This window comes from Schistocerca cancellata, chromosome 4 (assembly GCF_023864275.1).
Source record: "Schistocerca cancellata isolate TAMUIC-IGC-003103 chromosome 4, iqSchCanc2.1, whole genome shotgun sequence".
Lineage (NCBI taxonomy): Eukaryota > Metazoa > Arthropoda > Insecta > Orthoptera > Acrididae > Schistocerca > Schistocerca cancellata.
Window position 1 is genome coordinate 873233285 of NC_064629.1, and position 273679 is coordinate 873506963.

Below are 273679 nucleotides of genomic sequence, written 5' to 3' on the forward strand. Positions count from 1 at the left end.
GAAATCGAGGAGGCGGAAGGAAGGGGTGGTTTTGCCTACAATGATCGCCTGGGTTTTGGAGGGATTGACCTTGAGCAACCACTGGTTGCACCAAGCGGTGAACCGGTCAAGATGGGATTGGAGAAGGTGTTGGGAGCGCTGCAGGGTGGGGGCAAGGGCAAGTAAGGCAGTGTCATCGGCAAACTGGAGGTTGACGGGGGGTGACGGCGGCGGCATGTCCGCCGTGTACAAAAGGTACAGAAGTGGGGAGAGGACGGAGCCTTGGGGCACACCGGCGGAGGGGAAAAGGTGTAGGAATCTGTGTTATGGATGGTGACATAGGAAGGACGGCGGGAGAGAAAGGAGCCGATCAGACAGCCGTAGTTGATGGGAAGGGCGAAGGTTTGAAGCTTGAAGAGGAGATCGGAATGCCATACGCGGTCATAAGCGCGTTCGAGGTCCAGGGAGAGGAAGATTGCGGAGCAACAGGAATAAAGCTGGTCGGAAAGGAGATGAGTGAGGTGAAGGAGAAGATCGTCGGAAGAGAAGGACGGCCGAGAGCCACACTGGGTAACGGGAAGGAGGCGGTGCTGGCGGAGATGCTGGTGGATGCGTCGGGTGAGGATAGATTTCAGGACCTTGCTGAAGACCGAGGTAAGGCTGATGGGACGATAGGAGGAGATGGCGGACGGCGGTTTGCCAGGTTTAAGGAACATCAGGATACGGGAGGTTTTCCACAGGTCAGGATAGCAACCGGTGGACAGGACTACATTGTGCGGAGTGTAGCAATGAGATCCTGTGTAGTGATAGGGGCATTGAGTTCCGTGTGTGCAATGTTGTCCAAGTACTGGAAACCAGGAGCGAGGGGAGGGACAGAGGTGTCAGTTCGGTCACGGACATCCTAGAAGAGGGGATAATCGAACTGGGGATCATCGGGGATGGAAAAGACATCGGAGAGGTAAGAGGCAAAGCGATTGGCATTACTAAAGGGATTCAGGGAAAGGGTGATCATCATTGAGAAGAGGATAGTAGGGGGACGGTTTAGTTCCGGTAAGGCGACGGACGGCTGACCAGAACTTGGACGAGTTGATAGGTAGGGTAGCATTTAAACGGGTGCATGTCTGTCGCCAGTCCTGGCGTTTCTTACCCGTGATCAAATTTCGAATGTGACGCTGGAGTTGCCGGTGGCGTCGTAGTGTGTCCGGGTCACGCGTGCAGAGGAAGGCACGGTAGAGACGACGGGATTCATGGAGGAGGAGGACGGCCTGTGGGGGTAAGGTAGGACGGTGGGGGTGGACGGCGACAGTAGGGACGTGGGCCTCCACGGCCTCAGACAAGGTCTGCTGGAGAAAGAAGGCGGCGTGGGTGACAACGTCAGGGTGGTGGTAGGTGAAGGGGTGGCTATCGACCTGGGTGGAAAGGGTATCAGAGTAGGCATTCCAGTTGGCACGGGAATAGTCATGGATGTACTTAGGGGGAGGGTCATTACGAGGGTCAGGGTGGGGGCGACAACCGTCTGAAATGGTAAGGAGGACAGGGAGATGGTCGCTACCAATAGGCTCCAGGACATCCACCGTTATGCGGCCAAGGAGGTTGGGGGAGGAAAGGATAACATCGGGAGTGGAGTTGGATTCGGGACGGGTGTGCTGGGGGATAGGGATGAGGTCGCCTTGAAGGGAGGAGAGGAATCGATGCCACCGCCGTAACTGGGCGGCGGAACGACTATGGAAATTGAGGTCGGCAGCGATCACGTAGGAGGAGAAGGTACGGTCAATGTGGGAGAGGAAGTCGAAGGGAATAGGGGCGTTAGGGCGGACATAGATGGTGGCGCAGGTAACGGTAAGGCCAGGGAAGAAGAGACTAAGGATCAGGTGTTCAGTGGGCTCGGGAAGGAGAGGTTGGAGCCGAACGGGGATCTGGCAGTGGTGCCCAATGGCAACTCCGCCACGCGCAATCGGGAGGGGATTATCGGAGCGGTGGAGGAGGTAGGGCGAAGTGTGGACGGTGTGGTGCGGTTGGAGGAAGGCTTCATTGAGGAGGAAGGCATCCACGCGGTGGGTGGCAAGGGTGTGCAGGAAGAGGTTCTTGTTGGCGGGAAGGGAGCGTATGTTGTTGAAAAGGATACGGTGCTGTCGCACCATGACACGGATTTAAACGAGGGTGTCAAGACGGGAGAAGGTGAAATGGGCCTGGTTGTTGGAGTAGGTGGCGTACATTTTGAGTTGGAAAATGGAACGAGTGGCGAGGGAGATCTGTTGGAGGGTGTGCGGGTGCTGAAAAGGATGAACATTCTGAAGGACGATGGTGAGGAATCTGATGATGTCCTCAGCGGTAGGGGGTGGGCGAAGGGAGTTGCCGGGATGGGTGGCGGCGTCCAGAGGGCGGACGGGAACGGTGAGTTCGGGAATGGTAGGGGTGGGTCGGGCCTTACACTTCTGGGAGGAGGTAGGATGAGGGAGGTTACAGGTATTGCAGGAGGGGGGGGGGACTGGAGATTGGGGCACTGCCGTAAAAAGTGGGCTTGCCTACAGTGCGGGCAGGTGGGGGCCTCGCGGCACCCAGATGTTGGGTGCGCATTAAACCGCAACCACCTTTGGCAGCGGAGGGATTGAGGAGGGGAACGGGAGGGGTCAACTTTATAACGTTGGTTAAAAAGGAGGGCACCCTCCTTCAGGAGACGGTCTATGGAGGGGGCGTTCTTGGATAAAACCCGCATAAGGCGGGTGGGGCCAGCAGCGTTGTGAATGTGACGAACCGCACGCACCTCTAGATGAGGATGGGCCTGAAGCTCTGCCAACACATCCTCCTCCATGATTGTTGGACTAAGCCGAGTGATCACGGCGGTGAGGGTCGGCGGGTGGCGCGGGGGTTGGGGTTGGCGAGAGGGAGGTGGGGAAGGAGCAGGGGTGAGGGAGGCATGAGGGCCAAAGCGGGTAACAGGGATACGGGAAAGGAGGTCTGTGTGGAGGGTTGGGCTGGGGGAGGAGATAAGCACCAAATCACGGCGAGGAGTGAGGAGGGAGATGGGGGCACCAGGAAAATTCTGGCGAAGGAAGAGGGTGAGGTTCTGGGCTTCAAGAAGTGAGGGATCAGGACGAGAGAGGAGGTAGCGGCAGGAGGAGGGGGTAGAGGAGGAGGAGGAGGGGGCAGGGCCGGGCAGGGAGACATCCCTGGCATCATGGTTGGGGGAAGGTGGACGAGGCAGAGCCTTTTTGGAAGTAGAGGAGGCAGGGGTGCCACTGGGGCGCTTGACGGCGGCTGAGGAGGTGTGGGGGATGGGAGTGACTGGAATGTGTCGGTGAGCAGCAGGTCCCGGTGCTGAAGGCAGCGCCGGAGATGGTGAGGGCGATGGTGAAGGCGACGGTGAAGACGATGATGATGATGAAGGCGAAGGGGAGAGTGGAGCGTGGACCGTAGCCCTCCAGGCAACCACCCTAGTGGGGGCCGCAGAAACGGGAGGTGCAAAGGGAGGGAGTGGAGGGAAGGGATCAGAGGAGGCGTGGGAGGGAGGAACCGGTGATGGGGCGACAAATAGGGAGGGAGATTGGAGAGTGAGGAGTGGGGGGATGGACTGAGGGGGGAGTGATGCGGCACACCACGTGATAGTGGTGGCGGTGGCAGAGGGGGAGGTGTAGATGATGGCAGTGGTGGTGGCAGTAGTGGCGGTGATGGGGGTCGACATTACGAGAAGGGGAAAAGCACAGGACAGGACAGGACAAAGAAAGCGACGAGAAACACAGATTAGAAGGGACAGAGAAACTATGAAGGAGACTGGGCCTGAAGCCCCACTCTGCTGCTGCAGGCGGGGGTGGCGACCTGGCCGGCTGGCAGGCCGGTGGGGACGCTATGTCTACTGCTGCTGCTGCTGCTGTTGGAAGCTGGCTGCTGGGTGGAACCGCTGCTGGCTGGGACGGCTGTTGGACGCTGGCTGCTGGCAGGAACCGCTGCTGGACGCTGGCAGGGACCGCTGCTGGATGCTGGCAGGGACCGCTGCTGGACGCTGGCTGCCGGCAGGAATCGCTGCTGGCGGCTGGACGCTGGCTGGGACCGATGCTGGACGCTGGCTGCAGGCTGCTGGCTGCAACCGCTGCTGTCTGGTGGTGGGGACCGCTGCTGGCTGTTGGCTGCTGGCTGCTGGCGAGGACCGACGCTGGCTGGACCGCTACACGTTGACAGGCTGGCTGGCTGGCTGGCTGGCACCTGTAACACCTATCACTTCGATTGGCACCATGAAAGCACAATCGAAGGGCGGTATTCTAACGAATTACCGCCGGAGATCCACCTAACCAGAAGAATGCAGGAAGTTGTATGTGGTAATTCAACCAATATAGTCCGAGAACACTGCTCTGACAGGGTAGAAATAACTGATGGGGTCCTCTAAAGCTCAGACTTAGGTCGATTATTGTTCCTGATATATGTAAACGATCTAAGTCTGAAATACAAGAAGCAGAAATAGTACTTTCCACAGATGTCACCAGAGTCCAGTTAAAATTACTTGATAGTTAACGTCTGTCAGTTGCCGCTAGAGTGTCGCCACATCGGCTGCCGGTTACCGATTGGTTAGAGGTAGGTGAAAAACAAATACGGCGGGTCACTTCACAGAAACTGTTAATGTGTAACGCAGAGCAGTGCTGGAAGTGGCCTCCGCGAAACGCAACCAATGACTGAACTGCGGCAGACGACGCATTTTGTAGTCCTGAATTTAAACTCATGTCCTAAGCTAACTACAACCTTTCGATGGGCAATGTATCTGAGCAAACGGCGGTCCACTGTCTGTGGCAGAACTAAAATCAGGATCGCTTTGTTCATGATGATTAAAGCTAGCCTCTAAGAGCAAATCCAACATCTCCGACGGTACTCCGCAAGGATACCGCCCTTCGATTGTGCCATTCCAGCACTAATCGAAGCGCTAGATTTCAGGTGCCAGCCAGCCAGCCAGCCAGCCGAGCAGCAGCGGTCCAACGGTCCAGCGGTCCAGTCGAGCAGCAGCAGCAACAGCAGCAGCAGCAGCCGTCACAGCCAGCAGCAGCCGTCCCGGCCAGCAGCAGCGGTCCAGCCGGCAGCAGCCAGCCAGCCCTCCAGCAGCAGCAGCAGCAGCAGCAGCGGCCCCGGCCCCGTCCGTGGCAGCAGCAGCAGCAGCTGCGGCATTCCTGCCACCCATAGTTGAGTCAGCGCCAGCGCCAGCAGCGTGGGACTCTGGTCTTCATCCGTCTTTGTCTTCCTTCGTCTTCGTCTTCGTCTGTCCCCAGTTTTTGTCCTTTCTTTTTCGTTCTGTGCGTTTTTGTTTCTCCCTGTCGTCATGTGAGCCCCCACCACCACTACAACCACTATCACCACAGCCATAGTTTATACTTCCCCCTCCGCCGCCACCACCACCATAACGTGGTGTGCCCAGTCACACCCCCCTCTATCCATCCCATCTCTACTCACTCTCCCTTCGCCCTCGCTCTTGTCGCCCCCTCTCCAGCTTCTTCCTCCCGCTCCTCTCCCTCTGATCCTTTCCCCCCACTCCCCCAGTCTGTCACTGCAGCTCCAGCTCGGGTGGTGGCCCGTCGGGCTGTCGCTGTCGCCGTCGCCTTCACCATCACCATCTCCGGCGCCGACTGCTGCGTCCACGCCGGGACCTGTCCCTTCACACCACCTCCCTATAGCTCCTGTCCCTCATATCACCACCCGCCCTTCTGCCACCGTTAAACGCCCTAGTGGCACCACCAACTCCTCCGCTCCCAAAAAGGCCCCGTCTCGTCCTCCTTCCCCCCCCCCCCAGGGTGCCATGGATATCTCCCCACCTGGCCCTGCTCCCTCCGCCTCCTCCTCCACCTCCTCCTCCCTCCCTCTTTATACAAATACACTCCTGGAAATTGAAATAAGAACACCGTGAATTCATTGTCCCAGGAAGGGGAAACTTTATTGACACATTCCTGGGGTCAGATACATCACATGATCACACTGACAGAACCACAGGCGCATAGACACAGGCAACAGAGCATGCACAATGTCGGCACTTGTACAGTGTATATCCACCTTTCGCAGCAATGCAGGCTGCTATTCTCCCATGGAGACGATCGTAGAGATGCTGCATGTAGTCCTGTGGAACGGCTTGCCATGCCATTTCCACCTGGCGCCTCAGTTGGACCAGCGTTCGTGCTGGACGTGCAGACCGCGTGAGACGACGCTTCATCCAGTCCCAAACATGCTCAATGGGGGACAGATCCGGAGATCTTGCTGGCCAGGGTAGTTGACTTACACCTTCTAGAGCACGTTGGGTGGCACGGGATACATGCGGACATGCATTGTCCTGTTGGAACAGCAAGTTCCCTTGCCGGTCTAGGAATGGTAGAACGATGGGTTCGATGACGGTTTGGATGTACCGTGCACTATTCAGTGTCCCCTCGACGATCACCAGTGGTGTACGGCCAGTGTGGGAGATCGCTCCCCACACCATGATGCCGGGTGTTGGCCCTGTGTGCCTCGGTCGTATGCACTCCTGATTGTGGCGCTCACCTGCACGGCGCCAAACACGCATACGACCATCATTGGCACCAAGGCAGAAGCGAGTCTCATCGCTGAAGACGACACGTCTCCATTCGTCCCTCCATTCACGCCTGTCGCGACACCACTGGAGGCGGGCTGCACGATGTTGTGGCGTGAGCGGAAGACGGCCTAACGGTGTGCGGGACCGTAGCCCAGCTTCATGGAGACGGTTGCGAATGGTCCTCGTCGATACCCCAGGAGCAACAGTGTCCCTAATTTGCTGGGCAGTGGCGGTGCGGTCCCCTACGGCACTGCGTAGGATCCTACGGTCTTGGCGTGCATCCGTGCGTCGCTGCGGTCCGGTCCCAGGTCGACGGGCACGTGCACCTTCCGCCGACCACTGGCGACAACATCGATGTACTGTGGAGACCTCACGCCCCACGTGTTGAGCAATTCGGCGGTACGTCCACCCGGCCTCCCGCATGCCCACTATATGCCCTCGCTCAAAGTCCGTCAACTGCACATACCGTTCACGTCCACGCTGTCGCGGCATGCTACCAGTGTTTAAGACTGCGATGGAGCTCCGTATGCCACGGCAAACTGGCTGACACTGACGGCGGCGGTGCACAAATGCTGCGCAGCTAGCGCCATTCGACGGCCAACACCGCGGTTCCTGGTGTGTCCACTGTGCCGTGCGTGTGATCATTGCTTGTACAGCCCTTTCGCAGTGTCCGGAACAAGTATGGTGGGTCTGACACACCAGTGTCAATGTGTTCTTTTTTCCATTTCCAGGAGTGTAGATAGAGAGGTAAAAATTGACACACATGCTTGGGATGACATGGGGTTTTATTAGAACCAAAAGAAAAAAACGAAGTATTGCTAGACGCGTGAAGGATCTTGAAGGATCTCTTGCGCGGGTCGTTTGGTGATGATCGTGTGCTCAGCCGCTACTTTCGCCATGCTTGGCCTCCCAGGTCCCCAGACCTCAGTCCGTGCGATTATTGGCTTTGGGGTTACCTGAAGTCGCAAGTGTATCGTGATCGACCGACATCTCTAGGGATGCTGAAAGACAACATCCGACGCCAATGCCTCACCATAACTCGGGACATGCTTTACATTGCTGTTCACAACATTATTCCTCTACTACAGCTATTGTTGAGGAATGATGGTGGACATATTGAGCATTTCCTGTAAAGAACATCATCTTTGCTTTGTCTCACTGTGTTATGCTAATTATTGCTATTCTGATCAGATGAAGCACCATCTGTCGGACATTTTTTGAACGTTCGCATTTTTTTGGTTCTAATAAAACCCCATGTCATTCCAAGCATGAGTGTCAATTTGTACTTCTCTATCTACATTTTTCCGTGATTTAATCAGTTTTCAAATTTATACTGACTTTTTGATAACCTAGTATATTTTCGCAGAGGTGTCGCTTGGTTGCCTTTCCTTTGAAGGTATTCATTTATTGAAATGCAATCCTACAGCAGTCTACGAAACTGCCCGTTACTGAAACTGCGACATAACTTGCTCTGCAGTTAATGGAGTTATGAGATAGTGGAGTATGTCTCTGTGGCTACCACACGTTCGGCTTAATAAATGTTGACAAATATAGATAATTTCTTACGTAGTTGTGCATAACATGCCAAATTTTATGGCAAACTTGCTCTACTGTCTTGAAAACTGTCTTGAAAAATCTGTAATATTATCTCGACTAATAAACTACTATAGTCTTTAAATTACTTTGACTTTTCTTACTACAGTGTTACGACAAATTTTTCGTCATATGTTATTGCATACAAATATCAATTTACAGAGTTCTTCCTGAAAGCCTGTTTGACCAGATCTAGGACACAGTTAAACTGGAAAATATTTAACATGAAGAACTCAAAAAACTCTTTCGTCGTTTAATAAATCACGACTGATAGTGTCGTGAAGGAATTTTTGTCAAACCTTGTCTCAAAGATGGGATGTATTTCAGTTTTTTCACTACGCAACTATTGCAGTAGAACGTCTTCTTCTTCATCATTTTCTTCCAGCAGTAAGCAAATAATAAATCGTCATCACTCATTTTGAGAAACGTACGGCTGCTACAGTATTTTCCCGTGGCGCGTTAAGGAGCGTCGTTAACGTCATCAGCCACAAATAAAATATTTTAACTTCAGTTTTCTCCACACTTTAGTCAGATATGGCTTTCCCTCCAATTTCAAAAACAACTTCGAAACATTAGTTCAGCAACTTAGTACTTAGAAAATGAGTACCACATTAACTATGACCTATAACCAAAAAGGTATAGAAATCATTATCAAGCAGTGTTATGAAACTACAAGATACTGAAACAATCAATTTCGTGTGCCCGTTATTTCCCCATAATAGCCGAAAGAAGCCTTTTATAATTTTTTGAGGGAGATGGTGAATGTCTTTCGAAAAACTAACTCCAGGAGTTGATGCAGCTTTGCTTCATTTACATACAGTGTTTTTTACAGGAAGAAATTCGGAAAACTCATTTTCCTCGCGTACTGCTTTTATCACCGCTCCGTGGGTACCGTTACGAGCTAGAAGCGTTCGCGCTGCCACCTGCCGACGATGCGGAAGAACAGCTAGAGGTTAACGCGACTGCCGCCAGATGTCTACGGTAACTGTTGTGCTGTAATCCTTTATAAAATTGTAAAACAAAACCGAAGGAGAACAGATTGTTACGCATTTCAAACGCGAAATATAATTTAATTTTAAAATATGTGGCAGGTAGAAAAGAGATTATTTTACTTAAGAAATTTGGTAAAGTTTTGGTTATTGTTATACCGTGTAGCAACAAGTAAGGGAGGCTATTTAAACCCTGTGGCGCACAGCATCAGCACGGATCTCCGGCGGTACACCGAAAGGTTACCGCCCTTCGATAGTGCACCTTCGCGCTAATCGAAGTGTTAGGGGTTACAGGTGCCAGCCAGCCAGCCAGCCAGCCAGCCAGCCAGCCAGCCAGCCAGCCCAGCAGCAGCAGCAGCAGCAGCAGCAGCAGTTCGCGGTACCGGCCTGGAGCAGTGGTCAGCCAGCCAGCCAGCCAGCCAGCCAGCCAGCCAGCCCTCCGGTGGCAGCAGCAGTCCAGCCAGCAGCAGCAGCAGCAGCAGCAGCAGCCGCCGCCGCCCCGGCCCCGTCCGCGGCAGCAGCGTCCCTGCCTCTCGCCGCCGCCGCCGTCGCCGTCGCCGCCGCCGTCGCCGCCGCCGCCGCCGCCGCCGTCGACGTCCGTCCGCCGTCGACGTCCGTCCGCCGTCGACGTCCGTCCGCCGTCGACGTCCGCCGTCCGCCGTCCGCCGTCCGCCGTCCGCCGTCCGTCGTCTCCCAGTGTGTGTCCTGTCCTTTTAGTGTTGTGTTTTTTCTTTCTTCTTCTTCTTGCCGTAATGTCCGCCCCCACCACCACCGTCACTACTACCACCACCGCCATCGTGTATACGTCCCCATCCGCCGCCTCCACCACAATCACTTGGTGTGCCCAGTCCCACCCCCCTCCTTCCATCCCTCCCCTCCTCTCTATCCCTTCGCCCTCGCTCTTTGTCGCTCCCTCTCCCGCTTCCTCCTCTCGTTCTGATCCCTTCCCCCCACTCCCCCAGCCTGTCACTGCAGCTCCGGCTAGGGTGGTGGCCCGTCGGGCCACTGCCCACGCCCAGCTCTCCCCGTCGCCATCGCCATCGCCATCGCCATCGCCACCGCCGTCATCATCATCGTCGCCATCGCCATCACTGCCACATTCGCCTGCACCGTCACAGTCACTTCCTCCGGCGCCGACTGCTGCGTCCGTGCCGGGACCTGTCCCTTCCCACCACCTCCCCATCGTTCCCGTCCCTCCTGTCACCACCCGCCCATCTGCCGCTGTCAAACGCCCTAGTGGCGCCTCCACTTCCTCTACTCCTAAAAAGGCTCCACCCCGCCCCCCATCCCCACCCCAAAATGCCATGGACGTCTCCCCACCAGGCCCCGCTCCCTCCTCCTCCTCCTCCTCCTCCTCCCCACCCGGTCTCTACAAATATCTCCTGTCCCGTCCCGATCCTTCCTTCCTCGAGGCCCGGAATCTCTCCCTCCTCCTCCGCCAACATTTCCCAGGCGCCCCCATCTCTCTCCTTACTCCCAGACGGGATTCTGTTCTTATCTCCTCCCCCAGCCCGACCCTCCATACTGACATCCTCTCCCGCCTCCCCATCACCCGTTTTGGTCCTCACGCCTCCCTCACCCCTGCTCCCTCCCCATCTCCTACCCGCCAACCCCAACCCCCGCGTCGCCCGCCGACCCTCACCGCCGTGATCACTCGGCTTAGTCCGTCGATCACGGAGGAGGAGGTGCTGGCGGAGCTGAAGGCCCATCCCACCCTGGAGGTGCGGGCGGTCCGCCGCATCTTCAACGCGACCGGCCCCACCCGCCTTATGCGGGTTTTTTCTGAGGACGCCCCCTCCATTGACCGTCTCCTGAAGGAGGGTGCCCTCCTCTTCAATCAGCGGTACAAGGTCGACCCCTCCCGTTCCCCCCCTCAATCCCTGCGCTGCCAGAGATGTCTGCGCTACAATGCACATCCAACAGCAGAGTGCCGCGAGGCCCCAACCTGCCCGCATTGTCGGCAAGCGCACTTCCTCCGGCAGTGCCCCAACCTCCAATCCCCTCCCTCCTGTAATACCTGCAGCCTCCCCCACCCCACCTACTCCCAAAAGTGTAAAGCCCGACCCCCTCCCGCCACTCCTGAACTCACCGTCCCTGTCCGTCCCCTTGACGCCCCCACCCCTCCTGGCAATTCCCTTCGTCCCCCCCCCACTGCTGAGGACATCATCAGGTTCCTCACCATTGTCCTCCAAAACGTCCATCCCTTTCAGCGCCCCCACACCTTACAACAGATCTCCCTCGCCGCCCGTTCCATCTTCCACCTTAAAATGTACGCCACCTTTTCCAATAACCAGGCCCATTTCACCTTCTCCCGCCTTGACACCCTCGTATAAGTCCTTATCATGGCGCGACAGCATCGTATCCTTTTCAACAATATCCGCTCCCTTCCCGCCAACAAGAACCTCTTCCTGCACACCCTTGCTACCCACCGTGTGGATGCCTTCCTCCTTAATGAAACCTTCCTCCAACCCCACCACTCCATCCACACCTCCCCCTATCTCCTCCACCGCTCCGATAATCCCCTCCCAGTTGCGCGTGGCGGCGTTGCCATTGGCCACCACCGCCAGATCCCCGTTCGGCTCCAACCTCTCCTTCCCGACCCCACCGAACACCTGATCCTTAGTCTCTTCTTCCCCGGCCTTACCATTACCTGTGCCACCATCTATGTCCGCCCCAACGCCCCTCTTCCTTTCGACTTCCTCTCCCACATCGACCGTACCTTCTCCTCCTATGTGATCGCCGCCGACCTCAACATCCATAGTCGCTCCGCTGCCCAGTTACGGCGGTGGCATCGGTTCCTCTCCTCCCTTCAAGGCGACCTCATCCCCATCCCCCAGCACACCCGTCCCGAATCCAACTCCACTCCCGATGTTATTCTCTCCTCCCCCAACCTCCTTGGTCGCATTACGGTGGATGTCCTGGAGCCTATTGGTAGCGACCATCTCCCTGTCCTCCTCACCGTTTCAGACGGCCGTCACCCCCGCCCCGACCCTCGTCATGACCCTCCCCCTAAGTACATCCATGACTATTCCCGTGCCGACTGGAATGCCTACCGGGATACCCTCTCCACTCAGGTCGATAGCCACCCTCTCGCCTACCGCCGTCCCGATGATGTCACCCATGCCGCCTCCTTTCTCCAGCAGACCTTGTCTGAGGCCGTGGAGGCCCACGTCCCTACTGTTGCAATCCACCCCCACCGTCCTCCCTTACCACCACAGGCCGTCCTCCTCCTCCGTGAATCCCGTCGTCTCTACCGTGCCTTCCTCCGCACGCGTGACCCGGACACCCTACGACGCCACCGGCAACTACAGCGACACATTCGAAATTTGCTCGCGGCTAAGAAACGCCGGGACTGGCGACAGACATGCACCCGTTTAAATGCTACCCTCCCTGTAACCTCGTCCAAGTTCTGGACCGCCTTCCGTCGCCTTACCGGAACCAAACCCTCCCCCTACTATCCTCTTCTCCACGATGATCACCCCTTCCCTGACGCCCTTAGTAAGGCCAATCACTTTGCCTCCTACCTGTCCGATGTGTTTTCCATCCCTGATGATCCCCAGTTCGATTACTCCCTCTTCCCAGATATCCGCGATCGAACTGACACCTCTGTCCCTCCCCTCGCTCCTGGTTTCCAGTACTTGGACAACATTCCACACACGGAACTTAACGCCCCCATCACTACACAGGATCTCATTACTACACTCCGCACCAAACGCAACACCGCTCCTGGTCACGATCGTGTCACCTACCGTCACCTTCGTGAAGCTCCTGTCTCTTTTCTCTCCACCCTGGCCAGGCTCTACAATGTAGTCCTGTCCACTGGTTACTACCCCGACCTGTGGAAAACCTCCCGTATCCTCATGTTCCTCAAACCTGGCAAACCGCCGTCCGCCGTTTCCTCCTACCGTCCCATCAGCCTTACCTCGGTCTTCAGCAAGGTCCTGGAATCTATCCTCACCCGCCGCATCCACCAGCATCTCCGCCAGCACCGCCTCCTCCCCGTTACCCAGTGTGGCTTTCGGCCGTCCTTCTCTTCCGACGATCTTCTCCTTCACCTCACTCATCTCCTTTCCGAACAGCTCAATTCCCGTCGCTCCGCAATCTTCCTCTCTCTTGACCTCGAACGTGCATATGACCGCGTATGGCATTCCGGTCTCCTCTTCAAGCTCCAAACCTTCGCCCTTCCCATTAACTACGTTCGTCTGATCGGTTCCTTTCTCTCCCGCCGTCCTTCCCATGTCACCATCCATAACACTGATTCCTACACCTTTTTCCCCTCCGCCGGTGTGCCCCAAGGCTCCGTCCTCTCCCCCCTTCTGTACTTGTTGTACACGGCGGACATGCCGCCGCCGTCACCCCCCGTCCACCTTCTCCAGTTTGCCGATGACACCGCCTTCCTTGCCCTTGCCCCCACCCTGCGACGCTCCCAACACCTTCTCCAATCCCATCTTGACCGGTTCACCGCTTGGTGCAACCAGTGGTTGCTCAAGGTCAATCCTTCCAAAACCCAGGCGATCATTGTAGGCAAAACCACTCCCTCCTTCCGCCTCCTTGATTTCCATCTCACCGTTTATGGCCGTCCCATCGCTCTCACCCCCACCCTTAAGTACCTTGGCGTCACCCTCGACCGTCGCCTCTCCTGGACTCCCCATCTCCAGACAATCCAAGCCAAGGCACGTTCCCGACTCCGTCTCCTCAAGCTCCTTTCCGGCCGAACGTGGGGTCTGGACCCCTCCACCATCCTCCACACCTATAAGTCCCTCATCCGCCCTATCCTCTGTTACGCCCATCCCGCCTGGATCTCCGCCCCCCCTTCCTTTTATAAATCCCTCCAAATCCTTGAACGCCATGCTCTCCGCCTTGCCTATCGCATCCGTCTCCCTTCCCCCACGCGGATCCTGTATGACCTTATCCCCTTCCCCCACCTCCTCCTCTTCCTCGAAAGGATACGAATCCTATACACCTCCCGTAAACTCGATCCTCCTCACCCGCTCGTCTCCCCGATCCTCTCCCACCCCCGCCCGCTGCCGCGCCTGTACTCCCATGTCCCACCTGGTCTCCATCTCTCCACCCTCCATACCCTCTCCCAAGGTGGCTTCCGCCGGCTCCCCCTCCCTGATGATGTCCTCCTCCCCTGCATCTACCCCTCCTATCAACTTTGATCCTTCCCCCCCCCCTCCTGTGTCCTTTCCTTTCGGCACCCTCCCTCCCCCCCTTTCCCTTCCCTTCTCTTTCCTTTCCCCCTCCCTCCTACCCTCTCCTCCGGGCTTCCCCTCCCCCTTTCCTCCCTCCCCCTCTCTCCTTTGCCCATGGCATCTCTGCTCTCCCCACTCCCATCTCCCCTTCCTCCTCCTCCATCCCCCTCTTGGCAGGTCCCCGGACTCGTACACGCTCAGTGAACATTCGCGCGCCGGAGACCATCGCCACCAGTGTTAGTGTGTGTGCATCGTTTTGTGTTTCGTGCAGTCCCGACTCAACTGTTCACGTGTGGCGTCGCCGTTCTCCGTGTTTTGTACGCCGTGTTTCCCAGTGTTAGTGTTTTTTTTCGTCCAACGTGAACGGCTTCTTGTCTCTTGTTTTTTTGTATCTCCATGTTTTTGCCCGCCGTCTTTTTTGTATATCACATCTCTATCATGTTTATTGTTCAACTAAAGGCTGAAGAGCAGCGAACTATGCTGCTGCCAGCCCACCTGTATAGGTGTTTAAATTACAATAAAGGAAAAAAAAAAAAAAAAAAAAAAAAAAAAAAAAAACAGCATCAGCACGGGAAGGGTCTTGCCCTCGTGGACTAAACCCGAGCGTCTTGCTTGGGAAAGTCCGGCTGGCTAATTTTAATTTTTGGAAGGGGGTGTCTAATTGTACACCCTCTCATGAATCAAGCAAACACAGCATCTCTATACACATTTACGAATAAACATGATCTGTAGTACTAGGGGCGAGTGTGTGATCGGCCCTATTTCCAAATATGGTAACCAAATTTTATTGTTACTATAAAAGAAAGTTTGTTATGATTTAAGCAAAACGCAGGACAGTGCACGCTGTCAATATGTCCCATAAAGCCGCACGCGAAGAAACGGCTTTTCAGGTCATATCTCACGTTCTATTGATCACAGAGATAAGGGTCAACAATTTTGGATAGCCTTCGTCCGATCGACCATTTGCATACCTATTGGAAAAGTGGTATACTGTAGCTAGCCTAGAGTACAGAGTTAAAATTTAAACATTACACACTTTCTCCAGCCTAGTCAAATCGAGGAAGTCAGTTGGTTCATCCGCAGTAAATGACTTGTGTTCTAGAGTGCACCTTAGTCGGCTTGAAAACAACCATTTGCTCAAGGGCGATCCCCCCCCCCCCAAAAAAAAAACCCGAAAAAGTACAATTTTTGGGTACAAAAAATGGAGATGGCCACTACCATACTTCCTTTCACGGCAGATCGTCGAAAACGTTACCTTATGCCCTCAAGATGGTACTGTCGGGGAGGTTAGAAATTTTTTCGATATCATTATTCGTTACCAGGGTTCAAAGTTGTCGAACATATGCAGTAAAATATGAGCGTAATATCCGGTCTGAGGTGTAAATGTTGTTTTAACAGACATTGTGGACACCAGGAAAGGGTTCTATGGACATTGCAAGGATTCTGAGGCCATCAGACTATGAAACTTCCTGGCAGATTAAAACTGTGTGCCGGACCGAGACTCGAACTCGGGACCTTTGCCTTTCGCGGGCAAGTGCTCTACCATCTTTTTTTTTGTTATTAATCTCATTTTGATCGTTTTCGTTCGTTGCATCTGCTCGGGGCGGACGTCGTTGCGTTTGGTCTGGGCGGACGTCACAGGACATTCGTTTAAGTTGATCGTTGATTCCTTTAAAGGGTCTTAAAATGCCTGAAAAGAACTTAAAATGACTACCAAATAGTTATGCAAAACCGGAAAGACTGAGAATTATATACAATTCCTAATAACGTTTTTAGTCTTTCATGATACAAATCCTAAGCTGGGCGTGTTCGAGGAACAGCGATTCATGGGCAACGTATTGACAAAAATGTAAAGCAAACAATTTCCTGTTAACTTTATACAATGAAGCGTCAAAGAACTAGAATATGTATGCGTATACAAATACAGAGATATGTAAACAGGCAGAATACGGCGCAGCAACGTATACATCTTATATGAAACGAATTCTAAAGGTTAGTAAATGTTTGACAGTTTATTCATATACGTAGACTTTGGCACGCATAACCAACAAGTAAGTACGAATAATACACAGAAAAGCCAAAGGGACTGGTACACTGAGCGGCTGATCCCGGCGGAGGTTCGAGTCCTACCTCGGGCATGGTGTGTGTGTTTGTCCTTAGGATAATTTAGGTTAAGTAGTGTGTCAGCTTAGGGACTGTTGACCTTATCAGTCAAGTCCCATAAGATTTCACACACATTTGAACAATTTTTGAAACTGGTACACCTGCCTAACATCGTGTAGGACCCCCGCGAGCACGATGAAGTGCCGCAACACGACATGGCATGGACTCGACTAATTTCTGAAGTAGTGATGGAGGAAACTGAAACCATGAACACTGCAGGGCTGTCCATAAATCCGTAAGAGTACGAGGAAATGGAGATCTTCACTTAAATCTTGACAAACTTACATTGCAGGAGCAGTAACCTATCTAACAACTGCGCCAGACACTGGTTGTCTCATACAGGCAGCGCCGTATTCTGCCTGTTTACATATCTCTGTGTTTGAATACGCATGGCTATACCAGTTTCTTTGGCACTTCAGTGTAATTGAATGCAATTTGCCAGTATGACTCATAAAACTGGAGTACCGAAGTAGAAAGCAAGAGCTAGATTGGTTATGCTGGTGCGTCATAATTTTCTATTTTTTTTATATGCTATAAAATTTGTTACAGTAGTAGCCTAATATTTTGCCAACTTAGCACCCTAAGGGATGTGAAGCTTTGATAGACTTGGGCACCCCCATGAGGCTTGAGCCCTGGGAATTTTGCCCTCCCTCCTGCCCGCATCTCGTCTGTTGTGTCGGACACGTCCGAAAGAACAGACACCATTCTGATCCAGCAGCCACTATGAATTAAGACACAACGGAGTTACAGACATTCGCTGCAAGATGGCGTTGATTTAAACGAATGGGGAAAGATGAAAATTTGTTCCGTACCGGGTTTCAAACCCGAGTCTCCTGCTTAGTAGGCAGATGCACTATCTGGACACAGTGACCATCGCAACTGTACAGATTACCCTAACGTGCCTTTACAGATCCTAATTCTTAACTTAACCACAAACTACTAATGTAGTGCCCCTCGCCCTTTATCCTCATTACTTGCGACATTTCGCCGATTCCTGGAAGAGTTCGAACCTTAGTGTACATCCACACTGAAGAGATCATCGGCCGTACTCGCTTTAACTATGTATATGTGGTGTCTTTCTTTCTGACATGTCCGGAAGACAGACAGCATATATATATAATTAAGGTGAGGATGACTAATTAATCACTGTAATGCAAATGCACAGCATGCTCGGACTCTAATGGGAATCAGAGGAATGTCGCGAGCACTGAGGATAATGGGCGAGGGGCACTACATTACTAGTCTGTGGTTAAGTTGAGAATTTGGGGCTCATGGGAGGCTTGCTAGCATAGTCCATGCAGTTGCGACGATCATTGTGCGCAGATGGCGGAGTGGTCAGCACATCTGCCTACTAAGCAGGAGACACGAGTTCGAATCTTGGTCCTGTGCAAATTTTCAACTTTCCCCCATGATTTACATCAGTGCTCACTCGCAGCCGATATCTATAATTCCTTTGTCTCATAAACCTTGTTTGTCGATCAGTGAGTGCACATCGAGCTCATCTCGAAGTGGCAGGAGAGTTAATTAGCTCTATGCGTCTGTAGCTGCTGAATGTGAGAGACTTTCGTTTCATTCGTTGTTTATTCATTTGTAGTATGTACAATTGTGAGAATGTGTCTGTCGACTGTGTTTGGGACAGGGTCGCAGGCGTGTCTTTGAAGTTTATGAGGCGAACCCTGACGGGGGTGCATTTTAGTGGTAACCAAGATATCTGTGTCTTTTGCGAAACAGAGCAGTTGTGGTGTGCGTACTGTAAGACCTTCAGTACACACACCATCAGATTATTTGCCTTGTCGCTCTAACGAAGTAGGCGAGTGTCAGCACTATGTCTCGTGGTCTTATCGTGGCGCGTTTATCTTCTGCTGTTAGGTCAGACGATAGAAATGCCACTTGCACGCTTAGAGTAGCAGATTGGCGGTGACCAACTTTAAACAGAACTTGATTAATTTTCACTTACATTTATTAAAATAATAACAAGCATAAAAATTACTGGGTTCTGGATGCTATTTACGATTGACAATCTGAAGTTCCTTTGGTATTGGTACATTAATCTTATTCTCACATGTATCTCTGATACTTGACAAAAGTGTCTATACATTTATCTTAATGGCTATATACATGAATATGGTAATCTTATTGGGCGTAGACTGAAACTTGACTATAGACTGGTTACATATTAATACGCGGATCGGCGGAAGCAGAATTTGGTCGGTCTCTATGGCAGAGCCATCTCGTAGTACGGAGATGGACGAGCGCTGCGCCTGCGCTGTTCTGCTTAGCTGGGCGCGCTCTAGTGGGAAAGTTTTGTATGTGCTGACTACGCGGAACTATGTACACAACAGCAGTGAACTTCTGAGTAAGCCAGGAGTCCACAGCTATGTTTGCTAGCGAGAAGAAAGTACCAAATTATCCAGCACATACTAAACGTTTCCCAAATAAAATTAAAGGATATGCAGCCAAAAAATTTGAATGAAGTTACAAGAAGTATTACTGTTGCTCGAGATTATAAAAATGTGATTTGTTACTGTAATGTGCTTACAAAGAAGAAATTATTACGGTAGTTAGCCCTTTTTTGTCTGCATTGTAAGAAACATACTAACCATAACAAGGTATCAGCATCATTCATACAGTTGCAGACGGCCACAATACAGTCATAAACGGCTTCTGAGAATGTAAGAAATAAAAAGACGAGATTTTAGAAAGATTTCAGCCATATATAGGGATAACGCTTTAAAATATGTTACTATGCAGCCCACATGTAAATACCGATATACGCTTATAGCAAACATTTTATCCTTAACTAAACAAGAGCTATGTAGCTCACTTGCAGATACCGATAAATCCATTTTTTACGGAATATTTGAAATTAGAGCGTCCACATTCGCAACTGTCATCTTCTTATCTCTATACCGCCAAGGTTCTTTATACTGTATCATGAATGTAAGTGATTGTTTATGAGTGTCTGTTGCATACTGGTGTAGTTTCTCTATTATTATAGCTACACCTCTTTAAGAAAGGCGATGGGAGAAATGTCAATAAGTACCGACTTCTTTCACAACTGATATCAGTTTCCAAAATTTTTGAGACGGGTATGTATTCTAGACTAGTATCTCTCCTGAGCGACAATAATATCCTCAGTGAATCACAGTTAGGATTTCAGAAGTGTTGCTCTACTCAGGATACCCTGTACATGTTCATTCACCGAATTTTACAAGCATTAAATAACAAAATAGAGCAAGTTGGTATTTTCTGCGACGTATCTAAGGCATTTTACATGTGTGAATCACAATTTTGTCCTAGATGAATTTAAGTATTATGCGATTGACGTTGTAGCCATCCAGTGGATTACGTCATACCTAACCAGTTCTTTTTTTTTCTTTATTGTTATTTTCAAACCTGGGTACAGGCAGGCCAGCAGCAGCATGCTACGCCGCTCTTTGGCCTCAGAGAAACACACAAGATATAAAGGAAGACATCGAGAGAAAAAACATGGTGGACATAGAAACGGAAACAATCACTATTTAAAATACATGGAGCCGTTCACGGGCGTAGAGTCCAAGATAAAATTTATTCAGACACTTGGACAAAGACGAATATTGTCACACGTGAACAGAGGGGCACAAAACGAATAATACTGAACCACTTAAGCACAAAACGACGATACACACAGAACATGAGGCATAGATTTCCAGCGCGCGAATGGGCACTAACCGTGTACGAGTCCGGGGACCTGCCAAGAAAGGAGGAGGGCGGGTGGGAGAGGGAGAGGGAGAGGGGTGAGCAGATGCCAGGGGCAGGGGCGACGGGGGGAAGGGTGGAAGGGGGAGGGGAAGCCCCGGGGGAAGAGGGGAGGAGGGAGGAGACAGGGGAAAAGGAAAGAGAAGGGAAGGTAAGAGAAGGGAGGGAGGGTGCCGAAAGGAAAGGACACAGGAAGTGGAGTGAGGATCAAAGTTGGTAGGAGGGGTAGATGCAGGGGAGGAAGACATCATCAGGGAGAGGGAGCTGACGAAAGCCACCTTGGGAGAGGGTGAGGAGGGTGGAGAGATGGAGACCAGGTGGGATATGGGAATACAGGCGCGGCAGCGGGCGGGGGTGGGAGAGGATGGGTGAGACAAGCGGATGAGAAGGATCGAGTTTGCGGGAGATGTACAGGAACCGTATTCAAGTAAAATGAGGAGGTGGGGGAAGGGGATGAGATCATACAGGATCCGCGTGGGGGAGGGGAGACGGATGCAATAGGCGAGGCGAAGAGCATGGAGTTCAAGGATTTGGAGGGATTTATAAAAGGTAGGGGGGGTGGAGATCCAGGCCGGATGTGCGTAACAAACGATAGGGGGGATCACGGATTTATAGGTGTGGAGGATTGTGGAGGGGTCCAGACCCCCACGTACGGCCGGATAAGAGCTTAAGGAGACGGAGTCGGGAGCGTGCCTTGGCTTGGATTGTCTGGAGATGGGGAGTCCAGGAGAGGCGACGGTCGAGGGTGACGCCAAGGTACTTAAGGGTGGGAGTGAGGGCGATAGGACGGCCATAGATGGTGAGATAGAAATCGAGGAGGCAGAAGGAAGGAGTGGTTTTGCCTACAATGATCGCCTGGGTTTTGGAGGGACTGACCTTGAGCAACCACTGGTTGCACCAAGCGGCGAACCGGTCAAGATGGGATTGGAGAAGGTGTTGGGAGCGCTGCAGGGTGGGGGCAAGGGCAAGGGCAAGGAAGGCAGTGTCATCGGCAAACTGGAGAAGGTGGACGGGGGGTGACGGCGGCGGCATGTCTGCCGTGTACAAAAGGTACAGAAGGGGGGAGAGGACGGAGCCTTGGGGCACACCGGCGGAGGGGAAAAAGGTGTAGGAATCTGTGTTATAGATGGTGACATAGGAAGGACGGCGGGAGAGAAAGGAGCCGATCAGACGGCCATAGTTGATGGGAAGGGCGAAGGTTTGGAGCTTGAAGAGGAGATCGGAATGCCATACGCGGTCATAAGTGCGTTCGAGGTCCAGGGAGAGGAAGATTGTGGAGCAACAGGAATAAAGCTGGTCGGAAAGGAGATGAGTGAGGTGAAGGAGAAGATCGTCGGAAGAGAAGGACGGCCGAAAGCCACACTGGGTAACGGAAAGGAGGCGGTGCTGGCGGAGATGCCGGTGGATGCGTCGGGTGAGGATAGATTCCAAGACCTTGCTGAAGACCGAGGTAAGGCTGATGGGACGGTAGGAGGAGATGGCGGACGGCGGTTTGCCAGGTTTAAGGAACATCAGGATACGGGAGGTTTTCCACAGGTCAGGATAGCAACCGGTGGACAGGACTACATTGTAGAGCCTGGCCAGAGTCGAGAGGAAAGAGACAGGAGGTTCACGAAGGTGACGGTAGGTGACACGATCGTGACCAGGAGCAGTGTTGCGTTTTGTGCGGAGTGTAGCAATGAGATCCTGTGTAGTGATAGGGGTATTGAGTTCCGTGTGTGCAATGTTGTCCAAGTACTGGAAACCAGGAGCGAGGGGAGGGACAGAGGTGTCAGTTCGGTCACGGACATCCTAGAAGAGGGAGTAATTGAACTGGGGACCATCGGGGATAGAAAAGACATCGGAGAGGTAAGAGGCAAAGTGATTCGCCTTACTAAAGGGAGTCAGGGAAAGGGTGATCATCATCAAGAAGAGGATAGTAGGGGGACGGTTTAGTTCCGGTAAAGCGACGGACAGCTGACCAGAACTTGGACGAGTTGATAGGTAGGGTAGCATTTAAACGGGTGCATGTCTGTCGCCAGTCCTGGCGTTTCTTACCCGTGATCAAATTTCGAATGTGACGCTGGAGTTGCCGGTGGCGTCATAGTGTGGCCGGGTCACGCGTGCAGAGGAAGGCACGGTAGAGACGACGGGATTCACGGAGGAGGAGGACGCCCTGTGGGGGTAAGGTAGGACGGTGGGGGTGGACGGCGACAGTAGGGACGTGGGCCTCCACGGCCTCAGACAAGGTCTGCTGGAGAAAGAAGGCGGCGTGGGTGACAACGTCAGGGTGGTGGTAGGTGAAGGGGTGGCTATCGACCTGGGTGGAAAGGGTATCCCAGTAGGCATTCCAGTTGGCACGGGAATAGTCATGGATAGTACTTAGGGGGAGGGTCATTACGAGGGTCAGGGCGGGGGCGACAACCGTCTGAAATGGTAAGGAGGACAGGGAGATGGTCGCTACCAATAGGCTCCAGGACATCCACCGTTATGCGGCCAAGGAGGTTGGGGGAGGAAAGGATAACATCGAGAGTGGAGTTGGATTCGGGACGGGTGTGCTGGGGGATAGGGATGAGGTCGCCTTGGAGGGAGAAGAGGAACCGATGCCACCGCCGTAACTGGGCGGCGGAACGACTATGGATGTTAAGGTCGGCGGCGATCACGTAGGAGGAGAAGGTACGGTCAATGTGGGAGAGGAAGTCGAAGGGAATAGGGGCGTTAGGGCGGACATAGATGGTGGCGCAGGTAACGGTAAGGCTGGGGAATAAGAGACTAAGGATCAGGTGTTCAGTGGGCTCGGGAAGGAGAGGTTGGAGCCGAACGGGGATCTGGTGGTGGTGCCCAATGGCAACTCCGCCCTCCGCCACACGCAATCGGGAGGGGATTATCGGAGCGGTGGAGGAGGTAGGGCGATGTGTGGACGGTGTGGTGCGGTTGGAGGAAGGCTTCATTAAGGAGGAAGGCATCCACGCGGTGGGTGGCAAGGGTGTGCAGGAAGAGGTTCTTGTTGGCGGGAAGGGAGCGTATGTTGTTGAAAAGGATACGGTGCTGTCGCACCATGACACGGATTTAAACGAGGGTGTCAAGACGGGAGAAGGTGAAATGGGCCTGGTTGTTGGAGTAGGTGGCGTACATTTTGAGTTGGAAAACGGAACGGGCGGCGAGGGAGATCTGTTGGAGGTTGTGCGGGTGCTGAAAAGGATGAACATTCTGAAGGACGATGGTGAGGAATCTGATGATGTCCTCAGCGGTAGGGGGTGGGCGAAGGGAGTTGCCGGGAGGGGTGGCGGCGTCCAGAGTGCTGACGGGAACGGTGAGTTCGTTAATGGTAGGAGGGGGTCGGGCCTTACACTTCTGGGAGGAGGTAGGATGAGGGAGGTTACAGGTATTGCAGGAGGGGGGGGGGGACTGGAGATTGGGGCACTGCCGTAAAAAGTGGGCTTGCCTACAGTGCGGGCAGGTGGGGGCCTCGCGGCACTCAGATGTTGGGTGCGCATTAAACCGCAAGCACCTTTGGCAGAGGAGGGATTGAGGAGGGGAACGGTAGGGGTCAAATTTATAACGTTGGTTAAAAAGGAGGGCACCCTCCTTCAGGAGACGGTCTATGGAGGGGGCGTGCTTGGAAAAAACTCCCATAAGGCTGGTGGGGCCGGCAGCGTTGTGAATGCGACGAACCGCACGCACCTCCAGATGAGGATGGGCCTGACGCTCTGCCAACACATCCTCCTCCGTGATTGTCGGACTAAGCTGAGTGATCACGGCGGTGAGGGTCGGTGGGCGGCGCGGGGGTTGGGGTTGGCGAGAGGGAGGCGGGGAAGGAGCAGGGGTGAGGGAGGCATGAGGGCCAAAGCGGGTAACAGGGATACGGGAAAGGAGGTCTGTGTGGAGGGTAGGGCTGGGGGAGGAGATGAGCACCGAATCACGACGAGGAGTGAGGAGGGAGATGGGGCACCAGGAAAATTCTGGCGAAGGAAGAGGGTGAGGTTCCGGGCTTCAAGAAGGGAGGGATCAGGACGAGAGAGGAGGTAGCGGTAGGAGGAGGGGGTAGAGGAGGAGGAGGAGGGGGTAGGGACGGGCAGGGAGACATCCATGGCATCATGGGTGGGGGAAGGTGGACGAGGCAGAGCCTTTTTGGAAGTAGAGGAGGCAGGGGTGCCACTGGGGCGCTTGACGGCGGCTGAGGAGGTGTGGGGGATGGGAGTGACTGGAATGTGTCGGTGAGCGGCAGGTCCCGGTGCTGAAGGCAGCGCTGGAGATGGTGAGGGCGATGGTGAAGGCGACGGTGAAGACAGTGATGATGATGAAGGCGAAGGGGAGAGTGGAGCGTGGACCGTAGCCCTCCGGGCAACCACCCTAGCGGGGGCCGCAGAAACGGGAGGAGCAAAGGGAGGGAGTGGAGGGAAGGGATCAGAGGAGGTGTGGGAGGGAGGAACCGGTGATGGGGCGACAAATAGGGAGGGAGATTGGAGAGTGAGGAGTGGGGGGATGGACTGAGGGGGGAGTGATGCGGCACACCACGTGATAGTGGTGGCGGCGGCAGAGGGGGAGGTGTAGATGATGGCAGTGGTGGCGGCAGTAGTGGCGGTGATGGGGGTCGACATTACGAGAAGGGGAAAAGCACAGGACAGGACAGGACAAAGAAGGCGACGAGAAACACAGATTAGAAGGGACGGAGAAACTATGAAGGAGACTGGGGCCGAAGCCCCACTCTGCTGCTGTTGGTGGGGGAGGCGACCTGGCCGGCTGGCAGGCCGGTGGGGACGCTATGTCTGCTGCTGCTGCTGCTGCTGCTGCTGCTGCTGGACGCTGGCTGCTGGGAGGAACCGCTGCTGGCTGGGACGGCTGTTGGACGCTGGCAGGGACCGCTGCTGGATGCTGGCAGGGAACGCTGCTGTACGCTGGCTGCCGGCAGGAACCGCTGCTGGCGGCTGGACGCTGGCTGGGACCGATGCTGGACGCTGGCTGCAGGCTGCTGGCTGCAACCGCTGCTGTCTGCTGGCAGGGACCGCTGCTGGCTGCTGGCTGCTGGCTGCTGGCGAGGACCGACGCTGGCTGGACCGCTACACGTTGACGGGCTGGCTGGCTGGCTGGCTGGCTGGCTGGCTGGCACCTGTAACACCTATCACTTCGATTGGCACCATGAAAGCACAATCGAAGGGCGGTATTCTAACGAATTACCGCCGGAGATCCACCTAACCAGAAGAATGCAGGAAGTTGTATGTGGTAATTCATCCAATATAGTCCGAGAACACTGCTCTGACAGGGTAGAAATAACTGATGGGGTCCTCTAAAGCTCAGACTTAGGTCGATTATTGTTCCTGATATATGTAAACGATCTAAGTCTGAAATACAAGAAGCAGAAATAGTACTTTCCACAGATGTCACCAGAGTCCAGTTAAAATTACTTGATAGTTAACGTCTGTCAGTTGCCGCTAGAGTGTCGCCACATCGGCTGCCGGCTAGCGATTGGTTAAAGGTAGGTGAAAAACAAATACGGTGGGTCACTTCACAGAAACTGTTAATGTGTAACGCAGAGCAGTGCTGGAAGTGGCCTCCGCAAAACGCAACCAATGACTGAACTGCGGCAGACGACGCATTTTGTAGTCCTGAATTTAAACTCATGTCCTAAGCTAACTACAACCTTTTGATGGGCAATGTATCTGAGCAAACGGCGGTCCACTGTCTGTGGCAGAACTAAAATCATGATCGCTTTGTTCATGATGATTAAAGCTAGCCTCTAAGAGCAAATCCAACATCTCCGACGGTACTCCGCAAGGATACCGCCCTTCGATTGTGCCATTTCAGCACTAATCGAAGCGCTAGGTTTCAGGTGCCAGCCAGCCAGCCAGCCAGCCAGCCAGCCGTGCAGCAGCGGTCCAGCGGTCCAGTCGAGCAGCAGCAGCAGCAGCAGCCGTCACAGCCAGCAGCAGCCGTCCCGGCCAGCAGCAGCGGTCCAGCCGGCAGCAGCCAGCCAGCCCTCCAGCAGCAGTAGCAGCAGCAGCAGCGGCATTCCTGCCACCCGTAGTCGATTCAGCGACAGCGCCAGCAGCGTGGGACTCTGGTCTTCGTCCGTCTTCGTCTTCCTCCGTGTTCGTCTTCGTCTGTCCCCAGTTTTTGTCCTTTCTTTTTCGTTCTGTGCGTTTTTGTTTCTCCCTGTCGTCATGTCAGCCCCCACCACCACTACAACCACTACCACCACAGCCATAGTTTATACTTCCCCCTCTGCCGCCACCACCACCATAACATGGTGTGCCCAGTCACAGCCCCCTCTATCCATCCCATCTCTACTCACTCTCCCTTCGCCCTCGCTCTTGTCGCCCCCTCTCCAGCTTCTTCCTCCCGCTCCTCTCCCTCTGATCCTTTCCCCCCACTCCCCCAGTCTGTCACTGCAGCTCCAGCTCGGGTGGTGGCCCGTCGGGCTGTCGCTGTCGCCGTCGCCTTCACCATCACCATCTCCGGCGCCGACTGCTGCGTCCACGCCGGGACCTGTCCCTTCCCACCACCTCCCTATAGCTCCTGTCCCTCATATGACCACCCGCCCTTCTGCCGCCGTTAAACGCCCTAGTGGCACCACCAACTCCTCCGCTCCCAAAAAGGCCCCGCCCCGTCCTCCTTCCCCCCCCCCCAGGGTGCCATGGATGTCTCCCCACCTGGCCCTGCTCCCTCCGCCTCCTCCTCCTCCTCCTCCCCTCCTCTTTATACGAATACCTCCTCTCCCGTCCCGATCCTTCCCTTCTTGAGGCCTGGAATCTCTCCCTCCTCCCCTGCCAACATTTCCCTTGCGCCCCCATCTCTCTCCTCACTCCCAGATGGGATTCCGTTCTCATCTCCTCTCCCAGCCCAACCCTCCATACTGACATCCTCTCCTGCCTCCCCATCACCCGTTTTGGCCCCAACGCCTCCCTCACCCCTGCTCCTTCTCCATCTCCTACCCACCAACCCCAACCCCCGCATCGCCCGCCGACCCTCACTTCCATGATCACTCGGCTCAGTCCGTCGATCACGGAGGAGAAGGTGTTGGCGGAGCTCAAGGCGCATCCCACACTGGAGGTGCGGGCGGGCCGCCGCATTTTCAACTCGGCCGGCCCCACCCGCCTTATGCGGGTTTTCTCTGAGGACGCCCCCTCCATTGACTGTCTCCTGAAGGAGGGTGCCCTCCTCTTCAACCAGCGCTATAAGGTCGACCCCTCCTGTTCCCATCCTCAATCCCTGCGCTGCCAGAGGTGTCTGCACTATAACGCACACCCAACAGCCGAGTGCCGCGAGGCCCCCACCTGCCCGCATTGTAGGCAAGCACACTTCCTCCGGCAGTGCCCTAACCTTCAATCCCCTCCCTCCTGCAATACCTGCCATCTCCCCCATCCCACCTACTCCCAAAAGTGTAAAGCCTGACACCGTCCAACCACTCCTGAACTCACCATCCCTGTCCATCCTCTGGACGCCCCCACCCCTCCCGGCATATGTGTCCATGGTTGAGAAAAACTAGACGCGCTGAGTGGCCGTGCAGTTAGAGGCGCCATGTCACTGATTGCGTGGCCTTTCCCGCCGGAGGTTCGAGTCCTCCCTCAGGATGGGTGTGTATGTGTTGTTCTTATCATAAGTTAGTTTAAGTAGTGTGTAAGTCTAGGGACCGATGACCTGAGCAGTTTGGTCCCTTAGGAATTCACACACATTTGAACATTTGAGAAAAACTTAGCCTCCTTCAGGCCATCTACTGTACCATCAATTCGTGGAAGGGGGTACACGTCCTTTTTAGTTATCTTATTAAGCTTCCTGTAATCAACAAAGAAGCCCCAACTACCATCTTTTTTCCTGACGGGAACCACTGGTGACGACCACGGGCTCTACGAAGGCTGAATGGTGTCATTCTTCATCATTTTCTCTACCTCGTCGGGAATCATTCGACGTTCCGTTGCTGACACACGGTATGCTCTCTGGCTTATTGGTTGATGGTCTCCAGTACTAATCCGGTGCTTCACCGTCGATTTGTCTAATTTGCTCTTCACCTGTGGACTGAAGCATTCAGAGAACTCTTAAGGAATGCAAGTAGCCTCTTCTGTTGTTTCTTAGTGAGATCTGGTGATAGTCGAGCTAGAAGATCTTGTCTCGTAGTGGTAGCGCCAATTTCGCCCACAGACTCGGCATGGGAGGTTTCTATGGCGCTCAATTGTCCGGCAATTAACGGCTCAGAGTTTGCTATGCACATGCGTCTTGAAAGGATCTGCGGTTCTCGGCGACAGTTGACCATTCACAATTCCCCGAATCCGTTCTTAAACGAGACAACAGAGACTGAGATGACCAAGCTATTCTTCAGTGATATGCTTCTCTTACATTGCACTACAAGATCCACGGTTTGATGCATGGCATGACACATGACAGTTACCTTTCTAGCGCTGACTGCAGGAATGATCACTTCATACAGCACACATAGTCTCCACATACTCCGATGTGCATCTCCCTGTCCACAGTATCTCATCTCGTCTAGCATAATCTTCGAGCGACCACAATCTATAATTGCCGGAGAAGCTTTCAAAAAGTCCCATCCGAGAACGACGTCATGACTACACTCTTGTAAGACGATGAATCCTAAGGGCTATGTATGGCCACTTATACCCACACGATTGACCCATCTTCCTGTAGGTTTTACATATTTCCGATTAGCCACCTTCAGTAGAGATGTTTTTTTGTCGACGAATACGGTTTTCTGCAACTGGCGACGGTACTTCTCAGAAATGACTGAATATGATGCTCAAGAGTCCACCAGAGCTTGGGCTGGTCGGCCATCCATGAGGATATCGACGTAGTTACCTATCATTTTTGTAGTGATCGAAGGCAGAGGATTTTTCTCTTCGGCGGCCTCACCTCCAAGGAAGGTCACACTCTTTAGTTTTCCAGGTTGCGGCGGCTAGGTGATCGTCTGGAGCTTCTAAACGGCGATGGTGTGTTGGGACGCGTCCTATCCAGCGAGTAGCTTGCGGCGATGGTGACCTACGTCGACCTGCACCCACATCTTCTTGTTCATCTTCGTCGTCCCGGAGTTGGCGTCGGCTAAGATCGGTCTGCTGTCTTCTGGCGAGGGCGTCATCAAATATCTGCCGCCTTTCTCGACAATAGCGAGCCACATGTCCCGGTCGTCCGCAGTGGAAACATACTGGTTGGTTATCCTGGGTCCTCCAGACGTCAGTCTTCCTTGGCTCCTTGGTGCCCAAAGAGGTTCCTCATGTGGCATTGTAGGAACGTGACTTCGCCTGGGTGTCGACTTTTTCACCGTTTTAAAGGGAAATGAAGGACGAGAATTGGGTTCAATGTCTGTTCCACTTCCTCCCTTATGACCTCTTGAAGCGTTTCATTTTTTTGCTCGGCGTGCAATCGAAGTGCCTTCTGAACTTTCTCTCTCATTATCTGAGGAAGAATACTTGTGAAATCAGTTCCTTCCTCCATCACAAACATCGATACGACGTTTGGAACCCGTTCAAACTTCTTGCGTGTAATTCTTTTATGATGCATTGTCTCGATATACTAGCATCATTTTATGAAGTCATCTGCTGTTGAAACCTCCTTTAGGAGTAGGGCTTGATACATGTCCTCAGCATCACCCTTCATGAGATGTCCAACCTTATCTTCCTCCTTCATTCTAGGATCCACTATTTTACACAGCTTCAAGACGTCTTGAATGTAGGATGCTGCAGTTTCTCCTGGACGCTGTGCCCGGCACGTTAATTTATCTTCAGCCTTGCACGTCTGTCGTTGTGTGTCGCCGAAATACTTGCGCAGTTCCGCCTGGAATACTTCCCACCTTGTGAACTTCTCCTCGTTGTCCTCATACCATTGCTTGGCAGTGCCCTCCAAGTAGAAAAATACGTTAGCCAAACACACGGTGTCATCCCATTTGTTAAATTTGGCTATACGCTCGCATATCTTCAGCCACTTGTTTGGATCTTGGCCATCGTCACCAGAGAACCCGGAAGGAAGTCTCATGTGGTGGCACACAGTTGCTGGCATCCTAACGTCCTCTTTTGCTTCTGACCCCGATAGATTGCGATATGTTGAACATGGCTCGAGCTCGGGTTTCTCGCCACGTAAACGGCGGCTCTGTCGTGGCCTGATGGGAGCCACTGTGTCGTCGATAATGTGCGCTATCACAAGTTTCAATACCCAGCGTCTCCACTAGAATAATGTCACGTAGAAGAAGGTGTAATTAGATGAATGACGAACACTAACTTCACTTAACGAAGGTTTATTCAGCACTTGCACATACAGTAATAGCAGACAGTAAGAAGAACCACAAAGGATTGATTCTTATATGCGATGGAGCCCCAGACGGATGGAGCTCAACGCATATTTACTTAAATCAACCAAGCTATCAACTCTAAACTATTGTTCTAGAGTCTAGGATCCGCACCTGGAAGGTATTCCTAAGAGAGAGAACATAAAGACACGCACTCTTAAGACTGCAGCGTTCTGCTCTTAAAAACTGGCTACAATGTTAGTTCTCATATGTTTCTGACCTATCAGACACACATCCTTCTTCCCCGTTTCTCTATGCTGAACTATCTTACCGAATCGTAAAACATTTGCGTTGCATGATACGAGCACAATATACCTTTGTGGAGACGTATAGTGTCCACTGTTCACATCTGATCACTATTCAGAAATTATACAATGCCTGCATCAGGCCTATATATAAAATGATAGTTGGTAGCGGGGGATACATCCTACAAGGAAACAGATAAACGCATAGCAGCAGCGTCCGAAATGTGAAAATTACAAATCATTCCGTCACTAACTTTGTAAACAGCACATCATACGGGCAAATGTGTATACAGGGATTGCAGCGCATCACAAGCTCTTACCGCTAAGTTAGTTGTGACCCTGAAGTCTCGATTTTGCACCCAAGATGCGACAGGGGGATCGCATAAAATCAAAATTCGTTCAGAGGAATGTGTCAAGTTTCATCACACATGAGATGGAAGTCCTCTGATGACCGAGAGGTTTACCGTTAACGATCGCAAGCAGACACTGATTTAAACCACATACAGAACATGTAGCTGTATACGAGCAGAACGCAAGCTAGGTTCAAAATGGCTCTGAGCACTATGGGACTTAACTGCTGAAGTCATCAGTCACATAGAACTTAGAACTACTTAAACCTAATTAACATAAGGACATCACACACATCTATGCCCAAGGCAGGATTCGAACCTGCGACCGTAGTGGTCGAGCGGTTCCAGACTGTAGCGCCTAGAACCGCTCAGGCTATGTCACATGACTCATACATCTTGATAGAACACTGGAAAAATAAAAAAAAATGACCTGCACCAACTTCTCCTTCTCTAGTATGATTTGGTCAACCTTTAAATTGTACCTCGTTACAGCTCTTTCTCAATCAATCAACCCCTCCACTCTCTGTTATCCTATAATGCAGATGCAAGTAAGCTTAGAGGTGAAACGATCTCTGTCCTCCTCAAAAGCACGAAATGGAGTAGTCAACTCGCGTGTATCATTGATACCTCAATAGACATACAGTATAACACTGACTCAACGGGAAAAAATTGACTACCTCCCTGATTCCCCTTACTTTCGATGTCAACATTTTCTTGCATTCCTCTTGTTAGCGGATACTTGATCCCACGTACAAACTGTTCGGTGCGAACCAGAACATACACAAGTACTGTCTCAATTTACCCGCTTTTTGGTGTATATTAGATCAATTAATACCTATTCCCTAAACGTTTTCACAATTATATCGATTTTATGGCTGATCTGTCCATGAGATCACGACGTAACCACTCGTTCTGGGTTCTAAAATTGCCTGTAAATTTAACACAGCTGCCAACACCTAGTCCAAATTCACTAATCGGGAGGTGTAGTATAGCACTGTACTCGAATGTATCCAGTCACCTCCACATTCGGGGAGCGTTTGCTCTGTTTTCTGCATGTCTTTGTATATGCACACCTCGTAGATGGTTCTCAGAACCCGTAGTAGAACCGAGTTAGCGTTTGAATGTGGATCTGCTACGCCATGTAATGCAAGAGTAACATTGAGAATGTTTTAGACGACGATGTGTCAGTCATGCTGGGGCGGGTATGTGCGGTTGAACGCATGTGTCAACACGCTCTGTGCTATTCTGCCTTCAAATGGTAAAGACAACTTGCGCCTGGAGATGCCTCGAATATGAGAATGGCGTGAATGTGCTTTGGAATGCTATGGCAGCATAACGTTGACTGTATAGAGGCATGCAACTTACACTGGTGTTCGACGACGCCGGCTCGGGGACTTTGAGGCACGGGACCTGCGCTGCAGCTGCCTTATTTTGCGGGGGCTGTGGCACACGCGGTCCTAAATGGACATCTGTGAGTGCTTTGACAGCTGACTGCCATGTCGACTGTACGTGCGATCGCGTCATCATCGGTGTCTAGTGGATAGGAATTTCTCATGTGTTAAGTATGAATGGGGGTGCCGCCACCTCATGCTTGTGGAAGCCGAGCAGGGCCTGTGCGCGGTTTGACATCTGACTGATGCGTCACTTATTGCTACCTCCTGCGTACTCTACTGGACAGGGGGGTGGTGGACTGTGCTTGCGCGCGTTGATTGCATTATTTGGCGAGCGGCTCTGTAGGCTGTGCTATGCGATATTTGGACAGTTTATGAGTATTGAGTGTGTCTACACATCAGTGTGAAGAATTATTTAGGAGAAGTTTGCTATTGTGTACTGAAATTACGAGTTGATTGCGTGTCTGTGGGCTGTGCAACATGGCCCTAGGCAGGCACATCAGAGTGGATCTTTTGTATCAGTGTGACAGATATACTCTATCACTAAATCCTTACTATCCCCAGCACCTCGGAGCAGGCTGGGTCGTTTTGCCACCATTTTCCCTAACCATCTTCGTTTACGTCAGGAAACGCACGACACCATCCTCTGCTGGTGGTACTGAGTACTAGACCTCGTGGACACCACGCTGTTTGCTGCCATCATCGATAACTGTACTTGCATTATCAGTTGGTGTCACGGTGGCGTCCTCTGGCGGCGACGAAATGTACTAAGCCAGTTGGGGCCTGGAGCTCGTGGTGAACCCACTAGGTGGCGCCATCTCAGATTACGATACTTGTGTCATCACCTGAAGTCACTACAGCGTCGTCTAGAGGCATCAATATGAACTAAGTCAACTGGGCTATGGACTCAGTGGCGAATACACTTGGTGGTGGTGGTGCCTCTAATTGTTTAAGTAAAGACTGGTGTATGATTTCGAAGTTGATGATTAGCAAGCAAAGACTATTAGAGGGATTATTATTTTGACAATTTAGGAGTTGTTTGGCTACCTGGACGTAAATGTATTCCATTATTTTTGAGTGGTTCGCATGTCTGTAGGTTGTGCAATGTGTTATTTTTGACGGTTTACAATTAGCAAGTGTGTGTGTACAGCCTTATACATGAGCTATGTAGGAGTAGTTTGCAGATCTGTATGCTGTGGGGCATGTCAGAGCGTGTGTTCTGTGATACACATACTCCATCCCCAAATAAATTGCTCTCAAATAAATAAAGTACACTCCTTCCTCTCTCCACCAGCCTAGTGCGGGCTGAGTCCTTTTACCAGCAATCCCTAGGAAGAGGTTGCTCCCTGGAGGCTTAGGTTAGTGGCGGTGAGCTTTGTTTGCAACAATTTTCTTAGGTTGGTAGTGAAAGCCCAAGTGATCTTCCTTCACTGCCAGAATTCAAACTCGGCGCCGGTTCCTAGGAAGAGGTGGCAGTCTGGACCTTGAAAAGTAGTTTAAACTAGGTAGTTGAAAGTATAGTGAATACCTTTCCCTACCTATGTGAAGTAGAATTATGTGACTAATGCAGTAGCCAATAGGAGTGCAACATTCTAGGGGTGTGGAGTGCTAGGTCATGAATGAAAACCGCACTGTTAGTGAAAAACGTGGAACTTCTCATTTGATCATTGGATATTGAAATTGTAAATTGAATTATTGAATATGATTAAAATAGAAATGGAATTAAGTACTTAGGTAATTAATAGGTTATATCTGCGATGTGGATGTTACTTTAGTTAGCATATTTACAGAAGACTATGACCGATGCATGTATGGAGGTGGCAGGCGAGGGTGTGTGACGTAAGCAGTCGGACGCCCGCGGGCTGGTGGTGCGACGTGTGTCTGGTTATAATGTGCGCATGAGAGAGAGAGAGCAGTGGATCTTGTGTCATCACGCGACTTCACAGTACCGCCCTCTGGTGGGCACGATATGAACTAAGTCAGTTGAGCTGTGGAGTTCACGGTGAACACAGTGGATGCCATCATCTTGAATACCGGTACGTGCGTCATGATCTGACGTCAGGAGAGCGCCCTCTGGTGGCACCGATATGAACTAAGCCAGTTGGGCTCTGGAGCTCGCGGTGAACACACTGGGTGCAGCCATCTTGAGTGACGGTACTTGCGTCATTAGATGATGTAAGGAGAGAGCCCTCTGGTGGCACCGATATGAACTAAGTCAGTTGGAGTCCAGAACCAGTAGAGAACACACATGCTTGAAGTTGGTTAAATAATAAAGACAAGTCCTTTTTCCAGCCATTTTCTTTGCTTAGTAGAGATAAGCGGGGTATGGCGCATTATCATGTTGGAATTTGAACTTCCCGCCATTTTCCTGGGGGAGAGGGGCGTGGCACTTTCCCGCCAATAATTAAAACTTATCCACCTTATTGGATGACGTTATCGTCGCCATCTTGGAGAACGTCATTGCCGTCGTCTTGGATAATGGTACTTTGTCCCCAAACCAGCCTTGTCCCAATACTTGCATCCCACCCACTGATAGGACTCGAGATATCGTGCACTGTATTCGAGTTGCCAGTAGACGTGTGGAGATTATCATATCACAGTCCAACAAAGTTAATGGTTGGTAGTCCGTAATATATGAACCTCTGTGAGGTTTATGGATTGGGATGATGATACCTTTCGCAAATGCAGCTGGAAGTTGCACCTCTGGTGTCATGAGCTCTTGACATGTAGTAGTCCAGTACGGCACCAACAGTCTCTGAATGTCCTATATAACTCCAGGGGTAATCCATCCGGTCGTGGTGAGTTACTAGGTGCCCCTTTTCCTATGGCATCCAACACCTCTTCCTCAGTCACCGGTTCTAGCAGTTCCTGTTGTAGTTCTGGAGTAACCGTTGCTTGTGTCAAACCAGGACAGTGGTGATGATCCCTGGATCAGAATGCTTCTCCATGTACAGGTGACAATAATGGGTAAAGCATTGCTTATGTCTCTTTGCGTAATATGACGTACGCCATCTTTTGTCACCACCTCATGGATCAACTTCCTGTGCCTGCACTTTATTTCCATGGCTATATGATACATGGAGGGCCGTTTGTCGGCGATTTCGACAGTTTGTCGTGTATAAATGATAGTCCCTTCCAGGTGTTGATGCATCAACTTAAAAATCTTTGCTTTTGCTCAGTTGACACTCATCTAGCGGTCCGGTGATTGGGGCATAACGGAACACAGCCTAAGGATGGCGTAGTAGAAATCTGTAGCGCTGCGCCTCCATGCTGTGGCTTCCCTGCTAAAAGTCTTCAAGACATGTCGAAGGCTCAGCTTGGCACAGTCCAGCCACCACAGTAAAGCAAATGTGTATGCTCCTCATTGTCGTAGGCACAGTCTCCACGTGTCTCCCACTGCTGCTTGACATTCTGGTGAGGCCAGGTGAGCAGCGTTAAATTTCCACAGGCTGCAGCTGTTCCACACTTGTTGGCGTTGAAGCACGATGCTACAGATGTAAGCAGTGTGGGCAGAAAATGCTGCTGGCCGCAACTCAGCTGCCGTGGTCGCATTCCTGAGAGAGCAGGAGGTATATGTACTATCAATTCTGTTAGACGAATGTTTCGTAAAGTGTGTGAGACCCAGTCTATCAGCATAGATGATGTCCCAAGTGTCTACAAAACCGAGCTTACGAATGACGCCGATGAGAGCTGGGCATGGTGAATGTTGAGGAAATTGGTCCTTGGAAGATTGTGTACAATTAAAACCGCCCCTGATCACCATATCATCTGTCCTCTCTTGGCATAATTGTGTTAATTCCTCAGTGAAGAATAGCGAACATTCACGCCTCTTGCTGGTACCAGACGGTGCGTAAACAGTGACGAGGTGTATCCCCTGGACTGTAAGCGCCGTGCCTGTGACATTCAGTAGGTAACGTATATCAGTGTCTATTAACCCTTCTTTGAGAAGTATTGTGAGGCCACTGCCCGTATCCGACGCATTTGATATGCATGTCGTGTATCGGGGGATGTCCTGGAGGCCAAGAACGTATACCTCCCGCAATAAAGCCAAGTCAATGTCGGCTGCATAAAGTGTGTCGCGTAACAGTGACGGAGATCCGAAATGTGAAATAATTTGGGTGAAGGTCACGGTTTAAAGCAGGCTCAAACATTGTAATAGGATGTCTCTATAGACCCCCTGGCTCAGCAGCTGTTGTGGCAGAGAACCTGAAGGAAAATTTGGAAAAAAAATTTTGAGTAGCTTTCCCGACCATGTTATAGTTCTTGGTGGAGATTTTAATTTGCCGGATATAGACTGGGAGACTCAAATGTTTATAACAGGTGGCAGGGACAAGGAATCCAGTGACATTTTTAAGTGCATTATCTGAAAACTACCTTGAGCAGTTAAACAGATAACCGACTCGTGGCGATAACATATTAGACCTTCTGGTGACAAACAGACCCGAACTACTTGAAACAGTCAACGCAGAACAGGGAATCAGCGTTCATAAAGCGGTTACTGCATCGATGATTTCAGCTGTAAATAGAAATATTGAAAAAGGTAGGAAGATTTTTCTGTTTAGCAGAAGTGACAAAAAGCGGATTTCAGAGTACTTGACGGCTCAACACAAAAGTTTTGTCTCAAGTACAGATAGAGTTGAGGATCAGTGGACAAAGTTCAAAACCGTCGTACAATATGCATTAGATGAGTATGTGCCAAGCAAGATCGTAAGAGATGGGAAAGAGCCACTGTAGGACAACAAACGAGTTAGAAAACTGCTGCGAAAGCAAAGGGAACTTCACAGCAAACATAAACATTGCCAAAGCCTTGCAAACAAACAAAAGTTACGTGAAGCGAAATGTAGTGTGAGGAGGGCTATGCGAGAGGCGTTCAATGAATTCGAAAATAAAGTTCTATGTACTGACTTGGCAGAAAATCCTAAGAAATTTTGGTCTTGTGACAAAGCGGTAGGTGGATCAAAACAAAATGTCCAGACACTCTGGGACCAAAATGGTACTGAAACAGAGGATGAAAGACTAAACGCCGAAATACTAAATGTCTTTTTCCAAAGCTGATTCACAGAGGAAGACTGCAGTGTAGTTCCTTCTCTAGATTTTCGCACAGATGACAAAATGGTAGATATCGAAATAGATGAAAGAGGGATAGAAAAACAATTAAAATCGCTCAAAAGAGGAAAGGCCGCTGGACCTGATGGGATACCAGTTCGATTTTATACAGAGTACGCGAAGGAACTTGCCCCCTTTCTTGCAGCGGTGTACCGTAGGTCTCTAGAAGAGCTTAGCGTTCCAAAGGATTGGAGAAGGGCACAGGTCATCCCCGTTTTCAAGAAGGGACGTCGAACAGATGTGCAGTATTGTTGTTGTTGTTGTGGTCTTCAGTCCTGAGACCGGTTTGATGCAGCTCTCCATGCTACTCTATCCTGTGCAAGTTTCTTCATCTCCCAGTACCTACTGCAACCTACATCCTTCTGAATCTGCTTAGTGTATTCATCTCTTGGTCTCGCCCTACGATTTTTACCCTCCACGCTGCCCTCCAATACTAAATTGGTGATCCCTTGATGCCTCAGAACATGTCCTACCAACCGATCCCTTCTTCTGGTCAAGTTGTGCCACAAACTTCTCTTCTCCCCAATCCTATTCAATACTTCCTCATTAGGTGTGTGATCTACCCCTCTAATCTTTAGCATTCTTCTGTAGCACCACATTTCGAAAGCTTCTATTCTCTTCTTGTCCAAACTATTTACCGTCCATTTTTCACTTCCATACATGGCTACACTAAATACAAATACTTTCAGAAATGACTTCCTGACACTTAAATCTATACTCGATGTTAACAAATTTCTCTTCTTCAGAAACGCTTTCCTTGCCATTGCCAGTCTACATTTTATATCCTCTCTACTTCGACCATCATCAGTTATTTTGCTCCCCAAATAGCAAAACTCCTTTACTACTTTAAGTGTCTCATTTCCTAATCTAATTCCCTCAGCATCACCCGACTTAATTCGACTACATTCCAATGTCCTCGTTTTGCTTTTGTTGATGTTCATCTTATATCCTCCCTTCAAGACACCATCCATTCCGTTCAACTGCTCTTCCAAGTCCTTTGCTGTCTCTGACAGAATTACAATGTCATCGGCGAACCTCAAAGTTTTTATTTCTTCTCCATGGATTTTAATACCTACTCCGAATTTTTCTTTTGTTTCCTTTACTGCTTGTTCAATATACAGCTTGAATAACATCGGGGAGAGGCTACAACCCTGTCTTACTCCCTTCCCAACCACTGCTTCCCTTTCATGTCCCTCGACTCTTATAACTGCCATCTGCTTCCTGTACAAATTATAAATAGCCTTTCGCTCCCTGTATTTTACCCCTGCCACCTTTAGAATTTGAAAGTGAGTATTCCAGTCAACATTGTCAAAAGCTTTCTCCAAGTCTACAAATGCTAGAAACGTAGGTTTGCCTTTCCTTAATCTTTCTTCTAAGATAACTCGTAAGGTCAATATTGCCTCACGTGTTCCAGTATTTCTACGGAATCCAAACTGATCTTCCCCGAGGACGGCTTCTACTAGTTTTTCCATTCGTCTGTAAAGAATTCGTGTTAGTATTTTGCAGCTGTGGCTTATTAAACTGATTGTTCAGTAATTTTCACATCTGTCAACACCTGCTTTCTTTGGGATTGGAATTATTATATTCTTCTTGAAGTCTGAGGGTATTTTGCCTGTCTCATACATCTTGCTCACCAGATGGTAGAGTTTTGTCAGGCTTGGCTCTCACAAGGCCGTCAGTAGTTACAATGGAATGTTGTCTACTCCGGGGGCCTTGTTTCGGCTCAGGTCTTTCAGTGCTCTGTCAAACTCTTCACGCAGTATCGTATCTCCCATTTCATCTTCATCTACATCCTCTTCCATTTCCATAATCTTGTCCTCAAGTACATCGCCCTTGTATAGACCCTTTATATACTCCTTCCACCTTTCTGCTTTCCCTTCTTTGCTTAGAACTGGGTTTCCATCTGAGCTCTTAATGTTCATACAAGTGGTCCTCTTATCTCCAAAGGTCTCTTTAATTTTCCTGTAGGCAGTATCTATCTTACCCCTAGTGAGACAAGCCTCTACATCCTTACATTTGACCTCTAGCCATCCCTACTTAGCCATTTTGCACTTCCTGTCGATCTCATTTTTGAGACGTTTGTATTCCTTTTTGCCTGCTTCATTTACTGCATTTTTATATTTTCTCCTTTCATCAATTAAATTCAATATTTCTTCTGTTACCCAAGGATTTCTATTAGCCCTCGTCTTTTTACCTACTTGATCCTCTGCTGCCTTCACTACTTCATCCCTCAGAGCTACCCATTCTTCTTCTACTGTATTTCTTTCCCCCATTCCTGTCAATTGTTCCCTTATGCTCTCCCTGAAACTCTGTACAACCTCTGGTTCTTTCAGTTTATCCAGGTCCCATCTCCTTAAATTCCGACCTTTTTGCAGTTTCTTCAGTTTTAATCTACTTTTTGTTTAATCATACAGTAAAGCTGCATGCCCTCGGGAAAAATTACGGCCGTAGTTTCCCCTTGCTTTCAGCCGTTCGCAGTATCATCACAGCAAGGCCGTTTTGGTTATTGTTACAAGGCCAGATCAGTCAATCATCCAGACTGTTGCCCTTGCAACTACTGAAAAGGCTGCTGTCCCTCTTCAGGAACCACACGTTTGTCTGGCCTCTCAACAGATACCCCTCCGTTGTGGTTGTACCTATGGTATGGCTATCTGTATCGTTGAGGCACGCAAGCCTCCCCACCAACGGCAAGGTCCATGGTTCATGGGGGTGGATGTGCAGTACTATAGACCTATAACTCTAACGTCGATCAGTTGTAGAATTTTGGAACACCCATTATGTTCGAGTATAATGACTTTTCTGGAGGCTAGAAATCTACTCTGTAGGAATCTGCATGGGTTTCGAAAAAGACGGTCGTATGAAACCCAGCTCGTGCTATTCGTCCACGAGACTCAGAGAGTCATAGACACGGGTTCCCAGGTAGTTGCCGTGTTTCTTGACTTCCGCAAGGCGTTCGATACAGTTCCCCACAGTCATTTAACGAACAAAGTAAGAGCATATGGACTATCGGACCAATTGTGTAATTGGATTGAAGGGTTCCTAGGTAACAGAACGCATCATGTCATTCTCAATCGAGAGAAGTCTTCCGAAGTAAGAGTGATTTCAGGCGTGCCGCTGGGGAGTGTCGTGGGACCGTCGCTATTCACGATATACGTAAATGACCTTGTGGATAACATCGGAAGTTCACTGAGGCTTTTTGCGGATGATGCTGCAGTATATCGAGGGGTTGTAACAATGGAAAATTGTACTGAAATGCATGCAGATCTGCAAAGAATTGACACATGGTGCAGGGAATGGCAATTGAATCTCAATGTAGACAAGTGTAATGTCCTGCGAATACATAGAAAGAAAGATCAAAAATGGTTCAAATGGCTCTGAGCACTATGGGACTCAAAATCTTAGGTCATAAGTCCCCTAGAACTTAGAACTACTTAAACCTAACTAACCTAAGGACATCACACACACCCATGCCCGAGGCAGGATTCGAACCTGCGACCGTAGCAGTCCCTCGGTTCCGGACTGCAGCGCCAGAACCGCTAGACCACTGCGGCCGGCAGAAGAAAGATCCTTTATTATTTAGCTACAATATAGCAGGTCAGCAACTGGAAACAGTTAATTCCATAAATTATCTGGGAGTAGGCATTAGGAGTGATTTAAAATGGAATGATCATATAAAGTTGATCGTCGGTAAAGCAGATGCCAGACTGAGATTCATTGGAAGAATCCTAAGGAAATGCAATCCGAAAACAAAGGAAGTGGGTTACAGTACACTTGTTCGCCGCTGCTTGAATATTGCTCACCAGTGTGGGATCTGTGTCAGATGGGGTTGATGGAAAATGGCTCTGAGCACTATCGTACTGAACTTCTAAGGTCATCAGTCCCCTAGAACTTAGAACTACTTAAACCTAACTAACCTAAGGACATCACACACATCCATGTCTGAGGCAGGATTCGAACCTGCGACCGTAGCAGTCGCGCGGTTCCAGACTGCAGCGCCCAGAACCGCTCGGCCACTCCGGCCGGCTAGGGTTGATGAAGAAGATAGAGAAGATCCAACAGAGGGCAGCGCGCTTCGTTACAGGATCATTTAGTAATCGCGAAAGCGTTATGGAGATGATAGATAAACTCCAGTGGAAGACTCTGCAGGAGAGACACTCAGTAGCTTGGTATGGGCTTTTGTTGAAGTTTCGAGAGCATACCTTCACCGAGGAGTCAAGTATTTATATTGCTCCCTCCTACGTATATCTCGCGAAGAGACCATGAGGTTAAAATCAGAGAGATTAGAGCCCACACAGAGGCGTACCGACAATCTTCCTTTCCACGAACAATACGAGACTGGAATAGGAGGGAGAACCAATAGAGGTACTCAAGGTACCTTCCGCCACACACCGTCACGTCGCTTGCGGAATATGGATGTAGATGTAGATAGCTTCGCGCATAACCAGATGGTATTGATATTAATCGTCGCGAATCGATATGACTGTCGTTTACCCTTGTATGCGGCGGCAGTCATCAGTGTATGCAGTGGCGACAGGTTTGGTCACCCCCACGCCACCCTGTCGTTTCTATTATCATGCTGTCCATAGGAGATGGGGAGGACTGTGTAACTCCTACCCTTCCGTATGTGATGTTTCCGCCAAAGAGTTGTCTTCCACGCTATGTGCCTCTGGAGGGAGGCTGTCGGTGTGGATCATTGGCTACCAAAGTGACCCTTGTTGTGTTTCCTCACGGCTGCGACGGTGTTTCATCGCCCCCTCCATCTCCAAACGGGTGTCCAGGAGAAGAAAGGTCCATCGTCTCAGTTCCTAAAAAGGGAGCAGTGCCGATCGACGCCTCCGGAGCAGGGCCATCCGCGACACTGTCGAAATCAGTACGATCGTTTGTACCTGTCCGCAAGAGACAGTCGTCAGACGGCGTCCGTCGGCGTTTCTTGTGCTTGTGGGGCGAACTCTTCTTGCAGACGTGTGTCTCTGTGTCAGAATGTGAAAGTAGATCCAACTCCTCTGCGCCTTCAGAGACGAAAGCTTGGATTGGCACTACTTGTGGATCAACATCCATGCGCTCGTTGTGCGGTGACATTTGCTCTTCGTGTTTATCTGGCGACTCCGTCTGTATAGAGCAGAAGGAATGTGCCTCATCAATAACGTGTCCGTCTGTCTGCAGTAGTAACATATCCCGATCGTCACGGTCAGACGTCGTGGGTGCAGTCACTTGTGTATAAGTAATTGGTAGAATCGATGGAGGAACATGTTGTACCGCTTCTCGTGATGGGATCTGGGTGATCCCCCACTGCAGACAATCAGAGCGAACGCGACCCTCCTGTCCACAACCTCACAACCAGAGTATGTGTGTGGTTGTCCATCATACATGATAACTGCACGACAAACGGCAATGTTTAAGTATGAAGGAACGTGCTTCGTCAGTTCGATCTTGAACTGTCTTACTACGGTGAGTATGGGAGACGTTGTAAAAGTCTGCCACTTCTCAGCCACGTGGCTAATGACAGTCCCGTACGGTTTAAGAGCGGAGATAACGGACTCGGCGAGTACCTTAAAAGGTAGCTCGAATACCGGAAGGATCCTCATGCCTAGGTGTGAGTGTTCAACGGTAACAGCGCCGATATGTCCATCTGAGTGCCTAAACTACGGTGTGCCGGCAGCGCCCCGTAACCACCTTCGTCCACTCTTCTTCGTTAATCATCTTAACATTGACTGCACTGGCCGTGATCGAAAAGTGAATACCAATCTTCTCCTGTGGATCTAGACGTAGTTCATCACGCAAAAAGCCTCAGATATTCGGCTTGGAACATAATCCTAAAGGAGTTCACCATGTTACTCTAATGAGCTTGTGGTATACGACTAGCGCTCGCAGGAAGTAAAGAAACTCGAGTACGCCACTAGACCGGTGGGACGGCAAGCACACGTCCTCGCCGCTCCTTCGCTGACGGCCAACGCCCACTCGACCACCATAAACTCTAACATCGAGCATCTACGTAGATATCCATGCGGCACATAAAACTTCTGTTGTGATTTTCTCGGTGTTACCAGAGTAGTGCACCGTATTTCTTGCGCTTTATGTTGCATTAACAGAAGGTGTACATAGACATCTATGATCCCAACGTCGTCGCCTCCCCTGGTGAGAATGCTGTGAGATCGATAGATAGGTCGACTTTTATGTGTATATCTTAATGTATCGATAATTCTGACAAGAGCACGAAGTTTAACCTTGTTTGTCCCCTGGCACACAGAAACAAGCAATGTTGAGACCGTAAACACAAAGTGTTGTGTCAGGTGGACATCTAAATAAATACGGTACTGTAGTGTCATCTGCTAAATTTATTTGAATTTTTGGGTTGTGTTTTGTTTCTGGAACTCTATTTCACTTATTCGGAGTTTTTCGCATATTGGACGATTGCACGAAAGCTGCAATACAGTGGTTCCGCCCCACTTAATTAAGTGCGTAACAGTCTTCAATTTAACATATTTTTGGCATGAAGTGCCGCTAATTGCATTGCCGCAGGAGGCTCTGTAACAAACCAATGTTTACGGTGTGGGCTAATTTTTCCTTTGGGACTAAGATTTTTAGACCTGAATTTGAGTAATGTGAAATGTGGCATGTGTATGAATAACGTGGCTTTCACTGATTTATTTTGCACTTCATATTCACTCTCCGTCTGATGCTTGAGATTTGAGATATTTGCAGTTGCTTTGCATGGGTTCCTTGACATTAGTGGCAGTGGCGTTTAGTGATTTAGTAGATCATGGTATTTCTTCTATTATTTTGTCATTGTTATATTGTTTATAGTGTACCACTGTATGAACTGCAAAGAATGGTGTGAAAATAACCTGGTAGGTCACTCACTTTTTGTTCTGTTCATCCGAGTTTTGGCATATAAACAATTTGAAAAGAATTTTGTCAGTCAGTATTAGAAATTGTGGAATGTTAGATGCCACTGTCAAGGAATTATGTTCTATACTGATACCTTTTCAGAGCTGTGAAGCTGAATGTGGTTTAATGTCTGAACAGACTTTGTCATGGACCCTCAGACTTCAGCATCCATCTATTCTTCCTTCGGAAAATTTAAATAATATGAAAATATTGTTACTAGGCACACTGTGTTGTTTTCAGACATACATGGACCGTACTGTAGATTAAAATATTTTCTATGAGTGAGACAGATTCAAGTAAAACAGCCATCTAGATTGGGTGAAGGTAATAGGTTCATAATACCATCAAGCCCTTCATAAACAATATGCTAAGTGCTGCAGTGCTAAGATTTTGATTAAATGCTGGGAACTTGCAATTTGGTTTCTTTCCTGCCATACTAACAACATAGGTCTGCATGGAGCATTTCTGATCATGCTATTTATGTGAACCAAGTGGTTATGGCTGTCTGTCTTTCCTATAGTTGTTTGCACTTTTCTTGAAAACATTAACATCAGGGCACTAATTTGATGTTTGTTCAAGTAACTGTCCTACTTTTTCCCTGGTCTTAGGAATGGGCGTGGAGTGAATTTTTTTAGCATGATTCTGTATGAACAAGCAAGTTGGTGCACTGCTGACTCATTGTACAGACAATCAAGATGTAGATTTTCTGTGATTTCCCTAAACCATTTAAAGGAAATGCTGGAAAGGGGGCAGCCGATTTCCCTCTCCAGTTCGAGCTTGTGGTCCATCTCTAATGATCTCATCATAGATGGTGTATTAAATCTGAATATTCCTTCATTCTGGATGTATACTAATAATCAGTCTTCAGTAGAAGATAAATAACTGAGAGGTATTTTTATATAATTCCCCAAATTACTTTAAACAAATAACAGGTTGATTCCTGAAAAAAAAAATGGTGGCTAATTCCCACTCTACTCTCATCCATACTTCTACTGAACCACTAATGACACAAATGTCAACAGCATATTAAATAGAAATCTGATTAATAATAGAATTGAAAAAACTGTTAATTCCTTTTGATAGTTTATGATTAATTAATTTTTGCGTTTGTCATCTGAACACAATGTCTGATGTTGGGTACAGTGTGGCAGGAAGATGGCTTGTGTGGCTTATACATACAAACTTGCAGTGTTCCGTGTTTATCACCTATTGCAAATAGTCTAAGAAAAAGGTGTTGTAAGCACAAGGCTCAAATATGTTAGAGAAGTTGGCACGAGAACAGTGAGGATTACTTAGCTTCAGAAAAGTTTGAGGTGTAATGAACATTTAGTTACTTTAAGAACTTTTAGTTGTTTTCTGATCATGTGAGAATTATTAATATAGTTGGAGAGCTTGTTTAAGGGGGCCTAGAAGTGTAACTTAGAAAGCTATGAAGCATTCAGGAAGTGATTAAGATGATAGAATTGAATCACTAAAGGGAGATTTTTGATATGTGTTGTATATATTCAAGGTTGATACACTATCTGAGGCAACCTTGACTTAAAACTTCCTGCTGTGTTCTATGAAGACGAAAGCTGTGGCTCGTGGTTTATTGCGACATTTCCACCGCATTTAAAGATGAAATGATTCATCTGATGCCATTGTGTGAATGCGGGTACACACGAAAACAACAAAGGCCAACGAGTGGAAACCAACTGTGCCATTGGCCGAAATGTGCTTAGTGTGTCCGGGCAGCAAATCTTAGCTAACAAAGCATTTGGGCTGGTTTGCGGTTCGGACTGCTGGCAGTAACATCAAAACATTGGCATTGTGTTGGGCTTGGGACCCAGGTTACCTCCTGATGTGGATGCCGGGTCAAATGTTCATTGTTTCAGTAGCAATTTGGGATGGGGATGTCTGTTGAATGGGTATTTATTTATTGTGTCTAAAAGTACTGAGTGGAATATGGAGACAGCATTAAAGCTGATAGTTTTTCCATAAACGAGAATGTTTAGGGGATCCCATGAATTGCGGCTGTAAAAACAAATTGAAAAGACTAGGCGCTTGGAGGGAAATAAATGAGCTGTTAGAAAATAATGTGCATGATGTGTAAAAAAATGGAATCATTATGGATATATTTGTTCTGCAGGTACAGCTCTCCCAAAAGAGGAGTCATCTTTGGAAATGTGTTAGGGGTCTACATTAAGCAATAATGGTTCAAAAGTTATGGCTGTAATTCGCAAAAGTTATGAAATAACCCATATTAAAATTCAGCATTAAGGTCAGACAGTTTTGTCCCACCACACTGCTCCCTACTTTTTAAAAGAGAGATCATCCGCTAGCCTTGTTTCGTCTTTTTCTGATGATCAACTTCTTGCAGTAAAATAAATGCTGCACATGCAACTGTTGAATCCTCTCCTTTGCTCATAGTATTGGTTGGAGAAACTGTTATTAAAACACTACTTTATAACAATAACAAAATGGGAGGAACCTCGCCAAGCTATCAGAACCAATTGTGATTCCACATGGCTGAATCTGCGGGTCCCAACCCCTTGGTTTGGTGCGTATGACAGGTTGAATGCCAATGCATTGGCAACCAGCTTTGGCAAAATCCACAGGCTGTCTTTCGTTTGCCTTTGTTGGGCTAGTGTGTGCGTGCCTTGACATAAAGGTTCAATCTAGTATACACTATAGAAATACTTTTTTATTTAAAATGTGAGTTTGGTTTACAGCATGTGAGCCTTTGATACCGCCCATCGGCTTTCGGCCATGAAGTTGTGGTGTTGTGGCAGTTGATGTCATACGTGTGCAATTCTGCATTCAGAATTGTCTATAAATGCTAAAACAATTGCTTCTGCAGTAATACTGAAAGGAAACTGTTACAACAGTTCCCAGAATGAGATTTTCACTCTTCAGCGGAGTGTGCGCTGATATGAAACTTCCTGGCAGATTAAAACTGTGTGCCCGACCGAGACTCGAACTCGGGACCTTTGACTTTGGCGGGCAAGTGCTCTACCATCTGAGCTACCGAAGCACGACTCAAGCCCGGTACTCACAGCTTTACTTCTGCCAGTATCTCGTCTCCTACCTTCCAAACTTTACAGAAGCTCTCCTGCGAGCTCTCCTGAGAGCTTCTGTAAAGTTTGGAAGGTAGGAGACGAGATACTGGCAGAAGTAAAGCTGTGAGTACCGGGCTTGAGTCGTGCTTCGGTAGCTCAGATGGTAGAGCACTTGCCCGCGAAAGGCAAAGGTCCCGAGTTCGAGTCTCGGTCGGGCACACTGTTTTAATCTCCCAGGAAGTTTCATTGTTACAACAGTTGTCAGGAATGAGATGGGATTAGTTAGTGTGCAAAAAATTTTTGTGTATTTATTACTGACAAAAGTTGTCATAATAAACTTAATAAAATTATGGTACTGGCAAGTATTACATAGAAGATAAGCAGTTGTTGATAGGGCAGTGTATCTGTTCACCTTTCGACTGAGGAGCGGAATGGTGGATAGGCATTTGGAAATTAGAGGTAACTGCTTAAGCTTTCAGCACTCATAAGTTCTGTCAAGTACCCATACTATGGACTGTAACCTTCACTTTAGGTCCATCTACATTACTGAACACAAATAAACTTTCTGTGACAACACACAAAAATTTTCTGTTAGTTCACAAAACCAAATGATAATAGTTCTTGATAGAAATAATGTAAGCAATAGTTTCTAATCAAAACTTATATAAATCCGTGCACTACTACGTAACACTGCACATATGTGGAAATTGTAATAATGAGCACAGTTCCATGTGAGTCATTGGGTGGTGGAAACTACACATTTATCAGCTGAAGCACTTTCCAACGAAAGACTAAGTCGGTCCAGGTAAACATTAATGACACTTGCAGTGTACTTGTAGAGACAAAATTGATAACTGCAACTGAGAGCAAGACTGCTGCTGGGCGTCCTTATATTTGCATGCTATGTAAGTTCGTGTGACTAGCCAGCAGTATGAGCATTTTTTCCGCTGCACGTACTCTCTCTAGACATGATGAAAGTTACACATGTAGGTGCACCCATAATATGTTGTCATAGCTATGCTCTTCTGCTGATAGACCCCAGTACAAGTAGATATGTTCTCTCTGGCATTTTCCCCTGATTGCTGGAATGAGTTGAAAGTAGTTTGATGTGGAGTACAGAGAAATGAAAGGGGTTAGTGAAAAACTAATTAAATGTACGGACAAACATTATCAAATATGTGTACAGAATGAGTACAAATTTCAGGCAAACACTGAAAGAGAGTATTAACTTATATTCCAAAATTATTGGGAAATGTACAATAGAGAATTTATGCTGAAGTGACAAAAGTCATGATGGGGTAGCGATATGCACATACACAGAGAGTGGAAGTATCATGCACACAGGGTATAAATGGGCAACATGTTGGCGAAGCTGTCATTTGTACTCGGGTGATTCATGTGAAAAGGTTTCCAACATGATTATTTCTATACAACAACAATTAACAGACTTTGAACACAGAATGGTAGTTATCGCTAGATGCGTAGGACATTCCATTTTGTAATTTGTTAGCAAATTCAATATTTTGACATCCACAGTGTCAAGAGTGTGCCAAGAATACCAAATTTCAGACATTACCTCTCATCACAGGCAACACAGTGGCCTAGGGCATTCACTTAACAACCGAGAGCAGTGGCATTTCTGTAGTTGTCAGTGCTAATAAACAAGCAACAGTGCATGAAATAACCACAGACATCAACGTGGAACATATGACAAATGTATCAGGACAGTGCAGCGAAATTTGCCATTAATGGGCTATGACAGCAGACACAAGTGCCTTTGCTAACAGCACGACATTGCCTGCAGCGCCTCTCCTGGACTTATGACCATATTGGTTGGACCCTAAACACCTGGAAATCCATCGTGTGCTCAGATGAGTCCTAATTTCAGCTGGTAAGAGCTGATGGTAGGATTGGAGTGTGTTGCAGACCCCACAAAGCCATGGACCTAGGTTGTCAACGAAGCTTTGTGCAAGCTGTTGGTGGCTCCATAATGTTGTGGACTGAGTTTACATGCAATTGACTGGGTCCTCTGGTCCAATTGAACTGATCATTCACTGGAAATGGTTATATTTGGATACTGGGAGACCATTTGCAGCCACTCATGGAATTCATGTTCCCAAACAACAATGGAATTTTTATGGATGACAATGTGACATGTCATTGAGCTACAACTGTTTGTGATTGGTTTGAAGAACATTCTGGACAGTTTGAGTGAAATATTTGGCCACTCAGATGAATGTCATTGAACATTTATGGGATGTAATCGTGAGGTCAGTTTGTGCACAAAATTCTGCACTCGCAACTCTTTTGCAATTATGGATGGCTAGGGTAGTAGCGTGGCTCAGTATTTCTGCAGGGGACATCCAACAGCGTTCATGCTACATCAAAATTGTGCACTACACCAGGCAAAAGGAGGTCCGACACAATATTAGGAGGTATCGCATGACTTTTGTCACCTTGGTGTTTTACACATTACACTGCATGCTTTTACAGCATTAATTCTCTCATTTTTATAACATATGTTCAAAATGCCATACATGTGATGTCATGAATGTCCATGTATAGGGGTATGAATTACTTTTTCAGTTATTCTACCTCCTATGTTTACCCCCACAACTTTTTTGTTGAAGTATTGTGCATTACAGTGTGCTTGCACATCACTCCTGCCTGTCATAAGAGGCGATTACTCACTATATGTGACTAAACCTGATCCAGGGAGCTATTTGCCATAGGATTGTCCCACTAAACATGAAGAACTGTTCACTAACCTAGAATTCCAAGATATCCCTTTTGTCTGCCAGATTTGTGGACCAAAAGTGTTAACACTGGTACCTTTGTTTGCGATTTTAAGGGTTATATTCTTACTTGAGAAGCTGTTTGTGTTACACATGTATCATGTAAAGCTATATGTCCTCCAGCTCTTAGGTGCTCAGGTGTGTAAGCTTTGGCCCTTGTTCCTACTACTGTATCCATGAGTACATCTGGACTGAGAGGGAGAAGACTATGGAAGTGCTAGTAAACTATATTCCGTTTGCAGTAACTGCCAGGGCAGAACTCTCCTTGATCGCTGCTGCAATTAATAAGGAGAAAGTGATCCCTCAGTATGAAACACTCCTATCATTTGCCGCACCAAAACACCTGGAAAAAATATTGAAGTGTCCACACTGCTGAGTTTTGCTACAATTGTAACCTACACCTGACACAATCATATTCCCATTATCAGTACTTACCAACTACAGATCCTTCCAAACCCATTACAATGCCCCCTTCGCAGAAGAATGCTCAGTTTCAACAAAATTTGCACTAACAGCCCTTAAGAAACAAAACACTGATTAAATCTTTGTTATTGTGCTGAAGAAGTTGTATGTAAATGCTACAGCTTCTGTACAATTTCACCGAGATGAGTTCAGAACTTGAAACGGAGTAAGGCAGAAAGATTTCATATAACAAAAACTTTTCAGCAGCTCTAGAGGAAATAATCATATTATAAACTCAAATAAAGGAGCATGCACTTCATTTTGCTGATAACGTTACACTTTTTTCCTCTGCAGCAAATAAACTTCAACTGGAGTGGCCCTGAAAATCAATTATTACAAGACTAAAATAATGTATGGTCAACACATAAACAAGAAAATTGGAAACATAAACAGGATGCCATAAAACTGGTTAATCATTTTTGTATTTAGGGCAACTGAAGACAGTTGCTGGATAGACAACAGCCAAAGAAATAAATAGAAAAGTGAAAATGTGGAGTACATGTAGTGGTCAAAATGGTTTTCAAAATGAGTTGCCTATGTGTCGTTGCATAAGCTTTACAATCGGTGTGTGATGTCTGTTGTCACATACGTCAAAAATGGTTCAAATGGCTCTGAGCACTATGGGACTTAACATCTGAGGTCATCAGTCTCCTAGAACTTAGAACTACATAAACCTAACTAACCTAAGGACATCACACACATCCATGGCCGAGGCAGGATTCGAACCTGCGACTGGAGCGGTCGTGCGGTTCCAGACTGAAGTGCCTAGAACCGCTTGGCCACAACGGCCGGTTGACATATGTCAGTGAGACATGTACTCTTAGTATGATGCTCATTCAAAAACTGAAGTTTTCTCAGTGAGCAGTGGAATTGGTCATAGAGAAAGAGAAACAAATGGAACAGGGAACAGATTGGAGTGGAAGATGAGATTATGACTGTAATTAAAATGTGATGGAGGTGGGACTGTCTCATAGCCAGATGAATAGATGATAGAAGAATCAAGGATATTGTTAGATTTAAAGAGGTAAGAAAAGTCATAGATGGTGACTTGGTGGAAGAGCACCTGCACAATGGTACGTGTGGACATCTTTAGTTGACAAGTGATTATTGATGCTGATCTGGAAACAGTTAAAGTTTCTATATCAATGCCTCTCAAGGCCTCTTTCTGCGTCATCTATTTCCCACCAGACTTTAAGATTAGGCATATGTAAGAATATGTAGTTGGACTATTCGAGAAGCTCCCTCCACTCTTCCTACTACTAGGATCTTCAACATGGTCTGACTTGTGCCTTCTTAATACTTGAGAAACAACACATTCCTGCATAATCTGCATCCCAGTTCCAGTGACATGTCCAAGATCATATCTGTGACAGTGACAATTTTCCAACTATCACCTCTCTTCCCAGTCACCATCCAAAAGCCAACTGCAATAGGAGCTACAAAAAGCAAATTATCCAGTATTCAGTGCCAGAATAGTGTCTGATGATGTATGGGAACATGATATATATCTTGTGTGATGACTAGTGGAATGGTTATACACAGCACAGAGGAGACGATACTCTCATCCTTTAGTGCTGGGATTCTCAAACCTTTTCAGCTCAGTGTGCCCTTTGCTGCGTTCAAAATGTGTCCATTGCCCCACCCCACCCTCCACCCCCAAATCAAATCTCCATTACCTGCTATCACCATTTCAAATAATCCTAACGTAAACATAATCAAAGTTTACTTTGTATATAAACCCTCCCATATGCAAAGAATTGTCATAATCTCAGCCGGGAAAACTGGAAAGCTTTCATACACAATAACTGTACATTTACTTAAATCATTAGTTACGAAGAAGTTTTAGTTAATGAAACCATTTTGTATCTTTCATATAAAACTCTGTCTCTCTGTAAGATGCATGTCATTTTATCTGTGTTAGTGACATTCAGTTGTTACCTGATGATGGCCAAAGAAAACGAATTCGTGACCAAATAAAAATAATGTTGCAGAACATCAGGAAGTGTTTCCTGTTTAATAAAGAATACAATTATATTAACTGAACAGATACAGGCAAAGGAACAAAAATTCAAAAATGAAATTATGTCAATGTATCAAGGGTACAAAGTTGGTTTTACTTAGGCCTATCACTTTTCTCTGCTACTAAAATTCATTTCAATCTGAGCAACTGGTCTTCCAAATTCCACAGCTGCCACCAACAAATTACCCACCACAACTACACAGATGTCTTCATACTGCTGAGAATCTACTGTTCTTTGCTCACTCTGCATCAGCCACACTAAGTGACCCAACATATTCAACAAACTGCTACACTTCATTGTAGTTGCCCATTTATCAGTAGTGCACATTTTAAAAGAGTGCCCCCACTTTCACTGCATAAGGCAAACTGTGAAGCCAGATGGCTCATTACCTTCAATTTTAACTGATGATATTTGAGTAGCACACCTAGTTTTACAGTGTGGTGTGTACAATCTTATCTTAATGAGGGACAGTTTGGTCCGGTCTGGATTCCACTGTAGGGGATGGGAAAGGAGGGGGGGGGGGGGCGTCGGGATGGGAGCTTGCCTCCCGCTGCAGATATGCTTTCACATTCCTCATCATTTTAATCTGAGAATGTTACCTCACTTTTCCCTACCATTTTATTGAGTGAGTTATCTGTCTTTCGCAATGACTCAGAGTGCTGCTGGTCGGATGCAGAAGGTGTACTGCCCACTGCATGTCAAGTCCCAGAGAGCCTTCAGATGTTTTTGGCTGCAATTTTCCCCACCCACCTAATGATACCGTACTGTTCTTTTATAACTGGTTTTATCCTTCCCTTCTACTTTCTTCCCTTCCATTCTGTTCCAGATGAGCATAGTAAGAATTGATTTGGCTGCTTGTGCCTTTACTACGTGTTAACATCTGCACATGTTCTGTATTGTCCCATCCTAAAAGAAATCTGACTTGTTTATTCACTTCTTCGAAGAAAAATTTCTGTTCATGACCACCGTACAACAGTAAAATTTCTGTGGTGTGAGAGGTGGTTTCTGGGGGAAAAAAGGTAAATGCAAGTGCATTTTATATCCCCAAACTCTTTCCTAATACTTTCTCTGCAAAGAATGTTTTTTTTTTTTTTTTTGGTAGGGGGTTATGCCTGTCATTTATGTTTACAGTCTATCATGTTTCAAGGTCTTAATATTCTATTCTATTTTAACTTACAATGTCATTATTGTTTCTATGTGAATACGTCAAATCACACACATGAAATAAATGTCAGTTACTCTAGTTTAACTTTCAGTCCATTTATTTAGCACAGTTTTGCCCATCTAATTTTATTTTGGCACTTGCAGATTGCTTAGCACATTTTCTTTTCCATTTTGTAACTTTTTATATCAGCTTACTAAATACTGGCAACTTATTAAAATCCAATCATTCAAATATCAATAACTGTCATGCACTTTACCAAAAAACACATGCTTTCACTTTCTAACTTGACAGTTTTGCACAGATAATCTTTACACATATTTAAGGTAAGTGGTAGTATGCCCTCTAAGCATTGTTGCATTATAATTGTTTTGTATTGACTTTTTGTCTTACTTTTGCCCAATATATAATTAATTAAAATTGTAAAAGTCATGTTGTTACTGAGATGGGGTTAGTGTCATACAGGAAATTTTGTTTATAGCAATTTTACAAACAATGTCTTTTTCTTCCTTGTTGGAGTGAAATATGTTGCTTGCTTAGAGAGAGAGAAAAACACATTGTAGTACAAATTCAATTGTGTAGAAAGTGGCAGCCACCTAATTTTGTTACACCAAATTGTTATTCATTTCTTTACTGATTACCTTGCCATAACTCATGTAAAATTACACTTACATAGAGATCATGCACAGGTATGAAAATCCTCCCACACATTGCATTAACTCCTAAGCCATTTGTTTTATTATTATGGTTTGCTAAACTTGGTACACATTTAACAGATTCCAGATTACCTGAATGGTCAACATGAAAAATTCACCTTTAGGGCCAACAATGTTGAGCTCCAATGGACAAAGTTCAAGAGTATTGTACAACAAGCCTTTGACAGATATTTGTTAAAAATAGTTGTGAGGGATCGAAAAGACATGCCACGCTTTAACAACCGTGTTAGAGAAAGCTGCTACAAAAGCAATGAGAGCTTCACAGCAAATTTAAATGTAGTCAAAGCCTTGCAGAAAAAACCGAACTTGAATGACACCAAAATGAGCACACGGAGAGCCAGACATGAAATGTTCAATGAATTTAAGGTAACATTCTACACAGTAACTAGACAGAAGAATCGTATGAAGTTTTGGTCATATGTTGAATCAGTAAATTTATCAAAGCCATCTGGCCAGACACTTTGTGACTGTAATGGCAACAAATTGGAGGAAGGCCGAAATATTAAAATGCCTTTTTCCTAAACTGTTTGACTGAGGAAGATCAAACTGTGGTTTCTCCTTTAAATTGTCACACAAATTTCAAAAGGACAGATATCAAAATAGTGAAGATCAGGTAGAAAAGTAACTGAAATCAACAGAGGAAGGGCCAATGGACCTGATTCTACATGGACTGTGAGAAAGAAGTTGTTCTTCATCCAGCAACAGTATACCCTAGATTTTTGGAGAAGAAAAACACTCCTAGTGATTGAATAAAAGTGCATGTAATTCCTGTTTTGAAGAAGGTTGGTCAGACAGATACACAAAACTATAGACTTGTGTTTCTGATGTTGTCTGTTGTAGAATTTTGGGACATGTTGTATTCACACATATTATGACATTCCTGGAGACGGAAAATCTTCACTGTGGGACTCAACATGGCTTCCTAAAATAGTGACCGTGTGAAACAAAGCTCACTCTGTTCATCCATGAGACCCAGAAAGCACTAGATACTGATGTCCAGGTTGATGCTGTGGCAATCGATGCTGTTCCCCACTGCCACCTACTGTCGAAAATATGACCATACCGAATATCAGACCATCCGTGATTGAATTGCAGTGTTTCTAGCAAACAGAACACAGCATGCCATTCTAAATGGTGAGAAATATTTGAATGTAAAACTACCTTGGGACATACCTCAAGCGAGTGTTACAGGGTCATTACTTTTCTCAGTTTATATAAATGACCTATGAATAATGTTGGAAGTTCCATGAGGCTTTCTGCAGATAATGTTGTGTTAAGAGAAGTCACAACACTTGAACATCGTACCAAAATGCAGGAAGACCAGCAGAGGATCGATAGTTGGTGCAGGTATTGTCAGTTGACACTCAAAATAAACAAATGTTTGTGCACAAATAGGCAGAAACCTCCATTATTGCACGTTTCACAATTGTAGAACAATCATTGGAAGCATTCACTTACATAAAGTATGTGCAAGTATGCATACAGAATATTTAAAGGTGGAATGACCACATGGAAATAATTGCAGGTAATGTGGATGCCACACTGAGATTCATTGGAAGAATCCTCAGAAAATGTAGTCCACCACAAAAGACACACTTAGCCAACTCCAGTGGCAGACGCAGCAGGAGAGGCATTCTGAATCGCGATGTGGCTTACTGTGAAAATTCAGAGAGCATACGTTCCTAGAAGTGTTGACCATTATATTGCTTCCTCCTACATATATCTCACAAAATACTATGAATGTAAAACTGGAGGGATTTGAGCTCACTCAGAGGCTCACCAACAATCTTCCTGCGAACCATTCACGACTAGAACAGGAAAGGGGAGAAGTGACAGTGGTACACTGAGTTCCCCCTGTCACACACCATTAGGTGGCTTGTAGTGTATTGATGATGTAGATACTGATTTTTTAAAGTTCCTTATAAATGGTTCACAACAGTTGTATGAAATTGCTGATAATGTGTAGAAACATTGTATTAATTTCCGTGCAAAACCCTGCTGCCAGAATTGCCTCCAGACATGGAAAACCTGCAGCTGAATGAATTCAGAGCACCAGCCTTCAGTTTCCTTCACAACCAATCGTGAACTTTGTATTGCTAACATATTTATACCTGTTAGCTAAAAGTTTTAAAGTTTCAAATCTGTAATTTTATGTTGTGACCCAGTTTAAAAATGTTAAAGTGAAGCACATTTATGTTATACGTGAGTCGTAGATTTGGAGAAGACAGATTATACCTCTGGTGCTTTCAGTTTGTTTTTATAATTAACACCCAACATATTGTACAATATTTTTGCTACCTCTCCCTAGTTGTGCGTATAGGACCAAGAAACAATATTGCTCTTTCTTTCAAAGTTTGTGTAAAAATGTACTGCATGTATTTGCTCCATACCGAGATTCATAATATTCCTTAATCACTTTTACAACTCGTTACTCAATTTCAATCTCTCCCAAGCATGAACACAATGCTGTACTATTTAATAAGTATTCTTAGTGTTGTTATTAGGTCACTCTGTTAGACTACCACAAACTGACTGGTGAATTGTTGCAGTTTCTTCATTTGTTGAGTTCCTGTTATTTTATTGATTATCTATCTGCTTATGACTTCAAAGCATTGATGAAAAACCACTTGGACAGCTTATTGGACTGCCCACTAATTGTGAGTTTCTTAGAGATTTTGGGAAAACCATGTTGACAGGTAATGGGATGGTCAAATACAGAAATTTACGCCTACTTGCTTTTCAGTCTTGCAAAAACTGTGCCTGGCTGGTTCCTAGTGACATTAACCTTCTTGTTAGTTATATTTTGGTGTGTACAAGGATAGTGTCATGTTTATGAGTGGCACAAAATAATACATAGTCTAAGTAGAATAACTGGAGGTACGGCAGGAAGAGACGTGATACTGCCAAAAATAAAGTGTAAAGTGGACTACATGTAGTAAAATTATGTTTTTGAAACTTTTCTTGTATTTCGTATGAAGATGATTAGTTTTTATAACTGCATGGACAATATTACAGTCATAAAAAAGTCTTGCCAACAATAACCAGATAAAATTTTAAAGCTTAAATTGTTCTTGATAATCAGTAACAATGTAAAACTGAAGAATAGTTGCTCAATTACATAATAAAACAGTTGTAGTGAAACTTCTGTTGTTTTATTATTATTTTATTACTTATTCTTCATCATTCTTAATCACATTAGCTTAATTTAGATATTTTATGTTTATTAAACAAGTATATAGATTTAATTTAGTGATGAGTGATGGTATTTCTAATGTAAGATTACACTTTCACCTCAACTACAGTTAATAAGAGAGTTTTCAGGATACTGTGTGTATTGACAATGAAAGGTCAGTTACATTATCGTATCACAAATTTTGATCAACTGCTGCTAAAGTAACATGGGATCGTGTGTGTGTGTGTGTGTGTGTGTGTGTGTGTGTGTGTGTGTGTGTGTGTGTTAGTTATATACTGCATACATATGCGAAGGTCCTTTCTTACTAATATGCTTCACATTGGTAACAACATATAAGTTGAATGAGGATCTAGTTAAAACGTGCAGTTTCCCTAAATTAGGGTAAACCGTGAAACAGTAAAAACCTGGCTATAGCAGTCGACACAACAATAAAGTACGTGATTACCACATTAGTCTTGCTCAGACAAACTACATGTAGACCTTCAACACTACAATCCACTAACAATATCTGTGCATGAAATTGCATTGCAGCATTGTTTATTGGACAAAAGGGACAGCTGTGGGCTGGTCAAATTCAGACGTAAGTGGCCAGGTTGTTCACTGTTTACCTACTTGCTGTATTGCTTGATTACCAATATCTATGCACTTGAAAAAATAGTAGAGTAACCCCATCCAAACTAGTCTGCCTTTGTTGCAGCGACCAGATAAATGATGTTATGTAGTCTTGGTTGCAGAAGGCAGTACATACACGAGATGACAACCATGTGTATACCACTTACTGATCATCACAGGAATGTGTAATTGCAGTGAGAGCACCAGTGTGTACATGCAGATCAGTAGAGATCAACTAACATCAACCTTGAATCAAAACAGGCATAATTTTATCTGGTGATAGGTAAAAACTCAGTATCATTCTCCATTTCATGAAGGGAATGAGTTGGTCTAACTATTAAGGTTTATTTTTTCAGGTGGGTATAAGCACAGTTTGGGTGACATCATTATACTTCCATATGTCACTGTGTGTGTGTGATAGATGACAGTGAATGCCTTAAACAACAAACAGTTCAGTGAATGCAGTTGCCATTTGACATCTCAACCTAAGTCCTATAGAACATGTTTGGAATGCACTTAGGAAGTGTGTAGAACCTTGCCATACTGAAGCAGCTTTGCTACAAGTGTGGTCTTCACTTAGTATGCAGCTTCCAGACACCATCATCAACAGCATAAAACTTGACTGTAAAGACTCTAATATTGCTTGGCATAACCATCCTCCATACTGGCATTATCTTTGAAAACCAAATTGACACATTTAATTTAAACATATAAATGTATTCTAAGTTTTAACATAAATTCTTTGCATATAACTGTGAAGCCACACACAAAAAGAATGCCAACTGATGTGTACATTTTAGATTTCAATACAACTGGCACAATACTATTTGAATTATTTTGTATTTTTTTTCTTTGATCTGTGGAAATAACTGTGTTGTTGATAGTCTGTAATACAACTGTTAAACAAGCACACATGCAGATTGCTTACTAGGCAGCAACTTCTGTTGGTGAAACATGCTCTGACTGCACTGCTGTTACTAGAATAATTAAATACAATAAAGTTACTAACTGACATTTTGGAAACTAGCATTATCTCACTAATTTCTTTATTTTTTTCCCCATTACTGATAACCTCCTTTCATTATGTGTAACATTTGTTTGTTGTTAGCTGGTTACTTGAATTCCTCAGTCTCATTTTCTTCTCCTGGTTTAATTTTCCTCTCTCAATAGACAGCTTACCTTTCATTTTTTTTCTTTATAAATAGTCAAGTAGTATCATGTGGTGTTGGATTTTGGGACTGTACAGGTAACTAATGAAAAACAGCTTGTAGTAGCTTCTGGGATGAGAGCCATATGTGAAAATTACAACTAATACATAAAAATTACTCCAGTTACCAGCAGGCATATAACAAAAGGATTCAGGGTCCTAGCACAAGAATTCTTTATGGGATTAGAAAGCATATGTCTAGATTAAGAACTGGGGGGGGGGGGGGGGAGAGGAGAAGCAGGTTGGCTCTCTGGTTGAGGCTGGCTAGTGGCCTTTGTCCCTCTGCCAATTTTGACCCAGCCAGGTATTCTTAACATGTTTCCAAGTAATGAAGTTCTGAATTGGTCAGTTTGAATGTCATCTGCCATTTGCTATGAGTTCTATAGTGAAGAGAAGGACTTGCAACAATGTTAGAAAGTATTATGACAGGCAGTGGGCAGTGTTGGCATTGGGGGGAGGGGACCGGGGGAGCAGCTCTGTGGTTTTAGCCCAGAGCAGTAGCTGTGCTCCCACTTCAAAACATTGACACTGCCAGATGTTCTATTTAAGAACTGCTAATAAGTCACTAGATCATTGGCATAGTAAAATTGCTAGTAATTAATGACCTCGTACGTTTCACTACATTCATCTTCAGCAAGGTTGCTAATAAACATGCCATTGATTATTCTAAAATCATAATCCTGAAATCATCTGCTTGTTTTAGTTATGAATATTTTACTTTTCAGTCTGTGGCATGATCTTTTAATTCCATAGGCCGAATATGCCATTGCTTTGCAATCATGGAACATCTCACTTTATTAAATGAGTAGTACTCATAAGCAATGACTAATAATAACAGTGACAGTGTGTCTCTACAGTTGTTATAGAGGTCAGTGACCATGCAGGGACATTCACAGAAGTTTATCCAAGAGGGGAAGGAAATGTGAGTTTGAGAATGTATAGTGCCCCAAAAATTAAATTTGACATGAATTCCACGAAACCTATTTTATATCAGATGATGGGTAGGTATTCACTCAATGTTTATAGGTAAATATGTCAACAAAATGGTAAGCGTATATCATTAGCACATTTTTAATAGTATCAACATGGATACAAATGACATCATTTTGATCAACAATCTGAAATTACCTCATTATTATTATATTCAGGGTATTCAACAAGTTTTTCATAAGAAATGTTTCACTTCATAAAAAGATAATGTTATTTTTCACTGAAAATAAAAATTTTAAAATAGATAAAAACCAAAATGACAGAAAATGCTGTTAAACAGGAACATAAACAACCAAGAAGAATGCCAAATTAATACTCTTGAAAGTGGAAAAACAGAAATATGCATTTAAAAAAATCCACAGTATTTCCTGTAGCATTTGGATATGCTAAATCTTCAATTTAATATGCTCACAAGCAACTGTTGCTAGAAATGCGGGAGAGTTTTGTAATACATGCAAAGTCTACACCGCCAGATTTCAGGAGGGGCCCCCTCTTGCAGGTATCTATGTGACCATGATGAAGCACTAATACAAAATTAACTGTCAGGATCATACTTTATTTATGCTCATAGAATACGTATTTCAGCAGACTGCAGCCATTGGACCTGTCCTAAGACAAAAAATAAATAAATAAATAAAAAATAAAGAAAGGATACATATTTTTTCACATATGTGCATACCAGTAGACAAGGGAAATGTATATTTTCTGTCTATATATATTTTAGATACCAAAACAAAAGGGAAAAGGTAAATTATACATCAGTCAGCAGGTGGTGTTCATACCATGAGATATGCACACACTCCTGAAATAGAAGAGTGACGGATTCAAACTAACATAAAATACAATTTATGTTAAACATACATTTTTTATGTTTCTGCTTTCATACTTTACTATCCAATGGATCATTTGTAGACTTGTATAAGCTCTCATGAAAACTTTATTAATGTGAATTAATATGAGGAGTAGACAGTGAGATTGAGCTTTGTAATTAATGAAAGAACAAAAGAGAGACACAAACTTTTTCGTACAAAGTGGATCATTGCCTCTGTCATTTAACCCTTTGGTGAGCACGCCTACGGCAGTTAGCCACAAGATTTAGTTTTCTGTTAGTATCACAGATAGCATTACACTTGCATCCACATCCAGATACGTATTTGTTATTCTCAACAGATTTCACCACTTACTACATTTGCGGGATTCATGCTTTCTGCGGTTTGGTTGCAATTGTTGTTTGAAATGTGAGTGCTGCGTTTGCGGTGTGTTTGCCGCTACGCACGTTGTGATGTAAGTATTTTCTATACTTGTGTTTTTCTTTTGCCTCAAAGCAGTCTTTTTTTTATATTAGTATATAATGAATATTCGAATTGAATCGAAGTTCCCATATGCAATTTCCATTACTCTTTACAATCTTGGATATTGATTTGCTACAATATATTACTTTTATAGAAACATGTGTTTCATTAGGTCTCATAAAAGTGTGGAAATGGAGAAAAAGAAGGCATTTGACAGCCGCCGTCTAATTGTACGTCCTGAAGATTATGAGACGCAGATGGAAGTTGACTAATTTATTCACAATCATAAACAGGAGTGGGATTTTATGAATGCTCCATTTCATAATGTGTTCCCATGTTACTTTTTTTTTCACGTGAATCAGTGCAATTAAGGGACATAATTAAAAGAACCATGAAGGCAATAAAGAATATCGGCTTGTTATAAATTACAGTGACAATAACAGACGATTGTGAAGGCAACAAATAAATAAAAGATTGTTTTTATAGAGCCATGTAATGTCATGTTATGTCTTCACCAATATAATTTAACTGGTGATTATATAAAGATTATTTTTCCTTAGGTTAAAAGTGTAATACTAAATGCGGTGTAAAAGCTGCAATGCGCCCACTCATGGAAGTATGAAAGGCGCACCCACAGAAGGATTAAATATGTTTTTTCTTGCAAATTCTTTTTCAGATTTCACACTTTCTCTGATGTTAATTTTGGACGTTTTCCCATATTATCCCATTCTTAAAACATTTGTAGTGATTTTTTTATTTTATTTTTGTATGACAAAATGTTTTATGTCTGTCCTGTCTTTTCCTTATTTCTTTTGTACGAAAAGTTGTTTTCGTCTTACACCTTCAAAACAGGTTTGAGATCTTGTCAATTGCTAAGAACTCTTCTTATCCCGCAAAGGATGCCTTGTCCTTTGAGACTCTGACCAATTTCTTTGAAAAGTCTGGACAAGAACAGAGGGTGTACTTATCAGTCATTTGGAGCTCCAGTATTAGGCAGGTGATGGAGCTCCTCAGGCAAATACTAGATCCACTTGCCAGGAGGAGCTGGAGAGGGGGGACTCATCTGAGATGTAGAGGCAGCTCTGGCTGTGGCTTTGAGCATGCTGGATGCAACCAGCTGCAAATGGTGACTTGCATCAGAAACAATGTTGCCCACTGCCTGAGTTCAGAAACCATCATCATTACACATAGGCCGTTTTCTGAACTCATGAAAGCAGCTAGCTTTACTCATGAGATGGAAACTGGGTGATATTTTTCTCAGAAACAATCATGGTGCTTTGGTTTAGAGCCAAGTAGAAGGCATAAACCAGAGGCTCAGATGATTGTGTGTTAATCTCAGAGGTGGCTTTCTCAACCTGTGCTGTCAGATATGGCATTATTGGACCCCTCTTAATGGTCAACCATGTGCCACATGTAGCAAGCACCTACTAGTGTAGCAGAGTGTGTGTGGCAAATACATGTGTGTTCTTAGGAGAGAGAAACCTCCTACATAGGCCTCAAAAATTATGTTCTTATTTTGGAAATGGGGAAAATATTAGCCCAATTAACTTCGGACAGTAGCATTTGCCATTGCAAATTGGAGGAAGAAGATATGAAAATAATATAAGGCAAATGCAGGAACATCCATGGATAAGTCCAAGAAACTGTTTCACTTTTGAGTGATAATAATTCACACATAAATCTGGGAACAGAAATCTGGTTGAAACAAGAAATGAATATGACAGATATTGAAATAAGAGTCACAGGACGGTAATTGAAATAAAATTGCTCAACAGATGGAAGGAAATTGAACATGGTGTGATGTGTGTATGATTCAGCATATTTAAAGTATGTGCAATAACATGCTACTCTTCTTCTAAAAGCTGTTTATTGTATATCACTGGAGTAATGAAACATTCCAAGGGAGTGGAACAATGTGCATGTCAGTCCCATCTTCAAGAAAGGTTGTCAGATCAACACAGCTATACAGGCTTGTATCACTGAAATTAATCTGTTATATAATTCTGGAATGTGTTTGTGCTCGTGTGTTACGACTTCTCTAGAGACAAAAAAACCCTACTATGTAGGAATCAATTTGAATTCCACCAAAAAAATTCGAAGTGTAGTTCACTCTGTTCATCCCTGAAGAAAGTAGATTCTGGCATCCAGGCTGATGATGTGTTGCTTGACTTCTGAAAGGTGATGAAAAAATTCTACACTGTACCCTAATGAACAAAATACGAGTGTACAAAGTATCAGAATTTTAGTATAGGTCTAAAGAGGTCCTACAAGTACAACACAGCATGCTATTCTTAATGGAGAGAGATTTTCAGATGTCAAAGTAGTGTCTGAGGGAGTGTAAGAGGACTATTACTGTTCACAGTGTACAGAGTGAACCAAAACTCCACTGACAAACTTTCAGAGGTTTCTGAGGGATACCTTATGTGTATTTTGGCATAAGGTAACCACAGTCTCCAGTGGCTCATTACTGAGTAATCACATTTCATTTGATTTCTTGGCTCAATGAGCTTTGTATTTGTAAAATACTTGTTCGTGGGCATGATGGAACTGTGGAATCGTGACTGTCACCACAAATGTACTAGTGATAGCCAATTGCCAGGAAGCTGAACCCTAGAAGAGGTAACAAATCTCGACATGCAAGTTAATCTTTGGGGGAGCAGAGATCCTGAACACCGTGTAGGGAACAAGCCTGAAGGGAGACACAACATGCGACCGGCATGAATGATTTACTACTCGGCTCGTGGAACAGAGTGCTGCGTAAGCTTAAGGCTTGGTCTGTGGGGTCTTGCAATCAGCATTAGAGCTGCCTAACCAAACCTATTGCCACCAGCAGGTACATGTCTCAGTCAGTGGCTCTGCTCATGCCACGCATCGCCCTCCCTACCTTCCTCCCTCCTTCTTCTGTGGCAGCATTGTATGCTATCCCACTGCAATACCCATTCCAGCTCCACTGCCTCCATCTCGATGTCTGTTGGTAGGAATACTAAATCCCTCGCCCTTGAAAAGGTGATGTAGGCCCAAAAATGGCCCAGTTTGTGTCGTGATGTCCATCACAAAACTGGAGAGTGCCTGAATGTTCCCAGCAGAAAATCAACCAGCCGAAGGATACAATGCCGATGCAGCTTGTTCCACCAGTGGGAAGCAGGGGTAAAGGTTGGTCCACTGACAAGGGCGGCTGTGAGGACTCCACCACTGGTGAGCAGAGAAAAGGGGTGCCACTCAGGTTGTGATGTGACAAGACCGTACCAATGCCATACTGGGTTAAGGCATTTACACTGTGTAAAGCGTGGAGCACAAACACTGCTTGAGGCACTGAAAAGCCTGTTGACAATCAATGGACAAGGTAAATGTGATGCTCTTTTGGTGAAGCTAGCATAGAGTATTGCATATGTACACAGTCTGGGGTATGAAGTTACTATAATACAAAATCTTGCCCAAAAAGAACTCTAGCTCCTTCAGGTTCTTGGGTGCTGGCAGGCTGACAATTTGGGAGGAGGAGTCCGCCGCTTGTGGTCTCGCGGTAGCGTTCTCGCTTCCCGACCACGGGGTCCCGGGTTCGATTCCCGGCGGGGTCAGGGATTTTCACCTGCCTCGAGATGACTGGGTGTTTGTGTTGTCCTCATCATTTCATCATCATCCAGGAAAGTGGCGAAATTGGACTGAGCAAAGGTTGGGAAATTGTACGGGCGTTGATAACCACGCAGTTGAGCGCCCCACAAATCAAACATCAACATCAATTTGGGAGGAAAAAACTACATTTTTCCAATCAGCAATTGGCCAAGGCCAAGGCCTTTCCCCAGCAGGCATTGGAAACTGCCTGCAGATTCCACAACTGCTTCTCTCGTGTAGGACCCATTACCAAGATTTCATTGAGATAGTTCTCACCACATAGAACATCCTAAATCAAACACTCTGAATAACTTTCATAAATTCCAGGCACAGACGAGATTACAAAAGGCAAGTGCTTAAACTGATAAATCCCAAAAGGGGTGTTGAGCACTAAGAAACTCCAAGAAGTGATGTCCAGTGGCAGCTGCAGGATGCGTTGCTAAATAGGAGAAATGATACCAAGGTCCTGCCAACTTTACAACTTAACCTTGACACTACCATGCATGATGAAGGGAGTTGGGGGAGCGGAGGGGGTGGGGGGTGATAAAACTTAGAGATTGCATACAGCTTAAGGGAGACGTGTACCTCAAAATTTTTCGAGCAGCTGGTTGTGTGACTATGGTAAGGAGTCCAAATCTTGGCAGGGGTCCTACTGAGACACAAAACATATTTTGTCAACGATCTGGAAACCAAGAACAGATAAGATGTCTAACCTTAAAATATTGTGGATCAACAGTAAATTAACCACAAACAGTGTAAGTTGCTATTTTACATTCTTATAATATGCTGAGATAGAGAATTGTCCGTGCAAAGGAATACACTGTTTACTTTAAGATACAACTTGACGGAGCGTCCGTTGCAACACAGATCATCCCAAAATCCAATACATGTCCCAGTTAAGTAGACTAACAGCCACTCCCATGTCTACCTGAAACTCAGTCAGTCGCCCATCCACTACCAACAAGAGCAGAATACACTGGAGTAATGTGTGCGGGGGTGTCGAAGACAGCCTCTGGGTGTAGGGAGAGTACTGGGGCCTCTGATGACTGCCCTGTGGCTCACTGACTGTCGCAAACCACTGTCGAATGGTCAATTTTGCAGCAAACCCTGCATGTGGTAATTGTGTGGGCAGTTGTGTCAAGCGTGCACTGAATGACGGTTGGGACAGGACCACTGGCTTGCCCAATGAACAGTAGGAGGGCGACACAAACTATCAGAAAAATGTCACAAGTGGTGATTACAGTGCTGTTGATGACACGTACCTGCCTGCTTTTTTCAAAGTAGCCATTTTTCTTATAACATACATATCTGAAGTAATCAAGAAGTAACTCTCATACTTATGAGTGTAAGTACATTAACTCTAGTCATACTTTGTTGTTAGGATACTTCCCACAAGTAACTTGCAGTGACTACTTGTGTCTTTTAATGTACAACTTAGCTCATTTCACATCCCTTCACTCTGTCCTTTGTGTTGGGATTTACAAAGCATGACATGGGAATGAATGAGTTTCACATGCCTTGAACAATAAATGTTTAATACATTGGATCATATTTCATCCCAGTTCATCTGTTAACAAATAGTGTTAGAAAAATTCAGAGATTCCTAAACAGCTTTCTGTAAGACATTCAGTTATATTACGTAATATTCTTATTGATCATTTCTGTAGGATAAATATATTTTTACCTTTTCTTCATTGCCCCCGAAGATTATAGTATAGTACTGAATGAAGGTATGCAAAGTATGCTAGCAATCCAGGCTGCTGTTCAATACAGTGAGAGAGACATTTGACAGAAATGAGCTTTTTGGTTAGCTTGTCTTTCTGTTCGTGCCACACCAGATTATTATTCTTCTGGGTGCCTAGGAACTTCATACATGGAGCTTCACCCGATGTACACCAATTTATATCTATTTTTATAAGTCATTTGTTTGGAATTGCATGAAATAAGATTTCATAAGATTAAGGGTAAGCTGTTAGCTATGAAGCAGTTGTAAGCCTGTTATATTATTCTCTTGGTTTTATTTGGTATGGATGTATTTAGATCTTGTACAAATATAGAGGGTGACAATTACTGAACTACATGAAATAAAAGCATCTTACCTTCTGACCAGTTTGTGTTAGGACATTCAAACTGTGTGGTTGGCCGAGGGGCATCATGGGAATTAGTATGCGCATGTACGATTTGGTTTAGCGACGAAGCCTACTTTCATTTGTATGGGTTCATCAGTAAGCAAAAGTTGCTCATCTGGGGGACTGAGAATCTGTATTTTGCGATCGATAAGTCTCTTGACCCTCAATGGGTGACTGTGTGGCGTGCAGTGTCCAGCATGGAATGATCGGTGCACTATTCCTTGATGGCACAGTGACTACCAAATGGTACGTGAAGGTTTTGGAAGATGATTTCATCCCCATTATCCAAAGTGACCCTGATTTCAACAAGATGTGGTTCATGCAAGATGGAGCTCAAACTCATTGAAGCAGGAGTGTGTTTGATATCCCAGAGAAGCACTTTGGGGACTGCATTCTGGCTCTGGGGTACCCAGAAGCCTCTGGCATGGGCCCCGATTGGCCGCCATATTGTCCAGATTTGAACACGTGACTTCTTTTTGTGGGGCTGTATTAAAGACAAGGTGTACAGTAATACCCCTAAAACCATTGCTGAGCTGAAAACAGCCATTCAGGAGGTAATCCACAGCATCGATGTTCCGCCACTTCAGTGGGTCATGCAGAATTTTGTTATTCGTCTATGCCACATCATCGCCAATGATGGCAGACATATCAAACGTCATAACTTTAATCCGAATATCTGTAGTGACATTTACATGTTGAATAAAGTGTGTGCACACCGTAGTTAAACTAATTTACTTTTTTTTTCCGTATAGTTCAATAATTGTCACCCTGTGTTTTCATGGTCAGCTAACATGAAAGCTTTTGAAAAGAGTACAGTGTAATAGTAGGTGTAAGTCATTCAGTACACTGAAAATGAGAGGGGTTAGAAGATGGAATTTATTGAAATGTGCATTATGACTGTTGTAGACACTGTGTAAACCAACGCTGCTTTTGAAAGATAAAATCTAAAAATTTTGTTTTTGAAATGTTGTTATGTTCTGTTGCACAAAGGGCACCATAGTACCTCAAAGCTTGCACAACCATTTGACATTACCAGTAAATGTCTCACAGTTATAAAAGTACATTTTGTCATATCCAGTATTCATGTTTCACAACTAACATATATAATTGGTTACACACTTTTTTTTTACATTTTACATGCTCTTTGGAACACATTGTTACATACTCTCTGTCTTTATTTCTTTGGTACTAATCATCTGTATTTGATAAAGGACATCTTGTTGTACCCCATGAACTGCACTTCAAGTATATACAAACTGTGGAGCACCCAGCATATAAGATTTTCAAGTCATCTCTGTGATAGGTTTTGTATTCCTAAAAATATTCACTTGATAAATTACTTCTGCTGAAACAAAATATGTGATTTTCATAAGGAATGGTACTCATGTTAGGAGGCTAGAACAGTTTTCAGTTGCAAAGTTCCCACCACGTGTACCCAGTTTGGAATGTGTGGAAATACAGATGTTCAAAATTGATGTGTACATTTCTGAATCATTCCAAGTCTGAAATGTGTGACTATTGCTTCTGAGTCTGGTGTTTGAACCATATAATACTATCAGTGCTAAAAGTATTTCAATAATGTCACACTTCTTTCACTTGCTAATTATGTCAGTGTGATATTTATTTGAGCTTATATATGGGGTTGCTTTGTGTAACATTTGAATAATGCTGTACACAGTTTACTAGAAACAGACTATAGCATTCAATGTTTCATTCATGTTTTCAATGAACTTCATGACCATACACACACTTGTTATGGAACTGTGATTCAACCAAATGGGTATGAAGAAGATATTAATACAGTTTTATAGCAAAAACATGCAAAGAATTCAAATACAGATTTATATCCCACATATAGACAATATTGAATTCATTCCCATAGCTTATACACCATCTGATCAGTTGTATCTGAACACCTGTTGACAAAAAAAACTCCACCCGAACAGGCCATGAAGGCTCAATGGTGTTAGTGGACATTAATATGGGGTATGTCCTTCCTTCATCTATATGATGGTTTAAATTCTGCTGGTGACACTGTCAGTGCAGTGTCTGAACACCTGTGGAGAAATGGCTGCCCATTTTCCCTCAAGAGTCGAAACCAGAGAAGGTAGTGATGTTGGATGCTTGAGTCTGGAGCGAAGTCAGTTTTCTAACTCATTGCAAAAGAGTTCTGTTGGGTTCAGGTTGGTACTCTGGGCAGGCGAGTCCATTTCAGGAATGTTATTGTCTATATACCATTGCCTCATGGATGCTGCGTCATGACAGAGTGCGGATACCGCCAGTCACCATCTCCGACGTGTTCCCCTACTGCATGCAGTACACAATACTGTAAAATGTGTTCACATACTTCTGCATTTAGCATTTTCTGATGTGCAATAAGGGGATCACACCCTAACCCCAAAAGCACCCCCATACTGTAACATCACTGCCTCCGTACTTCATTGTTGGCACCACACGTGATGGCAGATAATGTTCTCCAGGCTTTCGTCAAACCCAAACCCTTCCATTGGATTGCCATAGGAGATACCACAATCAGCCACTCATTTACAGTAATCCACTGTCCAGTTGCATAATTCTTTACACCACCTTGTGTGTCACTTAGTATTGACTATAGAAATGTCTGGCTGCTGAGGAGCTGCTCGACCATTGCATCCTATTCTTTTTAACTCCCTATGCACAGTCATTGTGATAGCTGGACTGCTGGTAGTACTTTGAAAGTCATGAGTGATTGCTTCCACTGATTTCATGTTTTTTTAATTTAATTTTTTTTATTAACATCCACACTCTGCAATGCTCGAAGGTCCCTGTCCATCAGTACATGAGACTTGCCTGGTCTTGGCTTAGCTAAGGTTGTTCCTTCACATTTCCACTTCAGTTAGGTCGCCAACGGTTGACGTGGATGGCCTTAGAAGGGTTGATACATCCCTGATGGATATGTTACTCAAGTGACATCCAATGACGTGTCCACGTTTGAAGTCGCTAAGCCCTCCTGACTGATCCGTTCTGACTTCTGGCAAAACAATACTCCCTGCTGCCTTTTATACTTGCGGGTCTGCCTGTCGTGACATCTAGTGGTCAATTCTGCATTACATGGAGATGTCTGGATAATTCTGATCAGATAATGTATCCTTTTCATCAGCAGGTGGAACACCAATGTGTAAGTGAGATAGCTAGGTGAATGCTATTGTGTTGCTGTATTTTTTCTAGTGACAAATTGATTCCAGTCATATTATTCACTAAAATATCTTCTGTAACACATGGTGGCGTCAACAGCAGCTGAACACACAATAATGATAAAAGGAAAATCCACATACCATTGTGAAAACATAATTTCAACATTATTTCCCTGTAAATGTATGGTTTGCTCTGATCAACAATCAGTTAATTAGTGTTTTCTCATAACAAAAAAAATTACATATGGAGATTTAATGCAAAATGTGAATTACTGTTATTGTAAGCAGTACATTTAGCTAAAAGACTACATTTACTTTTTCAGTAAAATGTGGGGACTCATGCCTTCCATTCATTGGGTAACAATTTCTTTAAATCTGAAAGTCCATTACTGATGGATATGCTGCACGGACCCCATGCTTCGCCACAAAGGTGTAGTTAGTTGGTTAGCTAGTTAGGTAGATTTAATTGGTTGGTTGGTTGGTTGTATGCTCCATAGATCATTTTAATGGTTACTTTACTGGAATGACCTGGAACATGTAATTTTGCAGGACATATATATACAAGATTAGTGTTAACATTGATGGACACATTAGTTTTTAGATCTACTGATGCTACTATACTTAAAACCAAGGTTTTTTATCTTAATTGTATTTTTACAGCCTATCAATTTCCAAACAGAAATTCAAGCATTGAATAGAAGGGGTTGTCCAGGTGAAGTGGTATTAGGTTAGATTTAAAACTTGCTTTGGTACCTGTCAGTCACTACATTATTGGGGCAAATGATCAAAAATTTTTGTTACTGCATATTGAACTCCTTTCTGAGCCACTTCAAGCTTTAATAAGTGGTAATAAATGTCATTTTTTCTCTAGTGTTATAAGTATGGCTGTTACTGTTCTTCTCAAATTGCAGTGGATTATTTAGGATAAATTTCAGTAGTGAACATATGTATTGTGATGGTGCAGATAAAATGAATAGCTCCTTGAAGAGGTTCATACATGTCCTTGGGTGAACACTGGTTGCTTTTGTGCAATCAGTGCTTTCTTTTCATGTGATGAGTTACCCTGAAAATTATTCATTAAGACATTGTTAATTGGAAATATGCAAATTATGTCTGAAGGTTGATTCATTTGTGTCCAGGATAGCAATTATATGGAGTGCAAAAGTAGCTGAACTTAATTGTTGTAGCAGCTCAGTAATATGCTTTTTCCAGTTCAAGTTTTCATCAATATGTACACCCAAAACTTTGGAGCATTCTACACTATTTGCTGACTCCTGTTCATGTGGTACTTCAGTTGTTGGTATTACTATAGTTGAGTTTGTTCACGTGTATAAGGAATATGAGTGGACAAAAAATTGAACCCTATGAGACTCAGTTTTTTATTTTTTCACCTGCCACTAAAATTTTCTATCCTTACAACATTGTTTGAATTATTCAGCATAAGTTTATGAATTCTATTTGTTGAGTATGTTTCAAACTAGCAGTGTGTGAAGCCATCAGTTCCATAAAACATGAGTTTTCCTAAGAGTGTAAAATGAAAGGCTTGTAATATTTGAATAGCATTATCTGTCAAGCAACATTTCTGGAATCCAAAATGTGATATGCTAAGTAAATTGTTTTTGTGTAAATGTGAGACTACTCTCAAGTTCATTACCTTTTCATATATTTTGGAAAAAGATGTTACTAAGGAAATTGGATGATAATCATTTAAGTCTTTCTTTCCACCTTTCTTATGAAGAAGTTTAACAATTGCATATTTTAATCTGTCTAGGAAAATTCCCCATGCAGGTGATGCATTACATATATCACTAAGGACATTACTTATTAGGTTAGAACAACTTTTCAGAATTCCGTTTGAAATTCCATCAGTGCCATTTGAGCTTTTGTGCTACAGAATTTTTATGATTCCATTAATTTCATTGATGTATGTCAGTGCTACTTCTATTTGATTAACATTTTGTGTAATGACATTTTCAGTATATTCTCTTGCTTCTTCAGTTGAACCATTTGATCCTTTTTTTATTCGCAACTTGTGAATTATCAGTCACAACATTGTCATTTAGTTTAATCGTTATGGGATATTGCCACTGACTGGCTGTCCTGTCTCACGTTTGACAGTATCCCATATGGTTTTAGTCTTTATTATCTGCATTATTAGTTTATGTTGGGATGTACATGCTTATTGACATTTTAATGACTTTTCATGCTACGCAAGTAATGTCAGATCTTGAATTATTTGGGCCTTTGTATAAATTTATCTATTTATCTTATATGAGATTTTGATTCCTTAAGTTATCCATGGCTTGTTTTTTTATGAATTTTGTGTATAACTTTTTAGGAAAGCAACTTTGTAGTGATTGACACAAATTTATTATGGAATAAATTGAATCTGATGTGGGCACCTCTTTCTGTATACACCTCATTCCATACCATGTCTTTTAACTTATTCTTAAAACATCGTATACTGTTCTCATTAACAAGCCCCACTGCTCTGTATGAACGTGCCTCAGGGCTGTAAATTACTCTATTGTTTATTCCATTAATTGTGCATCATGGTCAAATAGTCCATTAACAACTATCATTGTGCTACTGTCTCGCTGCACCCAGTTTGGAAAATTAACTACTGAAATTAATAATGATTCTAGTTCATTTTTTCTGTCCATATCTTTTAAGAAATCCACATTGAAATCTCCAGAAACCACTAACTCTTTCTTCTTGTCCGATGGGTTGCTTAATAATGCATTTAGATTTCTCATAAGTAGGTGAAAGTTTCCTAGATTGTTATGATTATCAGAAGCACATACTTATAGCTTATGATCGAAACAAAAACTATTTGTTTCAAAATTTTTACTATGTGTTAGACTTTTAACATATGTTGCAACTTCTCCTTTTTCCATTTTAATTCTGCATAAAAATGATGCTGGTCTATAATTCTTGCTATTTTACTTCTCCAGCCCGATGATTACATGGTGTCACCTTTATATTGACCTCTAAAGCATATTGTATCAATAGTGCAGCCTTCTGAAATATTTACCATTCTGGTAGACTTCCCAACTGGAGAAAATACAATACTTCAACTTCCCGTTCATAGATACACTGAGCTGCCAAAGAAACTGGTATAGACATGTCAAATACAGAGATATTTAAACAGGCACAATATGGTGCTTTGATTGGCAGTGTCTGTATGAGACAAGTATCTGGTGCAGTTGTTAGAACATTTACTGCTGCTACAATGGCAGGTTATCAAGATTTTAGTGAGTTTGAATGTGGTGTTATAGTCGGCTTATGAGCAATGGGACACAGCATCTCCGAGGTAGTGATGAGGTGGGGATTTTCTCATACGACCATTTCATGAGTGAACCTTGAATATCAGGAATCTGATAAAACATCAGATCTCTGACATCGCTGCAGCTGGAGAAAGATTCTCCCAGAATGGGACCAACGATGACTGAAGAGAATCATTCAACGTTACAGTAGTGCAACCGTTCCAAAAATTGCTGCAGATTTCAATGCTGGGACATCAAAAAGTGTCAGAGTGCGAACCATTCAACAAAACATCATCAATATGGGCTTTCGGAGGTGAAGACCCACTCGTGTACCCTTGATGACTGCACAACACACAGCTTTACAGCTTGCTTGGGCCCGTCAACACTGACATTGGACTCTTGATGACTGGAAACGTGTTGCCTGATCGAAAGGGTCTCGTTTCAAATTGCATGGAGTGGATGAATTAGTGCGGGTATGGAGACAACCTCATGAATCCATGGACCCTGCATGTAAGCAGGGAACTATTTAAGCTGGTGGAAGCTCTCTAACGATGTGTGGCGTTCGCAGTTCGAGTCCCTGATAAGTCTACATATGTCTCTTACAGGTGAGATGTACGTAAGCATCCTGTCTGATCATCTGCATCCATTCATGTCCATTGTGCATTCTCATGGACTTAGGCAATTCCAACAGGACAGTGCAATACCCCACACATCCAGAATTGCTACACAGTGGCTCGAGGAACACTTATCTGAGTTTAAACACTTCCACTGGCCACAAAACTCTCCAGAGATGAACATTATTGAGCATATCTTGGATGCCTTGCAACGTGCTGTTCAGAAGAGATATCCACCCCCTCATACTCTTATGGATTTATGGACAACCCTGCAGGATTCATGGTGTCAATTCCCTCCAGCACTACTTCAGACATTAGTTGAGTCCATGTCATGTCGTGTTTGCGGGGGTCCTGTGTGATATTAGGCAGGTTTACCATTTTGTTTGGCTCTTCAGTGTAATTACACATTGCTTATCCATAGTCCTGATCACATCTCCCCATACCTAGGGCTATTTGCCCCTACTCATTCCACCCCCCTCCCCCCCCCCCCCATCCCCAATTTTCACCACTCCCAAGCTTCTTCTCACTCATCTGTGTAGTTTCAATTGATTGTATACTCTCATTCCCACATGTATTAGTGATTTCCTGTCAGGAACATCACATTTCATAGTAATTGATGGGAAGTCGATTTACTGAAACATAATTTGTATTTGGGGTTCCCAAAGGATGTGTTAATAGGCCCACAGCTGTTCTTAATCTGTATAAACGATTTAGGAGAAAATCTGAGCAGTGTTCTTACATAGTTTTCAAGTGATGATGTTGTTTAGCATCCAGTAAAGTCATCAGATAAGAACTAATTTAGGCAAGACATTGGTATGATGGGAAACTTGGAAATTGTCTTTGAACAGTAAATACTGTGAGGTGCCCCATGGGTACTAAAAAACACCATTAAATTTCAGTTACACAATACATCATGCAAACTGCCAAGTGAGGTGGTGCAGTGATTGGCACACTGGACTTGCATTCAGGAGGACGATGGTACAAACCTGCACTCAGCCACCCTTTTGTAGATTTTCCATCATTTCCCTAAATTGCTTCAGGCAAATAGCCAGAATGGTTCCTTTGAAAGGGGCAACTGAGTGCCTTCCCCATTCTTCTTTACTCTGTTGGGACCAATGATCTTGCTGTTTGGTCCCTTTCCCCAAATCAACCAACAACACAAACTTAAAGGGTGTTGATTCAGCTGAATAACTAGGAATTACAATTACAAATAACTTAAACTGAAACCATCACATAGAAAATTTTGTGGGGAACACGGACCACAGACTGTGGTATGTGGGGAACACGGACCACAGACTGTGGTACCTCCCCCACCCCCCTGCATAACCTCTCCCCCCGTACACATCCTCTGCCCCCTGCACATCCTCTGCCCCCTGCACATCCTCTGCCCCCTGCACACCCTCTGCCCCCTGCACACCCTCTGCCCCCTGCACACCCTCTGCCCCCTGCACACCCTCTGCCCCCTGCACACCCTCTGCCCCCCTGCATACCTTCTCCCTCCTATGTACCCTATCCCCCTGCGACCCTCTCTCCCCCCCCGCGTACCCTCTCCCCCCCGCTTACCCTCTCCCCCCGCTTACCCTCTCCCCCCGCGTACCCTCTCCCCCCCGCGTACCCCGTCTCCCTGCGTACCCTCTCCCCCCTGCGTACCCTCTCCACCCCGCATACCCTCCCCCCCTGCGTACCCTCTCCGCCCCCTGCGTACTCTCTACACCCCCTGCCTACCCTATGCCCCCCTGCCAACCGTCTACACCCCCTGCGTACCCTCTACCCCCCTGCGTACCCTTTACACCCCCCATCTACCCTCTGCCCCCCCTGCGTACCCTCTACCCCCCCTGCATACCCTCTACCCCCCCTGCATACCCTCTACCCCCCCACCTGTGTACCCTCCAACCCCCCCTGCGTACCCTCCAACCCCCCCTGCGTACCCTCCAACACCCCCTGCGTACCCTCCAACCCCCCCCCCCCCCCCGGATGGTGCAAGAGGTGCAGGACGCACTCCTGCTCTTGCAACAGCAGGGTAAGGATGTCATTTTCTGCTGGGTTCCAGGGCACATAGGGATTCCTGGAAATGAACTTGCAGATACGGCTGCTAAGGAGGCTTGCTCCATCCCACCTCCTGCTCGCTGTTCCGTCCCCCTGCAGGCCATTACGTCTTTCGTGACTCGGAAGGTCATGCGTTGGTGGGAGGCTCAGTGGCTGGACGTGAGGGATAATAAGTTGCGAGCGGTGAAGGATTCTGTCCGACCGTGGCTCACCTCCTTCCGACAAAGACGAGCTGAGGAAGTAGCCCTTACACGGCTTAGAATTGGACATTGTCCTTTGACACATGGTTTTCTGTTACGTCGTGAGGAGCCACCAACGTGTCAGACATGTGGGACACAGCTGTCGATACGACATATTTTAACTGAGTGTGTTTTATATGTAGGTTTGAGGGAAGATTTAAATTTACCACCAGACCTGCCCTCTCTTTTAACTAATAATGAGGCGAGAGTCGCTAGAGTTTTACGTTTTTGTGTTATGTCTGGCCTTCTTCCCAAAATATTGGGATTGAAGCCTTAATGTGCTGCCCAGTGGTTTGGTCACCCATTACTTGTAAGTGGTCACTCAGCCACCATTAATTATTTTTACCTGTTTGTCCTGCTATTTTATTTTTAGTTTTATCTCCCTGTTTTGCTGTGCTGTGTCCAATCTTGCCATTTGAACGATACCAATTTCCTCACCATTTGGCTCGGAATTGAAATTTTGGGAACTGGCGCTGATAACCTCGCTGTTGTGCGCCCTAAAACACCAATCATCATCACATCCAACCCCCCCTGCGTACCTTCTAACCCCCCCTGCGTACCTTCTAACCCCCACCTGCGTACCCTCTAACACACCCCTGGCATACCCTCTAACCCCCCCCCCCCTGCGTACCCTCTAACCCCCCTGCGTACCCTCTAACCCCCCTGCGTACCCTCTACACCCCCCTGCGTACCCTCTACACCCCCCTGCGTACCCTCTACCCCCCCTGCGTACCCTCTACCCCCCCTGTGTACCCTCTACCCCCCCCTGCGTACCCTCTACCCCCCCCCTGCGTACCCTCTACCCCCCCTGCGTACCCTCTCCCCCCTGCGTACCCTCTCCCCCCCTGCGTACCCTCTCCCCCCCTGCGTACCCTCTCCCCCCCTGCGTACCCTCTACCCCCCCTGCGTATCCTCCAACCCCACTGCGTACCCTCCAACCCCCCTGCGTACCCTCCAACCCCCCTGCGTACCCTCTAACATGCCCCCCCCTGCGTACCCTCTACCCCCCCCCCCTGCGTACCCTCTACCCCCCCCTGCGTACCCTCTACCACACCTGCGTACCCTCTACTCCACCCCCCCCCCCACCCTTGTACCCTGTAGCCCCCCTGCATACCCTGTAGCCCCCCTGCGTACCCTGTAGCCCCCCTGCGTACCCTCTACCCCCCCCTGCGTACCCTCTACCCCCCCTGCGTACCCTCTACCCCCCCCTGCGTACCCTCTACCCCCCCTGCGTACCCTCTCCCCCCCTGCGTACCCTCTCCCCCCCCTGCGTACCCTCTCCCCCCCTGCGTACCCTCTACCCCCCCTGCGTACCCTCTCCCCCCCTGCGTACCCTCTACCCCCCCTGCGTACCCTCCAACCCCACTGCGTACCCTCCAACCCCCCTGCGTACCCTCTAACATGCCCCCCCCCTGCGTACCCTCTACCCCCCCCCCTGCGTACCCTCTACCCCCCCCCCTGCGTACCCTCTACCACACCTGCGTACCCTCTACTCCACCCCCCCCCCCCCACCCTTGTACCCTGTAGCCCCCCTGCATACCCTGTAGCCCCCCTGCGTACCCTGTAGCCTCTGCCACCCATCACCACCACCATACACCTCTTCTCCTCCTTCTCATCTGCTATCTGCCACCTCATGGGTTGTATCTGTCCCCTCTCCACCGCCAACCCCCCCCCCCCCCTCATCTCCCATCTCCACTTCCCATCTGGTATCTGCCTCCTCATGACTTGTATCTGCCCCCCTTTCCGCCACCTTATGCCCGGTATCTGCCCTCCCCCACCCCCATCCCCTATATCAGTTAGCTGCTCCCCATTCCATACATATGGTATTTGCAACCCCTCACCTCCTACATGTGTACAGTACCTGCCCCCAAGCACTTACACTTATGGTATCTGCCCTACATGCATCTGGTATCTGCCCTCGAGCATCCAGTATCTGCACCCGAGCATCCACTATCTGCCCCTGAGCATCTGGTATCTGCTGCCGAGCATCTAGTATCTGCCCCTGAGTGACTGGTATCTGCCCACTGTGTGTCCAATTATTGGCTGCTACAGCCGTGTGTGTATGCTACCTGCCTGCCACAGCCCTGCGCGTTCGGTGTCTGCCTGCCACACCTCCATGCATACGGTATCTGCTCACCACGGCTCCTGTGCGTACAGTGTCTACACGCCAGAGCTCCTGTGTATGCAGTATCTGAGCACTATGCCACACCATGTATGATATCTGTGTGACACACCCCTGCATGCACAGTGTCTGCCCACTACAACCCCATGTGTAAATTACCTGCTGAAACCCCTCAACATGTGTGCATTATTTCCCCTACCTCAATGTGCATGTGTTATTTCCCTTACCTCTATGTGTGTATGTTATTTCTCCTACCTCCATGTACATATGTTACCCCCTGTATATCTACACGTGCACATTATCTCCCTTCTCACCCATGCGCATATGATGTCTCATCCTCATGAATGATATTTCACCCCACCATGCTTAGGATATCTCCCTCAAACCACCCTCTGATTATCACTCTCACCGTGTGTACGCTGTCTCCCCTCCCTGCGCATATGCAGGCTACCCTCCCTGTGCGTATGCAGGCTTCCCTCCCTGCACGTACACAGGCTCCTCTCCTGCGCACATTTATGCAAACATTCCTCTATGTACGGTACCCCACCACTCCCTTGTTATGGTACCTCACACCCACTGCACACACACACACACACACTGTACGTTCCCCCACACTTACACTGTGAGCTGCCTCTCCCCCCATGTGAGCTGCCTTGTTCCCCCCTCCCGTGAGCCGTCTCCCCCCATGCGAGCCGCCTGCCTCCCTCCCCTGCCCATGAGTTGCAGTCGCCTCTCCTCCTCCCATGAGCCACTACCCCTAACGAGCCCTGTCCCTCTCCTGCACCCCCGCCCCCTCCCTGCAAGGCCTGACCCCCCTCCAGCACAGCACACCACCACCTCCCTGCAAGCCTCATCTCCCCTCCTGCATGCCCCCCCCCCCCTGCATCTGTTCCCCCCTGTGAGCCGCTGCTCCTCCCCGTGAGCCCCCCCTCTCTTGAGTCCCCCTCCCCACCCTGCGAGCTCCCTACCCCCTGTGAACTCCACCTCCCCCTGCGAGATCCCTCCCTCTGCCAAATCCCTCCCTCTGCCAACCCCTCATCGCCCTGCGAGCTCCCTCCCCCCTGCAAACTAAACCCCTTCCCCTTGGACACCCTCCCATACTCATGACAACTTACTCTAGAACGTGTCAGGTATTTTTCATTGATAGGGTTGTTCTCATCAGAATTGACAGTAAACCAACATACAAAATAATAGTTCAGGTTGCAAGCTGAAGATGAAAAGATAGAGATAGTATATGGGGATACTGAATGTGTAATTCAGCACGTAGAGGGAACTGAAAATCTCATAGTTGTGGGGGGACTGGAATGCAGTTGTGGGGGAAGGAGTAGAAGAAAGGGTCACAGGAGAATATGGACTTTGTACTAGGAATGAGAGAGGAGAGAAACTAGTTAGTTCTGCAATAAATTTCAGCTTGTAACAGTGAATAATCTGTTCAAGAATCACAAGAGGAAGAGGTATTTTTTGAAATGGCCAGGAGAGACAGGAATATTTCATTTGGATTACATCTAGGTCAGGCAGAGATTCTGAAATCAGATACTGGATTGTAAAGCATACCCAGGAACAGATATAGACTCAGTCCACAATTTAGTAGTGATGAAGAGTAGGCTAAAGTTTAAGAGACTGGTCAGGAAGAATCAGTACACAAAGAAGTGCAATATGGAATTACTAAGGAATGAAGAGATATGCTTCAAGTTTTCTGAGGCTATAGACACTGCAATAAGGCTTAGTTCAGTAGGCAGTTCAGTTGGAGAGGAATGGACATCTCTGAAAGGGACAACCACAAAAGTTGAAATGGAAACATAGGTACAAAGAAGGTACCTGCGAAGGAACCATGGATAAGAGAAGAAATACTTCAGTTGATTGGTGAAAGAAGGAAGTACAAAACTGTTCAGCAAAATACAGGTATACAAGTCGCTTAGGAAAGAAATAAACTGGAAGTGCAGGGAAGCTAAGGTGAAATGGGTGCATGAAAAATGTGAAGAAATAAAAAAAGATGTGATTGTCAGAAGGACTGATTCAGCATATAAAAAGTCAAAACAGTCTTCGCCAAAATTAAAAGCAGGAGTGGTAACATTAAGAGTACAATGGGAATTACACTGTCAAATGCAGAGAGGAGAGCTGATAGGTGGTAAGGGTACATTGAAGGCCTCTATGAGGGGGGGAAACATGTCTGATATGATAGAAGAAGAAATAGGAGTTGTTAGGGAAAGGAGATTCAGTATTAAATCTGAATTTAAAAGAGCTTTGGAAGAGTTCACATCAAATTAGGCAAAAGTGATAACATTCCATCAAAACTTCTAAAATCATTGGGGGAAGTGGCAACAAATCGACTATTCATGTTGGTGTGTAGAATGTATGATATACCATGTGACTTCCAGAAAAAAATCATCCGCATGATTCCAACGACTGTAAGAGCTGACAAGTGTGAGAATTATCACAAGATCAGCTTAAAGGTTCATGCATCCAAGTTGCTGACAAGGATAATAAACAGAGGAATGGAAAATTGATGATGTGGTAGATGATGATCTGTTTGGCTTTAGAAAAGGTAAAGTCACCAGAGAGGAAGTTCTGCCATTTCTATTAATAATGGAAGCAAGACTGAAGAGAAATCAAGACACATTCATAGGATTTGTTGACAATTTCAAATGGTGCAAGACATTCAAAATTCTGAAGAAAATAGGGGTAAGTTACAGGGGGAGACAGGTAATATTCAATATGTACAAGATCCGAGAAGGACTAATAAGAGTGGAGGACCAAGAACAGAGTGCTCTGATTAAAATAGATGTAAGACAGGGATGTAGCCTTTGGTCCCTATTGTTCAGTCACTACATCAAAGAATCACTGACGGAAATAAAGGAAAGGTCCAAGACTGGAATCAAAATTCAAGGTGAAAGAATATCAATGATAAGATTTGATGATGACATAGCTATCCTCAGTGAAAGTGAAGATGAATTACAGGATCTGCTGAATGGCATGAACAGACTACTGAGTACAGAATATGGATTGAGAGTAAATCAAAGAAAGATGAAAGTAATGAAACTGACTGACTGGCAGTTTTCTCCCGCCTGTACACCAGTAAAGTCATATAGTGACATGAACTGCTGGAAGTTGCTGGATTATAAATCACTCAAATTCCTTGAGATGGCTATTTATAGCTGAAATCTGGATCTGTAAGAATAATAAAAAGCCAATGGCATTGTGACTGATTTCACTGTGCACAATGGTTCTGTATGGACTCAAAGTTGGTGATGAACTACCTACATGATGTTCAGAATGGACACAAAATACTTTCCTTAGAGCATGTTTCTGTGTAATGAAGATTTTGTGATCATGTATTCACAGGCAATGACTGCAGCTGTGGTGCATACTGTTGTTACTGTATCAAATAAAAGCTTTGGATATCTTGCTTTGTTTAATATTGTTAATCTTCCCAGAAAGATTCCTGCTCTGATGTGGTGGCATATTCATGTGGCAGTCATTTGTAATTGCTTCTTATACCTTCATTCTATCATGTACTGTGCCTTATAAGTGGTTCAAATGGTTCAAATGGCTCTGAGCACTATGGGACTTAACTTCTGTGGTCATCAGTCCCCTACAACTTAGAACTACTTAAACCTAACTAACCTAAGGACATCACATACATCCATGCCCGAGGCAGGATTCGAACCTGCGACCGTAGCAGTCACGCGGTTCTGGACTGCGCGCCTAGAATCACTAGACCACCGCGGCCAGCCTTATAAGTGGACTCAATGGTGTAACAAGTATACTGAGTGATGTACTGTCCAGGAATACATCACGTAAATGAAACAGTCTCTGTAACAAGCTAAATGTCAAACATGTTGAATATCCTGACATCTGTCAAATCTGAAAATCTATTGATGTCTTATCACCTGACATGAAACACATACTAAACTAAACTCACACATTTAGGTCACCTATGTATTGACAAAACATCCTTCAGTTCTCTAGTAAATAATGACATTTCACTAATAATACTTTTGGTGTCCAATTTGAGCAGCTGAAAATGTTTTTGCTGTAATGGCTGGGTGGGGGGGGGGGGGGGATGTGTGGACTGCACTACGTTAGGTGGTGAACTGGTTTGTTAGTATCAGGAGCCAATAGTTGCTCACACCAAGCAGGGTGGTAGTGGAGCAGTGGGTGGAAGCCTGGTAGCTTTCTGGAATATCAACATGAAAACATTATTGATTAAACATACATTTTATTAGTGAACACAGTGCAACAATCATAACAAATATTTGTGGTGGCACTGCCCTCCAGAGCTGCTTCTGTAGACAGTGGGTGTGGAGGCACTGAGATAAGCAGGCTGCCTGCAGTTTCCAGCAGCTGCCTGTGTTGCTCACCTGGAGGAGCAGTGATGCCAGTGACTCAGCATAAATGTGAGGTGCACCTGTCAGCTGGACTGTGTGTGTGTGCCGACTGGATACAGCTCAGGGCAGGATGCAGCAGTAGGCACAGAATCCTATTATAGACCATGTAGAGGAAGACAGCCCTCAGCAGTAGTGCCCGCCCTTGCAAGTGGAGGCAGACAGTGACAGAATGCCCATGCAAGCAGAGGTGGTTAGGTGGCTGCACCATCCCAGTCTTGAACAGGGGGCTTCCAAGGCAGGAGGCAGGCAGGGACTGGAAGTTGGTTTGGAGGTGACCCACCAGCTGGAAGGCATTAACTCCACAACATCAGACTCAGAGCCAGTAATAAGCCTACTGTTAGTGGAGGCCAAGTTGTGTGGTGGCCACTTTTAGATTCGTGTCAACTCATAGACTGGTTTTAACCTTCCTCAAGGCTTGTGTTTGCCAGACTGCATCCATATATCTAAAAATGAAGGATATTTATATGAGCTTCGTGTGTACCTGTTTTGCCAAGGCATCGATTCCCATCATCTAGCACCAACAGAGTGTGTGGCTTGGGCATGAAGTATTCGGGCCTCCACACCACAGTGGTTCTGTCTTTCTGCTGTGTTGTTTTTATTATGATGTTGATCCGTCCCCTAGCTTGCAAATGTGGTAATTGCCTTGCATTGTAGTGGCAGTTCTTGTTGTATCAGCAGGCCGCCCCTGATATAAAAGCATTTAGTCAGCTCTGGTCCAACCTGCTTCTATGGCCTCTTGCTTTAGCCATGGTAGGGTTCTTATTTTAATCAATGAAAATCATGTTTGCACATATTATTGTGGTCGTGTTTCTGAACAGGCTTGAGCTGTTCATTGAAAGATCATTGAAATACTAAATGAAATACATTGTGATATTCAAAGACCATTTTGACCAGGTTTAATGCCTGCCAAAGTGTTTGTGCATGTATGTATTAAAATGTGTTACATAGTGATTGAAACATTTTCTTGAAATTCTTACCAAGTGTGCAGCATGTGCTTCATTCGTGTCAAGTATTGTGTCACAAGTGACAAATCAATGCAGTCATTTCCACAAAACTGTATTGACAAAGTTTCCTTATAAGATGGTCACTGTGTTCAGAAATTATTTTTACTGATGGCTGGAAAAAATCTTAAGTTATTATTTCTAACTTTATGTACAGATATTCTTCAGAGATATTTGTTATGTGAATTTTCTTTGCATAAGGATGTTATGACTCATGATTAGATCTGATAAGAATAACAAATTGGACTGTAACTGTAATATGAAGTTGATGCTAATTTACTGACTCAAATAAACACAATTCAAGATTTGTACATCTTCACTTACAAAATTACCAATCAGTTCTACTGCTTAACTCCTCCTTGAAAATTATACAGATTATGTATGCAAGTGCAATAACACATTTATAAAAAAATACTTAGTTTCAATTAGTATTTCAAAAGTGTCCCTCCACAGAATGTATATAAAAAGAAATTTCAATTGAGAAAACTAATAAATTATGAGACGGAATCCTGGCAGAACTCAGCTCCAGGAGCTCAAATATGTAGTACCTCCAATAGACACACACAAAAGTGAAAAACTAGCAAACTACCTTCTCTCATCTACTCTCTCTGATGCCTCCCAGTTCATCTTTATCTACCCTTGCCCTTTACTACAGAGGGGTCTCTGTCATCCTTAGGTCTGAGTGTTTTGTCCTTCCTTTTTAACCTTCTCCAACCTATACCATTCTCCTCCCAGACAAAGCAACTATTAGTTCTGAAGCACATAGTGTATCACTTTTCCTTTTCTATGTCTTTGTCAACAGTACTACACATTTCGTGCTGTTTTTTTCAATTAGTTAACATAAAATTTAAATGAGAAAATGTTGATAAACTATATTTTCTATGACTTGTCAAAAGAACATGACATATAAGAAGATATACTAATGTTTCTTCCACAATTCTTAGGGGTCAGGGATTTTCTCTGCCTCGTGATGACTGGGTGTTGTGTGATGTCCTTGGGTTAGTTAGGTTTAAGTAGTTCTAAGTTCTAGGGGACTGATGACCATAGATGTTAAGTCCCATAGTGCTCAGAGCCATTTTTCCACAATTCCTAAATGAAATGGTCATCATGGATGTAGAATAAGACAAAAATCTGAAACATATTTTTATACATAATAGGGTAAATGTAACAAGTCAGTAAATAATAGATGGATTGGGTTGTCAAAAGGCATGTAAACAAGATTAGGAACTTTGCTAGCTTTCAGATGAATCCTTTGTCGGAGCTATGGAGTGCTCACTCATGTGCTTGCACTCTCACACTCTCTCCCTCTCTCCCTCTCCTACCTCTCCCCCTCCCCCCTCTCCCCCTCTCCCCTCCCCTCCCTCTCCCCTCCCCCCTCCCCCCTCCCTCTCCCTCTCCCTCTCCCTCTCCCCCCGTACAGTTACATTGTTCCAGGTGACTGCATTGTGCTGGCACAGTGACTCAACAGCAGTTACTTACAATGGTCACATAACTGCAGTGCAGATATAGTCAAATTTTACATTACACTCATATTATTAATAATATATACATCAGTTTATTCTACTAAGAAATTAATCAATTGAACAGGTGGAGTTGCCCAGCAATGAATCTTTTAGGCTCCCCTGAAAGACATCTTGTCATCCAGTGTCACATGACAACATTTGGATGCGAGTTGGAGAGGCATTAGGTGAGCATACCACAGGCCTCTACAGGACTTTCTAGACATAGGAGTTGCTACTCCTTCTTCTAGTAGCTCTACTGTTTGTACCATAAAGCTGAGTGGACCCAATATACTGTAGTTTTCCCTCTATGGAAAACTCAATGGCAGTACTGGGAATCGAATCCAGGTCCTCCACATGGTAGCCAGCCACCAGATTACTTAGCTACAGTGGCGGACCAGGCTTCTCTAAAACTGAACTTTATTAGTAACTAAACTTTAATCGCTGGTGGCAAGTAATTGAAAATGTAAGTTTCTAAGTAACGAACACCTTTCTGAAACAAAGGAAGTGACTTTAATGTAAATCTTTGTGAAGATTATTCTTATTTCTAGAATTGATTCCATGAACTGAGTTGTTGGTTTGAAAACAGACATACTATTTACGGCAAATTTGAATAAGGAATAAATGTATTTAAAATCTGTAGTTAGTAACTCCACTTCCTTGAACAAGCCTCTGCAGGACAGTCTGAATTCCCATACAAATAATTGATGATGCACACGTCTGCACTCACAAAACCTTAGCTTGGCTTGATGAGCTACCCCTCCCCCCCCCCCCCCCCAAATAAATAAATTGTGGTGTATGGAATTACGGAGTTAAAATGGGCCAGCTTTTTTTTATTTTTATGTCACCTATTTCTAAGAACAACCACAGTGGAAATAAAGATTTATTTAGGTCCTTCAGCAATTCTGTGGTATGCTCCTCCCAACTGAATTTATCATCAAGTTGTTGTCCCAAGAATTAAATACTGTCAATCTTTTCTCTCTGCTTGTCATCACATTTTAGGTATATGTTAGGAGGAAACCTCTTACAAGTTCTGAATTGCATGTAACTTCTTTTTGGAGTTTAGAGACATATAATTGGCCATAAACAATTTAGTAATTTACACAAAAATTTCATTAACTGCTGTTTTTAAATCTATAGAGTGTTTCACTATCTCTATTGCAGGCCTCAAGGAGTTGTAGAGGAAACTTAGTGGATAAAGTTTTAATAAGGCGCTGAACTTGTCAGAGACATTCGATTTGAACCATTTGGCTATATTTCCTGTTGCACCATAATATTCAGATTTACACAAGATAATATTGTGGTTTGTTCAGTCAAACACCATTGACAGCTCATGTATTATACCAGTGGCCTACAATTTATTGTCTAATGAGTTATGTACATTCTTGCTTTATGTGTAAACAGACTCCTCAATATTGGAACCCTTAAGAAATACAAACTGTGGCTTTGACAATATATTATTTGTTGTGTATAAATAAGATAATGGACAGTCCATCATAGAATATAATTAACTTCATATTCTTGTTTATGTGCGTTATCAATAAGCCAGTGCCTCAGATATTCAGTGAGTTGTTACCTTTATTCCTAAATTATTTATTGTTTATAGTGATGGTTCAGAACATATTTTTGAGTACGGCGAATGAATCCATTTGTAATGTTAATGCTAACTGTTAATATAACCTGAATGAATGCACTATCTTGCACATTTTGATGAGTGCCAATGTAGTTTTTCTTTTTAATTTTTACAATAGTTACAAATTCATGGATTTTGTTATTTGACACAATTGATTTTATCACCTAGCAGCAGCTCTTCACAGTAAGTAAAGACAGTCTTGATAAATAAGAGCCACTTGCAAATTACCATTTCTAAAATTTTTGAGAATGCTGGCAGAATCGAAAGTGGGAAGCAACTTTATTGTATTCTGTGCCTTTTTTGTTATACAGAGGCCTAACTCCAGGGTATTTGAATCGATGTTTCTATGAGGGATAACCAGTTTAACAAATAACATAACACGTTACTAAACTCAGAAGAATATTTACTAATTAATTTTGTAATATTTTTTTCATAACTACTAGATTATTTTGAATTTTAAACATTTTGTGTTGGAGATTGCTTCGTCTGGAGCAGTCATGATCATATTCATATTACAGAAGTTATTTATGATGCCTGGCCTGAGATATTCTATGGCAGAATCTACTGAACTTCTTACTGGACATTTCATAACTGTTATTTAAATGATGTGATATACTGTAAGTAAAGGTTATGAAATTTCTGTTAAGAAGTCCTGCAACAGTAGACACAACTACTACCAATGTATCATTTACTCTTATAGCTCCTCCTCTTCCTCCTCCTCCTCCTCCTCCTCCTCCTCCTCCTCCTCCTCCTCCTCCTCCTCCTCAGAGAATACTCTTAACCTGCCGCTGTGGACGAGCTGTTCTAGGCGGTTCAGTCTGGAACCGCGCGACCGCTACGGTCGCAGATTCGAATCCTGCTTCGGGCATGGAGGTGTGTGATGTCCTTAGGTTAGTTAGGTTTAAGTAGTTCTAAGTTCTAGGGGATTGATGACCTCAGATGTTAAGTCCCATAGTGCTCAGAGCCATTTGAACCATTTTTTTTTGTTTGTTTTTGGTTTTTTGTTTTTTCCTTGCAGTGCATTTTCTTTGATGTTTGTGTTGCTGTTTTGAATATTTTGCAGTATTCCATGTAATGAGCTGTAGCATCACCATCAGAGCAGTTTGTGACTGATAGATACAGTTTCCTTTTTGTCATACAAGATACCCTTATTCCTTGAGTAATCTGTGATTTCTTTGTAGGCTTTGGTCTAATTTGCATTACTTTTTGGAGGAAAACAATTTCCAAATAAGATAAAAACTTCACCAATAAATGTGTTATATTTTTTGTTTCTGTCATTAATGCTGTATACATAGCTCCATTTCACATATTTGAGGAATATTCTACATGGGCCAGTCACATCAATGTTACCACCACCTATGTTCAGTGCCAATGTGCAATAACTACTTGCAGAGGGCAGGTGACAGTACTAGCAATGGAGGGTGATTTATAAACAGATGAAAATTTCCTACTGGTTCTTGGTATACACTTACTATTACAAAGTAAGTTAAATATAAATTATTGTATGTGAAAAATGATTAGAGATAGTTTCATATTAAAGTAAAAGACAGTCATGTAAATGCTCAGTATGTTGCAGTATATTTCTCTGAAAAAGTCTTATAATTGTAAACTGAACCATTCCACACTTTAGTGAAAGATCATGGTTATGATCCTTGGAACTTGTAAATAACTGGTACTTTAACTGAAGGGAAGTTGGTAGGAATTTGCACTAAGAATAGACACAATAAAAGCCAGTCACACCCACACTGACTGCAACATGTGACCCAAGGAAGAAAATGTGTTTGCCAATTAGACAAACTGAGTTACTTTATAATGCTTAAGAAAGGAAATAGGATAATTTGCACTGTCTACAGAACTTGTCTGCTGGTACATTGTCCCAAGAAAATGTGTAGCACTATAAGGGATTTTGGAGAGAGAAATACTCAACTAATAAAGCTTGCTTTCGATAAAACAAAAAAACTTTTTTATTTTGATATACCTGATTTTAATCTGTATACCAATGTAAGATTTAAAAGCAGATATTTTCCTGTCACTTCCAGGTACTACATTGCCTCTGAAAAATAAAGATTTTTGTTCAGTTCTAATCTGGTGCAAAGATTGAAATTCACAAGAAGGCTCAACATTAGTTAATGCTTAATCTAGGAACTTACCACTGTGTTTTTGCACGTTGTTCAAATGCACCAGACAAAAATCCAGTTTCCTCTGAGTTTAAATTAGGTCTAACTTTCTAGGTTAAGACTGTAGAAAAATTGAGACAATTTAGATGTTTGAAAAGGAAACTGGATTACAGGAAAATAGGATAAGTAATATCAGTCAACAAAGATTGCAAAAATTCCTAGGCAATGGCAAGTGATGGAAGCCAAAGTTGGAAATTCCAAAGAAGATGTCAGAAAGATGCTTTTAAACTTATCTTTAGTACATTATGATATGTTCCCAGAAAAACTACACAGCTAATTGCAAACTTCTCAACTCAAGGTTTTTTTTTTTCAGATCAGGTGGTGTACAATTAAAAGCAAAAATATATTGGAAAGTAAGGAAAGAATTTCAAGGAGTGTCGAAACATGAAGAAATGTGGAACATAGGATTGTTGAAGTATTTTATTCATGTAAAACAGATACTGTCAGCTTGTATTGCATGATGGCTATTGGAAAAGGATGTGCAGTGACAGAGATTAAATAGCCATCCTTCAATTAAATGACTGGGCCAAATCTAAGAATAGATAATGGAAAAGAGGAGACATAGATTGCTGTATCAATAGATGAGGCATAACAAGACCGGAAAAAACAGATACAAATCATGTAAAAACACCCTGCTAGTCTACAAGAGATGAAACTCACTTATGTTGGCATTTTTTGTGTGACTTGGCTGTTACCATGTTGTGCATGTGATGATTGATAATATCAGCTTGTGCTTAAAAATGTTACCATGTAATCTCTGATAAAGTGCATTAAAAAAGAGAATCATTGCTCAGAAGATAGCAGTCTTAGGTACAGAGTAGGTCCAAATGATATAAAAATGCTATCTTTTTGTACATTTCTGACGTATTAGATTGTACAAAGGAACAGAAGTAGAATCCAGATCTCTTCCATTTCACCCATCTGTTCACACCAGTTGAATGACTTGGAATTTCTTTCTGCCACCTTCCTTTCCCCTTCTGTTTCAAATGGCCAATTTAACCTTTGTGTCAGTTGCTACTAGCCACTGTCCACAAAACCTTAAGATCCAGTTTCAAGGTCTGCTACTGCAACATTCATTTTTAATTTTACTGTAAGGCTTATTAGTGAACATTGAACATTCTACTGAGAGTGCGTGATTTTCTGCACACAAATGTCCCTGTGCTGGTAGTAATGAACTAAAGAGTATTTAGTACCACATTTCAGCTGCAAATATTTTTACCTCAATCTGTGTTGAATAAATTAAATGAAAAGAACAATCATTTTATCTGCAGTGGATATTTGTAGATTTAATTAATATGATTGTATTGTGGATACCAACATAATTTCCAAAGGTAAGAACAATCATAGTTAACTTTTAAATAAATCATAAAAAATGTTGAGACACATGAAAGAAAATAATTCTTTAACATAGAGAAAAATTATTTGACTTAAGGCATTGCATAGATATTTTTCAAAAAGTGTAGTGGGTAGGGTTCTTGAAGAAGAGTTGTATGATCATAAATATAAAGTTCAGAACTTATATTTGGCTAACATTTGTGCAGGTGAAGCATAGAAAGTTTCATTTTGATTGACTGTTGATCAAAATCATATTAGTTGGGATAATGGGTTGTCTATTGGAGAAGGGTACCAAGTAAATCACCTTCATCAGGCCTGTGACTAATAAAACTTTAATGGTTCAGCAGCATTCACCTGCCCACATTTGTTGAACCATGGTTCATAATTCTGTTTTTTGTTTGAAATAACTGTATTTATGATAGAGAAGTGGAAAACTTTGCTTAGGTTTTATTGCCAGTGTACTTCTTGTGTATGTTGGGTAATTTTCTTATGGAACAGCCGATACTGGTGTGCTTTACAGTTATTAACAAGTCACTCGTAAGAATGTCATTTTATGTGGACTACAGTTCCTAATTTTCCCATTTTCTGTATCAACAGTCTCTCTCTCTCTCTCTTTTGTTGTTGTTATATTATTACTCCTATCCACTAGAATTTTCATGCATACAGGTTGTTGTGTAATTACTTTTCTATCTGTTTTCTGTTGCACTGTACTGATGCAGAATACCGAGTGAAAGTGTCTTTGTAATTCTATCTTCTTTTAAAAGATTGGTCTGTATTTCTTAGTTAATTTATTTTCTTAATTCTGTGTTATTCAGTTAAAATATTAATGACTTGTATTAAATGTATGTAACATTTACTAATCCAAATAAAAATAAAATTATGTTAACATTGGCTTAAGTAAATGAAATGCTTCAACACTTACATCATCATCTGTAAATTACGGTAGTTCATTTTTAATTGTATTTTTCATTATGTTATGTTTGCATTGATTATTTCAGTTTTCATAAATAACTTGACACTCGTGCTGCTTCAAGTGTCATTTAGGGTTATCTGTACTGATAAGGGGTATTTACAGTTATGTGTAAGATCTGTTACTTTATTTTCATAGTATTCACTGTGTAACCACAGTCATAACACTATCAAAGGAATATTATTTGAGCTCTTTTGTTTAACTTTGTGTCTAATATATTTGTGTGAAATGTTTGATGCTAAATTAGCAATAATGAAATTAATAGTGTATTTGGGAACATTTTTTAAGAAAGTTCAAGATAATGTTTCATTTCTAACTGTTTACCTGCTTGAAGGATTTTGTTACAAGAAAATCAAGAAGTGTGTAAGTACCAGAACTGGTTCTCATTGTGACTGGAGGAACATGATATGCCAGGTGTCACGGTAACAGTGATACTGTTCACTTTGTCTCCCTTGTTCTATTCATTTCTGGGAGGCCGGTTGTAAGATATTATATTACACCAGGAACTGAGCTCTAGAGAAGAATTAATGTCACATCCCAAGTCTTATGAAACAACAGTAACACTGAAAATTCAGTTGTGCTGCTGCCTTAGTTGCAATAAGGTAGCTGGGCATTCTGAGTTCTATTTTTTTTTTTCTCTGTGTGTCATGAATCGAGTACAGTGTTGACGTATGTACAGCTTTTATTTTAGTTAAAGAAAACTGTTCTGAAAGTGTGTGGATTTTGTTTTTGTGTGACTGGAGATCATATCAAGGTTTGTGTTTTCTTGTCATAACTTTTAAGCAAAATTTGTTGAATTTTATTCTCTGCGAAAATGGCTTTTGACAGTCAACAATTGCAAACGTAATGGTTTTGTTTTCAACATTAAATAATTTACTGTAACTAGCTCAGAATTTTTGTTTGCATCAGATAGATTCTGCAAATAAAAATCTTGACCTGCACCAGCAAATGTTATTGATGTTACAAATTACACCAATAATATTTTTGCTCATCATTTGCTACATAGCCTCACATTGATTGCCTTTATTATCTAGTATGTATAGTTTTGTTATGGATCAACATATAACTGGTTGGAGGTGGGCAGGGGTATAGCATTGGCAAGAAATATTTCAAGTTGGGCTGCATGAAGTTAGAATTACATTTTATTGCACTGTGTCTCATAATCAGGAAGTATATTTTTATAATAAGCTGGATGAGAGGGGGGATTTGCAGGGGGAAATGAGGTAAGGTGGTGGTGTACACATTGAGTTGTATCCATTTCATTTGTGTACAATGTAAGTGAGGCAGTGAAATTTGATGATGATCACAAACAGTGCAACTTCTACTGTGCAAGTGGTATTGCACCATTCAATTTTGAGGATTCTTTTTTATTTTTTTAAGACCATTCAATTACCAGAATGAGATTTTCACTCTGCAGCGGAGTGTGCGCTGATATGAAAGGAAGTTTCACCATTCAATTAATTTGGTGTATAGATCAACATTGTGCTGTACAGCAAAATCTGTAAATTTGCTTATAACAGTGAATTAAATAGAAATTTGTCAATAGAATTTCACAGGGCTCAGTTATTTAACTGAACACTACATAGAAGAAAGGCTATCACAAAAACATAGAAATAGTAATACCGTAATCTAATATTCCATTTGAATGGTTTTAGCTTAAGACTGTGGTTGGACACACTGGATGAAATGAACATGCATTTGCTCTGGAGTTGAAGGAAAGTCAAATGAAAAAATGAATTGTTTTGAATGTGAAAGTGTTATAAAGATACATAATTTTTCAACACAGTCTCAGTCAAACTAAATAGAACATCTCCAGCACTTTTATTGCAGGGCTTGTGCCTTTTCTTCCAATGACTTATTGAATATGCCAAATATGTTGAAGTTACTGGAAGGAAAGACAGGTTAATATTATGAGTGAGCCAGATGTGCAAAATATGGGTTACTGTTGACCAGAACTATTTCACTGGTAGTATGGAAGTTTGTCTGTTGCATTGAAAAATTATTCTTGTGTGTGATAAACAATACTGTTTAAGGTGACTGACAAGAATCTTCTTTTCATCTATTCATGATGCACTAATATTTACCTTTCTAGATGTGGTACTATATGATAGCATGAAAGGAATTTCAAGAGTGTTTTTCTATAACCTTCTTTTCTGATGGTCATGTCAAAATTACATGGAATGTTTCCAGTCAATGTTATTGGACTCACATTATGGCCTAGTGACAAGTCTTGCAAGGAATTAACATTTTGCGGCTGGGGTTCACAGTTACTTAAATTATTTTAAAGAACATTATGTTCCTCTTTGACTGTAAAACAATGTTGACCTTCTGACCATTATCAAGTTCTTGTTCATAGTGCTCCCCTTGGTAAGGGCTACATGGCCAAAATTGCAATAGTGCATTTGCACTGATGACCTCACTGTTGAGCACCATCTACATACTACCACCACCAAATAGTGTGTTTTATGGATAAATAGTTTTACAATCACATGCAACCATGATGTCCTTCAAAATAACTTTGCAAGGAAGCCATCACATTCTTTTTCTAAGCAGTGCAACAGAGCATTGTGGTCTTATAGACTTAATTTCCTAAGCTGAGAACTCAACTAGCATGGTTCATGTCTTACTAGGAAATTGTGATGTTCAACCACACCATTGTGTGCTAATCCTTGATGAATTTTTAAATTTGCTTCAGTTTCATTCAGTGACAATAAGTGGCATTACTTCCAAGTGTTACAACATTAACCAACTCAGTATGCCCAATTGGTATGAAGAATATCTGCTGTTAAAGTCAAACCATTTACTTATTTCAATTTACTTCTTACACTAATTTCTGTAACAGACAAGTATCATCACACTGGATCTCTCTTTCTCTCTGAATTTCAATTGGTTTCATTCTTTCATTGCTAACTTCTTAAGTGGAATGGCCATACTTATAATAGTGCTGTAACTGAGTTTACAAATCTGTATGCTTTTTCTACTTGTAGGAGGAGGCAGGTTGTCCCACAAGATTCAGTTTCCTGTCCACTCCTAGTCCTTATACAGGGTGTCCCACCAGGAGTGGTCAATATTCAAGGATATGACAGGAACAATCATTTGAAGCAAAAAAACTCATGTGAACATAATTCCCATTCAGAATGGTTTCCGAGGTAGAACACATTTGATGTATATTGTTATTTGTTTTCTGTATTGTTCAATAGATTGTCAAGTTTACACATGTAAATACGTACAACAGTTGGTAAACATTACAACATGCATTTTATAAAGTGTCAGTTGAAAAATATGTATTTGTAATATTCATCTCTAAGCATTATCATGCTTGTCATGTTACAGCTGTTGTACAGTTCACAATAAATGTTTGAATATCCCACTGTCAACTTCAATGCATTTGTGCACATTTGGGAACACATTTTGTGTTGCCTGTCTGAGTAACTCTGCATGTTCTCAGATGAGGGCAGCAGTGTCCACGGTGTGACCAAGCTGTTCATGTCATGTTTCACACTTCGTTTGTACACCTCAGTCTTCATCCTACCCCATAAATAACAATCTTTCATGCATCTGGTAAAATGTACATTAAATGTTTTCCACCTTGGAAACCATTCAGAATAGTGCATATGTTCATATGATTTTTCTTTATTCAAATGAGCATTCCTGTCATATATCTAAATACTGACTATTCCTACTGGGAAACCTGGTATATGTGAATGACCTTCCACTTGATGTTCACCAAGTAGAATTGGTATGTTTTGCAGATGATATCAGTATTATAATAAATCCCATTAGAGAGAAGACAGCAGAAAAGATTTTTAATGATGTTTTTCAAAAAATGATTTATTTGTTCTCTGAAAATAGACTCCCTTAATTTTGACAAAACAGATTGTATTTAGTTCTGTACAACAAATAGCTATACCAACAATTGGTACAATTGGTGTAGCACAGGAACAAGAGTCAGCAAATAGGGTGGAATGCACCAGATTTTTACGTGTACATGCTGATGAAAATCTGAACTGGCAACATATTATTGAGCTACTCAAACAGTTAACTTCAGCCACTTTTGTTTCTTGCATAATTACTAGTCTTGGAAACAAATGAGTCAACCTACTGACATATTTTGAAGGTTTCCATTGACAAGGTCATATGGAATAACTTTCTGGGCTAACACTTCACTTAGAGAAAGAAAGAAAGAATTGATTGCACAAAATTGAATAGTAAAATTAAAATTTGGTGGTCACCCATGGTTATCATATAGGCACCTCTTCAAGGAGTTAGTCATTTTAACCCCACCATCACAAAGCATATATTCACTAATGAAAATTGTCGTAAGTTATCCATGACAATTAAAGAAGTGTGATGTCAATACCTAGAACACTAGATGAAAAAAGCCCTTTATTAACCATTATTAAAGCTGTCAGTGACTGAAAGGAGTTCAGTATGCAGCAACAAAAATTTTTTATCATTTGCCCAATAGCAGAAAATTTCTGACAGGTAGCAAAGCAAGTTTTAAATCTGACCTAAAAGTATTTCTGCTGGACAGCTCCTTTATTCCATAGAAAAATTTTTACTTTAAGACTGGTAACCTACTGTAGTTCCATGAGTAGGACTAAAACAATAACATGTGTTCATTAATTTTAACAGCAATCATGTAAACATATCCTGTAAAGTGACTCATCCCACATCAATTTAACAAAATAATCATTCAGATGATCTCTGGAACACGGAAACTAACTAAGGATAAATTTTTCGTGTCTCATGAAACTTCAATTTAAAAAATCTTAATTTCTTTTGCCGAAACAGAAATTAAATAAAATACTAATTATGTACGATGAACCTACTTGTATGCGCGTAACTGCAGGCTCAACATAAAGGCTTCTTGCCTGTGCCTCTGCCACAGTAATCTTTCCTCAGCGTTATTTTCCTGCCATGTGTAATTTTTTTAATTATTAGTTTCTCCCTGTGCTTATTCCACAACCATAGCAATTTTTCATTAATTTTTTTATACCTGGTGTAGTCACTAAATATGAAAATATTACTGTCTAATCTGATTGGATGAAATATTGTTTGCTATGAACAGTTTCCTTTTGCTACGATGAGTTTATTAACTATAATATTGGCAACAAGTATTTAACTACTCAAGAAGATGCAGTTTACTTGTGACATTTTTAGTTACAATGTTTTCTCAGAATTAGGGCGTATAGTTGTTATAATTTAGAACAAATATTCAGAAAAAAATATGAAAATAATGAAATTCAAGAAGACCTGAAAAAATACAAGTTGTATCCAGAAAGTTATCTCCATTTTATGGTAAAACAAGATAAAGGAAAATGACACATTTTCTATCTTAAGGTGTGCAGAACTAGCTCATTACTCATATTGCTGTGCCAATGAGACTGTTTTTATTATCTATGGCAGTCATTCTGAAGGAGTGCCACAGTTGAAACGCACGCCAAATGTGAAGTGTGCATAGTATTACGATTTGTTGGCAAACACCTTATGACAGCTCATAGTCATTGTGCTATTTACCTGCAGAGGTAAAATGAAATGACACTCATTTGTAATGATGAATGAAATGGCCAGCCATCTGTAGTCACCAATGAATTCATTCTGTAAATTGTTGAAAAAGCTGGTGGTAACAGTCATTTTGCTTTATCTTAGTTTTGAAATAATTTCTCAGCAATTTTCTTTGTTTATCTATAGAGTTCCATTGTTTGACATCGTGGAGGTTTCTGCGCATTTTTTAGCATATGACGTCACTAATGCATGGCACATTCCCCTCATCACATTCCTTCCATTAATGCCACAAAGTTCATTTTGAATGTCAGCTACTGTGAGTTTCTTTTACCAAGAAATACCCCATTAGCACTTCTACTTCAGATCTGTTGAGGATTTCAACTGAAGTACTCAAACTGAATGTCTACTGTAACTAAATGAGCAATTTCAAAACTTTCCTAGTAGCACAGTTGAATACAAATTGAGCTATGGTGGAACTCTGCACAGGAGTAGGATTACTTGTCATACTACTACTTACAGTGAGTAAAAATGGATAGTATATTCTGGATAGGCCTGATGCCTCCTCTCATAAAAGAGGAAAAATACTTTTCTTTGCAATTAAATCTATACTACATTTAATGTTGTTTTCAGAATTTAAACTAAACCACCACCTAACTGTATACTGTACTGGCTTACTTAACAAAAATACCATGCATCCTCAGATTAACTTAAGAAATGGAACCAAATTAATTATTTCCCAAATTGTTTTAGAATCTTTTCCTGAAATATATGCAGACAGTGAACAAAAATATGAAAAAAAACCATCACATACCAATTCCTAATATGATGTAGGAAAAATGCTGGCATTCAAAACAGCTACCAGTCATCTTAGAATGGATAAAGCCAGATCCTGCATGGTTTTCAAGGAAATTTTATACCATTCAAAATAGTGGCAAGTTCAGGTAATGATGATGGAGGTGGAAGGTGACCATGCACCCTTCTCTCCAAAGTAGACCACAAAGGCTCAACAGTATTTAGATCTGGTGACTGTGGTGGCCAAGGCAGATATGACAATTCATCCTCAAGCTCACAAAACCAGTCCTAGATGATGCGAGGTGTGTACTCTTGAAACACAGCATCACCATTGGGGAACAAACATTGTACCTGATCAGTCAAAACAGTCACATAATCATTGTCACTAATGCAGAGCAACCATGAGGCCCACTGAATAGCGTGATATGGCTGTCCAACCAACAGTAGACCCCCTCACCATGTTTCAATTTTGGAACATCAACTCAACCAGAAGTTGGAAATAGAGTGAAACAAGACTCATCCAACCAAATGAATTTCTTCCATCATCTAGGGGTTTTATGGGTTCAGTGCCATGTTTTCCTGTTATGGGCATTTGCATCACTGAGGAGTGGTTTTGGATTTCCAGTTTGCCCAGAAATTCTGTGTTTATGGAACTCCCTCTGCACTGTTTTGGTGCGGACAGGGTTCACGAGTGACTTTTGGCAGCTGTTGTTCTCTTGTTTTTTGTCATAATCCTCTTCAGTGACTATGTGTCATGATCACTCAGCACATGCTTGACACTTGCAATGCAGTGAGGTTATTGCACAGGTGCTTTTCATTGTAAATACAACAGCACATCCTGCAAACTTGGCTAGCATATGCATTTATGTTCTAGCATACATTCCTCGCAGTGTTTCCACATTTTTATCTGACCCTTGTATGTGATGATAATTAATTTTACTGACAGAGATCATAGTTGTAAAATCATTAAAATAACATAACTCAGTAAGTATTTGATCAAGTATGAAATATCTGAACTGCTTTGTCTTGATTGGAGAAAAACTATTTATACATAGATTTTATATGTTTTTGAACAAGTAAAGGACAGCTTTCCCATTAGGTACAGTCATTTTACTTTCCATGTATATACAGGGTGGTCCATTGACCGTGACCGGGCCAAATATCTCACAAAATAAGCGTAAAACGAAAAAACTACAAAGAACAAAACTTGTCCAGCTTGAAGGGGGAAACCAGATGATGCTATGGTTGGCCCACTAGATGGCGCTGCCATAGGTCAAATGAATATCAACTGCTTTTTTTTTAAAAATAGGAACCCCCATTTTTTATTTCTTATTAGTGTAGTACGTAAAGAAATATGACTGTTTTAGTTGGACTACTTTTTTCGCTTGGTGGTAGATGGCGCTGTAATAGTCACAAACATATGGCTCACAATTTTAGATGAACAGTTGGTAACAGGTAGGTTTTTTAAATTAAAATACAGAATGTAGGTACATTTGAACATTTTATTTCGGTTGTTCCAATGTGATACATGTACCTTTGTGAACTTATCATTTCTGAGAACACATGCTGTTACAGTGTGATTACCTGTAAATACCACATTAATGCAATAAATGCTCAAAATGATGTCCGTCAACCTCAATGCATTTGGCAATACGTGTAACGACATTCCTCTCAACAGCGAGTAGTTTGCCTTCTGTAATGTTTGCACATGCATTGACAATGTGCTGATGCATGTTGTCAGACGTTGTCGGTGGATCACGATAGCAAATATCCAACTTTCCCCACAGAAATAAATCTAGGGATGTCAGATCCGGTTAATGCATGGGCCATGGTATGGTGCTTCGATGACCAATCCACCTGTCATGAAATATGCTATTCAATACCTCTTCAACCGCACGCGAGCTATGTGCCAGACATCCATCATGTTGGAAGTATATCGCCATTCTGTCATTCAGTGAAACATCTTGTAGTAACATTGGTAGAACATTATGTAGGAAATCAGCATACATTGCACCATTTAGATTGCCATTGATAAAATGGGGGCCAATTATCCTTCCTCCCATAATGCCGCACCATACATTAACCCACCAAGGTCGCTGATGTTCCACTTGTCAGAGCCATCATGGATTTTCCGTTGCCCAATAGTGCATTTTATGCTGGTTTACATTACTGCTGTCAGTGAATGATGCTTCGTCGCTAAATAGAACGCGTGCAAAAAATCTGTCATCGTCCCGTAATTTCTTTTGTGCCCAGTGGCAGAACTGTACACGACATTCAAAGTCGTCACCATGCAATTACTGGTGCATAGAAATATGGTACGGCTGCATTCGATTTTGATGTAGCATTCTCAACACCGACGTTTTTGAGATTCCCAATTCTCGCACAATTTGTCTGCTATTGATGTGCAGATTAGCTGTGACAGCAGCTAAAACAGCTACTTGGGCATCATCATTTGTTGCAGGTCATGATTGACATTTCACATGTGGCTAAACACTTCCTGTTTCCTTAAATAACGTTACTATCCAGCGAAGAGTCTGGACACTTGGATGATGCTGTCCAGGATATTGACCAGCATAAATAGCACACGCCCATTGGGCATTTTGATCACAATAGCCATACATCAACATGATATTGACCTTCTCTGCAATTGGTGAACGGTCCATTTTAACACGGGTAATGTTTTACAAAGCAAATACCATCCACACTGGCAGAATGTTACGTGATACCACGTACTTATATGTTTGTGACTATTACAGCGCCATCCATCACAAAGCGAAAAAAGTGGTCCAACTAAAAAATTCCTATTTCTTTACGTACTACACGAATATGTAATAAAAAATGGGGGTTCCTATTTAAAAAAATGCAGACCTATGTCAGCGCCATATTGTGGGCCAATCATAGTGCCATCTGGTTTCCCCTTTCAAGCTAGAAAAGTTTTGTTCTATTAGTTTTTTCGTTTGATGCTGATTTTGTGAGATATTTAGCCTGGTCAGTATCAATGGACCACTCTGTATACACATACTCCAAAAGCCACCATACAGTGAGTGGTGATAGCCTGTACTGATACTAGTCATTTCCCTTCCTGCTTCACTCACATATAAAGTGAGGGAAAAATTGACTGCTATAAGCCTCTTTACAAGACCTAATTTCTCTTATCTTATCTTCATCGTCCTTAAGCAAGATGTACATTGGTGGGAGTAGAATTGTTCTGCAATCAGTTTCAAATTCCAGTTCTCTAAATTTACTCAATAGCGTTCCTTGAAAAGGGAAACAAGCAGCTTCCATACTCCTAGATTTCTGAAGAGCATTTGACATGGTGCCTCACTGCAGCTGCTAACAAAGGTATGAGCATATGGAATAGTTTCCCAGCTATGTGAGTAGCATAAAGACTTCTTAAGTAATAGAACCCAGTACATTCTCCTCAACAACAAGTGTTCATCAGAGACGAGTATTACCAGGAGTCCTCAGGGATGTATGATAGGACCACTGTTATTTTATATGTACATAAATGATCAGGCAGACAGGGTGGAAAGCAATCTGCAGCTGTTTGCTGATGGTGCTGTGGTGTACAGGAATATGTCATCATTGAGTGACTGTAGGAGAATACAAGATCACTTAGACAAAATTTCTAGTTGGACTGGTGAATGACAGGTAGCTCTAAATGTAGGAAAATGTAAGTTAATGCAAATGAGTAGGAAACCATACTCATAATGCTCAAATACATCTTCACTAGTGAGCTGCTTGACACAGTCACATTGTTTAAATATCTCTCTGCAATGTTGCAAAGCAGTATGAAATGGAATGAGCATGTGAGGATTGTGGTAGGAATTACTATTTGAGTTCCAGAATCATCTCCATAATATTTATGTGTTGTTTGAACCTACCAGTAACAAATCTGGCAGCACATCTCTGAATTGATTCAATGTCTTCTTTGATCTGACCTGATGTGGATCCCAAGCTCTCCAGCAATATTTGAGAATGGGCCACACAAGCATCCCATGTGTGGACTCCTTTATAGACAAACAAATTTTTCCCATAATTCTTCTATTAAAGCAAAGCTGACCACCTTCCCTACCACAATCCTCACATGCTCATTCCATTTAATATTGCTTTTCAGCATTGCAGCCAGATATTTAAACAATGTGACTGTGTCAAGCAGCTCACTACTAAAGCTGTATCAGAACATTATGAATTTCCTTTCCTTCTCATCTGCATTAAATTGCATTTTTCTACATATGTAGCTAGCTGTAATTCATCAAAGCAACTAGAAATTTTGTCTAAGTCATCTTGTATTCTCCTGCAGTCACTCAATGATGACACCTTCCTGTACACTACAGCATCATCAGTAAACAGCTGCAGACTGCTGCCCACCCTGTCCGCCTGATCATGTATGTATACAGAAAATAACAGTGGTCCAATCACAAATCCCTGAGGCACTCCTGATGATACTCTTGTCTCTGATCAACACTTGTTATCGAGAACAATGTACTGGGTTCTGTACTTAAGAAGTCTTCATGCTACTCACATATCTGAGAAACTATTCCATATGTTTATATCTTTGTGAACAGCTGCAGTGTGGCACCATGTCAAATGCTTTTCAGAAATCTAGGAATATGGAATCAGCTTGTTTCCCTTTATCTATGATTCAAAGGGTATCATGTGAGAAAAAAGGCAAGCTGAGTGCTTTTGTACTTGTTTGAGTTTTGATTTTCTGGCTCTTTTGTATAGTATTAATATATTTGTTTATGGGATCTGCATGTCCACTGCAGTGTACCTTCCTCCCATTCTCATCCTCATTGACTGTGTGTGGAAACAAAAACAATTGTCTCTTGATTGTGACAACAGTTCCTCTTGGTTAAACTTGGTCGTGGCTAATTGTGTGTCATGATGCTTACATAGTCACATCCTCCATTGTATACAGAGCTAAACCTTTATTACTTGAATTACAATAGACTCACAATCACATAAATCAAATAAAAATAAAATCATTGTATGTCCCAGAGAATATATCACTACTAACCAAATGTGTGAGGTACTAGCATTGTACAAGCCTGTTTGAAAGGACAGTAAATCAAATAGCTTTCATACAAATTCATTTTTCAGAAAGGAATTAAAAAAACAAAACAAAAATATGTGATGTACTAGCATTGTACAAGCCTGATGGAAAGGACAGTAAATTGAATAGCTTTCATACAAATTCATTTTTCAGGAAGGAATTGATGTTCAGGCATGTGCCTCTGAACTGCTCAGTGTGTAGTTGGTGAGAATGATCCATCTTCATATACACATTATATTCCAGCATGTGTTTTCCATCACTGAATATTGCTTTGTGGCTTTTCATCCACCCTTTAATCCAGTGCTGTTTCTCCTTTCTTGTTATAAATGTTTTCTATTCTAAAGAAGCACTTTATCCAAAAGATAAGCAATTTACCATTATTCCTATTACCTGAATGCTGTTGCAGTATCTTTTCTGTTTTGTAAGCTGTATGGCTATTACACTATGTCATTAATTTTTTGAACTGAAATCATGCTATATTTTGATATGTAGTTGAGACAGATTACATATCAGGTCTTAGGGTTTGAGAAGGAAATCACTGTTGGGCCTTTTTTATTGTATAATTATAATTTTTTACTTAATTTTTTATTCATATAAGTAACAGTAAAGTTATTGCAACTTATTTAGATGCATCAAACAAACTTATACTGCATATGTATTCCAGAGAAAACAGAAAGAAGTTGCATATCATAGGTATTTCAGAATACATTTTGGTGTAATATTCTTGTCTTATAATATCTTATTGTCTGTTTTCATTATCAGGCAAGTTATATGACTGTGCATTCAAGTTCTATGACTGTGCATTCAAGTTCTATGACTGTGCATTTATTATTTTGATGACTGGATAAAGAATCCAGAGTCAACAGTTTTATTTCTGTATTACACTCTACATAAACTGTGGGTGCAGATCCAATGCTACAAAAGAATGAACATTTTACTGAAGTAAAATAATTATATGCATTTGGGATTTGCACATTATCATAGTGTCACTGGGTGGTGATCACATAGTGTTCACACTCTACCCTTTTTGTATCACATATGCATAAGATTGTGATTATTAGTTGTGAAGGAACCAACGATACATTACATTCATGACAACAAAAGGATTTCGTACTGTGATATTCTACCAGTAAGTTAACTGGCTGTCTCATTATCACATTTAGATTAGATTAGATTAGATTTGATTTACTTTCATTCCAATTGATCCGTAGTGAGGAGGTCCTCCTGGATGTGGAACATGTCAGAAAAACAACAATACATGACAAATATTTACAACTAAAACAAATAAGCTAATGTACCATTCCACAGGTCCCAAGTGGAATGTTACATCATCCAATAAAAGTATGGGAAGCATGTGGTTATGTTGGAAGTAAATGCTGACCTTAATCTACTAATTGTCTGCAATAAGTTTTTTTGCAGTACCGCATAACATTTTGGATGGGAGTACTAGTTTTCATTATTGATTTCTCTGCCATAAAGTGCAATGTATGTTTTTATTTGGTTTTGTGTTAAATATGTTTAAATGCTGTTGTAGCTGCTTTTGGGGAATCGTAAATCAATGCTCATATTACTCAGTAGTTGCACTTAACATATAACACTGTCTCTCTCTCTCTCTCTCTAGAATTCTGATCATGATAAACAAAAACCCTATGGAAACTGCAGGTTTACATATTTTACCAATGATATTGCCTTCTTATTCTACTTTTAATGATTTTTAGGAGCATTTGTTTGTAATGCAGGTCTCTAAATTCCACACTGTTTGGTTGGATTCAGTATACTTTAACATAATTCTACAACATACTCCTATATAGCATTAGGTAATGATTTTCATAAAAAAAAACACTGTAGAAATCAGAGTAAAGTAAATGTCATTAGATTTGTATAACCAAGTTTTATCAATATTATTAGACACACAGTGTGTATTTATAGCAATTTTATTTTCGAATTCCAGACATTTGAAAAAATGCCTCACAAGCAGAGTGAAACCAATATAGGTTCCATCCTGGGATTTATTAATAAAAACCCAGAATATAATCCAGATCAAATTCGAGTGCTCACACTTAATGATGGGGAACATCAGGATTCCACATTATATCGTCTGCAGAAAGGTGAGTAATGATCAAATTTTAAATGTTTTTGTGAAATAAGAATTAATTTCTAAAGACTTTATATAGCTTATTGCTTAGTAATTAAAAGCTTACATTTTGTGTCTGATCTTCTCAAAATACCTTTACAGGATCATTAGAGATAATGTGTGTACATATTTACTGTGTTGATAGTAAGTGTGCTGTAAACCCAGATCTTTTGCAAGTGGATTACCAACTTATATGGCAATACTTTTCAGAAGTAGATAGATGAACAGAAGCATTGCAGTGTGGGGCTGTTTCTTATATGTCCATAGAGTTGACTACAATTACTTTTCCCCAGTATTTTTGAGAATGAGAAATCATTGTGCCTGATACAAGAAATGGCATTTATAATTAATAATAATAATAATAATAATAATAATAATAATAATTATTATTATTATTATTATTATTATTATTATTGCTCAACACTACCAGAGAAAAATTTTGTTTTATATAAAACCTGAAAATAGGAATTAATAGTCAAAATAACAAGAAGTACAAAATCATCTCCAATCACATTATATGTTATTCACTCATCATAATTCTCCTGTTAAGCATTGTGTGAACAGTGACTTGGCTTACCTTTGAGTCCAGTTGTAAAGAGACTGCTTCATACTGTGTAGTATCAGGGGATCTGAACCAAGGAGTATGGAAAATTTCAAAGACTCTCTGTCAAAAAGTTTTCTTATTCTTAAATTTATTGTGTACCCTCACAAAGTACTGCAACTCTTGGTCTGACTGGATACGACAATCATATTGCATAGCATAATCCTGATTTTTCTGTCCATTGCTCTTTATATATTTGCAGTTGTAGAAGATGGGCCAAGGAGACAAATTCATGGATTTGAGAAAAGATCTCAGAAGGAGAAATTACTACTTGGATTATTCCATGATTGTAGTGGAGGGGTTACTCCAGTGTTATAAGATATGCAGAAAAATTCAGAGCCCTGCCTATCTGTCATTAAATTCAAGGTTAGACAAATACTTAGACAAAAGAATGAATACTAACCCAAAAAGTTTGGTTACAGAATGTATCTAGAGAAAACAACTACAAAATGCATTTGGGGAAAAGAATACCTTAATGTTAGGAACAACTTCAAAAAGACATTATTCAGACTACAGAAGAAACTATCCTCTTAAATAGAAATGGAAACATGCCTGGTGGAATGATTATTGTGATGAGTTAATCAGAAAGAGAAAATAAGCTTGGAATACGTAGAAAGCAAATAACAATGATAAGAACAGGGAAAATTTTGTAGAAGTGAGAAAACATGCACCTGACAGAATCAAAAAGATCAAAGTTCACCATATAAAAACTCAACTATTGTCAGTTGGGTCACATTTTAAGCAAAACAACCCAAAACATTCAAAAACAGCTTAGAGAAGTACACATCATCAAATTTACAGTTTATAGATCCAAAAACACAGAAGACTGGGTGTAATAATACTGAGAACTGCAGGATACTTGCAGACTATTTCAAAGAACTACACAACTGTGATCCACCAAAAGAACAATTCGAACACACCCAGACTCAGTCACCAACAATAGGGGAAATCAGAGAAATTATAAAATAACTCAAAATTAACATATTATTGGGAGAAGACAATGTAGTTCCAAATTGTGGGACCACAGTAGTGACAATGTTATTTTGTAACTGACAGAAACCATTAATGAATTTTGGACAACAAACCACTTACCATCAGAACAGACATTGGCATTAATACAGCCCCTACATAGAAAAGGAAAGGAAACCGATCCCAACCATATGATAGAGGGATATCCCTCTTGTCAGTGACATAACATCTTGTCTATCACACTTTTAAAGAGAGCTGAAGGAATACTCAACCCACAACTAGCAGAATATCAAGGAAGATTTAGAAAGGGAAAGGTTTTTGCAGAGAAAACGCTAAATATCAAGAATATAATAGAAATGAGGAAAATCAGAAACCTGAAATTTGTGATAACTTTTTCAGATTTTAAAAAGGATCAGAAATACACTAATCAGTATTATAAATAAATTCAGATTCAATAATAAAACATCAGAAATAATTTAGGAATTTTAACAAACACTACATTGAAACTAAATTTTATGGGAGAACTATCAGATCCTTTTGAATGAAAATCGGGACCAAGATACAGAGGTGTTTTGTCACCTTTGTTTTTGAGCTGTGGATTAGAGAAGGTAGTGAGAGAGTGAAGGTAATCTATCAATATTAAGGGTTTTGAAGTAAGAAGAAACCCAAATAAAATTACCATACATCATCTAGCTTTTGCAGATGACAGGACATTAATTATTGGATCACTGGGTAGCACCAAAGAACAAATTATAGAACTACAGAAACAAGCAGACAAAACAGGACTGAAAATAGCATTTGAAAAACCAGACTTTATGACATATATCAATGATGCCTCCCCAAATATTAGAATTCAAAACAATATAATATCTAAAACAAATGGTTTCAAATACCTAAGGGAATGGATGACAAGCAATACGGAAGAAAACCTAGCCATAGAAGATGGAGTAATTTAAGTATAAAAGTGCATTCCATTTGACAGAAAATGTATATAACAAAAAGTTTTTGTCCTGTACAAAACTATCAAACTATGATAAGGACAGAAACACTAATGCAGCAAACACACTTAAACTTACAAGTTTGGGGGGTCTTGGAAAACTGGAAAACATTGAAAGAAGAATTGTAATTAAAATACTGGGACCTAGAAGTAGTATTAAAGTTGAATACAAATTAAGATCAAACAAAGAGCTCTATTTGCAACTTGAAAAGCTAACTGATCTAATGAAGAAAATATGACTGCAGTTTTATGGACACACATACTGAGTGGATGGTAACAGACTAATCAAGTAGATCCTGAACTTACTAAACATCTATAAATCTAAACCCACATGTTTCACTGAAGTGAACAAAGATATGAAAAACACTGGAATTAGAATGGACATATTAGATAACAGAATACTTTATAGAGAAGCAACATTTAAGGTAGGATTTCAGGAAGGAAAGAGGTTTTGCAGCAAAAGGAAGGAAGTGGCCCTATGAAGAAAAGGAACCACACATTCAAAGGATTAAGGATGTTTGGAAGCAATGAAAATCAAACACAAAGATGCAAAACCAAATTTGATTTATTGTATCCTCCAAAAGGGGTATTCAAGTAAATAAATAAATAATAAAATATACAGCAAGCTTCATGTGTGGAATACGTGGCTTGATGATTGTCTGTGTATAGTTTGTTGATTTTGGAAAAAATAAAAATTGAAGACTTGAAGTATCCTCATATAACAGAACAAATATTTTAATTTAAAATACAAATCACAGTTTCTGAAAATGATGATGAAAACATCAATGAGTTGTTGAGTAGTAAGGTGTATAAAATGCCTTTCCAGCAGCTGAGTGATACAGATCTAGTGAAAATAGTTTGTTAGATAGAGGCAGAGAGCAAAGGAAAGGTGAATGAAGAACCTAATATCATGCACACCAAGGCAAGGAAAAGCACTGATCTGCAGTATGTACGACACATTTTGTTTGACTATACTGCTGTTTTGGCTCTGTGTCATTATAGCATCTTATATATTTTCTATATTTAATTATTTTTTTGTTTCCATTTGCACTTTGTTTCTTTCAGGTTGATCTCTCACCTATCAATTACCAACCTTACATTATTACTACTGCTCTGGAATTTCAGTCTTGGCTGCTAATCTACTTGCTTCTAAACTATTTCCAGCACATTGTAGCTCTCTTGATATGAGGAAAACTTTTTATTTCCTTTTAGCACCTGCATTGTTTTCTGTTTCATATAACTGTCATGGTGAAATAATTTCAGTTTTGCATCAAAGAAAATAAACCGTGCTGTTAAACTTGAATTTGCATCAGCCTTGTTCCAGTTACTACTGTTTCGATGCATCGCAAGCCATCGTTTCTTATTTATATAAATATTATTAGAAAGTTACTTAGATTGATAGGTTTATCAGTGCAAATGATTACAGAAAGAATGGAATTTTGTCCATGCCCAGTAGCAGGAAATTTCTTGCCAACAACTGAAACCTCCTGCCATCTTAATCCTTTTTTCCTAATTTCAGATAATAATCAAGTGCCTATTGATTACTTTTGTTGTAGTTTCAGAAAACCTCATATTTTCATAAACTATTTCATCTTTCTTGTGACAATATTGGTAGTATCACTATGTCCTTAAATTCTTCAGCATTCATGAACAGTAGATGTTATGACAATGATCCCACTTCCTTGTTTGTAAAAGCAGTTTATCACACTTCAGTTTATAGAAAAACTTATTTTACATGTGAAATGTGTTATCTCAAACACATATTTCATTCTGTCTCTCTCTTTATCTCTCTCTAATATTGAAATTATTTGTGTGGCTCTCATAAGGCTTTTGTTTTCTTTATTTTTCTTCTAGGCTGGAGACTGCAGTTTCGTCTTGGCCCTACTCTGTTTGGACGTCATGTTGTTATTTACTGTAATCATCCTGACTCAATTGAGGAAGAATTTGACAGGAATCAGTATAGGCCACTTCACTGGCAGTGTGATTCAGGAACACCATCAGGTGATGATACATCATCATATGCTGAAGTGTGCATCAGAAGAGCTGGCTCATTCCATTATTACTTCATTTATGAAGGAAGGTACTGATCACAAAGAACAAGCTTATTACTTTTTAAATATTAAAATCAATATTTGCTTTGTATTTCTTCTTATTCAAAGTAAATGTGTAATATCAGTGTTCTCTGAAGTTCTGGTTTCCTGTACATAAAAACTGTCTAACACACTAGCATCCTCATTTGCTGAAGGTGGGTAGAACTACATATTTATGTTATTATTAATGTTATTACTTTATTGAAACTGGAAAATGAATACCTGTAAAGATGTAAAATAGAAATATCTTATTAACTTGAAGTGCTGAGAAAGGATAATAATGACAATGTTTCAAAGCATACTGCTATCAATGGAGTATAAATTATCTGCTGAGTATGAAAACACTGAGACTGTTACAATTGTATTTGACTCACTTATAGTGTGTTTAGTCATTCAAAGCATCATGATTGAATGAGATAATGATGTGATCAAAAGACTGGACTCCCCTTCAGAAGGAGAAGGGTTAAAATCATAATCAGATGTAGGTTTTCCATTGTTTCTCTTAATCACTACTGGAACGTCCCAAAATAGTTCCCTTGAAAAGGACAGTTCCAGTTTCCAGCTCCATCCCTGTCTAATCAAAACATGTGCTCAATTTCTAATGACCACATCATTGACAGAACTCTGAGAACTCTGAACCATAATCTTCTTTCCTTCTAATAACTGGGCCAGTAAAAATTGCAGACATACTAGGAAAGCTTGAAGGAGTACAGTTTGTACAATTAACTTAATTTCAACAGGTTCATATTGTGCCCACACAGAAGGCTTGAATAGTTTTTTCAGAGGATTGTCCAACATGCTGGACATGAGGCATCAGCCAAGTATCAGTGCAAGTGCTTATGATCCAATGAAAGAACAAATGCTAGTTGTCCCTATTCTAGATGGCAGTGGCATACAGACTCATGTCTAGTCTACCTCATCAAGTGAACAGCCATTGCTGTTTACATAATTACTGCAGCAAATGTTGCATCCAGGCTTTTATTTATAACAATCAGGAACAGTTTTCAAGAAGTTAGCCAACAAGCAATATTGCTGTTTGCCACACTTGGTCATGACTGTGAAGCCTAGCTACAAAAGATACAACTAGTTTTCTTTAGTCATAAGACTGAATTATAGCTCAGCAACAGTAACAGTTACATACAAGTATGTTGTTGATGAGATGAGCTACATCTGGCAGAGTCTTATCAGGCAGTGAGATATAGTATCATTTCTGGGCACTGTGGTCTGGTGTGTCATAGCCTACAATACCCTTATAACTGTGGTGTTTATGGAGTCCCTTTCAGTTTAGGTGATCTTATGTCAAAAAAATACAAACTTCAACAGCTGGTAGTATGGACAGAAGAAGCAGAGAAAGTGATTGTGAAAGAAAAGATGATAAGACTCAAAAGCATCATGGCTCTGCTTCTAGGCTAAAATCAGTTATTAGTTCATTTACAAAAATTGTATGCAGGAGGGGTTGAATGACTAACCACTTATTTCCAGAATAGGATTTGGTTGGGAGTAATAGAAATACATTGAACAACTGTGAGTCAGAAATAGATGCCTAAGGCAACCTTACAAGCCATAGTAGTTGAAAGCTGCACAAATATTGCAGATCTTGGAAAGGAAATGACCACTGATGGAAAGTCACTTTCATATCAGCATCTTCCCTTCACCTACAGAATGGCAAGACTTCTAAGCCTGCCACTATAGTGATTACAACTGAATCATCACGGCAGACTATGAGCCAGAAGTCCTATGGCATCTAGGGCAGAAGTCCTATGACGAATCTAGTATTTACTATCTCCAAATGCCCTTGTTAGAAAAGCTTGGAAACTGCTGTAGGTAGACTGCATATACACACTGAGTGTCTACCTAATAATTGTCATGTCATTTTCTCTCATATTTTGGCAGGTATTTGTAATTTTCCAGTTTCATTTTGGTTGTCTGTAAGTATCATGTGTTTCACCTAATGTCCAGCAGTGAATGTAAATGCTGGTTTGTTTCTTCTTACAAACAAATATTTCTCTTTATGGAATTTTCTGTGTGCATTCAATAGAGCAGTCCAAAATCAGTTTAATTTGGCAACAGGTTTTTCAATTTGTGTTAACTGAGATAAAGAAGTACAAAGAATAAGCAGAACTCCTGCAATGACAGTAGCTCTGCAGCACGTGGTAGCAGACAGATAGCATAGTACAGTCTAGCTCGTGAGACAAGGCAAGTCAGGCAGTGATACAGGTAACAGATGTTACCAGTCACTGGCCGGTGTGGCCGTGCTTTTCTAGGTGCTCCAGTCTGGAACCCTGTGACCGCTACGGTCGCAGGTTCGAATCCTGCTTCGGGCATGGACATGTGTGATGTCCTTAGGTTTAAGTAGTTCTAAGTTCTATGGGACTGATGACCACAGATGTTAAGTCCCATAGTGCTCAGAGCCATTTTTTGTTACCAGTATTTTGGGTTTGTTGACAGGAAGGAAGATTATAGTTTAATGTCTCACTGGCAGTAAGGTCTTTAGAGACAGCACAGAAGCTCAGATTACGGGATTGGGAAGAAAATCAGTCATGCTCTTTAAAAGGAACCATACCATTTGCAAGTTTATTGATGCTATTGACTGATAGAGACCGGGCCAGGTATCCACAGTACTAATAAACCTGGTACAATCCTCAGAGTCAACATTCTTTGCAGAACATTCATTTGCTGCATCATCCTAACTCTGCTTTTCCTTCCTTCATGTGCCAGTTCTTCTGTGCTGTCTGCCTGCTAATACCACACTGCTGTACTACCCAAATGTTGCTAGAGTACTGGCCGTTCTTCACATTTTGGCTATGTTAATGCAAATTGAGACACTAGGTATCATATTAGACTTGCTTCTGAGCACTGTCAGTTGTTCACATAAAGTTTTTTGTAGTGTGAAACAAATTGATGTTTTCCCTTGACACTGGACATCATGTGAAACACGATAAGATATTTATTGGATTTGTACTGTCTACACAATACGTATTACAAAAACAAAGTTTTAAATATTTGCCTATACACCTGATAAAATTTTCTTGATTACTCTTGGAAGAGAGACTAGTTACAATTTGGTTGTTAGTATAGTGGAATCTTACAATAATTAACTTATTATACTACACAACTGCAGAGAAAGGTAAAATAATATTACACAGAATAGTATCTATAAATTTATGTTTAAAATTACACTTTGTTATTGGTTGTGGGATGAAGATTTGTGCAGGCTTGGTAGTTTACATGTGTAGCATATGTAAAACGTTAAATAATGGAATGTCCTGGATAGAATAACTACAGTGTACACATTTGGCCCAACTCATTGCTGAGAGACAACAATGGCTATGTGTGTGTGTGTGTGTGTGTGTGTGTGTGTGTGTGTGTGTTCTTATAGATCTGCCAAAGGAGTTTGTGTGATAGGTTGATAATATCCAACACTCTTCTTTTACATATGCATCTGCTGCTCATCACCTCTGTGTGGTGAGTAGCAATGTATTCTAATTCATAAATGTAAAACATTAACAGCTGAGATGTTCTCCTACAGTGCTGTAATGTAATTCACTTGCAATTTCTATGTATAGCTATTAAATCATTTGCTAGGAAGTCTGTTGAAGAGCTAATCAAAAGCTCTGTATTTGAGTGTTGGCAGAGTAGCATTGGCTATGCTAACTCATTTACATTTTTTGTGGCTACCTTCGAAGGTTTATCAAAAAATGTAGATATTTTTAACATCTGTTTACAACACTTTTTAAGCTTTTCAACCTGTATTAAGTTACCACTACTACAGACACAGGTATCTTCATGATTAAAAAATAGTAATATTTTTTCTACCAGTGGTGTGCAAGCTCTCTGGTAATTTGTCTTTTTCTTGTGAACTGCAAATGTGTTTTTTTTTCAATGATTTTTCATAATGTCTATGTTTTTTATTTACCCATTCCACATAGCAGTGCAGTTTTTATCTGAAATTTTTGTACAGGTCCAAATTCACTAACTTGGTGTTGGAACCTGTTACAACTGGTAACTTTTAAACATTTTACCAAACTTAAGTGTTAGTTACTATATATAATCTGTAACACTGACTATTTTTCCCTTTATTTTGTAGTGATGTTCCAGGGCCTCAAGGGTCAGGATTTTTCACAGTTGATCCAGTACTGACTTATGGCTGTGATGAAGTTTTACCACAAGATTGTATTCAATGCCAAACAGTTCTAGCTAAATGCTTAGGACCCTTTCACACATGGGAGAAGAAACTTCAAGTTGCAAGGGAAAGTGGCTACAATATGATCCATTTTACACCAGTACAGGTAAAGAAAAATATCTCTCAGCTTTAAAACACTTTTGGGAAGTAATTACCATAAACAGAGCTTAAATTGTATAGGTTTCATTTATTTATAAAATATATTACACAAGAAATTGTATAAAAATTCATTGTGCTGTATTGTGGAAGTATAGATCACAAATGAAGTTACTAAGTCATGATGAGTCTGCTGCTGAAAGTGGAAGAGCTGGCACAATTCCTTATTAACACTGACACTTTGGTATTTACACTGAGGTGACAAAAGTCATGGGATACCTCCAAATATCGTGTTGGGAGTCCTTTTGCCCAACGTGGTGCAGCAGCTTGATGTGGCATAGACTCAATATGTCATTGGAAGTCTGCTCAGAAATATTGAGCCATTGTGCCTCTATAGCCAACCATAAGTATTGCCAACACAGGATTTTGAGCACAAAATGACTTCTTAATTATGTCCCATAAATGTTCAATGGGATCCATGTTGGGTGATCTGGATGGCCAAATCATTTGCTTGATTGTCCAGAATGTTCTTCAAAGCAATTGTGAACAATTGTGGCCTGGTGATATTGTGCATTGTCATCCATAAAAATTCCATCATTGTTTGGGAACATGAAGTCCATGATGGCTGCAAATGGTCTCAAAGTAGCCAGCACCCACATTTATTGCAATAAAGAATTTGATAATATTTGGTGAGGTTATCATCGATGCCGAATATGAATTAATCTGGATGAAGTTAAGCATCAAAGGTCAGTCAAAAATGGCAATTAAATACTTTTATAGACCACCTGGGCCAGGAGCTGTAGTGGTAGAGTGCTTCAGAGAGAAGTTTCAGAATATTGTTAATAATTTTCCTGATCATGCCTGTGCAATAGGGGGTGACTTCAACTTGTCAGGTATAGGTTGAGAGAGTCATGCTATCAAAACTGGTGCCAGAGACAGGGATTTGTGCAACATTATTCTGAATGTCTTGTTGGAAAGTTTCTTTGAGCAGATAATTAGAGAACCAACTCAAGACGGAAATGTCTTGGACCTCCTAAGAAACGGATGTGAACTTATCAAATCAGTGATTGTAAACCTGTGATAGCAACTATGACTATGGGTATTATAAGGAATGTTTTGAAAGGTAGGAAAAACTTTTTGCTTTGCAAGAGTGACAGGATACAAATTAAGGATATGTTAGAAGTCAAAAACAAATATTTAGCACTGAGGATGAAGATGTGGAGCACAAATGAAAAAATTCAAAAGCATCATTCAGTATGCCTTAGGCAAGTATGTTCTGAGAAAGTTCTTAAGGGATGGGAAAGACCCCCATGGTTTAATACCCATGCTAGAAAAATGTTACATAAAGAGAGCGAGCTTCATCACAGATTTGAGAGTGGTCAAAACCTAGCAGACAAACAAATGCTGAAAGAAGTAAAAATGAGCATAAGAAGATCAATGAGAGTAGCTTTCAATGACTTTGAAAGTCAAATTTTGTCAACCAATCTCACTGAAAATTGTAAGAGGTTTTGGTCATATGTAAAATCAGTAAGCAGGCTAAAATCATCTGTTCAGTCATTCAGTGACCGTACAGGCACTGAAACAGAAGGTAATAGAAGGAATGATGAAATACTGAATTCGGTCTTCTGAAATTGTTGTGCAATTGAAAATCATAATACAGACTCTCATTTCAATTATCGTACAACCATCGAAATGGCAGATATTGAGGTAACTGATATTGGAACAGAAAAGCAACCATATTCACTTGGTAGTGGAAAGGCATCAGGATTAAATGAGATACCTGTAAACTTCTACAAAGACTGTATGAAATAACTTGCTCCCCTTCTAGCAGCAGTTTATTGTAGTTCACTGGAGTAACAAAGGATACCTAGCTACTGGAAAAAAACTGCAGGACATTCTTGGTTTCAAGAAGGATAATAGAACATATGCACATAACTATAGGCCTACGTCATTGCAGTCAGTCGGTTGCAGAATTATGCAACATATAATATTTTATGCTCAAGAATTATGTTTTTGGAGAATGAAAATCTCTTATATAAAAGTCAACATGGATTCTGAAAACAGAGGTGACTGGATTCAACACTTCCTTGTAGATAGAACTCCCCATATCACTCTTAATGAAACAAAATCTATAGATGTAAAGATAACTTCTGGAGTACCCCAAGGAAGTGTGATAGTACCATTACTGTTTACAATGCATATGAAAGATGTAGTAGAAAGGGTCAAAGCTCTTTAAGATTGTTCACATATAATATGGCTATCTGTAAGAAAGTAGCAATGCCAGAAGGCAGTATTGATTTGCAAAATGACCTACAGAAGACTGATGAATTGTGCAGTCTCTGGCAGTTGACACTAAACACAAATAAATGTAACATATTGCAAATACAAAGAAAAAGAAATCCTCTACTTTACAAGTATACTATTAAAGGAAAACTGCTGGAAACAATATATACCATAACGTGTGTAGGAGTAACTGTCCCAAGTGACCATAAGTGAAATGACCAGATAAGACAAATAGTAGGAAAAGCTGTTGCCAGACTGACATTCATAAGAAGAATTTTAAGTAAATGTAACTAATCTCCAAAAGAAGTGGCTAAAAGGCACTTGTTCAGCCAGTTCTTGAGTTTTGTTGATCAGTCTGGGACCCTTACCAGGTAGGACTGATAAAAGAGGTAGATCAGCTCCAACAAAGAACAATGTGTTTTGTCATAGGATTGTCTACAGGGTGGCATACGAAATGTGTTACCAATTGTTTCTTTCACAATTTACAACGCACATTAGATATCCCACTGGTATCTCTACAGCAGTACCAGCAAAGCTTGGAAAAACAAATGAGTTACGAAATGACATGTAATTCACGATACTGCTGCTAGGAGACTAGTAAGCAGCAATGGCTGACAATGGAAGACTGACGACACAGCAACAATCGGCAATTGTGTTACTTTTTCAAGAAACGAAAAGCCTCGTTGTGACTCAGAGGCGTTTTCGACAACAGTTTAACACACGATGGGTCCCTTGCAAGAAGACCATCCACAGGTTGTACAATAAATTTGTACAGGAAGGAACAGTATTGGAAGCAAAGTGATCTCAGCATAAGCCTGTTTGTTCACTGGAGAATATTGAAGCACTACGAGTTGCTGTACAGAGAAGTCCCGGGAAATCGTGTAGAAAGGCAGCAGTGCAACTGGGAATATCCAGACGCTTTGTTCAACGTATGCTTAAAAGTGACCTCCATAAGTACCCATACAAGATGACCTGCCCACAGAAGCTCACTGAAGAACACAAGCAGCAGAGACTACTGTTTGCTCCGTGGGCGGAGGATAGGGAAGAAACTCCCAATGACATTTGGTTTTTTTACGAGGCGTATTTTTGTTTAGACGGTGTGGTTAACAAACAAAATGTATGCTTTTGGGCCACTGAAGACCCACAAGTGCTTCATGAACAACAACATTATGCTCTGAGGATTACATTGTGGGCAGCAATTTCCAGTCATGGACTCATTGGACCCTTTTTCTTTGAAGAAACTGTGAACAGCGAGCGTTATTTTGGCATGCTTTGCAATAGCTTCATTCCACAGCTTCTTGCTACTGCCTTGCCCTTCAACATGCAGTGGCCGGCCGGAGTGGCTGTGAGGTTCCGGGCGCTGCAGTCTGGAGCCGTGCGACCGCTACGGTCGCAAGTTCGAATCCTGCCTCGGGCATGGACGTGTGTGATGTCCTTAGGTTAGTTAGGTTTAATTTGTTCTAAGTTCTAGGCGACTGATGACCTCAGAAGTTAAGTCGCATAGTGCTCAGAGCCATTTGAACCATTTTTTCAACATGCAGTGGTTCATGCAAGATGGAGCAAAGCCACATACTGCAAACACTGTGTTGGAGTTTTTACACGAGCATTTCGACATGCAGATCATTTCACTCAGGTTTCCAGGTTGCTTCAACGATGGACAAAATAGTCCAGATCTCAATCCATGTGACTTTTTTCTTTGGGGGTACCTAAAGGAAAAATTTTTCTGAAACGTCCACATGATTTAATGGAGCTCAGAAGACTTATTCTTCAAGCTTGCAGTGAAATTACGGAAGACATGTGCCGTAGGGTAATCACTAACTTCAGTGTTCGTTTGAAGGAAGTTAGGAAACAAAATGGTGGACATATTGAGCATGTGCTGAGTTAGAACAAATCTCCATGGATGGCTCTTCATTGTAGTATATGTTCCTTTCAGATTGTATTGACAATAAAGTTTATATTCAAAAACAAAATGGTAACACATTTCGTGCGCCACCCTGTAGTTGATGTGAGAGCGTTAAAGAGATGCTCAACAAACTCCAGTGGCAGATGCTAGAAGATAGTGTTGCGCATCATTGAGGGCTTTACTGCTGAAATTTCAAGAGAGTACTTTCTGGCAAGAGTCAGACAACATATTACTTCCTCCCACATACATCTCACAAAATGACCATGATGAAAAAATTCGAAAAATTGGTACTCATACAGAAGCTTACAGACAATCATCCTTCGTATGCGCCATTCGCAAGTGTAACAAGGAAGGGACAGGTCATTTAGTGGTACTAGAAGTACCCTCCACCACGCACCTTCAATTGCATTGTGGAGTATTGATGTATTAGATTCACCCCTTGTAAACACCAATAATTATATAACTTGAAGTACTATTTTGAGGTAGGACAAACTGATATCTAAGATGTGTGTACATTGTTAATTCATAGAATAAGTGCCATCTGTGGTTGACTCCTGTAACTATAACAAAGATATTGCAATAGTGGAGTGTACAGATGTCAAAGATAAAACAACACTAAAGTGTACAAGTCTTGGATTTAAAGCAAGTTGAATAATACACAAGTTGAGATGTCATTCAGCTGTGCAGGCACTGATGTACCCTGAAGAGCCAGAGAAACTGGTACACCTGCCTAATATCGTGTAGGGGCCCCACGAGCACATAGGAGTGCCACAGCATTATGTGGCATGGGCTCGACTAATGTCTGAAGTAACGCTGGAGAGAACTGACACCATGAATACTGCAGAGCTGTCCCTAAATCCATAAGAGTATGAGGGGGTGGAGATCTCTTGTGAGACACGTTGCCACATTGAAAGGCATCCCAGATATGCTCAATAATGTTCATGTATGGAGAGTTTGGTGGCCAGCAGAACTGTAAAAGTGTTCCTGGAGCCAGTCTGTAGCAATTCTATATTTGTGGTGTGTTGCATTGTCCTGCTGGAATTGCCCAGAGTCCGTTGAAATGCACAATGGACGAGAATGGAAACGGATTATCAGATGGGATGCTTACGTATGTCACCTGTCAGAGTCATATTTAAACATATCAGGGGTCCCATATAACTCCAAATCCACACGCCACACACCATTACAGAGCCTCCACCAGCTTGAACAATACCCTGCTGACATGCAGGGTCCATGGTTCTTGAGGTTGTCTCCATACCCGTACATGTCCATCCACTCAATAAAATTTGAAACAAGACTCATCTGGCCAGGTAACATGTTTCCAGTCATCAGGAGTGCAATGTCGGAGCTGATGGGCCAGGTGAGGTGTAAAGCTTTCTGTTGTGCGGTTGTCAAGGGTACATGAGTCGACCTTCGGCTCCTAAAGCCCAAATCAATAATGTTTCATTGAATGGTTCACACACTGATACTTGTTGATGGCCCAGCATTGAAATATGCAGTAATTTGCAGAAGGGTTGCACTTCTGTCATGTTAAATGATTCTCTTCGGTTGATGATGGTCCCATTCTTCGGAGATTAGATGTTTTACTGGATTCCTGATATTGCTGGTACATTCGTAAAATAGCTGTAAGGAAAAATCCCTACTTCATCGGTACCTCAGAGATGCTGTGTACCATCGCTTGTGAGCCGACTATAACAGCACATTCAAACTCACTTAAATCTTGATAACCTGCCATTGTAGCAGCAGTAACTGATCTAACAACTGTGCCAGACACTTGTTGTCTCATATAGGCGTTGCCAACCTCAGTGCCATATTCTGCCTATTTACGTATCTCTATATTTCAGTAAGCATGCCTATACCAGTTTCTTTGACGCTTCAGTGTATTTTCTTACTGTAATGAAAATAATGGTCACAGAGTCATAAAAACTTCGTAAAATATTGCCAATAAGTCATAAATTAATGTATTAGTTTAAAAATATGTTTTCATAAAATCACCACCATCCCCCTTAAGATGCATAATTCCCATTGATTATGTTAACTACATCTAAATTGTTTGTTTATCATACTGATGTTTGGGTAAAAATTGCTACATTTCAGATTGAGGATATGAATTTTCAGTTAAAATCATGCCTATATTGGTGCTTTAATTGTCCTTTATGTGTACTTTCCTTCTCTGTCAATAATTAATGTGTGTACAGCCATTGTGTTATAAACATGGTAGAACAGAATAGAACCTTTATTGTCACATGACATGTCATGTACAGTCATTTGACTGAAATATTGGTGACTCACTGATGACTACAGTTGTATGCCTACATAGAAAGGGGTATACATAAACAGAACAGTCTTTCTCATGCGGTGTGCAAAAATCTTCCATATATTTACTTTTTAAATATATCTCCACATTTGTTTCTGTGGTTTATAGCTTGTCATCCTTGACTTTGAGCTGTATTATATTGCCAAGCTTCAAAGACATGTAATATGGGATATTTTCAAACAGTGTAAGTCTGTGACAAGGCAACATATAGTCCAATCTGTGCCTTGTTTATTGTATAAACAAAACTTTTTAATTGCTTCACTAAACAGTCCACATGATCACCCTGTAACAAGTTTTTGTTTAGAATAACTCCACGAAATTTAACATAGCTTGCAGTGAGCAGTTCTTTGCCCTTATAATTTGACTATGGTATATATGGATCAGAGAAAAACATTTAAACACCATGCAGAATGCATGCTTGAACATAAATGTGGCTGTTAGCCAAGCCTGCAAGTTGCACTGTCATATTTGACCATAAATGGCACCTGTGCAGTGTCCTCAATGTGTTGCAAGAGTCACTCAGGCTCAGAACAGTGTTTTGTGTAGTTATGAGAGCATTATGTCAGAACTAAGTAAATTCTAACCTGGGTAAATTGTTGGCGCTTGTATGATGGGTACTTCCATAATCAAGATAATAGAAATGTTTGGTGTCTCAAGAAGTACCAAGTTGAAGATTTATACTGCATGCAGGGAAAGCAGAAAAACAGTATCTGCTGAGTCACAACAGGGACAAAATTGTGGGTTGAGTGATTGTAATGGATGGTCACTGAAGAGGATTGTGGGGGGGAAAAAATAATAATGTAGAACCACGTCTACAGAAGTCACTCCAGAACTGAATGTTGCACTCATGAACCCTGTCAGCACCAAAACAAGACAAAAGGAGCTCCATAAGCAGGGAATTGCAGGGTGGGCTGGAATTCCAAACCACTGTCCAGAAAGGTGATTGCTGTAACAGGAAAAGTGGTGCCAAAGCCATAAAACCTGGACTATGGAGCAATGGAAGAAAGTTATTTGGTCTGATGAGTCTTAATTCACACTGTTTACAACCCAAGAGTGAAACATGGTGGGGTTTGGTGTTGATTGGAAAGCCATATGCTATTCTCTGGGATCCATGGGTACTCTGCAAGGACACATTAATGACAAGAATTATGTGGCCATTTTGGCTGATTGGGTCTATCTCATGGTGCAATTTTTGTTCCCCAATGGTGACGATGTATTCCAACAAAACACAAGACTGGTTTTGCGAGTACAAGGATGAGTTGTTGCATCTGCTCTGGCTACGACCGCCACAGCCACCAGATCTAAATGTTATTGAGCCTTTATGGTCTACTTTGGAGAGAAGAGTGTGTGACCACTACCCACCTCCATCATCACTGGCTGAACTTGCCAGTATTTTGCAGGAAGAATGGGGCAAGACTCCTCTTGAAACCATGCAGAACCTATATTTATCCATTTTGAGATGACTAATAGCTGTTTTGAATGCCAACAGGTTTGCTACACCATATTAGTAATGGTAAAGTGTTGAGTTTGTGGTGTTTCCATATTTTCCTCCATCCCCTGTATATTCAACAGTTTACTTGGTCCTGAAATGAACACTTAGAGATTTTTTTAATGATCAGTTTAATAATACTATTATTTATCTAAGTTTCAAGGTCCTGAACAGTTTGTTTAGAACTCTGTGTTAATTCTTCATTTTTTTACGACAAACTACTATTACTGACTTGTCTGCGCATGGAACTGTTTCAAAAGTTATCTTCCATGGCATGTCACTTATGTAATATAGGAACAGTAACAGACATAGTATACCTAATTGTATGTATCTCCTTCCAACTACAACAGGCTTGCTCACTTTCTTGTTGTATAACTACCCCCTGCTTTCTATTTTAGAAACAGACTGAGAACCAGTTTAAAGAGTTTCCATTTTTGAAGCAACAGGTTATGGTGTATCAAGTTAGATGCTTTATTGAGGCCACAAAAGATACCGAATATGCTTAACTTGTTATCAAGACATTTGCTTCTTTTAGTTCATTAATAGCATGCATAGTACTTCACCAATTCCTAAGTCCATATTAATTATTTAGACTAATATTGTGAGTTTTGTCATATTTTTGTAATTGATTAAATGCTCTACACTCAAATATTGTAGACAAAATTGATAATACTGATACTGCCAGAAACTTCCTATCTGACCTGTCCCTTCTGTGAATAGGCTGAACTTATGCATATTTCAGTCTGTCAGGAATGCAACCCTCATCATATGGTTGATTTATTATGTGGTTGAGTTCTGGTGCAATATTGTGACAGCCTGCTTTTATCATTTTTATTGAAATTTTATCTCAGCTTACAGATTTAAGATTTTTTGAGGTGAGGCACATGAGTAAATTTATATTCTTCAGTTGCATTTAGTTGGGATTTATTTGAAATTATAAAGAGTCTGTTGAGTTTTTCCTAGATATGTCTGGAGTGTGCAACAGTTTTCCTATCAATTTCTAAAGTACTGAAACTTCCTGGCAGATTAAAACTGTGTGGCCGACTGAGACTCGAACTCGAAGCATGACTCACGCCCGGCACTCACAGCTGTAAAGTAAAGCTGTGAGTGCCGGGCGTGAGTCATGCTTCGGTAGCTCAGATGGTAGAGCACTTGCCCGCAGAAGGCAAAGGTCCCGACTTCGAATCTCGGACGGGCACACAGTTTTAATCTGCCAGGAAGTTTCATATCAGCGCACACTCCACTGCAGAGTGAAAATCTCATTCTAAAGTACTGTTAAAATGAGTACTTTTCTTCTTAGCACTTACTTCATCTGGACTATCTGCCAGACAGCTTTTGATTTTTTTTTTTTTTTTTTTTTTGGCATTTGAGATAAATTTACTGTTTCCCATTTGCTTTGCTTATTTAATGATTCTGTCAAATATTCTTTTGTATTTGGTTACATGCAAGAGAAACTCTGCAACATGGTTGTTCATTGCTTCCATGTGCATTTTCCTCTTTCTGATGTTAGAGATCTTGATGCCCTCAGTTATCTATGAGTTTATTTTATTGAATTTGTCATGTACTGTTATTTAGGGGAAACATTCATTGAATATGCTTATGCATTCTGATGCAGAATCATTGTAATTAGTGTTTATTGTACACTGCTCACTGAATGATCGAGAAGTTAAATTCAGTTATGAGACAGGTATATTCTCGTTTCATTGATTAAAGTTTCTGACTCTCTCTCTTCATTGTAGGGCCTATAAGTTTTATTTAAATTTGACAATGAGACAAAAAGGGCTGAATGGGCAGATAGCCCCGAGTCTAAAATGAACTTTTCTTCAGCACTCTTCATCATATTAAGTACAGAATTCTTTTTAAGTACAGAATTAGTTATACATGTTACAGTAGATTCTGTTACTCTGTGGTATGCAGGATACTGTGCTATTTTACACTGCAGAACCTATACGACTTGCTTGTATGGGTGATGTAATGCCTCAGACACTGATTGAAAACAAACCTCTCAAAGTGAGTGATCCCACTATTTTGTAGTGGTGGTCTCATAATTTGTGGAGCTCGGTTATAATTTTGCTCCACCAGTCCAAACTAACATTCCTTAAAGTTTCACCAGATCATTTCAAATGACTGCCACTAAGATTATTTTAGTATAACTTTGCTGATTACTCCCCAACGTTTGGTAACTGTGAACTGGTGCTTTGTTTCTAAAGACATTGTATTCAGAAAAGTTGCAGATATCTAGATGAAACTTAGTGGATGTGTAGGTGGGGCAACATAGTACAATACATATTGTTTTGTTTGTGCCCAGTTTCACTTTTAATGGGAAAAACACATTGTGAAAGGTAATTTGCCATTTTAGGTTTAGAGGGAATATCTTCAAAACAATGATATCTATAAATATTTTTTCATATAAAAGTTGATATGTAGTCAATGTTCTTGAAAACTGTGTAATCAACTTTTGTAATAATTTCTGATTTTGCAAAATACCCCTCCACCATTAATTAATTTTGAAATTTGAAAACTTTTGTTACAACTTAAATTAAAGATGCTCTCAAGCCACATACATCCATGTGTAATAAAGCTGGTTCCTGAAATAACATTTTTGGAAACTAAGCTGTGCACAATGTTCATTTAGAGTATTTTCAACATACCAAATGAAAATACCTAAACATTCATTATCATCATACGATCATAATTATTTGTTTTACTTATATTTGTTTTATGATTTAAATTGTTATTTTATGTTTTTCATTCAAGGTTTTTTCCTTGTTTTTTAGTTTACCATTTCACATATGTGTATTTTGTTAATTGAAAATAATAAATAACTCATTATTATGATAGAAAATAATTACAGTGATGATAATTTGTAAGAAAATGCTTAAAACATGAATTTTTACACCATGCACATAAAGTGAACAAAATTTCAAAATTGAGCATGATTTCAGATTGTCATGGGTGATCCTGGTTTGTATCAGGAATATTTCAGTACATTGGTAAGCCTTAGTGGAAAGAACTGCAGCTTGATTATATTGTTTCTCAAGTGGAGATTGAGATCATAATCATTCAACAGAACTAAATCGGAAAATCTTCTGATAAATTTCTTTCAACATCGAAAGCTGTATACATTCCATGGCTGTTTCTGTACCATGGACCCCCTTGGGATTACCAGATGTTTCTTGCCCTCAGTCAGTCTTTTCATAGTTTTGAAAGTAACCGATGATGAGTTTGGACTGCAGATTTGAGAATCTCTTTTTGAAGCCCCAAATATCCATGTAATAGCATCAAAAGCTGATAAACAAACATCTGACCAGGTTAAAAGGTATGTGAAAGATGTTTACTTTCCCAATGAAGAAGAAATATCTATATTATTGTTAGATTCTTCTGGTGGTTAATGTGAAAGAACCATGTAGAGCACCATACCTAAGGACAAGGAACTTGTTTATTTGGTTGTCTCAAAGAGCCTGACAGCACAGGTACAGCTGTGAGATATATACAGCTTTTGATGTTGGAAGAACTTTGTGAGAAGTTGTTCAGATCTATTTCTTCTGAATGTTTATGATGTCACTTGAGAAATGATATAATTTAGCTGCAGTCATTAGTATGTAATCAGTTCTCTTCACTAAGGCTTACCAAATTACTGAAAATATGCCTAATACAAATCAGGCTATTTAGAGGACCATCCATGACAATTTGAAGTCCTACTGAATTTTGTTTTATAATGTCTTCTCTATTGTGTGCATTACCTGCAGAAATTTTGATCATTTTATGTGCACTGCATGTATGTTTTAAGCATTGCTTTGCAGATTATCATTATTGTAATTATTTGTATCATAATAATGAGTTACTTATTACTTCCAATTAAGAAAATACATATATGTGAAACAGTAAACTAAAAAATAAAAAACCCATGAATGTAAAATGTAAAATAATAAATTAAAACATAAAACAAATATAAGTAAAATAAATAATTAGAACAGTAATTAATGTTTAGATATTTTAATTAGGTATGTTGAAAATATTCCAACTGCACATCGTGTACAGCTTGTTTTACAAAAATGGTATTTCAGAAACCGGCCTTATTACACAGGGATGTATATGGCTTGAACGCTTCTTTAATTTATGTGGTAACAAAAGTTTTCATTTTTTTAAATTAATTAATTGTGGTGGGGTATTTTGCAAAATTATAAATTATTACAGAAGTTGATTATACAGTTTTCAAGAACATTAATTACATATCAACTGTTATATGAGAAACATTTCTTATAATATCATTGTTTTGAAGAGATTCCCTCTAAACCTAAAATAACATATTACCTTACACAATGTGTTTTACTCATGAAAATGAAATTGAACAAGAACAAAAAAATATGTACTGCATTATTTTGCCCCCTCTACACACCCACAAAGTTCCATCAAGATCATTTATGGACACTTCGCGATGTTACCCCTGTGTTTTGGACTGAACATTAAACTGTAGGTTTCCTAGTTAGAAGGTAGGAGGGAGACAGGGGCATAACATCACCAATATGCATGTCTAGCAAAGCACTCCAGTTTTCAAACCATGTCTTCAGTTTTACATGCAACTTTTTTTCTTTTTTTATAGGAACTTGGAGGATCCAACTCATCTTACAGCATTAGTGATCAATTAAAACTGAATCCACTGTTTAGTGAAGAAAACAAAACAGTAACAATTAATGATGTTGAATCATTGATCACAAAGATGAGAGATGAATGGAAAGTAAGTTCGCATGCTTTTTCTTGACTCTAAAAAGATAAGTTGTTCTTAAGATTCATTCAATTTTTCAGGTGAGTTAACCTGACTACCTGTACAGTCTTCCTGTTGGTGTGAGGATGGGACATCACTGCTGTTTTATAAATGTCAGCAAACACTCCATATTAATGTAACACTATAAAGCAATTTCACATTGTAATTTGTGAAATAATTTTATTATTACTATATTATGTGTAACCAAGTTACACTCCTATGGAAAGGATAGATTGCAACTTACCATAAAGATGGCATGTTAAGTTGCAGACAGGCACAGTGAAAAGACTGTTACACACTGAGCTTATGGCCAAAGCCTTCTTCAGAAAAGAAAGGACAACATACACATCCAAACAAGTAGGCACACCTCATGCACATATGACCACTATCGCTGGCCGCTCTGACCAGATTGCTGGCTTTTGCCAAAATCTCATGTGTAGCAGTCCTTTTCATTGTACCTGTCTGCAACTCAGGGTGCCATCTTTATGGTGAGCAGCAATCTGTATTTTTCATAATTGTTGATATTCCAACTTGGGCTTTCCACTGTTCAAGCTACATTTTAGTAGCATGTAATACTCGTTTGTCTTCCATCGAGAGACTAGGAGTCTGATTATGTTCTCCTCATTCTGGTATGAAGAGGAGTGTGCATAGACACTCATTAACAAAGTTAGCTAATGTTATTAGTGAAAATATAGACATTTACTTCACTTCATGTTCTTCAATATATTTTGATTTGGGGTCCTCATTTCTCTCTCCACTACTTCTTCAGTGAATCTGTTCAACTGTTATGTTCTACAGTGTGTGTCTGAATCAGTTGTGTGAAAGAAATGGAGAACTAAGTAATATTGCAGGAAGTGCTTGGACAATGAGTATGATGCACTTAATGTGTCAGTCATTCTTGGAATTATCAAATCTGTCACTGTATTCCTAACCTCAGTATCAAGTCATTGACAGTAAATTTTACTATTTCCAAGAATAACAGGCCCAGAAGTGCAAGTTGGTGGGGGAAAGTAATAAGAATTTAAGAATGTATTAAATTGCTCCTTTTGTGACATATACACATCTTATTTCATAATGCAGTGGCTCTGCAAATAATAGTTGAAAAAAAGAAGAAATTTTGATATTGCTTTTATAAGTGCATGACAGTGACAGTTCAGAATTTTTGATCCATAGAAAACAGACTATTAATAACTAATGTTGTTGTTGTTGTTGTTGTGGTATTCAGTCGTGAGACTGGTTTGATGCAGCTCTCCATGCCACTCTATCCTGTGCAAGCTTCTTCATCTCCCAGTACCTACTGCAACCTACATCCTTCTGAATCTGCTTGGTGTATTCATCTCTTGGTCTCCCTCTACGATTTTTACCCTCCACGCTGCCCTACAATACTAAATTGGTGATCCCTTGATGCCTCAGAACATGTCCTACCAACCGATCCCTTCTTCTGGTCAAGTTTTGCCGCAAACTTCTCTTCTCCCCAATCCTATTCCACACCTCCTCATTAGTTATGTGATCTACCCATCTAATCTTCAGCATTCTTCTGTAGCACCACATTTCGAAAGCTTCTATTCTCTTCATGTCTAAAATATTTATCGTCCACGTTTCCCTTCCATACATGGCTACACTCCATACAAATACCTTCAGAAAAACTTACTGACACTCAAACCTATACTCGATGTTAAAAAATTTCTCTTCTTCAGAAACGCTTTCCTTGCCATTGCCAGTCTACATTTTATATCCTCTCTACTTCGACCATCATCAGTTATTTTGCTCCCCAAATAGCAAAACTCCTCTACTACTTTAAGTGTCTCATTTCCTAATCTAATACCCTCAGCATCACCCAACTTAATTCGACTACATTCCATTATCTTCGTTTTGCTTTTGTTGATGTTCATCTTATATCCTCCTTTCAAGACACTATCCATTCCGTTCAACTGCTCTTCCAAGTCCTTTGCTGTCTCTGACAGAATTACAATGTCATTGGCGAACCTCAAAGTTTTTATTTCTTCTCCATGGATTTGAATGCCTACTCTGAACTTTTCTTTTGTTTCCTTCACTGCTTGCTCAATATACAGATTGAATAACATTGGGGAGAGGCTACAACCCTGTCTGACTCCCTTCCCAACCATTGCTTCCCTCTCATGTCCCTCGACTCTTATAACTGCCATTTGGTTTCTACACTCCTGGAAATTGAAATAAGAACACCGTGAATTCATTGTCCCAGGAAGGGGAAACTTTATTGACACATTCCTGGGGTCAGATACATCACATGATCACACTGACAGAACCACAGGCACATAGACACAGGCAACAGAGCATGCACAATGTCGGCACTAGTACAGTGTATATCCACCTTTCGCAGCAATGCAGGCTGCTATTCTCCCATGGAGACGATCGTAGAGATGCTGGATGTAGTCCTGTGGAACGGCTTGCCATGCCATTTCCACCTGGCGCCTCAGTTGGACCAGCGTTCGTGCTGGATGTGCAGACCGCGTGAGACGACGCTTCATCCAGTCCCAAACATGCTCAATGGGGGACAGATCCGGAGATCTTGCTGGCCAGGGTAGTTGACTTACACCTTCTAGAGCACGTTGGGTGGCACGGGATACATGCGGACGTGCATTGTCCTGTTGGAACAGCAAGTTCCCTTGCCGGTCTAGGAATGGTAGAATGATGGGTTCGATGACGGTTTGGATGTACCGTGCACTGTTCAGTGTCCCCTCAACGATCACCAGTGGTGTACGGCCAGTGTAGGAGATCGCTCCCCACACCATGATGCCGGGTGTTGGCCCTGTGTGCCTCGGTCGTATGCAGTCCTGATTGTGGCGCTCACCTGCACGGCGCCAAACACGCATACGACCATCATTGGCACCAAGGCAGAAGCGACTCTCATCGCTGAAGACGACACGTCTCCATTCGTCCCTCCATTCACGCCTGTCGCGACACCACTGGAGGCGGGCTGCACGATGTTGTGGCGTGAGCGGAAGACGGCCTAACGGTGTGCGGGATCGTAGCCCAGCTTCATGGAGACGGTTGCGAATGGTCCTCGCCGATACCCCAGGAGCAACAGTGTCCCTAATTTGCTGGGAAGTGGCGGTGCGGTCCCCTACAGCACTGCGTAGGATCCTACGGTCTTGGCGTGCATCCGTGCGTCGCTGCGGTCCGGTCTCAGGTCGACGGGCACGTGCACCTTCCGCCGACCACTGGCGACAACATCGATGTACTGTGGAGACCTCACGCCCCACGTGTTGAGCAATTCAGCGGTACGTCCACCCGGCCTCCCGCATGCCCACTATACGCCCTCGCTCAAAGTCCGTCAACTGCACATACGGTTCACGTCCACGCTGTCGCGGCATGCTACCAGTGTTAATGACTGCGATGGAGCTCCGTATGCCACGGCAAACTGGCTGACACTGACGGCGGCGGTACACAAATGCTGCGCAGCTAGCGCCATTCGACGGCCAACACCGCGGTTCCTGGTGTGTCCGCTGTGCCGTGCGTGTGATCATTGCTTGTACAGCCCTCTCGCAGTGTCCAGAGCAAGTATGGTGGGTCTGACACACCGGTGTCAATGTGTTCTTTTTTCCATTTCCAGGAGTGTATACAAATTGTAAATAGCGTTTCTCTCCCTGTATTTTACCTCTGCCACCTTTAGAATTTGAAAAAGAGTATTCCAGTCAGCATTGTCAAAAGCTTTCTCTAAGTCTACAAATGCTAGAAATGTAGGTTTGCCTTTCCTTAATCTAGCTTTTAAGATAAGTCATAGCGTCTGTATTGCATCACATTTGTACAGAATCCAAACTGATCTTCACCGAGGTCGGCTTCTACTAGTTTTTCCATTAATCTGTAAAGAATTCGCATTAGTATTTTGCAGCCGTGACTTATTAAACTGATAGTTCGGTAATTTTCACATCTGTCAACACCTGCTTTCTTTGGGATTGGAATTATTATATTCTACTTGAAGTCTGAGGGTATTTCGCCTGTCTCATACATCTTGCTCACCAGATGGTAGAGTTTTGTCAGGACAGGCTCGCCCAAGGCCATCAGTAGTTCTAATGGAATGTTGTCTACTCCCGGGGCCTTGTTTCGACTCAGGTCTTTCAGTGCTCTGTCAAACTCTTCACACAGTATCATATCTCCCATTTCATCTTCATCTACACCCTCTTCCATTTCCATAATATTGTCCTCAAGTACATCGCCCTTGTATAGACCCTCTATATACTCCTTCCACCTTTCTGCTTTCCCTTCTTTGCTTAGAGCTGGGTTTCCATCTGAGCTCTTGATATTCGTACAAGTGGCTCTCTTTTCTCCAAAGGTCTCTTTAATTTTCCTGTAGGCAGTATCTATCTTACCCCTCGTGAGATAAGCCTCTACATCCTTACATTTATCCTCTAGCCATCCCTGCTTAGCCATTTTGCACTTCCTGTCGATCTCATTTTTGCGACGTTTGTATTCCTTTTTTCCTGCTTCATTTACCTTTTTTTTATATTTTCTCCTTTCATCAATTAAATTCAATATTTCTTCTGTTACACAAGGATTTCTACTAGCCCTCGTCTTTTTACCTACTTGATTCTCTGCTGCAATCACTACTCATCCCTCAGCGCTACCAATTCTTCTTCTACTGTATTTCTTTCCCCTATTCCTGTGCATTTGTTCCCTTTCGCTCTCCCTGAAACTCTTTACAACCTCTGGTTTAGTCAGTTTATCCAGGTCCCATAATTACATTTGTTATTTTGGTCAAATATTCATTTTTTTGTCATGGGAGTTGTCATACAAAGCGTGAGTCTTTTGGAGGTGTTATTCCATAGATAACTATATGATTCATTATGAATGAAACACACACAATACCTGTGTAATATTCTATATTCTTTATATATATTCTATAATAATCTTTATTCATATTACACCAGTGTTGTGTGTGTTTCATTCATAATGCATAAAAAAGTCTTCCAAGAACTGAAAGAACAGTCAATCAATGCAATATATGATTCAGATTGTGCTATGACTACATGATCCATCAGATTGTTACCATCTGTAGGTATTCAAAATTGTTTTGATATTAAATCATCAGTGACTTGTAACCTATCTAGATTGCTACGATAGGGCTGTGCCTGTGTTGTTCTGAATTATGATATGAAGCTCCTTTGCAGATGCATGCATGTCCAAAGGAACAACCATAAGCTGTAGAATAGAATGATGACAATGAAAATTTGTGTCAGATTGGAACTCAAACATGGATTTCCCACTTATCGTGAGAAGTTGCCTTACTGTTTGGCTATCTGAGCACGGCTCACAGTCAGACCCAAACTTCCATATGTCATCAACCATGCATCTACAACCCATACTCTGGGTTTGCGTCCCAGTATGGCACAAAATTTCATTGTCATCATTCCATTCTACAGCTGATGGTTGTCCATATTCACAACTGTAAACACATTTAATGTATTTCATAATGGCTGTAGTTGCTGCAGTGGCTGTTGCTTTGGATATGCATGCATGTCCAAAGGAACTTTGCATTGTAATTCAGAATAACACAAGCACTGCACTATCGTATTTATCCACCAACACTAGGCAAGTGACTTTCAAGTGAAATGTATATCCTGTATGCGAATATACATAATGGATGTACAAGTACATATTGTAGATGGATCGTTGATGACATATGGAAGTTTAGGTATGCTCGTGAGTTGTACTCAGATAGTCAAATGTGACCACTCATGATAAGCAGAATATCCAGGTTTGAATCCTGGTCTGGCACAAATTTTCATTATTGTCATTCCATTCTACAGTTGATATTTGTGAAAATTCGCAATTGTGAATACATTTAATGTATCTAGATTGCCTCTCCAGTCAGACTGATTTAAAAAATCAGTATTAAAATCAACATAAATTAGTAGTCTCTCTAAATGCCTGCACAGTGCCATCTTTTTTCTTGCACACACACACACACACACACACACACACACACACACACACACACACACACACACACACACACTTTTCCCATTGTATGTAGTGACAAAAATATACATAGCATTTTCAAGTCTAAATTCACAACTTCATGTCATGTATGCTGAGCTACAAAGAACTGATTTATTTCCATAATTTTGAATTTGTGTTATTTATGAATATAACAACTCCTACTGTATGCAAATGGTATGCAATTGCTTAGAAGCTCTTACATTGAGCTTCCTTAACCCTGTAGACAAATGGTGATCAGGCATGCAAATTAATAGACTACCATCCAATAGACATTTTGTAAGCCAGCTAACAGCCCCTATACACTATTGTATGTTATTGTTTGACTTCCTAATATTTTTATGAAGTGTAATTACTTCACCTTTCCATCTATCATATGCATGGTGACATTAGAGTTTGTAATTTTCATTCCATCTAATACCAAATTTCTTATGTCGTGCCAAGTCAAATTACAATTTTTCGTCGCAAGACTTTGACAACTGGCCTTAATATACTTGTCAGGCACTGCAAGTGGAGGTCTGAGTGGACTTAACTGAGCAAAAACAACTAACTATCCCCCACAATAATTGATAAAAGACAGATTGAAATATCATATGTAAAAACAAAATTATTGGCATGAGAGTATATTCAAACATACACTTCCTTTCTATCACATCAGTAAAACCTCACCAATCAGAGCCTCTAATACAGACCAGACTGTATACATTCTGAATTTAACATCAAGCTATATTAACATTTCTGATACCGTCAGGTCTGTAGGAGATTATCTGTGATTATGTGCTGTAGTATTCTTGTGTAATTATGACACATATTCCAGTATTTAAACTGGAATATGTGTCATTATAATTATGTTCAGTCTGTGTGACTACTAATAATGCACTGAAGATAGCTGCACTGTCTTTTAAAATTTAGATCTTCAATACAATAAAAAAAGACAGATAACATAAAGACTGAAGCTGACCATCTACCTGTCATGGATTACATCATGGGTGTGGGGCACGGTCATTCCCATGGAATCAAATGCAATGAAAATACCTACACTGAAAAAGGCTCATACCAGAGCTTAAACATCTCAATTGTGGAAGGTTGTGAACAATAATGAAAGATACAAGTGTCAACATGCATTACATCATAATGAGACAATGGTCCAAATTGGATCTCTTCGTGTTGTATCTTGTTGCAACCTAGACCTTGCACTAGTATTTTATTGTCATTGATAGGCTGTGCTCAAATGTTTATGCAATGTTTATAAATACATATATAAACTTTTTTAACAAAATTTTATTAAAATATGTAAAAATGCGGTATATTACATTACTTTTACATATTTTAGTGTTTTTTTATGAGACTGGTTTACAATCACAGTCACTATGTAATGGGTAATATGTACATACACTTTCCATATTTAATTAATCTATAGGCATTGTTCTCAGCCACATGCTTTACTCACTGTAACTCTATGCTAAATTAAGAGCCATCGCTTCTCATGTAGTTGACTATTGCAAATTGTTATCATGTGGTTTCAAGGCAGTACTATAATTTTGCTTTTAACTCTTTAAGTGTTCCAATTCAGCTCATTGTCTCATTATGATGTTTTGTTTGTTGAAACTTATTGTTTATAACATTTCACACTTGAGATTCTTTTTCAATGTTTGGACTTGGCAAACGTAAGTATTAACATCGTACAGCAGGTCTCAGTGTGTTACATGATGTTAATTAATGACATATACTTGAATGTAATTTTTGAAATTCATTGTACTTGCATATGCCTGAAGGCCACTTGATGAAGAACGCTGAACGTAACATATACCTTTTCTATGTCAGTGTGAGAGTGTTTGAACATTGTCTGTCACATAAGCAGTATTGTTCAATATTATATAAGATGCACTACATTTCATCGCTTATTTTTATTTCATATGTTCAGACACTATTAGCATATGAAGCTGACATTGTATCATATATTTTATATATTATTCAGTCCCCTGCCTATTTTGTACTAAGTAGTATGTAATCCTATTACTATGCTTTCTGTTTTCTTATAAGTATACTCCAGGTGAATTCTGACCTGTAACTTAAGCAATCTGTCCAAACTGTCATGGCTCATTGGGGCGTTAGGACAGGAGTATGACCAAAAGTATCTGATATTCATTCATACCATCAATTTTGTTGGAAAGATCCATATAAAGATAATTTATTCATTCTAAAACAATACCCCTCCAAAATTTACACCCTCCTATATATTCTCCAAAATACTGAAAATCATTACTCAAAAAATATCAAGTCAAGAAGTTCATAACATCAGTGTACCTGGACATATAAAAGCACAGTTCACAGATACTGGTCAATATCTCTAACAGTGAATATCTCACCAAAATTCAGAAAAACTCCCACAGTGTCTTAAAAACCTTAAAGCTATTTCTCCTAATGTTAATTTCAGTAGAATGCCAGAACAAGTTTTAAAATAACAAACATAACACTGCATTATCTAAAACTGCAAAAGCATCATGTAAAGCCTGTTCAACTTTGTTGATAAGATGCAAAACAGTTCAGTAGAACAAATGCTAAAGTTTACAATAACAACAGGCTAGCAGAAAGACAATTAGGTCAGTTGAATTCACATCAATTGTACATCATGTGATGTGTCACATTGTCCTGCTGGAATTGCCAAAGTCCATCGAGATACACAATGAACCGGAATGGATGTAGATGATCAGACAGAATGCCTACATATGTGTCACCTGTCAGAGTTGTATATAGACATATCAGGGGTCCCATATCACCCCAAATGCACATGCCCCACATCATTACAGAGCCTCCACCAGCTTAAACAGTCCCCTGCTGACATGCAGGGTCCATGTATTCATGAGGTTGTCTCCATACCCGAACCCGACCATCCACTCTGTACAATTTAAAACAAGATTCATCCGTCCATGCAACATGTTTCCAGTCATCAAGAGTCCAATGTCAGTATTGACGGGACCAGGCAAGTCGTAAAGCTTTGTGTCAGTCATCAAGGGTACAAGAGTGGGCCTTCGGCTCCAAAAGCCCAGATTAATGATGTTTTGTTGAATGGGTCACATGCTGATGTTATTGATGGCCCAGCATTGAAATATGCAGCAGTTTGTGGAAGGGTTACAATTCTGTCAGGTTGAACAATTCGCTTCAGTCAGCATTGGTCCCGTTCTTGCAGGATCTTTTTCCACCTGCAGAGATGTCAGAGATTTGATGTTTTACCAGATTCCTGATATTCACAGTACACTCGTATATGAAAAATCCCGACGCCATCACTGCCTCAGAGGTGCTTTGCCCCATCGTTCATTTGCCAACTATAACACCATGTTCAAACTCACTTAAATCTTTATCACCTACTGTTGTAGCAGCAGTAACCAATCTAACAACTGGGCCAGACTCTTGTTGTTTTACATAGGCATTGCTGACCACCGCACCATATTTTGCCTGTTTACATATGTCTGTATTTGAATAAGCATGCCTATACCAGTTTCTCTGGCTTTTCAGTACATAAAAAACATTTTTCGTGTAGAACATTCTGGAAAAGTTTTTTGTAATGATCTGAAATTTTTCATAATACCTCACCACCATTAATTAATTAATTAATTTTGAAAAATGAAAAATTTTGTTACAGCATAAATTAAAGAAGCTTTCAAGCAACATAAATCCATGTGTAATAAAATTGGTTTCTGAAACACAATTTTTGGAAAATAAATTATGGGAAGTGCTGTTGGAGTTTTTCAACACACCTAATTAAAATACCTAAACATTCATTATTATTCTAATTATTTATTGTACTTATATTTGTTTTATGTTTTAAATTCATGTTGCTATACTGCTTCACATACATGTATTTTATTAATTGAAAATAATAAGTAACTCATTATTATGATACAAAATAATTTTTTCAATAACATTAATTAAATATCAACTTTTATATGAAAAACATTTTTATATATCATTGTTTCAAAGTATTCCCTCTATATCTAATGTGCCAAATCACACTTCAGGGTGTGTTTTACTCCTTAGAAATGAAACTGGGTGCAAAAAAAAGTATTGCATTATTTTTCTCCCTCTACACACAATCATTTCATCAATATATTTTTAATATATCACTTGTGAGGCTGAGCATACTTTTTTTTATGCATATGTTAGCCTGTATTTACTCTTGAAAAAATTGCTTAAGTAGTTGAAATGTCTTGATTCTAATTTTAGGTGGTGAGCATCTGTGATGTAGTTTTAAACCACACTGCCAATGAATCCCAGTGGCTCAAAGAACATCCAGAATGCACCTACAATCTAGTCAATTCACCACATCTTCGACCAGCATATCTACTTGATGCTCTACTGCATCAGCTTACAGTTGAAGTAGCAGAAGGAAAGTGGCAGTTTTCGGGCATACCATCTGAAGTAAATTGTGAAGAACATCTGTCAGTAAGTTCATCATATTATTGTAATATGCATACATTTTGCCTAATGATCGGATGAAGTTTGCTTTTATCTTCTGTATTACATTCCTGATAGCATTACTTTATGACGATGATTCACAATGACTTGTGAAAAATTAGTTATGATTTAAATTTCAGTCACGCTTGTGTGTAATTTATAATGGCGACTAGTTTCAAATGCAGGCACTCATTTTCAAACAGTGCAATATTAACAAACATGTAACAGAAATAACATTGACATGATATAATGTACATAGCTGTTAATAGCACAATTAGCATTCTTTTTATATTAACATACATGCACTAAAAATGCTTATCAAGCAAAATTCCACGGACGTATTTGGATAACATCCACACAACACATAGTCATACAACAGATACGGAGTAATCTTATTACATGCATGAGACATTCAACAGAAGAAACCACACTGCATGCGTGAACTACTAATTAGTTTACAGGAAGTCAACAGGTGTGTCTAGTTTCTTGCTCTTGATCCATTGGCATCATCTGTGGCCAGTGTCATATCACAGTCACAATGTAATGTATTCATATGCACTACCAAAAACTAGTACATTATAGTTCTTATTTCACTGGTAAGTAAAAGGAACAAAATTGATCCCTTCTTATAAATTTCAACAACATTTTGACGTAAGAGGCATGTCCCAACAAAAAGTAACAAAATTTATTTTTACAAGAAAGAGAATTTCTTAAACAATATTTCCAAATAGTTCATGCATTGTTCAGAGATTTGTCATAGCAGGAAACCAACTTTTCTATACCCCCTTCATAGAAAGATGCTGCCAGTGAAGACAGACACTTCTGAACACCGGTTTTTGCATTGCCATCATTGTTAAAGCACCTTCCTCCAAAATCATGTTTCAATTTCAAGAAAAAGTGGTAGTCAGTAGGTGTGGGGTTGGGGCTGTATGGTAGGTGATTGAACTGCTCCTAACCAAATTGATGAATAAGGTTGTCTGTGACACAAGCAGACTGGGGATGTGCATTGTCATGAAGCAACACACTGCCATGATGAGCATTCCATGCCTTTTGTTTTGAATTGCATGCCAATATTTTCTCAGTTTTTTTCGTTGTTGTACCACATTGATGGTTTCAACCATGGTAAGGTATTGAACAAGCTGAAAATCACAAAAAAAAACAGTGTTCAGCAATGGCTGTCTTCACTGGCAGCATATTTCTACAAAGAGGGAATAGAAAAGTTGGTTTCCTACTATGTCAAATGTCTGAAAAATGGTGGCAACTATGCAGAAAAACAGTTTAAGAAATGCTTTTTCCTGTAAAAATAAATTTTGGTTAAAAAATGTGTAAAAATGTTTTTATGGGTTTTTCTCCAGAACAGTACTTACTTTCCAAACATGCCTCATTATAACTTTTGCAGCCATAATGTAACTGTTTGATACACATTAAGAAAACATGAGAAACAGTGTCAAAGTTAGCTCATTACATTAGCCACCACTATGGATGATGACAACCTACCATTTTAGCTTAATTTGGAACTTCAAACTGTGTGAACCATTAACAAAATTAAATGTATAAAGACATCTCCCACATTAACACAGAAAGCTGTTGCACCAGCATGTGTGGTGACAGAATACACAACCACTAAAGGTTTCCTCACTACAGACCATAATATCCAATATACAAGACACCGATTGACACTATAATCCTAGATTTTAAAACATTAAACTATAATGCCATGCATCCTCCAACACACTCCAAACAAAATAGTGACAGTTATATTATGTTATGACAGTTACTGCTTGTCTCACCATTCTAGAGACAACATTTGCTTACATTGCCATCTTGTCATAGAAGATACTAAGATGGGATTAAGCATACTTGGTTAATGTTAAAATAAACATCAATCATAACACTAGATATGCATTAAGACTATGAGCATTACACCAGTGAGCTACCACTCAATAAGTCACAGCATCATGCAGTTAAGGCTATCAGTGGACCACTCAGGTTTTCTTAGAAACCATACTACTCAATACTCAGGGGCTGTGATATTAAAATCAGCACAGGGTAAAAAACTGTAAAATTGTTCTGGTTGTTGACATATGACAAAGTACTGCTGGTGCACTGTAAGAAATTCTCTCTCTTGTAAAAATAAATTTTGGTGTGAAAAAATGTTTTTATGACTTTTTTCCAAATGGTACTTACTTTCCAGGCATGTCTTGTATAACTATTGCACTCCCAATGTAACTGTATGACATGAATTAGTAAAAGATGGGGAACAGTATTACGCTAGTCCCCACTGTGGATGCTGTTTCCCTAACATTTTAGCATATTTTGGAACATCAGTCTATATGAACAACTATCAAAATGAGACCTCAAGCCACCTACTATTTTTCATATGGGTAAAACAGGAAACAGAAACCTATTTGTGTGTGCCCATTAAACTATTTATGCCAGGCACGCTCCGACATATTCCAGGCTACAGTTAAAATGGTGATGATTGCATTACATTATGGTGGTATCTACTAGGCTTGCTAAAGACAATTTTTTCTCACATTACCATCTTCTCATAGAAGACACCAAGCATGACACTGTGGTACACAGAGTGGCAGCTCATCACTATAATGCTTGTGACATTTATATATATATAATGTTAAGACTGATGCTTGTTTTAACATTAAACAGATATTTATAATTCCATCTTGATGTTCACATGGACACTTTTCACAAACTGAAGCACATCATCAAGTCCAAATGCCCAGCAATGTTGACAGATGGCATCATTCTGTTGCAGGGTTATGCCTTCCCACATGTTGCCAAGGTTGTTTCGACTACACTGCATAAGTTTCACTAGGAAGCCCTTATATATCCTCTATACAGTCCCGACTCTCCCCATAAACTTTCCATATTTTTGAGCCCTGAAGAAAGACATTCATGGCCATTGATTTGCTTCGGATTGAGAAGTGTATGCATGGTACAATTATCATTCCATAGGTAACTGCAAAAATTTTTCCATGAAGGCACTGACCATCTTGTCTCACAGTGGGACAAATGTATTAATAGTTATCACAGTTACTTTTGAAATAATAAACAGTTTACTTTTTCTTTTCCATCTGTCTCATTTCCATTTGACTGCCCCTTATATGCATATAGTTCAACAGGGATTGGAATCAGCATAATAAACTTTCTGTCCAGTAAGTTATTCACATCTGCAAAAAATTGCAATTTGAGTTCTGCTCACATTTTTATTACGACAAACAGCATACTGCTATGTGAAATGCATGTGGAGGATTGTCTTGCAAAGCAGGGAAGTCAAATCTTGATCAAATTGGCATGAGAGATTTACATGGATTGCAACACTCATTAAGGCAAATGACTGGATGATTCCCTATCTATGCCTCAAAACACAACATGTAAATAGTCAACACATGGAAACATGTAGAACAGAGATGTGGAAGTGGGTACGATGGCTTAAATGAATATGGTAAGATCCCACGTGCAGAGATAAGCACTTTAATGATCAGTTGGCATTGTTATTCATAAACACACAGTCACTCCAATTCAAAAGCTCACAACAGACTGAAGGTCTGGTGCAAACCTCTAAGTTTGCAGTCCAAAGATAGGTCACTCGACCAATTGCATGCCGCTGCAGAGGTAATGATTCACTGATATGTGGAATACGCGGCGTTCTTCCATGTATATTAATATACTGTTTGATGATGACTGTTGCTAGATGTATAACTATATTTTGAATATATTGTGAGATGGAAACATAACATAAGATACAAAACAACATCCATAATATCCTCCCACAAATTTTGTAATGTGGTTCTATACTTGGCTATAAAATCCCTTCGTAGTCAACCAACAAATATAAGACAACATGAGTTAGATAAGTGGAGTGTCAGCAGAAAGTGAGCTGAGAACTGTCTAATCCTGCTACCTTATCAGAACCATAGTGCAACAGCACATCATGTAAGGAGAGAGTCCTTTCTCTCATATTCAGTAAATTTCAGCATACACATTTTGCTGTAAAATAGCATTGAGTTGTAAGATAGTTTGGTTGTGTCTAACAGATCTTAAAATCAATGACATTATTGAAGTTTGTAAGTTAAATTTTTTGCTGGCCATGACTGAAGCAGTATTTTAAAGTTCAAAATATCAGAAACATAAACACTTATTGAGAAGCTGTGAGTAAAAAGTATGGCGCTGACAGAAATAGGTCCTGTCATTCATCAAAAAGGTAACATAGTGACCATACTCCCTGAAAACATAACTTAAAAGTGTAGCTGTTCAGTAAATACATTATTTGTAGGAAATTTATGGAATTAGAAGGCTTAGCTACATGGTCTGCAACATTAGCTATTATAGCGAAGGGAACGTGAGGTTTGGCCTGATATTCTGAATAGGGGAGTGTTAACATACTAAGAAGTAACAGAAATCAATGTATTACAGTACAGACTGAGCTCAAACAACAAATAGTATGAGGGTAATCCCAAAAGTAAGGTCTCCTATTTTTTTTATAAGTACACATCTCTGTTTGTGTGGCAGTTGGTCACACTGTTATGAAGAGTGCTTCACGTGATGTGTGTAAACATGCGCACGCCATGCTGAGGTGCTCAGTCTTGGCTTGGCAGCTGTTGAAAATGGAGCTCCCATTGGATGTTACTGCCAAGTGCAAATTGTGTGCAGTTATTTGGTTTTTGAAAACAAAGGGCACTGTGCCGATTGAAATCCATCGCCAATTGATGGAAGTGTATGGTGATCGTGCAGCAATTTCAAAAATTTTCGTAAGTGATGTAGTGAGTTTGCAGCTGGTCGGACCAAAGTTCATGATGAACAAAGGAGCGGGAGACCATCAGTTTCAAAGGGAACAGTGTTGGAGCTTGAGCAAAGCATGCATGAAGATCGGTGGATCACCCTGGATGATCTCTGCACGTTGGTTCCTGAGGTTTCCTGAAGCACTACTCACAGAATTTTAACGGAAACATTGAACTACCAGAAAGGTGTGCGCAAGATGGGTGCCATGCATGCTGACTGGGGACCACATGTGGCACAAGTTGATGCTTCCCGCGCATTTCTTCACCACTTTCTGGACTCAATTGTCACAGGTGACGAAACCTGGGCATATCACTTTACACCTGAGACCAAATGACAATGGTGCCAGTGGCGGCAGCCTTCTTCGCCAAAGCTGTGGAGCTGGTGGTGAGCTGGTATGACATGGGCATACAAAAACTGCCACAGTGTCTACAAAAATGCATTGACAGAAATGTTGATTATGTCGAAAAAAGCTAAATATTAAAGCTGTAAACTGATGTAAACCATTGTAGAAATAAACAGTTCTATGTACATATAAAAAATAGGAGACCTTATTTTTGGGATTACCCTCATAATTTAAAAAAGTGTGTCATTACATTAGGCCATCTGTCATTTGAACAAGATAGGTGTCAGTGAAATTGGAAACAATGTAATTGATTGTAGATGTAGAACACTTTTTTTTTTTTTTTAACTATTTAAACAACTTTGTGATTCTTCTGTATTTTATAGGCAATTCGAAGTGCACTCCATGGCTTTTTTCTTCCACAAATTAAAGTGTCTGAGCTGTACATGGTGGATGTTAATGCACTTGTATCAGAATTTCAGTCGCTTGTAAGAAAAAGATTACCACCAGTGCAAGTGGTTTCTCAGGAAAACATGAAACTAAAGATTACTCAAGATCCCCAGTATCGCCGATTGAAGTCTAATGTGGATATGGAATTAGCCCTTCAGTTATATAATGTATATAGGTAAGTCATTTACTAAAATGTAATTATTTATGTGTTCCTTAATTTTTCAGGCTCTATGGCAAAATGGAACAAATACCTATGTAATTTACAGAATGCTGAAGAAATTTTAATATAAGAAAATAACATAGAAACAAAATATTTGTGATAATATACACAAATAAGTAACATAGAACAACAAAAAACTTGAACTACTCCATTAACAATTGCAGAGAATAAAAAGAAGCCTTTCAAAATAGGATGCAAAACTTAAGGTTTATCGTGCAGTTTTTTTCTCCTTGTGCAGGGGAATAATGAACCACTTTCTGGACACTGATCAAGCAAGTGTTTTTGAGGAACAAATAATTGTTCTGTCATGTCTTCACCGAGTGAATTCTGCAGTTGCTTTTCAAGTCTATATTATCATTAACCACAAGGCCTATGAGGGAGTATATAACAGTGGAATTTATATTCTGAAGCCTTACCCCCCACCCACCCCAAATTCTCCAAACAATCTCAGTTTCCTTCCTGAAGGATAATAATTTAGTAAATTAGTGGTTCCAGTGTCTAGGTTTGCTATTTTCTACTTTAAGTCTTCCTGTCAGCTGTGTTAGGAATACCACTTCCTGAGGCTAAGTACTGGCCATTCTTTCAGAATCCTTGCACTAGTAACAGAGATGATATTCTTCTTCACTTTTCAGTATTGCCTACAGTAAAACTCTGAAACTGCCATGTGATTCTCTGTCATTCTTTGATACAGCTACCTTTTCCTCCTGCATGATGTTGCTGCATGCCATACATTGTCTGCTGTATTGCAATGGTTATGCAATCAGTCTAAAAATAAGAGTGCATACAAAACACCCATACAACCCAGCCTAGAATATTGCTCAAGTATGTGGGATGCGTATTGTATAGGACTAACAGCACATATTGAATGTTTACAAAGAAGGGCAACACAAATGGTCACAGGTTTGTTTGACTCTCAGAAGAGCATCACGGAGATGTTGAAAAATGTGAACTGGTGGACACACAGACTCCAAGTTTCTTACAGAAGTCTACTTGCAAAGTTGTGAGAATACGAGGAATTTAGGAATATACTACAACCCTCTTCATACCTCACCCATAAGGACCGTGAAGAAAATATTAGATTTAATGCAGTGCACGCAGAGGCATTCAAGCAACTGTTCTTCATGTGCTCCATAAGCAAATTGAATGAGAAGAAGCCCTGACATGTGCTACAATGTGAAGTGCCCTTTGCCACACACTCCAAAATGATATGTGGAGTATTCATGGAGAGGTAGATGTATGTGTTGATGTAGAGGTAGTGCAACTTACAGGGCACTGGTTGAATCATACCTTCGCATTTATTTATGATTTAATATAATGATTTTTCAAAGGTTCCATATTTTTTTAAATATTGTAATATGCTAGAAGATTTCATGTATGTGTAAATAGGAACATTCTGTTGAGACAGACTGTTCACATCCACCTTGACTAATGTGTGTGTCTGTGTGATGTGTTAGTTCTTGTTGATGACATTGCTCTCATAATGGTGTCACTGGGTACCACAGATATGAATATTGCTATTGCTCCAATAAGGCCTCTCAAAGGCTGTCACCTTTGTTGACAAGAATGAGTAGAATGCTTACAAACAGTACATACTGCCTACCACATGCTTTGTCAAGGTACCAATGGACACAAAACTATCAAAAAATTATATGAACATCAGGCATGCAGCATTGTTTTTCGGAAATGCTGGCCAGTATCTGACAAAATGGCTAAAGCTGTTTGACTGTGTCACTAAATCCAACAAGTGGGATGATATGATATGTGTTGACAATGTCTACTTTTATTGTGATTGTGCAGTTCAATGTGAGGTCTGAGAGCACTGAGAAAAATTGAAGAACTGGGAAATATTTCAAACAGAAATTACAAAAACATGTGATTACAACCAGTGGCAGGTGTACATACTGAAGAGCAGAAATAATTGGACCTAATACCAAAGGAGACTACACCATCAAAAATGACTGGTACTGTGTCACATAGTGAATCCAAATATGTTAGAAGCCAATAAGTTTCACAGCAAATGAAAGGCGTGGCAGAGGAAGTCTATAATGCACTTCTTTTGAATGATCTCATTACTACAGAGGACTTAATCGAGTGTTACCAGAACATTGAGGAAATACACCAGAAAAGTGCAGACTGAAAAACATTCAACAGACTTCTGAATGTTGCATTGATGATAATAATGGAAGACTATCAGGACCCCACATTTGCTGGCTCCACAGGAAAGCTTATATTTGGAGAACAGAGGACAATATAACAGTATGTCACTATTCTGGACACCTTGCCATGTAGAACACTGTTTTAAAGAAGGAGGAAGAAGAAGAAGAAGAAATAGAAAAAGAAGAATGTTTGATGACTATTACATGAAAAGACATAAAGCATTTATGCAATCCTGTGCGTGCCAGACAGCTACAGCTGATATGTGAGATTATATAATCACTGCACTCTAGATGAAGTTGGTCCCAAATGCTCTCCAGTTGTTTGCTATCATCATACAGTGTCAGCTGCTCACCCACTTGCTGTAATCAGGAAATTTAAATTAAGTGAGGCTGATACAGAAGAAAGTCCTCCTTGGATGACATTTGACATGATATAAGGAAATCTCATGATCTTCATTAATGACTACCAATCTGTATAGGCATTAGTCGAATCTGGGCTGTCATTTTCTGTGATATCAAATGCTAATCTCTTCCAGCTGAAGAGGACTATGTTCTGAAGTTCAAAGACCACTGTTCTCAATGTTGCAGATGAAAGATACGTTCAACAAATAAGAACCTTTGTTGTGTGACTCAGTATCAGTGTGAGAACACAACCCTTCAAATGAGTATTTTTACCAGAATACAGCCATAATCTTATCCTTGGAGGGGCTTTTTGCCTGCATCACAAGAAGTCATAGGCTATGTAAGATAGGAGTTCCAGATTAACTAAGTTATTGAAACAAATCCATGTGACAATGGTTGCTCTGGGCGAATATCTGTTATTGAAGACACACTTATACCATCATCATAAATGAGATAAGTGCTGATCAGCAATGTGGACACTCAGCTAAACTGTGAAGTCCTAGTTGATTGAAAAAAGTGCTAAGCATCACAAAATAAATCTGGAGTGCAATGACAATCAAAACCCTTACAAGTGGACAATGAGAGCCTGGGATCACCAGTTGCCATGAACAGCTGATCCGTACTGGTACATACATAGGGACTATTTAACCAGTCCAGGAATGTCAGATCAGTGCCATTGACAGATAATCATGCTGTGCTAGAATTGACAACTATGAACTGGGGAAATCTACTACAGAATGACCAATAGGTCCCAGGTTTACCATGGAATAATGTCGATAGGTGTTGGCCATGCTGAATGAATTTTTGGGTGTATTCAGGTCCATTGTGGAAATGAGGTAAAGCAGACAAGCCAGTGTGAAGCACTGTATGAATGATGGGGATCAACATCAGTCAGCACTCATATAATGTTTCTCCAGCTGAACAACGGATAATACAGAATGAAGAGGGGGAACTTGCTGCAAGATGTTCAGCCACCAGATTGTCTCCTGTGACCTTTGCGAAGAAGGAAAACGAGCACATGGCATTTTTCATCAGTTAATGGTGGCTGAAAAAATAATGATATATATCTATTGCCACAAATTAATAAGACCTTGGACATCTGCATTAAGTGAACCATATCTCCCCTATGATTATGTAGACTGACCCCACTGGCAGATTGAGGTTGAAAAAGCTGACTGAGAAGCAGTTTCTTTCATAAAACTTGATGAGTTCTGGCAGATGGAGGTTGAAAAATCAGACTGAGAAATGACTGCTTTCATAACATATGATGAGTTTGTAGTTATGCTGCTTGGTATGTGCAATACTCCAGCCACCTGTGAACAAGTGACAGATGACCTGCTTTTGACATCTTAAATAAACAATGTGTTTTTGCTCCATGGATGACACTATTGTCTTACCAGAAAACATTTCAGATCACCTAATCTGCTGAACAACTGTGCTGATGTGTGTCCATGATGATGATGGTGGTGGTGGTGGTGGTGGTGGTGGTGGTTGGTTTGTGGGTGGCTCAAATGCGAGGTTATCAGTGCCCATAAAAATTCCCAATCTTTACTCAGTCCAGTCTTGCCACTTTCATGAATGATTATGAAATGATGAGGACAACACAGACACCCAGTCTCCGGGCGGAGAAAATCCCCAACCTGGCCGGGAATCGAACCCAGGACTCCATGATCCAGAGGCAGCAATGCTAGCCACTAGACGATGAACTGCAGACATGTCCATGGTGCAAGTCTTTATATGAATCCAAGGAAGTGCCTCTTTGTCACCCAAGAAATGAAAATCTTGTAGCATCTAGTTAACAGAAAAAAAGAGTCTGCCCTGAAAGCAGTAGGTGGATCGAAACAAAATGTCCAGACACTAAGTGACCAAAATGGTACTGAAACAGAGGATGACAGACTAAAGGCCGAAATACTAAATGTCTTTTTCCAAAGCTGTTTCACAGAGGAAGATTGCACTGTAGTTCCTTCTCTAGATTGTCGTACAGATGACGAAATGGTAGATATCAAAACAGACGACAGAGGGATAGAGAAATAATTAAAATCGTTCAGAAGAGGAAAGGCCGCTAGACCTGATGGGATACCAGTTCGATTTTACACAGAGTACGTGAAGCACTTGCCCCCTTTCTTGCAGCGGTGTACCGTAGGTCTCTAGAAGAGCTTAGCATTCCAAAGGATTGGAAAAGGGCACAGGTCATCCCCGTTTTCAAGAGGGGACGTCGAACAGATGTGCAGAACTATAGACCTATATCTCTAACGTTGATCAGTTTTAGAATTTTGGAACACGTATTATGTTCGAGAAAAATGACTTTTCTGGAGACTAGAAATCTACTCTGTAGGAATCACCATGGGTTTTGAAAAAGACGGTCGTGTGAAACCCAACTCGCGCTATTCGTCCACGAGACTCAGAGGGCCGTAGACACGGGTTCCCCGGTAGATGCCGTGTTTCTTGACTTCTGCAAGGCGTTTGATACAGTTCCCCACAGTCGTTTAATGAACAAAGTAAGAGCATATGGACTATCAGACCAATTGTGTGATTGGATTGAAGAGTTCCTAGATAACTGAATGCAGCATGTCATTCTCAATGGAGGGAAGTCTTCCAAAGTAAGAGTGATTTCAGGTGTGCCGCAGGGGAGTGTCGTAGGACCGTTGCTATTCACAATATACATAAATGACTTTGTGGATGACATTGGAAGTTCACTGAGGCTTTCTGTGGATGATGCTGTGGTATATCGAGAGGTTGTAACAATGGAAAATTGTACTGAAATGCAGGAGGATCTGCAGCGAATTGACTCATGGTGCAGAGAATGGCAATTGAATCTCAATGTAGACAAGTGTAATGTGCTGCGAATACATAGAAAGATAGATCCCTTATCATTTAGCTACAAAATAGCAGGTCAGCAACTGGAAGCAGTTAATTCCATAAATTATCTGGGAGTACGCATTAGGAGTGATTTAAAATGGAATGATCATATAAAGATAATCGTTGGTAAAGCAGATGCCAGACTGAGATTCATTGGAAGAAAACCTAAGGAAATGCAATCCAAAAACAAAGGAAGTAGGTTACAGTATGCTTGTTTGCCCACTGCTCTGAACCAGATAGGGTTGATAGAAGAGATAGAGAATATCCTATGGAGAGCAGCGCGCTTCATTACAGGATCATTTAGTAATCGCGAAAGCGTTACGGAGATGATAGATAAACTCCGGTGGAAGACTCTGCAGGAGAGATGCTCAGTAGCTCGGAACGGGCTTTTGTTGAAGTTTCGAGAACATACCTTCACGGAAGAGTCAAGCAGTATATTGCTGCCTCCTACATATATCTCACGAAGAGACCATGAGGATAAAATCAGAGAGATTAGAGCCCACACAGAAGCATACCGACAATCCTTCTTTCCACGAACAATATGAGACTGGAATAGAAGGGAGAACCGATAGAGGTACTCAAGGTACCCTCCGCCACACACCGTCAGGTGGCTTGCGGAGTATGAATGTAGATGTAAATGTAGATGTAGATGTAGATTCAGAGAATGTAAAAGCCATGACATGTTTTACAACTTACTGAAGCATTCATGATGTGATAGACTTACTTGAAATGTACTTTTATGACAGATGCTTCATAAATGAATCATATGCATGCATAAATCTGCAGAGTACTCTCCAAGTCCAAGAAGAATTATTCTGCAACTAAGAAAGAGTGCCTTACAGTTTTTGGACAATCAGTTAGTTATGACCTAGTTTAAATGGTGCTCCATTCACTGTTGTGACTAACCACCTTTCTTTATGCTGACTGTTGAGCCTGAGGGCTCCATCTGGATAATTGGAAAAATTGGTACTGATGGTCCAGGAATGCCATATCACTGGTAATATACAAAAATAGATGCAAATGAAAGTATGTTCACTTCCTATTGTGGAATACATTGCAGTGTACCCCAGTGAAAGGTTATCTATTGTTAGTACTGAAATAGTTTACTTCAGTATTAAAATTTGTGTAAGAATTATAGTGTTAACATTTTCTTTTGATTAAAGTTATAAAAAAACACATTTCACATTGTTATACTTTGTAAACTTTTAATATTCACCTCTCTCTCTGTCTCTCTCTCTCTCTCTCTCTGTCTGTCTGTGTGTGTGTGTGTGTGTGTGTGTGTGTGTGTGTGTGTAAAATATTTTTATGAGCCTCGAATTTCTTTTGTATTTTATTGCTTTCAAGGAGTGATTGTTTTGATGAAGAGACAAGGATACGTAGGTGCACAGAGGATTTCAAAATGTGTCTGGATAAATTAAATAATGCCATTCACCTGGAAGTGGAGGCACATCTCCAGGCTGCAGTGAATAATACCATTGCCAGTATCCGGTACTTCAGAGTAGACAAGAATGGACCACGAATAAAACAAGTCTCTCTCAAGAATCCATTAGTTCCAAGGTGACTGAATTATACAAATATTTATTTTCTATAAACTGAATGCATTTGCTCTGCAGGCATTCGTGAAGTATATGTGCTGTGATGTACTGTACACATTACCTGAGATGACACTGAAAATAGAAATTGTTGTCTTTGTATTAGTACAATTACATGATCTTATTATTTCTACAGACTTTATCCCATATACATGGACTTGTAGTTCATGAATTTTCTTTAAAACTTTATGACAGAGTCATCATTTTCTTATGTTAACTGTTGTTACTACTGTTTCAACTATGAGATGATCAAGGGTTAAGGATACAGAGTACTTTTCCGGCTCAATATTATGTAAAAATCAATACCTATTTCCTTTAGGCACTGTTTATAATGTATATGTTTTACAGATTTTTTTGTTGATATCAGATAATGCAACACACTTTTTAAACAAATTAGAAGTATTTTGAATATTTTTGAACCTGCTTAGGGTTATTAGAAAATTACACAGAAATTTATGCATTTTTTTTTTCCAAAATGCTTCCTCAAATTGAGGTACCATTTAATCCAATGTTATACTTTTGAAGGAGACCAAATTTTTGCCAGATATGCTTGACATGATGGCTGAGGTACTAGTCCTATTTAATTCCACCAATTGTGTATATTACAAGGATAAAAAGTATCACATCTTAAATTTTAATTTTTACAAGTTTTTTCCTCATAAAAATGTTGTTTTTATATAATTTAGTTGATTCTGCAATAAAGCTTGGGTCTACTACATAAGTATGGACTATTGCAAGTTACAGAAAAAAATTAGAGCAATGGTTTATAAACTTTAGGAAATATTTGTACCTGAATTCTGAAAAATGCAACTTGCAGGGAATTGCAAATGAAGATATGAGTCGAATTAAGCTGTGCCTCAGAACATTCCTGAAGCATAGTCTTCATCCTGCAGCATTTCTTCATCTTCAAGCATCCTCTTGGCATTCCTTTTAGCTCTTCTTGCTTATTTGGTAACTTGAAGAGTGAATCTTTTACCTTCATGCACCTGTTGTCTGTCACATGCAAGCAATTGATTTTCCATATTAGAGCCACATTTTGTGCCTAAATTTCTCAGGACTTCCAACCTTCCTACCACTCCATCATTGAAACATATCCTTGCATCCTGTACACCAGCTTTTAATGTATTTAGTCCTACAAAAATATTCTTCGGTAATCTTTCCCACATGCAATGGTCAAAACTTTCATTTGTGTTCTGAGTGCTCCCATGAAGATATTTACTAAGCAAAACAGGGTCACTCAGGTCTCTAAAATTTGGTTTTATGTCCTTCATAACAGGCTCAGGAAGAGAATGCTTATGATGGTACATTTGACCACTTTCTTTTGCTTTTTGGTAACCACACCAAGAATCTGCTCCTTAAAGGCAAAGTCCGTGAACAGGGTGGTCATCTGTGAACAACTTATGAAAGTAGGTGGCCCATACAGCTTTTCTCATTGCTGTAACACCATTCAGAGGTTCAATTCATCTAATGGCCAGTCCATAATAAGTCTGAATGAGGTGTATTTCAGTTTCTGTCAGCCTCGGCCAGACAGAGATTGTCAGATAGCAACTTTCCTTTCATTTCTCTTCATAGCTTCCTCAATCAACCACCCATTCTCTTTTGCACATGTCCACAACACTCCAATTTTGTTACCAATGTGTCACCATAAACAATGAACTCATTAATTTTATTGAAAGCTTTAGAGTCCCCATTGCCTAGGTACTTCGTATATCTAACATTATAAATGGGCACCGACCTCTGAAATATTTTTAGAACTCCATCACCCTCCGTACCTCCACTGTAACCATCATAATTCTTAGAACACTGATGTTCAATATTTCCTTCAGTGTTACCATGGCAGGTGTGGAAGTACTTAGATAAGCACTCAACGTCGACAACTTTTCCATTCTCCAGAGACGTAGCACTTACAACACCATTCAAGGCACAATGTCCTCAATATTGCCATGTCCCAATGTCCCTGGTTCCACTAGTATTTACAGTTTCGTCTACTGCACATTTCATAGATATTTTAAACACAACCGTCAAGGCACCTGAAAGTATTTTTATGTACTTGCTGAACCTACTGGGAGGAGGAGGAAGAAGATCCATCAAACCACAAAATGTTTGAACAGACTTTTTTCCTTTTCCTATTACATACATTGCATGCACTAGCTTCAAATTCACATCATATGAATTATGCACAATGTTTGAAGTAATTTTCAAGGTAGATTTATTGTAGGGTCTACAAAGAACATATAATTTTGACGCTAAACCCTTCCTGCTACTTTGTTGTTCAGTTATTTCCAGACAGCCTACACCATAACATTGTTTACATTTCACTACTTCCTTTATCATAGAAGATAAGATGCCCACATAAACAACAGAAAATCCACTACAAAAAGCGTCATTGTTAACACTAAAATTTGAATCACCTGGAGGCGTGCCATATGGGAGTTTCTTCCCTGAAAAACTGATACGTTGGTTACTTTCAACAGTGTGGCTTGAATTGTTTGTGAACTGGTTACCATGGAATTTACTTTTATTGAACTTTTTGATGCGAGGCATAGTTTGTATTTATTGCACACAGAAAGATATATACTTCCACAAATATATGTAGCACTTTGGCATGTGAACAAACAGCTTCATTGAAACAAAAGTAAATACTAGGAAAGATAATCATTTACAGACACTAGAAACATGCACTATTACCAACATATACAGTGTATCACATGTATAATTGCTGGAAACAGAAAGTTCACAGTTCTTTTCAAAATAATACTGGTTTCTATAACAGAAATAAAGGGGGCATGGCAGGATACATGACTGTAACTTTAAAATTTGGTATATATAGGTCATTTTTCCTTTGAAACCCTATGATGTATACATCAATGTAATCAGGAAAGACTATAAAATTTAATAAAGTCATAAATTTTTTAAATTTTTCCACCAATTATAAGTATCCTGTCCTTAAGTTTGACATCCTAATTTCATTTAAGCTTGAGCATTTGTAACATTATCTAGTTCATATATGTTTGCATGGTAGATAATTATATTATATTGTTATAACTGACAAAACTCAGTGGATGCTTTTCTCTTTTTGTTAGATATTTTACTGATTATGGAGCAGCTAACAGCTTAAAAGAATTTGAGGATATTATGTACTCAGCTGATGCATGCTATATTATGGCCCATAATGGATGGGTTATGAATGATGATCCACTTCGCAATTTTGCTTCACCAGAAAATAATGTGTATTTGAGAAGAGAACTCATTGCTTGGGGTGACAGTGTTAAATTAAGGTAAAGTCATCACATTAATTTATTTTAATTGAGTATACAATAGCATGCTTCTAATACATTTTGAATAAAATGAAGAAAATGACTTCATTACCTACAGTTTGCTTGCTGATACAAAAATTTCCCTGTCTGCAACATTTATATTATTTTGCATTGAAAAGTCAGTGACATATAGACTACACCACTTTTGTTTGTTTACCAAAAGTAGAACAAGGTGTGGTAGGTACCATACAAGGAACAATGTTCACATGTGGTCAAGGAACACATCTAATTACTAACTATGTGATTACAAAGAAACACACAAAATAGTCTTGAAATTTGTAAGTTCTGAACAGTGTCACTTGCTGGCATGGTTGGTGCTGAAAGAGGTGTGGCACAGCAGGGAAGGTAGATGCTGAGCAAGGTGGCGGTCTCATCCCTGTGTTTCACCAGGATGATGATATTCCTCCGCATAGCAGCAGTAGAGATGGTGTGACACAAGTGTTTCTCAAAACTTCATGCTATGCATCATCACATGGCATTCTGTAGTGGTGCAGGCACACATCAGGAACCAATGTTAATGCCGCAAAGAAAAGATAGAGACTGGTCAATACTAGGTTAGTGGAAGTCTCACTATGGACCAAGCTGTTGTTATCTACCTGTAGCCAATGACCGTAGTATGCAGGTATTCAGACTCGTGGCAGGATCGACAGCTAGGGACAGAAGTAACACATGAAGGAAGAAAACTGCTGCCTTAGCAGAGGGCCATTGTGAGCTAAGGATGTACAGAATTGCTAAGACAGCTGTGTGGTGAAAGGCCACCACAATTCGAAAACTGATTTATGCTATAAACAAAGAAAAGTTACTGGTTGCAGTTTTCTGTATTTATATACCATCCAATATCTTTGACATCCTTCTAATGCTATGCCTTAGAACATATTCTGAGCTCAAACATAAAGAGGTACCTTGAACAGAATAAAGTCTTGCATGTCAACCTACATGGGTCCTGCAAACATTGGCCATGCAAAACCCAACTTGAGTTTTTCTCACATGACATTCTGAAAGCCAAGGAGCGAGGCAGTATGTTAAATGCAATATTTCTTGAGTCTGAAAAGCATTTTACCTAGTACCACACCAATTCTTACTAACAAAAGTATGATTATAGTGTGTTTTGAATGATAGTGGTGACTGGATCGAGAATTTCTTGGCAGAGAGGACACAATATGTAATCTTGGATGGAGAATCATTGACAGATGTAGAAGTAACTTCATAGGTGCCCCAGGGTAGTGTTTTGGGATCCATGCTGTTCATTTTGCATAATACTGACCCAGCTGGCAATATTTTTAGTTTTTAACCCTCAACATGCTGCAGGAAAAATTGATTAGCTACTGCAATTTGTAATGCTACTGAAGTTGCAATTAGAAATTTTCTTTATTTGTGGTTACTAGTTTTGGACATGACATCCATTATCAAACTATCACCTTCATCATAAGTATTCAAACATAATACGACCAGTACATTTGCAAACACTCACAATTAACAGTCATGAGTTACATGTTCAAAATCATCTACAACATATTGCCAGTGCTTTTTGTCACATGACATGTACTGCTGATAGCATGTTTTAGGTGATTTTGTACTTGTTACTCATGATTGTCAGTTGTGGCTATTTCCAAATTTACTGGTTGTATTGTGTTTCAGTACTTAAAAGGAAGATGATGGTTGGTAATATATGATGTGTCCAAAACTAGTCACAGCAAATAAAGGATATTTCTCATTGCAACTTCGTCAGTATTACAGATTGTAGTTTTCATATTTACCCTAACCTCAGACTTTGTGAAGATGATACAGTTATTTGTACTGAAGTACTGTCATATAAATACTGTGCAAATATTCAGTCAGATCTTGATAAGATTTCTAAGTGATGGGTCTCAAGTTGAGAGTGCACAGAGCAAATGAATGGGTGTTTACATGAAACAGTCATTACATTCAAGCTTTGTGACACTGCCACATGCTAGTTCAATTAGGCTTACCTAGTTATTTGGATTCTTTGGTAGGAACTGTACTTTCCTAGCTACTCATGACAATTCTACAAACCCACATGGTGCACCTTTAGACATCCAACCATCTTAGTTCTGAAGACCCAGCCTGTTAAAACTACATTGTAGAATTGGTGTTTGCGTGAAAAAAAATTATGCCAAGGAAAGTAACAGGGCACAGCTTTCAACTAATTATGTCATTCCTGTAAAAAATATGGCAGCAGGGAATGTTCTGTATGCAGAAGGTCTAGAAAAATGGTGGGAACTTAAAAATTTATAAAGTAGCAGTGCAAGGAAGCTCTTCACCTGGAGATGGCTACTTCCAGTTAAGTAAGCAACTTGAAGACATGTAAGAGATGTGGAGGATATTCAATTAAAATTGATTTAAAGAACACCCAGAACTATAACAAAAGTGTTATTGAATGTCGATACTCAATGGATTTAATGACAGTAAACTTGTGTCAGGTAATGATGCAATGAGGAAAGTATCAAATATAGTGATGGAGATCAGTACAAGGTAACCTTTAGTTCACTAGTCCTGTCAAAATAAAATAAGTTTGGATTCATTAATCATAAACTGAGGTTGTTTGTTCAAAATAAAACAAGCTGTTTTAAATACCAGAACCATGTCCCTATTGCTCCAACTTATAAGGGCAAGGTACACTATGTTCCTTTCCAGCTGTTTGAACAGCTTTGTCAGGAAAACTATCAGTGTTTAGAGTGTCAACAACAAAGAGTGCAGCTGTGCTTTTTTGATGTGCTACTGTACTTTTATCAGGCTTGTGAAACTTCCCATGGAAATAAACAAAACCAGTACTGCACATTATACCACTTGCATCTTTTTTTAATTGAATTTGACTGACTGGAAAACTTTCTTGGTCTATGGATAAAGGCAGGATTGATTCTTTCTTCAGAGAATGGACAGTACATTGAGTGGTTAGTGAATGTGGTGTTCTCTTCACTCCCTAGTGGGGGAAAAAACTGTAGCACTTGGATGACAACTATCATGAATCCTAGTACTGAGGAAGGTCATGCTTTTGCTATGTAGACAGCAGCTTGTAGGCATACTTTTACACCTTGAACAGGCTGAAGAATCTACTTGGTTGCACATCATCCTCAAACACGTCCACATAGGGGGCTCCTGCAGACATCTACCAAGTTGTATATGGTACTTCTTTTTACAATAATTATTTAAATAAGTCACTGAAGTCTTGTGATAATCCTTGAACCGAGGGATTGATGTCACGCAAGAATTTATTTCAAAGACACTGTTTTATATAACACACTGCTGATGGAAAATGCAACATCCTCAAAGACAAGGACACTTTATTTACAAGTGATGTGATAGGTAGTTCACCATAGTAGGAATACATGATAACAAACTCAGACTGAATGAAATACACGTCACAGTAAAGGGTGCCCAAACAGATGCATCAGTGCCTAGAGTACCCCATTTGGTGACAATGCAGTTGCGTATTCTCACATGAAAATGATCATCCTGCAATAGGTTGTCGCAAACATCTTCCACCTTTAATTGCAATTTGGCAATGGTTCTTGCATGCTCTGGAAAGCAAGTAAGTTCTCACTTCATGTCCAGTATGTGTTTAGTTGACAAGAGATCTGGTGAATCACTGACCATGGCTGTTGTCACACACCACGAAGATCACATTCCGTTGCAGCAGCCATATGTGGATTTGTATTGTCCTACAGAAAAAGTACATCACTTTCCTGTCAAAGAAATGGAAGTAACATGGATACAACAACATGTGAAATGCGGTGGTCACTGGTTACTCCTCTCTGCAGAAGCACCAAATGTGACCACAAGTTGTAACTGATGATCCCCCACACCATGAAGTGTAGGACAGGATGTGTGTCATGGACGAATGCACTCCAGAATAGGGCACTCACCAAGCCTATGCAATCATTCACATACAGACAAAACCTGCTGTCATCACAGAAGACAGAAGAGTGCCATTCCACTCTTCAACTGACTCTTTCAAGACACCAGAAAGACTGTGCTTGGCTGTATCATGATGTCAGTGGTAGCCTAGTCAAAGGCACACATGCTGGAAGCAGCACACATTTTCTCTCCCGCATGGCCACTGATGCAGCTACAATGCATTTTGTAAATTTAGTTAAATATCTTTATAGCTACTTTCCTTTGTGCTTTCCTTTAATTTTAATCCACTTATCATCATTACCAGTAGTTGATCACTTCTCACAGCACATCCCAGGTGAATTAAAACAACTATGAAGCCATTGTGATATTGTCTCCTGCCATTTTCTAGTTATATTTTCTCTGTGGTTGATGGTTAAAAAAGTACTGGTGATGTAAATTTAATTTCTGTGGGGAGATTCCACGCCCTTGTCTTGACGTTCACTACCTCATGCCAGGCCCATTTTTTAAACTAGTTTTTCATACTTTCCAAAAACAACATATTCTTTGTCCTTGCCTTTTCTCACTACTGCCCGCATCTCGTGGTCGTGCGGTAGCGTTCTCGCTTCCCACGCCCGGGTTCCCGGGTTCGATTCCCGGCGGGGTCAGGGATTTTCTCTGCCTCGTGATGGCTGGGTGTTGTGTGCTGTCCTTAGGTTAGTTAGGTTTAGGTAGTTCTAAGTTCTAGGGGACTTATGACCACAGCAGTTGAGTCCCATAGTGCTCAGAGCCATTCTCACTACTCATAAGTGCAGCACCATATATGCCACTGATGGGCATTATCTTCACTAACGCTGAGATCCTTCATATCAGTTCATATATTCATCATATTTGAGATCTTCCTCCCCTTCTCCTCTTTGTAACTATGGGAAAGTACTTTTTCATGTCATGGCCATCAGGCAAGTATTTTTGTTGTGTGTTATTATCTCAACCTGGATCCTGAGAGCTTTGCAGATGACTTCATAACTACCTCTCATGAATATATTGTGCACTTTCTCTCTCAATATTACTGCTTCCACCCATCTTGAAATGAACATTTCTGTTTTTGAAACTTCTGCTTGTGAGTCACTTTTGATGCCCAGGCTATCACTGCCATAAAATAGCACTCTTCTCACATCTGTTTTATAAATTTTGCCCTTGGTTTTTTTGAGAATTTGCATCACTCAGAATCTCTTGCAGAAAACAACATAAAATTTAAAGAAATTAATGTTCTTGAAAATTAATCACTAGTTCTCTGCAAATGGGCTGTATTGCACAAGAACTGACCACATCATTAGAAGTAATTCATGAGAGTAAATCACGAAATGAAACAAAATATTCTAAATTTTTAAATGTTTATTTTGATAAGAACTTTAACTGGAAGTCACATATCTGAGCTTTGCAGCTGCTGCTTTACAGATAGTATCAGATTTTGTAAAGCTAGTGCCACTCACATTCAAAATTTTATTGAAAAATATGAGATTATTTTGAATAGCGAATTTGGTGATTTGTAATATGTAGTCATATTTTCTATATTTTAATGTCTTGTATGACATACTAGTTTACTTCACAATAAATTCCTAATTATTTTCAGATATGGTGAACGACCTGAGGACTGCCCATTCTTGTGGCAGCGAATGCAAGAATATGTGGAACAGACTGCTCGTGTATTTGATGGGATACGGTTGGACAACTGTCATTCAACTCCAATACCAGTTGCAGAAGTAAGAGGCTTTAGGGAAAAAGTCTAAATAATTCAAGCAGTTTGATATAGTTTTACATAAATTAATCAACGTATATAATTGTAGTCAAAAACAACAAATGCAGTAAAATGAAACAGCCAATAGTTCCTCAACTCTTAAAAAAAATTAATGTTCTGATGAAATGCCACAGGTTGTGTAACAGTTTATTTACTTGACTGGTTTTGCTCATCAGACCAGAGCAAGGTTTAAAGCACCACTCAGCACCATCATTAATACAAAATAGTGAGAGTTTCATCTAATGCCACTTATCCCACTTTGTGTTGACAAAGGTGCCAAACGGTGCTTTAAACCTTTGCATTGCCATGAGGGCAATGAATATCTGAGGATGTCTGTGTCTGATGGGAGAAACTAGTCAAGTAAATCAAATAATATGCTGTCTGTGGTGGTTTATTTGTACGCTAATTATGACTGTCACTGTGTCTCTAGCAGGCGATTCTTTCATTTGCTCATAAAGAAACGTTGGTTAATATGAAAACTGAAGAAAATATAACTTCAATTCTGTATAAATATCTGTGACAACTTCCAACATAATGTGAGGAGGAGTTTGCATGTAAAATGTCCTCATTTCAATCCCACAAATTATTTCATGATGGATTTCCTACAGTAAGTTCTTTGCCCATTTGTTTCCTCAGATTCTCATAAAATTGTGTAATTTGACAATCACCTGCATTTTTGACCAAAAAAAAAAAGGAATGTGTCTGAAGAATATAGATGGGAACTCTTTTTTAAGCCAACAGTTCATTCATGATTAGATGGCTTATATTATTATGATTACACAGATTTGGCAGGAATCATCAGATGTAACAGTTATGATGGTGACCTTTTTTTCATTCAAGATGCTACTGCTGTTGGTGCAGGCAGGAAATACAAGTCTTCTGTTAGAGTCAATTAGATTATTCAAAAACTGAGTATATTCCCCCTTAATTCATGAGATGCACCAAGCTGCATATATCAGTGCCAAGATTAATAATGTGATTCTTTATTTTTCGTAAGTCTTCAATGCAGCTATGAATTGCTGCATGGAAAAAACATATAAACACACAGTAAATCAGACCAGTATCCAATTAGACTGAGGCTTTCTTAACAAACAAAACTTATCACACTCTTCTCAGTTGGGACACATCATCAAAAGTGAAGGTAGTACTGTATTTATGTTGAGGAAGTAATCATAACTAATATTGTTCATGATAAATATAAATGACTTGTTGTATCATAAGCTCCCTGAAGCCATTTGTGAATGACACTGTGGTATATTAGAAGGTTGCATTGTTAGAACATTATTTGAAAATGCAGGAGAACTTGCAGATTATCTCCACAAAAACTGTCAGCACCTCCTCAGCAGAAGTAGATGTAATATAATGCACATAAAAAGTGTTGTAACTGCGACCAGGATGGTCGCGGAGTAGCAATGACGGAAGGCGCGGCGGGACCCGCGGAGAGGCCTGCGAACAACAACACAACGGAAGAGGACGGACATGACCAACGTAGGATGGAGCGAATACAACAAGACCAAACAACAGAGTCACAAGGAAACAAACTCGTACACGAACCAGGAAGTAAGCAGTCTAGCGCAAAGCGAGGTGTAAACCGACGTAAGTGAGATTAGACTGACTGGTTGAGCAAGTGGCCAGCGTTTAAGTACGCTATCGGGGGTGCCGCTATTGGCTGCTGGGACCACGTGTTCCACTGTGGCACCCCCACACTAAAAGCAGGCCAGGAGGCACGCGCCACCACAGCTTAAGGTGCGATGGTGCAGAGACCTCTATGGGTCTTCGACGTCCATGACGTCTGGCGCGGATTAAGAAAAAAGGGATAATGAATCTTTCCTACTGGTCATCAGTCACTGAATTGAGTTACAATTATTGAATATATGTGAGTGTTCATCTCAGATGTTTTATGTTGTTGGGAAGTTAGGTAAAAGACTGTAATTCCATCGCAGAATGTGAAGTACATGTTATCAGTCCATAAAGGAAGTTTATTATGAGAATCTGATATTCTTGAGTATGTTCACCAGTCTGTTACTCTTACAAAGAAGAACTCATGGAAGATGAGAAGATTCATAGAATATTTCCACTGGTTCATTGTTAGGTTTTCAGATGATGCCACAGTAATTCCAAAATGATCATCGTGACAAAATTAAAGAAAGTCATATTCATGCATAGGGCTACTTGTAGTTGACAAGCAAACTGGGGAAAAAGGTACTGGTACAATACGAATCCTCCAACATGGACTGTAAAATCACTTGCAAAGTAAAAAATGTAGGTGTAGGTATAGAGCAGGCAGCTCACTTATCACAGTGACACACAGCACTCAAGAGTAATAGAGAGTATTTCACATTCTCATTACAGGAATACTATATGTCGTAGAAACAACATGACAGACTATTTTGTTTAGCCTACTCTGTCTTCCTTTGTGTACATTTTACTCTGGTTCTCATGAGATGCAATAACCAGTTACATTCAACAAGGGTCCTCCTTGTCACAAATTAATTTATAAATAACACAAGCACATGCCAGCTGCAGACAAGAGATGAAAAGTTTTAATTAACATCAAAATCCCCACAAATCCACTCTCAAGAATGTAACTCTAGACAAAAATAACATAAGAATGGGACTAAGTAGATTATTGTTTTAACATTTATCATGCTATATACAGTATTTATATAGAATGTGTAAGTCAATATTACAATTTATGAAAAGCTTTTTAATTACTTTGTTAAATTTGTTAAGTAAATTTAAAAAATAACTGGACAACCTGCAGAAACTTTTGTGGCCCCCTATTTGATTCTCACACATTCTTAGTTTTGCTTTGTTCCTGTGGTAAAGTTGTCAGTTAGAGCGAACACTTTTGGAAGTTGTGTCACACTGCTGATGTTATTCTCTGAAAAATATTTCATAGCTAAAACAATGTTTCTAATGCTAGTTAACAAAGAAAGAAAACTGCTCAAGTAATACCATAACAAGGGTGGGGAGGAATATTTCTAACTATGAATAAATATATTTTCCTATGTAACCCTTTACATTCAGCATATTATTATACATAAGCATGGAACTGCTATAACCCTGTATGCAACACCTGGATATATGCTGCAGCACTAGGCTGCCTGCACTAGGCTGCCAGCAGCAGCTGCTCAGGCCACCCACCAGAGGCAACCCACGATGGGTCACAAGACTAGTGCATACAGCATGATTATTGCCATGCTGCCTAGTGTTGCCCTCCTCTATACAAAGACAGTGCAGCCAGTTCTCCTTTTGAGTTTGTGTTGTTATACTTCTTGTACTGTTTCTATGTTTGTTGTTTACTTGAATGTGGATCAATAAACTATGTTCTTGGTGGCCACCCTATTGAGTCTGTCTAGCATTATGGCACAATTGACAACAATGGTGGCATTTACTCCCTTGTGCTCAGTCTATTTTGATGTTCCATCATTTCTCATGTCTCTGGGGCAGTGCTCAAATCTCTCCCTGTGCAGCTGCAGGCTTCTACACTGTTTGTGTACCTGTCACCTTTTCCCACTTACATTGATGTGCCCAAAGACTGGGAGGTTTATGAGAAATGGCTTTGGCAACACTTCTTTGCTTTTGGTGTCACTAATGCAAAAACGTATAAGGTTTTGTTCCTTTTTTGATTTTCCCCAGATTTACCAGTTGTGCCAGTCAGCCCCACTCCAGGAGCCAACATTACTTTCATTCAACAAAATGTGACTGTTGTTGACGAATTATCACTGTAAATGCACATAGCACTGCAGCACATGTTGAGTTCTTTTTTGGTTGAAACAGCCCTTCCTGTCCTATTGGGCATGGGCAGCCAAACTCCATGACCTCAGTCACAAATGTCAGTTTTACATTAATTACATGGTCCATGATGCCATCATTTGGTTGGCATCTGATGAGGAGGTGTATCAATGAGCACTAAAATGTGACAGTACATCTTTGCCTGAAGTTTTAAATATTGCTCAGTCTTTTGAGGTATCTCATGCTGCTTGTGATCAAATTGAACCTTGGTATGACATTGCTGCAGTGGCTCCTGTTCCTGATCATCAGGCATGACTTAGTTCTTGAGGGGAGGACAAAATAGCAGCTCCACAAATGTGGCCTCTGTGCCATACTGGACAGCAATGTGCCAAATAACCACCACAGCAGTGGTAGGGCTCAGCACTCACTTCTTACTCATTCTGTTTCATGCAATATGACAAGAATGCATGCCCTAAATATTGGGCAACTTGCAACAACTGTAGGAGAAAAGGACATATAGCATCAGTGTATCATTCCCAGCCCTCTCCTGCAGATATGGTCATGGATGTTAATTGTATGTCTCCAGTGCTTATGAATGATAAACAACTGTTTATTGATGAGTGAATGGTGGACAAAGTGCTCTGACCACAAGTGGACACAGATGCAGCTGTGACATTGCTGAACATATAAACTGATGTCGACCTGGGATCTCTGGCATTGTCCCTGGTTACTTGACATTTGTTGAGTTACAACAAGTAGCATATTCCAATTTTGTGGCAGTTTGTGGCTCCCACTGTGTATAAACCTGTGATTCATTCCTTGACTTTACAGGTAGTGGATGATGCCATCACCAACACTGTGTTTGGTCTGGATGCTTTCAATCCTTTTGATTTTCCATTGTGGATGCAGTTCACCTCATTTCTGACCAGGTCCATTGGCACAATTAAATTCTCTGTGTTGAGTTCTTGTCTTTTTTGGATGAGTTAGGTTTTTCCATTAACTTTACAGCCCATATTATCCTGAAACCTATGGCCCAGCTGCACTTTTTGTCTGTGCATCCTGTTCCAGTGGCCTTGTGTGATCAGGTGAAATTAGAATTGGACAGGCTAATATAATTGGGTGTTATACAGGTTATTACTTCAAGTAAGTGGTTTACTCCTCTCATTACTGTTAAAAAACGAAATGGGCAGCTTTGGCTCTGCAGCCACTTTAAAGTTTCTGTTAATGCTCAATCTACCATTGACACACTGTGCCCTGATAGCACAAGTTTTTGCCAAACTCGCTGCGGACCAGTTTTTCTCTAAAACTGATTTAGCTGAAGTGTATTTACGGATTCTATTGAATGAGGGTTCAAAAAGCTCCTTGTGATCAACACACCCTTCAGGTTTACCAATATCAGTGTGGCGAGCACCCCTGTGATTTTTCAGTGTTTTTTGGGACAATTGCTAATGTATGTTCTGGCATGCATTAACTACCTTGATGACATCATTGTAACAGGTGCATCCACAGAAGATCATTTACACAACTTACACTCTTTGTTTACAGTCTTACATACTGCGGGGTTGAAGTGCAACTTGCCAAGTCACACTTTTTCTGGCCATCCATTGTGCATTTGGGGTTTGAGGTTTGTTGGGATGTTGTAAAGCATTTATATCATCATGTCACATCTTTCACAGCTCTGCTTCATCCTTCCCAATGTCAAAGAACTCCAAGCATTTTAGGGAAAGTTGCCTAATGTGAGAAATCCATTCTATGTGCAGCCACGTTGTCCCATCCTTTGTACAAATTGCTCCACAAGGATGTTCCTTGTCAGTGGATGCTGGCCTTTGACGACGTGTTCAAGCTGTTGAAATCTAAATTGCATTCTGCTCCTTGTTTGGCTGCCTTCCATTGTAGCCACCCCTTTGAGCTTGGCTACAGATGACTCTCAGTATGGCCTTGGGGTCTTTCTTGCACGTCACTTTGAAGACAGTTCCAGTTGTTTGATAGCTTAAATGTCAAAAACACTCAACTCCTCTCTACAGTACTGCTCCCAAGTTGAAAAGGAACTGCTTACCATCATCTATGCCCTCAAGAAGTTTCATGTATTCTTGTACAGATCTAAGTTCCTCCTCATTACAGACCATGACCTGTTGATTGCATTGTTTAATCCTTCAACTCTGTTGCTGAACAAAGCAGCACATTGCCTGCAGCTTTGGACCTTGTTTCTGTCTTGTTACAACTATGAAACACATTTTTGGCCTACTATGCAGCATGCCAATGCTGATGCCAATGCAAATGCACTGCTCTGGCTTTCAATGAGGCTGGATCCTACTTTTGATCAGGATGAGCTCCTTTGTTTTCACTTAGACATTGAGGTGCAATGTATAGTGGAAAGTTTTCCTATTATGAGTTCCTGGATCAGAGTTGCGGTTGCTACCAATCCTGTTTTGTGCCACAATGTTGACCTTATTCAGCATGATTGGCCAGACAGGTCTCCGGGCAGGTCTTCTGATCTTTTACATACCTATTTTGCCCCCCATCACCCCCTTTTGGTGTTTGTTGCTGATGGTCTCTTAGCTACAGATGGGCTGTTACCCAGAGGCAAGATCCCAGCTGCTCTACAGTGACATGTGCTTCAGTTCCTACATCAGTGACACCAGGGAGTCTCTGGTACCAAATCATTGGCTGGTCAAAATGTGTTTTGGTCTGGCTTCGACGAGGACATTGTGCATGCCGCCGCCGCAGCTACCATGGGAATGTGACCACGTTGATTTTGCGAGACCATTCCTCAATTCTTACTGCTTGTTGATTGTGAATGCTTTCTCTAATTTTCCATATGTTATGTGCTGTCCTACAGTTCAGGCCCTTTTTAAAAATTTTCTACTGAAGGACTGCCTAATACACTTGTGTCAGATAACAGTCCTCAGTTTGTGTTTCAGACCTTCCACAGTTCCTTTGCCAATTGACCCATTCACAACCTGCACTCTCATCTGCTCTTCTGCCACTGGTTGGGCCAGTATCCTTGATCCTTGGATCCTTCACCATCAGTGTCCCTGGTGCCCTACCCAAGTGGCCAACTCCCTCACCAACAGTGCAGTTCCATCATATTGAGGACCCAGATGTCATGACACTGCCAGTGCAGTGCTCTTATCGCCAGTCCTTCCTTATGGTACTTTGAAGGAGAGGGGGGGGGGGGGGGGGGGGGGAGCAACACTGTGCATGCATGTTTCCACAGGTTTGCCTCTTCCACTCCTACTCGCCAGTTCTGAACCAGAATTTCCTTCTGCTGCCACTGTCATCACCTACAGTGCCTGCTACAGAGGCCGTGGATATGTCATCAGTCAACCCAACTCCCACATCAGAATAGCAGCCTTCCCACAGGAGGGAATGTGTGCTATAACCCTGAATGCAACACCTGGATATGCGCTGTGGCACCAATAAGTCTGCCCATGGCAGCTGCGCGGGCTGGCCACCAGAGGCCACCCATGGTGGGTCACAAGGCTAATGCACATGGCACTACACCCACAGCACCATCTACTAGAGCCCTTCTCTATAGAAAGACAGCACAGCCACACTCCTTCTCAGACTGTGTTCTACTGCTTATTGTACTGTTTCTGTATTTGTTATTTACTTGAATGTGGATCAATAATGTTAGTTCTTAGTGGCCACACTACTGATTGTGTCTATCACTATGACAGGAACAAACTGTGAGTACTACTACTTCAGCTCTGGATGACCAGTTCAACAGATTTTATTGTTTACATCAGTTTGAAATGTTAGTCTCACCATATTTTTCACTATCATGATTGTGAACATTTTTTCTCTGCAGTGAGTATTACTTTAAAACTGGTGGAATTATGTCTTGAACATACCTGTGCACTCTTGAGAATATACTGTTCACCCCTCTATGATAAGAACTTAATAACCTTGCTGTTAAAAATACTTGTCTATAAGAAATACTATTCAGATGTAATAAAAATTTCTGAGCATACATTTAAACATTTTATTATGAGACATATCAAGAACACTAATTGCGTAGGACTAAAACTTCTTCAGTAATGTCTTGTAGTATGTATCAATCGAAGATGAAAGAAATCATTAACTTAAAAACAACATGTTATTTTGAGACAGTGCTGGACGTTCTACATACTTCTTTATTTGTATATTCTGTGTTTCAGTATCTTCTTGATGCAGCTCGAAGAGTTCGTCCTGACTTGTATGTGGTTGCTGAGCTGTTTACTAATTCTGACCAGAAAGACAATATTTTTGTCAATAGACTTGGAATTAGTTCACTCATTAGAGGTAAATATTTCAACTGCAGTTGAAATTGCATAAAATTACAGTAATATTTGTTATGCTGTTTTTAAGAGAAGACTGAATCTCAAGTTTTGGGAACCTTATGTTCCAATTAGAAGTGCAAAGAAATAGACAGAGGATAATGGGCTGATCTACCATTTGGTGTAAGTGTAGATAAACACAGTGGAACTGAAACCAAGTATGGGGCATGCATACCTTCTCCCCCTCCCCTACTTCCAACCCCCTACCACCTCCATGCACGCAGACACAAACTTAGAACAATGCAACATCAACATCTAAATACATACTCTGCAAGCCACCATATGGTGCGTAGCAGAAGGTACCTGGTAAACGACAACACGGAGTGATTAGTATGGGTAAACCCTGTAGGGAAATAGTGGCAATAATACTGGGTGGTCTGCTGTAAAAGTGAAATGAAATAAAATATTAAAATGTGTGTTAGCTAGAGAAAATAGAATAATAAATGCACAAGAACTGTTGAAAACAAAATGATGGTTTGTAAAAAAGATGCAAATGAAATGTACACTCTGGGCTGCAAAATAATTCAGTGACATGGAAATGTGCATTTGTGTGCCTGTGCTTGTTGCACATAGAAAAAATTGCCTCTTATGTGATATTGCTCCATACATACCACATGAAATAATGAAGGAAACAATGTGTCTAACCCACTGCTAGCAGCCTAGTGTCCCATATCAGATACACAAACAATTTCCTTAATTGTCTTTCAACCATCCCCATTCCATTATCTCCTAGACTCCTACTTGTCATTGTTGATGCCACATCCCATTACAGGAACATCCCCCATTCCCCAAGGCCTTGTTGCTATCAATCACTAATTCTCACAATGTTCTACTAACTCCAAAACCACAACATCATTTCTTACACACCTGACAAACTACATTGTTATCCATAATTTCACTTCCTCTGAGGGGAAGATATCCACAGCATGGCCATGAATACCTTCATGGCTCTGTCTATGCCAACTTGCAGATGATTCAGCTAGATAAAACCTTCCCAGCCACCCAAAATCCTACCCCATGTCCGGTTCAGTTCCATTGATTATATCTTTATGCTTTAGTCCCAGAGCTAAAACACACTATCATCATTCCTGAACAGTCTCAACACTTTCTCTTCCATCATAATCACCTGATCCTCCTCAGTCCTGCATGCCACTTTCCTGGATGTTTACCTCTCCCTCTCTAATGATTTTGTAAAAATATCTGCCTATATTAGTCCCACCAACCCCCAACAGTACTCCTGTTTTGATAGCTGCCATCTATTAAACACTAAAAAAAGTCTCCCATATAGACTGGCTACATTTGTGATTTGTGGTGATGAAAAATCCCTTGCCCAACATGCTCAAGGTCATACTGAGGCCTTCCTTCAAACCTAATCCTCAAACAAATCTCACATGCTATATCCCATTTCCCCCTAATCCTCTGACTACCACTTTGAACCAGCTGAAAAGGAGTATCCACTCATCACCTAATGTCACCCTGGACTGCAGTAACTAAACCACATCCTTTGCCAGTGTTTTGCCAACCTATCGTGGTGTGCAAATATGGGGAATTCCCTACCCTCAGTCCTTTCTGCCTTCCCAGAATGATGTATCACTGACAACACAATCTACAAAATATACTGGTTGATCCTTATGCTACACCTACTAGCAATCCCTCGCCACATGGGTCATATCCCTGTGGTGGACTTTGGTGCTTCCCTATTCACCTGTCCAGCTCATCATATACCAGTCTCATCACAGGTATATCCTATCGTATCAGAAGCAGGTCCGCCTCTGAAAGCACCCATGTCATATACCAGCTCTACTGCAACATTTGCAAAGTCATTTATGTGGGCATGACCACCAACCAACAGTCCACCAAATAAATGGCCACCCTCAAACAGCAGTCCAGAACAGAGTTTATTGCCCAGTGGCAGAATACACTACCAAATACACCATACTTGTCCTCACAGGTTCCTTTGCAACCCGTGCCATATGGATCTCCTCTCCCACAGTGACAGCTTCTCTGAGCTGTGTACATATAAATTACTCTTGTAACACATCCTGTGATCCCTCAGTCCTCCTGGTCTCAGTTTGTGCTAGCCCCAGTTCCATGCTCACTTCTGTACCTGTCTCCATACAGTCTGCCCCTTCACTTCACTTGTTGTACACTCACACCCTTCTCTCCACAATCTCCATCTTCCTTTGTTCTTTCTTCCCATTGTAGTCCATTCCTCCATATTGTTGTGTGCCACATGCAACAACTCCCATTGCTGCCTTCAGTGTCAACTTACTGGTGTCATAGTACTGTCCCTTCATCCCTTTCATCTAAACTATCAGCCATCTTTCCCTCCAACCTTCCATCCTGCTGTCTGTCTCTTTTGTCCCCTCGCTCACTCCACGAGAAACAAACCCTCACCGAAATCAAGCCGCAGAACCAGTGCTAAGTAGTCAACCTGGAAAAGGTAGCCATGTATGAGTGTATATATGTATTCTGTACTAGGTAGCTCTGAAGAACATCATTGTCCAAAGGCTTAGCAATGTTTTCAGTCTTGTTTATGTGCCTACTAACCATTTAACACCTCAGTTATGAGTTCCTACCTTTACTTCTTTCTAGTAACTATATTCCACCAAGGTCTTTCCTACATCTACATCTACATTGATACTCTGCAAATCACATTTAAGTGCCTGGCAGAGGGTTCATCGAACCACCTTCACAATTCTCTATTATTCAAATCTCATATAGCGCATGGAGAGAACAACACCTATATCTTTCCGTACGAGCTCTGATTTCCCTTATTTTATCATTGTTGTCATTTCTCCCTATAGTAGATCTGTTACATTTTCCAAGTGTCCTGCCAACAAAATGCAGTCTTTGGTTAGCCTTCCCCACAACATTCTCTATGTGTTCCTCCCAATTAAGTTGTTTGTAATTATAATACCTAGGTATTTAGTTGAATTTATGGCTTTTAGATTAGACTGATTTATCATGTAACCAAAGTTTAATGAATTCCTTTTAGCACTTATGTAGATGACCTCACACTTTTCGTTATTTAGGGTCAACTGCCAATTTTTGCACCATTCAGATACCTTTTCTAAATCATTTTGCAATTTGTATTGCTCTTCTGATGACTTTATTAGTCAATAAATGACAGCATCATCTGCAAACAACCCAAGATGGCTGCTCAGATTGTCTTCTGTTATTATATTGACAGTATTACAATAAGACTTGAGCTGTATACAGATATCTTTTATTCAGATGTAGCATAAGTAAACTTATGTTACCAAAAATGTACCCAGAGCTATGCTTGGTTCTTTTTTGTCAAAAAAGGGGAAGATAGATGATCAATATGTCAAAACTTTCACTGTGCAGCAGATGTACATTGCCTGAAATTTCGTGATAGGTTACATATATGTACCACTTCTGTCCTTTAGGCAAAGGACCACATTTGTGCCCCAGTCCACTACACAGTTTTAATTTGTCAGCAGATTTCAGACTGAAAAGGAGAGTATTACTTTCTTCCATCTCATTTACACTGTGTTATCTACAGTAATAACACATAAAAGCTCATCTAGTCCTTTCTTCCCCTGCTTCTCTTCTTGTCACAGTCTATTATGATTACTTTGTACTTCCATTTTGTGTCATATACTTATCTTCCAAATGTTTGGTGTTATTGTAATTCTCATGATTTTCTTTTTGGAGACTTGAACCCAGTTTTCTTTATGTTCTGTAAAAGTATATTTATCAGGAATTTATTATAGTGTTAAAATAACTTAAATTATCATTATCTGTAAATATACACTGACAAAAAAAACTCTCAGCACCAAGAAATAATTAACATAGAGTAATGTAATTTTGGAAATACATTTGTCTAGGTAACATATTTAAGTAATTAACACTGCACGTTGACAGGTAAGCATGAGAAAAGTCATTGCAAATGTGAAATGCTGGTACATTAATGACCAGTTTATCTGACAATAGTATTGGCTGCAGGCATGCAAAGATACATTCATTGTATCCTGTGTCAGTTTAAAGAATGCAGTTCCATGCCTGTTGCACTTGATTTCTCAATACAGAGCTGGTTAATGCTGATTGTGGATGATGATGAAATTGTCATCTGATGATGTCCTGTACGTGATCGATAGGAGGCAGATGTGGTGACTGAGCAGGCCAAGGCAACATGTTAGCGCCCTGTAGAGCATGCACAGTATGTAGGCAAGCATTATCCTATTGGAAAACATGCACACACACACACACACACACACACACACACACACACACACACACACACACACACACCCTCCCCTCCCAATGGAATACTGTTGTGAATGACAGCACAACAGGTAAAAATCACCAGACTGACATACCAATTTGCAGTCAGGGTGCATGGGATAACCACATGAGTGGTCCTGCTGTTACATGAAACTGCACGCCATACTATAACTTGAGGTGTAGGTCCAGTGTATCTAGGCCACAGATGGGTTGGTTGCAGGCACTCCCCTGGCCTCCTTGTAACCCACACATGGCCATCACTGACACAGAGGCAGAACCGGCCTTCATCAGAAAATACAACAGTCCTCCACTCAGCCCTCGAATGAGCTCTTACTTGATACCACAGAAGTTGCAAATGGTTGTGGTTTGGATTTGAGTGGAATGCACGCTACAGTGCATCTGGCTCAGAGCTGTCCTTGAAGTAACTAGTTGTAACAGTTCATTGTGTCATTGTGGTACCAACTTCTGCTCAAATTGCTGCCACAGCCACAGTACAATGCACCACAACCATACATCAAACATGCCAGTCTTCCCTCTTGGTAGTGCCACATGGCCATCCAGATCCCAGTCTTCTTGTGATCTACCTTCCCATGACCATCACTACAGTGGCTACATTCCTGCCAAGTCTTTCTGCAATGTTGCAGAAAGAACATCAAGCTTCTCATAGCTGTATTCCACATCCTCACTAAAACTCGGTGAGCTGTTGATAATTGCATCTTCTTTGTCTTAAAAGCATTCCTGACTATCAAGTCACTATGTCTAATCTCAAAGGTAACTAACACTCATGGCTGGTACAGTATGTATTTATAGCAAACCTGGTTTGCACCCTCGTAGTGGCATTACTTGTGTCACTCTCATGTGACTGCTCAGAGATCTGAATAGACATCATCTTTAAGTTGTAGAAATATGCCTACCAACTTTCATTTATCTTGTACAACCGAGTTTCGGTGATGATATTTTTTTTCTAGTGGTGTATTAACTATTATTTTAAACCTGTATATTTTAAATACGACATGCACTACCATCAATGTATTATGCATTTTACTTATTTTTGTGCTGTTTTAATCTGCAGACAGATCTTAGAAACCTAAGTTTTTTTTTTTTCTTTTTGCAGAGGCAATGTCAGCTTGGGACTCTCATGAGGAGGGACGACTTGTGTACCGATATGGTGGAGAACCTGTAGGTGCTTTCCACCAACCATCACTTCGACCACTTGTTCCATCAGTAGCACATGCTTTGTTTTTAGATTTAACACATGATAACCCTAGTCCCATTGACAAAAGATCTGTGTTTGATTTGCTTCCAAGTACTGCTCTTGTGTCAATGGCGTGCTGTGCATCTGGTAGCAACAGAGGTTATGATGAACTGGTTCCACATCATGTAAGTTTTTTGAATCAGCAAACTACATATTTCTCATTATGTCAAATTATTTTATGTTATACAAATGTGAAAAGCAAGTACAAGAAAATCAGATATAGGTAACAACATACAATAAACAATTATCATTGAAAGAAAAGGGAAGTAAAGCCTTAGATGACAAATGAACTTAGAAATGGACAAACTTAAGTGACAAAAGTTTCTCTAACTTTGTCTGGTGAGCCTTGTCAATGGAAATTGAGGATGATCCTCACAGTTGATATTTTTGATATGAGTTTCAATATATTTCATCTTGTGCTTTAGGCTTACTATTGATGCTTGTAGATTTGATGTTCAATAGTACCAATTCTTTCATTATAAAAATATGTTTTCCAATATTTTATGCATTTTCCAGATTCATGTAGTTGATGAATTCAGACAGTATGCTGCTTGGACTGAAGATGATGATGCATCAGAAGGTGTTGGAATTCGCTCAGGCATTATTTCAGCTAAAAAGGCTTTGAACAAATTACATTTTGATTTGGGAATGTCTGGCTTTAACCAGGTAAATTTAGTCTTTAAACATTTCCTCCTAAACATGATAACTTATGGCTACAGTCACATGTTCCCATAATGTATGTTCAATGTAAGTTCTTTACTTGTACCTGTACACATATACAAGAAGTTTCACTTCTCTCCTTAAAAATTCCTAGAATGCCTAGAGTACTACATAAATAATGGTATGAATAGACATCATGCCAAGAGACATATTGTTTCTTGTAACTGTTAGTGTAAGTTATTAGCAATTGTATTAGCAGAAACTGATGTTTTATTTTGTGACAAGACCTACACATCCAAATATTATGAAACTTTGATGCAAGAACCAGGAGAAATGTAATTAATTATAAATAGAATCAGATAATAAGTAGCACAAGTTGCAAATGGATTTATTCGTTCAATTAAGACCAGTTTTGGGTGATTATAAGCCCATCTTCAGTTGAGCAAGACAATGGTAGGAAAATGAAGAAACTATAATGAAAAGTTGTATACCACCTAGCACTTGTTAAGTTTTCATAATAGTGAGAATTCACTGCCCAGATGTAAATATGAAGTTCATATGGTCAGGTTAGTCAGAGTGAAACATGGGTTTCACACCAGATAATCAAGAAAATTACCTAAAGAAATAGGTAGTCAAAGAAAGAAGAAAAGGAAAGAAAACAAGAGAATATCAATGGACAACATAAGAGAACTTACACCATGTGACACTTGGCCGCCACACACTGGACACCAGGCTGTAGGATGGTGAAAGTCACACGTGAAGCTGAGATCCAGTTTGAGGTGGTGGTAGAAGGAAGCTGCGCATGAAAACTAGCGCCCTTCATAATGTTAGGGAAAGTAAAGCCATCAAGCAGTGAACAGCAGCAGAACTGAATAGTGTGATCATTAACAAGGTGGATACATATGTAACTAATTAAAAGTGGTTAGATGTACATTGTCAAAGTACTTAAACAAATAAATAAATTATGTGCTTCAGCATAAATTGTGGGAGTGCCCAATCATCAATTATAAATGATGTGAAGATAAAATTTAAATTTAGAAAATCCAGAAATGGACCATTAGTGGCTAGTTGGACACAAATAAACTAAATACCATGTCAACTGAGTATCTCCAAGGTGAAACGGTATCGGTTGGGGAATAAAATTAAAAGGATGTAAAGAAAATTACAAGTCCTTTGAGAGAGAAGTTTGAGAGGAATATTGGCAAGGTTTGAGTGCTATTCCAAAAAAGTATAATTGTTTAGAAGGTACATGTGCTTCAGCATGGTTTGCTCATTTAGGGTTGTTGAAGGGTTCTTGGTTAAGTTGTAAATAATTCCTATTTCCTCTAATTAATTAAGGACATGGCCTTTCTGATGATGATGAAGGATACTCAAAATGTTATTTATGTCAGCAAAGGTGTGCCTATTGACTTTCAAATGATTGAACAAACTGGAATTAGAATTATTCAAGTCCTGATGTTCCTTGAATTGGATTTTAAAAGAATGCCCCATGTGCTCAATTTAGAGATGTTGGCACTCCTTGCACTTAATTTGATATATGCCTGAGCCCATGTGGTGGCTGTGATCCTAGCTTCATGGTGCCTATACTGAGAACCAATTCTGTTTGGTATAAAAAATGCCATGCTGAGCATCTAGGAAGAACTACAGGTTTCTGACATAATCTGCGATGGCTTTTAACAAGATTTGTCTTAAGTAAAATGTCATTCTGAATTTTATCAAGTGATTGTTCAATAGAACCTACATTAGTTCACCATGTTACGTACATCAACTGATGAAGAAAGATATCTAAAAAGAAATCAGTGTGTTATATTCTAAGAAAGACTTTTTAAATAAGGAAACTCACATTACTCATTTGGGATTGCCTAAAGAACTTAGTTCTTTTAATTTTGACCATTGATACATGCATATTATACATACTATTAATTTTTAAACAAATGATATTATGCTATCTCACAAGACGAAGCTTGAGAGGCTCAGCGTGACCTGTAGAAACCGTAAAATGCAACTTCTGGTTCCATAAAAAGGTTGAAAACTGCATTAATATTGGTTTTAATAATGATACAATGGGCTTACTAAACAAAGCTCTGTCTTATAACACCAGTACAGCATTTTTTTAGACCAAGCTGCATGCGAAACCTCTACTAAAAATCATATTACTCTTAAACTTAATGAGACTGTTACCAATGAATTAAAAAAAAAAAACAGAATGGGCAGGATCAGGATTTCATAGGGCCCCTAATGTCACTGTTTCTCAAAAAAGATCAAGGCACTTAGTGTAGCATTAATAAAAAACTTCAGCTTAACCAAGCCCTCATCATACATGTGGACATGGGCCATACCTCTGTTATCTTACATGAAACTGACTACATTCAAAAAGCACAAGAATTTTTATCTTCCAATAATGTACTCATCTGCCCTTTCAATCCTACTGCTAATTTGTCGCTGAAACAAAAAAAAGTACCCTTTTGCCTATGAAGCCTAGAACACACGCCTTGCATGGCACACTTAAGATCCGTATATAACAGTGGTTCCCCTCTGAGACCATTTGGTAATGCATCTGATTCTTCTGATTATCTTTTAGCTAAAGAGCTAAATAGTTTTCTGAGCAGGCATTTTTATTTTCCAACCTCTGATACTGTGAAAAAGAGGGACAAACTCATCAAACTTTTAAATCAGACCACAATCACCCATGACACTTACTTAGCTTGGATGTCACCAACATATATACAAACATCCCAACTAAAGAAGTAATCCCGATTGTAGAATCCAATATAAGGTAACATGCTAACTTAGATTTCGAAGCAGTGAATGAATTTCTCACTCTCCTAAAGATGGTTCTAGACCACAGTTACTTTAAATTTGGTAATGTTGTCTACAAATAGCTAGTGCACTAGTCATGGGATCTCTCTTAGCTAGGATTATTGTCAATATTTGTCACCTACATTGAATACCAGTTCTTCCAACCTTTCCCCCATTATGTTCAGAATGTTGTTTGCTGTAAACATTATGTCAATGATGTCTTACTTCTCTACAGTGGTACTAAAGGTCAAGTATAGCAGTTTTATCAATATCTTAACATAGTGCACCCTAATAATCAATTTTACATTGCCATTTTTAGATTTAAAAATCATTTCACAAAACGATAAGATTAACATCAAATTTTTAGCAAAGAGACCACAACTGACAGTATCATTCACAGCTTATCAAATCACCCACAGAAATATAAGATGGCTGCATTGAGTGTAATGGTGCACCTTTCTACCTAAGTAACCCTCAGTGAACAAGAATATATAAATGAGCTTGAAATTATCAGGTATATTGTGAGTTCTAACGGCTACCTAATTCAGCTGTGGACACCCTTATCCAGTGAAGGACTTCATAGTATTCATCATGGGATTGCCCTGACACCCATCAATGAGGACATTCCATGTAATTCATGCAGTAAAGTACACTATTTTGGCACTATTTCAGGTAAGGTTGGCCAATGGCTCAAAAAAGATGGAGCCACAGTGTCATTTTTATACCAAACAGAATTGATCTCCAGAAAAGGCACCATGAAGCTAGGATCCACAGCTGCCACATGGGCTCAGGCATTTATAAAATCAGGTGCAATGATTGCTAGTGCCTCTATATTGAGCAGACAGGACACTTTTTTAACATCTGATTCAAGGAACATAATGACATTAATAATTCTAAGTTCAGTCATTTGAAAGTCGGAAGACACACTGTTGGTGACATAAATACCAAGTTGAGTATCCTTCATCAACACAACAAAGGCTGCATCCTTAATTTATTAGAAAATAGAAATTATACACAGCTTAAACAAGAACCCTTCAACAACCCTAACAAGCAAACCATGCTGAGGCTCATGTAACCTCCAAATAATTATCTTTTTCTGAAATAGTACTCCGACCTCCCCAATATTCCTCTCAAATTTCTCTCTCAAAGGAACTGTAATTTTCTGCATATCACTTTAATTTTAGTCACCAACTGGTGCTATTTCACCCTGTGGATACTCAGTTGTCATGATAATTTTTATATTTATGTGACTTGCCACTATTGGCCCATTTGTGGCTTTTTTATATTTGAATTTTACCTTTCTGCCATTTTTAACATATGGTTGGTCACACTCACTATTTATGCCCAAGCATATAATTTTTTTTCATTTTTTAATACTTCTACAATGTACATCTAACCCAGTTTTAATAAGTTACATATTATGCATCCACCATTGTTAATGATCAGGTTAGTCAGCTCTGATGCTGTTCACCACTAGATGGCTTTATGTCCCGTTGAAATACAACAGTCACCAATTTTCGTGCTGGGCCTCCTCCTACCACCACTTCGTACTGTATGTTGGATCCATGTGTGGCTGTCACCAGTCCACGCCCTGGTGTCTAATGTGCAGTGGCCACAAATCTCTTTGTGTAAGGTTTTTTTCCATTGTTAATTGATATTCTCTTAGTTTTTCTTCTTTTCTTATTCCTTTGACTGCCTGTTTCTTTTGGTTAATTTTGTTGATTACCTGGTGTGGAACCCGTGTTTAATTCTGGCTAATCCAACCAAATCATCATCATATTTACAGTTGGGCAGTGAGTTTCCACTAGCCAAGTGTTAGGTGATATATGGTCTCTTGTTATAGTTTCTCCATTTTCCTATTGCGCTCTTGTTCACCGGGACATGGACTTATAATCATCCAAAACTGATTGTGATTGAACCAATAAATCTATTTACAACTGAAGTGGTTTATTATCTGATTTCATGATGCTCAGTTACCAATGTCCTGCAACAAAATTTTATAATTATAAATGGGAGAACTGCTGAAGAACAAAGAACTGAGCTGTCAAGAAAACATCATTTAACATTTTTAAGAAAAATCATATTCTGAAATTACTTTTTTCTCCAGTTTACAAAAAGTTTTCTGAAATTCTTGCAGTATTAGTTGAAATTGAGCTACATTATTCTTGCATTTATTCCTTCAATTACTATATTTGTAACCAACTAACTTATATGGTGATTGTACCTAATGCTAATCACTATTGTAATAATGGAATGGGCTGCAGATTGTCAATGAATGAAGAGATGAGTGTTTAATGTAATGGGAATACTGTACGTTTAATGAGTATCTTAGCAGTAGGCTAAATAAACCCAACAAAAATGTAGTGATATGAGCTTTTCTACCTGTTTTCCTTTCATGGATTCGCATTTTGATTTCTTCTAGTTTCCTGTTCTCCATTTATTGCACAGTTCAATTTACACTTTCATGCAATACTGTGCTTGAAATATACACCTGCATAAATCATACGTATTGCCGTATTTTCTAATTAGTCAATCTGCCACTCTCAGAACATATTCTTTCCCCTAAAAGAGAAGAGCACACATTGCGCATTTGATGTCAGAACAGCAAATTAGAATTATGCTGTAAGTCTTATTCAAGTTGAAATCACTTTTTACTTTCCTTTACCACTTTCTTTGACATTCAGTTTGCCAATTGTAACTAAACCTATGTCGTCATCATCACTGTCTGCAACAATTAATGACTAAAGTGTGACATTACTCATGAAAAAACACCTGCTAAGCATCTATGGCCCTCTCATTTTTGTAGAATATGTTTAATTAGTAACCCCTCCACCCCCAGTTTTGCCAGCCGGAGTGGCCGAGCGGTTCTAGGCGCTACAGTCCGGAACCGTGCAACCACTACGGTTGTAGGTTCGAATCCTGCCTCGGGCATGGATGTGTGTGATGTCCTTAGGTTAGTTAGGTTTAAGTAGTTCTAAGTTCTAGGGGACTTATAACCTCAGACGTTAAGTCCCATAGTGCTCAGAGCCATTTGAACCCCCAGTTTTTTAAAGAATTGAACTTCAGTGTAAATTAGAGAGACTGGAACCCACACAGAGATTTACTGGCAATTGTTCTTCCCTCAGACTAGGGACTGATGACCCTGTAGTTTGGTGCCTTTACTCTCCAAACCAATCAGCCTCAAACTACTCAGGTGCACCACCACACTATTTGCCCCAAAGTCCTGTTTTATTTATTTTGATGACTTCCCCACTTCGGGGGGTTTGATTTTTGACTATAAACATTGGGGGTGTCTTGGTGTGCTAATGTGATGCTGTTTCCACATTAGAATGCTGTTTTAATGTAGCAAAACTGGTTGTGATGATAAAGCAATCACCAATTACAGCTGTCTTCTGATTCATTTTACTTCCATTCAGTATTAAGTTTAATGTCTGTGGGTACCTGAATTACAAAGTTCTTTTTCCTTTCATTAATTATGTGGGTTGCCAGGGAGAAAAAGTTTTGAAAAGATGTGTAAAGTTTGTTGGAAATCACTAAGTGCACTTATTTTCAAATACTGGATGAATATAATGTGGATAATTTGCACACTGTGAGTTATGCTGCTTCAAGATGTATACACAGTTTCTAACTTTAATACTTGATTTATTGTGTTACATCTTTAATGTAAGACTATACATCTTACTTAGTAGATTATGACAGCATTTTAAATTTTTCAGTGTGCTCAATAATTATATGAAATACTGAAAATCAAATTTTTGTTGCTCCTAGAAGTCATTAGATAAGCAACCTGCAGCTATGACTAGGTGACTGTATAGTATTGTATAGGTTGATATTAAGGATTACTGCTTTTGTGAAATTTTGAAAGACAATATTAAAAAAACTCCAATCTGTAAAGAGTAAGTGAAGAAACAACGAATGTAGAGACGCTTATACTAGCTAATATTCCTTTACACTTGGTGTTTTCAGTGTGCAAACCTGGTAAGTCACATGAAGTACCATAGGATGGGAGACCTCAGAAGCCTTTCCAGCTTTTGTACCAGATTGGTAAATGGGAGCAGAACATTCTTAATCCAGGGGAGACAATTTTCAAATCCACTAGAAAAGTACAAAGTGTTGTATTTGTGTACTTCCCCTCTGCCCTCCTGTAGAATGGCATACAAAAAAAAAAAAAAAAAAAAAAAAAGGAAATATAATTACTGAAACAAATATTTTCTCTGGAATGTATCAGGCAAACATGTTAGACACCTCCCTACAAATTTTCACCCAAGTCAAATTTAAGTGTGTATTTATACTAGATGGATTTTTGCAGAATGAAAACACTAAATACTTAAAAATATTTCATTACCCTAAAAAGTATAGTAAAAACAGAGTATTATCTCAAAGTAACCTTATTTGTACAAAGAAGGACTATTCCCACTGAAATGGAGCTGTAAACAAAAATATATAACATAAAAACCCACCATTTGAACCTCCTTGATGTATCCAACTTTTATTCCCCTATTGTTCTTAGGGCTTTAGTATATTTCAGATATTTAATAGCATTATTTTAACCTATATTCCAGGTATTTGTTGATCAAATGGATGCTGACATCGTTGCTGTTACTCGGCACTGTCCTGCTACCCATCAGTCTGTGGTTTTGGTGGCACACACAGCGTTCCGGCATCCAGACACATATTTCAGTCGTGGGTTTGTAAAACCATTGAGAGTAGAAGGCACTGTCGATGAGGTCATTTTGGAAGCATCACTTTTCCACAAGAATGCAAAGTAAGTAAATCCTATCCCAGATTATCTGTGTTTAATGCTAATTCTATAATAAATTTTCTGCATCAAAATTCAAGCAGGGAAGGTAGTTAATGATTACATTTTCATTACATATATCTGAGTGACATGATTAAAATTAGATTTGTCAAAAAATAATACTATTAACACATTTCTCTCCTGTAGGTCTGGAGGGGGCAGATTTCAGAAATACGATAACTTTGTGAAAGATGAAAAGAGAATAAATGGCCTACAGGATTATGAAGTAGAACTGAAGGAACATATTCCATTGAGTGAGTCTCAAATGCTTCAAATTGGAGATTCTGGTGATCCAAATGTCACACAGATAAATTTCAAAAATTTTCAACCTGGATCAGTGGTTGCAATCAAGTAAGTGGATTTTTTTCCAGTTGTTCTAATAAAATACTTCACCTTTGTTACAAAACTGTATCTTCATTTTAGAAATGTTGTGACTTATTTTTCACTATTTTATCTGAGATAATGAATGTTAATGTAAGAATGAATGCTATACACAGCAGAAATTGAGAAAGCTTATCCAGTGCTATCAAGTACGTACAACTGCATGGACACTGCTATTGAAGTTAGACACTTCAGTCTTCTAAACAGAAAGCAATAAGTTGTATTTGGTAGTTGATAAGGTGTCTCAACATCACCAGAATGGGATATCATCACAAGTGGAGTGCCTGAGGGCTCAGTTCTGATCCCCCTAATTTTGTTATTTTTATTAATGGTCTACTTCTCTGTACAGAATATTGTAAATTCACCACCTTTGCTGATGCCACTATGGTACTTATGGATAATTCATTAGACAAACTGAAGGCATCAGCTAATAAGGTTTTTAGGCATACTGTGAACTGATTTCATAGAAATAGTATTTCTGTTAATTGCAGTAAAATAAACTTTATGAAGTTTCACACAACCTCCAAAGATGAGGAATTGGAAGAAATTTTATATGACCAGTGGCTAGATAGAGTGTCTCTCAGAATACCTGGGATTATGCACTGATAGCAAACTAAACTGGTCAAATCACATACTTGTTCTGCAACTAAAGCTTTATGCATTGTTTGTCAAGTGACTGGACATAATGCACGTAGAAAGAAAGAACTCCCAAGCAGACAAGTAACACTATTGCTTTGAATATTTCTTTTGTATGAAGGTCTGGAGCTACAAATTGTGTGAAATGTATTGTAATGATAGTCCACCAGCAGCTCATTATAGTTCATTTCATACTATATGCTTTATTAGGCATAGTATAAATACAGACACAGCAATAGACAGCTGGGCTTGGCATTCCATTAGACATTGAAAAGCACAACAAGAACTACTAAAAGTAGCAAGCATTCCTAATGGCAGATAATTATCCGATGACATTCTATTAGGTGTCCCAGATGGAAACACAATCACTTGTAGTTGTAGTGTAATGTCTCAGTGTGAACAGGCCACAGGCTGGACTGCTATCTGGCATTAACGATACAATCACTTTGAGTCATAATCCAATGTCTATGTGCAAATGGGCCACAGCATCAACTGCTGTCTGGCATACACAACTGATAAATTTGATGATAGTTCTATTCCAGTTCCAAAGCTCAGAGTCCTCAGCTACCATGGACTAAGGCAAAGGCATGTGGTTGGCCAGCTGCCTGCTCTGGGGGATGGTGCAGGCAAAGTGTTTCTGGAATGGCAGCTGGACCTCAGCCCATAGTCATATGATGTAATGATCCTGGTCCAGTGGCTCAGACCCAGCTGGCTCACTGTGGCTGTGCATCAGCATATTTGTACTATAGCAGTGAATGCACATGGTGCAAATTACTTGCAGGCATGTGGCCTGGCTAATGTCAGTAGTGCCATGATTCTCTCACCTTCTATTGGCAATGAACATGTTGCGTGTCAGGGACATGTGTGCCACTGGTCGCAGTGGTGGCTGGGCCATAGTTTTCTATGAGAACAACCCATCGTTGTTGTTGTTGTTGTTGTTGTTGTTGTCCTGGACTGTTGTGTTTGTTCCTTGATGACATTGCGTTGGCAGGCCTGTATTACTAATGTTGATATCTGGAAAATGCAGCACCAGCAGGCTCATGATTTGGCAACTCGCAGCAATGATCTGTATTGCTCATGGACTGTGTGTAGGATACAACATCCCTTCCCTCTCCCCCTTCGCTCCTGGTGGAAAAGAGATGGGTGACCATTGCAGCTACTTTGAGTCGAGATGACTAGCACTATTTTCCTTCCCACAAGAAAAATAAAACCAACCACCACCACGACAAGGGATCCAGGGGAATCAACAGCAGCAATCAAGGGCAGTGTCCAGGACCCCAGTAGTTGGGAGCTGCTGCGGAAAGGGCTGCACCTGTTCAGAAACCAAAAGAATGTACATCTGAAACAAACAGCCCATTGGAATGGCTGTTGTAGAGCCAGAAGACATGGTACTGGAATGTATAATCAAAGTCTGTGTAGAATGAGGAAAGACAACCATAAGGCCAGGAGCTTCATAGGTGATTGCATTGCATGTGGATGAACACAAAAGTGACTTGTGCTGCAGGAGTGCTGTGGCCCTGAAAATGTGTGTCAGGAGCAGAAAGGAGAACTTGTGTGTAAATTTGACACCAGAAGGAAAATCAGTAAAAATATGCATTTATTAGGCACAGGAAGAGAAATTCAAAAATGTGTGCATGAATTCATTACTAGAAAGAAATTTGGAAGAAATGTGTGTGGATTAGACACTGGAAAGGATTCAGGCAAAGTATGTGTGTTTGAGGCACTGGAAAGAAATTTGGAAAAGCTGTGCATGTTTTAGGCACTGTGAGAAAAAAACACTCAACAACTGGAGGCTGAAGTAAAACAATGACCCTGTGTGTGAAAGCACTGTGGTAAGAAGTTCTGGTCATGGATATCACCTGAAAGTTCCTGTGCACAGAAGCGCTGGGCCAAGTGTTCAGATTGTGTGTCACAAGTGATAAAATATGGCACTGCTGACTGGAGTCCTGCGAGCAAGGTGGTGCATCAGGGAAAGCTGTTAGACGTTTCCAGTAGTGTGGCAATACCACAGAGTTTGAAGAGGAATTCTTATGTTCGTTGCATGTGGTGCAATAATAATAGCAGTTGATGGGTCACATATGTGGTGACATGGTCATATTAAAATGATAATTGCACATTAGTACACCAAGTATAGGAGAGAATGTCTGATGAGCACCATCTAGCTGAGGTGTTGTGAAAAATGTGTAATGAATTGCACTGAAAGTTTGGAGAATGTCAAACTTGTTGCTATTGACTGAGATGAAACATAGAAAAAATTGTTTGTCATCATTGTCATCTGAAGTGACTGGTCCATGGTGCATGCAGAAAGAACAAGTTCCCAAGTAGAGAAGTAATCCTATATGCCTTACTAGGCACAGTATAAATACAGAAACTGTAATAGCCAACTGGGCTGCCATTGCATTAGACATTGAAAAGCACAAGAACTTCTGAATGTAATAGGTACTGCTACTATCAGATAGTTATTCAGTAACACTTAATTAGGTGTCCGTGATGGAAATCAGTCACTGTGAATTGTAATGTAATGTCTCAGTATTAATATCTAATGTTGCTGCTTGGCATTCATCACATATCTTACAATAAATGATCAACCCACAAATGTACATGAATTTTAGTTTCTTGTTTACCATCTGTAAAATGTAGCATGATCTGTATCAGAGTCATTTCTCTACTATTTTCTGGAAACAAGTAACTAACTAATTTCACATCAAAATAAATTAATATGTTACAGGGTTTCACTTCATAACAAGGCAGCAGAAGCCATTAAAAAATTGCGAAATTTTGTATGGCTGAGCAGGCTACCTCAGCAAGATGCAAGCTCTCATGATCTAGCAACTGAACTGAGCAATATTGTATCATCACTAAGTCTTTCTGATTTAAATGAAGCATTGTACCGCTCTGATAGTGAGGAACTGGATCATGGGAAAGGAATTGGAGTGTATAACATCCCAGGTTTTGGTTCTTTGGTTTACTGTGGTTTGCAAGGTAATGCACATTTAAGTTGTTACATTGTAGTCTAAATATAGATTTTAATGTATTTATCTTCCAAATAACAAAGATTTCAGTTTTCAATGTAAATCACCAAATGAGGATAGATAACGAGATGAGGCTTTGAGCAGATATGTTCATCAAAAAGGATGAGAACTAGCCAAATTTCCTTCAGAGAGACACTTCTGTGCAGCCAGTGTGCCCAGTTGGAGAGAGTAGCTTTTTGTTTGTGACACCCATTCACTCATGAAATGAACAAACAGTGATACATTGATACATGTTACCTGTTGAAAACCAGTGACAAGTGAGGAAGTGGTATTTATACTGTGGATTGGATATAGTAAATAGCAAACAACAAATACTCATTGACTCTGTTGAACTCTTTAAGGTTATTCATGACTTGTCATTTTCAGTCAACTGAGACTCAGAGATGTGTGTTGCTCAATATCTACAGGGTATTCAGATGATGGTCCTCATGTATGTGGAATAAGTCAAATATCTGAAACATATTTTCATTTAATAGGGAATATCAAATTTGTTACAAACATTTAAATGTATAAATACTGAGGAGCACAAGGCACTGATTAGGCTACTGTAGCCGCCGGCCGCGGTGGTCTAGCGGTTCTGGCGCTGCAGTCCGGAACCGCGGGACTGCTACGGTCGCAGGTTCGAATCCTGCCTCGGGCATGGGTGTGTGTGATGTCCTTAGGTTAGTTAGGTTTAAGTAGTTCTAAGTTCTAGGGGACTTATGACCTAAGATGTTGAGTCCCATAGTGCTCAGAGCCATTTTTTGCTACTGTAGCCAAGCATGATGAAACAGATATTAGTTTACAACACTTTTTTACATAAGAGTTACAAAATGAGTTGATTCTACCAAAAACTTCATCTGTGGAATATAAGGAGTTGGCTACCACTAAATCCCTTTAAAATGAAGTATTGGTTTGGAAGTGAGATATTTTACTGATGATAAATTCCTTTAATGAATGAATATACTTTCTAGAAGTTGTTAGAATTCTGTTTCTTGAACATGCCTCAGTTACATGTTCCTGAGTTCACACACCATGCTTTTTGACTCAAATAATTATGTTGTCTTACTGATTTACCACAAAAAATGATCGCTTTTGACATTACAGAACAAAAGTATGCAAAATATGCTAGCTTTTTTATGTTTACACCACTGAATCTGACAACATCCATTTTGCGAGTAAAGATTTATTTGAGTTTTTCGGCAGTAATGTGATTGTTGTATGCTGCTCCCAGATGAATTTATTATCAATTTTTAATTGCAAAAAAAAATTGACTGTCAACCTCTTCCATCTGCTTGTCACAGTATTTCATACATATGCTGGGAGGAAACCTGTTACAAGTTTTGAATGGCATGTAATGTTTGTTTTCAAAGTTTAGGTGCCCAGAATTAGCTAGGAATGATTTACTAATATCCTTGAAAATTACATTAGCCATTCTTTCTACCACTATATTTGATTTTCCATTTGTTGCAATATTTGTATAATTTCCAAATAAAACAAAATTGGCATCTGCTATTGCTACTAATGAATGTTCAGTAATATACATAAGAAAAATTAAGGGTCCTGAAATAAAACTTGGTGTTACACCACATCCCATTTGGATGATGCCTGATAGCTTAATACAGAAATCTTTCCTATTGACACTATATAATTCTTGTCTGAGAGATACAATTTGAACCATTTTGTAGCATTTTCTGGTGTGATATAATGTTGCATTTATTTAAGAGGATATTGTGTTTAATACCTTTGACTGGTAATACAATATACCAGTACCTTCTAATTTATTGTCTAATGGATTAAATACATTCTTGATGTATGTGAAAATAGCCTTCTCAGTATCAGAATCCCTTAGAAATCCAAACTGTGACTTTGTCAATATGTTATTCCTAGTCAGATGATTAAGTATGTGCTTGTATATTACGTTTCCTAAAATTTTCAAGAATGCTGGCAAATAGTTAAACTGGACAGTAGTTTTATGGTATTTCTTTATCTCATTTCTTATGCCAAAGCTTAATTACAGCATATGTCAGCCAGTGAAGAAATGTTCCAGGGACAGGCACCCAGTTACACAAATAACTTAAAGTGTTACTAAACTCACAAGAAGACTAATAAAGTTTTTAAGTGTCTTATCATAACCACTAAACCTTTTGTTGTTATTTCAATCATTTTGTGGTGGGCATTACTACTTCTGGTGTAGTGAGGGCCATATTCATATTATTAAGTTATTTATGATGGGTAGCCTGTGATATTCCATGACAGCTTCCACTGAGCCTGACAACCGCATCTTTTCAGTTACACTTATGAAATGATTGTTAAAAAGTTTTGCAACACTGCATACACCTGTTGTCAATGTATAATTTACTCTTAAAGCTATCTGCTACTCATCACCTCATGTTCTACTAGTCTCCTCGTTCACTGTGTCACATACTGTCTTTATTTCATTACCTGATGTGACTATTTTTGTCTCATAAAACATTTGCTTCAGTGTCTATATAAATTTCTGCAGCAACTTGCAGTATGCCTTGTAATCAATGATAGCAACAACATCAGAGCTTTCTCTGACGGACAGATGTCTCCTTTTTGTTCTACAAGATACATTTATTTCTTTAGTAACCCATGGCTTTTGTTGTAGAGTTTGGTCTAATCTGGGTTACTTTTAATTGATATAGTTTTCAAGTAACTTAGGAACATTATTTATAAATGTGTTGTGTTTTTCATTCATGTCACAAGCACAGCATGCATCACTCTAGTTCTTGTGTCTGAGGAGGTTTCTAAAAGAAATAGTCTTTTGGTTACTGTAAACCTTCCTGGACTCAGATATAATAGATATTGTATATTGATGAGTATTAACATTTAACATAGGAACGTATATCATGGTCTTAGAGGCCATTTACCATTGGTTTTATATTATAATTTTGTTCATTAGATCTTTCTGTAAAGATATATATACAAATATGGATGTTGTGTTTAGTAGGAATTCATACTTGATGATGATGATGATGATGATGATGATAATGATAATAATAATAATAATAATAATAATAATAACAATAACAATAACAACAACAACAACAACATTTGGTAACCTACAAATTTTACGCAGGGATTACAGAGGAACTGTATTGAAAAGCTGTTTTATAAAAGGAAGAAGATGCTTTTTAATGATGTACTGCATGAACTATAGTTGAGTTAGAACTCTTGTTTTCCCATACAATGTTGAGTGAGTAATATATTCTTGACACAAATGCCATAAAAAAGTAACCTGCCTTATTATTTGTTAAGAGTCTGATTAATACATTTCTTTTGTTTTCTCTGTGTTTAAAAATCAGCTCTTAATAACTTAACACAAAAAAATCCAAGTTGAAATGAAATCTGCTTACTCTTTTAAGTTGATATCTTTCTCAGCTCTGTTATTTATGATGTTGTTTTTTGAGTTCTGTGACATCTTTTTTTCCTCATTTTAACAGGATTTATGTCACTGCTTTGTGATATAACGCCAATCAATGATCTCGGACATCCATTTTGTAACAATCTACGGGAAGGAAACTGGATGATAGGTAAGTCCTTTATTCAGTATTGTCAAATGCTTAGAGTGCAAAGAAATGTGCTGTCACTCAAAGTAATACATTCCAATTTCAGATTATATTTCTCATCGGCTCAAACAGTACTCAGGCACTATTGAACTTGGTCTGTGGCTGGAGAAGAGCATGGCACCTCTAAAAGAAATTCCACGTTATTTGGTGCCAAGTTATTTTGCTGTCATCATTTCACTGACATACTTGCGCTTACTAAACCAAGCATGGAGTCTGATGTCATTGTAAGTTTATGAATGTATATAGAGTTGTATTTTAAAAAGCTGCTAAGTATGACTTCAAGATTCACTGTAGTAAAAGCTGTTGTTTAATAGAAGCTGTACATACTGCTTAGAAGAGCAATATCAATGTGTGCTTCATACAAACTTTGTCAGAAATATTATTTGCATTGAGTGCTAGTATAAACTTCTGAGAGCAAGGTATACTCAAACTAAAAGCCCCTTGATTTGTAGTTAATCACCTACCCATTTACCTACCAAACCACAAAACTCATACAAATGATTGGGCATTCAATCAAACAGGTGTTATACAGGGTGTCCCATTTATCTTGACCACCCTACATAACTGTTTGTCCAGATGGAAATTACAAAATGTTTCAAGCAAATGTTCTTTAGCCATCAGGGGGGCGTCAGTCAGCATGATTGCCTTTGCTGTAGCTTTGTTTTTTACAAATATATGAACAGTGGTATGACTTTTTCAAATGGTACCCTGTATTTTTTATTTGGTAATTCATTACCTCTGCTAAAGATCTATTCAAAAATGTATCACAGTGTACCATTCACTGGAACACAATGTTATTAATTACATAACACAACACTGACTTTGAGCTCAGGATCACAAACTCGTCCACTTGCTGGAGTTGTCAGAAAACAAATGAAAACCAAGTAAAATCATAATACAAAATTGACTTTGACTCTCCTGTACCATTGCCCAGGAGTAGAAGATGCTCAGAGTGGTGTCACTGGACACCGATACACTGGTGCACTCGTTGAATGAAAGAATTATTTACTGCTTCCAGTGCTGCCCGCTGAAGAAAATTACAAGCAACCACGATACATTCCTGCATATCCTCTGGAGTTGTTGGAATATCATGATAGACAACATCTTTAATGCATCCCCAAAGAAAATAGTCCAGAGGATTTAAATGAGGAGTCCTAGCAGGCCAAGCAACTGTTCCTCCATGACCATCCATCTGGCAGGATACCTTCAGTTTAGAACACAATGTGCACACAAGGAATTATGTGCTGGACATCCATCATGTTGATACCACATAAGCATTTTGGTTCTTAGCAGCACTTCATCCAGAAGAGGAAGAAGAATTTGTCTGAGGAAGTTGGCATAAGCTGTGCCATTTAGACTACCATTGATGAAGTAAGGGCCAATAATTGTAGTACCAAGCATCCCACACCAGACGTTAACCCTCCATTGATGCTGATGTTCCACCTGTCTAAGCCATCTTGGGTTGTTGCAGGACCAATAATGCATGTTCCTTGAATTTACCTGTCCTTTGTTTGAGAAGGAACATTCATCGGAAAACAGAATGTTGGAGAAGTAGTTCAGGTTGGTGAGGATTTTCTGCTGTGCCCACTGACAGAACTGTACACGTTTTTGGAAATCATTCTGGGCCTCATTTTTGACTTCCGATTGTCATGGTTACCACACCTGTGAGACCTGAAAGCCAGAACCCTGAGGGCACTGAACATCATGAAGTACCTTAGCCACAGGTCTTGGGGAGTGGACAGTGTGCATCTCCTTCAGCTTCATCGGGCTTTTGTACATTTGCAGCTGGACTATGGTTGCGCGGTGTATGGGTCAGCAATGTCCTCTTACTTGCGTATCATTGATGCTGTCCATCATGAGGGGATTCAGCTGGCCACAGGTGTTTATCGGATCAGTCCCATACTTAGTATCTCTGCTGAAGTGGGGGAGCTACCACCTACCATCTGGTGCCAGCTCTTCATGGTGCGACAGGTGTGTAAGTTCTTTGCAGCTCCAACTTCACTCACACACCAAACTGTTGCACATCCACCTCTGGAACGCCTTTTTTCCAACTGTCCATGAGCCACAATGTCATTTGGAATTTGCATGCAATGTGTGCTGGAGTCACTCAGTGTGGAGCAAGTATGACCCCAAACCCAGGGTTTTAACTGCCTGCCACCCTGGTTGCTGGAGGGCCCAGAGTGATTTTAGATTGGATGTGGTACAGGACAGATAGCACTCCTGCTTCCATCTTTAATCCAATATTCTCTGATATTATATCTGAATATCATGACCATGTAAGTGTTCTTATGGATTGGTCTAAGCAAGGGGCTCTGTAGGTTGGTCTGTTGTTTTTCCGGATCGTGTCCTCAAGGTCAGACTGCCTCCAGAATTTACCATCTTTGAGGCAGAATTATATGCAATCTTGCAAGCACTGGAGCAGATAAGGTGTTAGATTTCTTGTCTGCTCAGATTCTCTGAGCTTCCTTTACTCTCTCCAACAGTTTTACCCAGCAGATACAGTATCCCAGAATATCCAGGATGCCCTCCTACAACAACAACAACAACAACAACAACTGGAGAAGGAGGTGTCTTTATGCTGGGTACCTGGCACATTGGAATTACGGGCAATGAAAGGATGGATTGAACAGTGAAGGAGGCGTTTTGTGATCCTCTGGTATTTTGGTGTGCTATCCCCCTGCATGCTATCACCTCTCTATTGAGGTACAAAGTCATGTGTTGATGGGAAGATGAGTGGCTGGCAGTGACCGATAACAAGCTCTGTGTCATCAAGCCCACAACTCGGCCATGGAGTACTTCCTTCCAGCCACATTGGTGGGACGGAAGTCCTTCTTACTTGTCTTTGCATAGGCCACAGATCTATGACACATGGATTCTTACTCTGGCGAGAGAACCCTCCAATGTGTGGTACTTGTGGCCTGTAGATCACAGTGCGCCACGTTTTATTGGACTGCATTTTATTTGCTGACCAGCGGACTGCGGCAGATTTGCTGGCAGATCTGCCATCTATTTTATGTAATGCTCAAATGAATGTGGTTAGGGTTTTAAAGTTTTGTAAATTTTCCAATGTTTTTAACAGGAATTTAGGGAGATGGTCTTAATGTGTCAAAGAGTGGCTGGCTCATCTTAGATTTTTGTAAGTCAGTCATATTTCCCTGTGCTTTTCTTGTAGCTCTTCCATGTTAAATTTTCTCTGTGTTTTAATTTCTTGATTACCTCTCTTTCCTCCTAATTGGTTTTAGTGCATGTGACACAGAGTGACTGTGTGGTCACTTTGAGTGCATACATGTACAACACTTTTAGTTCATCTCCACATTCATTTGTTTTTATAAGTGTAAGGGCACTGATGACCTTGCCATTTGGCACCCATCAGATCTAAACACACACACACACACACACACACACACACACACACACACACACACACACTTGGAAACATCATGTGAGGAGTTTTAAGATTTGTTTTCAGAAGGTAGAGGGTATGCTACAAATTTTTCTTCTCATATTTCTTTGAAATCCATGGCTTGGCTTTTTGACTTGGTCTCATTATTGTCATGGTCTCATTTTTGTCATGCACATGTTATTCCTGTCACCATGAAATGTCAGATGAAAGCAGAATTGGACAGACTTCAGTCTCTAGGGGTGGTGCAACCTCTTATGGCTAGTGAATGGTTATTACCTCTGCTGGTTGTAGTTCAGAAGCTGTCAGGAAAATTTCGCCACTGTGGAGACTTTTGTACTAGTGTCAGTGTGCAGTTGACTGTGGATATATATCTTCTCCCACACTAGGAGGAGCTGTAGGTGAAAATATCGGGTGGCCAGTACTTTTCTAAAATTGCTTTGACTGAAGCATACCTGTAGGTTCATGTGGATGAAGAGTCTTGACGAGTTCCAGTTCTGAATACTCCTTGTGGTCTCTATCAATATTTGCCCCTTCCTTTTGGTGTTGCTAGGAGCCCTGTTATTTTCAAGTGATTTTTAGAAAAAATGACTATGCCTGTCCTGGGTTGCATTTATTATCTCGATGCTGTTGTTGTCACGGGCTCCTCCATGGCCAACCACTTGCAAAATTTGTGCACTTTGTTTTCTGTTTTACAGTCCTCAGGCTTATGGTGTAACCTCATAAAATCTCAGTTTTTTCCAAATTTTTATTGTTTATTCAGGGTTTGAAGTCCCATGGAATGCGGTTTGCCCTCTGCCAGACGACATCTCTGCTGTTATGTGTAGGCCTTGCCTCTCGTCCATGAAGGAGCTTCAGGCCTGCCTAAGGAAGGTAGCTTACTACCATAAATTCCTGCTGGAGTTGGCCACCTTGGCCCACCCATTGCGTACCTTGTTACATGAGAATGTACCTTTTTGATGGTGTATGGATTGTGAATGTGCTTTTCAAATGTTGAAAACCAAACTACTTTTGGCCCCCTTTTAACTATCTTCTGTCCAGATGAGCACAAAGTTGGCAACTGACACTTCACATTATGGCCTTAGTGTGGTCCTAGTGCACCAATATGCCAGTGGTTCTGAACAACCACCTCTAAATCTCCCACTATAGCCCAGCAGGGTTACTCTCAAGTGGAAAAAGAGGTTCTTGCCATATTCTGTCCCCTCAAGGAATTTTATGTTTTTTCTTTTTTTTTTGTATGGCTCCAAGTTTCACTTTAATACTGACTATAAACCCTTGGTTTCCTTTTTTAACCCTCACACTTCCTTGCCTGACAAGGCAGCGCACCGCCTACAATACTGAGCGCTGTTCTTGTCTCAATGCAATTACGAAATCCATTTTCAACCTATGTCTAAACATGCCAATGCAGATACCTTGCCCCACCTTCCTGTGGGTTCTGATCTTGACTTTGATTGTGAAGAATTGCTTTGCTTCCATCATGATACTGTAATGCAGGCCACAGTCTGGGGTTTCCCAATTACAAGCTCATGCATATTAGCTGTCATTGATGCTGACCCAGTTCTCTGTCAGGTGGTTCAGTTTGTTCAACAGGGCTGACCAGATAAACTGCAAGGTCAGGCTTCAGACCCTGTGTGGAACTATTTTTCCTTACAGTATCGCCTCTCTGTTTTTTACGGTGTTTTGCTGTTGTCCATGGAAGACCTCTCTCCCAGCATAGTTATCCCATTGTGTTACGGTGTGAGGTTCTATGTCTTCTCCAGCAGGGCCATTGGGGAGTTTCATGTACTAAACTGTTAGCTAGGAAATATGATTTTTGACCAGGAATCGATGGCAAAATTGTATGTGTTGGTGCAGATTGTGAGCAGTGTGCCTGATAATACGCAACTCCCAGGGAGTCTCTGTCCCCCTGGGTTGCTTCATACAAACCAGGGGAATGCATTGATGTTGACTTTACATGTTCCTTCTCGAATTCATATTTGCTCTTGGTTGTGAATACATTTTCTCAGTTTCCTTACATTCTCCAGTGTTGTCGATGTCAGCTGAGGTCACAGTTCATACATTCTTGAGTTTTTTTGTATTAAGAGGTTGCCTTGTAGCTTATTTTCTGATAATGGACACCATTACACATTTCCCAAGCCTTTCAGTTGTTTTGTTCCCGTCACGCTATTTGTCATGTTACTGCTCCACCATTCCACCCTCAATCAAATGGCAAGGCAGAATGACTACTGCCCATTAAAGTCCCAAATGATAAAGTTTGTTGTGGATTCTTCACCAGATGACACCCTTCTCCATTTTCTGAATGCCTGTTGCTTCACAACTATGGGGGAGCAGAGCGTGGCTGAGTTGCTTGATGGTTGGCTGACACGCCTGCTGCTCCACCTACATGGGCTGTACCACACCTGCCACGACTGGGTTCCTCTGGACATATCACACCAGTATCACTGCTGTGGGCATGAGGGTTTGGTCACCAGTGCACTGCTTTGATCAGCTGCATCCTCGCTCACCACCAGAAGCTACCAGTTCACAGGTATGGCCCCCGTCACCACAGCCTGCCCCACCACCCTCCACCTCAATCCTGTCGTCACCTGCTGTGGAGGTGTCCCCATCCCATTGGCTGCCCCTTCCGTGTGTTTTGTCCTGGGGTCCCTGCTTCCTGGTGCTGGGCACTGGTCCTCCTCTGGCCTCGGCTCTGTTGCTGCAGTCTGCTGTTTTGGTCGTCCACCTCCGTCGGCCCCCTCGTCATCATTACCTCAGCTGTCATCACCGGTGAGTCCACAGCCATCTCCTCCACACTGGGGTCTGCCTGCTGATGATGATGCAGAGATGGCAGTGGCACTCTCCTTCCTAGTGCTGTTGTCGGGCACCACGTGGGCCCACTGCCCTCAGCCACGTTCGCATCTTGACGTGCTCTGGCCCAGCACATTGTCCCATCCCTGCTGTCAGCACTGCCTGTCACCATTCCAGATCTGATGAATATGTCTCTCATTGGGCCATGGGCATCTCCTCTTTTGCCTCAGCCCCCTCTTTGTACAAGGGAGAGGTGTGCTGTATCTTGCTACTACTGCGAGTGCGCCAACTGTAGTATTGCTATGCATGTGTACTTAAATCAACCACCAACTGTATTAGTGCGGGCTGACCAGTAGAGGCCCACCTGCAGGAAGCATGCACACAGCAATGTTTCTGCTGCATGGTCTACCGGTGACTCGCACCTATATATGTGGGGAGCAGTGCTGACTCACTCTCACTCTGTTCTTTTTGTTTGTACTGATCACATCAATTGTTCTGTGTATTGCTTATGTTGCACCTTCTGTATGATTCTTTTGTCTTATTACATGTGAAGTCATGAGAGGCTTACTTCCATTATTGTTCAGAGGGTTATGAATAAAGACATATTTGTGTTACTTGGAATGGTTTCATGTATTACTTTGTTACTCAAATATGGCTAAAGAGATGTTTTACTTGCAGCTGCTTAGCAATAGATTAAAACACTGCATCCATAATGTGGTGCACACACATGCCCATCTCCAGGAACAGCTTGTTTTAGCACATCAAAAGCTTAAAGGTGGCCCCAAAAAGAGACTCGTGAAATATCTGAATGCTAAAATTATTGGAAAGAGCTTCCTACTTGACTTTTCAGTATTCATCTTGGCTGGAGAACAAGATTTTCCAAGAATCAGGTAGTGGCTTTCCCAAATCATCTGTTCTTATGAAACAGCTATGCACTAAGGCCATAAGAAGAAACAAGTGTAAAGTGCTGTTTCAAAGTGAAATTGCTAAGCGCAAAGTTTAAAGTAGCAACATATGACTAAATCAAACATTTCCTCATATGTGTCAGAACAAATTGTGCATCATTTTTGTGCTGCTCATTGAATAATGTGACAAATGTGACTGCATTTGGAATGCTCTGCTAATAAGTTAGCTAAACACTGACTGCAAGTCGCAAAAGATGGTGATATGCTGTAGTAGGGTTAACGGACATTGAAGGCTACAAAGGTGATCTGCTTGCTTTCTACAAATAACAGTTGTGACCTCAACATAGATCAATCAGCAGGGAATATCACGTAATAACTGTTCCAAGAAACACTAAAAAATGGGAAGTACTGAAAAGCAGCCAATGATTCTAATGAAAATGGGGGTATTCATTACTATAAAGGTTCATGAATTCTCATAAAGGAGAAGCTGAAAATATGCTTCCATGAAGTTAATTTCAGAGATACAATCACCACTAGTGAAATAAGAAAACAACTTTGCAGAATGTGCCAATTTGTATGCTCAATGACAGTTTATGTTTCGACAGGCACTTAGAAAAATCTCCTTATGAGCAGAAGATCCCTACTGTTTGTGGACAGTGATGACTGGGATCTCTCAGCAGCTGAATAGGATACAAAACTTCCTCCCAGATTAAAACTGTCTGTTACACTGAGACTTGAACCCCATTATTGACTGATCTGTCTGGGAATGACTGTAACATGCATTCACAGCTTCACTTCTGTCAGTACCTCTCTCCTGAATTCCAGCTTGGGTACTAACACACAGTTATGGTATGGCAGGAAGTTTCAAAACAGTGCACATTCTGCTGCAGAGTGAAAGATTCATTGTGTATAGGATATGTTGTAAAATTTCTAGACTCAAGGCTATTGGGTTATACTCTCACTGTGTCACAGATGGCATACAGGAACAGTACTGTTCCTTTGAAACCAAAATATGGCATCAATATTGAGAATGATGTGAATGGCAAAATCTGTTGCATAACTTAAAGCCTGGTCTAATAAGAAAGGGATTGTCATGCATATATTATCTATATCTCAAAAAGGGACAACTTCTGATACCAGCTGCATGAAGTTTATGATGCAATAATAAAATCTATCAAAGGGACTTGAGCCAGATGTGTTCCACACATTGTCGCAGTTGACTGCCACAAACCTGAGATGGCGCATGATCAACTTATACACTGATCAACCAGAACAATATGACCACCTATCTAACAGCAAGTGTGTCCATCTTTGGCATGGGTAACAGCAGCGACACATCGTATTATGGAAAAAATATGGCCTTGGTAGATCACTGGAGGGTGTTGGCACCATATCTACACACACAAGTCATGTAATTCCCATTCTGTGGATGGGAGCAATGAACTCTGACACCACATTCAATTACATCCCAGATGTGTTCAATCAGGTTCAGATCTAGTGAGTTGCGGGGCCAGCGCATCAACTGTGAGTCAGAGTGAGGTATTACAAGAGCTGCTGGTGCTATAGCACCTGTGACTCCTGCTGCTTCCACAACAATAGCCACATGTTTTGATGAAGGTGATTTTTTTGTACATGTTGCTGGTGCTGTGTTTCTAAAAGGCCCCATACATGAGTAAACCCAGATAATTAACTGACAAATAAACAAAATAATAATAGACTAACTGAAGTTATGTTTTACACTTCTCGTCACCAGTTTACAGTTTTAGTTTACTACTCCATCTGTTATAATTTCTAAAACTTTGCAGTTCTCCTCATCCAGCATGTAGTTGTAATCTGAAGCTAACTAGTAACACGAACAGCTTGGCTTGAAAAATACTATTTAATTCTCTTATCTCTGTGGCATTAAGATATGACAGCAATATGTGGCCCAGATGTGAATAGTTACACTCGTGTGAAAATCCCTGAAACAACAGTGTCTATCAGCTTTTGGCAGTTTTTCCACTGGAAACCAAATTCTGAAAACCTAAACTTGGGGACAAAATGGTGGTGCATATAATGACAGAGCTGTTGGAGCAACAAATATCAGCTCATTTCCAGCAGTTACTTCCAGATGTACTTTGCAGAACAGTTTAACAGAGGAATGCCAATTATAGAAGATTCAATGCTATCCTTGAAACAGTTGCAAGGACTGTACAGTCAGTTGTATCTGAGATTGATGGCTCCAGGTGTGTGAATTGCAGAGATATGAGAAGAACCTAACTGTGTGTGGGTGTGTGTTGCTTTGCTGGAAATTGTGAACTGTAAGACCTTTTAATAATGTCATATAGCACAGGGGGTCCTGTACCATATTAGGAGTAAGTTCAGTGATCCTTGGAATCCTGCTGCTGATTAATGACTATAGTATGCATTTGTAGTCCAGGTCATGACTCCAGGAGAGAAACAGTCATTAAGCTAATTTTAGTTCTCGCAGTTGTACAATCTGTGATAATGCTCATCCTTTTGGAAAGTAAAGCACCAATCATTGGAAGGGAAGTACGTATAAAAACATTCCCAGGATCCATTATTACTGGAATTAGGTTTTCAATTCACGGTGGAGTGTGTGCTAATATGAAATGTGAGTGATACCAGACTGAGCTGTGGAGCAGACCCTTGCCTTATGAGGACAATGCATGAGAGCAATCCATGATTGCTTTATGATCCACTTGAAAGTTTTAGTTTGCCACTTCCTGTATCCTCATTTCTAAACTGTGCAGTTCTTATGAACCAGCATGTAGATTTCATCTGTTGGGAAGCTCTGCATTACTATTTCTTAATGCCACTACAAATGAAGGACTTATTGTAAATGTAATAATGCATAAAGGTTACTGGACTGCTGTTACCTGGGTTAGGTTTCCAAATGCAATAAATGATTGGCAAGGAAGCCAATGTCTCTGTTCATGAATGCCTCACAGACAAACAGTCTTTCATCTTTCTTCTGTGTCTGGTTCACTTAAACTTGTCCGCCATGTATAGTCAAGTAACTTTTCCATTTTGAGCAATGAAATCAAACCATAGTATATGGTTGACTCTTGCATCATTTGTTCAACATGTTCAACAGTGTGCATGTTCAACATGTTCAACAGTGTGCATTGAGTAATCTGATGCTATATCCTGCTTGTGATAGTTTCAAAATTATGAAGGAATCATTAGATGAATGAAATTTTGTATGGGTGACATGTAAATATACAGAGCAATAAAACATTATGCCCAAAATCTGTTTCCTGTTGTCGGTAATGCTACACAAAGGAGTACATGCATGAGGTCTATGGCACAGCAGACAATAGTGATCAGTGTGAAGGTAGTGGCATACTTGTTTCTGGCTCTAAATTTGTGCCCTCTTTCAAAATAATTCCCTGCACTTCATTATTGCCATGTGTCTGTCATCTCATGGTGATGTACTTGTGGTCCACTGGCAGTTAATGACAATTACGATTGTATATAGCCTACCTCTTCACTGTAGGTAGTTACAAGATATGAAAGCTCACATAAATGATGAATTCATCCACATTCAAACACTGCAATTTTATAATAAGGTGAAGATGTAGTGATCTCCCATTTTGTGTTCACCTTCATTTGAAGACCATAAATATAATTGGTGTTTGTGCAGAGTCCTTTATACAAATATTTAACACAGCCACAGTATGTTGCTCAGCCTGTACAATTGTTAGCAATCCATAATTCTCATAACTTACATTTACAGTTTTCACAATCTTGTTCACATTTGGTTGTTTGCACTACTGTGTCATGTATATGTCAGACATGCCTGTCAGTGAACTTCACTTGATAAAACATGTCTCATCAAACTTTTTGTGACTGATGTATTGCTGGTATAATTCACCCAAAGAGAGATTACAGCTCCCGCATATTAGTTTTGCATTCATAAATTATGTTTTGTATAGATGTACTTGTTGGGAGGTCATTTATGAGGTGATACAGTTGTGAAAGGTTTTGATGTAGAATATGGTTCTTTCTGACATTGACTATATTTTCATTCATGTTTGGTAGAAGTGTGTTTTACACATCAGAAAAGAGGAAAAGATCAAGGTGTTCAGTAACAACTTGATCACAGTAATGACAGTCTTGCGAGTGACTGAGCAACAGCTGATTAGATTAGATTAGATTAATACTAGTTCCATGGATCATGAATACAATATTTCGTAATGATGTGGAACGAGTCAAATTTTCCAATACATGACATAATTAAGTTAATTTAACAACATACTTAAGTTAATATAACAACTTTTTCATTTTTGTGTTTTTTTTTATTTTTATTTTTTTAATTTTTTATTTTTTAATTTTTTTTAAATTTATATCTAAAAATTCCTCTATGGAGTAGAAGGAGTTGTCATTCAGAAATTCTTTTAATTTCTTCTTAAATACTTGTTGGTTATCTGTCAGACTTTTGATACTATTTGGTAAGTGACCAAAGACTTTAGTGCCAGTATAATTCACCCCTTTCTGTGCCAAAGTTAGATTTAATCTTGAATAGTGAAGATCATCCTTTCTCCTAGTATTGTAGTTATGCACACTGCTATTACTTTTGAATTGGGTTTGGTTGTTAATAACAAATTTCATAAGAGACTATATATACTGAGAAGCTACTGTGAATATCCCTAGATCCTTAAATAAATGTCTGCAGGATGATCTTGGGTGGACTCCAGCTATTATTCTGATTACACGCTTTTGTGCAATAAATACTTTATTCCTCAGTGATGAATTACCCCAAAATATGATGCCATATGAAATCGAGTGAAAATAGGCGTAGTAAGCTAATTTACTAAGATGTTTATCACCAAAATTTGCAATGACCCTTATTGCATAAGTAGCTGAACTCAAACGTTTCAGCAGATCATCAATGTGTTTCTTCCAATTTAATCTCTCATCAATGGACACACCTAAAAATTTGGAATATTCTACCTTAGCTATATGCTTCTGATTAAGGTCTATATTTATTAATGGCGTCATACCATTCACTGTACGGAACTGTATGTACTGTGTCTTATCAAAATTCTTGAGAGTCCATTTACAAGGAACCACTTAGTAATTTTCTGAAAGACAGTATTGACAATTTCATCAGTTAATTCTTGTTTGTCAGGTGTGATTACTATACTTGTATCATCAGCAAAGAGAACTAACTTTGCCTCTTCATGAATATAGAATGGCAAGTCATTAATATATATTAAGAACAACAAAGGACCCAAGACTGACCCTTGTGGAACCCCATTCTTGATAGTTCCCCAGTTTGAGGAATGTGCTGATCTTTGCATAGTATGAGAACTACTTATTTCAACTTTCTGCACTCTTCCAGTTAGGTACGAATTAAACCATTTGTGCACTGTCCCCCTCATGCCACAATACTAGAGCTTGTCTAGCAGAATTTCATGATTTACACAATCAAAAGCCTTTGACAGATCACAAAAAATCCCAATGGGTGGTGTTCAGTTATTCAGATCATTCAAAATTTGATTGGTGAAAGCATATATGGCATTTTCTGTTGAGAAACCTTTCTGGAAACCAAACTGACATTTTGTTAGTACTTCATTGTTACAGATATGTGAAGCTACTCTTGAATACATTACTTTCTCAAAAATTTTGGATAAAGCTGTTAGAAGGGAGATTGGACGGTAATTGTTGACATCAGATCTATTCCCATTTTTATGCAAAGGTATAACAATAGCATATTTCAGTCTATCAGGGAAAATGCCCTGTTCCAGAGAGCTATTACACAGGTGGCTGAGAATCTTACTTATCTGTTGAGAACAAGCTTCTAGTATTTTGCTGGAAATGCCATCAATTCCATGTGAGTTTTTGCTTTTAAGCAAGTTTATTATTTTCCTAATTTCAGAGGGAGAAGTGGGTGAGATTTCAATTGTATCAAATTGCATAGGTATGGCCTCTTCCATTAACAGCCTAGCATCTTCTAATGAACACCTGGATCCTACTATATCCACAACATTTAGAAAATGATTATTAAAAATATTTTCAACTTCTGACTTTTTGTTCGTAAAGTTTTCATTCAATTTGATGGTAATACTGTCTTCCTGTGCTCTTGGTTGACCTGTTTCTCTTTTAATAATATTCCAAATTGTTTTAATTCTATTATCGGAGTTGCTCATTTCAGACATGATACACATACTTCTGGATTTTTTAATAACTTTTCTTAATATAACACAGTAGTTTTTATAATGTTTGATAGTTTCTGGGTCACTACTCTTTCTTGCTGTCAGATACATTTCCCTTTTCCAGTTACAAGATATTTTTATACCCTTAGTAAGCCATGGTTTGTTACAAGGTTTCTTACGAGTATATTTAACTATTTTCTTGGGGAAGCAGTTTTCAAATGCATTTACAAAAATGTCATGAAATAAATTATATTTTAAATTGGCATCAGGTTCACGGTACACCTCATCCCAGTCTAACTGCTGTAGGCTTTCCCTGAAATTTGCAATTGTTAAATCGTTGACTGAACGTACTACTTTGGAGGACTGTTTAGTATTGCTGAATGGAGCTATGTCATATATTGTAACTAGCTGTGCACCATGATCAGAAAGACCATTCTCAACAGGCTGAGCATTTATCTGGTTAAACTTATCTTGCTCTATAAAGAAGTTATCTATCAGTGAGCTGCTATCCTTTACCACCCGAGTAGGAAACTCAATAACGGGTGTCAAATTGAAAGAACCGAGTAATACTTCAAGGTCATTTTTCCTATTACCCTCTTTCAGAGAATCTACATTGAAGTCCCCACAAATAATAATTTGCTTCCCCCTGTCTGACAGATAGCACAACAAGGAGTCCAAATTTTTCAGAAATAGATGAAAATTTCCTGATGGGGACCTATATACAGTTACAATTATAAATGTGCCTTTATTTAATTTAAGCTCACAGGCACATGCTTCTATATGTTTCTCTACACAAAACTTTTTTGTTTCTATACTTTTTGCACAGTGATAACTTTTGACATATATGGCAACTCCTCCTTTCTCCATATTTTCTCTCATTACATGTGCAGAGAGTTTATATCCACTTACATTTACCTTATCCATATCAGTAACAATGTGATGCTCAGACAGGCATAGTATATCTATTTCATCCTCAGCTTCTAAATCTTCTAAACAAACCAGAAGCTCATCTATTTTATTCTTTAAACTCCAAATATTTTGATGAAATATACTTACATTATTTTTAGTTATACTTTTATGTGAACCTTTCCTTATTCTAACATTTGCAGTACTCTCCTGTCTGACTTCCTCATTGTGCTTAGGCCTAGTTGCTATACCAGTGGTCACATGGTGTTCAGAGAGGCAGATTATGTCACCTGGGTTGGGTGACTTTAATTCATCAATGCAATTACCTAGGACTGAGATACAACTTGGTGGAGATAAAATTTCTGGTGATTGGTGAAAATTTATAATTGACAGCTGTGATTGGTGATCCAATGTGATATAATTGTGCTGTTTATTTTCTTTCCTAAACTGAAGATTTGTTTCAATCCTGACCTCTCGTAGAACTTGACATCTTTCTGTCTTACCTATCCTAAAAAAGGTGCTGCTCCAACACCTGTAATCACTGGTATTTTACCATTCATGGCAGTGCCTCCCCCCCTTAAATTTCCTGCTATTACCCCAGCCAGTTTCCCCTTCCCTTTCCTGTTGAGATGTAGGCCGTGCCTGGTATACTCCCACCTACTGAGAGATTCAACAGGAACCACACCAATATGAGCCGCCGCACCCGACCCAAGCAGCCGTTCCAACTCCAAATTAACTCTCCCAACAGAAGAGTTCAAATGAGGCCGGTCATGGTGTCTCAGGACAGATACAAATTCAACATTGGTGTGTCTCGGTGCCGACGTAATCTTTACCAGGTCACACTCTATGCTGTACCCAGGATCTCTGTTGATGCTGTTCCCTGGCCTCCCACAATAACCACGGTGTCTTCCCTGGTAAATCCTTTACAGAGTGAACCTAAATCCTCTGTCACCTGATCCAGACTAGCACTTGGTTTGAAAAAAATTGTGACCTGGTATTCTGGTCCTAATTCCTCCTGCAGAAGTTGGCCTACACCTCTGGCATGAGAACTGCCTAACAACAAAACTTCCTTCCTTTTCGATGGCTTTCCTACATTCTTTTTCAATTTCCTATTGAAAGTTTGTTGTGTCCTGTCTACACCTACTTCTGCTTGAGGCTCATCAGTTTCTAACTGAAGCAACAGGTCAAACTTATTTTTGACATTCATCACAAAACTGTCAGACTTAGTTCTAGGCCTGTTCCTTCTGCTACCTGTTGCCACTTCTCACCTCTCTTTGCCCTTCTCCCTCCTTAACCTGTCCAGATCTTCCCTAGCCTGATCTAGCTCAGCCTGAAGGGCAGCAATTTTCCCCTCGTGTTCCACTATCTTCCTATCTCTGCTGCAAATCCTACATAACCACTGATGAGCCTGATCCACTTTCCCGACACCCACGCCACTGCAGTCCCCCCAGTGAAAAAAACTACTGCATCCATCACACCAAATCCCGGAACTAACAATTCTACAGCAAGTCAGGCACTTCTCACTCATGGCAAAAATAATGCTTTAGCTAGAATAAATCAATTAAATTACCGAAAATCAAAAAAGACGTTACAAGAATTAAGCCTATTCACAAATGTATATAAGCAAGTTTCTAATTTAAAATTCCGCTGTTTTCCTGAGATCAATGAAGGTATATGCTATTTATTTTATATTTCACTCGATGGAATGAAAAAAAGGACAATTAAACGAGATAATTTAACTTTGATTCTCCAAAAACGGTACGAAAATTAGGCCTATAAACAAATGTATATAAGCAAGTTTCTGATATAAAGTTACGCTGTTTTTCTGAAATCAGTATTAAAACAATGAAGTTATATGCTATTTACAGTAGTTTACTTATTTGTTACCGAGAAATTAGTTAAATTACCGTGAAACAAGAAACAAACACGTTTACAAAATTTAAGCCTAAGCGCGACTTCGCGAAGTTACGATCTTTTCGTGTTTTCTGAAAAAATATGCAAAGAAAAGTCAAACCTTTAACGGCAAGACTAAATGATACACTAATGCATGTATTTAATTTGTTGTCGGCGTTAAATTAAATTATATTCCTGTCTAAATCACTTAACTTTCTGGAAATGGTTTCTGGCGTCACTTACTCGGCGGCCATCTTGGAACACTCTGAGACACTGTCTGCTTGTGAAGTAATAGAGGCTTTGTCTGATACTCAGGGACACTGGTAGATGTAACTCTCACTTTGTTAAAATTAATACTATGTCTCCACATGATGTCTTACTTTCAGATTTGTTAAGGATGGCTCAACTTTCTTGAGAGGTTTGGCACTAGGGTCTGTACAGTGTGCATCTGTTGTGCACTCATCACCATTGCCACAGTTATCACCAAATTTAGCACCTCCATTGCCACTAACAAGACTAGACAGTGAAGGAAAAGAAGTGCAGGCTTGTGTAACTCTTTCAGCAGGTATGTTAGCAATTGTTATACTTTTGTCTGTTATGATCAAATAAATGTTACTTTAAATATAATTAAATTTTTAACCCCACTAATTAATATAAAATCTAATAATTGACTTCTCATTTGACTGAAGCTGTCATGAAGGTTGTTGTGAACAGAGGAATATGTCTCCCTCAGATTATAATTCTCTAAAGTTTCAGACTGTTTCATTTAACAGCATTAGAACTAATTTTTCTGGAGTGCAAAAGATCTCAATTTAATTTAATTTAACTGTAAAAATCATAAATAGTATAGAGCTTTAGATCTCTGCCCACCCTTTCTGATGATTTAATGTTTTGGGGCTGTTTTTAACTACTGTGGAAAATATCAATATATTTTTGTAAGTAGTATTATGCCAGTGTTGTTTTTTTATTCTTTTCTGAACTCTTTAGCAGATCTTCCATCTATAATAAGATCATCTTCCATGTGATATTATTTCCATATTAAATGCAAAACGGATGGTGTGAAACAGAAAGCAGCACAGACTAGGCTTAGAGATATTGGTTGTACACTGAGGTGACAACAATCATGAGATAGCAATATGCACATATGCAGATGGCAGTAGTATCATCGCATACATTGGGTATAAAAGGGCAGTGCAGTGGCAGAGCTGTCATTTGTACTCAGGTTATTCATGTGGAAAGGTTTCTAATGTGATTATGATGGCACATCAGGAATTAACAGACTTTGAATGCAGAATGTTAGTTGGAGGTAGACACATGAGACATTCCATTTTGGAAATTATTTGGAATTCAGTATTCTGAGATGGTCAATATAGTGGCTGATGGCCTGCACTTAACAACAGAGAGTGATGGCGTTTGTGTAGAGTTGTAAGTGCTAACAGACAAAAACACTGAATGAAATAACCATGGAAATTAGTGAGAGACATATGATGAACTTATCCATTAGGACAGTGCACCAAAATTGGGCATTAGTGGGCTTTTGGAGCAGATGACCCATGTGATTGCCTTCGCTAACAGTATGACATCACTTGCAGCTCCTGTGGTCAGTAATGCTACACAAAGGAGTACATGCATGAAGTCTATGGCACAGCAGACACTAGTGATCAGTGGTGAAGATAGTCACAGCCAACAACTCAGGTGATCTTAGTAATCTTGATTTTCTTTATTCAGCATCCATAAAATATGAAAGCATCAACAATTGCCAAGTCCTCTGAGAAGTAAAAATTATGATGCCACATCTTGTAGGAATGCTGACCAATAACAGTGTTCTCATAGTTGGTCAAAGTTATAGATGCCTTACATGATCGTATTGTATCTGGCAATAGCAAGCAGAAGGCTCACCATTGGTTTAGCTCCATCATTTTTTTTTCTAGACACTGTTGTGGTGTCTTTAGGGTTGTCCAGTGTTGTGAGAATGCTCACACATTTCACGTTGTTTAATGTGGACACAACTGAAACTGAAATTGCGTTGCCCTCAGCTTACATTTCTGTTTCATCATTTGAGGAAGCACCACATATCCAGGTCTCACAGTGACAATAGAAGGGATTCATTTGTTTTGTAGCACTTTCATTAGATGCGCTGTGGTGAAAAAATGATGAAATGCTACAATACTGTTTATGTGCTGCAAATCTCAAATAAGGAGGAGAACAACTTGTTCTCCTACAAGTATGTTAAATGTTGAGTTCAGATTAATACATTGTCTGCAACAAGCCCTGAAAATTACACCAGATGTCAGGTGACATTAGAAACGGTAAGATGGGTCATTGGGAACAAAGTAAAACCAGGAGTTGGTAGGAGTATAGTTGCCACTGAATAAGAAAGGATTAACACATATGACATGCACATCACTGAAGTGGCATGAGCTAGAAAGATTTGCACCAGATTAAGGGCCACACAAAATAATAATTAAAGTTGTACATACGAGGGCAGTTCAATAAGTAATGCAACACATTTTTTTTCTGAAACAGGGGTTGTTTTATTCAGCATTGAAATACACCAGGTTATTCCCCAATCTTTTAGCTACACAACACTATTTTTCAACGTAATCTCCATTCAATGCTACGGCCTTACGTCACCTTGAAATGAGGGCCTGTATGCCTGCACGGTACCATTCCACTGGTCGATGTCGGAGCCAACGTCGTACTGCATCAATAACTTCTTCATCATCCACGTAGTGCCTCCCACGGATTGTGGCCTTCTTTGGGCCAAACATACGGAAATCCGACGGTGCGAGATCGGGGCTGTAGGGTGCATGAGGAAGAACAGTCCACTGAAGTTTTGTGAGCTCCTCTCGGGTGCGAAGACTTGTGTGAGGACTTGCGTTGTCATGAAGAAGGAGAAGTTCGTTCAGATTTTTGTGAACAATTGTGACAGCACTACCAACAGATATGTCAAGTTGAGCACTGAGTTGTTTGATGGTGATCCGTCGATCATCTTGAACGAGTGTGTTCACACGCTCCGCCATTGCAGGAGTCACAGCTGTGCACGGCCCGCACGCGGGAGATCAGACAGTCGTGCTTGACCTTGCGGCGATGATGACACACGCTTTGCCCAATGACTCACCGTGCTTTTGTCCACTGCCAGATCACCGTAGACATTCTGCAAGCGCCTATGAATATCTGAGATGCCCTGGTTTTCCGCCAAAAGAAACTCGATCACTGCCCGTTGTTTGCAACGCACATCCGTTACAGACGCCATATTAACAGCTCCGTACAGCGCTGCCACCTGTCGGAAGTCAATGAAACTATATGAGACGAAGCGGGAATGTTTGAAAATATTCTACAAGAAATTTCCGGTTTTTTCAACCAAAATTGGCCGAGAAAAAAAATGTGTTGCATTACTTATTGAACTGCCCTTGTAGTATGTTGTCTGCTCACTTTTCTACCATACCAGATTTACTGACTTTAGCTGCAACAATATACAGAATTATCCAGGACAAGGATAAAAAAAATAACCATACACATTTCTGTAATTAAAAGGCTCACCTATCAAAACAGGAAAATTGCATGTAACTTTTAGAATGTTAACAGATTATAAGAACACAAACACATAATAGTAACATTCTTGATGTGCCTTTGCATGAATCAGGCAATAAAATCAGTGGAAGTGATCAATACTATTGATGATTGAGCACTTTTCACATGATGCTACGGCACATTCACTCAGTTGACAAAAGCCACGAGATACCTCCTAATATCGTGTCCGACCTCCTTTTGCCCGGTATAGTGCAGCAACTCAATGTGGCATGGACTCAACAAGTCATTGGAAGTCCCCTGCAGAAATACTGAACCATGCTGCCTGTATAGCTGTCCATAATTGCAAAAGTGTTGCCGGTGCAGGATTTTGGCATGAACTGACCTCTCTATATGTCCCATAAATGTTTGATGGGATTCATGTCAGGCAATCTGAGTAGCCAAATCATTTGCTCAAATTGTCCAGTGTGTTCTTGTTAGCTGGGGACATGGTGTAATGCTATCTGTAATTTTCTGTACATGGGTGAAGAGTGCCAATGTGTTAATGTCACAATAAATTTCAGGTTTAAAATATATCATCAAAGCTACAAATATAGTCTGTTAACAAAAATTACAATATTTACTGTAATCACCTGAAACTCTTTTATGTGTGAGGATCCTTGTTCTAACAATTCAAGATTTAACTGTAATTTATTGTGATGATGATATGAAATCAATACTCATGTGGCAGTAAATGCATCAGTTCATGTGTCCATTGAGCATACTAAAGCATGTTTGTTATTTGCAGGTTTACCTCATTTTGCAACTGGTTATGTACGCAACTGGGGCAGAGACACTTTCATTGCACTAAGAGGTCTATTCATCCTAACAGGCAGATACCAAGATGCAAGGTAACTAGTGACAATCATAGTAAACTTTTTTTCAGTTGATATCATTTAGCTATTCATTCACACAAATTAGTAATTATTTATAGAAGACAGGCCATTGTCTATTAATAATGAAGAGAACTCTGTGACCAGTTGCTCCTTCTTTTCACTGTTACTAGGATAAAAACAGTTCTGGTGACATTATCCATATTCAGTAGCTCAGAGTGCAAATTTACATGCATAATAGCTGCATGAAATATCGAGCACTAACTTGGAGTACCATGTCCTTGTGCTGTTATAAAAGTTTTATCCCAAGGCAACAGAGTCGCTCCACTCCAAATTTCCACAATACATTTAATATGTCTGTTTACTTTTGGAAATTTGTAGTTTAGTCTTCCAAAGGTGAGCACCTCATGTAAAACTGATTTCACTCAACACTGTCTAAAAGAAAACTTTGTGGTCTCAGATTAGGACTCATACAAATTTTGTAGATGACTGTAGTGTTCCACAATAGCAACACTGTAAAATAACATGCAACATGTGCTTCAAGTGATATTCCTGTGGTGGCTAATTAGTTATTGTTGTAAAAAATATCTCTACATTTCCTAAAATATGCCGGGTTTCAGAAATGAGAAATGCTAACTGGCTATTATTTGAAATGAAATGCAGACATTGTAAGATTTCAAAGGAGTCCCTGATTACAAAATTAAATATCTCAAAAACTAAGATCAATAAATGAGTGCAATGTATGGTATGTTTATTGTGAAAGCTGGAAGAATCTTATATGGAAGTTATACACAGGTCCAGAGCCACCAGGACATACCTGTACAAGGTGTGTGGTGGGGGCCAGACTTAGCAAACCACATTCTAACAGTGGTTGATAATGAAGAATGTGATGTAAGCTCCGCCTGTTTCACAAATGAGGCACACTTCCACCTAAATAGAATTGTAAATAGATGAAACTGTCAATTTTGGGGTTCCAAAAATCCTCATTTGTGTGAAGTGAAACCACTTATTCTCCCAAATTTACTTTTTGGTCTGTGGTATGCTGTGGAGGCATTATTGGCAGTTTTTTCATGCAATTAACTATCACTAGTGAACATTACATTGCAATTTTGGTGCAATTTGTCACCACACAGTTAGCATTTGAGGATCAGACAGGCACTGAGTGGATCATGCAAATCGGGCGAGACCCCATTGCACCAAACAGATGTTTCACTTTCTTGGTGAATACTTCAGGAGTAGAGTCATTGTGTTGGTTTATTGCTTATTTACTGGTGCAGGGATGGATTGGCCTCCATATTTGCCAGATCTGACTCCTTGTGATTATATTTGTAGAGAACATTGAAAGACACTGGAACCATCCCACCATGCTGGACAGGCTGGAATCAGCAATCTGTGTGGCATCTGTCTCCATTTCAACTGACACTACAGGATGTGATGGCAAATTTCATTGTTTGTGTGCGCCACCTCTGTACTGCTAGTGGCGGACATTTTGAAAAGATTGGGATGTGATTGCAAAATCTGCTTCCAGAGGATGAGATTAATTGTGCATACTGATACTCTGTGAGCTGCACAGTGTAAAATGCCATTTGTTAGCACCTTTTTGGACTATTTTGAAAATTCTGTATAAAATTCGTACAGCTTTCACAATAAACATACTGTCTGTCTCTATTGATTGTAGTCTTCAAGGCACTTAATTTTGATATCTGGGGCTCCTTCACACTGGACACCCTATAAAACACACACACACACACACACACACACACACACACACACACACACAAACCTGCAGGTGCGTGTGTGCATGTAAAGCTACTCTTGTTTCCTGACACAGCCACCTGACTGCAGCAGGAGCCAGCATCACAAGAGAGAGAGAGAGAGAGAGAGAGAGAGAGAGAGAGAGAGAGATTAGCTCTAGCCATTGACTTTGCCTAAAACCTAAACATTTTTCCATTTTTAGTAAATATTGCTTTGTTACTAGGCATTGTCTCTAGTTTGTGAGCTGTGATCCATCCTCTTTATATTATATAAAGTGCTACTTATAAAATCTTAATACCATTAAATAACTATTTGAAATAAGTAATATGTGGGGTGTAAATACTATAGTAGTACTCTAACTGTTACAGTTGTGGATGATTTGAATAATTTCATGAAATGTTCTAATTTAACTACTTCATGCTTTTTTCTTGCTCTCTGTTAGGTATCACATTCTTGCTTATGCTGCTTGCTTACGCCATGGACTTATACCTAATCTCTTAGATGGAGGAAGCAAGGCTCGTTTCAATTGTCGTGATGCAGTATGGTGGTGGCTGCATTGCATTCATAGTTATGTTAATGAAGCTCCAGATGGACATAACATTCTTAAAGACAAAGTGTCAAGACTTTTCCCAACAGATGATTCTCCAGCACTCCCTGCTGGTCAAGTTGTAAGTTGCAGTTGTATTTCTTTCTTCATTTGTCCTCTCTCCTGTCCACTTCTTATTAAAATTATTTTTGCTCTTCTTTCAGTCTCAGCTGTACAACCTGAATATCTGAAACCAGGACATGTGTTGTTTCTTTGGATTTGTAATTTCTACTACACTGTGAAATTCCTTATAACAATGTGGTCATATCATATAGATATTATTTTGTGTGTGTGTGTGTGTGTGTGTGTTCAGAAATTTCTTATTCTAGGTTTTCATAAAGTGACAGCAGGGACTGAAATTCACTAATAGGACTACTTTGACCCAGATGGTGTTTACATATGGTCTGGTAATCTTTAGAAAGCATTGGACCTCAGCAGTTTTCCACACGGAACCGTACCTTCACAGAGTTCAGCATTTAAAAAGTTATAAATAAAAAGGATAATTCATTGAAGTGTTTCTTAAATTTATAAATGTATTATACAAATCATTGCATTGTTCTCATTTATAATAATAGAGTACACATCAATTATTTGTCCAATTTTTGTAGAACATTTTTAAACTCAATGTATCAGTACTGTATCACAACAAAATTGTAATACACACTCCAAATATTATGCAATTGTCATTACATACTACACTGCTTATAGCAAAGTGTATAACAAGTAGGAATACTGTTGAAACTTTCCTGGAAGATTAAAACTGTGTGCCAAACTGGGAGTCAGACCTGGGGCTTTTGCCTTATGCGAGCAAGTGCTCTAGTAAATGAGCTATACAAGCATGACTAATGACCATAATTATCTCTTATGCTGCCTTCCAAACTTCACAAAATTAAGATGAGGTACTGGAGAAAATGAAGCTGTGGGTGCAGGTCATGAGTAGGGCTTAGGTAGATTTGTCAGTAGAGCAGTTGCCCACAAAACAAAAAGGTCCGAGGTTCAAGTTCAAGTCCAGCACATAGCTTTAATCTGTCAGGAAAGTTTCAAAATCAGTACACACACTGCTGCAGAACGAGAATTTATTCAGGAAGAACATTGTTGATAAAGAGGTAGCACTAAAATTCTGAAGAAGCAGACAGTTGCAGTTTTATGCCTGGCAGTATCTGTACATAGTATTTGTGCAAATCAAGGAGGAATCACAAGTTGTATGTCAAATGAGATAAAACTTACTCAAAGTATAGAACACATCATGTGGCATGAATAAAATATGAAACGATTGCTGATATAGATTTTATGTTTGAGATTACAACATACTTGTAATGTGCAAAATGGACATGACAATTTTTTGTAGCACAATTCATGTTAATATTGAGTGTGATTGCTTCATTAAAAGTGAATATCATGCTTGTTACAAATATGCTAATTTAGCATGGAAAGGGTCTGGAGTGGGGAAGAGAACAGTCAATACCAACAAATCTCTTGAGGTTATCTGGAGGATCAAGCTGCAGATTGTAATAGCCACTCTTTGCCCTTAATTGCTTTCCACTGAAAACAAGAACTGTGTTTTTAAACACTGTAACATTTTACTATGAAACTATCACCTGCTCCTCTTGTAGAATGTGTCCAAAAGTCTGGGTACCTAGGGAATTCTGAAAATAATAATATACTACATGTTAGTAACTTTAATGTTAATCAGTAATATCTTCAACATGATCTGTGTGCTTTTCAATGCATAATTTGATGCACTTTTCAATATTAAGGTTAAATGGATGGAACAGGTCTGAATTTCTGTCAATTTTATCACACTGACTGGGAATGCATTCTGTCAGGTGGTTTAAATTTGTAAACTTCATTGAGTAAAGTTTCTCTTTCAGCATTCCTCAGAAAAATAAATCAAGTGGAGAAATGAAGGGAATGAGGGGACCACTCCACATGACCTCTTCTCCAAATCCAGTGAGGAAAATTGTCATTCAACCAATCTCTAACAGCTGCAGCAAAGTGGGCATGCTGAAGCTGGTCTTGGAACTCCCTCACCCAAACACTCAATTTGAGGCATCAGTTATGTGTCTCAACATGTTCAGATAAGTCTCACCCAGTATGTATTCATCAAAGAAGAAAGGTCCTAGCACATGAGCTTTCTACAAACTACACCACACCATCACATTTTGGCAGCCCTGCTGTTTGGATGGACTCGTCCAATGTGGATTGCCTTAAGACCAGTATCAAAGATTTTGTCTGTTCATTTTACCACTGACATAAAACACAGTTTCATCACTGAACACCACACAGTCTTTAGTAAAATTGATATTTTCATCCAATTTATCTACAAGCCATTCACACATCTGCATGCATCTATTGAGGTCATCTTCATTTAAGTGGTGCAATATCCATAACTTGTACAGATGAAACCTCTCCTCCACCAAGATTCTGTGGTGGTTGACCTTGGAACACCCAATTCCGAGGGTGTCCAACATGGTGATTTCCTTGGGCTAGCATAAACCTTGGCCAAGACAGCCTCTTTTGTTTTGTCTGAAGTCTTTGGTAGTCCGAAACAAAGTTTGTGCAACACACAGCCTGTTTCTTTAAACTTGGTGATTAATTTCCTGATGGCAGTAAAACAAATATGTTGACGATGAGGGTGTCAGAGGTTAAATTCTTCTGCAGTCTTGCAATATGCCCATCCTTCTCATCCACTTAAGAGTACCAACTCCACTCATCCTTCTTTAGACAAAGCCATCACTCAATCTGGAAGAAAGAAATTATTAGAATTTATTTTATTATTATTTATTTATTAATATTTATAAAACTTTTATTAGAATTCCTTGTGCACCCAGACTTTGTGGACACCCTGTATGAACATGTACAAAATCGACAAAGATGTCTTTTCATAGATCCATGTAATCACAGTTACATGTGGAACAACACAGAGCTGGAAATTCCTGGCAGATTAAAACTGTGTGTCAGATGAATTTTGAACTTAGGATTTTTGTTGTTCATGGACTAGTGTTCTTTTGACTGAGCTACGAGTCATGACTTATGAAGATTTACTTTCAGCAGTACCTATCTCCGACTTTACAAACACAGTTTTAATCTGCCAGGAAGTTTCATATCAGTGCACACTCCACTGCAGAGTGAAAAATTTATTCTTGAAACATCCCTCCCCATCTCCACACTGCCCTTTCTTCCAGGAGGAGCTAGTCCTACAAATTTCATGGGAGAACTTCTGTGAAGTTTGGAAGGTAGGAGATTATGTACTGGCAGAATTAAAAAAGGATGAGTTGTGAGTCATGCTTGAGTAGTTCAGTAGTTCAGTCAGTTGAGCACTTGCCCATGAAAGACAAAGGTCCTGAGTTTGAGTCACAGTCCTACACAAAGTTTTAATCTGCCAGGAAGTTCCATATCAATGCACACTCTTCTGCAGAGTGAAAAATTCATTCTGGAAACACAGAGGTCCATGTGGTTTTCTAACGAGATCACTCTACACACCAATATTGTCTGGTCCAAAGTATTCCTGTTAATGAGTTTCAGCCTCTGTTGTCACTCTGCAAGCTATACCCTATAATATATCAATTTATGTGTTGACTTAAAGTCTCGTGTACATATTGACACTCCGGCAGTTGAGTGCTCACTCCTCCAGCGATTGGTAAACAGTACTCTTGTAGCTGATTATCTTGTGCATGTGTGACCTATGTAGAGCACTTATGCTGTATTCAGCAAGATTGGCAGTAGATGGGATTTGATTTCGGTCTTATTGCTACAAGTGCTTAATGGCAAATACTGGCTGTTCTTGAATGCCTTCTTTAATGTCATTTCTGTTATTTTCCATTAAAATACAAATTAAATCTTCAGAGCCATCTTCTCATTGAGTACATTTAGTATATAAGTAATTAGTGATCAGATCACAGTTTATTGGAAGTTAATCACTTTCTTGTCACGTAAGCAGCCATATTTCTTCATTCGTTAAACCCCCGCAGTCTTTATAAAGGAATCTCAGACTGTTTACATTGCTCTCACTTTCTACAATATCACCAGTTTGAATCTGCAAAATTTTAAATTAATTTCAAAATATGAACCCATTACTAACATTTTTTTTGTTTTGCTTTCAATAATTCTAGTATCCAATACTTTACTTGTTCAATCTTTTATTCTAATTGCATGCTTCTCCCTATAATTAGTATATCAAAACCATTGCAAGCTTTGATACCTACCTACATTTGTGAGGATGGTTGTTCAGATCCCTATTTGGCAATCCAGATGCAGGTTTTCCATGATTTTGCTAAATCTCATAAGGCAACTGCCAGTACAATTCCTATATAAAAGACTTGGATGATTTCCTTTCCCAGTTCAAACCTATGATCTATCCCTAATTGCTTTTTCATCAACAGGTCATCACAAACTGGCAATATAAAAGTATTAAAATAAGGAACTACTGAAAATAGCTTGCTTTTCCCTTATTTTTAGGATCAGCCTCTCCATGATGTTATGCAAGAGGCACTAAGCGTTCATTTCCAAGGCCTTTGCTTCCGAGAGCGTAATGCTGGTCGAAGTATTGATGCACATATGACTGACAAAGGCTTTAACAATCAGATAGGTGTACATCCAGAAACAGGTATGCTATTGAAGGAAACAGCCCATTTGTTTTATAACAGACTAACATATTCAATACTCAGGACCAAATATCTTTTTACTGAACTTCTGCTAATATATGTATTTATGTTTTTATTGGGTACTTTGCTGTTATCTTAAACTCACTGAACAAAGTAGTAGTCACCTGACTCCAAAAGAGCACACTGGTCATTTTGGAACACTGTAGATAATGTTGAACTGGCACCTGGTGGTCATGTGACTGTCCACCACTGACATAAGTCATGGCATTGAAGTGGTGTGTATCTGCCAGTCCATTCTATGGAATCAGCACAGTAAGACTGGTTGACATGTAGATGTGACATAATGGCTAACATGTTTGCATGTTTGGACATGTCCATGACTACACCATGACTGTTGCCCAATTAGTTGGTGTGTCAATGAAGCCTGTTCATCATGCCTACAATAAAAGGTGTACCACTTGTGGCCATGTAGCATGGCGTAAGAACAATGGTTATAAAGAGAACATAACTGACAGGGATCAGAGGCAAGTGGTGCACCTCGTTAATGACATTAGGTTTCAGTCCTGACTAGAATTGCTACTATAAGTGAATGCAAGCCCATGTCAACCAGTTTCCAAGCGAACATTATGAAACAAACTGCCTGTAGTAGACATGGAGTCTGAAACCATGCAAAAGTCTACTGCTCACAGCAGTGCGTAAACCTGCAAGCCTTCAGTGGGCCAAACGACACAGAAACTGGACAGTAGCTGGCTCGAGGCATGTAGTGTGGTCCAGTGAGTTGCAATTTTGGCTCTTTTCAAATGAAGCAAGGCATCAAGTACATCAATAGCCCACCCATAGTGGGTGAAAGTGGTTTTATGATGTTTGGGGTTTTTTTTGCATACAATGACTTGGACACATTTATTCATGCTACCATGAACATGAACCAGGATGTTTACTTCAGTACTTTCAGTGGCCGAGTGTTGCCCTTTATTCTATATCTTCATGATTAGTATGCTGTGGATATGCCTGTCTTCTAACATGACAACAGCTATGTTTATAGGTATACACACATATGTTACTGTTTTGACAAACACTCAGCACACTATCGTGCCTTGACTGGCCTACCTTAATCCTATAGAAAATGACTGGGACTATTTGTATCAACAAGTGAAACACAGCAATTGAAAACCACACAATTTGGTAGCTCTCTGGGGTCTAATTTTCAATGAGTGGCTTCAGATGGATATGGCACATCTGAAGAAACTTGTGGACATTCTTACTTGCCAGATTAATGCCGTTATCAAGGCTAGACTTAATGTTACTGGTATTAGCATGACATATCTTTGGTGTGAATAATTTATTGTGTGGTGGGTTATATTTCTCTGTTGATGTATTCTGTGTCTGCATGGCATCAACTGACTTACAAATCTTCATTATAAATAACTACATAATGTGCAGTTGACATATTTATCAAATTATTAATCTCTAGTTCAGCTTTCACAGAAAGGATTATTGTTATTCACTACATGTGGCTTAATCTTTTCTGCCACTGCAATCATAAGTGGTCAACACACAAAAATCTACACACATCAAAGGCAGCATGAATCACGTTGAATATGACCACTATATTAATGATTTTGCATGTATATATGACAACAATTCTGTTACCTGTCCAACATTTTATAAAATTGTTGATTCTTGCTTAAGTCCTCTAGTTGACTACGGAAAAGTGTGTGTAGTTTACTTGCTGCTGAAAAATATATCTTTCAAAGAAATGACAAGCTCATGCAAATATTTAAAGCATGGTAAACCTCTGCGTTGACAAATAGTAATAAAATATAATGGCCTTCAATGAATACATGCACAACACATTGTTGGAAAATGGACATCATTACAAGTTTCTTGTGTTGACCATTTTCACAGCAGCTGTATTTAAATTACAGTAGTTAATAAAATAAAATAAAATAAAATAAAATAAAAACACATTTTGGTTGCTGCACATTAAGTTTTTTTATTTATCTTGTGCACCTTAATGTGTTTTGCCTTAGTTACATGGCATCTTCATTAGGTGTCAGATCAATATCTAATTCATTATTTTTAAGTCAAATAGCTTTGCCTCAGGTGGAGAACTGGTTGAAAGTTTGCCGTTTTCCTTTTGGTCACTGTCTTCAGCATGTGGCACTTTAACTGCCACTGTGCGTTACATTTCTCCACACTCTTGTACCCTGGCGTTAGGGTAACAAGGAAGGTGACACTGTGGTTGAGGCACTGGACTTACCTTCAGGAGGATTAGAGTTCACATTGCAATATGGACATCTGCAAAGTTTTCTGTCATTTCCCTACATCACATAAGGCAAATTTCAAGATGGGTCCTTTGAAAATGACAGGAACAATTACCTTCCCATCCTTTCCCCACCACGCACTGATAACATTGCATCAGTGGGCTGTGAAGCCCAACCATGTATCAGCTTGTGAAGCTGTGACTGAAAATATGCTTGCAGTTGTTATGTTTATGTAATCTGATAATTGTTTTACAGGTTTTGTCTTTGGAGGAAACTCATACAACTGTGGGACATGGATGGACAAAATGGGTTCCAGTGATAAGGCTGGCAACAGGGGGAAACCAGCAACCCCACGTGATGGAAGTGCTGTAGAAATTGTAGCACTGTGTAAATCAACCTTAAGATGGCTTGCAAGTCTTCACGAACAGGGACGCTTCCCATACAGCAGTGTACAACGGAGTAGCAAGAATGGTATGGTTTAACTATTTTTTCTATGTTATAATTACTGTAAGAAACATCTGAAGCACAAATAATGACTAAAGAGCCATAACATGAAGATTATCCAGTCAGTAGTTTCTGTAACCACATTTGGCAGCTACTGTTTACAATGGCATGGATCTACAAGTCCTTGTTGTAAGTACAAAGACAGATGGAAACAGATATCCACATATGGATACGCATTTCTTTTGGAGAATCTCTGAGATGACACTCTGCATCAGTTTGACGCAGTTGATATTTGGCAAACTTTGAGACCAGAAAGTCAATTGTAATGTATCATTTTGAACTCCTGAAAGCAACAGAAAAGGTCTTGACCTTGGGGATTGGACCATTGTCTTGCTGATAAATGCAATTTTCTGTGGAAAAGACATCAAGCATGCAGTTATATAAATGTTCAACAATAATATTGGTGAAATCCTTTATTTTTCTGTCTTGATTGCATTGAAATGCAATAATGGGCCACTTTTTATATTCAAATTTTTATTTACATGTGATCAAGACTGTAAAATAAAAGTTTTCATTGTTGAATGATCACTACAGTCTCACAACAGTATTATGTCATCATTTATTAAATAATAATTGCATAGTCCACAGCTTCACCAAAGAACTGAGGGTAGTTTAAGTGAACATTCCGCATATCATTGTACAGCAGTCACATGCATCATTTAATCCATATTTCAAGGAAGCATTCAGCCAGAAGACCGCATTTGTGACCTACCAAATAGCATGTATGATTCGTCTGACAATGCAATACATTGCCGTTGTTCCATCGCCTTTTATTATTTTGACTTACCATTTCACTTGTCTGTTGTAGCTGAACATCAATGTTTTAGCAGGTCTACTATGGTTTTTCCAGTTTGTTTTCATTAATAGGCACATCTAAGAACTTAAAATTTTCTACCCTTTTTATTCTTTTGTGCTGGTATATTAAATTAATAGGAGGTGATATGTTATTGACAGTACAAAACTGGATGAACAGCATTGTTTCAAAGTTTGAAACAGCCTATTTGTGCAAAACCATTCAGTAACTTTCACAAAATTTACTACTTTCTCAGTTGATGCTTCTTTGTTTAGATTCACAGTAATGCTTGTATCATCTGGAAACAGGACTAATTCTTCCTCCTGATTAAAATAAAATGGCACATAGGTAACATAAAGCTAGAACACTAGTGGGTCAAGATCTAACTGTGCAGTTGATGTGACATCCCTCTTCCTGTTACTCAAACAGCCTAGAGTAACTTGTTTTAGTCTGTTTCTTAAATAACAACTAAACCAGGGATTTACTGAACTACATATTCCATAAAAACTTAACTCCTCTAATAGAATATTATGACTGATAGAATCAAATGCCTTTGATAAGTCACAGAAGATCCCAGTTGGTGATGTTTTACCATTCAAACATTTTATCATGTGGTCAGAAAATGTTTAAACTGCTGACTCAATAGAAGGGCCCTTTTGAAACCCAAACTGTAACTGGCTAAGTATCCCAGTACTACACGGGTGGGTGACACCTCTGGAGTACATTACATTTTAAACCTTAAGATAATTATATAGGGAGTGACACTTGCAATAGTTACTGATGTCTGTGGAGTTGTTTTTTTTTTTTTTTTTTTTTTTTTTTTTTATAGAGAGGCATAACAATGACATATTTCAATCTTTCTGGGGAAACCCTGAGATAATGATGTTTTACGTCTGTGATTAAGAACATTACATATTATAGGGCCAAAACTTTTTAATGTCTTATTGGACATATTATCTTCTCTATATGAACTTTTTCTTTTTAAAGTCATGATTTTCTTCCTTATTTCAGATGAGGATGTAAGATTAATTTTTATTTCACCAAATGTCCTCTGTATTGCTTCTTCAGTGTACTATTTTGCTTTCCCTTCTGAACTATTCACATCAGTTTCCTCATCTGCTACACATGAAATACTGTCATCTTGAATGGCTTCTTTCCCTATCTGAAACAAGGTGCAAAAATATTCAGTCAGATCTTTATAAGATTTCAAAGTGATTCAAAGATTGGTAACGTGCCAAAATGTTCAAAAATGTAAAATTTACATGTTACAATACAAAAAAAACATAGTATCTGATGACTATAACATCAACAATTCACAGTTGCAATTAGTCAATTCATATAAATACCTGGGTGTAACACTTTGTATGAACATGAAAGGAAACAATCACAAAGGCTCAGCTGTAGGTAAAATAGGTGGCAGACTTCAGTTTATAGGTAGAATGTTAGGGAAATGCAACCAGTTTGCTAAAGAAATTGCTTACAAATAACTCTCCTGACCCATCCTAGAATATTGCTCAAGTTTGTGAGACCCATACCAAATAGGGCTATCAGGGGATACTGAATGTATAGGGAGGAGGACAGTAAAAATAGCCACAAGTTTGTTTGAACCATGGGAGAGTGTTAAAGAAATGCTGAAGAAACTGAACTGGCAGACTCTTGAAGACAGATGTAAACTGTCCTGGGAATTTTACTTACAAAGTTTCAAGAACCAGCTTTAAATAATGCCTTAAGGAATATACTACAGCCATCCATGTATCACTCTCATAGGGATGTTAAGACAAGATTAGATTAATTAGAACCATTCTTGCCACACTTCACATGTAAATGGATTTGGGAAACTGGTACCCTCTGCCATGCACTTCACAGTGGTTTGTAGAATATAGATGTAGATATTCCATGGTTATTGATATAAATTAATGCCACAGCATGTGAACATTTGCTGAACCTCATCCCAATTAGTGTGCCACACATGTTTCTTTTATAGAAAAAATGCACCTGACACATTATTTAGTTTATAACTTTTTTTATAGCAGAGGTTTGATCAAAATATTTGGTTTGTCAATTTATGAAAGCAAAATGTGCTTCCAGATGTTTTTCACCATAATTTTGTCTTTTCCATCGCATGTATTTCAGTTCGAGGTGTAAGTGCTGAAATGTTCTATGCCATAACATTCAGTTTTAAACTTCTCATACGTAGCTTTTAAATAGTTTATTTCTCTTAGTTTGCTACAAATCCATCTGTAGCATGGCCTTTCCCTTTCCCTTTTCCTATCAAATCTTGCAAGCTGCTGCACAGACTTTTTACATATTTGTTTATTCATTTATTTTAATTGCTTCCTTTAGACCTACTATCTCTGTTTGTATAATAGTTAATATATTTAACATTTTTTGAATTTTTTACATGTTTTGATTAATTACAAAGTTGTTTGTCAGCATAAAAATAATAATAATAATAGTAATGGTTAAGAAATGATGTATGAGACATTTTCTTTCCTACACTTCATTTGTCCTTATACTGTGTTACAAAAGTTTAATGTGGCTCGCTGTGTTTTCTACTTACAGCTCCTTTTTTATTCTTCTCTTTTATTGATACTCAAATGTGTCAGTACACTGGTGATCATGCAAGAGTTTCATTCAGGAGGAGTGGGTTTCAAATACTTGTTCAGCCATACTTATTTAGATTTCTCAGTTACTTTAAATCACTTCAGATGAAAATCAGGATGGTTCCTTAAAAAAGGCTAGGGTTGATTTTCGTAATACTGATATTGAAGGGACATTAAATTTTAAATTATTCTTTGTGTGGCCATATTGTCTGTAGTTGCTTTACAATTCCTGAGGATATTTTTGTTCTGTCATTACATTTATAAGAAAATGAGTGTTTTTCTCACCAGATGTGTCTCACTTTATTGATTTAAAGCATCATCAGTGGTCTGTAATTAAAGATATTTACAATTTGATTTGTTTTCTAGATAGAAAAAACAGTTTGTTAATAAACTGTATGTTTTTACTTACGTTAGTTTGTGCTCGGTTTTTGGCTACATCAGGAAATGCTGTCCATTAGCACATTTTTTGTTCCTTTATTTGTTAAGCACTGATAATAGTGTTCTAATTTTGTGCTGTTTTGCAGAACTGTGTGTAAAGTTAGACCACAATTATCAGTGCCTAATGAAGAAAGAAACCAAAAATGTACTGACAGCTGATGTAGCTGAAAAACCAAGCATAAATTACCATAAGTAAAAGTCAACAATTTGTTAATGAACTGTTTTCAATCTATAAAATGAATCAAATTGTAAATATCTTTAATTACAGACTGCTGATGATGCTTTACTTCAATAAAGCAAAATGTGTCGTCTGAGAAAAACACATTTTCTTGTAGCGACTGAACAAAAATACCCTCAGGAATTAAATTCTAACTTTGCAAGAGGGTGCTTCCGTTTGTATCCCATTTCACTGCTGCTTCCTGTTCCATTCACATATGGAGTGTGGAAACAATGACTTCTTAAATACCGATGTGTATTACAGTCCCTACAGGAGTTACACATTGGAGGCTATAGTATATTACTTGCTTTATTGAGGTTCTTGAATTTTTTTAAGTAGGCTTTCTTGGGATAGTTTACATCCATCTTCAAGAGCCTGCAAGTTCTTTTTACTCAGCATATCTGTGGCACTCTCTCAGGAGTTAAACAAACCTGTGACAATTCTTGCTGCTCTTTTTCACATATTGTCAACAAGCCGTGTTACTGGATCCCACACAGTTGAGTAATATTCCAGGATGGGTGGGATGAGCATTTTGTAAGCAATATCTTTTTCAGACTGACTGCATTTTTACAGTATCCTATCAGTGAACTGATTCCTGCCACTTGCTTTACCTGTCATTAACTCTGTGTGGTGGTTCCAGTTCATGTCACCATAAATTGTTGCAGCAAAGTAGCATGAGTTGAATTATTACAGTTGTTACACAATGTTGTTGTCATAGGATACTATGTTTAAGATTGTGGAAAGCCCAGAATATTTAAAGCAAGTTGCCAGTGTATGTACCATTTTGAAATCTTATCAAGATCTGACTGGATATCTGTGCAACTTTTTTGAGGTATGATAACTGCATCATCTGTGAAAAGACTGAGGCTACACAAACTCCTGGGGTGTACCTGGAATTACTTCTACATCTGTAATGACTCTCCACCCAAGATAATGTACTGCATCCTCCCTACCAAAAATGCCTCAATCTTGCCACAGTCTCATTTGATGCCCCATACAGTTGTAGTTTTGATAATAAGCACATTAGTTGGACTGATACAAATTATTTTCAGAAAGTAAGTATTGCATCCACCTGAGTACCTTGATCCACAACTTTCAGAATGTCATGTGAGAAAATTGCAAGTTGGGTTTTGCATGACAAATGTTTTTGGAATCCACACTGGTTGGTACGGAGGAGGCCATTCTGCTTGGGATACCTTATTACATTTGAGCTCTTTGTTCTAATATTCTACAATAGATAAATGTAAAAGATATAGGATGGCAGTTTTGTGTATCACTTCTTTTACCCTTCTTGTAGATTCATGTGTCTTATGCTTTCCTCCAGCAACTGTGAAGAGCTTTTTGTTCAAGGGATCTATGGTACACATCATGGTTAAGAGATGGGCCAACTCAGTTGCAAATTCTGTATAGACTCTAGCAGAGATTCCATTAGACCATGAGCCCTTGTCCAAATCACTTCACCTGTGCTGCTTTGACTATTTAATTAAATCCTTTTTTGGTCAGTTTTTTCTCATGATATTTGAAATTCTCATAGTGATTCTACATTATGCATGATTTTCACAACTTCAGACTGCATTTTCCCACTGTTTCTAAGCTTTATCTATCAAAGTATAACATACACACCATAAGAAAATTGTTTCGCATTATGAAATGGCTTTGTATGAAAAGGCTTTGTATGAAAAAGCTTTGTAATAACATTACAGCAAATAATAATAAATATTCTGTACAGGTACTCTAATTACATGGACATACAAACAATGGGAAGAAAAAATTGCAACAAATTTTGAAAAATGTTTTTACATTGATGTTGAATTATCTCCTAATGAGCCACGCCCGGATTTGGTGCATCGCCGTGGTATATATAAAGATACATATAAAGCAAGTCAGCCTTGGGCAGATTATCAGCTGCGTTGCAACTTCCCTATTGCCATGGTGGTTGTAAGTATCAGTGAAAGTTTTCATTTTTGTCTTTCTATTTCTTTCTCCTTTTTAAAGCAAGAGAAACTTATAGTAATGAGTATTTAATTAGAATAAGGAGGTTCATGTATTTTGCTGAGTGGGAAGATGAATGTGAATAAATATTTAGGAATAACATTTTGCATTTTAGTTTTACAGATGGAAAGAATGCTTGATACTAAGTGAGTATGTAATTAATCTTGGTGAGGCTGAAAACAAAATTATTAAAGTATGTTGGATCTCATACCATGAGGGAACTGGTTTATTCTTTGGGAATATAAGAGCAGAAAAAACTGAAGTTGGTGAGGTGGACGAGACTGGTGGAATGCAGTTCACATGATTTTAGAGTGACAGTGACTTAACAAAACACAAGGAAATTGAAACAGGGAACTGTGCTGTAAAAAGTGTAATTAATAAAATCATAGCCTAGCTAACAACTACTAGCTGGATGCAGAAAATACATTGCAAAAAATCCAGATGAGAATGGAAAGCCAGAGAAGAAACTCAAACAGTAACAACTTGGAATCTTCCTTGTAATTTTTCTTCACATTCAGATAGTTATTTTTAAGCTAAATCTTCAGTCACATTCAGATGAAATACAAAAGATTGTAAAAAGATAGTAAATAAATAAATATGGTACTTATAAGAAAGATGAGTTCAAATGATGGGGGAAGAAGTAAATAAAAACAGTTTATAAAACTGAACATAGCTATGGGTAATAATAGTTAGTGAGTCAGGAAATAAACAAAATGGGCAAAGAAGATAAGCAAAGGAACAAGAGGCAATGTAAAGTGCATGTGGAGGTAACTGGATACAAATATGTTATGGGTATGAGGTAGAAGTAGTAATGGGAGATATAATGAAGAAGAAAATAGAGAAACATCCAAAGCTTAAGTTCAAGTTAACGGGAGGGTGAGAGCGGTTTAGTGGGAAAGGAGTCTGAGAAGAAATTTGTGTTGGTTGGCTTGTGCTGAATTGCAAAAGGAAAGTTTAAGTTGAGAGTTAAGTTCCTACATCCTAATTTATATCTGTTTATCCCAGTTATTAGTTAGTTGTTTATTCATCCATAGACAATTTACAAAATATCGGGCACATCATATTAATTGAAACAGGAAACTTTTTTTTTTTAATCACCTTGTTTCTGCATACAGTAGTATTCTCTTTTATAGGTATTGTATTGTATTTGTATTTTTCGGACCAGTAAATCTTACATATACAGTACAGCATATCAGATATTGGACAGATCAATGCAAATATATCTTCATGTTTACATTATGTTTTCTGTGTATTAATGAATATAATTTTTTCAGTGCTGACTTTTAATTAAACCACTTTCACTAAAAAATTACAACTGAAAATATGAATAAAAAATATTAGTGATTATAGTCTTCCCATGCCACAAGTAGATAGTCATACTTACACAATATTTTTGTAAGCAGTAAAAATGACGTTTATATACTTAACTTTAACTTTCTTAGACTGTCATAGATTTTGGAGGAACTCTGACAGACAATAGAAGAGACGCAATCTATTCATTGATATTCTTTTAGTACTGCTTTAAATTTATTATATCATTTATTACATTAATTTCTTTTGGCAACTTATTGTAAATAATTTTACTGTGGTGGAACATTCGTTTTCGGCATGAACTGGTTTTCATTTGGAGCATGTGAAAGTCAGTTTTCTGTCTTGTGGTATGAGGATGAAGATTTTCACTTTTGAGGAGGACACTAGGATTTGTTATTGCATATTTCTTGATCAACATTGCACTTTCAAAGAGGTAAATACATGGAAGAAAAAGAGTCCCCATACTTTTAAATAATGGTCTGCAGAGTGTTCCTTTTCATTCCAGACATGATTATCACTATTCTTTTTTGCAAACTGAAGAAACCTAGGCAGGATGGTCAATTACCACAGAATTACATGATTATAAAACCAGAAACAGTTACAATTGGCATCTTGACAAAAAATTGAAGTTAAAACTCAGCAGAGTTTATTTTACATGCCATCATATTATATGATAAGTTACCACAGCATATAAAAGACATAGATACTATCTACTCTTCCCAAACAAAACTGAAAGATTATTTACAAAATAAAAGTCTTTTCATGGTGATGGAGTACCAAAATTAAAACAGGTTAACTATTATAAGAAGTACAGTTTATAATGTATATATAGAAATAATGCTTATCTAAGACTATATAAAAACCAAATGTAATTAGATTTTAAAAATTCACTGCCAATTACTGTGTAAGAAATTAATTTGAAGATGTAAAAATTTCAATGGTTTACATGACATGCTCCATACAATGTAAATTGTTTCACAGATTAATAAAGCAATCAATCAATCAATCAATTAAATAGCAGATGGTACTTATGTCTTTTAAATATGCTATAAGTATAGTGTGAGTGTCCCAATCTAAGGTTACCTTGGAGCAAGATCCCCAGAAATTTGTATTAGCTTGATTTGCAATATCTGTGTCTGATATCTGAATTTTTATGTCCTCTTCACTGTTTCTCTTGACATTATGAAAATTTAATGCTACTGTTTTACTTTTATTTATTGTTAGTTTGTTTTGGCCAAACCAGTTTCCAACACCAGTTAACATCTCAGATGGTGCTGTCTGTAAAATTTCTGCTGTCTTTCCACTGACTAAAATGCTTGTGTCATGTGCAAATTGGATAATGCTGTGACACTGTTTGGTTAATACTAGGTTATGCCACAAGCAAGTAGAAGAAATACAATTTCAAGAAGATATTAAATCAACTAAATACTGGTCTGATTACAAAGAAGTAAAGTGTGGTGTACTGTCAGGGGTCAGTACTGAGTCCCATCCTAATTTTGATATATATTTCTTTTTAATCAGAATAGTGTCTAGTTGATTTATTATTCTCTTGACATTGTATTCCTGCTACTTGCCTGTGGCCAGTAGGATATGATCTGAGCCAGTTGTTAGGTGTACCTCCGATACCAATACTGCCAAGTTTCTGCAGCAATATAATGTTAAAGGCCTTAGACAGATCAAGGCATATGCCTTACTTTTTCTCCACTATCAAGTTTTTTGAGCACTTCATTCAGAAATTCAAATATTGCTGTACCTGATGATTGGCCTTTCTGGAAACCATATTGGGCTATGGATTATATTCTGTTGGGGGGAAAAAAAAAAAAAAAAAAAAAAAAAAAAATCACAACACCAAAACGTAATTAATGTAGAGTAACGAAATTTCGGGAATTCATTTGTCTATTTAAGTGATTAACATTGCAAGACCATAGGTTAATGTAAGCATGAGATATGCCATTGCAAATGTGAACTGCTGGTACATTAATAATAGGTATAACTGCCAGAATGTAGAGCGAAAACAGGCAAACGTGCATGCATTGTGTTGTACAGATGACGGATGTCAGTTTGTGGGATGGAGTTCCATGCCTGTTGCACTTGGTCGGTAAATACAGGGACAGTAAATGCAGTTTGCGGATGACACTGCACTTGTCTTCCATTGGTGTCCTGTACGTGCTCAATTGGAGATAGAGCTGGTGATCGAGCAGGCCAAGGCAACATGTCAACACAACAGGTTGGGTTACAGCAATGGTATGTGTGCAAGTGTTATCCTGTTGGGAAACACAACCTGGAATGCTGTTCATGAATGGCAACACAGCAGGTTGAATCACCAGATTGGTGTACAAATTTGTAGTCAGAGTGCATGGGATAACTGCTCCCACTGTCATACAAAACTACATGGTAGACAATAACTCCAGGTGTAGGTCCATTTTGTTTAGGCCATTGATAGGTTGATTGCAGGCACTCACCTGGGCTCCTTCTAACCAACGTACAACCATCACTGGCACTGAGGCAGGACTGGCTTTCATTAGAAAACACAACAGACCTCCACCCTGCCCTCCAATGAGCTCTCGCCATTGAAGTCGCAAATGCCAATGGTTTGAGGTCAGTGGAGCACACACTAGAGGGCATCTGACTTGGGACTGTCCTTTAAGTAAATGTTTTTTGTAACAGTTCGTTGTGTCATTGCAGTGTCAACTGCTGCTCAGATTGCTGCTGCAGATGCAGTATGATATACCAGAGCCATACACTGAACATGATGGTCTTCCCTCTCAATCATTCCATGTGGCCATCCAGAGCCCAGTCTTCTTGCCACCATACGTTTTTATGACCACCACTGTCAGCAAACATGTGCAGGGGCTACATTCCTGCCATCTTTCTGCAGTACTGTGGAAGGAACATACAGCTTCTTGTGGCCCTGTTACACGACCTTGTTCAAATCCAGTAAGGTGTTGATTATGTGGTCTTTGTCACCTTAAAGGCAGTCTTCACTAACATCAACTCACCATGCCCAATCTCAAAGGTAAATAATGCTCACAATTGTTACAGCATGTATTTAAAGCAAACCTGATTTGCATCCTCATAGTGGTGCTGTTGACACCACTCTTATGCTACATCATCTTTCTGATGTAGGAACATATCTACTAACTTTTGTTTATGTCGCACTACTCCTTCTTGATGTCGCAATTTTTTTTCCAGTCAGTGTATATCTTTGTAGGGAGCTCAGTTACTATTTTAGTTATTGTTCTAATGAGCATTTTTTGCAGTTTAAAGACTGTGTGTCCATGTTTTGTGTATGAGAACCACAAAAATTAATTCCATGTCTAAAGAGAGAGTACATATAGAAACAGTATGTAACTATAATGCCTTATCTGTTATACACTGATGACAATACTAAGGGCATAGCATGGTGACGACATTTTGTTTGCTAGTGTACTTGTGTGTTCATTCCATTGCAGGTGACAGTCAATATTAATTCATCAAAATTTTTTGGTTCCATTACAATATATTAAATTTACATCCACACTTAATTTACACAGTTAATTGGTTAATCAGAACTTTGTTATTCCATTTAGTCTCCAGTAAAGTACCTGTGTTTGTTCACTCTACCATTCACCTTAAAAGTTACTTAGTTGCTCCAAAAAATGCTTTTCTGAAACTTTGTGTTGGCTTCTTGTCAGATCATGGACAACTCTCTGAATTCCATATGCCTGTCCAGATCATCTTCATTTAGGCCTTGACGTAAAGTAGACCTATATGGCCTCGATTTCAGCTTTTTCTGAATCCTTTGTAGGCTTGTTCTTGTTATTCCATACTCCTTGGATGTTTTTCTGGTGAGATTTAGTCAGGGATTGTACAGAATATTGTGTGACAACATTAAAATTCTCTTCTTTAGTAACAGGCTTTGGCATACTTAAATGAGGAAGCTCCACAACTGCCCATTTTCTTCAAATGTTAATTTTAATTTGTGGTTACTGTTTCTAAAATGCTGTTGGCTGTTTGGAAAATGTTCCACAAACATCACCATAATTATGGTCATATTTTCACCATTTTAACAAAACAAGTACCCGCTGTTCTGTAGCTAACTTTCTATTCATTGTTTCTCACATTACAACAAACAATAGTACCTCAAACAACACACTAGTCAAGTTCATGACTGTCTTCCTCTATTCTAAGCAAACCAAGTCTAAGGACTGTGACTGAAAACTGACTTTTGGCCCACCCTGAATATTTCAAGTCAGCATCTCTGTACACGCATCCAGCTTTATTATCTGGCATTCTAACCACAGCACTTACTACAGGAAACAGATATATTCTCTTTCTTGGTTCAGTATCTAATTTAAATGTGCTGTTACAGGAAAATTTCTTGATGCCCAGAGGTGATTAAGTGAAATTGCTCTTAATTGAGAGGTCAACTATCCAGTTTTTTATTATACACTGCAGTAAAATAGCTTCTACGTACATCCATTTAGGGGTTTACAATTCATTCAAGATTTATTGTTGCAAGAGAGCATATGGAATCCATGAAATGATTACATTTACAGATCAATAACACAAGCAGTTCTCAGCTATAAGGTATTGAGCCATGCTGAAACATCCATATGAGTATGTGGTGTAGCTTCTCGGGCATCAATGAAGACACGGGCTCTAGCATCCAGTCAATCATACAGATGGTGAATGCTGTCCTGGGATACATTATACCATACCTGCTCGACCTGTTCATATAGTTCTGTAAGAGTTGGTTGACGAGTCACATGTGTCACTGCTAGTCCCATCATATCCCATACATGCTTGCCCGGAGACAAGTCTGGAGATTTTGGTGGCCAGGATAAGTTGCTGCATGTCTTGTAGAGCATGTTGAGTTTCACAGGTAATGTGTGGGTGAGCTTTATTCTGTTGGAACAACACATCAGCTTCCTGTTGGAAGAACAGCAAAAGAATGGGTCTAACAACATTCTGCACATACTGAGCAATTGTTAGCATCCCCCCCCCCCCCCAAGAAACACCAAAGGTGAATGAGAGTTGTAGCATATCACACTACAGACCATAAGGCCTGGGGTGATGCCAGTGTGTCATTTGAGACAGCAGTCACCTGGTCTACATTGTATATGCACACGTCCACCACTTCCATACAGGAAGAATCTGCTTTCATCGCTGAAGACCACAGCTTGCCATTTTCTTCCAAGTGATCCTCTGATGACACCATTCAAGCCGTGTACATTGATGCTGTGGCATGAATGGTAAACGGGCTAGAGGTGTGCGTGTCCATAGTCCCTTTGCTAATAGCAACAGTTTATGTTGACATGTCTTGGCTCACAAACCCTCGTATCTGTGCTGTGGTAGCTGTAAAGTCTGCCACTGATGCCCTTACAACATGATATCCTCATGCACAGCTGTGCTGTGTGGACATCCAGAACCTTGTCTATATGTGTGAGAATGTTCACTTGACCACTGATACCAGCATTGTTGCACAACTGATGCTGCACATCCAACTTGTGTGACAATAGTCTGAAAGGACCATCCCACCACTCAGAAGGCCACAATTTGACCCTTTTTAAACTCGCTCAGTTGGCTGTAGGAAGCATGAGTGTGTCTCTGTGGCATGGTTGCTTGCTTGCTTCACATGTTTGCAGCACAGTGATCCTTCTGGCTGTGAGCATTCCATATTAAAGGATAGACAAAGATGGCACTCTGGTAGCTGTGCCACTATATTTCGTTTGGTGGATGATGGTGAAACCATTGTTAGTACATCCACTATCCCCCAGGTGCCATATGCCATCATCAGATCAAAATCGATGTAGTCTTTCTTTCTTTCTTTCTTTTTTTTAACCCGGCAGTGTATATAGTATAATGACAAAAATACGTCAACCAGTTACAGTTTCTCCACTATAATACTTTCTTTTGCCATGGACAGTTTCAGGACTAAACCCATCTCCAGATAACAGTTCACCTCTCCAGTTACATTACTTTAAATATCACACGTGGAGTGGGTATCCTTTCTGTAAATTCATTTGCATTGCAGTCTGATGCTCATTTTAACGGTTATAAAGAAAACTGTTATCCTATTTCAAACGATAATCCATGTTATTTCTCATGTCAATATGTCTGCATGTGAACAATGTTGAAGTTTCTATTAACATAATCTGACAATACATATATGTGTGGCCAATGAGTTATACAAGCAGCAGGAGTAAATAGTTTGAATGTCTTTCCCATTAACCTACCTGATTCGTTTTTAAAAAGAATTTTTCCAGCAAGCAGTGTCTCTTGTTGCCAATTCCCCCTTTCCCACACTTCTCTGTATCTTTCTGATGTAAGGAGGAACATTATTTATTGTCAAAATGTCTATGTTTTTGTGTGTCCTTGTAGGCACCAGAAATGTTTGAGCCGAAACATGCTTGGATAGCATTGAAGAAGGTAGAAGAACTGCTTCTGGGCCCACTTGGGATGAAAACTCTTGATCCAGCTGACTGGAACTATTGTGGAGATTATGATAATGCTAATGATTCTGCTGATCCTAAAGTGGCTCATGGATTCAATTACCACCAGGGACCAGTAAGTGGTGAAATAAATACAGTTACTGTGAATACAAGTTATACTCCCACTGTATAATTATTGTGTATCACACAGCATAACTTGTGAAAAAGTTCTTTGTAGATGTTACATTAAAAGGTGTAAGTGTCAAGTAAAACAGTTTGTAGCTATTATGTATGGGTATGACATCTGATTAAAAAGAAGGAATGAAAAGAAAGTTACAGGTTTTCACAATGTGTATAGCTAAAAAATAAAAGATATTTTTATAATCTTGGTTATATATTCCATGAAGAAAAAAATGATTCAGTTTGCTTATTGACTTTGCTTTGTATCACTAAATTCTACATTTTAAGATTTTTAACTCTCCCTTGTTCCTTCATGTCCACCATTCATTCTCCCTCTTTCTTCTTCCACGTGTATCCCCTCTTTCAGTTCCCAAACATTAACTTTTTTCCATCTTCACGTTCTCATATTTTCTGCAAACATATCATGTGGATTACCTATTTGAGGATGGTGAAAATCTAATTTCATTCTCATTTTCAGGAATGGGTGTGGCCAGTTGGATACTTCCTTCGAGCGTGCTTACACTTTGCTCGAGAAGTTGGTGGAATTGCTGAGTTGGAGCGTACTGCTGCACGTGTTCGATCTATCTTGGCCAAACATTTCACAGTTTTACAAACATCGCCGTGGAGAGGCCTGCCTGAACTTACAAATAAAGATGGGGCTTACTGTAATCACAGTTGTCAAACACAGGCATGGAGCATGGCATCCATTATAGAGGTGAATATGAATATATAATTAGCAAATGATTTATCATAAATGAAAAGAAATTTGTGTTAAAATTTACTAATTGAATTTGATTATCAAAAGTAGCTTTATCATATAAGTACAAAGTTGATAAAAAGTAGTGCTTCTAGAGCCAAAAATTCCTCAGAATATAGGAAAATGCCATTGTCATTTTTTAGAGGTGAAATATATCAATGTACAGAAAGCACAGATATGCTGTACATATTGAAAATAACTCATTATATGCAAGAATACTGAGTGCATAAAATTTTGTGTTTCAGTATTATGATTAAACTAGATACCTAAAGTTAACAATAGTTCATAATGTTTATCTGTCTTTTTGCAGGTGCTACATGATCTGAATCAACTTCAGGAAAGCCACCCTATCATTCTCGACTCTTCTAGTAACTGACTGCACCTTGCGTGTGTAAATCCATCTAAACACCAGAGGGGGCCCATGACTTCACACGCATTACATGATGTCCCACTAACTTCTGGCCCCCCTATTGCCCGTGCTGTTACAGCAAGTAATGTTGTTTATAGTGATAGGTTTTTCAGATTCAGGCAGCCACTAACCAGTATTGTATTACAAATCCATTGGGTGGGCTATAATGCACTTTCTCTTCAGTTGTGTGAGATACCATTAAAAGAGTACATGCCTTTTATAGCAAAATGTGTTTGTGTCAGCTGTATAAATTTTCTGATTAAAAATACATTTACAGCAGAATCAGAAAATGGACAGCAGTCTACTGATTTTAGGGAGTTACCAATGATAAACTATGTTCTGTTGGATCATTTAACAGTTATTCAGTCTTCCCTTGACAGCCGGAGTAATAATCTCCATGTTGCCAATGATGAAGCAGTGACAACTGTAGTACACAGAGATACACGAAATGTTTTAGCTCGGGCTTCAGTATTAGAAGGGAATCCTTCAGAGATTTTCAGCAAATCCAATAGATCAGGTAACCAGGTCAGCTTTGCACAAAAAAATAATAATGTTGTAAGTCCAATGCACAGTTTTAAGTACCCCACCTACAATCCATTTTCTCCACAATCAGAAAAATGTACACTGCCACTAAAAAATAAAGAATTGGGTAGCTATGTTCATTATAAAGATGTTGATGCTACAGTAGTGCTCATTCCTGAGCAAAGAAAGAAAAGACTTGTAGATGTGGATTCAGAAGCACAAATTACTATGAAGAGTTCAGAGATCCCATCACCATATGTTATGAAGGGTTCAGAAGAAGTAGACTGTGATATTTCAGAATCTAGTAGAGCAATAATAACTGACAAGAAGAAGAAATTTAAGTATCCAGGAAGTCTGCAAATAAAAACACCAAAAAAGCTTCAATCCAGTGCATCAAGACGTGTCAGTGCACAAGATGAAATGTCAATTTCAGTAATTGAATCATATCCACTGCCAGAGCCTCCTAGTTTGTTATTATTAGAGCCACTGCTTCTAATGCAAGATGTGAAGAAGGAAACAAAGACAAGGAAAAGGAAGGCACAGCTAACACCATCTGAGCAACAGAAAGTTGCTCGTATTATGATTTCATATGCTCTCGCCTTCTTCCTCCTTGCCATTGTAACTTTTTATGTTGTGTATTTTGCCTAACTGAGATGAATGTATGTTGAATAATTTTCTCAGGAAGTTATTTAAAATTTTAAAAGCAGACTATTCAAAAATAAATAGTGCCAATTGTAGATTAAGTACTAGTTTTACACTTTTATTGGGACTAATGTTAAAATAGTGACAGCAGGTACTTTCATACAAAATTATTAACACAAAGACCTACTGAAAATTTGTTTAAATAATAAAAATGATAAAACTGTGTATATCACAACCAAGGTGATAAAGTCAACTATTGCTAACTTTGTTAATAATAATGATTTTAATTTAATGAGGAAGAGGTGTTAACATATTGGAGTGTGTGTGCATGTGTATGTGAGGCAGGAGAGAAGAAAAGAAAACCAAAGCAGCTCACATAATTAAAGTATTACATTGCTGACTGAAATAAACTGTTTGTTCTTATTTCACTTGAAAAACCTTTCAGTTTTTCTTCTTTTCCTACCCATCAATTCCTTAAGAGATATTCATGCTTCTGTTTGTTTTGGTTTACAGACAACACATTTTGGCATGCCAGTATTATAAATTAAAATTGAATAACATTTTAAAACTGCATTCTGAAGTGATACATACTTTAATTTTTCCTAGTGTTTATTTGAAATTTGTACTTCATTTACATCTGTATGGAAGGTAGTTTGCTCCATTTTTGATTTCTGTCTGTCTTCTTTGCATATCTACAACAAAGTAGAATAAACAATAAAACATCACACATCAAAGTAATAAATCTTTTCATGGGAGATTAATTTACAGAAAAATTGTTGCATATTTTAAGCTTTGAATTTCTTTTTGTTAAGGCTACACAAACTTACACAATGTCATGCAGTCGCCTAACTAATGGTAGTTAACTGACATACTAGTGCATATCACAGCACTTACTCTACCAGACACCAAGAGCACTGGAAAACCATTCTGATTCATGAGACCTAGTGAGGTGGTGCAGTCACTAGACAATGGGCTCACATTTAAGACGACAGTGGTTCAAATCACTGTCCAGACATCCGGAATCATGTTTTCTGTAGTTCATTAAATCAATCATGACAGATCCCAGGATGGTTACAAAGGAAATGACACTGCCATTTTCCTTCCCCAGACTGAGCTCGTAATCCATCTCTAATAGCATTGTTTACAGGATCATAAATCTTATTTGTCATTCCAGCCAGCTCCAACATCAATCAACCACCACCCTTAATTCATGGAGATTGCTTGGAACTAGTCTGAGATGTGAGATTGTTTCGAGCTTGTCTAAGATGCACCACATTGCAGTGTCGTCGTAACTGCCGTCTGCTTCACATCTGCTGTGCAGCGAGCTACCTTAATTTAAGTATTAACTGTATTTTTCTTACTTGTCACTTCTTCTTCCGTGTGTATTTGCTCTTAGGAAGCTTTAATTGTTGGGTGCTATTAATAGTGTTCCATAGATTTCGTGTTTGTTTTGAATACAGTCAGAGAGAGTCCCTTTAGTCAACCATAGTGCCAGTAGTGCTAGTGTTTGTTTTCGATACAGTCCAGAGACAGGTAGTCCTATTTTCGTTGTTTTCTACAAGAAGTGGCTAGCAACCACAGTTCAGTGAATAAACAGCCGCCTTTAGTGAATTAGCAGTCTAGTTAAAGGTTGATTAACTCTCTTCAGTAAATTGATTCCTTAGGATGGATAGGATGTGTGACTGCTGTGTACGGATGCAGGAGGAGCTGGCCACTGTTCGCGAACAGCTGAACGTGTTGATGGCCGCGGTCAGCCGTCTTCAGGCTGTTGCCTTGGAGTGTAGCGGCAGTGGGGAGTCTGGTGTGTCGCAAGGTACACCCCAGGTGTTATATGCTTCACCCACTGTCCCTGCTGTCGAGACATCTTCGCGGGTACTTGGCGCGGTTGGGCCACCCTCTCCCCAAGGGGAGTGGCGGGTTCAGCGGCGTTTGTGGTGCACGAGGCGGAGGGTCAATGTGGAGGCTGGCCGTGTGGCATTGCACGAGGCGGAGGGTCAATGTGGAGGCTGGCCGTGTGGCATTGCACGAGGCGGAGGGTCAATGTGGAGGCTGGCCGTGTGGCATCGCCCACTCTGCCTGTAAGTGGACATGTGGCTGCTCCTTCAGCAAGGTCCGAGCAGGCACACGGGGGGAGGGGTTTATTAGTTACTGGGAGCTCCAACGTTAGGCGGGTGATGGAGCCCCTTAGGGAAATAGCGGGAAGGTCGGGGAAGAAGGCCAGTGTTCACTCTGTCTGCTTGCCGGGGGGTCTCATCCGAGATGTGGAGGAGGCCCTGCCGGCGGCGATAGAGAGCACTGGGTGCACCCGACTGCAAATTGTTGCTCATGTCGGCACCAATGACTCCTGCCGTCTGGGTTCAGAGGTCATCCTCAGTTCGTACAGGCGGTTGGTGGAATTGGTGAAGGCGGAAAGCCTCGCTCGCGGGGTGAAATCAGAGCTAACTATTTGTAGTATCGTTCCCAGAACCGATCGCGGTCCTCTGGTTTGGAGCCGAGTGGAAGGCTTAAACGATTCTGCGGAGATCTGGGGTGCAAATTTCTCGACCTCCGCTATCGGGTGGAGAAATGTAGGGTCCCCCTGAATAGCTCAGGCGTGCACTACACGCGGGAAGCGGCTACAAGGGTAGAGGAGTACGTGTGGAGTGAACATGGGGGTTTTTTAGGATAGAGAATCCCCTCCCTAGGCCCGACAAGATGCCTCCTGAGACGCGGCAAGGTAGGAGTAGGCAAAATGCAACAGGGAATAACAATATTAATGTGCTAATAGTAAACTGCAGGAGCGTCTATAGAAAGGTCCCAGAACTGCTCTCATTAATAAACGGTCACAACGCCCATATAGTACTAGGGACAGAAAGTTGGCTGAAACCAGACGTAAACAGTAATGAAATCCTAAACTCAGATTGGAATGTATACCGCAGAGACAGGCTGGACAGTGAAGGGAGAGGCGTGTTTATAGCGATAAGAAGTGCAATAGTATCAAAGGAAATTGACGGAGATCCGAAATGTGAAATTATTTGGGTGGAGGTCACGGTTAAAGCAGGCTCAGACATGGTAATTGGATGTCTCTATAGGCCCCCGGGCTCAGCAGCTGTTGTGGCTGAGCACCTGAAGGATAATTTGGAAAATATTTCGAGTAGATTTTCCCACCATGTTATAGCTCTGGGTGGAGATTTTAATTTGCCGGATATAGACTGGGAGACTCAGACGTTCATAACGGGTGGCAGGGACAAAGAATCCAGTGAAATTTTTTTAAGTGCTTTATCTGAAAACTACCTTGAGCAGTTAAACAGAGAACCGACTTGTGGCAATAACATATTAACAAACAGACCCAAACTATTTGAAAAAGTTAACGCAGAACAGGGAATCACCGATCATAAAGCGGTTAAGGCATCGATGATTTCAGCTGTAAATAGGAATATTAAAAAGGGTAGGAAGATTTTTTCTGTTTAGAAAAAGTGACAAAAAGCAGATTTCAGAGTACCTGTTGGCTCAACACAAAAGTTTTGTCTCAAGTACAGATAGTGTTGAGGATCAGTGGACAAAGTTCAAAACCGTCGTACATAATGCGTTAAATGAGTATGTGCCAAGCAAGATCGTAAGAGATGGAAAAGAGCCACCATGGTACACCAACCGAGTTAGGAAATTGCTGCGGAAGCAAAGGGAACTTCACAGCAAACATAAACATAGCCAAAGCCTTGCAGACAAACAAAAATTACGCGAAGCGAAATGTAGTGTGAGGAGGGCTATGCGAGAGGCGTTCAATGAATTCGAAAGTAAAGTTCTATGTACTGACTTAGCAGAAAATCCTAAGAAATTTTGGTCTTGTGTCAAAGCGGTAGGTGGATCAAAACAAAATGTCCAGACATCTGTGACCAAAATGGTACTGAAACAGAGGATGACAGACTAAAGGCCGAAATACTAAATGTCTTTTTCCAAAGTTGTTTCACAGAGGAAGATTGCACTGTAGTTCCTTCTCTAGATTGTCGCACAGATGACAAAATGGTAGATATCGAAATAGACGACAGAGGGATAGAGAAACAATTAAAATCGCTCAAAAGAGGAAAGGCCTCTAGACCTGATGGGATACCAGTTCAATTTTACACAGAGTATGCAAAGGAACTTGCCCCCCTTCTTGCAGCGGTGTACCGTAGGTCTCTAGAAGAGCGTAGCGTTCCAAAGGATTGGAAAGGGGCACAGGTCATCCCCATTTTCAAGAAGGGACGTCGAACAGATGTGCAGAACTATAGACCTATATCTCTAACGTCGATCAGTTGTAGAATTTTGGAACATGTATTGTGTTCGAGTATAATGACTTTTCTGGAGACTAGAAATCTACTCTGTAGGAATCAGCATGGGTTTCGAAAAAGACGGTCATGTGAAAACCAGCTTGCGCTATTCGTCCATGTGACTCAGAGGGCCATAGACACGGGTTCATAGGTAGATGCCGTGTTTCTTGACTTCCGCAAGGCGTTCGATACAGTTCTCCACAGTCGTTTAATGAACAAAGTAAGAGCATATGGACTATCAGACCAATTGTGTGATTGGATTGAGGAGTTCCTAGATAACAGGACGCAGCATGTCATTCTCAATGGAGAGAAGTCTTCCGAAGTAAGAGTGATTTCAAATGTGCCACAGGGGAGTGTCATAGGACCGTTGCTATTCACAATATACATAAATGACCTGGTGGATGACATCGGAAGTTCACTGAGGCTTTTTGCAGATGATGCTGTGGTGTATCGAGAGGTTGTAACAATGGAAAATTGTACTGAAATGCAGGAGGATCTGCAGCGAATTGACGCATGGTGCAGGGAATGGCAATTGAATCTCAATGTAGACAAGTGTAATGTGCTGCGAATACACAGAAAGATAGATCCTTTATCATTTAGCTACAAAATAGCAGGTCAGCAACTGGAAGCAGTTAATACCATAAATTATCTGGGAGTACGCATTAGGAGTGATTTAAAATGGAATGATCATGTAATATTAATCATCGGTAAAGCAGATGCCAGACTGAAATTCATTGGAAGAATCCTAAGGAAATGCAATTCAAAAACAAAGGAAGTAGGTTACATTACGCTTGTTCGCCCACTGCTTTAATACTGCTCAGCAGTGTGGGATCCGTACCAGATAGGGTTGATAGAAGATATAGAGAAGATCCAACGGAGAGCAGCGCGCTTCGTTACAGGATCATTTAGTAATCGCGAAAGCGTTACGGAGATGATGGATAAACTCCAGTGGAAGACTCTGCAGGAGAGACGCTCAGTAGCTCGGTACGGGCTTTTGTCAAAGTTTCGAGAACATACCTTCACCAAAGAGTCAAGCAGTATATTGCTCCCTCCTACGTATATCTCGCGAAGAGACCATGAGGATAAAATCAGAGAGATTAGAGCCCACACAGAGGCATACCAACAATCCTTCTTTCCACGAACAATACGAGACTGGAATAGAAGGGAGAACCGATAGAGGTACTCAAGGTACCCTCCGCCACACACCATCAGGTGGCTTGCGGAGTATGGATGTAGATGTAGATGTAGATACATGAGGGCTAAATAGGATTGGCATCAGGTGATCTGGAGCCCCACATGAATATCCTCACATCTGTAAAGTGTTACTTGCTGAAGGTTTAGATCATCTGCAGCTGCAGATACATGTGACTGGGCAGTAGGTTCCTGTACTGTTTGCTTTTGAGAGACAAAAACAGATGGGTCAGGGGCCCAATGTAAAGATCCTTCACATAAGAATACCTGACCACACCTGAGAATGGTGCCATATTTATAAGGATTGACTGGTTTCCAACTGTATGATACTCTGCAATCGGTTGGTACCATGAGTTACCTGCTCAGGTAAGTTACTTCAGTGCATTGAGTGCCATGTTAAAATGTTACCAACTTGTTTCATGCCTCATAAGTCTTGTGAAATTTGTTCTTTAATGTTCTTCCCGTGATAATTTGATTGAATAAATGTACACAACACTGAAATTTAAATTTTAGTTCTGTTTCCTCTTATTGACACTAAATTCAATTATCAGCTTAGTTGTATGTATTAATATCAATTTCTTAACACAGATCAGTAATCTACATGAGTTATAAGTGGTTGCACAACTTCACAAGCAACATAATAAAAAAGCATCTTCGTTTAGAAGTTTATATGTGGACTGACTATCAAACCTTGTGTATCGAACACTTATTGCAAATTGAGTAACAACATATGTAGTAACTGTGCTAGTTGAATGCTAACCATGGACTGACTGAAAATTGTATGATAAAAACCAAATACTGAACATGAGATGTGCACTTGTTGATGATTAGTTACCAAATTAGAACTGACATAGAAGTTTGCAAGTTTACTGCTAGGCCCTGACTGACTACTGCTTTGGATATGATGCTTATTTACAGATGGATGTATTACAGAATTTATTAAATGGTAAAATATAAATCCTATGTATTTTGGATATGAACATAAAAACAGATAAAATAAAATAATTAATGAGGTTATCTTGATTAACTTTTAGCTGTTTGATTATAAATTGGCAAAATTATGAGAGGGAAATTTTAATGTGTTCAGGGAGTTTCTAAGCCTGCCAAGAATTCCATGGAAAGTTTTATTTTATAGTTTAGTAATTAACAAATTAACAATTTATTTTAGTGAAAGTATACATTTTTGGAAACAGAAAAATTTGACAATGAAACTATAACACTGAATGTTGGAAAGGATTACATTTTAAGACTGGAACACCCTGGACTACAAGAATTTTGAATAAGAATAACTTTTTAAATATTAAGTTTTCAGAAGCAGTAAAATATTTGTTTCAAAGAGGGAATGGTGGCTTTCAAAGCTATGTCAATCTTAAAACAAACAGTTGTAGCTGGGTTGCATTTTGATTTGTACATGGTTTACAGGTATTGTAAATTTAAAATATTTCTTTAAATAAAGTATTTCTACATACACTATTTACACTTTGGTCAATAACAAACTGTAAACTACCTTGTGAATAACAAAGTTTAGTGAAATAATGCATAAATAATTTCTCAGCAATTTTGTGTACACATGATATCTGCATTAGATGTATAACGGAAAAAAATGTATTAAAGGCATGAGGCTGTATCACATGGAGCTGTCCCATCTTAATATGTCTCACCATGACAATACCAATCTCTGGGGTGTGAGATATGTGGTTAGCAGAGCGAAGTTGTGGCTGCGGTACCCCATATAAGGAAGTGGTTTCTTGGTGGTACAGCTGTTCACCAGCCATTGCTCTTGCCTAGCACTAAATTGCAGAGTTCATTTGCTACACTGTGATCTGTGAATCTGTTGTTATTACCTAGATTAATTGATTGCAACCTTTGTCATCCAACATTGATGATGATGACTATGATGACAATGATGATGATAAGAAGAATGAACTTGTACTTTGTTTTCTTTGTCTTTACCAAGTGATAAAATGTCACAAAACTGTCTTCTTACTGTGTAATGACAACTTGGTTATGGTTTTGTATTGTGCCAGAGTCAGTAACATTGTATTTTCATGGTCGTAACTAACAAGCTATTGACAAAAGGAATGTGCATTAGCTGTAATCAGCTGGTGCTTCTGACTTGATGCTACTGCCTGAGCTTGTAAAGTTGTCACCCACAAAACAAACACTATGTCCTGGGCTGAAGGGGGCATGCAACTCTGGAGACTTTCGCTTTCTGCAGGATGCAGGATCTCTATAGTCCTTGCACTTAGCTGTGGCATATAACTAATATTGTTATGTAGTAACCAGAGTCAAGTCAAAATTCAGAAGCAGGGCTGTCAATGCCAAGCTTTCACCGTGGAAGGCGCGAGGCGCAGCGCACGGAGTTGTTATGAACGCGCACGCTGAGCAGCGCATGCGCAATGTCACCTCAATATGGCTTTAAATAGCGGAGCTCAGTGCGTACTCGCCAGTACTACTACAGTGGCACTGACCTGAAGATGGCCAGAAGACTCTGAGCCAAAATATTGTGGCAGGACGTTACTGATATCCAGCAGTTCTCCTGTGTTTTTATGGAGCAATCAGTATGGCGGGAAAGCTTTAAACATCACATCAAGGTAAACTGTTTGCTGATGAGGTCAGTAGCTGTTGAGGCAAATCTATCAATATTGGGCAACCTTACACAGGTGTGATGATATGCTTCGGTTGACTACCTATTAAATGAATGATGAATGCAGCACATAGTTATGTATCAATGGCCTAAGTGATTATCATATTTGGTGCACAGACTGACCAGTGTTCACAGAAGAGCACACAATACAAGAACTGAAAGTAATACTACATTTACCATACTCTGAAGCCAGAATGTCACTCAAAGTCCCCAATCCACCAAACTTTGTACCATATTTTGCATCAAGTCAGTCTTGATACAGACTGGTCTACACAAACACAATATATAGCATCAGTTCACCTGTAAGAAACTTTTAGTCCATAATTTTAAAAACCACCAATGTTCCTGGAATTCAAGCTGACTACTGTCATGCAATGAGGTCACTGTTATATCCTGCAACTATTTCGTGTGGTGTGCTGAGGATGGTGAAGCCAAGGGTGCATGCTCGTATTGGCCGTTAATGGTATCAGTGCGGCCCAGCTGCTGGAGGCCACCTGTGGGAGGTATGAGCACGGTGAGGTCTCCACTGCACCACCTACTGGCAAGTCACGCTTATATAAGTGTGGAGCAGCACTAACTGGTTTCTCTCATGTGTCTTTCCAGTGTGCCATTAACATCAGTGTACTGTGTCTTGTTATGTGGGGATCCATGGGGGTCTGTTTTCCATTGTAGTTAAGTGCTTCATGAATAAAGTCATATTTGGGTTACTTTAGACCGATCTCATGTACTACCTAGTTCCGATACAATTGGTGACGAGTTTGGAACAGTTTCCACATTTGCAATCTTAACATGTGGTTTCATCAGGTTTATTCATTATGGATGCCATGCTACTGGCCCTGAGTGAACAGCTTGCTTCAGCTACAATCGACTTGTTAGCTTCCATTAACAGAGGGTACTTTTCCACAGGTTGATCCACCCACATTCCCTCCGTGTGAGGATTCAGCCGAGCTTAGGACACTTATGAAAAAAGTCTCAGAAAGCATTTTTTTGCTATTGGTGTGACTGACTTGAATTTGTACAAAGTCTTCTTCCTCTCATAGAGTCCACCCAAGGAGTATCAATTACTGTGTCAGCTTGCCTCTTTACAACAACAGCAAGCTCTGGTTTTGATTACATGTGCAATTTATCGTCCAACTACTTTTTCAAACAAATGCACATCATAGCAGCATGAGTTCAATTCTACCAATGCCACAAGAAACCAAACCAGTCATACAGAGTGTGGGCAGCTGAACTTCACAGCCTTAGTCATAAGTGTCTTTTTGTTGCTGATGCCCATAATGATTCTTATGCAGACTCTATGGCGTATGATGCAGTTATCTGTTAAGCACCGGAGAAGAAAGCGCACTGCTCAGTGAAGGCCACCCATCCTCCCACCACCCCACACCCCTTGCCTGAAGTTATGCAAATAATGCAATCTTTATTCTTTCGAAGTTTCCCAGGCAGCAGGTGACCAGATTAAAGTGTAGATGTCCTTTCTGTTTTGTCCAGCATGATTGTTTGACATGCCATAAGTGCTAGGCTACTTATAATGCTTGCTGAAGAAAGGCAACATCACCTCTGTGTGTCGTTCACCAAAGGTTGCTCGAGATATGGACATGGATGTGAACTGTGTGGCTCCAATGCTTGTGACTTCTCCCAAGTTATCTATCAAGTTAAGTGTTTTTCACCATGTGCTTGGTCACGTGGAAGCTTGTCAGGTACAGCAAACAGAGTATTGTGCTGTTGGGGCAATTTACAGCATCTGCTTCTTACAAATCAGTGGTTGGTCCCATTACATTTTTGGTGGTTGCTGATGCCAGTGTTGAGAACTTGTTCAGGATGGATGCATTTAAGACATTTGGATTTTCTATCACCGACACAGTTCACATTGTGTCTGATCAAGTATTGTATTTTTAATTGGAAACACTGTATGAGGAGTTTTCGGACATATTTTTGGGAGGCATAGGTGTGCTACAAATTTTCTGCTCATATTTCTTCGAAATCCACAGCTTGACCTAGTTTTTGTCATGTATATCATATTCCTGTCACCCTGAATGTTCAAGTGAAAGCAGACTCAGGCAGACTTCAATCTCTAGGGGTGGTGTGACCTGCTATTCGTAGTGAATAGTCATCTCCACTGGTTGTAGTCCAGAAACCGTTAGGGAAACTTCACCTCTGTGTCGACTTCAGTACTATTGTCAACACCCAGTCGATCATGGATATGTATCCTCTCCCATGCCAGAAGGAACTGTTGGTGAAAATATTGGGTGGCCAGTACATTTCTAAAATTTATTTGTCTGAAGAGTATCTGCAGGTTCCTGTGGATGAAGTGTCTCAACAAGTTCTGGTTTTGAATTCTCCTGATAATCCCTATCAACATTTGCACCTTCCTTTTGGTGTGGCTAGTATCTGTGCTATTTTCCAGCGATTTTTATATCAACTCACTATGTCTGTTGCGAGTTGCATTAATTATCTTGATGATATTGTTGCCACAGGCTCCTCCATAGTGGATCACTTGAAAAATTTGTGCACTTTGTTTTCTGTCTTACAGTCCACAGGTTTATGGTAACCTCACAAAATCTCAGTTTTTCCAACCATCTATTGTTTATTTGGGATTTGAGGTATCATGGGATGTGGTTTGCCCCCTGTGAGACCAAATCTCAGCTGTTACATCTATACCTTGTCCCTCATCCATAAGAGACATTCACGCCTTCCTAGGGAAGATAGTCTACTACCATAAATTCCTGGCAAGAGTTGGCCACCATGATGCACCCTTTGAATGCCTTGTTACGCAAGAATATTCATTTTTGCTAGAGCCTGGACTGTGAATGTGCTTTTCAAGTGCTGAAATCCAAACTACTCTTGGCCCCTTGTTTTGATAAGTTCTCTGTGGACCAGCACATAGTTTTGACATCTGATGCCTCACAGTATGGCCTTGGAGCAGTCCTCTCTCAGTAGTGTGCCAATAGCTCTGAATCAGCTCTTGCTTTTGCCTCTAAACCTCTCACTCCAGCCCAGTAACATTACTCTAAGGCGGGAAAAGAGGCTCTTGCCATAGTCTGTGCTTTCTAGAAATTTCATGTTTTTTGTATGGCTACAAGTTTCACCTTATTACTAACCATAAAGCCTTGGTTTCCTTGTTTAACCCTCGCACTTCCTTGCCCAACAAGGTAGCACATCGCCTCCATCACTAGGCACTGTTCTTGTCTCGCTACAATTATGAAATCCATTTTCGACCTATGTTTAAACATGCCAATGTGGACACCTTGTCCTGTCTTCCTGTGGGTCCTGATTTCGAATTTTATTGTGAAGAATTGCTTTGCTTCCATCTTGATACTGAAATGCAGGTTGCAGTCAAGTGTTTTCCAATTATGAGCTCACACATAGGAACTGCTGCTGCTGCCAACCTGGTTCTGTGCCAGGTGGTTTGGTTTGTACAACAGGGCTGGTGAGATAAATTGCCGGGTCAGGCTTAAGACACTCTGTGCAACTATTTTCACTTATGGTATTGCCCCCTCTGTTTTTGACAGTTTTTTGCTGCTGTCCATGGAAGACCTCTCTCCCAGATTAGTCGTTCCTGCCATTGAGATGCTTTGTGCACTAAACTCTTAGGTAGGGGACAAGTTTTTCATCCAAGGACTGATGTCAAAATTGTGTGTTTTGTCATGGCTTGTGAGCAATGTGGCCGACAAGAAGCAGCTCCCAGGGAATCTCTGTCCCCCTGGCCAAATTCCACGCCAACCATGGGAATGCATTCATGTAGATTTCGCTGGTCCCTTCTTGAATTACTATTGGTTCTTGGTTGTGGATGCATTTTCCCAGTTTCCTTACATTCTCCAGGTGCTTCAAATTGGCTGAGGTCACAATTCGTAGACTTTTTATTTCTTTCTTTTTTTTTCTATTGAAGGGTTGCCATGTGCCTTAGTTTCTGATAATAGGCTCCAGTTTGTTTCTCACATGTTGGAGATGTTTTGTTCCGATCACACCATTCATCATGCTATAGCTCAATCATTCCACATTCAATCAAATGGCAAGGCAGCATGACTAGTGCATACATTCAAGTCCCAAATGAAAAATTTCACTATAGATTCTTACTGGATGATGCCCTTCTCTATTTTCTGAGTGCCTATTGCCTCACGCCTATGAGGCAGCTGAGCCCAGATGAGTTGCTTCATGGCTGGCAGCCACACATGCTCCTCCACATTCTGCAGCCTGAGATGCACCTTCTGTGGTTGTCCACTGCTGGGGACGCCATCTGTGTGATGTCTGTATGGCTGACAGATTGGTGACACGTCACCTTGATCAGCTGCACCTCTGCTCACCACTGGAATCTAATGGTTCGTGGGTGGCACCCCTGTCATGACAGCCCAACCCACTGCCCTCCAACTCGAGACGGTCATTGATGTGGAGGTGCCCCCATCCCATTGGCTGCTACCTCCACATATGGCAACCTGGGGTTCCAGCTTCCCTGTGCTGGGGGCTGGTCCATCTACAGCCTTGTGTCCATTGCTGCAACCTCCTATTTTGGCCCGACTGCCTGCACCAGACCTCCCTCCATCATCACATCAGCCATCATCATCAGTGGGTTCTGCCCTGCCACCTCCACCCTGGGACCTGCTTGCTGATGACAAAATCGAGATGTCGATGATACCCTAGTCTCCGGTACTGTCGTTGGGTGCCGTGTGGGCCCACTGCCCTTGGGCAAGTCCATGTCCCTATGCATTCTGGCCCTATGCTCCAGTACCTGCCCAGCCCATCATCCTGCCCACTCTGTCAGCACCGGGTGCCAACACTTTGGAATCGATAGATGTTTCTATCGTCAGGTTGCTGGTGTCTCCTCCATTACCTGGGCCTTCACTTTGCATAAGGGAGAAGTGTGTTATATCCTGCACCTAGTGCATGTGCACTGAGGGTGGTGTCATCATGCATACGTGTTCGAATCTGCCACCAACAGTATCAGCATGGGCTGGTCGATGGGGGGCACTTCTGAGAGGTGTGCACACAGTGAGGTCTCCACCGCACCATCTACCTAGTGACTCATGTGTATATATGTGTGTGGAACAACACTAACTGGCTCCTCTCATGTGTCTTTACAGTGTGCCATTAACATCAGTGTACTGTGTCTTGTTACGTGGGGATCCATGGAAGTTTGTTTTCCATCGTAGTTGAGTGCTTCATGAATAAAGCCATATTCGGTTTACTTTGGGCCTGTCTTGTGTACTATGCAGTTACTACAACTACATAATTACCAACATTGTCAATGTGACTCTTCAAGCTTTCCGGCGGATGTGTTGTAAATAGTCTTCACGGGCTTTCCGCCAGATCACATTGTGCAAATTCCACAATATTTCCTCGGAGCAACTGTCCAACATCTTCAGGTGGTTCAAACTTGCTTGTGGCTAGGTATGACTGACGGTGTCTGCACGCCAACCCCCCCTTTTTAGAACATGCGTGTGAAGAACGCACAGCCGCAGAAATCGCGCATGCGCAGTGGTTTGCCCTATTCAAACTCCCTCTGCTGAAAATCACAGAGTGGCTCTCCCGTACATGCGCTGTACACTGCATATGTCAACAGTGTGGCCAGACGTTACTCACCAATGGCCATACTAGGCCAGTGTTATGATGGGCCTGTTATTGAAGAATCTTAATTTTTGCATTGTGATTTAATAGCAGCCAATGCAGGGTTCCAGTCTATGCTCAGTTGAAATCCCGTATCCTTGTTGATGAGATTATCGGCTGTATGGATATGTATTGCTTCCTTAATAATGCAGTCCCAAAAAGATGATGCCGGGGATAAAACTTCCATCTTTTCATAAATCATACGATGTCCTGTATTCAGGCAGTGTTCGGAAATTGCTGACTTTTACGGTTGATGAAGGCGTATGATGCTGATGTTCATTGCAGCATTCTTGTACTGTGCGGCATGTCTGGCCTATATATGCTGCCCCACACTGACAAGGAATCTTATACACACCACATTTTCTCAGTCCGAGGTCATCCTTAACCGAACGCAACAGGTTTCTCAGTTTTGCAGATGGTTGAAAAACTCACTTAATTCCATATCTTCTGAGGACTCTTCTGATTCTTGATGACATGGCACCAAAATATGGCAAAAAGGCCAAAGTGGTGGGTCTCTTCGTATCTTCATCCTGCTCCATAGGTTGAACTCACCTGGGCCTGAATGCATTACGTATCTGTCTCTCAGAGTAACCATTTTGTTGGAACACTGACTTCACTCGACAGGCACTCAGGATCAGATACCACATGTGCTCTATGAACTAACATACGTAATGCACTACTGCATTGTGCAGGATGATGGCAGTTTGTGGCCTGCAGATATAGATCTGTATGTGTTGGCTTGCGGTAGACGCTGTGTCCCAAGGTTCCATCTGATTTCCTACATACCAAGATATCAAGAAAAGATAAACCACCATCTTTTTCCACTTCCATTGTGAAATTTATATTCAGATGGAGCAAATTCAGATGCTGAAGAAATGTAGGTAGAGTATCAAGTCCATGTGTCCACATCACAAATGTATCATCCACATACCGCAGAAACAAGAGGGTTTGAGAGTGGCTGACTGTAGTGCTTTTTCTTCAAAGTCCTCCATAAAATAATTGAGCACCACAGGAGGCAGAGGGCTTCCCATGGTGACACCGTCCACTTGTTCAAAATATTGGCCTTCAAATAAGAAGTATGTTGAAGTAAGCATGTGTTTGAATAATGCTACTATGTCCTCCTCAAACTTGTTGCTAATGGGCTCCAAAGAGTCGTGCAAGGGCACCATTGTAAATAAAGACACAACATCAAAACTTACTAACAGATCTGATGATTACAATCTAAGGGTTTTCATGTGACCTATGAAATCTTCAGAGTTTCGAATGCATTGGTTGCACTTGCCTACAGGAGGTCCCAATAGAGATGTCAGGTATTAGGCAACAAAATAAATAGGTGCTCCTATGTTACTTACAATGGGATGGAGAGGCACCTCATTCTTATGGATCTTGGGTAGGCTCTAGAGTCTAGGAGGAACTGCAGCCTGTTGATGCAAACCCTTAGTGACTTTTGCAGGAATCGAGCTCTTCCTCTGGATCCTACTCATCGGATCACTTTTTAATTTTCTATATGCAGGATCGTCGAGCAGTTTGTATATCTTGCTGTTATATACTGTGTGTGAGAGAAGCACAGAAGCATTTCCTTTGTCAGAAGATAAGATGATGATGTCTTGGTCTTCTCTCAATTCTCGTAGAGCATTTCTTTCAGCTGAGGTGATGTTAAAGTTGGACCTCTTAGATGAAGCTTGAGTCAAGATATGGCATGTGTCACACCTATTCTCTTCGGCAGCATCCTAAGAAAGTTTTGAAACAGCCTGCTCTATTCCACTAATCACATCTTGGACAGGAATTGTCCCTGGTGTATTGCAAAATTCAATTCCTTCTCTAGAACTGAAACTGCAGTCTTCTCTGTGGGATTAAATACAGTACATCTTCTTGTGTTCGAGCTTCGAGTCGATCATATTTAGTCATTTGATGGACCTTAGCTTGTTGTTCAGTCCAGTCAGTCAGTCAGTCCAGTCAGCAAATTTTGGCAGAGGGAGTTCGAATAGGGCAAATCACTGTGCATGCGCAATTTCCCCAGCTGCACGTTCTTCGTGCACGTCTTCTAAAAACAGGGCATCAGTGTGCGGATACCATCAGTCATACCTAGCCACGAGCACGGTCAACCACCTGAAGATGTCTGACAGTTACTCCGAGGGTATGTTGTGGAATTTGCACAATGTGATCTGGCAGCAAACCTGTGAAGATTGTTTACAACATCGTCAATGTTTGTGGGTCTATCCTACATTTTCTTGTACCGCACCTGACATCAACAATTTTGCTTGTTTGATCTTGTTTTGCTAATAGTACATACACAACAGTTACTCAAAATATCCACCTTCTTATCCAAGCAGGGATTCACAGAACTTTATTGTTCACTGTGTAACTTCCCTGATTACTGATGAGAACAGTATATTTAGTTCAACTAGTAGTGTTTTATTTAAATAAATTTTAATTCTTTACTATACATGCAAACTCTGTAACTGTGAAATTTTTGATTATCAGAGGTTTTTTTTTCCAGACTTGTGGAGCTCATTCAAAAGCCATTATTCTCCCATTTCAAGAAACATTTTACTTTTTTGAAAAACTTCATATACCTAAAGTTATTGGGTATTAAAAAATTTCTGTTTTCTAGAATGTTCCAGTCTTAAATGTAATGATTTCTGAGATTCAATACCTTGGTTTTATAGCCCTGATTTTTCTGTTACCAAAAATGAGTAATTTTACTAAAGTAACTTGTTAGTTTATCACTTATTCCAATTATAACACTTCACTTTATCATAAAATTTTGGCAGGCTTTTGGAATTCCCATGTACAGGGTGATTCAAAAAGAATACCACAACTTTAAAAATGTGTATTTAATGAAAGAAACATAATATAACCTTCTGTTATACATCATTACAAAGAGTATTTAAAAAGGTTTTTTTTCACTCAAAAACAAGTTCAGAGATGTTCAATATGGCCCCCTCCAGACACTCGAGCAATATCAACCTGATACTTCAACTCGTTCCACACTCTCTGTAGCATATCAGGCATAACAGTTTGGATAGCTGCTGTTATTTCTCGTTTCAAATCATCAATGATGGCTGGGAGAGGTGGCCGAAACACCATATCCTTAACATACCCCCATAAGAAAAAATCGCAGGGGGTAAGATCAGGGCTTCTTGGAGGCCAGTGATGAAGTGCTCTGTCACGGGCTGCCTGGTGGCCGATCCATCGCCTCGGGTAGTTGACGTTCAGGTAGTTACGGACAGATAAGTGCCAATGTGGTGGCGCTCCATTCTGCTGAAATATGAATTGTTGCGCTTCTTGTTCGAGCTGAGGGAACAGCCAATTCTCTAACATCTCCAGATACTGTAGTCCAGTTACAGTAGCACCTTCAAAGAAAAAGGGACCAAAAACTTTATTGGCTGAAATGGCACAGAAAACGTTCACCTTAGGCGAGTCATGTTCATACTGAGTTGTTTCCCGCGGATTCTCAGTGCCCCATATACAGACATTGTGACGGTTGACTTTCCCGTTAGTGTGGAAAGTTGCTTCATCACTAAACACAATCTTTGAAATGAAAGATTCATCTGTTTCCATTTGAGCAAGGATAAAATCACAGAAATCGATTCTTTTAATCTTATCAGCTGCAGACAGTGCTTGAACCAATTTCAGACGATAAGGTTTCATAACTAACCTTTTTCGTAGGACTCTCCATACAGTTGATTGTGGAATTTGCAGCTCTCTGCTAGCTCTGCGAGTCGATTTTCCTGGGCTGCGAACAAATGCTTGCTGGATGCGTGCTACATTTTCATCACTCGTTCTCGGCCATCCAGAACTTTTCCCTTTGCACAAACACCCATTCTCTGTAAACTGTTTATACCAACGTTTAATACACCACCTATCAGGAGGTTTAACACCATACTTCGTTCGAAATGCACACTGAACAACTGTCGTCGATTCACTTCTGCCGTACTCAATAACACAAAAAGCTTTCTGTTGAGCGGTCGCCATCTTAGCATCAACTGACGCTAACGCCTAGTCAACAGTGCCTCAAGCGAACAAATGTACAACTAAATGAAACTTTATAGCTCCCTTAATTCGCCAACAGATAGTGCTTAGCTCTGCATTTTGTCGTTGCAGAGTTTTAAATTCCTAAAGTTGTGGTATTCTTTTTGAGTCACCCTGTACATTAAAATTTTGATCAGAGTAGAACCCATTATTCTTGCCATTTGCTAGTTATACTGATATTAGTTAAACAAAATTACATCTTTGCTTCTGCATTTTTGTGTCCTTTCATTTTTCTGACTGTTAAGTTAATAACTGAAGGAGGATAGACCAGTATTTCTGTCTTATATGCCTCTATATAGATGCATGGTACAAGGTGCCTAAGTCATTAACTGGGAAAGAAAATGTGAACATCATTTTATAATTGAGTAGGAAGCTTGCAGTCATTACACAGACAATCTATATCTCATTATGTAATTTTCCATTCAATTCATGGTATGCAGTCTACATTTACTTGTGAGTTATAAATGCCATGCATGTATTAGTCAATTAGTGTCAGACTGCTAAAATGTGAAGCTGCTATGTCTATCAGAGTTGTTTACCTTAGTCTAACACCAGTGAACTTTGTGAATGTTGGTTAATTACCATAACTTACTGATCTGTGCTGAACATTGAAGCTCCTGCACATTTCAGGGCTGATCATCAAAAAGGGAATATTATCTAGCACTAAATATTAATAAATATGAAGATACCAATAATCATTTGATGCTGTGTTGTGTATTTTCTTTTACAAATGTCCATCATGGCCATTCATGGCAGGAGGACAATTCAAGAAGCCAGGTCATGCAACTTCCAAAGTGTGGTTCCAGGTCAGTAAGCTAACATGTGGTAGGAGTTGCCCTCAAAGTCTGCCAGTAGGGTAAAGTTTCAGAAAACAATAAATGTAGGGAAGATAGATATGAAACAGACCTCCAGATATCAGCATTCTAAGACAGTGATGATGTAATTAATATCATTACGTGTGGAAATGAATGATCTAGTCCCTCTGCTCTATCACTGAGTCTCCACCAAGGCAAGAAAAGTGTGAAAGACAAATAACGTAAATAATGGCTCCCAAAATCCAAAGTGACATAACTAATTCAGGGGAACAAAAAATCCAAAATGGTATTTTCTATGATGGGATCAAATTGTACAATAAATTACTCAAGGACATAAAAGAGAAAGCTGAACCCAGCATGTTTAAAACTGAAGTTAAAGCAGACATCTAAAATAATATTCACTCTAAGAGAAAAAAAAGCACCAAACAAGAGACAAAAAGAAAAGATGCACCACAAAGGAATTATCCAAATGGGAGTAAATTTGGTAGATTTTATGTACATGTACAAACAAACAAATGATTACAATTAAAAAAAAAAAATTGGATGAGTTATTCAGGAGAGAAAGCAGATTTTGGTTCTTCTATTTCATGAAATTCATCTACACATTCGTGGATAAGCAGTTATTCATCTTTGGATTGATTGATAAACTTGTTGGATGTCTTCCTGAGAGATATCTTGGTAAATTTTGTCCAATTGGCATGCCAGATTGTCAAAATCCCAAGATGATTGTGGGGCCCTGCCAAAAATACTCCAAATTCTTTCAATTGGGGAGAGATCTGGCGAACTTGCTTGCCAAGAAAGGGTTTTGCAACCACGAAGTCAAGCAGTGGACACAGTCGCCATGTGCAGGCAGGCATTATCTTGCTGTAAGCCCCAGATAGCTTGCCATGAAGAGCAACAAAAGAAGGCATAGAATATAGAGGACATACTGCTGCGCTGTAGGTGTGCCATGGGGACAGCCAAAGGGGATGAAAAGAAATAGCACCCCACACCATCACTGCTGGCTGTCAAGCCCACACAGATAACAAGAACACTGGATGACACATCACATCATTAAATCATGAAATTGTGGAAAAAATGAAAGAAATGATAATGAACAATCACCAAATCACAATCAGAGAAGTTGCTGATGATGTTGGTATATCCTTTTCAGCCTGCATTTTTTTCATTTTAATTTAACAATGTAGGAAAGGAGAGATTGCTGTTTACTGTAAAGAAGACATGTAGTTTAGGGTTTATCTATAAAATATATATCTGCCTCTATAGCTGAGAGTGCTATGGAATTTTCCCAGGTGGGAGGACCAGTATGGGGTTTACTTAGAATTATGAGGCCAACTGATTCATAGCAGTTCGAAGGTCAATAAACCTGACAATGACAGGGAGAGCAATGTGTTGACTGTTGACCTCACACCCATCTATACAACATCTAATGACACTAATGGGAGAGGATGACATGACAATTGGTTGGGCACAGTCAGCTCATCTAGGCTGGAATGCAGAACTTTACTTAGTTGGGTATGCTTCTGAAGTACATAGGATGTTGACTGATGCACAAATTGCGTATTTATCATGCCCACATATAATTACATACATCGTTATTCATTTATGTGTACAGTATAATATAAATATAACTAGTTAAAGTTATGACAAAACAGTTACTGAAAAATCACTAACAATATGAGGGTGTTATTTCTGTGTGTTGCAGCTTGAAACAATTTTTGTGCTCCAAAAAACATAAATATAGATTGCATCTTTTGCAGCAGATTTTGGTTCTTCTATTTCATGAAATTCATCTACACATTCGTGGATAAGTTACACTCAGGTGACAAAAGTCAGGGGATAACAATATGCGCGTATACAGATGGCAGCAGTATCACATACACAAGGTATAAAAGGGTGGCGATAAGCAGAGCCGTTGTTTGTACTCAGGTGATTAATGTGAAAAGGTTTCTAACATGGTGATGGCTGCACGAAAGGAATTAACAGACATTAGGGAATCCAGTATTTGAAAAACCACAGTGTAAAGACTGTGCTGAGAACACCAAATTTCAGGCATTACCCCCCCATTAACCATGGACCTTGCCATTGGTGGGGAGGCTTGCGTGCCTCGGCGATACAGATGGCCATACCATAGGTGCAACCACAATGGAGGCGTATCTGTTGAGAGGCCAGACAAACGTGTGGTTCCTGAAGAGGGGCTGAAGCTTTTTGAGTGGTTGCAGGGGCAACAGTCTGGCCTTGTAACACTAACCAAAACGGCCTTGCTGTGCTGGTACTGCGAACGACTGAAAGCAAGGGGAAACTAAAGCCGTAATTTTTCCCAAGGGCATGCAGCTTTACTGTATGGTTAAATGATGATGGCGGCCTCTTGGGTAAAATATTCTGGAGGTAAAATAGTCCCCCATTCAGATCTCTGGGTGGGGACTACTCAAGAGGACGTCATTATCAGGAGAAAGAAAACTGGCATGCTACGGATTGGAGTGTGGAATGTCAGATACCTTTATCGGGCAGGTAGGTTAGAAAATTTAAAAAGGGAAATGGATAGGTTAAAGTTAGATATAGTGAGAATTAGTGAAGTTCGGTGGCAGGAGGAACAAGACTTTTGGTCAGGTGAATACAGGGTTATAAATACAAAATCAAATAGGGGTAATGCAGGAGTAGCTTTAATAATGAATAAAAAAATAGGAGTGCGGATAAGATACTACAAACAACATAGTGAATGCATTATTGTGGCCAAGATAGACATGAAGCCCACGCCTACAACAGTATAGTATTTGAGAGTTGTAGCATCGTGTTTTAGTACCTGAATAGTGTAAATTTGCGTAGTCATTGGCTCTTTTGTCTTCTGTTTTTGTTTTGAACGGCCAGTGTCGGTTGGTCACAGTCAGTGTGCTCCCTGCCGCTGTTGGATAAGCAGCTGCAGCAGCAAGTCATATACTCCTAGCTCACTCATTTGTTACATAGATTAATTCTTAATTTCTTTGCTTGTTTTTGGTACTTGCATTGTTTAATTCATAAATTTCGGGCGTATTATAGTATTTGAGAGTTGTAGCATCGCGTTTTAGTACCTGAATAGTGTAGTCAGCAGTGCACAAGTAGCAGCATTACTGCATTTACTAGGCAATCTTGTATTTTAATAACCGTTTAAATTTTGTGTCGATTTGTTTGCGCTCTCTGTAGATTAATTCAGACGTTTTTGCACAACAGTTTTTAGCATGGATAGGGACTGCAACTGCTGTGTTCGGATGCAGGCTGAGTTGGCATCCCTTCACTTCTAGCTTCAGGCAGTGTTGGCTTCGGTCACCACAGATTGAGGCTGTTGCCAATGGGCATCACTGTGGGGGTCCGGATGGGGGTTTGTCGGGGACGGCCAGCTCGTCCCACACATCCCCTGATCGGACAACGACTGTGGTTGCCCGGGATACTGCTGGCATTGAGGCTGATCCCTCACCTGTGGTAGAGGGGGAGGTCATCTCAAGGTGTGGCAGGGGGTGAAAGACTTTCCGGAGGGCTGAACGGAAGGCCTCTCCAGTTTGTCTGATGAACTGGTAGCAGGCTCTGTCTCAGGCTGATACTGATCTTCGGTCTGACATGGCTGCTTGTCCTGTTCCAGAGGTTGCCCCTCAGTCTGCAAGATCCGGGCAGTCGCAGAGGGTGGGCTTACTGGTAGTTGGGAGCTCCAACGTCAGGCGCGTAATGGGGCCCCTTAGGGATATGGCAGCAAGAGAGGGGAAGAAAACCAATGTGCACTCCATGTGCATACCGGGGGAAGTCATTCCAGATGTGGAAAGGGTCCTTCCAGATGCCATGAAGGGTACAGGGTGCACCCATCTGCAGGTGGTCGCTCATGTCGGCACCAATGATGTGTGTCGCTATGGATCAGAGGAAATCCTCTCTGGCTTCCGGCGGCTATCTGATTTGGTGAAGACTGCCAGTGTCGCTAGCAGGATGAAAGCAGAGCTCACCACCTGCAGCATCGTCGACAGGACTGACTGCGGACCTTTGGTACAGAGCCGAGTGGAGGGTCTGAATCAGAGGCTGAGACGGTTCTGCGACCGTGTGGGCTGCAGATTCCTTGACTTGCGCCATAGGGTGGTGGGGTTTTGGGTTCCGCTGGATAGGTCAGGAGTCCACTACACGCAACAAGCAGCTACACGGGTAGCAGGGGTTGTGTGGCGTGGGCTAGGTGGTTTTTTAGGTTAGGTGGCCTTGGGCAAGTACAGAAAGGGCAACAGCCTCAACGGGTGCGGGGCAAAGTCAGGACGTGCGGGGACCAAGCAGCAATCAGTATTGTAATTGTAAACTGTCGAAGCTGCGTTGGTAAAGCACCGGAACTTCAAGCGCTGACAGAAAGCACCGAAGCTGAAATCGTTGTACGTACAGAAAGCTGGCTGAAGCCAGAGATAAATTCTGCCGAAATTTTTACAAAGGTACAGACGGTGTTTAGAAAGGATAGATTGCATGCAACCGGTGGTGGAGTGTTCGTCGCTGTTAGTAGTAGTTTATCCTGTAGTGAAGTAGAAGTGGATAGTTCCTGTGAATTATTATGGGTGGAGGTTACACTCAACAACCGAGCTAGGTTAATAATTGGCTCCTTTTACCGACCTCTTGACTCAGCAGCATTAGTGGCAGAACAACTGAGAGAAAATTTGGAATACATTTCACATAAATTTTCTCAGCATGTTATAGTCTTAGGTGGAGATTTCAATTTACCAGATATAGACTGGGACACTCAGATGTTTAGGACGGGTGGTAGGGATAGAGCATCGAGTGACATAATACTGAGTGCACTATCCGAAAATTACCTCGAGCAATTAAACAGAGAACCGACTCATGGAGATAACATCTTGGACCTACTGATAACAAACAGACCCGAACTTTTCAACTCTGTATGTGCAGAACAGGGAATCAGTGATCATAAGGCCGTTGCAGCATCCCTGAATATGGAAGTTAATAGGAATATAAAAAAAGGGAGGAAGGTTTATCTGTTTAGCAAGAGTAATAGAAGGCAGATTTCAGACTACCTAACAGATCAAAACGAAAATTTCTGTTCAGACACTGATGATGTTGAGTGTTTATGGAAAAAGTTCAAGGCAATCGTAAAATGCGTTTAAGACAGGTACGTGCCAAGTAAAACTGTGAGGGACGGGAAAAACCCACCGTGGTACAACAACAAAATTAGGAAACTACTGCAAAAGCAAAGAGAGCTTCACTCCAAGTTTAGACACAGCCAAAACCTCTCAGACAAACAAGCTAAACGATGTTAAAGTTAGCGTAAGGAGGGCTATACGTGAAGTGCTCAGTGAATTCAAAAGTAAAATTCTATGTACCGACTTGACAGAAAATCCTAGGAAGTTCTGGTCTTACGTTAAATCAGTAAGTGGCTCGAAACAGCATATCCAGACACTCCGGGATGATGATGGCATTGAAACAGAGGATGACACGCGTAAAGCTGAAATACTAAACACCTTTTTCCAAAGCTGTTTCACAGAGGAAGACCGCACTGCAGTTCCTTCTCTAAATCCTCGCACAAACGAAAAAATGGCTGACATCGAAATAAGTGTCCAAGGAATAGAAAAGCAACTGGAATCACTCAACAGAGGAAAGTCCACTGGACCTGACGGGATACCAATTCGATTCTACACAGAGTATGCGAAAGAACCTGCCCCCCTTCTAACAGCCGTGTACCGCAAGTCTCTAGAGGAACGGAAGGTTACAAATGATTGGAAAAGAGCACAGGTAGTCCCAGTCTTCAAGAAGGGTCGTCGAGCAGATGCGCAAAACTATAGACCTATATCTCTGACGTCGGTCTGTTGTAGAATTTTAGAACATGTTTTTTGCTCGAGTATCATGTCGTTCTTGTAAACCCAGAATCTACTATGTAGGAATCAACATGGATTCCGGAAACAGCGATCGTGTGAGACCCAACTCGCTTTATTTGTTCATGAGACCCAGAAAATATTAGATACAGGCTCCCAGGTAGATGCTATTTTTCTTGACTTCCGGAAGGCATTCGATACAGTTCCGCACTGTCGCCTGATAAACAAAGTAAGAGCCTACGGAATATCAGACCAGCTGTGTGGCTGGATTGAAGAGTTTTTAGCAAACAGAACACAGTATGTTGTTATCAATGGAGAGACGTCTACAGACGTTAAAGTAACCTCTGGCGTGCCACAGGGGAGTGTTATGGGACCATTGCTTTTCACAATATATATGAATGACCTAGTAGATAGTGTCGGAAGTTCCATGCGGCTTTTCACGGATGATGCTGTAGTATACAGAGAAGTTGCAGCATTAGAAAATTGTAGCGAAATGCAGGAAGATCTGCAGCGGATAGGCACTTGGTGCAGGGAGTGGCAACTGACCCTTAACATAGACAAATGTAATGTATTGCGAATACATAGAAAGAAGGATCCCTTACTGTATGATTATATGCTAGCGGAACAAACACTGGTAGCAGTTACTTCTGTAAAATATCTGGGAGTATGCGTGCGGAACGATTTGAAGTGGAATGATCATATAAAATTAATTGTTGGTAAGGCGGGTACCAGGTTGAGATTCATTGGGAGAGTCCTTAGAAAATGTAGTCCATCAACAAAGGAGGTGGCTTACAAAACACTCGTTCGACCTGTACTTGAGTATTGCTCATCAGTGTGGGATCCATACCAGATCGGGTTGACGGAGGAGATAGAGAAGATCCAAAGAAGAGCGGTGCGTTTCGTCACAGGGTTATTTGGTAACTGTGATAGCGTTACGGAGATGTTTAACAAAAAAGTGGCACACTCTGCAAGAGAGGCGCTCTGCATTGTGGTGTAGCTTGCTCGCCAGGTTTCGAGACGGTGCGTTTCTGGATGAGGTATCAAATATATTGCTTCCCCCTACTTATACCACCCGAGGAGATCACGAATGTAAAATTAGAGAGATTCGAGTGCGCATGGAGGCTTTCAGACAGTCGTTCTTCCCGCGAACCATACCTGACTGGAACAGGAAAGGGAGGTAATAACAGTGGCATGTAAAGTGCCCTCCACCACACACCGTTGGGTGGCTTGCGCAGTATAAATGTAGATGTAGATGTAGTACAAGTTTATATGCCAACTAGCTCTGCAGATGATGAAGAAATTGATGAAATGTATGATGAGATAAAAGAAATTATTCAGGTAGTGAAGGGAGACGAAAATTTAATAGACATGTGTGACTGGAATTCGAGAGTAGGAAAAGGGAGAGAAGGAAACATAGTGGGTGAATATAGATTGGGGCTAAGAAATGAAAGAGGGAGCCGCCTGGTAGAGTTTTGCACAGAGCATAACTTAATCATAGCTAACACTTGGTTCAACAATCATGAAAGAAGGTTGTATACATGGAAGAATCCTGGAGATACTAGAAGGTATCAGATAGCTTACATAATGGTAAGACAGAGATTTAGGAACCAGGTTTTAAATTGGAAGACATTTCCAGGGGCAGATGTGGACTCTGACCACAATCTATTGGTTATGAACTGTAGATTAAAACTGAAGAAATTGCAAAAAGGTGGGAATTTTAGAAGATGGGACCTGGATAAACTGACTAAACCAGAGGTTGTACAGAGTTTCAGGGAGAGCATAAGGGGAAAACTGACAAGAATGGGGGAAAGAAGTACAGTAGAAGAAGAATGGGTAGCTCTGAGGAATGAAGTAGTGAAGGCAGCAGAGGATCAAGTAGGTAAAAAGACGAGGGCTCGTAGAAATCCTTGGGTAACAAGAAATATTGAATTTAATTGATGAAAGGAGAAAATACAAAAATGCAGTAAATGAAGCAGGCAAATAGGAATACAAACGTATCAGAAATGAGATCGACAGGAAGTGGAAAATGGCTAAGCAGGGATGGCTAGAGGACAAATGTAAGGATGTAGAGGCTTATCTCACTAGGAGTAAGATAGATACAGCCTACAGGAAAATTAAAGAGACCTTTGGAGAAAAGAGAACCACTTGTATGAATATCAAGAGCTCAGATGGAAACCCAGTTCTAAGCAAAGAAGGGAAAGCAGAAAGGTGGAAGGAGTATATAGAGGGTCTATACAAGGGTGATGTACTTGAGGACAATATTATGGAAATGGAAGAGGATGTAGATGAAGATGAAATGGGAGATACGATACTGCTTGAAGAGTTTGACAGAGCACTGAGAGACCTGAGTCGAAACAAGGCCCCGGGAGTAGAAAACATTCCATTAGAACTACTGACAACCTTGGGAGAGCCAGTGCTGACAAAACTCTACCATCTGGTGAGCAAGATGTATGAGACAAGTGAAATACGCTCAGGCTTCAAGAAGAATATAATTATTCCAATCCCAAAGAAAGCAGGTGTTGACAGATGTGAAAATTACTGAACTATCAGTTTAATAAGTCACAGCTGCAAAATACTAACACGAATTCTTTACAGACAAATGGAAAAACTGGTGGAAGCTGACCTCAGGGAAGATCAGTTTGGATTCTGTAGAAATATTGGAACATGTGAGGCGATACTGGCCTTAAGACTTATCTTAGAAGAAAGATTAAGGAAAAGCAAACCTATGTTTCTAGCATTTGTAGACTTAGAGAAAGCTTTTGACAATGTTGACTGGAATACTCTCTTTCAAATTCTGAAGGTGGCAGGGGTAAAATACAGGGAACGAAAGGCTATTTACAATTTGTACAGAAACCAGATGGCAGTTATAAGAGTAGAGGGGCATGAAAGGGAGCACTGGTTGGGAAGGGAGTGAGACAGGGTTGTAGCCTCTCTCCGATGTTATTCAATCTGTATATTGAGCAAGCAGTAAAGGAAACAAAAGAAAAGTTTGGAGTAGGTATTAAAATCCATGGAGAAGAAATAAAAACTTTGAGGTTCGCCAATGACATTGTAATTCTGTCAGAGACAGCGAAGGACTTGGAAGAGCAGTTGAATGGAATGGACAGTGCTTTGAAAGGAGGATATAAGACGAACATCTACAAAAGCAAAATGAGGATAATGGAATGTAGTTGAATTAAATTGGGTGATGCTGAGGGAATTAGATTAGGAAATGAGACACTTAAAGTAGTAAAGGAGTTTGCTATTTGGGGAGCAAAATAACTGATGATGGTCGAAGTAGAGAGGATATAAAATGTAAACTGGCAATGGCAAGGAAAGCATTTCTGAAGAAGAGAAATTTGTTAACATCGAGTATAGATTTAAGTGTCAGGAAGTCGTTTCTGAAAGTATTTGTATGGAGTGTAGCGATGTATGGAAGTGAAATATGGATGATAAATAGTTTGGACAAGAAGAGAATAGAAGCTTTTGAAATGTGGTGCTACAGAAGAATGCTGAAGATTAGATGAGTAAATCACATAACTAATGATGAAGTATTGAATAGAATTGGGGAGAAGAGGAGTTTGTGGCACAACTTGACAAAAGGAAGGGACCGATTAGTAGGACATGTACTGAGGCACCAAGGGGTCACAAATTTAGCATTGGAGGGCAGTGTTCAGGGCAAAAATCGTAGAGCAGGGCTTCACAACATACGTGCTCGTGGAGCAAGCTGTGAGCAGCAAGGTGCGAGCACGGAGCAGCGCAAGCACGCTACCCCCCCTACCGAACCAGAGCGGAGAGTGGGGAGAGACACGTGCGGCACACAACAGCTGCTGCCAGTCAATGTAAATCTGCGGCCACCTGCAGGGATATCACTCACGAGTTATTACTGTGACAAATGAAACAAATAAAGGAGATTGCACACGTGCCACATAATTTTATTAGCTTAGTGTATGCCTCTACATTCGTATTAATTTGTGAACTGTTACACAATAAAAGGAGTCACTGAAGTGTGGGATTCTCAGTTATCTTCTACTTTTTGCCCTTTACAATTGCATCTATGTTCGGAGTAATTGTTCTTGTGCACTGTAAGCACAGCGTGCAGTTTAAATTTCAATCAGACAATGCGTTTCTGAGGCGCATCTTGTTACATTTCATTGCAGAGAACAGTTGTTCACAAACATACGTGGAACCAAACATTGATATTATTGTAGCCGCCAGTTTGTGCAAACGAGGAAATCTATCCTGAGGGAAGTGTCTGTAGAATTCCAAAATGTTTTTCTTGTTCTGAAATTTGTCTCTGTATTCTCTGTCACACTGCAGGTCAATAATTTCTAGTTGCAGCTCAGGATGAATCTCTTCAATATTCGCTGAATATGGAGAGGAGAACAGATCAAAATCACTGTCTAGTGCTGTTAGATCTTGAAAGCGTTGATCAAATTCTTCCTTAAGGGCAACTAAACTATGTGAATAACGTTCACAGTCTTTGTGAACATCTTGCATGGATGATAATTTAGGAAAATGAGCTAGATTTCCTGTTTTCAGCATACTCACCCAAAGTGTCAATTTCATTTTAAAAGCTCAGATTCGATCTATGAAATGAGTAATTAGCAGATCTTTAGCTTGTAGTGAAATGTTCAAAGCATTCAGATGGCTAGTTAAATCTCCTAAGAACGCGAGATCACATTTCCATGAAGGCTCTTTCAATTCAGGAACACACGTGCTATTTATTTCCATGAACATATTTATCTCATCTAATAGGCAAAAAAATCGATTTAATAATTCACCATGACTAAGCCAGCGGACCTCGCTGTAATAAGGCAGGCTACCATACTGGCTTTCTACATCCTCAAGAAAGCTTTTAAATTGTCTGTGTTCTAGCCCATGCTTCCTTATATAATTGGTTGTACAAACAACACCACTCATCACATTTTCTAGAGTGATACTCTTTGCACATAAGTTTTTCTGGTGTATCATACAGTGAACACCCCTTATTTCATTCGGCATGGTCAGCTTTTGCATTTTCTCCTTCAACAGTGCAACGAAACCTGATTTTTCCCCTGTCATCGCTGGTGCACCGTCTGTGGACACTGAAACTAAAGAATTCCATGACAATCCTATATTTTCAACGTTTTCTTCAACACTACTTAAAATATCACCTCTGGTTGTAGTGTGCGTCATGGCTACTATATCGAGGAGCTCTTCCCTCACCTGAAGATCTCTATTAACATCTCTAATAAATATGGCAAGCTGCGCTGTTCCAGTGATATCAACACTTTTGTCCAGAGCTAGAGAATACACCATAAAATCTTTACAGATATTTGCAAGCTGGCTCTGGACGTTGTCTGCCATGTCCTGTATGTGACGCATAATGGTCATGTTAGATAATGGCACAATTTGAAACTGTTCAACTTGAGATGGACACAAATGTTCCGCTGCAACTACCAAACATTCTTTTATTAAATTGCCATCAGTGAAGGGGCGCAGGAATTTTGCTAAAAGCAAAGCAATTTTGTAACTCACTCTGAGAGCTGCCTCAGTTGATTTTTCTTCATTGTCCAGATCTTCTTCGGATGCTTCCTTTTAAGTTTCATAACTTCCTGTGCATGAACTGGTCCATCACATTTTCCACTTCTGTAGTCTTTCGTGTGGTACGACATATAATGTCGCTGCAAATTAAATTTCCTAAAAGAATTCAGCGTTTTGTGACATACTAAACATTTTGCAACACCATCTTTTTCTGTAAACAGATACAATTCCTCCCAATGGGGGTTGAAGTGTGAAAGCATGGCTGGGGTTACACAACGGTGACTTGACATGATTCTTAACCAGCAAAGTGACTGTTAGAGCTGATCTAAGTACTTTAAACGTTACACAGTCGGCGCGAATTCAATAGGCACGCTGCGGCCCTATTCAAACGTACGCACACATTTCCCCTCCCTCCCTACTCCGTGACCTTGCACCTGCTCGCGAGCACATGCCAGAGCAGACGCGAGTACTCGCACTCAAAACCGGCCAGTCGTTAAGCCCTGTCGTAGAGGGAGACCAAGAGATGAATACACTAAGCAGATTCAGAAGGATGTAGGTTGCAGTAAGTACTGGGAGACGAAGAAGCTTGCACAGGATAGGGTAGCATGGAGAGCTGCATCAAACCAGTCTCAGGACTGAAGACAACTACAACAACAACAAACCTCTCACTACAGACAATGCAGTGTCCAAAGGCCTTCACTTAATGGCTGAGAGCAGTGGCATTTGCGTACATTTGTCAGTGCTAACAGACAAGCAACACTGTGTGCAATAACTATGCAAATCAATGTGGCATGTATGATGTGTCCATTAGGACAGTGCAGAAAAATTTGGCACTAACGGGCTTTGGCTGCAGAAGACTAATGCAAGTGCCTTTGTTAACAGCATATCACCTGCAGTGCCTCTCCTGGGCTTGTGACCACATAGGTTGGACCCTAGATGACTGGATGACTGGAAAACCATGGCCTGGTGAGATGATTCCCAACTTCAGTTGGTAAGAGCTGATGGTAGGGTTTGAGAATGGTGCAGACCCCATGAAGCCACAGACCCAAATTGTCAACAAGACACCGTGGAAGTTGGTGGTGGCGGCTCCATAATGGTGTGGCCTTTTTTTTTTTCATGTAATGGACTGGGTCCTCTGACAACTGAACCGATCACTGACTGGACATGGTGATATTCAGCTACTTGGAGCCATTTGCTGCTATTAATGGACTTTATGTTCCCAAACAATAGTGGAATTCGTACAGATGGCAATTCACCATTTCACTGGGCCACAATTGTTCATGACTGGTTTGAAGAACATTCTGGATAATTTGAGTGAATGATTTGGTGATGCAGATCACCTGACATGAATCCCACCAAACATACATGCAAAAAAAACTGAGGGGTCAGTTTGTGCACAAAATCCTGTGCTGGCAACACTTCTGCAATTATGGATGGCTATAGAGGCAGCATGGCTCTATATTTCTGCTCAGGACGTCTAACAACTTCTTGAGTCCATATCATGTTGAGTTTCTGCACTACCCTAGGCAAAAGGAGGTCTGATATGATATTAGGAGGTATCCCACAACTTTTGTCACCTCAGTGTAGATCATCAGTGAGTGGGAAATGATCATAACCATCAAATCTCTTGTTATCAGAAGGAATAGGGGCAGGAGGATTGCAATATTAGGATTTTTTATGTGTCACAGGCTCAGTTCCATACTTTGGCTTTTGCACTTGAGGTCGTTTATTGATGGAAGTTGCCATTTCCAGTCAAAATTTCACCAAGGCCTTAATATCATTCTGTGGAACTTTATTTTATTTCGTGGCTTTTCTATATTTCATCCAGTTGTTCACTGCAGCTAAGTTGAGGGAATGGAGAATAACCTCGAAAATCAATTACTTTGTCCTAAACCATGTATGGTAACACTCCATTTGATGACCACAGGTGTCCACCCTACCCACTGACTAGTTATATCTGCACGCAGCAGAGGGACATGGTCGCTAACTATATATTTTCTTCCTTTACGGACCAGCACTTCTCCTCATGTTCTGGGTGAACTCCAGAACATGGATGTGCCATTAGAACCCAAAAGCTTTCTTTCCATTGCATTAAGACTATCTTGTCATCACTTCAGACAGGCTCTACTGATTCTTGGATGATGTACCTTATTAAATTTAAACCAAAGGTATGCTTAAGTTCATTGTTGTTTATAAATAATGATTTACTATTTTTGCTATTGAAAACTTATTTGTCAATTATGAAACCTTCAGAGACATACTAAGACCAGTAATCCACAATGCTTATCTATAATGACTGGAACCTGAGAGAAAAATACCATATTCCCAACATGTAATGTCCACTAACATATAAATAAATTCATAGAATGTCAAAATCCTTCTCTCTGCATAACTCCTCCATTATGTCATTGATTTAGAAGCCTGAGGGTTCACTTCATGGTATTTTACACATTGTTGTGAACAGACCACAAGAAAGGTTCACTGACGATAATTTTGGTGCACAAAATATGTTTCAGAATCATAACTGCTTTTGAGACAACTTTCTTTATCACTGCCCTCGTCCGCCCCGGTAGCTGAGTGGTCAGCGTGACAGACTGTCAATCCTAAGGGCCCGGGTTCGATTCCCGGCTGGGTCGGAAATTTTCTCCGCTCAGGGACTGGGTGTTGTGTTGTCCTAATCACCATCATTTCATCCCCATCGACGCGCAGGTCGCCGAAGTGGCGTCAAATTGAAAGACCTGCACCAGGCGAACGGTCTACCCGACGGGAGGCCCTAGCCACACGACATTTCCATTTCCATCACTGCCCTCTTCTGAAGATGTTTCTTCTATTAGATGCAGTCAATTTAAAATGAAACACAAGGGGAAAACGTTAGTAAACTGTTTATGGTTCCAAAAGTAATCACCATAACTGTTAATACATTTATTCCATTGTGTGACAAGATGGCCAATGACTTTAAGGAAAAATTTTTGCGGTTGCCTACAAAACCGTGATTGTACCCAGGCATGCACATCTTCTTCAGAAGCAAACTGACAGCCATGAATGACTCTCTTCAGGGCCCCAAAAATATAGAAATTCCACGGGGAGAAATGAGGACTGTATGGAGGTTGTGTAAATGGTTCCCAATAAAACTTCTGCAGTGTAGTCAAAACAACCTTGGCAACTTGTGAGCCCTAAAGAAAGAAATTTGTGGCCATCAATATGCTTTGGTCAAACAGGTGCATGCCTGGGTACATTCATGGTTCCATAATGAACTGCAAATGTTTTTCCATGAAGGACTGACCATCTTGTCTCACAATGAGATGTATGTATTAACAGTTATGGCAATTATTTTTTAAATAATAAACAGTGTACTTACTTTTTTTTCACCTGTCTCATTTTCAATTGACTGCCCCTTATATATCACTCACCAACAGTTATACTGGACAATAAACATTAGCGTTGTCCTCTTTAGACGAATCATTGATGTCTGATGTTTAGTTCAAGTTAGTACATATTTCACATTTGGATGAAATGCCAACTAGCATCTGAGGAGCAAAAATAATACTATCTCACTTGTAATGAATATTTTTTAAAATAAAAATATACTTTAACTGACATTTCTTAGCTCAGAATTAACACTCATGTGACTCTGCTAGTAAATGATAAAATTTAAAGAAAATGCTAACCTACATGTCTGTGATGGCTGCTCCATAATAAACAGCATAATTTGAAAAGAAATACAAAGAATGGTGTTCAGATGTAGTTATTAAACAGTTTAATGAAAAATAATGAAATATCTTGCTCTGCTGAAGTGACAACACTTGCCACACTGCTGAATTTTGTTTGTAGAGCAGTATCTGCCAACATTTGGAAGGCAAATTGCAGCTGTACCAACAGAGATAGGCCCACGTGACTCACCCGAGTTGGGATGAGCCACACAAGTGAAACCAAGCCAAGAAAATAATTTTACAAAGTGACCTGCACATTCTTTCAAGTTAGGGCTGAAAGGCTATTAACCAGCATGTATTATGACACTTGTTGTTACAAAACTTGTGACAGTAAAATTTGTTCCAAAATTGGTGAACTATTAACCAAAACAGAGGGCAAATGAAAATTGCTCAGGAGCCACTAGATGACAACAATTATGCAGAACTGCTGAAACCTGTCATAACAGGTGATAAAAATTGGTGTATGTATATAACATCAAAACTAAGCCTCAGTGGTCCCAATGAAAAAGAATTCTGGGTCACTGAGTACAAAAAATGCTAGATGATCATGGTCAAATGTGAAGGTTATGTACATTGTATTCTTTGAAGTTAACAGTGCACTGCATCGCCACTTCTTGTCACAATGTTGAACAGTCAATAAGGAGTCCTTTTTGTGAGTTCAGCACCATAACACCTAGATTTCTGGCAAACAAACCATGGCTTTTGCATCACAATAATGCACCTGTTCACAATTCATTGACTGTTCATGAATTTTTGACTAAAGACGACACTGCAATGATGCTCCAGCATCCATATTGCCATATCCATATGGCTCCATATGACTTTTTTGCTGTTTGGCCTTGTCATCAGAGGACAGCTGACATTTGCAGTTCCACCAATGATGGTGCTGACCACCAGATTCTGTGGTCAGTCTGTCACCATGATCTCAGCTCATGCAAGAATGCTCACACCACACTAACAGACTGTGGGATGAGGGACCTTTGTGACTCTTTGATGGTTCACCTGTGTATGAGTGGCGGGTACCCAGTCAAAACAGCATATAGTGTAGTTGATGATTACCAGCTGTAAGCTCAAAATTACTTTGAACATCAGATTCACAAGAAAAAAATCAAAATTCACATAAAAAGAGCTCTTAACAAAAACTAGCCTAGAGCTATGGCAAGCATACAAATTCAACTAGATATTTGTGAAATTCCTCCAAAAAAGAAGCAAAGAAAATAAAAAATTACCAACAGTCATTTCCAAACTGAAGAAAGGAGATACTAATTTACTAATGAACAATCTGCTTCCCAATGAGAAGGGACAGGATATGAGCTATATACAGATGTGGAAGCTTCTTGTGAAAAGAACAGAGAGGTAGTTCAATTTTCAAAGAAGAGGTATGTATTGCAATAATCAAACAGAAATAGCAAAATGCTCCATATCCAAATGCAGTAAGTGCAGAGATACTTCAAGCACTTAGCAATTGTGTCATGCCAAACCTTATGGTACCACTAAACTAATGCTTGCTGTGAGGCAGGATATCTCAACCACAGACACATAGTGACTGTCAAAGACAGAAATCCAAAAGAAACAAAATTGTATTGATCAATATACAGGGCTATTACAAATGATTGAAGCGATTTCATAAATTCACTGTAGCCTCATTCATTGACATATGGTCATGACACACTACAGATACGTAGAAAAACTCATAAAGTTTTGTTCGGCTGAAGCCACACTTCAGGTTTCTGCCGCCAGAGCGCTCGAGAGCGCAGTGAGACAAAATGGCGACAGGAGCCGAGAAAGCGTATGTCGTGCTTGAAATGCACTCACATCAGTCAGTCATAACAGTGCAATGACACTTCAGGACGAAGTTCAACAAAGATCCACCAACTGCTAACTCCGTTCGGCGATGGTATGTGCAGTTTAAAGCTTCTGGATGCCTCTGTAAGGGGAAATCAATGGGTCGGCCTGGAGTGAGTGAAGAAACGGTTGAACGCGTGCGGGCAAGTTTCACGCGTAGCCCGCGGAAGTCGACGAATAAAGCAAGCAGGGAGCTAAACGTACCAAAGCCGACGGTTTGGAAAATCTTACGGAAAAGGGTAAAGCAGAAGCCTTACTGTTTACAATTGCTACAAGCCCTGACACCCGATGACAAAGTCAAACTCTTTGAATTTTCGGCGTGGTTGCAACAGCTCATGGAAGAGGATGCATTCAGTGCGAAACTTGTTTTCAGTGAAGAAGCAACATTTTTTCTTAATGGTGAAGTGAACAGACACAATGTGCGAATCTGGGCGGTAGAGAATCCTCACGCATTCGTGCAGCAAATTCGCAATTCACCAAAAGTTAACGTGTTTTGTGCAATCTCACGGTTTAAAGTTTACGGGCCCTTTTTCTTCTGCGAAAAAAACGTTACAGGACACGTGTATCTGGACATGCTGGAAAATTGGCTCATGCCACAACTGGAGACCGACAGCGCCGAATTCATCTTTCAACAGGATGGTGCTCCACCGCACTTCCATCATGATGTTCGGCATTTCTTAAACAGGAGATTGGAAAACCGATGGATCGGTCGTGGTGGAGATCATGATCAGCAATTCATGTCATGGCCTCCACTCTCTCTCGACTTAACCCCATGCGATTTCTTTCTGTGGGGTTATGTGAAAGATTCAGTGTTTAAACCTCCTCTACCAAGAAACGTGCCAGAACTGCGAGCTCGCATCAACGATGCTTTCGAACTCATTGATGGGGACATGCTGCGCCGAGGGTGGGAAGAACTTGATTATCGGCTTGATGTCTGCCGAATCACTAAAGGGGCACGTATCGAACATTTGTGAATGCCTAAAAAAACTTTTTGAGTTTTTGTATGTGTATGCAAAGAATTGTGAAAATATCTCAAATAATAAAGTTATTGTAGAGCTGTGAAATCGCTTCAATCATTTGTAATAACCCTGTATTTATTAACTAATTAGCTCCACATACTCGTCCCAATGGGCCATTCAGTACAGAATGGTCTGTGTGTCATCCTCTGCCAGTGGCATGTGTTATGGGGGGAGGGGGGGGGGGGGGCTTGGGGTCACAGCACCAGCAAATCATTCTCTCAGTCATTGTCAGCTTCCGAGACCTTCAAGCAACTACTTCTCACTCAAGCAGCTTCTCAATTGACACCACAAGGCTGAGTGCACTTCAGTTCAGTCCTCCTACCGAAGAAAAAGCCCTGGCAGTATGAGGAATTGAACCCAGGTCCACCATATAGCAGTCATACACACTATTTAGCTACAGAGATGAACTGTTTATTAATTACAATAGACAAAATACTAGAGAAACTACAATGCATTAGTCTGAATGAAGAACTTAGTGTAAACAAATTTCAATTTGTATATAGGGAAACAAAATCCACAGAAGATGCTGTGAATCAACACAAAAAGATCCAAATTGCAGACAAAAAGTGTACAATTAGAATACTGTTATAACTAGAGCTTTGATGATCTCTGGTGACCTGCTTTGTCATCTGGATTACAGAACTGAAAACTTCTGTTAGCTATGTGGCAAGGAGCAGTGTTCATTGTAGAGCTGCATTAAAAGCAGTAATGTACTGCAAAAAGGTCTCAGTATTTACAAGTATCTGAAACCACTTTATTTGAAAAATATCAACTGTATTAGTCACAGAGAGGGACGAGGATGCTGCTCCAGAGATTTGTTTACAAATAAGGTCTGTGAGATCATTGGGAGAGGAAAGCCGGTGAAAAGTGGTTGGTGTAGGTGTTGGATTTGATGGTGGAGCAAAGGACCATTTCTATCATTTGGCAAGACGACATGGGTGCCTAGTTGGAAAAAAATTTAGGCGCAGCAAAAGGCAGAAAAAATTAATTTTCAAATCAGACAGCAAAACAGCTAAGCAGATGAGGGGAAAAAAAAAGAGGAAAAATTAAAAACACCGAATTGTTTTCAAGAGCATATGGAACAGTTACTTAATAAGTCTTTACTTACGTTGATGAAAGTGAACACATTGCCTCTACCTACCTCAAAACTAAAGCAGCCACTACTGAGCACAAAATGGAAACAAGCATGATCTCAATTCATCTCTGTCAAATGCTGGAGTGGGGCACGTGCACTGGCTTGTGATCAGGTTGCAACTTGATATACCACCTCCCACAGCCCCTCTTTTTGTTTTTGTCTCTGGAGATCATTTGTCAAGCATGTGTTGCATTTAGTGTTTCTGTTGATGTTTTTAGTACTACCATGATTTCCTGAGGATAATTGAACATGTATTCACAAGCTAGGTTTTGCACTTCTCTTTCAACATATCCAAAAGGAGTAAAAGGTAAATGCAGTTCATCATACTCATACTTAAAAATTAGTTGGTGGCTGTCTGTAAGTTTGATTTACTGTGTGAGACTCACAGGTCTAGAAAAGAACTACATTGCTTTTCTCAAACAAATTAGCTGTTGTTTCCTTAAAATTTGATATATATGCAAATAATAACCAGACAGATAGTGTAATGACTTGTTTATTGATGGGACATGATTGTAGAAAATGTTTTTAAGGAATTGAGGACAAAGCATGAAACTGAGGATTGTCCCCAGAAAGTGACGATATCTGGTCACTTTAGTTTAGTGATTAAAAGTATAATAAGAAATTTGCATTGTTGTGCCATTGGATGTTGTTGTTCTT

At 40.7% G+C, this 273679-nt stretch overlaps 1 protein-coding gene across 4 annotated transcripts; it reads left to right on the top strand.

Annotated features, from left to right (window-relative positions):
• Nucleotides 1-43749: 43749 nt before the first annotated feature.
• LOC126185023 (glycogen debranching enzyme) lies at nucleotides 43750-235827 on the top strand. 4 transcript variants are annotated; one of them, XM_049927749.1, is made up of 27 exons: nucleotides 43750-43862; nucleotides 105436-105592; nucleotides 110040-110265; nucleotides 114363-114564; nucleotides 127150-127284; nucleotides 137512-137730; nucleotides 143272-143510; nucleotides 150317-150529; nucleotides 153648-153842; nucleotides 159367-159496; nucleotides 167430-167553; nucleotides 172954-173219; nucleotides 173611-173760; nucleotides 181116-181318; nucleotides 181499-181702; nucleotides 185097-185350; nucleotides 188847-188936; nucleotides 189019-189196; nucleotides 205411-205589; nucleotides 209343-209445; nucleotides 211625-211850; nucleotides 216227-216374; nucleotides 218892-219107; nucleotides 224921-225129; nucleotides 232858-233043; nucleotides 233566-233802; nucleotides 234155-235827. In XM_049927749.1, the coding sequence occupies exons 2-27, from the start codon at nucleotides 105448-105450 to the stop codon at nucleotides 234218-234220; spliced, it is 4743 nt and encodes a 1580-aa protein (XP_049783706.1). In that variant the 5' UTR covers nucleotides 43750-43862; nucleotides 105436-105447; the 3' UTR covers nucleotides 234221-235827. The 4 variants fall into 4 exon arrangements, with proteins under 4 accessions (XP_049783706.1, XP_049783709.1, XP_049783705.1 ...); XM_049927752.1 differs by lacking the exon at nucleotides 43750-43862 and adding an exon at nucleotides 43889-44006; XM_049927748.1 differs by lacking the exon at nucleotides 43750-43862 and adding an exon at nucleotides 92330-92491.
• Nucleotides 235828-273679: the final 37852 nt, after the last annotated feature.

Coding starts and splice junctions, on each gene's coding strand:
- LOC126185023 (XM_049927748.1), top strand. CDS start 92,357: ATGTTTGATGCTAAATTAGCAATAATGAAATTAATAGTGTATTTGGGA. Junction 159,497..167,429: donor CTCCAATACCAGTTGCAGAA/GTAAGAGGCTTT, acceptor TCTGTGTTTCAG/TATCTTCTTGATGCAGCTCG. Junction 216,375..218,891: donor AGGTGTACATCCAGAAACAG/GTATGCTATTGA, acceptor ATTGTTTTACAG/GTTTTGTCTTTGGAGGAAAC.